Source organism: Pleurodeles waltl, chromosome 11 (genome assembly GCF_031143425.1).
Source record: "Pleurodeles waltl isolate 20211129_DDA chromosome 11, aPleWal1.hap1.20221129, whole genome shotgun sequence".
Taxonomy (NCBI): Eukaryota; Metazoa; Chordata; class Amphibia; order Caudata; family Salamandridae; genus Pleurodeles; species Pleurodeles waltl.
In genome coordinates this window covers 561,326,236-561,614,593 of record NC_090450.1, presented here as the reverse complement: position 1 = coordinate 561,614,593, position 288,358 = coordinate 561,326,236, and positions in this window count along the sequence as shown.

Genomic DNA, 288,358 nt, shown 5'->3' with positions numbered 1-288,358 from the left:
GTGCCTGAGTGTGCACGATTGACTGAGTGTGCTTGAGTGTCTGAGTGTGCGCTATTGTCTAAGTGTCTGAGTGTGCACGAGTGTCTTAGTGTCTGAGAGTGTGCAAGGTTCTGAGTGCGCGTGAGTGTCTGAATGTGCACGCGTATCTGACTGTGCTCGAGTGTCTGGGTGTTTGCGAGTGTCTGATTGTGTGCGAGTGTGCATGAGTGTCTGAGTGCGTGTCAGTGTCTCAGTGTACTTGAGTGTGCACGAGTGTCTGAGTGTCTGTGTGTGTGTGAGTGTCTGAGAGTGCACGATTGTCTGAGTGGACACGAGTGTCTGAGTGTGCGTGAGTGTCTCAGTGTTTGCGAGAGTCTGATTGCGTGGGAGTGTGCGCGAGTGTCTGACTGCACGCAAGTGTCTGAGTATGCATGAGTGTGCTCAAGTGTCTGAGTGTGCGTGAGTGTCTGAGTGCCTGAGTGTGCACGATTGACTGAGTGTGCTTGAGTGTCTGAGTGTGCGCTATTGTCTAAGTGTCTGAGTGTGCACGAGTGTCTTAGTGTCTGAGAGTGTGCAAGGTTCTGAGTGTGCGTGGGTGTCTGAGTGTTTGAATGCGTGCAAGTGTCTGAGTGTGCACGAGTGTCTGAGTGCACACAAGTGTCTGAGTGTGCATGAGTGTCTGAGTGTGCACGGGTGTTTGAGTGTGCGTGAGTGTCTGGGTGCGCGCATGTGTTTGAGTGTGCATGGGTGTCTGAGTGTGCATGAGTCTCTGAGTGCACGTGTGTGTGTGTGAGTGTCTGAGTGCATGCAAGTTCTGAGTGTGCACGAGTGTCTGAGTGTGCGTGAGTGAATGATTGCGTGCAAGTGTCTGAGTGCGTGCAACTGTCTAAGTGTCTGAGTGTGCACGAGTGTCTGAGTGTGTGCAAGTGTCTGAGAGCGTGCAAGTGTCTGAGTGTGTGCTAGTGCGTGCGAGTGGTCACGAGTGTCTGAGTGTCTGAGTGTGCGTGAGTGTCTCAGTGTTTGTGAGTGTCTGATTGCATGCAAGTGTGCGTGAGTGTCTGAGTGCCCGCAAGTGTGAGTATGCATGAGTGTGCACAAGTGTCTGAGTGTCTGTATGTGTGTGATTGTGCACGAGTGTCTGACTGTGTGCGAATGTCTGAGTGCGCACGAATGTCTGAGTGCGCGTGAGTGTCTGAATGTGCACGCGTATCTGACTGTGCTCGAGTGTCTGGGTGTTTGCGAGTGTCTGATTGTGTGCGAGTGTGCATGAGTGTCTGAGTGCATGTCAGTGTCTCAGTGTACCTGAGTGTGCACGAGTGTCTGAGTGTCTGTGTGTGCATGAGTGTCTGAGAGTGCACGATTGTCTGAGTGGACACGAGTGTCTGAGTGTGCGTGAGTGTCTCAGTGTTTGCGAGAGTCTGATTGCGTGGGAGTGTGCGCGAGTGTCTGACTGCATGCAAGTGTCTGAGTATGCATGAGTGTGCTCAAGTGTCTGAGTGTGCGTGAGTGTCTGAGTGCCTGAGTCTGCACGATTGTCTGAGTGTGCTTGAGTGTCTGAGTGTGCGCTATTGTCTAAGTGTCTGAGTGTGCACGAGTGTCTTAGTGTCTGAGAGTGTGCAAGGTTCTGAGTGTGCGTGGGTGTCTGAGTGTTTGAATGCGTGCAAGTGTCTGAGTGTGCACGAGTGTCTGAGTGCACACAAGTGTCTGAGTGTGCATGAGTGTCTGAGTGCGCGCAAGTGTCTGAGAGTGTGCGAGTGTCTGAGTGTGTGCGAGTGTGCGTGAGTGTCTGAGTGTGCACGAGTGTCTGAGTGCGTGCCAGTGTCTGAGTGTCTGAATGTGCACGAGTGAATGCGTGCAAGTGTCTGAGTGTGCGTGAGTGTCTGAGTGTGTGCGATGTCTGAGTGCGCAAGAGTGTATGAGTGTCTGAGTGTGCGTGAGTGTCTCAGTGTTTGCGAGTGTCTGATTGTTTGGGAGTGTGCGTGAGTGTCTGAGTGCACGCAAGTGTCTGAGTATGCATGAGTGTGTACGAGTGTCTGAGTGTGCATGAGTGTGCACGAGTGTCTGAGTGTGTGCGATTGTCTGAGTGCACACAAATGTTTGAGTGCGCGTGAGTGTCTGAGTATGCACGTGTATCTAAGTGTGCTTGAGTGTCTGAGTGTGCGCAAGTGTTTGAGTTTGCACAGGTGTCTGTGTGTGCGTGAGTGTCTGAGTGTGCACGAGTGTCTGAGTGCACGCAACTGTTTGAGTGTGCACGGGTGTTTGAGTGTGCATGAGTGTCTAAGTGTGCATGAGTCTCTTAGTGCAAGTGAGTGTGCGTGAGTGCCTGAGTGCGTGCAAGTTCTGAGTGTGCACGAGTGTCTGAGTGCGTGCGAGTGTCTGAGTGTGCATGAGTGTATGAGTGCACGCAAGTGTCTGAGTGCGTGCAAGTGTCTGAGTGTGTGCAAGTGTCTGAGTGCGCGCAAGTGTCTGAGTGTGTACAAGTGTGCGCGAGTGTCTGAGTGTGCGCGAGTGTCTGAGTGGAGACGAGTGTCTCAGTGTCTGAGTGTGAGCGAGTGTCTGAGTGTATGAATGTGCACAAGTGAATGCGTGCCAGTGTGCGTGAGTGTCTGAGTGTGTGCGAGTGTCTGAGTGTGCGCGAGTGTCTGAGTGCGCGTAAATATCTGAGTGTGCGTGAGTGTCTGAGTGGAGACGAGTGTCTGAGTGTGCGCGAGTGTCTGAGTGCACGTAAATATCTGAGTGTGCGTGAGTGTCTGAGTGCACGTGAGTGTCTGAGTGCGCGCAAGTGTTTGAGTGTGTGTGGGTGTCTGAGTGTGTGTGAGTGAGTGTGTGCGAGTCTCTGAGTGCACAGGAGTGTGAGTGAGTGTGCGTGAGTGTCTGAGTGCATGCGAGTGTCTGAGTGTGCGTGAGTGTTTAAGTGCCTGAGTGTGCATGAGCGTCTTAGTGTCTAAGAGCGCGCAAGGTTCTGAGTGTGCATGAGTGTCTGAGTGTCTGAATGCGTGCAAGTATCTGAGTGTGTGTGAGTGTCTGAGTGTGTGTGAGTGTCTGAGTGGCCAGGAGTGTCTGGGTGCGTGCGAGTGTCTAAGTGTGCGTGAGTGTTTGAGTGTGCACGAGTCTCTGAGTGTGCGTGAGTCTCTGAGTGCACGTGAGTGTGCACAAGTGCCTGAGTGCATGCAAGTGTCTGAGTGCGCACGAGTGTCTGAGTGCGTGCGAGTGCGTGTGAGTGTCTGAGTGTGCGTGAGTGTTTGAGTGTGCACGAGTCTCTGAGTGTGCGTGAGTCTCTGAGTGCGCGTGAGTGTGCACGAGTGTCTGAGTGCGCGCAAGTGTTTGAGTTTGCATGGGTTTTTGAGTGTGCGTGAGTGTCTGAGTGTGCACGAGTGTCTGAGTGCGAGCAAGTGTTTGAGTGTGCACGGGTGTCTGAGTGTGCAGAAGTCTCTGAGTGCACATGAGTGTACATGAGTGTCTGATTGCGTGCAAGTTCTGAGTGTGTACGAGTGTCTGAGTGTGCGTGAGTGTCTCAGTGTTTGCAAGTGTCTGATTGCGTGTGAGTGTGCGTGAGTGTCTGAGTGCACGCAAGTGTCTGAATATGCGGGAGTGTGCACGAGTGTCTGAGTGTGCGTGAGGGTGCACAAGTGTCTGAGTGTGCATGATTGAATGCGCACAAATGTCTGAGTGCGCGTGAGTGTCTGAGTGTGCACTCGTATCTGAGTGTGCTCGAGTGTCTGAGTGTGCGCTAGTGTCTAAGTGTCTGAATGTGCGTGAGTGTCTGAGTGCGTCAGTGTGCGCAAGTGTCTGAGTGTGTTCGAGTGTCTGAGTGTGCGCTAGTGTCTAAGTGCCTGAGTGTGCACGAGTGTCTTAGTGTCTAAGAGTGCGCAAGGTTCTGAGTGTGCGTGAGCGTCTGAGTGAATGCGTGCAAGTGTCTGAGTGTGCACGAGTGTGCGTGAGTGTCTGAGTTTGTGTGAATGTCTGAGTGGCTAGGAGTGTCTGGGTGCGTGTGAGTGTCTGAGTGTGCGTGAGTGTTTGAGTGTGCGCGAGTCTCTGAGTGTGCATGAGTGTGCATCAGTGTGCATGAGTGTCTGTGTGCATGCAAGTGTCTGAGTGTACGTGAGTGTCTGAGTGTACGTGAGTGTCTGGGTGCGCTCAAGTGTTTGAGTGTGCACGGGTGTTTGAGTGTGCGTGAGTGCCTGGGTGCGTGCATGTGTTTGAGTGTGCATGGGTGTCTGAGTGTGCATGAGTGTCTGAGTGTGCATGAGTCTCTGATTGCACGTGTGTGTGTGTGAGTGTCTGAGTGCGTGCAAGTTCTGAGTGTGCACGAGTGTCTGAGTGCGTGAGTGAATGATTGCGTGCAAGTGTCTGAGTGCGTGCAAGTGTCTAAGTGTCTGAGTGTGCACGAGTGTCTGAGTGTGTGCAAGTGTCTGAGCGCGTGCAAGTGTCTGAGTGTGTGCTAGTGCGTGCGAGTGGTCACGAGTGTCTGAGTGTCTGAGTGTGCGTGTGTGTCTCAGTGTTTGTGAGTGTCTGATTGCATGCAAGTGTGCGTGAGTGTCTGAGTGCCCGCAAGTGTGAGTATGCATGAGTGTGCACAAGTGTCTGAGTGTCTGTATGTGTGTGATTGTGCACGAGTGTCTGAGTGTGTGCGAATGTCTGAGTGCGCACGAATGTCTGAGTGCGCGTGAGTGTCTGAATGTGCACGCGTATCTGACTGTGCTCGAGTGTCTGGGTGTTTGCGAGTGTCTGATTGTGTGCGAGTGTGCATGAGTGTCTGAGTGCGTGTCAGTGTCTCAGTGTACCTGAGTGTGCACGAGTGTCTGAGTGTCTGTGTGTGTGTGAGTGTCTGAGAGTGCACGATTGTCTGAGTGGACACGAGTGTCTGAGTGTGCGTGAGTGTCTCAGTGTTTGCGAGAGTCTGATTGCGTGGGAGTGTGCGCGAGTGTCTGACTGCACGCAAGTGTCTGAGTATGCATGAGTGTGCTCAAGTGTCTGAGTGTGCGTGAGTGTCTGAGTGCCTGAGTGTGCACGATTGACTGAGTGTGCTTGAGTGTCTGAGTGTGCGCTATTGTCTAAGTGTCTGAGTGTGCACGAGTGTCTTAGTGTCTGAGAGTGTGCAAGGTTCTGAGTGTGCGTGGGTGTCTGAGTGTTTGAATGCGTGCAAGTGTCTGAGTGTGCACGAGTGTCTGAGTGCACACAAGTGTCTGAGTGTGCATGAGTGTCTGAGTGTGCACGGGTGTTTGAGTGTGCGTGAGTGTCTGGGTGCGCGCATGTGTTTGAGTGTGCATGGGTGTCTGAGTGTGCATGAGTGTCTGAGTGTGCATGAGTCTCTGAGTGCACGTGTGTGTGTGTGAGTGTCTGAGTGCGTGCAAGTTCTGAGTGTGCACGAGTGTCTGAGTGTGCATGAGTGAATGATTGCTTGCAAGTGTCTGAGTGCGTGCAAGTGTCTAAGTGTCTGAGTGTGCACGAGTGTCTGAGTGTGTGCAAGTGTCTGAGAGCGTGCAAGTGTCTGAGTGTGTGCTAGTGAGTGCGAGTGGTCACGAGTGTCTGAGTGTCTGAGTGTGCGTGAGTGTCTCAGTGTTTGTGAGTGTCTGATTGCATGCAAGTGTGCATGAGTGTCTGAGTGCCCGCAAGTGTAAGTATGCATGAGTGTGCACAAGTGTCTGAGTGTCTGTATGTGTGTGATTGTGCACGAGTGTCTGAGTGTGTGCAAATGTCTGAGTGCGCACGAATGTCTGAGTGCGCGTGAGTGTCTGAATGTGCACGCGTATCTGACTGTGCTCGAGTGTCTGGGTGTTTGCGAGTGTCTGATTGTGTGCGAGTGTGCATGAGTGTCTGAGTGCGTGTCAGTGTCTCAGTGTACCTGAGTGTGCACGAGTGTCTGTGTGTGCGTGAGTGTCTGAGAGTGCACGATTGTCTGAGTGGACACGAGTGTCTGAGTGTGCGTGAGTGTCTCAGTGTTTGCGAGAGTCTGATTGCGTGGGAGTGTGCGCGAGTGTCTGACTGCACGCAAGTGTCTGAGTATGCATGAGTGTGCTCAAGTGTCTGAGTGTGCGTGAGTGTCTGAGTGCCTGAGTGTGCACGATTGTCTGAGTGTGCTTGAGTGTCTGAGTGTGCGCTATTGTCTAAGTGTCTGAGTGTGCACGAGTGTCTTAGTGTCTGAGAGTGTGCAAGGTTCTGAGTGTGCGTGGGTGTCTGAGTGTTTGAATGCGTGCAAGTGTCTGAGTGTGCACGAGTGTCTGAGTGCACACAAGTGTCTGAGTGTGCATGAGTGTCTGAGTGCGCGCAAGTGTCTGAGAGTGTGCGAGTGTCTGAGTGTGTGCGAGTGTGCGTGAGTGTGTGTGAGTGAGTGTGTGCGAGTCTCTGAGGGCACAGGAGTGTGAGTGATTGTGCGTGAGTGTCTGAGTGCATGCGAGTGTCTGAGTGTGCGTGAGTGTTTAAGTGCCTGAGTGTGCATGAGCGTCTTAGTGTCTAAGAGCCCGCAAGGTTCTGAGTGTGCATGAGTGTCTGAGTGTCTGAATGCGTGCAAGTATCTGAGTGTGTGTGAGTGTCTGAGTGTGTGTGAGTGTCTGAGTGGCCAGGAGTGTCTGGGTGCGTGCGAGTGTCTAAGTGTGCGTGAGAGTTTGAGTGTGCACGAGTCTCTGAGTGTGCGTGAGTCTCTGAGTGCACGTGAGTGTGCACAAGTGCCTGAGTGCATGCAAGTGTCTGAGTGCGCGTGAGTGTCTGAGTGCGTGCGAGTGCGCGTTAGTGTCTGAGTGTGCGTGAGTGTTTGAGTGTGCACGAGTCTCTGAGTGTGCGTGAGTCGCTGAGTGCGCGTGAGTGTGCACGAGTGTCTGAGTGCGCGCAAGTGTTTGAGTTTGCATGGGTTTTTGAGTGTGCGTGAGTGTCTGAGTGTGCACGAGTGTCTGAGTGCGAGAAAGTGTTTGAGTGTGCACGGGTGTCTGAGTGTGCAGAAGTCTCTGAGTGCACATGAGTGTACATGAGTGTCTGATTGCGTGCAAGTTCTGAGTGTGTACGAGTGTATGGGTGCATGAGTGTCTGGGTGCGCGCATGTGTTTGAGTGTGCATGGGTGTCTGAGTGCGCATGAGTGTCTGAGTGTGCATGAGTCTCTGAGTGCACGTGTGTGTGTGTGAGTGTCTGAGTGCGTGCAAGTTCTGAGTGTGCACGAGTGTCTGAGTGTGTGTGAGTGAATGATTGCGTGCAAGTGTCTGAGTACGTGCAAGTGTCTAAGTGTCTGAGTGTGCACGAGTGTCTGAGTGTGTGCAAGTGTCTGAGCGCGTGCAAGTGTCTGAGTGTGTGCTAGTGCGTGCGAGTGGTCACGAGTGTCTGAGTGCCTGATTGTGCGTGAGTGTCTCAGTGTTTGTGAGTGTCTGATTGCATGCGAGTGTGCGTGAGTGTCTGAGTGCCCGCAAGTGTGAGTATGCATGAGTGTGCACAAGTGTCTGAGTGTCTGTATGTGTGTGATTGTGCACGAGTGTCTGAGTGTGTGCGAATGTCTGAGTGCGCACGAATGTCTGAGTGCGCGTGAGTGTCTGAATGTGCACGCGTATCTGACTGTGCTCGAGTGTCTGGGTGTTTGTGAGTGTCTGATTGTGTGCGAGTGTGCATGAGTGTCTGAGTGCGTGTCAGTGTCTCAGTGTACCTGAGTGTGCACGAGTGTCTGTGTGTGCGTGAGTGTCTGAGAGTGCACGATTGTCTGAGTGGACACGAGTGTCTGAGTGTGCGTGAGTGTCTCAGTGTTTGCGAGAGTCTGATTGTGTGGGAGTGTGCGCGAGTGTCTGACTGCACGCAAGTGTCTGAGTATGCATGAATGTGCTCAAGTGTCTGAGTGTGCGTGAGTGTCTGAGTGCCTGAGTGTGCACGATTGTCTGAGTGTGCTTGAGTGTCTGAGTGTGCGCTATTGTCTAAGTGTCTGAGTGTGCACGAGTGTCTTAGTGTCTGAGAGTGTGCAAGGTTCTGAGTGTGCGTGGGTGTCTGAGTGTTTGAATGCGTGCAAGTGTCTGAGTGTGCACAAGTGTGCACGAGTTTCAGATTGTGTGTGAGTGTCTGAGTGCCAATGAGTGTCCGGGTGCATGTGAATGTCTGAGTATGTGTGACTGTTTGAGTGTGCGCAAGTCTCTGTGTGTGCACGAGTGTCTGAGTGCATGCAAGTGTCTGAGTGTGCTTGAGTGTCTGAGTGCATGTGAGTGTCTAAGTGTGCACGAGTGTCTGAGTGCGTGCAAGTGTCTGAGTGTCCGTGAGTGTCTGAGTGCAGGCGAGTGTCTGAGTGCCTGAGTGCGCGCGAGTGTCTGAGTGTCTGAATGTGCACGAGTGAGCGCATGCGAGTGTCTGAGTGTGCGTGAGTGCCTGTTTGTGCGCGAGTGTCTGAGTGTGCACGAGTGCCTGAGTGTCTGAGTGCGCACGAATGTCTGAGTGCTCGCGAGTGTCTGAGTGTACGAATGTCTAAGTGTGCGCGAGTGGTCATGAGTGTCTGAGTGTGCATGAGTGTCTCAGTGTTTGCGAGTGTCTGATTGCGTGCGAGTGTGCATGAGTATCTGAGTGCACACAAGTGTCTGAGTATGCGTGAGTGTGCACGAGTGTCTGAGTGTGCGTGAGTGTGCACGATTGTGTGAGTGTGCATGACTGAGTGCGCACAAATGTCTGAGTGCGCGTGAGTGTCTGAGTGTACACGCGTATCTGAGTGTGCTTGAGTGTCTGAGTGTGTGCTTGTGTCTAAGTGTCTGAGTGTGCGTGAGTGTCTGAGTGCCTGAGTGTGCGCGAGTGTCTGAGTGAGCTCGAGTGTCTGAGTGTGCGCTAGTGTCTAAGTGCCTGAGTGTGAACGAGAGTCTTAGTGTCTAAGAGTGCGCAAGGTTCTGAGTGTGCGTGAGTGTCTGAGTAGCCATGAGTGTTTGGGTGCGCGCGAGTGTCTGAGTGTGCATGAGTGTTTGAGTGTGCGCGAGTCTCTGAGTGTGCGCGAGTCTCTGAGTTCACGTGAATGCGCGTGAGTGTGCACGAGTGTCTGAGTGCGTGCAAGTGTCTGAGTGTGCGTGAGTGTCTGAGTGTACGCGAGTGAGTGCGCGCAAGTGTTTGAGTGTGCACGGGTGAAACCCCCTTCCACGAGGATGCCGGCTCCGAATGGAGCCGGCGGAGTGGAAAGGGTGCGACGGGTGCAGTTGCACCCGTCGCGATTCTCAGTGTCTGCTATGCAGACACTGAAAATCTTGGTGGGGCCCTGTTAGGGGGCTCCTGCAGTGCCCATGCCATTGCCCCAGGGGCCCCACGACACCCGTTACCGCCAACCAGGTTCTGGCGGTCAAAACCGCCAGAACCAGGCTGGGGGTAAGGGGGTCGGAATCCCCATGGCGGCGCTGCCTGTAGCGCCGCCATGGAGGATTCCTCAGGCCAGGGGAAAACCGGCGGGAAACCGCCGGTTTCCCTTTTCTGACTGCGGCTTTACCGCCGCGGTCAGAATTGGCCTGGATGCACCGCCAGCCTGTTGGCGGTGCATCCGCGGTGTCCGGCCCTGGCAGTCCATGACCGCCAGGGTCGTAATGACCCCCTAAGTGTGCGTGAGTAGTCACGAGTGTCTGAGTATCTGAGTGTGCGTGAGTGTCTCAGTGTTTGCGAGTGTCTGATTGCGTGTGAGTGTGCTTGAGTGTCTGAGTGCACGCAAGTGTCTGAGTATGCGTGAGTGTGCACGAGTGTCTGAGTGTCTGAATTTCAGTCGCGAATTTCGCGAATTTCAGTGTCTGCAAATCAGACACTGAAATTCTTTGTGGGGCCCTCTTACGGGGGCCCCTGCAGTGCCCATGCCATTGGCATGGGCACTGCAGGGGCCCCCAGGGGCCCCCCGGCACCACATACCGCCATCCTGTTCCTGGCGGGCGAACCGCCAGGAACAGGATGGCGGTATGGGGTGTCAGAATCCTTCCCATGGGCAGCGGAAAGTCGGCGGTACACCGCCGGCTTTCCGCTTCTGGCCACGGCTGTACCGCCGTGGTCAGAATGCCCGGCGGAGCACCGCCAGCCTGTTGGCGGTGCTACCGCCAACCTCCGCCCTGGCGGTATTTACCGCCAGGGTCAGTATGACCCCCTTAGTGTCTAAGAGTGCGCAAGGTTCTGAGTGTGCATGAGTGTCTGAGTGAATGCGTGCAGGTGTCTGAGTGTGCACTAGTGTGCATGAGTGTCTGAGTGTGTGTGAGTGTCTGAGTGGCCAGGAGTGTCTGAGTTTGCGTGAGTGTTTGAGTGTGCGTGAGTCTCTGAGTGTGTGCGAGTCTCTGTGTGTGCGTGAGTGCGCGTGAGTGCACGTGAGTGCGCGTGAGTGCGTGTGAGTGTGCATGAGTGTCTGAGTGTGTGCAAGTGTCTGAGTGTGCGTGAGTGTCTGAGTGTATGCGAGTGTCTGAGTGCGTGCAAGTGTTTGAGTGTGCACAGGTGTTTGATGTGTGCGTGAGTGTCTGAGTGTGCACGAGTGTCTGAGTGCGAGCAAGTGTTTGAGTGTGCACGGGTGTCTGAGTATGCATAAGTGTCTGAGTGTGCATTAGTCTCTGAGTGCACGTGAGTGTGCATGAGTGCGTGCAAGTTCCGAGTGTGCACGAGTGTCTGAGTGTGCAAGAGTGTATGAGTGCACTCAAGTGTCTGAGTGCGTCTGAGTGTCTGAGTGTCTGAGTGTGCGCGAGTGTCTGAGTGCGTGCAAGTGTCTGAGTGTGCGCAAGTGTCTGAGTGCGGATGAGTGTCTGAGTGTGCATGAGTGTCTGAGTGCGCGCGAGTGTCTGAGTGCGTGTGAGTGTCTGAGTGTGCGTGAGTGTCTGAGTGCTCTCAAGTGTTTGAGTGTCTGAATGTCTTAATATGCGTGAGTAGTCATGAGTGTCTGAGTATCTGAGTGTGCGTGAGTGTCTCAGTGTTTGTGAGTGTCTGATTGCGTGTGAGTATGCGTGAATGTCTGAGTGCACGCAAGTGTCTGAGTATGCGTGAGTGTGCGTGAGTGTCTGAGTGTCTGAGTGTGCGTCAGTGTGTACGAGTGTCTGAGTGTGCATGATTGAGTGCGCACAAATGTCTGAGTGTGCGTGAGTGTCTGATTGCCTGAGTGTGCGCGAGTGTCTGAGTGTGCTCGAGTGTCAGAGTGTGCGCTAGTGTCTAAGTGCCTGAGTTTGCACAAGTGTCTTAGGGGGTCATTCCGACCCCGGCGGTCAAGGACCGCCGGGGCCGGGGTCGGCGGGAGCACCGCCAACAGGCTGGCGGTGCTCCGCAGGGCATTCTGACCGCGGCAGTATGGCCGCGGTCAGAACAGGAAAACCGGCGGTGTCCCGCCGGTTTTCCGCTGCCCTGAGGAATCCCCCATGGCGGCGCAGCTTGCTGTGCCGCCATGGGGGATTCCGACCCCCTCACCGCCATCCTGTTCCTGGCGGTTCCGACCGCCAGGAACAGGATGGCGGTGAGGGGTGTCGTGGGGCCCCTGCAGTGCCCATGCCATGCCGTAAGAGGGCCCCACTTTGAATTTCAGTGTCTGCTTAGCATTCGGAGCCGGCTTCCTCATGGGAAGGGGTTTCCTGCTGGGATGGCGGGCGGCCTTCTGGCGGTCGCCCGCCAGCCCAGCGGGAAAGCCAGAATGGCCTCCGCGGTCTCTCGACCACGGAGCGGCCATATGGCGGTTCCCGCCAGGCGGGCGGCGACTGCCGCCCGCCGGCCTCAGAATGAGGCCCTTAGTGTCTAAGAGTGCGCAAGGATCTGAGTGTGCATGAGTGTCTGAGTGAATGCGTGCAAGTGTCTGAGTGTTCGTGAGTGTCTGACTGTACGCGAGTGTCTGGGTGCGCACAAGTGTTTGAATGTGCACGGGTGTTTGAGTGTGCGTGAGTGTCTAAGTGTATGCGAGTGTTTGAGTGTGCATGGGGGTCTGAGTGTGCATGAGTGTCTGAGTGTGCATGAGTCTCTGAGTGCACGTGAGTGTGCATGAGTGCGTGCAAGTTCTGAGTGTGCACGAGTGTATGATTGCACTCAAGTGTGTGAGTGCGTCTGAGTGTCTGAGTGTGCGCGAGTGTCTGAGTGCATGCAAGTGTCTGAGTGTGCGCAAGTGTCTGAGTGTGGATGAGTGTCTGAGTGTGCGTGAGTGTCTGAGTGCGCGCGAGTGTCTGAGTGCGTGTGAGTGTGCATGAGTGTCTGAGTGCGTGCAAGTGTCTGAGTGCAGGCAAGTGTCTGAGTGTCTGAGTGCGAGCGAGTGTCTGAGTGTCTGAATGTGCAAGAGTGAGTGCATGCGAGTGTCTGAGTGTGCATGAGTGTCTGAGTGCTCGCAAGTGTTTGAGTGTCTAAATGTCTAAGTGTGCGTGAGTAGTCACGAGTGTCTGAGTATCTGAGTGTGTGTGAGTGTCTCAGTGTTTGCGAGTGTCTGATTGCATGTGAGTGTGCTTGAGTGTCTCAGTGTTTGTGAGTGTCTGATTGCGTGTGAGTACGCGTGAATGTCTGAGTGCACGCAAGTGTCTGAGTATGCGTGAGTGTGCGTGAGTGTCTGAGTGTCTGAGTGTGCGTCAGTGTGTACGAGTGTCTGAGTGTGCATGATTGAGTGCGCACAAATGTCTGAGTGTGCGTGAGTGTCTGAGTGTGCACGGGTATCTGAGTGTGTGCTAGTGTCTAATTGTCTGAGTGTGCGTGAGTGTCTGATTGCCTGAGTGTGCGCGAGTGTCTGAGTGTGCTCGAGTGTCTGAGTGTGCGCTAGTGTCTAAGTGCCTGAGTGTGCACAAGTGTCTTAGTGTCTAAGAGTGCGCAAGGTTCTGAGTGTGCATTAGTGTCTGAGTGAATGCGTGCAAGTGTCTGAGTGTGCACTAGTGTGCATGAGTGTCTGAGTGTGTGTGAGTGTCTGAGTGGCCAGGAGTGTCTGGGTGCGTGTGAGTGTCTGAGTGTGCGTGAGTGTTTGAGTGTGCGTGAGTCTCTGAGTGTGTGCGAGTCTCTGCGTGTGCATGAGTGCTCGTGAGTGTCTGAGTGCGTGTGAGTGTGCATGAGTGTCTGAGTGCGTGCAAGTGTCTGAGTGCAGGCAAGTGTCTGAGTGTCTGAGTGCGAGCGAGTGTCTGAGTGTCTGAATGTGCAAGAGTGAGTGCATGCAAGTGTCTGAGTGTGCATGAGTGTCTGAGTGCTCGCAAGTGTTTGAGTGTCTAAATGTCTAAGTGTGCGTGAGTAGTCACGAGTGTCTGAGTATCTCAGTGTATGTGAGTGTCTCAGTGTTTGCGAGTGTCTGATTGCATGTGAGTGTGCTTGAGTGTCTGAGTGCACGCAAGTGTCTGAGTATGCATGAGTGTGCACGAGTGTCTGAGTGTGCGTCAGTGTCCACAAGTGTCTGAGTGTGCATGATTGAGTGCGCACCAATGTCTGAGTGTGCGTGAGTGTCTGAGTGTGCACGGGTATCTGAGTGTGTGCTAGTGTCTAAGTGTCTGAGTGTGCGTGAGTGTCTGATTGCCTGAGTGTGCGCGAGTGTCTGAGTGTGCCCGAGTGTCTGAGTGTGCGCTAGTGTCTAAGTGCCTGAGTGTGCACAAGTGTCTTAGTGTCTAAGAGTGCGCAAGGTTCTGACTGTGCATGAGTGTCTGAGTGAATGCGTGCAAGTGTCTGAGTGTGCACTAGTGTGCATGAGTGTCTGAGTGTGTGTGAGTGTCGAGTGGCCAGGAGTGTCTGGGTGCGTGTGAGTGTCTGAGTTTGCGTGAGTGTTTGAGTGTGCGTGAGTCTCTGAGTGTGTGCGAGTCTCTGCGTGTGCATGAGTGCGCGTGAGTGCACGTGAGTGCGCGTGAGTGCGCGTGAGTGCGCATGAGTGTGCATGAGTGTCTGAGTGTGTGCAAGTGTCTGAGTGTGCGTGAGTGTCTGAGTGTATGCGAGTGTCTGAGTGCACGCAAGTGTTTGAGTGTGCACAGGTGTTTGATGTGTGCGTGAGTGTCTGAGTGTGCACGAGTGTCTGAGTGCGAGCAAGTGTTTGAGTGTGCACGGGTGTCTGAGTATGCATGAGTGTCTGAGTGTGCATTAGTCTCTGAGTGCACGTGAGTGTGCATGAGTGCGTGCAAGTTCTGAGTGTGCACGAGTGTCTGAGTGTGCACGAGTGTATGAGTGCACTCAAGTGTCTGAGTGCGTCTGAGTGTCTGAGTGTCTGAGTGTGCGCGAGTGTCTGAGTGCGTGCAAGTGTCTGAGTGTGCGCAAGTGTCTGAGTGCGGATGAGTGTCTGAGTGTGCATGAGTGTCTGAGTGCACGCGAGTGTCTGAGTGCGTGTGAGTGTCTGAGTGTGCACGAGTGTCTGAGTGCGTGCAAGTGTCTGAGTGCAGGCAAGTGTCTGAGTGCACACGAGTGTCTGAGTGTCTGAATGTGCAAGAGTGAGTGCATGCGAGTGTCTGAGTGTGCGCGAGTGTCTGAGTGCTCGCAAGTGTTTGAGTGTCTGAATGTCTTAGTGTGCGTGAGTAGTCACGAGTGTCTGAGTATCTGAGTGTGCGTGAGTGTCTCAGTGTTTGTGAGTGTCTGATTGCGTGTGAGTGTGCGTGAGTGTCTGAGTGCACGCAAGTGTCTGAGTATGCGTGAGTGTGCACGAGTGTCTGAGTGTCCGAGTGTGCGTCAGTGTGCACGAGTGTCTGAGTGTGCATGATTGAGTGCGCACAAATGTCTGAGTGTGCGTGAGTGTCTGAGTGTGCACGTGTATCTGAGTGTGCTCGAGTGTCTGAGTGTGTGCTAGTGTCTAAGTGTCTGAGTGTGCGTGAGTGTCTAATTGCCTGAGTGTGCGCGAGTGTCTGAGTGTGCTCGAGTGTCTGAGTGTGCGCTAGTGTCTAAGTGCCTGAGTGTGCACAAGTGTTTTAGTGTCTAAGAGTACGCAAGGATCTGAGTGTGCATGAGTGTCTGAGTGAATGCGTGCAAGTGTCTGAGTGTGCACTAGTGTGCATGAGTGTCTGAGTGTGTGTGAGTGTCTGAGTGGCCAGGAGTGTCTGGGTGCGTGTTAGTGTTTGAGTGTGCACGAGTCTCTGAGTGTGCGTGAGTCTCTGAGTGCACTTGAGTGTGCGTGAGTGTGCACGAGTGTCTGACTGCGTGCAAGTGTCTGAGTGTGCATGATTGTCTGAGTTTATGCGAGTGTCTGGTTGTGTGCAAGTGTTTGAGTGTGCACGGGTGTCTGAGTGTGCATGAGTGTCTGAGTGTGCATGAATCTCTGAGTGCACGTGAGTTTGCGTGAGTGTCTGAGTGCGTGCAAGTTCTGAGTGTGCACGAGTGTCTGAGTGTGCGTGAGTGTATGAGTGCACGCAAGTGTCTGAGTGTATGCAAGTGTCTGAGTGTCTAAGTGTGCACGAGTGTCTGAGTGTGCATGAGTGTCTGAGTGTGCATGAATCTCTGAGTGCACGTGAGTTTGCGTGAGTGTCTGAGTGCGTGCAAGTTCTGAGTGTGCACGAGTGTCTGAGTGTGCGTGAGTGTATGAGTGCACGCAAGTGTCTGAGTGCGTGCAAGTGTCTGAGTGCACACAAGTGTCTCAGTGTGTGCGAGTGTGCGCAAGTAGTCACGAGTTTCTGAGTGTGTGTGAGTGTCTCAGTGTTTGTGAGTGTCTGATTGCATGCAAGTGTGAGTATGCGTGAGTGTGCACGAGTGTCTGAGTGTCTGTGTGTGCGTGAGTGTGCACGAGTGTCTGAGTGTGCGCGATTGTCTGAGTATGCACGAATGTCTGAGTGTGTGTGAGTGTCTGAGTGTGCACGCGTATCTGAGTGTGCTCGAGTGTCTGAGTGTTTGCGAGTGTCTGATTGCGTGCGAGTGTGCACAAGTGTCTGAGTGTGCGTGAGTGTCTCAGTGTACCTGAGTGTCCATGAGTGTCTGTGTGTGCGTGAGTGTGCACGAGTGTCTGAGTGTGCGCGATTGCCTGAGTGCACACGAGTGTCTGAGTGCGTGTGAGTGTTTGAGTGTGCACGCGTATCTGATTGTGCTCGAGTGTCTGAGTGTGCGCTAGTGTCTAAGTGTCTGAGTGTGCACGAGTGTCTTAGGCCCGTATTTATACTTTTTGACACAGTTTAGCGTCAAAAAGTTTTGCGCCGGCTAACGCCATTCTGAAGCGCCATGCGGGCGCCGTATTTATTGAATGCCGTTAGCCGGCGCAAGCAGACCGGCGCTGCCTGGTGTGCCTGGTGGAAAAAAACCACGTACACCAGGCAGCGCCGGCGTTGGGAAAAATGGCGCTAGGGCGTCTTAAAAATGGTGCAAGTCAGGTTGACGCAAAAAATCGCCTCCACCCGATTTGCGCCATTTTTAACGACGCCCAGACGCCATTTACATGACTCCTGTCTTAGTAAAGACAGGAGTCATGCCCCCTTGCCCAATGGCCATGTCCCCTGGGCATGGTCATTGGGCATTGAGGCATGTAGGGGGGCACAAATCAGGCCCCCCTATGCCAAAAAAAAAAAAAAAAAAAAAAAAATTATTATACTTACCTGAACTTACCTGAATGTCCCTGGGGTGGGTCCCTCCATCCTTGGGTGTCCTCCTGGGGTGGGAGAGGGTGGCAGGGGGGGTCCCTGGGGGCATGGGAGGGCAGCTGTGGGTTCATTTGAGCCCACAGGTCCCTTAACGCCTGCCCTGACCCAGGCGCTAAAATCCGGCGCAAATGCGGGGTTTTTTGCCCCGCCCACTCCCGGGCGTCATTTTTGCCCGGGAGTATAAATACGACGCATTTGCGGCGCAATCATTTTTTTAGACGGGAACGCCTACCTTGCATCTCATTAACGCAAGGAAGGCGTTCACGCAAAAAAATGACGCTCTTTCCTCATACTTTGGCGCTAGACGCGTCTAACGCCAAAGTATAAATATGGCGTTAGTTTTGCGCCGAATTTGCGTCGAAAATAACTACGCTAATTCGGCGCAAACGGAGTATAAATATGCCCCTTAGTGTCTGAGATTGTGCAAGGTTCTAAGTGTGCATGAGTGTCTGAGTGTCTTAGTGTGCGCGAGTGTCTCAGTGTGCTGGAGTGTCTGATTGTGCACTAGTGTCTAAGTGTCTGAGTGCGCACAAGGGTCTTAGTGTCTGAGTGTATGCAAGGTTCTGAGTGTGCCTGAATGTCTGAGTGTCTGAATGTGCACAAGTGTCTGAGTGTGCATGAGTGTGTGTGAGTGTCTGAGTGTGTGTGAGTGTCTGAGTGCCCACGAGTGAGTATGTGTGAGTGTTTGAGTGTGTGCGAGTCTCTGAGTGCTCGTGAGTGTGCAGGAGTGTCTGCGTGCGTGCAAGTGTCTGAGTGTGCACGAGTGTGCATGAGTGTCTGAGTGTCTGAGTGCATGCGAGTGTCTGAGTGTGCGTGAGTGTCTGAGTGCACTCAAGTGTCTGAGTGTGCCCAAGTGTTTGAGTATGACTGGGTGTCTGAGTGTGCATGAGTGTCTGAGTGCTTGCAAGTGTCCGATTGGGCACGAGTGTCTGAGTGCGCACAAGTGTCTGAGTGTGCGTGAGTGTCTGAGTGCGCGCAAGTGTCTGAGTGCATGCGAGTGTCTGAGTGTGTGTGAGTGTGCGTGAGTGTCTGAATGTGCACTAGTCAGTGCGTGCAAGTGTCTAAGTGTGCGTAAGTGTCTGAGTGTGTGCGAGTGTCTGACTGTGCACGAGTGTCTGAGTGTGAACAAATGTCTGAGTGCACGCGAGTGTCTGACTGTCTGAATGTCTAAGTGTGCGCGAGTGGTCACGAGTGTCTGAGTGTGCATGAGTGTCTCAGTGTTTGTGAGTGTCTGATTGCATGCTAGTGTGCGCGAGTGTCTGAGTGCGCGCAAGTGTCTGAGTATGCATGAGTGTGCATGAGTGTCTGAGTGTGCGTGAGTGTGCACGAGTGTCTGAGTGTGCGTGATTGTCTGAGTGCGCATAAATGTTTGAGTGCGCGTGAGTGTCTGTGTATGCACGTGTATCTGAGTGTGCTCGAGTGTCTGAGTGTGTGCGAGTGTCTGAGTGCCTGAGTGTGTGCGAGTGTCTGAGTGTGCTCGAGTGTCTGAGTGTGAGCTATTGTCTAAGTGTCTGAGTGTGCACGAGTGTCTTAGTGTCTGAGAGTGTGCAAAGTTCTGAGTGTGCGTGAGTGTCTGAATGCGCAAAAGTGTCTGAGTGTGCACGAGTGTGCGCGAGTGTCTGAGTGTGTGTGAGTGCTTGAGTGCCCACGAGTGTCTGGGTGCAAGCGAGTGTCTGAGTGTGCGTGAGTGTTTGAGTGTGCGTGAGTCTCTGAGTGTGCGTGAGTCTCTGAGTGCGCGTGAGTGTGCACGAGTATCTGAGTGCATGCAAGAGTCTGAGTGTGCTTGAGTGTCTGAGTGTGCGCGAGTGACTATGTGCACACAAGTGTTTGAGTGTGCACGGGTGTCTGTGTGCGTGAGTATCTGAGTGTGCACGAGGGTCTGATTGTGCACAAGTGTTTTAGTGTGAACGGGTGTCTGAGTGTGCATGAGTGTCTGAGTGTGCATGAGTCTCTGAGTGCACGTGAGTGTGCGTGAGTGTCTGAGTGCACACGAGTGTCTGAGTGAGCGCAAGTGTTTGAGTGTGTGTGGGTGTCTGAGTGTGTGTGAGTGAGTGTTTGCGAGTCTCTGAGTGCACATGAGTGTGCGTGAGTGTGCTTGAGTGTCTGAGTGCATGTGAGTGTCTGAGTGTGCATGAGTGTCTAAGTGCCTGAGTGTGCATGAGCGTCTTAGTGTCTAAGAGTGCGCAAGGTTCTGAGTGTGCGTGAGTGTCTGAGTGTCTGAATGCGTGCAAGTATCTGAGTGTGCGTGAGTGTCTGAGTGTGTGTGAGTGTCTGAGTGGCCAGGAGTGTCTGGGTGCGTGTGAGTGTCTGAGTGTGCTTGAGTGTTTGAGTGTGCATGAGTCTCTGAGTGTGCGCAAGTCTCTGAGTGGGTGTGAGTGTGCACAAGTGTCTGAGTGCATGCAAATGTCTGAGTGCTCACGAGTGTCTGAGTGCGTGCGAGTGTGCATGAGTGTCTGAGTGTGCGTGAGTGTTTGAGTGTGCATGAGTCTCTGAGTGTGCGCGAGTCTCTGAGTGCGCGTGAGTGTGCACGAGTGTCTGAGTGCGCGCAAGTGTTTGAGTGTGCACAGGTGTTTGAGTGTGCATGAGTGTCTGAGTGTGCATGAGTCTCTGAGTGCACGTGAGTGTGCGTGAGTGTCTGAGTGCGTGCAAGTTCTGAGTGTGCACGAGTGTCTGAGTGCGCACGAGTGTCTGAGTGTGCATGAGTGTATGAGTGCACGCAAGTGTCTGAGTGCGTGCGAGTGTCTGAGTGTATGCAAGTGTCTGAGTGCGCGCAAGTGTCTGAGTGTGTACAAGTGTGCACGAGTGTCTGAGTGGTCCTGAGTGTGAGTGATTGTCTGAGTGCGCATGAATGTTTGAGTGCGCGTGAGTGTCTGAGTATGCACGTGTATCTGAGTGTGCTCGAGTGTCTGAGTGTGCGCGAGTGTCTGAGTGCCTGAGTGTGTGCGAGTGTCTGAGTGTGCTCGAGTGTCTGAGTGTGAGCTATTGTCTAAGTGTCTGAGTGTGCACGAGTGTCTTAGTGTCTGAGAGTGTGCAAAGTTCTGAGTGTGCGTGAGTGTATGAGTGTCTGAATGCGCGCAAGTGTCTGAGTGTGCACGAGTGTGCACAAGTGTGTGAGTGTGCACGAGTGTGTGAGTGTGTGTGAGTGCTTGAGTGCCCACGAGTGTCTGGGTGCAAGCGAGTGTCTGAGTGTGCGTGAGTGTTTGAGTGTGCGTGAGTCTCTGAGTGTGTGTGAGTCTCTGAGTGCGCGTGAGTGTGCACGAGTATCTGAGTGCATGCAAGTGTCTGAGTGTGCTTGAGTGTCTGAGTGTGCGCGAGTGTTTGAGTGCACACAAGTGTTTGAGTGTGCACGGGTGTCTGTGTGCGTGAGTGTCTGAGTGTGCACGAGGGTCTGATTGTGCACAAGTGTTTTAGTGTGCACGGGTGTCTGAGTGTGCATGAGTGTCTGAGTGTGCATGAGTCTCTGAGTGCACGTGAGTGTGCGTGAGTGTATGAGTGCATACGAATATCTGAGTGTGTGTGAGTGTCTGAGTGCACACGAGTGTCTGAGTGAGCGCAAGTGTTTGAGTGTGTGTGGGTGTCTAAGTGTGTGTGAGTGAGTGCTTCCGAGTCTCTGAGTGCACATGAGTGTGCGTGAGTGTGCTTGAGTGTCTGAGTACATGTGAGTGTCTGAGTGTGCGTGAGTGTCTAAGTGCCTGAGTGTGCATGAGCGTCTTAGTGTCTAAGAGTGCGCAAGGTTCTGAGTGTGCGTGAGTGTCTGAGTGTCTGAATGCGTGCAAGTATCTGAGTGTGCGTGAGTGTCTGAGTGTGTGTGAGTGTCTGAGTGGCCAGGAGTGTCTGGGTGCGTGTGAGTGTCTGAGTGTGCTTGAGTGTTTGAGTGTGCATGAGTCTCTGAGTGTGCGCGAGTCTCTGAGTGCGCGTGAGTGTTCACAAGTGTCTGAGTGCATGCAAGTGTCTGAGTGCTCACGAGTGTCTGAGTGCGTGCGAGTGTGCATGAGTGTCTGAGTGCGTGCAAGTGTTTGAGTGTGCACAGGTGTTTGAGTGTGCATGAGTGTCTGAGTGTGCATGAGTCTCTGAGTGCACGTGAGTGTGCGTGAGTGTCTGAGTGCGTGCAAGTTCTGAGTGTGCACGAGTGCCTGAGTGCACGTGACTGTCTGAGTGTGCATGAGTGTATGAGTGCACGCAAGTGTCTGAGTGCGTGCGAGTGTCTGAGTGTATGCAAGTGTCTGAGTGCGTGCAAGTGTCTGAGTGTGTACAAGTGTGCGTGAGTGTCTGAGTGTGCGCGAGTGTCTGAGTGGAGGCAAGTGTCTCAGTGTCTGAGTTCGAGCGAATGTCTGAGTGTCTGAATGTGAGTGCACATGAGTGTGCGTGAGTGTGCTTGAGTGTCTGAGTGCATGTGAGTGTCTGAGTGTGCATGAGTGTCTAAGTGCCTGAGTGTGCATGAGCGTCTTAGTGTCTAAGAGTGCGCAAGGTTCTGAGTGTGCGTGAGTGTCTGAGTGTCTGAATGCGTGCAAGTATCTGAGTGTGCATGAGTGTCTGAGTGTGTGTGAGTGTCTGAGTGGCCAGGAGTGTCTGGGTGCGTGTGAGTGTCTGAGTGTGCGTGAGTGTTTGAGTGTGCACGAGTCTCTGAGTGTGCGCGAGTCTCTGAGTGCGCGTGAGTGTGCACAAGTGTGTGAGTGCATGCAAGTGTCTGAGTGCGCACGAGTGTCTGAGTGCGTGCGAGTGTGCATGAGTGTCTGAGTGTGCGTGAGTGTTTGAGTGTGCACGAGTCTCTGAGTGTGCGCGAGTCTCTGAGAGCGCGAGTGCACGTGAGTGTGCACGAGTGCCTGAGTGGGCGCAAGTGTTTGAGTGTGCACAGGTGTTTGAGTGTGCGTGAGTGTCTGAGTGTGCATGAGTCTCTGAGTGCACGTGAGTGTGCATGAGTGTCTGAGTCCGTGCAAGTTCTGAGTGTGCACGAGTGTCTGAGTGCGCGCGAGTGTCTGGGTGTACATGAGTGTATAAGTGCACGCAAGTGTCTGAGTGCGTGCAAGTGTCTGAGTGTGTGCAAGTGTCTGAGTGCGCGCAAATGTCTGAGTGTGTACAAATGTGCGCGAGTGTCTGAGTGTGCGCGAGTTTACCTGCCCATGCCTATTGCGCAGCACTCGACTCCCAATATATGACTCTCCGCCGCCGAATGTCTAACTCTTCTATGGAACAATATGTCAACCTCCAGTGAAGTCACATATCAGATCACGTGCCAGCTCATCATATCTTGCAATGAGTGCAACACACAGGAGTCAATCACACAACAGCTGCAAACACAACACAGGACAATCATATTAACATTTACTGGATAGGTCTGGGTCTGCAAATCGAGCCACTTCACCTATTGTGTAGGGGGCTGGTCCACCTGTAAAACAATGTCTGCTCACTGTACAAAAGTTGGAACAACAAATCACTTTGTGTGACATTTTATATGATAGAGATGCACATCAGGCACGTAGACACCCCAACAGACATACCACTGCAAACATGCATTGAAACTGTCACTCCAGTGAGTGATAGACACACATATGCACACATGCACGAGCCCTAACAATCATGTTGTGCCAAACATGATTACTCAATTTTGGACCTAATTCATTCCAGAGGGTACTCCATTTCATATTTTGTAATTGAGAGACAACATGCAATGCCACATTCCTGGGGCACTGCAATACCAGTGACTCAGGCTTGTGCATCAAGGGACAATGAGTAACTGTGTGATGCTCAGGTCAGTTGATTTGCGTTCAGGAATTATTGTGCTTTCAGTGGTCCATAATTGATGTGCCAGTGTTGCATGTAGGTTACATCTGCCACATTGGCAGTGTACCCTGAGCCATATATGCCCCCTATGACAACATGATGGCAGAGATCCTGTGTGTTACTTGATGACAATGTTACGCTAAAGATGGATTGGCCACTTTTCTGATTCAAAACAGCAAACAACAGAATGCATGAGCACAGGTGTAGTCATTGCACCTGAAATGTGTTACTCTGGGCCCTGTGTACCTGTATCAGGTATTGTAAATCACACATTGCCAGAATCAGCAACTTAGAATTGCCAAGTTGGGTGATCAGTGGTAGTACAACCAAACTGACACTGTCCGCTAATAAAAACATGGGTTTGCAAATGTCCTACTTCTGTGATCATGATGAGGTAGGTCTTTATTTGAAAGCACCTTGTGAATGGCGGCACTCACAGGAATGCTGGCCTGCTGATCTTAGCAGACCACCATGTCAGTGACTGCCTTCATACTGAGAAGTTATGATTTGTAGAAATGCTGAAATATATCGGCAGGGGTGTACCAAAAGCAAAATAACAACCTATTTCTTCAGTAAAATAGTATCATGGAAGCAGTCAGTGGTCCCTTGCACAACATCATGCTCAAAAATAGTTTGTGACCATGCATTCACAAAGAGCAGGGATCCCATGATGACCAATTCACTTTACAAAATGGGTTGGCACAAAAGTGACACAGATGGTAACTGCACTAGCTCAGAACCAGCAATTGCACCTAAGCCAAAAATGTTGTTGGGCCCTGCTACACAATGATAGGATTTAAACGCCTACTCTGAAAAGCCACAAGATGAAACTGTTTTGTGCTACTGCAATCTGGTAGCATCATGGCCCATTTGAGTTTGGACATGTGAAAGATTATCTTCCAGACATAAACACACAGCACAGGGCCAGATGTGTCATTTTTTTGTGTTTCATTTGCTTCATTTGTTTACGGTACAGCTATGGAAATTAGCAAAATATATTTGACTGTAGCAAGTGTGTGATACTTTTGCATCCAGAAATAATGCAAATGCAGCACAAACAAAGTAGAAATATGGGCCTAAGATAATAGCGGAGGTTATGAAGAGCTTGGTACATATGGCCATTGATAGACCTGACAGCCTTAGAGTGGTCACCCCTAACTTTTTGCCTGCCTCCCTCCACTTTTTGGACTCTGTTTTTTCTGGCTTTTAGACTCTGCGCACTTTACCACTGCTAACCAGTGCTAAAGTACATATGCTCTCTCCCTTTAAACATGGTAACCTTGGATCACACCCAATTGGACTATTTAATTTACTTACAAGTCCCTAGTAATGTGCACAATATGTGCTTAGGGCCTGTGGATTAAATGTTACTAGTGGGCCTGCAGCACTGGTTGTGCCACCCACTCAAGTAGCCACTTTTACCTTGTCTCAGGCCTGCCATTGCAAGGCCTGTGTGTGCAGTTTCACTGTCACTTCGACTTGGCATTTAAAAGTACTTGCCAAGCCTAAACCTCCCCTTTCTCTATATATAAGTCACCCCTAATGTGTGCCCTAGGTAACCCCTAGGTCAGGGTGCTGTGTGGGTAAGGTAGTTTACATGTCCTGGTAGTGTAAAACTCCTAAATTCGTTTTTACACTACTGTGAGGCCTGCTCCCTTCATAGCTTAACATTGGGGCTGCCCTCATACATTGGTGAAGTGGTAGCTGCTGATCTGAAGGGAGTAGGAATGTCATATTTAGGGCCATATTTATACTCTGTTTGCGCCGGATTTGCGTCGTTTTTTTTAACGCAAATTCGACGCAAAACAAACTCCATATTTATACTTTGGCGTTAGACGCATCTAGCGCCAAAGTTCATGGAGTTAGCGTCATTTTTTTGCGTGGACACCTTCCTTGCGTTAATGATATGCAAGGTAGGCGTTCCCGTCTAAAAAATGACTCTGAGGCATGTGCGCCGTATTTATACTCCCGGGCAAAAATGACGCCCGGGAGTGGGCGGGTAAAAAAAAATGACGTCCAGCCACTTTAGCATCGTTTTTTAGCGCCTGGTCAGGGCAGGTGTTAAGGGACCTGTGTGCTCGGAAGGAGCCCAGAGGTGCCCTCCCATGCCCCCAGGGACACCCCCTGCCACCCTTGCCCACCCCAGGAGGACGCCCAAGGATGGAGGGACCCACCCCTGGGACATTAAGGTAAGTGCTGGTAAGTATTTTTTTTCTTTCTTTTTTTGTGGCATGGGGGGCCTGATTTGTGCCCCCCTACATGCCACTATGCCCAATGACCATGCCCAGGGGACATAAGTCCCCTGGGCATGGCCATTGGGCTAGGGGGCATGACTCCTGTCATTGCTAAGACAGGAGTCATTTCAATGGGGTTTGGGAGTCTAAAAAAATGGCGCAAATCGGGTTGAGGCGAAAATTTTGCCTCAGCCTGACTTGCCCCATTTTTTGACGCCCAGGCTCCATTTTCCCCTACGCCGGCGCTGCCTGGTGTAAGTCATTTTTTTTCACGCACACCAGGCAGCTCCGCCGGCGTTGGCGCAGTTGTGCGTCGAAAAGTATAAATATGGCCTTTAGTATGGCCAGAAAGGTAATACCAAATCCTGCTGACTGGTGAAGTTGGATTTAATATTACTATTTTAGAAATGCCACTTTTAGAAAGTGAGCATTTCTCTGCACTTAAATCTTTCTGTGCCTTACAATTCATGGCTGGCTAGGTTTAGTTGACAGCTCCTTGTGCATTCACTCAGACACACCCCAAACACAGGGTACTCAGCCTCACTTGCATACATCTGCATTTTGAATGGGTCTTTCTGGGCTGGGAGGGTGGAGGGCCTGCTCTGACACAAAGGACTGCCACACCCCCTACTGGGACCCTGGCTGACAGGATTGAACTGAAAGGGGACCTGGTGCACTTCTAAGCCACTCTTTGAAGTCTCCACCACTTCAAAGGCACATTTGGGTTTGAAACAGGGCCTCTGCCCTACCACCTCAGACACTTGCTGGAGAAGAAACCTGAACCAGAACCTGCATCCTGCCAAGAAGAACTGCCTGGCTGCCCAAAGAACTCACCTGACTGCTTTCTACAAAGGACTGCTATCTTGCTGTTGGCCTGCTGCCTTGCTGAACTCTTGCCTTGCTGCAGAAGTGCTCTCCAAGGGCTTGGATAGAGCTTACCTCCTGTTCCCTGAAGTCTCAGGACCAAAAAGACTTCCATCTTTCAACTGGACTCCTTGTGAGCTGAAAAAGTCGACGCACAGCTTGCTCCGCGGTGAAAAATTCACCACACGCCGATCTGGAAAGACGCTGCTCGACCCCGCAAGGAAAGGATCGACGCGACGCCTGCGGTGTGACCGGAACTTTGACGAACGGCCCGCCTGAACAACGCCGCCCGACTTCCAGAGAGGAAATCGATGCAGCGCCTGCCGTGAGGAAGAAAATTCCACGCACAGCCCACCGGAACGACGCGCAGCCGGACAACAAGCCCAGGATTCCACGCACAGACCCCGGGGCACCTGAAAACCCCGTGACCCACAGAGGAGACCTGTCCGCGCGCCGGAAATCGATGCACGTCTTCCCTGCATGAAAAATAACTACGCAAGTCCGTGTGTAAAGGGGCGAAACCGACGCACACACCATTTTTCCACGCATCTCCTCCTCTGCGGCCCTTTGCAGAGATTTTTCACTCCAAACCAGTTACTTTGTGCTTGAAAGAGACTTTGTTTGCTTTTTAAAGACTTAAGACACTTCACATCACTTTTCAGTGATATCTCTACAATTTCTTATTGCATCTTTTATCGTTTTTGACCTGCAAATACCCAGATAAATATTATATAGATTTTTCTAAACACTGTGTTATGTATTTTTGTGGTGCTATATTGTGTTATTGTATGATTTATTGCACAAATACTTTACACATTGCCTTCTAAGTTAAGCCTGACTGCTCAGTGCCAAGCTACCAGAGGGTGGGCACAGGATAATTTGGATTGTGTGTGACTTACCCTGACTAGAGTGAGGGTCCTTGCTTGGACAGGGGGTAACCTGACTGCCAACCAAAGACCCCATTTCTAACAGCCATGAATACTGTTCGGACATGGTTCCACAAAACTGGGGACTACATTGTTTCCATGTATTACAAAATGAAATAAATCTCATTCCTGATACACTCACAGGCCCTGATTCATACTTTTGTTTGTGCCGCATTACCGTCATCTATTGACGCAAAAGCGGCACTAAATTACAAAATACAATTGTAATTTGTAAGTTTGCATGGCTTTTGAGTCAACAAATGACGGTAATGCGTTGACAAATTTTTATAAATCAGGGCCACAGTTTGTTCAACTTGCATTCCACATGTCCACGAACATTGTATGCAGCATGTCACAACATCTGCAATTGTCACTCCAGAGCATTGTACTGTACACATTAGTCAATTTTGTACTCACCAACAGGGCCACCAGTCACCACACCCAGGTGGTCCAGCAGGTCCTGCTCTGGAGCCACCAAGTCAGCCCAGCGATTCTTCTGCTGGTGGTCATTGCGCTGGCTGTTGAATATGCGCCGCAGTTGGAACAGCACCTTAGCCCACCTCAGCATTCTTGCCTCCGTGTGATACCCCTGTATCACACGGCCCCCAGCCTCCAACATCAGGGGGAGGAAGTGGCACACCAGCCACACAAATGCCCCTAGCTCCTTCTCACCCATTCGCCCCAGCCGTGGCCTTCCCAACATCTCAACAAAGTTAGGAAAGAAAAAGGTTAAGAGGGAAAAAAAGGGAAAGGAGGTAGGAAAAGGAAACTTATCTAACCCACAGACAGCCCAACAATACCCCAACTAACAATACCCACAAACAGACTCCCAACAGTACAAAGACAAATCTAAATACAATAAATGACAAAAAACACTTACACAGGATACCACAGACACTTACAAAACACCAAAAGACAATGTAAGGAGCACACAGGAGACAAATTCACAATATTCACAGAGACAAGTCAAGACACAGCCACACAGTCAGGAATAATCACAGATAGCAAAGTGAAAGTCAAAGTACACCCACTGTACAATTTCTGCAAACAGGATATCCTTTTACATCACTTCCTGTCTCAATTGTGGCCCGCTTTTTGTATTGCGTGTAATTTTTTGACGCTTACGCGGTTTGCGTCAATATTTTTTGACCCATATGTGTGAAAATTCCTGCGCACTCAAGGATCAATACTTTTTGGTGGAATTAACGCTAGGGACCAATTGATGTATAATGTTCGTGAGCGTCATTTCTTAATGCATTAGTGTCTTTTTTAATGCCTAAGCATCATTTTGTAATGCTTAAGCGGCATTTTTAAATGCATATGTGTAATATGTTGATGCATATGCCTCTTTTTTGACGTGTTTGCATCAAAATATCTGTCTTAAACTGTTTGAGTGATTTTTCAATTTTTAACATGCATGCAGCCTATAACTATATAAAGATTGTATTGTATTGTATTGTAATAGTATTTATATAACGAGGTGTCAAGGTGCCTTTCGGCGAGTAGCACGCTACTCCGGAACCCAACAAGAATTAGTGATGGATTAGTATCGGGAAAATATGAGTACAGTTTTAGTATTATTATGAGTTAATTTGAGCCGCGGATATTAGAGATTGTTAGTTAGATTGACTGGAGTAATGGAGGGGTGAAGGAGGAAAGAATCCAGAAGTGTTAATTGGGAGTATATGGTAATAGGATTTAGGCTTGGGACAAGTAAAGGAGGATGGAGGAGGGAGGAGTCTGTGGAAAGGGGTTAGGGAGATCATAATAGCAGGGTGAGATAAATGAGGGCAAATTTAGTAGGGTTGTTTGGGAGGTCATGGTAGTAAAGTGAGGTTTGGTGAGTTAGATGTGGAAGCGGAAGGAACAGCTTAGGCAGAGTTATTTAGGAGATGAAAGTAGTAGAATGGATTTGGGATGAGTCAGAGTGGGAATGTAGGATAGATTGATAGAGACATGACATATGATGATGGGTAGATGAGTGTGATATAAAATGAGAGCAGGGATTCATAGATATCTAGTATAACAACCCACCCAGGAGCCATGCAATGACCCACGAACATGCCAAGCACAGAATAACATACACACATACATACATATATATATATATATATATATATATCTACACACACACACACACATACATACACACATGAATACACATACATATGCACACATATATGTACATACAATGCATATTTAAAACCATGGGTAAATATACTAAGATAAACAGGTTTAAAGAGTGTGTTTGTAGTTTATTGTTATGACATAGTAGCAATACATATTTTCAAAGAACTATATATAGCTAGAAATACACACATAATCAGAAAAAATATTTAGCAACATGGGCATATGCAGCCCATAGTTGTTTGAATATGGTGGTTATGAAGGAAAGAGCCAACTCTTGAGTAGTTTTCTGAAGACAAGAAAGTTATCTGTGGCTCTTATAGTTGGGGGTAATGAATTCCATAGTTTGGCTGCTTGAATGGAGAAGGATATACCACCTATAGTCTTTTTCTTGTATGGTGGTGTTCTAAGGCGGGGTGCCAATCTTGAGCAGAGGTTTATTTGTTGAATGTATTTGGTTATTTTGTTTCTGATAAAAAGCAGTCCTGTTCCATGTATAGCTTTGTGGGTGATACAAAGCAGCTTGAAAGTGCAACTTCTGACAACGGGTAACCAGTGTAGTGCTCTCAAGTACGGGAGATGTGGGCTTGTGGCTTTACATGTAATAGTAGCCTGGCAGCGGAGTTCTGAATACATTGTAGTTTTTTAATAATAGATAGAGATGATCCATGGTAGAGGCCATTGGCATAATCCAGTTTGGATAGTACAAGTGAGATACTAGCTTGCACCTTGTGTGGAAATCCGAGGTGGGGGAAGATGCGTCGTAGAGTCTTCAAGGTGATGAAGCTTGTTGGTGCTAATTTGTCCACTTGGGCATTCATAGTTAACTTGGGATCCATGGTGATTCCAAGGTTTTTAACTTCCTTGGATAATTGAGGAGGTGGTCCGAGATAGTCAGGCCAGGCACAAAGTGGGACATAACTTTTCCAGTCACCACATATGAGTATTTCTGTTTTGGAGGTATTTAGCTCCAGGTCATCCACTGATCAATGGCTCTGAGGCAACTGAAGATTTCAGAGTTTTCAATGTTGTTGTGGCATTCTAATTTAAGTAGTATTTGAGTGTCATCTGCATAGTTGTAGCATGTGAGATGAAAATCATTGATCAGTTCTGGTAATGATATCATGTAGATGTTGAACAGCAAAGGTGAGATGATTGATCCTTGGGGGACCCCTGCTTTTGTGAGGTAGAGTTTGGATGAAAAGGGGGGAGAGTAGATGACATTAGATCGTTTTTGAAGATAGGAAGTAATCCAGTCGAGAGCAGTCCCTTGTATGCCGGCTTCATGGAGTCTGTGAATTAGGGTGTCATGGTCAACCGTATCAAAGGCAGCTGAGAGGTCCAAGAGAAGTAGTGCAGCAACTCCATTGCGGTCAACTGTGTTTTTAAGATCATCCCAGATTGCTATGAGTGCCGATTCAGTGCCTCTTCCTGGGTGGAATCCAGTTTGGAAGTCTGAAAGTATAGAATTGTCTTCATTGAATTGTGACATCTGGGCGAATGCTGCTCTTTCTATCAGTTTGTCCAGGAAAGGTCCATTTGTGATTGGTCTGTAGTTGTTGGGGTCCTGTGGGTCTAGGTTTGTTTTACTTAATAACAATCATATGTATGCCTTTTTCAGGTCTACAGGAAAAGTTCCTGTAGTTAAAGAGTTGTTGATAATTCTTCTTACAGGTGTGGCAGCAGAGGTAGATAAAAGAATGTTCTTGAAGATTTGTGGTGGACAAGGGTCAGAAGGGCAACCGGAAGGCCTGCTTGCTTTGACCAAATCCATAAATTCACCTTGGGATATTTGTTGGAAGGACCATAGAGGCTAGGTTGGTTTATTCATAGAGGGTATTTTAGGAAAGGGGTTGGTGCTGATGGTGTTCTTCTGTTTTAAATAGGAGTCCAATTTGTCTGCCTTGGTTGTGTAATGAGTTGCCAGTTTATTTGTGAAATCTTAAGTAGTGGGATGACTTCCTTTCATGCATGAGGTTTTTGAAATTCATTGTGAATTTTATAAAATTCCTTGGTTTTAGATTTAGCATTTTGAATTCTGTCTGAGTAGTACTTTTCTTTTAGCTTTTTTGGTTGATTATTTGTATATTGTGTTAAGTTTGTGTAGCTGCAGTTTGTCTTGAATGTTGTTTGTTTTGAGCCAGGTCCGCTGCAACTTTCTGATTTGTTGCTTTATCTTTTTAAGTTCTGTGTTTCTCCAAGGTTTTGGTTTTCTTTTGTCGTGTTTAGTTTTTCTGAGTGGTATTAGGATATCAAAAGCTTACTGTAGCCACTCATAAAGTTTTGGAAAATAATTAATTGTATCTAGATCTGTGTTGGCTGTTAGTTGTGTTTCTAAGTCATCAAAATTGAGTTTGCTCCATGGTCGATAGGTGCATGTATGTAAGTAGTTGTGGGGTGTGTTGATTTGTGGGGTTTTATGCCGGAAAGTTATCAAATGGTGGTCTGACCATATGATTGGTGTGATGCTATGAACGGTAACTAGATCAGGCTTAGAAAAAATGACATCTAGGATGTGTCCAGCGATGTGTGTGGGATTGTGTACAATCTGATATAGGTTCAATGCGACTAGGCCAGTGGTGATAGCTTTTGGATGGGGCATATTGGGTTTGTCAAACCAAATGTTTAGATCCCCAAGAATACATAGGTTAGAGTATAGTGTAATAAGGTTTGAGATTGTATCTAGAAAAGTATCTGGGAATGTCAAGTTATTCGGAGGGGTTCTGTAAAGGAGGAGAAAGTTACAGGAGGAAGTTGGAGTAGGGTGGCATCTGGTGAGGAGGGCTTCACAACCTTGTGTGGAAATGTTGTCTGTTTTACTGAGATTTATTGCCTGTTTGAATATAATAGCTAGTCCACCTCCTCTCTTGCCTATATGGTTTTGTGTGATGGTTTGATAGCCCGGAGGAAGGGCTTTGTGCAACACTGGGGCCATGTCATCTTCCAACCAAGATTCTGTTATGAATAGTAAGTCAAGTTGTGTGTCTGTGAGCAGGTCGTAGATGTGGTGCTTGTTTTTTTAGAGTGATCGAGCATTTATGAGCAGGCAGCTTAGAAAAGGTGTGTTAGTGGCAGTGCTGTTTTGTTTAGGAGAAGGGTAAGCAGTATAATTTGAGCTTGAAGCAGGTGTGTTGTTAGTTGTGATAACTGTGTGCGGCTCACAGTAGTCTTGCTTTTCAATATAGTGTTCCTCTTCCAGCAGGTTAAGGAGGCATTTTGTTGGGTCTGTGTGTGTGTGGGTGGTGGACTTGGTGGCTGAGAGAGACATGAAGAGTGTACTGTATTTTGTAGGATAGCCTTATTATGTAATAGACAATGGGATGTGAAGTTGTTAAGAGTGGCATGCTGTTTATTTTGTTTGCATCTGTTTAGTGTGGATGGAATATGGGTTAGGAGTGGTGGAGGAGCATGTGGATCATGATGTAAGGCTCTAAATTGTGCAATGGAGGAGAGCGAGTGAAAGAAAGTTGCTGGGTTGGGGTGCTTGGGGAAAGGTGTTTGTGAAGAGTGAGAAATTAGGGGTAAAGAAAGGACGGCACTTGTATTCTTTGTGTAGTCCTGAGGGTGGGAGTGGGTGTGACGATAAGTATAATGAAAGTTTGTGTTGATTTGATGTGCGGATGTGTGTGGTCTGTATTGTTTTTGTGGAATAGTGAGAGGGGATATTGATGTAATTGTTTTTGGTGAGGGATTTGTATGTGAGTTTGTGTTGCTGAGTGGAATTAGAGTGTTACAGGGGGTGTTGATGTGTTTTGGAGATAAATGTATGAGGTGTGTAAGAGGGGATGGATGTGTGTCAGGGTAGTTTGTGTTAGCTGTGATGACTGGAAGAGGTAATATGTGTGGTGGAGTGTGGGGATTGTATGGTTGTGTGTAATTGGTGAAGAGAGGCGAAGGGTGTTTGTAGGTGGTGTGTTGGAAGGCTGGGTTTGGGCATTATTATGTTGAAAGGTGGTCTGTGTGGAGCAAACAGAGGATAGTGTTGTTGGTTAGTATGAACAGGGAGAGTGTATCTGGAAGGCTGAGAGAAATGTATAGTGTGGTTTTGTGTTGTGTGGGTGATGGCAGGTTGTGTTAGTGGGAGTGGACAGAGTAGTGTTTGCTGTGAGAATGCAGGTGTTTGACCGTTGTAGTTGTGGAGGAGATGTGTATATGTGTTGTATAATGGGTATAGTGTTAGAAGATGGGACATTGCAATCTGTCTGCGGTCAGTTTATACTGCATGAGTTGGATGTCTTTGCAGATAATGTGTTTGCATGTTGATGTATGTGTAGGGACTGAAATCATTGCTGGTCAATTGAGAAATGGGCAGCATTTCTGGCCCTAGGCCCTAGGTCCTACCAATCCAGAACAGGCCCAAACAGGCAACTGCCCTTGTCCTCTCCACCCTTAGCCTCGACGCCCAGGATAGGATGGTATGACCTGCAGTATGTGTTCTAGTGTTTGGGCACATGTGGCAGACCATACTACTGTGGCCCCTATAACTCATGTTGTTGTGCAGGATTAGCTCTCTTAACCGATGCAACAGCAACACAAACTTTGGAAATAATGTAGGATTTTTTGAGTTTTAGCATGTGTTGCATCAAGAGAGGATAGCAAGGCTACACTACTAAACAAATAGACTCATGGCCTGTGTGTTTATGTGTGTCAATTGCCTGTTCAAATTATTGTTGTGCCTCTGTGGGAACGGCATGCAAAACATTTGGCATAATGTGCATGTATGAATGTGTTACAAATGGGTATAACCATCAGATGCCATTCATTGAGGTACATCAGTCATGATATATGTTTGTAATATCTGTTGCCTCTTATGCTGTGTGTACTTGCTTGACATTGGGGACAAAACATTTCCCATGACTAACTATACACAGGAAAGATCGAGGACGGCTGAAAATGGATATATCAGATATATTACCCCTCACATGTGAAGAAATGTTGGATACCACTTCATGGTCACTTGTGTGTATGCTACCCACGAGTCAGGCATGTGAACATGCTAGGTAGGTGCAGTGTTTGTGACACAGAGTCTCAAACCCAAACCTAAAATTGTTATGTACACCACAGTTTGAGTCATGTAAATGACTTGTTTCTCCTGTAGTTGTGGAGGACCAGCAGACCATGCTGCATGTTTTCACATATTTCCAGTGGTTCATTGCACAAAGGTGTCCAGTACAAGTGTGTGGCCATGTGTACACTGTGTCAGTATTGTCCTCCATGTTGTCACATTTACGTGCAGGTCTAGTCATGAGTCTATGGAGCCAGCCCTTATATTAACAGAGTATCCTTCAAAGCAGATTTGACCAAAAGCCAAAGGTCAACTAACGGCATACATGGTGATAGTCCAGCCATGGCACAGTAGACATTGTAGAAGGCTGACGACAGAGCAACCTTGGTGTGCTAAAATATGTTATGGATCAGTAATAAGAAACAGGCAGGTTTCATCACAACATTTGTACACAGGGTGGGCTCTAAAATTCTCACTGCAACAGGGAACATCAGTGCCTCTGTGCTGATTAATCTCACAGCTAGTCACCACGCACGCCCCATCAAAAGGTGGTGGCAGAAGTCAATCTGTGTCTGGACCGTCAGGGCACAAACATATTTTGTCCTTACATACACATTAGCAACCCTTGCTTGTTGTGCTGGAGGCACAGTACCAAATCCATGCAAACAGCCATAGCACACTGTCACTGTTTGGCACTAATGAATACATGCAAAACCAGACAAGGGATGGGGCTGGATTAGGCCATTTGAATACATGTCCCAAAACAAAAGTATGATAAGTAAACTAATTAAACTGTACTATACATTTGAGGATTCATCGTAGACCTACCAGACACAATACCCCAAAAGGAAACAGAGGACATGGAAACCAACTATGAGACAGATGTAGAGAACGTGTATGGTTAACGCAAAAACTGGAAGCAGTCTGGCCAACAGGATGCAGGCTCTGTGAGGAGCAAACATGAACAAGGCAAATACACAGTGAGCAGACTCTGACTGGGACAAGCAGGAACAACACTGTGGGAACAAAGATCAGTTTCTGTTGTACTCTGCACTGTTACACAATCCCCCAAGGGCTCTGGTACACAAGTGATTTGTACACCACTGAACAACAAGGAGATTCAGAAAATGGCAGATTATAAGCAGTTCCAGGCAGCAGCAAGGGCAGGGCAGATTCAAATGGCTGGGCTGCATGAAAGTGCTCACAGATGTGTGAAGCTTCAGTCTCTCACAAGTCCTGGAGTTGAGAATCAAGTTCAAAGGGCCAATGGGGCCTTTCACATGGGAAGCAATGTACAGCAGATTACAGATCTTACTGACTACCAGGCAGTGTATTATCAGACCTGAAGTCCATGCAGACTGATGAACTAGAACTATGGCATGCCATACTGAAGAGAGAAGCACACAGGAGTCAGAATGGGAGTCTGGGTGAGTGTAGATGATGATTCTCAAGGTACAGATAGTCCATTTACAGTGCCCCCTAGAGAAGGGTGGGCAGAGACTTAAAACATAGCAGTGGCAGGACTTATTTCTTGGGATGGTCTGTGCAGGGCATGTCTTGTGAGCAATGCTTGTCATACCTGGGACACTTGTGCTGTCCATTTTCATCTTTGATGCACTTCTTGTCACACATGCTCCTTGCAGGGATAGCTGAGGTCACACTTACTGCTGTCAAGGGTCTGGTCATACATTCCTGTTACCAATGCAATTGCACATCCACTGCCTCATGTATGATGCACTTTTTTTCCTTATGATTGATGGTGTCTTAGTTGTGTGTCATATGCTGCAATGGACCATGTTGGCAACATGGATGTGTCTCATAGCTGTGGTCCTATGGTATTGCATTTCAAATGTGAAATAGACAGAATATATGTCATTAAAAATGTGTGTGATATTTGCTTTACATTTATACCCAGCAAATGTTATGTGGCTTTTGCAGTATGCAAATTTGTATTTCTGCAATGCTCCATGAGGGAAAACTCTGATTATGATTCCTGGAGATCATGTGATGCATAAATAATTACCCATGCATGACTGAGTGATGAAGTGAGGTGTTTAATTCCATATGACAACATAGTGGTGATGGGGACTATAGTTAGAAGAAGTTTTGTATGATCTGTTGTCTGCGACGCAATCCTGCAGCTGTGTTTGGATGTTCCCCCTCATTTTCACGGACAGCATCCTCCTCCGCCTCCTCTTCAGGCATTTGTTGTTCCAGTTCATAGAGGGGAATGTTCCTCCTCACACAAATGTTGTGCAGGATGGCACAGGTCAAAATGATCTTACAGACCATTTCAGGGGAATATAGGAGGCTGCCTCTGGTGATGTCCAGGCACCTGAATCTGGACTTCAGGATGCCAAAAGTCCTGTCAACTATGGTGCGTGTCCTACGATGCTCCGCATTATAAGCACGCTCTGCTGCTGTGCTTGGGTTGGCAAATGGGGTCATGATCCATGGCTGGATCCCATAACCCTGATCAGCTAAAAGAGAAAATGTGGGTAAGTATTTTGTTGTTTGTTGCACCCTGATTGTCACTTTGCATGGCAGTTGTTTTCTTGTGTCGTCTGTGACTCATATGTGTTTGTGGTATTGTGTGGGATCCTAGGCTTCTGTGATGTTCTTTCTGCATTGGGTTGTTTGACTGGCAAAACTGGTGTTTGGCTGATTGACATGATATCTGTGGTATATTTAGAAACTTGCAGTTCAGTGAGTATCTCCCAAGCGTTATGTAGTGAGAAAGAAGTGTCCATGTGCATTCACTGGAGGTGACATGATACTTCCACCCACACAATAGATTCCACTGTGGTTGCACTATATGGCCTGAACATCCCATCCAATTTGACATATGTAACTGCAGGTGAAATGCAACTGCGTAGCCCTTTGATTTGGCTAGGTGACAATGCACAACACATCTCCATACGTTGGCAGCACTGAAGTGTTCACTATTGACAATGCACAATTATCCCATGTGTGACAAGTTCTATGCAAACCTATTTTTGTTCCCTCATCCAGTTGGCTCATGTGCAACCGTGCACCTACACTACTGAACTTGCTCCAGGTGAGCTGGCTAACTTGGTTGTGGGGGTGAAGGTTTTAGTGTAGGAAGGTCCATCTCCCTGTACATCTGTTATGTATATAGGGAAATGTCTCAATCCGTATTTGTAGCAGTGTGCACTTTGCATTAGTGTCACATCCACATCCTTTCATAGCACTGTACACATCCTTATTGCTAGCTGGCAATGTCACCCCAGGAGTGATGTGAGATATTGGTACTGCCTCAATAATTCCATGTCACCTTCATTAGAGTCAGCGTCATGGTGTTTGACCCGCAGCAACACACCTTACACACTCCTTACACAGGGCTATTGCTTGGAAGTGTGTGGGATTGACTATAGCCGTATGTGATATTGAAAGGTTTATCTTCCAAGTTGTACTGCCAGTTAAGGCCATGTCATTGTCACTGTGTGGTTTTAAATTGGTCCTGTGTGGCTCTAGAGTACTATCTATTTTTATTTGCATCCGTCATTTGTCCATAGGTGTGCATCCCATTGGGTCAGGATATCAAACATGACTACCAGTGTCACAACTTAGGGGGTCATTACGACCCTGGCGGCCGGCGGTATGTTGGCGGTAACACCGCCAACAGGCTGGTGGTGTTCCGCCAGCAATTATGACCGTGGCGGAATTGCCACGGTCATACCACCGGCCCCTCCACTTTCCCGCCAGGATTCCGCCTGGCGGTCATAATCCCCAGGGCAGCGGTGCCAGCACCGCTGCCCTGGGGATTATGAGTCCCCGACCGCCAGCCTGTCCATGGCGGTACACACCGCCATGGAAAGGCCGGCGGTAAGGGGGCTTGGGGTGCCCCTGGGGCACCCAGGCATAGCCCCGTCGCGCATTTCACTGCCCGAATTTCGGGCAGTGAATTGTGCGATGGGTGCTACTGCACCCGCTGCACATCAGCATTGCCGCCGGCTCTACTATGAGCCGGCTGCAATGTTTATGTGACATTTCCACTGGGCCAGCGGACGGTAACACTGTTACCGTCCGCTGGCCCAGCAGAAATGTCATAATAGGGAGACAGAAATACTGCCGGCAATGGCGGTATTCTGTCTCCCGCGGCCTCGGCGGTCTTTTGAAAAGACCGCCGAGGTCGTAATGACCCCCTTAGTGTCTTCCTGTCCACGTGTCAATGTACTGGTGTATGTGTTGGGCGTCATACAAGGTTGCTGTGCTGTGTGTAAATTACGAGGTTTCTGTACTTACCAACAAGTAGGCCATTGCCATATCGTCCATTCTGTAAGTGTTGATTGATGGTGCTGTGGCGGAAGATGAATCAGTCATGTACACTCCAAGGATACTTTGCCATGATGTTGATGAACAATCCCTGGTGATCCACAATGGCCTGCACATTGATGAAGTGTGTGTGCTTCCTGTTGCGGTATAGGTGCTCAGTTGTAGCAGGTGGCACAATCCGGACATGTGTGCAGTCCATGGCACCAAGCACGTGCGGGAAGCCATTAGTTTAATAAAACCCCTGTTTGGTCTCCTGCTGCTTCTGTTGTGTGTTGGGGAAGCTGATGTGGCGGGGTGTGAGGGAGATGATGGCATCATGTACCTTGGGAAGGAAGGCGGAGAATGAGGGCTGTGAGATTCTGGCAACCAGGGCACCAGTGGTTTGAAAAGAGCCACTTGCCAACATGTGCAGGACAGCTAGCAGCTTGGTCTCCGGTGGAATGATGTGGGGTATCTGCAAGCTGGCTGCCAACTGTGGCTCAATGTGGCGCAGCAACTGCTGTATGGCTTGCCAGTTTAGTCTGTACCTCTGGATGATATCATGTTCCCTGAGGCCCTGAAGGGTTGTCTTGGTCCTGAATATCCTCTCCTGCCTTCTGCGTTGCCTTTGGGGTCCATGTTGGTGTGGCGGTAGCTGCTGCTGTTGGTCCTGTGCTCTGCGTCTTCGAGCATGCTGCATGAGTAGCACCTCCATGTCTTCCTTCTTGAGCAATGATGTTGCTTGTGTGAGTTTTCCTTAAGTAGTGGTGTGTTTGCCCCATTTTAACGCCTGCCCTGACCCAGGCATTAAAATTTGGCACAAATTGGGATTTATGTCATTTTCCGGCTCCGCCTCCCATTCTGCGCCATTTTTGCCCGGTTGGATAAATAGGGCGCACGGGTGTTTAAGTAATATTTTGGACAGGAACGCTTAACTTGCATCTCATTGACGCAAGGCGGTTTCACGCATCCAGAAAATGACGCACACTCGGATATTTTGACGTTAGAAGGGTCTAAGTTTGTGCCATTTTAGTGTAAAAAATTGATGCTAATCCGGCACAAAGGGAGTATAAATATGGACCTAAGTGTCTGAGTGCATGCGAGTGTCTGAGCATGTGTGTGAGTGCGCTGCTGTTTGAGTGTGAGCTAGTGTCTGAGTGTGCACGAGTGTCTGAGTGTGCACGAGTGTCTGAATGTGCATGAGTGTCGGAGTGTCTGAGTATGTGCGAGTGTCAGAGTGTCTGAGTGTCTCATTGTGCATGAGTGTCTGAATGTACATGAGTGTCTGAGTGTGCACGAGTGTCTGAGTGCACAGGAGTGTCTGAGTGCACACGAGTGTCTGAGTGTGCACAAGTGTCTGAGTGTCTGAGTGTGTGCTAGTGTCTAAGGGCCAGATGTAGCAAGGCATTAGCGCCTCGCAAACGGCAAAAAACACAGTTTGCGAGGCGCTAATGCCCGCACGCGATGCAGAAACACATTTTGTGAGTCGGAACCGACTTGCAAAATGTGTTTCCGACTCGCAAATAGGAAGGGGTGTTCCCTTCCTATTTGCGACTCACACCGCGATGTAAGTTGATTTGCGATCGCGAAAGCGGTCGCAAATCAACTCTCAGTTACCATCCACTTGAAGTGGATGGTAACTCATTCGCAAACGGGAAGGGGTCCCCATGGGACCCCTTCCCCTTTGTGAATGATCAAAAAATTATTTTTTCAGAGCAGGCAGTGGTCCTATGGACCACTGCCTACTCTGAAAAAAAAACGAAACAAAAGGATTTGGTATTTTTTTCTATTTGCAGCTCGTTTTCCTTTAAGGAAAACGGGCTGCAGATAGAAAAAAAAAACTGCTTTATTGAAAAGCAGTCACGGACATGGTGGTCTGCTGTCTCCAGCAGGCCACCATCCCCGTGAGTGCCTAGACTCAATATGGGGTCGCAAACTGCGACCCACCTCATGAATATTAATGAGGTGGGTCTTTGCGACCCCATAGCGAGTCGCAGAAGGTGTCTGAGACACCTTTCTGCATAGCAAATTGCGAGATGCAAATTGCGAGTCGGAAGGACTCGCAATTTGCAGCTCGCAATTTGCTTTCTACCTACATCTGGCCCTAAGTGTCTGAGTGTGCACAAGTGTCTTTGTGTCTGAGTGCGTGCGAGTGTGTGTGGGTGTCTGAGCATCTGAGTGTGCACGAGTGTCTGAGTGTCTGAGTGTGCGCAAGTGTCTGAGTGTGCGCTAGTGTCTAAGTGTCTGAGTGTGCACAAGTGTCTTTGTGTCTGAGTGTACGCGAGTGTCTGAGTGTGTGCGGGTGTCTGAGTGTGAGTGAGTGTCTGTCTGCGCTCGATTGTCTGAGTGTCTGAGTGTGCGCGAGTGTCTGAGTGTGCGCGAGAGTCTGTGTGTGCACTACTGTCAAAGTGTCTGAGTGTGCACAAGTGTCTTAGTGTATGAGTGTGCATGAGTGTCAGTGCGCGCGAGTGTCTGAGTGTGCACAAGTGTCTGAGTGTGTGTGAGTGTCTGAGTGCGTGTTAGTATCTGCGTGTATGAGTGTGAGTGAGTGTGCATGAGTGTATGTGTGTGAGTGAGTGTGCGCGAGTGTGCGCGAGTGTTCGAGTGTGTGCAAGTGTCCGAGTGTCTGAGTGTCTGACTGTGCACGAGTGTCTGAGTGTGAGCGAGTGTGCACAATTGTATGCGTGTGTCTGAGTGTGCGCGAGTATCTGAGTGTGTGTGAGTATCTGAGTGCGCTTGAGTGTCTCAGTGTTTGAGTGTGTGCAAGTGTCTGAGTATGCTTGAGAGTCTAAGTGTGAGCTACTCTCTAAGTGTCTGAGTGTGCGTGAGTGTCTTAGTGTATGGGTGTGTGCGAGTGTCTGAGTGTGTACAAGTGTCTGAGTGTGCACGAGTGTCTGAGTAGGCGTTAGTGTCTGAGTGTGAGTGAGTGTGCATGAGTGTATGAGTGTGCATGAGTGTGAGCGAGTGTGCGCGAGTGTCTGAACATCTGAGTGTGCATGAGTGTCTGAGTGTGCACTAGTATCTGAGTGTGCGCAAGTGTCTGAGTGTGAGCTAGTGTCTAAGTGTCTGAGTGTGCACGGGTGTCTTAGTGTCTGAGTGCGTGTGAGTATCTGAGTGTGTGTGGGTGTCTGCACGTCTGAGTGTGTGCGAGTGTCTGAGTGTGCGTGATTGTCTGAGTGCGAGTGAGTGTCTGTGTTTCTGAGGGCATGCAAGTGTCTGAGTATGCGCGAGTGCTTGCGAGTGTCTCAGTGTGTGCAAGTATATGAGTGTGCGCGAGTGTCTGAGTGTGTGTGAGTGTCTGAGTGTGTGTGAGTGTCTGACTGTGCCCGAGTGTCAGAGTGTCTGAGTGTGCACGAGTGTCTGAGTGTGCGCTACTGTATAAGTGTCTGACTGTGCGCGAGTGTCTTTGTGATTGAGTGCGCGTGACTGTCTGAGTGTCTGAGTGCGTGCGGGTGTCTGAGCTTCTGAGTGTGCGCGAGTGTCTGAGTGTGCGTGATTGTCTGAGTGCGAGTGAGTGTATGAGTGTCTGAGGGCGTGCGAGTGTCTGAGTGTCTGAGGGCGTGCGACTGTCTGAGTGTCTGAGTGTGTGCGAATTTGTGCGAGTGTCTGAATGTGCGCAAGTGTCTGAGTGTCTCAGTGCACAAGAGTGTGCATGAGTGTCTGAGTATGTACAAGTGTCTGAGTGCGTGCGAGTGTCTGAGTGTGTGCGAGTGTCTGAGTGTCTGAGTGTGCGCGAGTGACTGAGTGTGCATGAGAGTCTGAGTGTGCGCTACTGTCTAAGTGTCTGAGTGCGCGCGAGTGTGTGAGTGTCTGAGTGCTCGCAAGTCTGAGTGTGCGCGAGTGTCTGAGTGTGCGTTAGTGTATGAGTGTGTGCGAGTATCTGAGTGTGCGTTAGTGTCTGAGTGTTTGAGTGTGAGTGAGTGTGCGCGAGTGTATGAGTGTTCATGAGTGTGCGCCAGTGTGCGCGAGTTTCTGAGTGTATGAGTGTGCACGGGTGTCTGAGTGCATGCGAGTGTCTGAGTGTGCATGAGTGTCTGAGTGTGCACAAGTGTCTGAGTGTCTGAGTGTGAGCAATTGTGCGCAAGTGTATGAGTGTGAATGAGTGTGTGCAAGTGTGCGCAAGTGTCTGAGTTTGTGCGAGTGTCCAAGTGTCTGAGTGTGCACGAGAATCTGAGTGTGTATGAGTTTCTGAGTGCGTGTGAGTGTCTCAGTGTTTGAGTGTTTGCAAGTGTCTGAGTGTGCATGAGAGTCTGAGTGTGCGCGACTGTCTAAGTGTCTGAGTGTGCGCAAGTGTCTTAGTGTATGAGTGCGCGCGAGTGTCTGAGTGTGCATGAGTGTCTGAGTGTTTGCGAGTGTCTGAATGAGCATTAGTGTCTGATTGTGAGTGAGTGTGGATGAGTGTATAAGTGTTCATGAGTGTGCACGAGTGTGCACGAATGTCTGAGTGTGTGCCAGTGTCTGAGTGTGGGCGAGTGTCTGAGGGTGTGAGAGTGTCTGAGTGCGCGCGAGCGTCTGAGTGTGTGTTAATGTCTGAGTGTCTGAGTGTGCACAAGTGTCTGAGTGTCCGAGTGTGAGCGAGTGTGCGCAAGTGTATGAGTGTGCATGAGTGTGCGCAGGTGTGCACAAGTGTCTAAGTTTGTGCGAGTGTCCGAGTGTCTGAGTGTGCGTGAGTATGTGAGTGTGCGTGAGTTTCTGAGTGCACGTGAGTGTCTCAGTGTTTGAGTGTGCGCGAGTGTCTGAGTGCGTGTGAGAGTCTGAGTGTGCGCTACTGTCTAAGTGTCTGAGTGTGTGCAAGTGTCTTAGTGTATGAGTGTGCACGAGTGTCTGAGTGTGTGCGAGTGTCTAAGTGTGTGTTAGTGTCTGAGTGTGAGTGAGTGTGCGCGACTGTATGAGTGTGCATGAGTGTGCACTAGTGTGCATGAGTGTCTGAGTGTGGGCAAGTGTCCGAGTGTCTGAGTGCGCACGAGTGTCTGAGTGTACGAGTGTGCGCGAGTGTCTGAGTGCACATGAGTGTGTGAGTGTATGAGTGTCTGTGTGTACACAAGTGTCTGAGTGTGAGCGAGTGTGTGCAAGTGTATGAATGTGCATGAGTGTGCGCAAGTGTGCGCAAGTGTCTGAGTTTGTGCGAGTGTCCTAGTGTCCAAGTGTGCGTGAGTATCTGAGTGAGTGTGAGTATCTGAGTGTGCGTGAGTGTCTCAGTGTTTGAGTGTGTGCGAGTGTCTGAGTGCGTGCGAGTGTCTGAGTGTCTGAGTGCACGTGAGGGTCTGAGTGTCTGAGTGTGCGTGAGTGTACGTGAGTGTCTTAGAGTGAGCGAGTGTCTGAGTCTCTAAGTGTGTGCGAGTATCTGAGTGTGTGCGAGAGTCTGAGTGTGCGCTACTCTCTAAGTTCTGAGTGTGCGTGAGTGTCTTAGTGTCTGAGTGTGCGCAAGTGTCTGAGTGCGCGCAAGTGTCTGAGTGTGCATGAGTGTCAGTGTGTGTGAGTGTCTGAGTGTGTGCAAGTGTTTGACTGCACGCGAGTGTCTGAGTGTGACTCTGAGTGTCAGTGTGAGTGTGAGTTTGAGTGTGAGTGTGAGTGTGATTGGGACTCTGAGTGTGTGTGAGTGGGACTCTGAGTGTGAGTGGGAGTGTGAGTGTGAGTGTGACTGAGTGTGAGTGTGAGTGGGATTCTGTGTGTGAGTGGGACTCTGAGTGTGAGTGTGATTGGGACTCTGAGTGTGAGTGTGCGTGTGAGTGGGACTCAGAGTGTGAGTCTGAGTGTGAGTGGGACTGTGAGTGTGAGTGGGACTCTGAGTGTGAGTGTGAGTGGGACTCTGAGTGTGAGTGGGACTCTGAGTGTGAGTGTGAGTGGGACTCTGAGTGTGAGTGTGAGTGTGAGTGTGACTCTGAGTGTGAGTGTGAGTGGGACTCTGAGTGTGAGTGGGACTCTGAGTGTGAGTGTGAGTGGGACTCTGAGTGTGAGTGTGAGTGTGAGTGGGACTCTGAGTGTGAGGGGAGTGTGAGTGTGAGTGTGACTCTGAGTGTGAGTGTGAGTGTGACTTTGAGTGTGAGTGTGACTCTGAGTGTGAGTGTACATGTGAGTGGGACTCAGAGTGTGAGTCTGAGTGTGAGTGGGACTCTGAGTGTGAGTGGGCCTCTGAGTGTGAGTGTGAGTGTGAGTGTGAGTGGGACTCTGAGTGTGAGTGTGAGTGGGACTCTGAGTGTGAGTGTGACTCTGAGTGTGAGTGAGATTCTGAGGGCCATATTTATACTCTGGTTGCGCCGAATTTGCGTCGTTTTTTTCGACGCAAATTCGACGCAGAACTAACGCCATCTAACGCCATATTTATACTCTGGCGTTAGACGCTTCGGGCGCCAAAGTGCCCGGAGTGTGCGTCATTTTTTAGCGTGAACCCCTTCCTTGCGTTAATGATATGCAAGGGAGGCGTTCCCGTCTTAAAAAATGACTCCCAGGCCTTTACGTGGTATTTATACTCCCGGGCAAAAGAGACGCCCGGGAGTGGGCGTGGCCAAAAACGGCGCATTTGCGCCGCTTTTTAACGCATGGGTCAGGGATGGCGTTAAGGGACAAGTGGGCTCAAAATGAGCCCAGAGTGCCCTCCCCTGCCCCCAGGGACCCCCCCTGCCACCCTTGCCCACCCCAGGAGGACACCCAAGGACGGAGGGACCCATCCCATGGACATTAAGGTAAGTTCAGGTAAGTATTTTTTTTTTTATTTTTTGTGGCATAGGGGGGCCTGATTTGTGCCCCCCTACATGCCACTATGCCCAATGACCATGCCCAGGGGACATAAGTCCCCTGGGCATGGCCATTGGGCAAGGGGGCATGACTCCTATCTTTACAATGATAGGAGTCATGTTGATGGGGGATGGGCGTCGAAAAAAAATGGCGCAAGTCGGGTTACGACGATTTTTTCGACGCAACCTGACTTGCCCCATTTTAAGACGCCCATACGCCATTTTCCCCCTACGCCGGCGCTGTCTAGTGTACGTGTTTTTTTTCCACGCACACCAGGCAGCGCCGGTCTGCTAGCGCCGGCTAACGCCATTCAATAAATACAGCGCCCGCATGGCGCTTCAGAATGGCGTTAGCCGGCGCTAATTTTTTTGACGCAAAACTGCGTTAGCGCAGTTTTGCGTCAAAAAGTATAAATACGGCCCTGAGTGTGAGTGTGTGTGAGTGGGACTCTGAGTGTGCGTGTAAGTGGGACTCAGAGTGTGAGTCTGAGTGTGAGTCGGACTCAGAGTGTGAGTCTTAGTGTGAGTGGGACTCTGAGTGTGAGTGGGAGTGTGAGTGTGAGTGTGACACTGAGTGTGAGTGGGAGTGTGAGTGTGAGTGTGACTCTGAGTGTGAGTGTGAGTGGGACTCTGAGTGTGAGTGGGACTCAGAGTGTGAGTCTGAGTGTGAGTGGGACTCTGACTGTGAGTGTGAGTGGGACTCTGAGTGTGAGTGTGCGTGTGAGTGGGACTCAGAGTGTGACTCTGAGTGTGAGTGTGGCTCTGAGTGTGAGTGAGAGTGTGAGTGTGACTCTGAGTGTGAGTGTGTGTGAGTGGGACTCTGAGTGTGAGTGTGCGTGTGAGTGGGACTCAGAGTGTGAGTCTGAGTGTGAGTCGGACTCAGAGGCCCGTATTTATACTCCGTTTGCGCCGAATTAGCGTCGTTTTTTTCGACGCAAATTCGGCGCAAAACTAATGCCATATTTATACTTTGGCGTTAGACGCGTCTAGCGTCAAAGTATGAAGAAAGAGCGTCATTTTTTAGCGTGAACGCCTTCCTTGCGTTAATGAGATGCAAGGAAGGCGTTCCCGTCTAAAAAAATGACGGCGACGCAAATGCGTCGTATTTATACTCCCGGGCAAAAATCACGCCCGGGAGGTGGCGGGTCAAAAAAAACCGCATTTGCGCCTGAATTTAACGCCTGGGTCAGGGTAGGCGTTAAGGGACCTGTGGGCTCAGAATGAGCCCACAGGTGCCCTCCCCTGCCCCCAGGGACCCCCCCTGTCACCCCTGCCCACCCCAGGAGGACACCCAAGGATGGAGGGACCCATCCCAGTGAAGTACAGGTAAGTTCAGGTAAGTATAATTTTTTTTATATTTTTATTTTTTTTGTGGCATAGGGGGGCCTTATTTGTGCCCCCCTACATGCCACTATGCCCAATGACCATGCCCAGGGGACAGAAGTCCCCTGGGCATGGCCATTGGGCAAGGGGGCATGACTCCTGTCTTTACTAAGACAGGAGTCATGAAATGGCGTCTGGGCGTCGGAAAAATGGCGCAAATCGGGTTAAGACGATTTTTTAGCGTCAACCTGACTTGCGCCATTTTAAGACGCCCTAACGTCATTTTTTCCCAACGCCGGCGCTGCCTGGTCTACGTGTTTTTTTTCCACGCACACCAGGCAGCGCCGGTCTGATTGCGCCGTCTAACGCCATTCCATAAATACGGCGCCCGCATGGCGCTTCAGAATGGCGTTAGACGGCGCAAAATTTTTTGACGCTAAACTGCGTTAGCGCAGTTTAGCGTCAAAAAGTATAAATATGGGCCAGAGTGTGAGTCTGAGTGTGAGTGGGACTCTGAGTGTGAGTGGGAGTGTGAGTGTGACTCTGAGTGTGAGTGTGAGTGTGAGTGTGAGCGTGACTCTGAGTGTGAGTGTGAGTGGGACTCTGAGTGTGAGTGTGCGTGTGAGTGGGACTCAGAGTGTGAGTCTGAGTGTGAGTGGGACTGTGAGTGTGAGTGGGACTCTGAGTGTGAGTGTGAGTGGGACTCTGAGTGTGAGTGTGAGTGGGACTCTGAGTGTGAGTGTGAGTGGGACTCTGAGTGTGAATGTGACTCTGAGTGTGAGTGTGAGTGTAAGTGGGACTCTGAGTGTGAGTGTGAGTGTGAGTGGGACTCTGAGTGTGAGTGTGCGTGTGAGTGGGACTCTGAGTGTGAGTGTGCGTGTGAGTGGGACTCAGAGTGTGAGTCTGAGTGTGAGTGGGACTGTGAGTGTGAGTGGGACTCTGAGTGTGAGTGTGAGTGGGACTCTGAGTGTGAGTGTGAGTGGGACTCTGAGTGTGAATGTGACTGAGTGTGAGTGTGAGTGTGAGTGGGACTCTGAGTGTGAGTGTGAGTGGGACTCTGAGTGTGAGTGTGACTCTGAGTGTGAGTGGGAGTGGGAGTGTGAGTGTGACTCTGAGTGTGAGTGTGAGTGGGACTCTGAGTGTGAGTGTGAGTGTGAGTGGGACTCTGAGTGTGAGTGGGAGTGTGAGTGTGAGTGGGACTCTGAGTGTGAGTGTGACTCTGAGTGTGAGTGTGAGTGGGACTCTGTGTGTGAGTGTGAGTGGGACTCTGAGTGGGACTCTGAGTGTGAGTGGGAGTGGGACTCTGAGTGTGAGTGTGAGTGTGAGTGGGACTCTGATTGTGAGTGTGAGTGGGACTCTGAGTGTGAGTGTGAGTGTGAGTGGGACTCTGAGTGTGAGTGGGAGTGTGAGTGTGAGTGGGACTGAGTGTGAGTGTGACTCTGAGTGTGAGTGTGAGTGGGACTCTGTGTGAGTGTGAGTGGGACTCTGAGTGGGACTCTGAGTGTGAGTGTGAGTGTGAGTGGGACTCTGAGTGTGAGTCTGAGTGTGAGTTTGACTGGGACTCTGAGTGTGAGTGGGAGTGTGAGTGTGAGTGGGACTCTGTGTGTGAGTGTGAGTGGGACTCTGAGTGTGAGTGTGAGTGTGACTCTGAGTGTGAGTGGGACTCTGAGTGTGAGTGGGACTCTGAGTGTGAGTGTGCGTGGGACTCTGTGTGTGAGTGTGAGTGGGACTCTGAGTGTGAGTGTGAGTGTGAGTGGGACTCTGAGTGTGAGTGGGAGTGTGAGTGTGAGTGTGACTCTGAGTGTGAGTGTGACTCTGAGTGTGAGTGTGAGTGAGACTCAGTGTGTGAGTGTGAGTGGGACTCTGAGTGGGACTCTGATTGTAAGTGTGAGTGGGACTCTGAGTGTGAGTGTGAGTGTGAGTGGGACTCTGAGTGTGAGTGGGAGTGTGAGTGTGAGTGGGACTGAGTGTGAGTGTGACTCTGAGGCCCATATTTATACTTTTTGACGCTAAACTGCGCTAACGCAGTTTAGCGTCAAAAAGTTTTGCGCCGTCTAACGCCATTCTGAAGCGCCATGCGGGCGCCGTATTTATGGAATGGCGTTAGACGGCGCAATCAGACCGGCGCTGCCTGGTTTGCGTGGGAAAAAACCACGTAGACCAGACAGCGCCGGCGTAGGGGGAAGAAATGGCGTATGGGCGTCTTAAAATGGGGCAAGTCCGGTTGACGCTAAAAAATCGTCTTAACCCGACTTGCGCCATTTTTTAACGACGCCCATCCCCCATCAACATGACTCCTATCATTGTAAAGATAGGAGTCATGCCCCCTTGCCCAATGGCCATGCCCAGGGGACTTCTGTCCCCTGGGCATGGTCATTGGGCATAGTGGCATGTAGGGGGGCACAAATCAGGCCCCCCTATGCCACAAAAAATTATTTAAAAAAAAAAAAAAAATACTTACCTGAACTTACCTGAATGTCCCTGGGGTGGGTCCCTCCAGCCTTGGGTGTCCTCCTGGGGTGGGCAAGGGTGGCAGGGGGGGTCCCTGGGGGCAGGGGAGGGCACTCTGGGCTCATTTTGAGCCCACTTGTCCCTTAACGCCATGCCTGACTCAGGCGTTAAAAAGCGGCGCAAATGCGCCGTTTTTGGCCACGCCCACTCCCGGGCGTCATTTTTGCCCGGGAGTATAAATACCACGTAAAGGCCTGGGAGTCATTTTTTAAGACGGGAACGCCTCCCTTGCATATCATTAACGCAAGGAAGGGGTTCACGCTAAAAAATGACGCACATTCCGGGAACTTTGGCGCTAGACGCCTCTAACGCCATAGTATAAATATGGCGTTAGTTGGCGTTAGTTTAGCGTCGAATTTGCGTCGAAAAAAACCACGCAAATTCGGCGCAACCAGAGTATAAATACGGCCCTGAGTGTGAGTGTGACTCTGAGTGTGAGTGGGACTCTGAGTGTGAGTGTGTGTGGGACTGTGTGTGAGTGTGAGTGGGACTCTGAGTATGAGTGTGAGTGTGAGTGGGGCTCTGAGTGTGAGTGGGAGTGTGAGTGTGAGTGTGACTGAGTGTGAGTGTGACTCTGAGTGTGAGTGTGAGTGTGAGTGGGTCTGAGTGTGAGTATGTGTGAGGGGACTCTGAGTGTGAGTGTGCGTGTGAGTGGGACTCAGAGTGTGAGTCTGAGTGTGAGTCGGACTCAGAGTGTGAGTCTGAGTGTAAGTGGGACTCTGAGTGTGAGTGGGAGTGTGACTCTGAGTGTGAGTGGGAGTGTTAGTGTTAGTGTGACTCTGAGTGTGAGTGTGAGTGGGGCTCTGAGTGTGAGTGGGACTCAGAGTGTGAGTCTGAGTGTGAGTGGGACTCTGAGTGTGAGTCTGAGTGTGAGTGGGACTCTGAGTGTGAGTCTGAGTGTGAGTGGGACTCTGAGTGTGAGTGTGAGTGGGACTCTGAGTGTGAGTGTGCGTGTGAGTGGGACTCAGAGTGTGACTCTGAGTGTGAGTGTGACTCTGAGTGTGAGTGAGAGTGAGAGTGGGTCTGAGTGTGAGTGTGTGTGAGTGGGACTCTGAGTGTGAGTGTGCGTGTGAGTGGGACTCAGCGTGTGAGTCTGAGTGTGAGTCGGACTCAGAGTGTGAGTCTGAGTGTGGGTGGGACTCTGAGTGTGAGTGGGAGTGTGAGTGTGACTCAGTGTGAGTGTGAGTGTGACTCTGAGTGTAAGTGTGAGTGTGAGTCTGAGTGTGAGTGGGACTCAGAGTGTGAGTCTGAGTGTGAGTGGGACTCAGAGTGTGAGTCTGAGTGTGAGTGGGACTCTGAGTGGGAGTGTGAGTGTGAGTGTGACTCTGAGTGTGAGTGTGAGTGGGACTCTGAGTGTGAGTGGAACTCTGAGTGTGAGTGTGAGTGTGAGTGTGACTCTGAGTGTGAGTGTGCGTGTGAGTGTGTGGGACTCAGAGTGTGAGTCTGAGTGTGAGTGGGACTGTGAGTGTGAGTGGGACTCTGAGTGTGAGTGTGAGTGGGACTCTGAGTGTGAGTGTGAGTGGGACTCTGAGTGTGAGTGTGCGTGTGAGTGGGACTCTGAGTGTGAGTGTGAGTGTGAGTGGGACTCTGAGTGTGAGTGTGCGTGTGAGTGGGACTCTGAGTGTGAGTGTGCGTGTGAGTGGGACTCAGAGTGTGAGTCTGAGTGTGAGTCGGACTCAGAGTGTGAGTCTGAGTGTGAGTGGGACTCTGAGTGTGAGTGGGAATGTGACTCTGAGTGTGAGTGGGAGTGTTAGTGTGAGTGTGACTGAGTGTGAGTGTGAGTGGGGCTCTGAGTGTGAGTGGGACTCAGAGTGTGAGTCTGAGTGTGAGTGGGACTATGAGTGTGAGTGTGCGTGTGAGTGGGACTCAGAGTGTGACTCTGAGTGTGAGTGTGACTCTGAGTGTGAGTGAGAGTGGGTCTGAGTGTGAGTGTGTGTGAGTGGGACTCTGAGTGTGAGTGTGCGTGTGAGTGGGACTCAGAGTGTGAGTCTGAGTGTGAGTCGGACTCAGAGTGTGAGTCTGAGTGTGAGTGGGACTCTGAGTGTGAGTGGGAGTGTGAGTGTGAGTGTGACTCTGAGTGTGAGTGTGAGTGTGACTCTGAGTGTGAGTGGGAGTGGGACTCTGAGTGTGAGTGGGACTCAGAGTGTGAGTCTGAGTGTGAGTGGGACTCAGAGTGTGAGTCTGAGTGTGAGTGGGACTCTGAGTGGGAGTGTGAGTGTGAATGTGACTCTGAGTGTGAGTGTGAGTGGGACTCTGAGTGTGAGTGGGACTCTGAGTGTGAGTGGAGTGTGAGTGTAAGTGGGACTCTGAGTGTGAGTGTGAGTGGGACTCTGAGTGTGAGTGTGCGTGTGAGTGGGACTCTGAGTGAGTGTGCGTGTGAGTGGGACTCAGAGTGTGAGTCTGAGTGTGAGTGGGACTGTGAGTGTGAGTGGGACTCTGAGTGTGAGTGTGAGTGGTACTCTGAGTGTGAGTGTGAGTGGGACTCTGAGTGTGAGTGTGACTCTGAGGCCCATATTTATACTTTTTGACGCTAAACTGCGCTAACGCAGTTTAGCGTCAAAAAGTTTTGCGCCGGCTAACGCCATTCTGAAGCGCCATGCGGGCGCCGTATTTATGGAATGGCGTTAGCCGGCGCAAGCAGACCGGCGCTGCCTGGTGTGCGCGAGAAAAACCACGTACACCAGGCAGCGCCGGCGTAGGGGGAAAATGGCGCATGGGCGTCTTAAAATGGGGCAAGTCAGGTTACGTCGAAAAAATCGTCGTAACCCGACTTGCGCCATTTATTTTCGACGCCCATCCCCCATCAACATGACTCCTATCATTGTAAAGATAGGAGTCATGCCCCCTTGCCCAATGGCCATGCCCAGGGGACTTCTGTCCCCTGGGCATGGTCATTGGGCATAGTGGCATGTAGGGGGGCACAAATCAGGCCCCCCTATGCCACAAAAAATTATTAAAAAAAAATAAAAAAAATACTTACCTGAATGTCCCTGGGGTGGGTCCCTCCAGCCTTGGGTGTCCTCCTGGGGTGGGCAAGGGTGGCAGGGGGGGTCCCTGGGGGCAGGGGAGGGCACTCTGGGCTCATTTTGAGCCCACTTGTCCCTTAACGCCATGCCTGACCCAGGCGTTAAAAAGCGGCGCAAATGCGCCGTTTTTAGCCACGCCCACTCCCGGGCGTCTCTTTTGCCCGGGAGTATAAATACCACGTAAAGGCCTGGGAGTAATTTTTTAGACGGAACGCCTCCCTTGCATATCATTAACGCAAGGAAGGGGTTCACGCTAAAAAATGACGCACATTCCGGGAACTTTGGCGCTATTCGCCTCTAACGCCATAGTATAAATATGGCGTTAGTTGGCGTTAGTTTTGCGTCGAAATTGCGTCAAAAAAAACGACGCAATTTCGGCGCAAACGGAGTATAAATATGGCCCTGAGTGTGAGTGGGACTGTGAGTGTGAGTGGGACTGTGAGTGTGAGTGTGAGTGGGACTCTGAGTGTGAGTGTGAGTGGGACTCTGAGTGTGAGTGTGAGTGTGAGTGGGACTCTGAGTGTGAGTGGGAGTGTGAGTGTAAGTGGGACTCTGAGTGTGAGTGTGACTCTGAGGCCCATATTTATACTTTTTGACGCTAAACTGCGCTAACGCAGTTTAGCGTCAAAAAGTTTTGCGCCGTCTAACGCCATTCTGAAGCGCCAAGCGGGCGCCGTATTTATGGAATGGCGTTAGACGGCGCAATCAGACCGGCGCTGCCTGGTTTGCGTGGGAAAAAACCACGTAGACCAGACAGCGCCGGCGTAGGGGGAAAATGGCGCATGGGCGTCTTAAAATGGGGCAAGTCAGGTTACGTCGAAAAAATCGTCTTAACCCGACTTGCGCCATTTTTTAACGACGCCCATCCCCCATCAACATGACTCCTATCATTGTAAAGATAGGAGTCATGCCCCCTTGCCCAATGGCCATGCCCAGGGGACTTCTGTCCCCTGGGCATGGTCATTGGGCATAGTGGCATGTAGGGGGGCACAAATAAGGCCCCCCTATGCCACCAAAAAAAAATATAAAAAATAAAAAATTATACTTACCTGAACTTACCTGAATGTCCCTGGGGTGGGTCCCTCCATCCTTGGGGGTCCTCCTGGGGGGGGCAAGGGTGGCAGGGGGGGTCCCTGGGGGCATGGGAGGGCACCTGTGGGCTCATTTTGAGCCCACAGGCCCCTTAACGCCTGCCCTGAGCAGGCGTTAAAAAGTGGCGCAAATGCGCCGTTTTTAGCCACGCCAACTCCCGGGCGTCTCTTTTGCCCGGGAGTATAAATACCACGTAAAGGCCTGGGAGTCATTTTTTAGACGGGAACGCCTCCCTTGCATATCATTAACGCAAGGAAGGGGTTCACGCTAAAAAATGACGCACATTCCGGGAACTTTGGCGCTATTCGCCTCTAACGCCATAGTATAAATATGGCGTTAGTTGGCGTTAGTTTTGCGTCGAAATTGCGTTAAAAAAAACGACGCAATTTCGGCGCAAACGGAGTATAAATATGGCCCTGAGTGTGAGTGTGAATGGGACTCTGTGTGTGAGTGTGAGTGGGACTCTGAGTGGGACTCTGAGTGTGAGTGGGACTCTGAGTGGGAGTGTGAGTGTGAGTGGGACTCTGAGTGTGAGTGTGACTCTGAGTGTGAGTGTGAGTGGGACTCTGTGTGTGAGTGTGAGTGGGACTCTGAGTGGGACTCTGAGTGTGAGTGTGAGTGTGACTCTGAGTGTGAGTGGGACTCTGAGTGTGAGTGTGACTCTGAGTGTGAGTGTGAGTGGGACTCTGTGTGAGTGTGAGTGGGACTCTGAGTGTGAGTGTGAGTGTGAGTGGGACTCTGAGTGTGAGTGGGAGTGTGAGTGTGAGTGTGACTGAGTGTGAGTGTGACTCTGAGTGTGAGTGTGAGTGGGACTCAGTGTGTGAGTGTGAGTGGGACTCTGAGTGTGAGTGTGAGTGTGACTCTGAGTGTGAGTGTGACTCTGAGTGTGAGTGTGCATGTGAGTGGGACTCAGAGTGTGAGTCTGAGTGTGAGTGGGACTCTGAGTGTGAGTGGGCCTCTGAGTGTGAGTGTGAGTGGGACTCTGAGTGTGAGTGGGACTCTGAGTGTGAGTGTGACTCTGAGTGTGAGTGAGATTGTGAGTGGGGCTGAGTGTGAGTGTGTGTGTGGGACTCTGAGTGTGAGTGTGAGTGGGACTCTGAGTGTGAGTGGGAGTGTGAGTGTGAGTGGGACTCTGAGTGTGAGTGTGATTCTGAGTGTGAGTGTGAGTGGGACTCTGTGTGAGTGTGAGTGGGACTCTGAGTGTGAGTGTGAGTGTGACTCTGAGTGTGAGTGTGACTGAGTGTGAGTGTGCGTGTGAGTGGGACTCAGAGTGTGAGTCTGAGTGTGAGTGGGACTTTGAGTGTGAGTGGGCCTCTGAGTGTGAGTGTGAGTGGGACTCTGAGTGTGAGTGGGACTCTGAGTGTGAGTGTGACTGAGTGTGAGTGAGATTGTGAGTGGGTCTGAGTGTGAGAGTGTGTGTGGGACTCAGAGTGTGCGTGTGAGTGGGACTCAGAGTGTGAGTCTGAGTGTGAGTCGGACTCAGAGTGTGAGTCTGAGTGTGAGTCGGACTCTGAGTGTGAGTGGGAGTGTGAGTGTGAGTGTGACTCTGAGTGTGAGTGGGAGTGTGAGTGTGACTCTGAGTGTGAGTGTGAGTGGGACTCTGAGTGTGAGTGGGACTCAGAGTGTGAGTCTGAGTGTGAGTAGGACTCTGAGTGTGAGTGTGCGTGTGAGTGGGACTCAGAGTGTGACTCTGAGTGTGAGTGTGACTCTGAGTGTGAGTGAGAGTGTGAGTGGGTCTGAGTGTGAGTGTGTGTGAGTGGGACTCTGAGTGTGAGTGTGCGTGTGAGTGGGACTCAGAGTGTGAGTCTGAGTGTGAGTCGGACTCAGAGTGTGAGTCTGAGTGTGAGTGGGACTCTGAGTGTGAATGGGAGTGTGAGTGTGAGTGTGACTCTGAGTGTGAGTGGGAGTGTGAGTGTGAGTGTGACTCTGAGTGTGAGTGTGAGTGGGACTCTGAGTGTGAGTGGGACTCAGAGTGTGAGTCTGAGTGTGAGTGGGACTCAGAGTGTGAGTCTCAGTGTGAGTGGGACTCTGAGTGTGAGTCTGAGTGTGAGTGGGACTCAGAGTGTGAGTCTGAGTGTGAGTGGGACTCTGAGTGTGAGTGGGACTCTGAGTGTGAGTGGGAGTGTGAGTGGGACTCTGAGTGTGAGTGTGCGTGTGAGTGGGACTCAGAGTGTGAGTCTGAGTGTGAGTGGGACTGTGAGTGTGAGTGGGACTCTGAGTGTGAGTGTGAGTGGGACTCTGAGTGTGAGTGAGAGTGGGAGTGGGAGTGTGAGTGGGACTCTGAGTGTGAGTGTGTGAGTGGGACTCTGAGGCCCATATTTATACTTTTTGACGCTAAACTGCGCTAACGCAGTTTAGCGTCAAAAAGTTTTGCGCCGTCTAACGCCATTCTGAAGCGCCATGCGGGCGCCGTATTTATGGAATGGCGTTAGACGGCGCAATCAGACCGGCGCTGCCTGGTTTGCGTGGGAAGAAACCACGTAGACCAGACAGCGCCGGCGTAGGGGGAAAATGGCGCATGGGCGTCTTAAAATGGGGCAAGTCAGGTTACGTCGAAAAAATCGTCTTAACCCGACTTGCGCCATTTTTTAACGACGCCCATCCCCCATCAACATGACTCCTATCATTGGAAAGATAGGAGTCATGCCCCCTTGCCCAATGGCCATGCCCAGGGGACTTCTGTCCCCTGGGCATGGTCATTGGGCATAGTGGCATGTAGGGGGGCACAAATAAGGCTCCCCTATGCCACCAAAATAAAATATAAAAAATAAAAAATAAAACTTACCTGAACTTACCTGAATGTCCCTGGGGTGGGTCCCTCCATCCTTGGGGGTCCTCCTGGGGTGGGCAAGGGTGGCAGGGGGGGTCCCTGGGGGCATGGGAGGGCACCTGTGGGCTCATTTTGAGCCCACAGGCCCCTTAACGCCTGCCCTGAGCAGGCGTTAAAAAGTGGCGCAAATGCGCCGTTTTTAGCCACGCCAACTCCCGGGCGTCTCTTTTGCCCGGGAGTATAAATACCACGTAAAGTCCTGGGAGTCATTTTTTAGACGGGAACGCCTCCCTTGCATATCATTAACGCAAGGAAGGGGTTCACGCTAAAAAATGACGCACATTCCGGGAACTTTGGCGCTATTCGCCTCTAACGCCATAGTATAAATATGGCGTTAGTTGGCGTTAGTTTTGCGTCGAAATTGCGTCAAAAAAAACGACGCAATTTCGGCGCAAACGGAGTATAAATATGGCCCTGAGTGTGAGTGTGAGTGGGACTCTGAGTGTGAGTGGGAGTGTGAGTGTGAGTGGGACTCTGAGTGTGAGTGTGACTCTGAGTGTGAGTGTGACTCTGAGTGTGAGTGTGCGTGTGAGTGGGACTCAGAGTGTGAGTCTGAGTGTGAGTGGGACTCTGAGTGTGAGTGGGCCTCTGAGTGTGAGTGTGAGTGGGACTCTGAGTGTGAGTGTGACTAAGTGTGAGTGTGAATCTGAGTGTGAGTGGGACTCTGAGTGTGCGCGAGCGTCAGTGTCTGAGTGTGCACGAGTGTCTGAGTGTCTGAGTGCAGGCGAGTGTCTGAGTGTGCGTGAGAGTCTGAGGGCCATATTTATACTTTTTGACGCAAAACTGCGCTAACGCAGTTTTGCCTCAAAAAAATTAGCGCCGGCGTTAGCCGCCGGCGCTGCCTGGTGTGCGTGGAAAAAAACGACGTACACCAGGCAGCGCCGGCGTAGGGGGATATGGAGCTTGGGCGCCAAAAAATGGGGCAAGTCAGGCTGAGGCAAATTTTTTGCCTCAACCCGATTTGCGCCATTTTTTCCGACTCCCAACCCCCATAGAAATGACTCCTGTCTTAGCAAAGACAGGAGTCATGCCCCCTTGCCCAATGGCGATGCCCAGGGGACTTCTGTCCCCTGGGCATGGTCATTGGGCATAGTGGCATGTAGGGGGGGCACAAATCAGGCAAATTCGACGCAAAACGAACTCCATATTTATACTTTGGCATTAGACGCATCTAGCGCCAAAGTTCATGGAGTTAGCGTCATTTTTTTGCGTGGACACCTTCCTTGGGTTAATGATATGCAAGGTAGGCGTTCCCGTCTAAAAAATGACTCCGAGGCATGTGCGCCGTATTTATACTCCCGGGCAAAAATGAGGCCCGGGAGTGGGCGGGTCAAAAAAAATGACATCCAGCCGCTTTAGCGTCGTTTTTTAGCGCCTGGTCAGGGCAGGCGTTAAAGGACCTGTGGGCTCGGAAGGAGCCCAGAGGTGCCCTCCCATGCCCCCAGGGACACCCCCTGCCACCCTTGCCCACCCCAGGAGGACGCCCAAGGATGGAGGGACCCACCCCTGGGACATTAAGGTAAGTGCTGGTAAGTATTTTTTTTTTTTTTTTGTGGCATAGGGGGGCCTGATTTGTGCCCCATTACATGCCACTATGCCCAATGACCATGCCCAGGGGACATAAGTCCCCTGGGCATGGCCATTGGGCTTGGGGGCATGACTCCTGTCTTTGCTAAGACAGGAGTCATCTCAATGGGGGTTGGGAGTCTAAAAAAATGGCGCAAATCGGGTTGAGGCGAAAATTTTGCCTCAGCCTGACTTGCCCCATTTTTTTACGCCCAAGCTCCATTTTCCCCTACGCCGGCGCTGCCTGGTGTAAGTCATTTTTTTTCACGCACACCAGGCAGCTCCGCCGGCTAACGCCGGCTAACGTCATTGAAAAAATACGGCACCCACATGGCGCTTCAGAATGGCGTTAGCCGGCGTTAACTTTTTGGACTCACAACTGCATTGGCGCAGTTGTGCGTCGAAAAGTATAAATATGGCCCTGAGTGTGCACAAGTGTATGAGTGAGTGAGAGTGTCTGAGTGTCTCAGTGTGCGTGAGAGTGTGCGAGTGTCAGAGTGTGCACGAGTTTCTGAGTGTGTGCGAGTGTCTGTGTGCATGAGTGTTGAGTGTGTGTGAGTGTCTGAGTGTGTGCGAGTGTTTGACTGCACGCGAGTGTCTGAGTGTGCATAAGTATCTGAGTGCACGCGAGTATCTCAGTGTTTGAGTGTGCAGGAGTGTCTGAGTGCGTGTGAGTGTCTGGGTGTGCGCAAGTGTGCGTGAGTGTCCTAGTGCAGGTGAGTGTCTGAGTGTGCGTGAGAGTCTGAGTGTGCGCTACTGTCTAAGTGTCTGAGTGTGCATGAATGTCTGAGTGTGCGCAAGTGTCTGATTGTGCGCGATTGTGTGTGAGTGTCTGAGTGTGCGCGAGTGACTGAGTGTCTGAGTGTGTGCGAGTGTGCGCGAGTGTCTGAGTGTGTGCAAGTGTCTGAGTGCGTGCGAGTGTCTGAGTGTGTATGAGTGGGCCTGAGTGTCTTAGTGTGTGCGACTGTCTGAGTGTGCACGAGTGTCTGAGTGTCTGAGTGTGCGTGAGTGTCTGAGTGTGCATGAGAGTCTGAGTGTGCGCTACTGTCTAAGTGTTCGAGTGCGCACGAGTGTCTGAGTGCGCAGGAGTGTTTGAGTGTGCGTGAGTGTCTGAGTGTGTACAAGTGTTTGAGTGTGTGCGAGTGAGGGCCCGCGAGTGTCTGAGTGTATAAGGGTGCGTAAGTGTGTGCAATTGTATGAGTGTGCACGAGAGTCTGAGTGCGTGCGAGTGTCTGATCGTCTCAGTGTGCGTGAGTGTGCGCGAGTGTCTGAGTGCGCATGAGTGTCTGAGTGCATGCGAGTGTCTGAGCATCTGAGTGTGAACAAGTGTATGAGTGTGTGTAAATGTCTGAGTGTGTGCGAGTGTCTGCCTGCACGCGAGTATCTGAGTGTCTGTATGTGTGTGAGTTTCCGAGTTTCTGAGTGTGAGTGAGTGTCTGAGTGTGCATGAGTATCTGAGTGCACGCGAGTGTCTCAGTGCTTGAGTGTGCATGAGTGGTTGAGTGTCTGAGTGCATGTGAGTGTCTGAATGTGCGCGATTGTGTCTGAGTGTGCGTGAGTGTCTGAGTGTGTGCGAGTGTCTGAGTGTGCGCGAGTGTCTTAGTGTCTGAGTGTGCACAAGTGTCTGTGTATATGTGAGTGAGTGTGCACAAGTGTCTGAGTGTGTGCGAGTGTCTGAGTGTGTGTGAGTGTATGAGTACGTGTGATTGTCTGAGTGTCTGAGTGTGCATGAGTGTCTGAGTGTGCGTGAGAGTCTGAGTGTGCAATAGTGTAGGCTGCCTGCTAGAACACGCTGGGAGGACTACAATACCCAGAATCCTCTGGGTTTCCTGTGCGCCAAGTGGCGCGGAAGTGCTGTTACGCCCCCCGGGCCCTTAAATTGCAACAAGGTACACCGCACCGCGGGACGCGCGCGGGCGGCGCCGGGCTAAGCCCGGGCAAAGGGTGGGTCCTCTGTGGCCCTCAGAGGCCTGAAGAGTCTGGACTGGGCACGGGACTCTGCCTAAACTGTAAATCAGCTGTATTACATCTTGATTACGCGGTTTTGTGTTTTGTTTTGCTGAATCATAGCTGGTGGTACTTATTGCAACCAACCTATGAAGGCTAACTGTAATAACTCCGCCAAAAATCTAGGGGCTACTATGCTTGATAACTACCTGGTTAAGGTGATCAAACAGATTAATAGCGATCGCAGAGTCTCCCTAGGGAAAGGAGGTTCCCCCGTTCAGACATACCATAGTTCCTCCCCACATATAGTGTCTACTTTTGAGGATCTGGGCGCCAACACTGATAAGGATATGATACTAACCGAGGCACAGATACACTCTAATCCCTTAGACTCAAAGGGTATAATTGGCGAGAGCCCATCTAGCCCCGTGGTTATGGCAGAGACTTCCCCCCAACCAGCAAGAGCAGTTAGGGCTCGTAGAAAGTCGTTGGGCAAAAGAGGAGTGGGGAAGGTCAGCAATTCTCGAAAGCCCCTCGAAGCAAAATCCCATACTATTACAACAAAAGGATTAGACGGGGGATCTGATAAGCCAGTGGGTTGCTGTCATAACAGGCAGTATATAGAAAATATACTGGCAACAGTAGAGGATAAGTTAGCGACAAAAATGGCAGAAATTTTTAGCACATTATTGCTGAAAATTGAAGTACTTACCCAAGAGGTTCATAGTCTGAGGGTACAAGTAACATCGACACCAGCAGATGTACTAACGGTACCTCTAGATTTACCATCTGGAAATTGTGTTGAGCAGGCAATACTCGCGGGCAGCAGTTTAAGACACAAAGCCCCATGTAACGAAACAAGTTTGGAGGCGGAGCCCACTATATTTAGGGAACCCGAAGTTATCCTACGGTGTATCCCGAGGTGAAGGTGCTTTCCCAGATTAACAAAAATGTCATTAACCCTCCCAGTGGATGGTTTGCACCAGAAAGCATTGAACCCTTGATCACTGTCGGGAGATATGGGCCGTTATCCTGCCTAGATGAGAATGATTGACTCATCGGGAGAGAAGAAATAGTTAATTTAACTTTATTGAAATCGCCCCACATAGAAGATATAAGTTGGAAGGCTATTGCCACAGATCAAAGTAATAATCCTGACACTACCCCTGTTGGTACATTGTCTGCATTGCCCAATTTTAGTACGGACTCACCCTCTGCTTTAGGTGAGCCTGTTGATATGTTATCAAGGTATATATCCTGGAATATAGCCGGTCTGGAGTCCAGCCAGTGTATTCCTGATTGGAGGGACTTCATAGATCAGGGCGATATAATTGCATTCCAGGAAACATGGGCTATCATACCGATATTTCGGGTGGGGTATCTGAATTTTAGCAAGCCAGCTATTAGAGGCCAGAAAGGGCGTCCTGTTGGAGGTCTTACAATTTGGGTCCGTCAAAGTGCGGGTGTAAGAGTTGAAGAAGTGACAATTGATAGTCCAGACATAATTGTTCTAAAGATAAAGTCCAACCAAGGTACAAACATCCTGTTGGTTAATATTTATGTCAGGGGTCTCCAGGGAGGAAGGGTTTCTCCGACCCTCCTCCTGTTGGATGACATTTTATCAGGAACAATGACCGATGGCCACAAGATTGTGATGGGGGATTTTAATACTTGTTTTGAACCTTTGGGTATTGAGGATGGCCCGCTTACCGAGGATGAGGATCTATCCTGGGGTATTCCCCAACTCGAGATACCTCCGATTGCTAAGTGGTCGAGCTCAGCCACCTATATCAAGGGGCTATGCCTGGACATGGGTTTAAGAGCTGTTAATGGAAGGGTCAAGTCAGATAGGAAGGGCAGGCATACGTTCAACAACGGCAGACACAGTAGTCGTATCGACTATATTTTGGTCGATGTGAGGCAGTGGTTTGCAGTTGTTGATATGCTAGTTACGGAACGCCCAGAGAGCGACCATGACCCGCTGGTTTTGACCTTAAGGGATTCCAGCTTTCAGAGGTCTGAAGCCAGTGGTCCTTATATAACAGAAAAAGAGGTCATTGTGAGCAATGATACGCGCAGGGTACGCTGGCCTAAAATAGCTGTGGACGCTGGGGCCCGCAGGGCGATAAGAACCTTAGTGTCTAGTTCTGTGGAGCTTTTAAACAATTGTGGCTCACAGGACGAGATTAACAGCGAACGTATACGTACCCATTCTGACTTGTTTCAGGAACTTAAAAAGTTGTTCATCAAATTTAGCCCTAAACAACCTAGGACCAAGAAATACTCATCCACTACCTGGTTTGATAAAGAGTGTAGCAAGACAAAAAGAGTTCTTTTTGAGGCTATTAAAAACAAAAATCATAGCCAGATTAGATCTTGTAGAAAACTCTATAATGAGGCAAAACGCAAAGCAAAACATAAGTGGGATGAGGAACGCTGGCTTATGCTGTCAGAAGCCTGTGGTAAACGCAATATGCAACAGTTTTGGTACCTCATAAAATGGGGTATCTCGCAGGATGCGGACTATAGTCCAGCAACTGTCTCTAATCATCAGTGGGTAAAAAATGTTGAGGATCAGTTTAAGTGTCATACAGTAGAAGTGACTATACCCTACTGTCTTGAGCCCGTCGAGCCGTTAATATTCTCAGTTACTGAAGTTATCAATTGCCTGCAAAACATTCCCAAAGAGAGGGCCCCTGGCCCAGATGGTATTCCAGCTGACATTTTTTTGGAAGACCAGGTCCTGTGGGTACCTTATATACTCCACCTGGTGAATGCAGTTGCAGCAGGCGCTAAAATTCCTGACTCATGGTATGGGGCAGAAATCCTTCCTATATACAAGAAAGGCGATCGCTCAATACCCTCAAATTACCGGCCTATCAGCCTTATTGATGCGATCCAAAAAATCATAGCGCGCCTCATTTTAGGGAGGATACAGGAATGGATAACAGACTCAGATATTTTGACTCCGTTGCAGGCGGGTTTTAGAGCTCATGTAAGCACCCTTGATCAAGCCTTTCGTTTTGCCCTTTTATGTTGGAAAACAGTTTTTTTGGGTAAGGGCAAGTTGTATGCAGCTTTTGTGGATTTAAGATCTGCATTTGACTTGGTCCCTAGGACTAAGCTATGGGATTGCATACTGGAACAGGGAATGCCAAGGGCTCTAGTGCGACTCTTAATGAATCTTCATGCATACACTTCTGCCCAAGTCCGCTGGGGTAAGCCTGGCGAGGTTACGGACAGGTTTCATGTTTTGAAAGGTGTTAGACAAGGATGTGTCCTGGCTCCCACTTTGTTTTCCCTGTTTATTAATGGGGTTACCAAATATTTTGCAACACATCCCACGGATGCTCCCCAGATAGCGGGAATGAAAGTACCATTGCTCATGTTCGCGGATGATACCTTGTTATTATCAAAGACAAGGCAAGGGCTCCAGCAGGCCCTACTCAGATTTGAGTTATTTTGTGACGAGCATGAGCTAGAAGTAAATGTTTCTAAAACAAAATTCATGGTACTAAGAGGTCATACACAAACTGTGGCAAGGGCAAAAATGGGTGGTGCTATACTTGAGCAAACTAACGAATTTACATATCTGGGTGTGCATTTTAGTGATAATTTTAGTTGGAAACCCCAGATTGATATCAAAGCACTTAAACATGTTCAATTAGGCGGTGCCCTTCTTAAGGAATATAAAAGATCATTTACCCGCCCGATGTCCCCACTTATGGAAATCTATGGGTCAAAAATTCTTCCCTCTGTCTTGTATGGGGCAGAGCTTTGGGGTTATAGCAATCTGGACCGACTGATGCTGGCCCAAAATAGATTTACAAGAGGGGCGGTTGGTCTCCCGAGGTCATCCCCACGCATCCCGCTCCTTTATGATCTTGGGCTCCAACCGGTGGAAGATCAAGCCAGATTTCGGTCCTTGGCCTTCTGGCGGAGGTTGTGGTCTACCCCAGAGCTGTTATTATATGCGAAAGCATGCCTCGAGGTAAGGGACACCCTAGGATCCGATAAGATTGGTTGGTTTAAGGGTGTTAGAACCACCCTTTGTGCCATGGGTTTAGGTGCCCTCTGGCCAGACTCAGCTACTTTTCCTTCAAAAAAAGAGCTGAAACAACTATATTGGGAATGGGTGGTAGGCATAAGACACTCATCCCTTATAGGTAGTTCCCTTACAACAATATTCGTACACGTGAAAGATGTCTCTGCAATTGAAAAGTACTGGGATGTTATTACGAAACCTATGGACCGCAAATTATATCACCAAGTTAGAGTGGGCTCAATACCATTAAGGTGTTTAACCTCAACCTGGGGCACTGGAGGCCCAGATAATTGCCCATTGTGCACTGAAATGCGGGAAAATGTGAGCCATTTGTTTTTTGTCTGTCCATTATATGCTGCCCCAAGGAAGAAGTGGTTGGTACCCCTATGCAAAAGTCTGGGCACACAATCGGCCGAGACTGCTTGTAGGATCCTTAAAACTGATCTCTCACCTACTATAGCAATAGGGGTGGCCAAATTCCTGGGGTGGGCATGGATAATTCGTTCTGAACTACTAAAACAGCTACATGTTTTAGATAAGTAAATTATCTTGAATTTTAGAACTGAGTTTTTAAAGTAATGTACTTCTTTTTTTAATATGTTAAAATATTTAACAAATGAAGCATTAGATAGATTTAATACGTTCTTAGTAGCTTTTATGAAATATTGTATTTATTGTTTTAATTGTTAGTACTGATAATTTTGTAAGTATTATGACGTGTAGCATGTCTTTTATGATGAAATATCGAATAAAGACTTCATTGACTTGGAATAGTGTCTTAGGTGGTCATTACAACCCTGGCGCTCGGTGTTAAAGCGGCGGTAAAACCGCCAACAGGCCGGCGGTAAAGAAATTGGAATTATGACCGTGGTGGAAACCGCCAACAAAGACAGCCACTTTAATACTCTGACCGCCACTGCGGTACAGACAAACAGCGCGGCGGTCACCGCCAACAGACAGGCAGAGGACAATGTACCGCCCACAGTATCACAACCTACCAATCCGCCACCTTTTCCGGGGCAGATTCACCGCGGATAAAAACAAGGCGGAAACAGCCATTTCAATGGGAAAACGCTCACCTCAACACACTCCACGAGGAACGACGACACCATGGAGCCGGAACTCCATATTCTGCCAGCGATAGTCTTCCTGCTTCTATACGAGGCGAAGACCACGGTGAGTACTGCACATACGACATAGGGGAGGGGGGAGGCAAAAACACAGGGACACACACAACCAACATCCCAACCCCGACCCTCACCCACTACAACACACACACCAATGCATATCCAACCATTACAGTAACAACCCCCAATCCCCCAGAAGAATGCAAAGACAAAAGGAAATGAGTTGAACCATTGTAATATATCAAAATACAGTAACCAAATATATACATATATATATATATATACACATTAAACAAAATATGCACCACGATTAGTAGTGCAGGTAATGCACCATTCATTGTCCGTGGACCACTGGGCCCAAAATGCATGGGCGAGGCCCACACTAGATACCTGATCAAAACGGAGAGAACACTGCAGGGGCATCAGATAGAAATACAAAGGCACTTCAGGGGGAAGGGAAGAGGGGGCACCTCAGCCGGATGGGTGCACCAGGCCAGAACCACAAGGGGGCTCCATGCCCATTTATGTATCCTGAGGAGTGCAAAGCCACAGTCTCTCAAGTCTCTATAGTGGGTGGTTTGCCCACTGTTCAATCCTGGGGAGTGCAAAGCCACAGTCTCTCAAGTCTCTACAGTAGGTGGCTTGCCCACTGTTCAATCCTGGGGAGTGCAAAGCCACAGTCTCTCAAGTCTCTACAGTGGGTGACTTGCCCACTGTACCATCCTGGGGAGTGCAAGGCCACAGTCTCTCAAGTCTCTACAGTGGGTGGGTTGCCCACTGTACCATCCTGGGGAGTGCAAAGCCACAGTCTCTCAAGTCTCTACAGTGGGTGGCTTGCCCACTGTTCAATCCTGGGGAATGCAAAGCAACAGTTTCTCAACTCTCTACAGTGGGTGGGTTGCCCACTGTACCATCCTGGGGAGTGCAAAGCCACAGTCTCTCAAGTGGATGCATGTCTCCACTGGTTCTGGAGAGGGACTTGTGCCCAGAGTGCTTCATCCTGTGCAGGACAGACGGAGTGGATGCTGTTCTCCACTGGTTCTGGAGGGGGACTGGTGCCCAGAGTGCTTCATCCTGTGAAGGACAGACAGAGTGGATGCTGTTCTCCACTGGTTCTGGAGTGGACTGGTGCCCAGAGTGCTTCAACCTGTGAAGGACAGGCGGAGTGGATGCTGTTCTCCCTTGGTTCTGGAGGGGGACTGGTGCCCAGAGTGCTTCATCCTGTGAAGGACAGACGGAGTGGATGCTGTTCTCCACTGGTTCTGGAGGGGGACTGGTGCCCAGAGTGCTTCATCCTGTGCAGGACAAATGGAGTGGATGCTATTCTCCACTGGTTCTGGTGCAGCACTCACCCCGTGACAGTCCCAGTTGCATCACTGCCCCTGCCGCTAATGGGCTAGCGGTGCTCGCCTTGGCAGTCTTTGCCCTGTTCAGCGGTGCTTGAGTTGGCAGTTTCTGACCTGTTCAGCGGTGCTTGCCCTGTTCAGCGGTGCTTGCCATGGCGGTCTTTGCCCTGTTCAGCGGTGCTTGAGTTGGCAGTTTCTGACCTGTTCAGCGGTGCTTGCCCTGTTCAGCGGTGCATTCCATGGCGGTCTTTGCCTTTTTCAGCGGTCCCTGGCCTGTTCAGCGGTGCTTGCCAAGGCGGTCCTTCATTGCCCAGCAGGCCTGTGGCTGGCGGTCCTTCATGGGTCAGCTGGGCTGTGGCTTGCGGGCCCTACTGGCCAGTGACACTGGGGCTGGAGGTGGCCTCCTGGGCAGTGACGATGGGGCTGGCCTCCTGGGCAGTCACTCTGGCGGTGGCCTCCTGGCCAGTGAAGATGGGCTGGCCTCCTGGCCAGTGACGATGGGGCTGACCTCCTGGCCAGTGACTCTGGCGGTGGCCTCCTGGCCAGTGACTCTGGCGGTGGCCTCCTGGCCAGTGACGATGGGGCTGGCCTCCTGGCCAGTGACGATGGGGCTAGCCTCCTGGGCAGTGACTCTGGCAGTGGCCTCCTGGCCAGTGACAATGGGGCTGGCCTCCTGGGCAGTGACTCTGGCGGTGGCCTCCTGGCCAGTGACGATGGGGCTGGCCTCCTGGTCAGTGACTCTGGCGGTGGCCTCCTGGCCAGTGACGATGGGGCTGGCAGTGGCCTCCTGGGCATCGGGGATGATGGCGGTCTTCTCCGCCTTGCTGCTCCTCCCAGACTTTTGAGATTTCTTCTGCCCCTTCCCCACCTTGGGAGGAGTCACAGCTGAGTCGACACTCCCCCGGGACCCTTGTGAGCGGCTTTGCTGGCTGGAGTCTTCCCCCTCTCCCGCCGGGCACTGTCCAACTTCTGGTGCTTCACGGGGGGGACTGGCTGTGCTGTGGCTCTGTGCCACACTGGCTGTCCTGGTGGCCGGTGCACTCCACATACCTTGTAACAGGCACCACTGGTCCCGGAGATTTTTTGGCTGAGGTGCTAGTATGGGACCTATGAGTTGGAGGGGGTGGGGGGCGGTGAAAAAGAGGTCAAGGTTGGCCAGGAAAAGTTTCTTAGGAACACTGGGACGGGTAGCTGGAGGGGGTTTGGGAGTGGAGGAAGAGGTAGTGGTTGTAGGAGGTGTATGTTTGGTGACTTTGGGTGAAGGTGCATGGGTTGGAGGCTGTTGTGAGGTGGATGGCTGTTGGGTGGGTGTGTGCATGCATTTGTGTATCTTCAGAGGGGGCGTCACAGACACACTGGGAGAGGACACAGGGGACGTCTAAATGGGAGTAGGGGTGGTGAGTGCACGTGAGCAGGGTGTGGTGGTGGGTGTGCTGGTGCGGGACGTAGTGGCTGTAGTGCATGCAGGTGTGAGTGTAGATGAGACTGGGAGGGAGGAGGGAGACGACAAAGAGGGGGACACAATGGAGGCAGTGGATGTTGGTGTGTCTGTATGTGTGTGATGCTTGCGTGAGTGCCTGTGGGATGTGTGGTGCTTATGTTTGCCTGAGCTTCCCTTGTGTGGTGAGGTGTGTGCAGGCTGGTCTGATGGTGTGCTTGGGATAGGCTGGGGTACAGAAGATTGGGTCTGGGTGGAGGAAGTTGGAGGGGGGAGGCTAGACACAGGGACAATGGCTGCCATCAGTGCTGAGGTCAGAGTTTGCAGGGTTCGATCAAGGGCAGCCTGATCAGAATGAATGCCCTCCAGGAATGCATTTGTGTGTTGCAATTCCCTTTCTACACCCTGGATGGCATTCAAAATGGTAGACTGCCCAACAGTGAGGGACCTGAGGAGGTCAATGGCCTCCTCACTGAGGGCAGCAAAGTTGACAGGGGCAGGGGCTGAGGTGCCTGGGGTGAAGGTGATGCCCACCCTCCTGGGTGAGCGGGCACGGGCAAAAGCTGAGGGGCTGCTAGGAGGGCAGTGCTGGTAGGGGGGGTGGTAGCTGTTCCTGTAGAAGTGGGGGGCACAGATTTTGCCGCCACCACATGGGAGCTCCCATCGGAGGACGAGTCTGTGTCGCTGGATGCAGATCCTGTGACCGCCGTGGTGCTCCCCTTGCCCTCTGTCCCACTGGTGTATTCTGAGTCAGTGGTGTCGCCCTCCATGGCCATGTGGGATGCAGCTCCCTCGTGCTCCGGTGCCACTGTACCTTCGCTTGATGATGCTGATGCACACAAGAACAGGGAGACCACAAAAAGGGGGGGGAACGACAGAAAAAAGACAGGTTGAGTGCATGGCTTACCGCTACCGTTGGCGGACAATACAGACACAGCAGCCCCCTGCACTACGTCGCGCTGTTGGGCTCTACAGATGCAATTCCTGGGATATGGCCTACATGGCTATGGTCGACATCTGCACACATAGATGACACAGGGGCATGAATACCTGTACTTGGCAAGCTACAGAGGTGGGGTGGGGTGCCACATGGCCTGCATTACAGAGGGGCCTAGCCTACGGAACTTTCCCTGGCCTAGGGAAACCCACAGCCCTCCTCCCCCACCCAGACACCTTCACTGGGCGCAAAGTCCGCTGAATGATGTTGTACTCACCTCCTTGTGTCTGCTGTGATGCCCTCAAGCGCCCATCCAACTCAGGGTAGGCCACCGCCAGGATCCGGAACATCAGGGGGGTCATGGTTCGACGGGCACCCCTCCCATGTTCGGAGGCCATCCCCAGCTGAGCCTCCGCCATCTTCTTGCTCCAGCGGCGAATGTCCTCCCTACTTTTCCGGCAGTGGGTGCTCCGTCTGTGGTGGACCCCCAGGGTCCGGACGTCCTTGGCAATGGCACGCCTAATATCCTTCTTCTGGTGGGCGCTGACCTACATGACATGTACAGGGGAAGAAGAGAAGTCATTACCAACAGCACCGTCAAAGTGAGTGGCCCACATCCCTACCCTTGCCATGTGGCACATGCATTCACAGTCCTTCATGCACGCAGAACTGTGCCCCCTTCCTTCTTACAACCAGCCCTCTCCACACAGGCATAGCCCATACAACGTGCTCCCTGTGTACTTACCTGTTGGTCTGGAGGACCGTAGAGCAGCGTGTACTGGGGGAGGACCCGGTCCACGAGCTTCTCCAACTCCTCTGCAGTGAAGGCAGGGGCCCTTTCCCCAGACGCACGAGCCATTGTCTCTTCCAGACCGAGGTCACAGCAGCACTTGCAGTGTAGGTCCTCTCCTGTCGAAGATCAGTTATCGAGTGATTGAATAGATAGAAAATGGCGATCACGTCCGCTGCGGTCACGTCCGCGTGGTGCGTACCATCACCGCCGGAGTACATTGTCATTGGCTCCTGGGACCCATAGGGTCCAATGTTAACCAATGCAGCATTGCGCCGCGGTCTTCGACCGCCTACCGCGACGGTGTACAACGCCAGCGCAGTTACCTCACAACCCATTGTCCCACTTTAGAGGTCAGGCAGCCGCCATTTCAGGGGCCCACATGGCCTAATTACCAACTGCGTCACACAGACCTAGGCCTTGTCGCACAACACAAATACAGGCCAGATTTTGTGTATGAATGGTGTTCTGTGTAGACTGTGGGTACATACCTCTGAGTTGTTTGACTCTGTGGTCGCTGTTGTCATTCCTAGGCACCGTCCGCTGGGACATGTGAGGAGATGGCGGAATCCTCCGGTGTACCGACCGCTGGTGGACCTGTCGACAATGGCAGAAAGACATTTGATCATCACCTACATGTTTGACCGTGCCACAATCCAGGAACTGTGTGCCCAGTTGGAGCCAGACCTGATGTCAGCAATCCGCCATCCCACAGGGATCCCCCTCAAGTGCAGGTGCTATCAGTGCTCCATTTCCTTGCAAGTGGGTCATTTCAAACAACAGTGGCCATGGCATCAGGGATGTCCCAGCCTATGTTTTCCAACGTGTTGTCCAGAGTGTTGTCTGCCCTGCTGAAACACATGCGGATCTACATCCTTTTCCCTCAGGTGGAGGATTTGCCTACAGTTAAGGGTGACTTCTATGCCCTTGGACATATCCCCAACATCATAGGTGCCATTGATGGGACACATGTAGCTCTGGTCCTCCCCCCACAGGAGTGAACAGGTGTACAGGAACCGGAAGAGTTATCATTCGATGAATGTACAGATGGTATGTTTGGTAGACCAGTACATCTCCCAGGTAAATGCTATGTTCCCTGGCTCTGTGCATGACGCCTACATCCTGCGGAATAGCAGCATCCCTTGTGTGATGGGTCAACTCCAGAGGCACCGGGTGTGGCTATTAGGGGACTCTGGTTACCCCAACCTGTCATGGCTACTGACCCCATTGAGGAATCCCAGGACCAGGGCAGAGGAACGCTACAATGAGGCCCATGGGTGGACTAGGAAGGTGATCGAACGCACCTTCGGCCTCCTGAAGGCCAGGTTCAGGTGCCTCCATATGACAGGTGATTCCCTATTCTACTCACCAAGGAAGGTGTGCCAGATCATCGTGGCCTGCTGTATGATTCACAACTTGGCTTTGTGACAACAGGTGCCTTTTACGCGGGAGGATGGTCCAGATGACGGTGTTGTGGCAGCTGTGGAGCCTGTGGACAGTGATGAGGAGGAAGCAGAGGAAGAAGACATTTACAACAGGGACTCAGTTATCCAGCAATATTTCCAGTGACACACAGGTGAGAACACATTCCTGCCTACTACAAGTAATTTCACACTTCTACCTCTATCCTGTCTGTCGATTTCAACCAGAATATGGTAACTGAGTTGTACATTTCCCTTACGGTTTCACAGGTTTGTTTTCCAACGTGTGTCATCTGCTTAGATTCCTCATGGACTTGAGATGTGTGACATAGGTATGTTGACATTACATTTGAAAATGCATTTGGTCACTGTCATTGCTAATACACTATTTCAAAATCACAGACTGACTCCAGATTGTTTTGTGCTTCAAGGGTGTTTATTGAAGTGCAAAATATTGGAGGGGGGTTGTAAAATGGTGAGGGGTGATGGTGGAGGAATGTCCATGGCAGAGTCCAGTCTATTAGTCTCACAGGTGTATTGCCCATATTGGCAAAGGAAGTGGAGCTGGGGCAGTTCCAATATGGACAGGGTTACAAAGTGGGACAGTAGGATGATAATCAGGGTGGTCTCATTTCTTGGCTGGGGTCTTGGCATCATGCTCTGTCTTGTTCCTGGATCTCAGGGACCGTTTGCGGGGTGGTTCTCCGTCTGCATGGGGTGGGGTGCTGGTGTGGTGGTCCTGTGGCGGGGCGTCCTGTCCACTAGCGCCGGCGGAGGTGGTGGGCAGTTCATCGTCCATGCTAGTGTGAGGGGCCCCTTGGAGTGCCACAGTGTCCCTCCTGGTGTTAAGTATTTCCTTCAGCACCCCTGCGATGGTGCCCAGGGCGGAGCTGATGGTTCTGAGTTCCTCCCTGAACCCCAAATACTGTTCCTCCTGCAGCCGCTGGGTCTCCTGAAACTTGGCCAGGACCGTTGCCATCGTCTCCTGGGAGTGGTGGTATGCTCCCATGATGGAGGAGAGGGCCTCGTGGAGAGTGGGTTCCCTAGGCCTGTCCGCCCCCTGTCGCACAGCAGCCCTCCCAGTTCCCCTGTGTTCCTGGGCCTCCGTCCCCTGGACTGTGTGCCCACTACCACTGCCGCCATGTTCCTGTTGTTGTTGGGGTGGTGGGTTATCCTGGGTTCCCTGTAGTGGTGGACACACAGCTGATTGACGTGTCCTGGGGACGGAGGTATGGGCCCGCTGGGTGGGTGCTGTGCTGGTGTTACCAGAGGGTGGGATCTCTGTGGTGGCCTGTGACTGGGTGTGGGGAACCGACTGTCCTGAGGCCCACGATGGTCCGGGCTGGTCATCTGGATCCAGTTGGACAGAGCTGCCGTCATCACTGTGGGCCTCTTCTGTGGGTGGGGTGGAGATGTCTGGACCCTCCTGTCTGGTGACGTTGGGTAGTGGTCCTGTAGGGGTGTAAAAGCATGATTATTGCATCTGTGTGTGTCATGGTGTGCAATGGGTGGGTGACCGTGTACCCCAGCGCTAGCATTCCAGTGTGGGGGCTTGTGTGATGATGGTTGAGGGGGGTGTTATGGGTAAGTGCAGTGGGCATACTTTAGTGATGGGTGTCCATGCTTTGTTGTGTCATGCAGGGCTTGGTGTTGGGATGGGTGGTTTGTGTTATTAGTACATTTGTGAGGAGTTGGAGTGATAGGGGAGGGGGCGAGGGTGGGGGTCTGTGATAGCATGCATGTAGGATGGGGGATATGATAGTTAAGATTTGACTTACCAGAGTCCATTCCTCCACCGACTCCTGCGAGGCCCTCAGGATGCAGAATAGTCAAGACCTGCTCCTCCCATGTTGTTAGTTGTGGGGGAGGGAGTGGGGGTCCGCCGCCAGTCCGCTGTACTGCGATGTGGTGTCTTGAGACCACGGAACGCACCTTCCCCCGTAGGTCATTCCACCTCTTCCTGATGTCGTCCCGATTTCTTGGGTGCTGTCCCACTGCGTTGACCCTGTCGACTATTCTTCCCCATAGCTCCATCTTCCAGCAATGGAGGTGTGCTGCACCTGTGATCCAAATAGCTGTGGCTCTACCCGTACGATTTCCTCCACCATGACCCTGAGCTCCTCCTCGGAGAACCTGGGGTGTCTTTGCCGTGCCATGGGGTGGTGTAGGTGATGTGTGGGGTGGTGTATGTGGTGATAAGTGTGGTGATATGTAGTGGTGTGAGGTGTTTTGTGCGTGGAAGTAGTGTGGGTGATGGTGTTGAGTGCCTGTGGCTGCTAGTTTGTGAATGGTGGTGTGTCTCTCAGGCCTTCTTTTGGAATTTTTGGTCATAGGGGTTTGTGGGTGATGTGGTTGTGTGTTTTATATTGTATTGGGTGTGTGGGAGTGGTGTGTGTATGTGTGTCAGGTGTGTATATTTTGAATTGTCCAATGTGGCTGTTTTTTGTAATAGTGTGTGTATTTTGAGCGAGGCGGTGTGTACCGCCAATGGAATACCGCGGTTGAAAGACCGCCGCGTGGATTCGTGGGTCGTGATAGCATGGGCGTATTCCTGTTGGCGTGACGGTGGAGGTTTTCTTTTCACCAGTTTATCACTGACCTTTGGTGTGGCGGACTTGTGTGGGTGTCTGAATTTTGTCAGATTTCAAGATGTGGGTCGTAATAGCTGTGATGGAATTCCGCGGCCGCGGCAGTGTTTTGGCAGTCTTCTGCACGGCGGTAAGCAGCTTTTATCACCAATGTTGTAATGACCCCTTAGTGTCTTATTGTGTGCGAGTGTCTGAGTGTGTACGAGTGTCTGAGTGTGCGTGACCATCTGAGTGCACGCAAGTGTCTGAGTGTCTGAGTGTGCATGAGTGTCTGAGTGTGCACAAGTGTATGAGTGCGTGCGAGTGTCTGAGTCTCTGAGTGTGCGTGAGTGTGTGTGAGTGTGCGCGAATGTCTGAGTGTGCACAAGTGTATGAGTGCGTGCGAGTGTCTGAGTGTGCGTGAGTGTGTGCGAGTGTCAGAGTGTGCACGCGTGTCTGAGTGTGTGTGAGTGTCTGAGTGTCTGAGTATGCACGAGTGTCTGAGTGTGTGTGTGTGTCTGAGTGTGTGCAAGTGTCTGACTGCGCGTGAGTGTCTCAGTGTCTGAGTGTGTGCGAGTTCTGACTGTCTGAGTGTGCCCAAGTGTCTCAGTGTGCACGAGTGTCTTAGTGTCTGAGTGTTCACAAGTGTCTTAGTGTCTGAGTGTGCGCGATTGTCTGAGTGTGTACTAGTGTCTAAGTGTGTGTGAGTGTCTGATTGCACGCAAGTGTCTGAGTGTGCTCGAGTGTCTGAGTGTGCACAAATGTATGAGTGCGTGCGAGTGTCTGAGTCTCTGAATGTGCGTGAGTGTGTGTGAGTGTCAGAGTGTGCACAAGTGTCTGAGTGTGTGTGTGTGTCTGAGTGTGTGCAAGTGTCTGACTGCGCGTGGGTGTCTCAGTGTCTGAGTGTGTGCGAGTTCTGACTGTCTGAGTGTGCCCAAGTGTCTCAGTGTGCACGAGTGTCTTAGTGTCTGAGTGTTCACAAGTGTCTTAGTGTCTGAGTGTGCGCGATTGTCTGAGTGTGTACTAGTGTCTAAGTGTGTGTGAGTGTCTGATTGCACGCAAGTGTCTGAGTGTCTGAGTGTGCTCGAGTGTCTGAGTGTGCACAAATGTATGAGTGCGTGCGAGTGTCTGAGTCTCTGAATGTGCGTGAGTGTGTGTGAGTGTCAGAGTGTGCACAAGTGTCTGAGTGTGTGTGAGTGTCTGAGTGTGTGCGAGTGTCTGACTGCGCGTAAGTGTCTCAGTGTCGTTCTGGTCAGGCTGCCCTTCATCGAACCCTGCAAACTCTGGCCTCAGCACTGATGGCAGCCATTGTCCCTGTCTCTAGCCTCCTCCCTCCAACTTCCTCCACCCAGACCCAATCCCCTGTACCCCAGCCTATCCCAAGCACACCATCAAACCAGCCTGCACACACCTCACCACACAAGGGAAGCTCAGGCAAACATAAGCACCACACATCCCACAGACACTCATGCAAGCATCACACACATACAGACACACCAACATCTACTGACTCCACTGTGCCCCCCTCCTCCTCATCTCCCTCCTCCCTCCCAGTCTCATCTACACTCTCACCTGCATGCACTACCACTACAGCCACTACGTCCCGCACCAGCACACCCACCACCACACCGCGCTCACGTGCACTCACCACCCCACTCCCATTTACACGACCCCTGTGTCCTCTCCCAGTGTGTCTGTGACGCCCCCTCTGAAGATACACAAATGCAGGCACATACCCACCCAACAGCCATCCACCTCACAACAGCCTCCAGCCCATGCACCTTCACCCAAAGTCACCAAACGTACACCTCCTACAACCACTACCTCTTCCTCCACTCCCAAACCCCCTCCAGCTACCCATCCCAGTGTTCCTAAGAAACGTTTCCTGGCCAACCTTGACCTCTTTCCCACCACCCCTTCTCCCCCCTCCAACTCATAGGTCCCGTACTAGCACCTCAGCCAAAAAATCTCCGGTGAACAGTGGTGCCTGTTACACGTATGTGGAGTGCACCGGCCACCAGGCCAGCCAGTGTGGCACGGAGCCACAGCACAGCCAGTCCCCCCGTGAAGCACCAGAAGTTGGACAGTGCCCGGTGGGAGAGGGGGAAGACTCCAGCCAGCAAAGCCGCTCACAAGGGTCCCGGGGGAGTGTCGACTCAGCTGTGACTCCTCCCAAGGTGGGGAAGGGGCAGAAGAAATCTCCAAAGTCTGGGAGGAGCAGCATGGCGGAGAAGACCGCCATCATCCCCGCAGCCCAGGAGGCCACCGCCAGCCCAATCGTCGCTGGCCAGGAGGCCACCGACAGAGTCACTGCCCAGGAGGCCATCCCCATCGTCACTGGCCAGCAGGTAACCGCCAGAGTCACTGCCCAGGAGGCCAGCCCAATCGTCACTGGCCAGGAGGCCACCGCCAGAGTCACTGCCCAGGAGGCCAGCCCCATCGTCACTGGCCAGGAGGCCACCGCCAGCCCCAGAGTCACTGGCCAGGAGGGCCCTGCAAGCCACAGCCCAGCTGACCCATGAAGGACCGCCAGCCACAGGCCTGCTGGGCAATGAAGGACCGCCTTGGCAAGCACCGCTGAACAGGCCAGGGACCGCTGAACAAGGCAAGGACCGCCATGGCAAGCACCGCTGAACAGGGCAAGCACCGCTGAACATGTCAGAAACTGCCAACTCAAGTACAGCTGAACAAGGCAAAGACCGCCATGGAATGCACCGCTGAACAGGGCAAGCACCGCTGAACAGGTCAGGAACTGCCAACTCAAGCACCGCTGAACAGGGCAAAGACCGCCATGGCAAGCATCGCTGAATAGGGCAAGCTCCGCTGAACAGGTCAGAAACTGCCAACTCAAGCACCGCTGAACAAGGCAAAGACCGCCATGGAATGCACCGCTGAACAGGGCAAGCACTGCTGAAAAGGTCAGAAACTGCCAACTCAAGCACCTCTGAACAAGGCAAAGACCGCCAAGGAATGCACCGCTGAACAGAGCAAAGACCGCCATGGCAAGCACCGCTGTACAGGGCAAAGACTGCCATGGCAAGCACCGCTGTACAGGGCAAGGACCGCCGAACAGGGCAAAGAATGCCAAGGCGAGCACCGCTAGCCCATTAGCGGCAGGGGCAGTGACGCAACTGGGACCGTCACGGGTGAGTGCTGCACTCTTGTTGAAGTAAGCCTCAGCAAGGCCTACTAGTGCAAGGGGTTCACCTTTCTCTGCACAAAGTCCTTAGACCATGTAGGAAGAAGTTGGCACAGGAACTGAAATAAAAGACAAAGTTTATTAACCTCATGAGGTGGTACTACAGTTCAAACAGCACCCTTAGGTAATGTCTGAAGTAGCACACTGAACTGAGAGAGCATGGTCCTTTTATACCCACGCAGGGGCTAAAAGGAGGTGGTACAATTATAGAAGCAAGACTTGTATACATGTAAGGTCATGTGGAAAATGCACAGTCGACAGGTAGGAGGAGCTAACAGTTTTCAAGGACTAACAGCTGCAGACCTTACTGAGCATGTGCGAAAGTGGGAGATGCTAAATATAACTTGTCGCTAGGCAGATTTCAAGAGTAGTTAACAGAAAGGTAGGACAGAGCACATGGTGAGCACATGGCAGCATGTGGCAGAGAAAATGGCTGCCATGAATACAAAATGGATTCCGTGAAATGTTCACAAAAGTTACAAGTACAGATGTCTTCTGCTAATGCTTAATCTAATTGCTGCTAAACTACAACACTCTGGGCACCAGTCCCCCTCCAGAACCAGTGGAGACATGTTTCCACTCCGTCTGTCCTGCACAGGATGAAGCACTCTGGGCACCAGTCCCCCTCCAGAACCAGTGGAGACATGCATCCACTCCGTCTGTCCTGCACAGGATGAAGCACTCTGGGCACCAGTCCCCCTCCAGAACCGGTGGAGACATGCATTCACTTGAGAGACTGTGGCTTTGCACTCCCCAGGATGGTACAGTGGGCAACCCACCCACTGTAGAGACTTGAGAGACTGTGGCTTTGCACTCCCCAGGATTGAACAGTGGGCAACCCACCCACTGTAGAGACTTGAGAGACTGTGGCTTTGCACTCCCCAGGATGGTACAGTGGGAAACCCACCCCACTGTAGTGAGTTGAGAGACTGTGGCTTTGCACTCCCCAGGATGGTACAGTGGGCAACCCACCCACTGTAGAGACTTGAGAGACTGTGGCTTTGCACTCCCCAGGATTGAACAGTGGGCAAACCACCCACTGTAGAGACTTGAGAGACTGTGGCTTTGCACTCCCCAGGATACATCAATGGGCATGGAGCCCCCTCGTGGATCTGGCGTGGTGCACTCATCCGGCTGAGGTGCCCCCCCTTCCCTTCCCCCTGAGGTGCCTGTTGTATTTCTATCTGATGTCCCTGCAGTGTTCTCTCCATTTTGATCAGGTATCTAGTGTGGGCCTCGCCCATGCATTTTGGGCCCAGTGGTCCACGGACAATGAATGGTGCATTACCTGCACTACTAATCGTGGTGTATATTTTGTTTAATGTGTATATATATATATATATGTATATATTTGGTTACTGTATTTTGATATATTACAATGGTTACACTCATTTCCTTTTGTCTTTGCATTCTTCCTGGGGGGGGTTGGGGGTTGTTACTGTAATGCTTGGATATGCATTGGTGTGTGTGTTGTAGTGAGTGAGGGTCGGGGTGGGGGTTGGGATGTTGGTTGTGTGTGTCCCTGTTTTTCCCTCCCCCTCCCCTATGTCGTAGGTGCAGTACTCACCGTGGTCTTTGCCGCCGGTGTTGATGATCCTCGTATAGGAGCAGGAAGACTATCGCTGGCAGAATATGGAGTTCCGGCTCCATGGTGTCGTCGTTCCTCGTGGAGTGTGTAGAGCTGAGCGTTTTCCCTTTGAAATGGCTGTTTCCGCTGTGTTTTTATCTGCGGTGAATCTGCCCCGGAAAAGGTGGCGGATTGGTAGGTTGTGATACTGTGGGCGGTACATTGTCCTCCGCCTGTCTGTTGGCGGTGACCGCCGTGCTGTTTGTCTGTACCGCCGTGGCAGTCGGAGTGTTAAAGTGGCTGTCTTTGTTGGCGGTTTCCGCCACGGTCATAATTCCAATATTTTTACCGCCGGCCTGTTGGCGGTTTTACTGCCGCTTTAACACCGACCGCCAGGGTTGTAATGAGGGCCTTAGTGTCTGAGTGTGGGCGATTGTCTGAGTGTGTACTAATGTCTAAGTGTGCGTGAGTGTCTGAGTGCACCCAAGTGTCTGAGTGTCTGAGTGTGTGCGAGTGTCTGAGTGTGCTCAAGTGTATGAGTGAGTGCCAGTGTCTGAGTCTCTCAGTGTGTGTGAGTGAGTGTCAGAGCGTGCACAAGTGTCTGAGTGTGTGCGAGTGCCTGAGTGTGCACGAGTGACTGAGTGTGTGTGCGAGTGTCCGAGTGTCTGAGTGTGCGCAAGTGTCTAAGTGTGCGTAAGTATCTGAGTGCACGCGAGTGTCTCAGTGTTTGAGTGTGCAGGAGTGTCTGAGTGCATGTGAGTGTCTGAGTGTGAGCGAGTGTGTGAGTGTCTGAGTGCGTGCGAGTGTCTGAGTGTGCGAGAGAGTCTGAGTGTGCGCTACTGTCCAAGTGTCTGAGTGTGTACGAGTGGCTTATTGTCTGAGTGTGCGCAGGTGTCCGAGTGCACACAAATGTCTAAGTGTGCAAGAGTGTCTGAGTGTGTGCGTGTGCAGGAGTGTCTGAGTGCGTGTGAGTGTCTGAGTGTGCGTGAGTGTGCGCGAGTGTCTGAGTGCACACGAATGTCTGAGTGTGCATGAGTGTCTGAGTTTGCAAGAGCGTCTGAGTGAGTACAAGTGTCTGAGTGTTTGAGTGTGATCCAAATAGCTGTGGCTCTACCCTGATGATTTCCTCCACCATGACCCTTAGCTCCTCCTCTGAAAACCTGGGGTGTCTTTGGGGTGCCATGGATGTGGTGTGAGTGGTATGTGTGAGGGTGTGCGGGGTGATGTTTTGGGGTGTGTGCTGTGAGGTGCGTGGATGGTGTATGGGTGATGGTGTTTTGTGCCTCTGATTGAGTGGGTGCTCCTGCTTTGTGTCTCTCTCTGTTCGTAATCTTTTTTTTTTCGTGGAGGAGGTTGTGGGTAATGTGGGTGTGTGTTTTATACTGGTTTGGGTGTGTGGTGTGTGTATGTGTGTCAGGTGTGTATAGTTTGAATTGTCCAATGTGGTGTAGTTTTGTAAGTGTGTGTGTATTTTGAGCGCAGCGTTGTGTACTGCCAATGGTTTACCGCGGTTGAAAGACCACTGTGGTGATTCGTGGGTCGTGATACTGTGGGCGTGTTCCTGTTGGTGTAACGGTGTGGGTTTTGCTTTCACCAGTTTATCACTGACCTTTGGTGTGGCAGACTTGTGTGGGTGTCTGTGTAGTGGTGGATTTCTATGTGTTGGTCATAATACCCATAGCGGATTGTCACTGCGGTGACGGTATGTTGGCAGCCGTAAGCACGATGGTAGGTGGCATTTACCGCCAGGGTTGTAATGAGGGCCTAAGTGTCTGAGTATGCAAGAGTGTCTGAGTGTGCGTGAGTTTCTGAGTGTGCACGAGTGTCTGAGTGTCTGAGTTTTTGTGAGTGTCTGAGTGTCTGAGTGTGCGTCAGTGTCTGAGTGTCTGAGTGTGTTCGAGTGTGCGTGAGTGTGTGCGAGTGTCTGAGTGTGCGCAAGTGTCTGAGTGTGCTTGAGTGTCTGAGTGTGCGCAAGTGTCTGAGCGTCTGACTGTGCGCGATTGTCTTAGTGTCTGAGTGTGTTCGAGTGTGCGTGAGATGTGCGCGAGTGTGCGCAAGTGTCAGAGTGTGCTCTAGTATCTGAGTGTGCGCGAGTATCTGAGTGCAAGCGAGTGTCTGAGTATGCATGATTGTCTGAGTGTCTGAGTGTTTGTGAGTGTCTGAGTGTGTGCGAGTGTGCGCAAGAGTCTCAGAGTCTGAGTGCGTGCGAGTGTCTGAGTGTGCTCAAGTGTGCGTGAGTGTCTGAGTGTGCGCGAGTGTCTGAGTGTGCATGGGTGTCTCTGTGCGTGCGTGTCTGAGTACACGCGAGTGTCAGAGTGTGCTCGAGTGTCTGAGTGTGCACTAGTTTTTAAGTGTCTGAGTGTGAGCGATTGTCTTAGTGTCTAAGTGCACGCAACTGTGTGAGTGTTCGTGAGTATCTGAGGGTGCATATTTATACTCCGTTTGCGCCGAATCTGCATCGTTTTTTTCGACGCAAATTCAACGCAAAACTAACTCCATATTTATACTTTGGCATTAGACGCGTCTAGCGCCAAAGTTCATGGAGTTAGCGTCATTTTTTTGCGTGAACACCTTCCTTGCGTTAATGATATGCAAGGTAGGCGTTCCCGTCTAAAAAAATGACTCCGATGCTATTGCGTCGGATTTATACTCCCGGGCAAAAATGACGCCCAGGAGTGGGCGGGACTAAAAAACCTGCATTTGCGCCGGATTTTAGCGCCTGGGTCAGGGCAGGCGTTAAGGGACCTGTGGGCTCAGAATGAGCCCAGAGGTGCCCTCCCAAGCCCCCAGGGACACCCCCTGCCACCCTTGCCCACCCCAGGAGGACACCCAAGGATGGAGGGACCCACCCCAGGGAAGAGAAGGTAAGTTGTGGTAAGTATTTTTTTTAAAAAAAAAATTGGCATAGGGGGGCCTGATTTGTGCCCCCCTACATGCCACTATGCCCAATGACCATGCCCAGGGGACAGAAGTCCCCTGGGCATGGCCATTGGGCAAGGGGGCATGACTCCTGTCTTTGCTAAGACAGGAGTCATGTTAATGGCGTCTGGGCGCCCAAAAAAAATGGCGCAAATCGGGTTAAGACGTTTTTTTTGCCTCAGCCTGACTTGCCCCATTTTTGGACGCCCAAACGCCATTTTTCCCTACGCCGGCGCTGCCTGGTGTACGTGGTTTTTTTTCACGCACACCAGGCAGCGCCGGTCGGCTAACGCCGGCTAACGCCATTCAATAAATACGGCGCCCGCATGGTGCTTCAGAATGGCGTTAGCCGGCGCTAATTTTTTGGGCGCTAAACTGCGTTAGCGCAGTTTTGCGTCAAAAAGTATAAATATGGGCCTGAGTGTCTAAGCGTGCACGAGTGTCTGAGTGTGTGCGAGTGTGCATGAGTGTCTGAGTGTGCGCGAGTGTCTGAGTGTGTGCGAGTGTCTGAGTGCGCGCGAGTGTCTATGTGTGTGCGAATGTCTGAGTGTTTGTGAGTGTCTGGGTGCACGTCAGTGTCTGAGTGTGTGCAAGTGTCTGAGTGTGCGCGACTGTCTGAGTGTGCGCTAGTGTCTAAGTGTCTGAGTGTGCGCGAGTGTCTTTGTGTCTGAGTGCGCGCCAGTGTCTGAGAGTGCCTGAGTGTCTGAGTGCCTGAGTATGCGCGAGTGTCTGAGTGTTTGAGTGTGCGCAAGTGTGCGTGAGGGTCTGAGTGTCTCAGTGTGTGCGAGTGTGCGCGAGTGTCTGAGTGTACACAAGTGTCTGAGTGTGTGCGAGTGTCTGAGTGTGCTCGAGTGTCTGAGTGTGAACTAGTATTTAAGGCCCTCATTATGAACATGGTGGTAAACACCACACCTCTGGCGGTAAAAACCGCCAACAGAGAAGTGGTCCGGACCACCAAATTATGAACCAACTGAAACACAGGCATCCTGAAAACCATCCACTGCCAGAATCAAATAATGAACCACTAGACCGCCGTCAGTTCTGGGGCGGGAACCACCGCCACGCAAAGCCAGGTGGAAACAAACCAAATATAAGGAAACACTCACTGGAAGCTAACACAACACGCCGAAGCAGACATGGATAGAGAGCTGCAGCTCATGCCAGCCCTTCTCTTTGCCATATACCTCCACGACTGAGACTGCTGACGAAGACGAAGACGGTAAGTACCGCAACCTACAAAACAAGGGAAGAAAGGGCACAAATACATACCCACCCGCCCCACCCATCCCACAACGCAACCACAACCCTTCACAGCAGCACAAGCCATACACCCCACAGCAAGAGGTACGTACCACACTTAAGGTATATCCAACCTGTACAAAATACATACATGTGGCCCACACCCACAAACAATGAAACAAGAGACCATGGATCCAGAGTGTGCCGCCAAAACACAGGCCACACATAAACTTTTAATTCAGCTCTCTATGCTAATGAATTGTAAATAAAGCTGATGGCCAGTCCATAGTGCTACAAGTCCCATGGGCCACAATGGCCCCAACCTGACTCCCACAAGTGCTATGGTACTCCACCTCATAGGTGCAACAATGGGGCATCCAGACACCTCAGGGAACAGGGGCAGGTGGTGGTGGGGGTGGGGATTTACGATGGGATGGGGCTTTGATTTGCGTTCGGAAGGTGAAGGGGGTTTGGGTTTAGCCTTGGAAGGTGGGGGAGTGTGCTTGGACTGGGTGGCGCCAGATGGAATTGCCTCAGCACGGGGCTTCTTTATCTCTGGGGAAGGGGCACGGGAATGTGAAGGGCAGACAGGGGCGGGCTGTGACGTGGAAGGAGTGGAAATGGCAAGGAGGTGTGTACTTTTAGGGACGAGACGGGGTGGGCCAGTGGGTTGGAATAGGTCAGCACAGGAGAGAAAAAGTTTCTTTGGTGCAATTGGGTTGGGCCTGGAGGAAGGCGTGGGAGTGGAGGTAGAGGGTGTGGTCGTAAGTGGTGTAGGTGTGCGTGCTGTGGGTGCAGTTGACTGGACAGTATGCTGAGGTGTTGTGGATGTGTGATGGGTGGGTTTTTGGTGCGTTTGTGTGTTTTTGAAAGGAGGGGGGTGGGCACAGTGGGACAAGACAGGCTGCCAGTGTGTATGTATGTTGTTTGGGTGTCTGCAAGTCTGGTGAGTGTGCTGCATGTGTCAACTAAAGTAGTTGTGGCAAGTGCAGGTGTGGTGTCTGGGGTGCATGTATGGATGTGTGCTATTGTGGTGACTGCAGGAATAATGTCAGCAACAGTGAATGAAGGTGCAGTGCCTGGGGGGTGTATGTATAGGGAACAGCAGGGAGGCGGAAGAGGTGGGCACACTGTGGGAAGTGGATGTTGCTCTGTGTGCATGTGTCTGTTGTCTGTGTGAATGCTTGTGGTGGGAGGTGTGGTGCTTGTGTTTTGAACTGTGCTTCTTGTTTATTGAGGTGTGTGCCTGCGTGTCAGAATGTGTGCTTTGGACGGGTGAAGGGAGTGGGGTGCTGGAAGGGATAGAGGAGGTTGGAGGGGGGACGGAATGACCAGGGACACTGGCTGCCGTCAAAGAGGAGGCCGGAGCCTCAAAAAGATCTCTGTAGGCAAGATACGGCACTGTGAATGCCATCCAGATAGGGATTGGTCTGCTGCATCTCAGATGCTAGCCCCTGGACGGCATTAACGATGTTTGTCTTCCCCACAGAGATGGTTCTCAGGAGGTCAGTAGCCTCCTCTGTGAGGGCAGCAGGGCTGACTGGGGCAGGGGAAGAGGTGCCTGGGGCGAAGGAGACACCCACCCTTCTGGGTGAGCGGGCACGGGCAAGTTGGTGGGGAGCAAATGGGAGGGCGAAGATGGCATGGGGGTGGCGAAAGATGTCACAGTAGGTGTGGGCCCACTAGGGTCCGCCACTGCCAGGGAGCCCCCATCGAAGGAGGTATTGGAGTCACTACCTCCAGTGGTAGTTGCCTCCCCCGTGGTACTCCCCTCGTCCTCCAACCCACTGGTCCCCTTGGCATCGGACGACTCTGCCTCCAAGGATCTGTGGGCCGCTGCATCCCCACTCGCTGGTGCCTCAGCTGCCTCGCCAGATGATGCTGATGTACACAGACAACACAAGAGAACAGGGATGGGGAGACAAAAAAACAGAGACATTTGTAAATAGCTGAATGGAGTGAACATAGTGGTCCATACATAAACTCACCCAGAAGACCCTCAAACAGGCAGCACCTACCGCTATACCCATGGCTATGCCCCTGAATATTGCCCAGAACCCTGCTCTACAGCCATTCCCCAAACAACTTAATGAACCAACGTGTAGGAGACCTGACAAAAACACCCCTACACCCCACAGGGGCCATAATGTAGATGGACATCAGTCAGAGTCCCTGCAACTAAGCAGCATAAAACCGAATGCACACACAGGCATCCATCAAGGGTCAAATATATGGTATGTGTACACACCCCCTTGTGACTGCTGTGCAGCCTTCAAGCGCCCATCCAGGTCTGGGTATGCCACCACCAGGATGCTTAGCATAAGGGGGGTCAATGCCCGATGGGCACCCCTTCCCCGTTGGGAGACTATCCCAGCTGGGCCTCGCAGATTTTTTGTGCCCAGCATCGCAGGTCCTCCCACCTCTTCCTGCAGTGGGTGCTCCACCGGTTGTAGACCCCCAGTGTCCTTACCTCCTTGGCGATGGCATGCCAAAGTGCCCTCTTCTAGTCGGGGCTTACCTAAAAGAGACACACAGAAAGGTAACAAAGAGGTCAGGCACTGGCCAAACTTATACAGATAACTGAATGTCCACTATGGGATGGACAGTACAAACGGACTAACAGCACATACACACGCAGCATGTCAGGAACCCTAGCCCATTCAGGGTCAGAAGTGCACACATGTATGCTGCCAACACTAACCATTACACACATCCATGGCCCCCAATCCTCCTACTCACCTGTACCCTCTGGCCATCCGTAAAGCTTGGGGTACAGGGGCAGGACCCCTTCCCCGAGCCTCTCCAATTCCTCTTGGGTGAAGGCTGGGGCCCTTTCCCCTGAAACACGTGCCACTTCCATGACCAGATGCAGGACACAGCAGAACACTCAGTGGAGTACCTGCTTGCACGAGATCAGGGAGTCAAGTGAAGTTGAGGTAACGAATTCACGTACGCACGGCGGTGGTGTGCACCGCCACCACCGGCAGCGATCATGATGCGCTAGGATTCCCCATTGACATCCATGTTAACCAATGAATTGGCGCACAGTGGTAAACACCGCCTTGCACTGTTACGTCAAACGCTTGCGGTATGAGGTCACTTCTACAACGACAGTTCAGGATTACAGGGGGCAGACATTTTGGCAAAAACTATGCATTTATAATACTCCAATCTGTACAATGCAGGCCCTACTGTTCCCGAAACACACATAGGCATGGGACAATTAACATTGCCTCACCTGACAAGCCCTGATCTATCATTGTGGTCAAGTTGATGTTATGTCATACACATTATGCATTTGTGTTGCAACAATCAAGTCAGCGGTGCTCAATGACTGACAATGTGTGCCCATGTATGTGTGTTCCTCACACGTTTTTCCAACTCCTTCTAGGTGCAGACCCTTGTGGCGAGGAAGGGCCCCATCGGTGTACAGACAACTTGTGGATTTGCAGAACATGGTGGAGCGTAACATCATTATCAATTACAGACTCACCCACAAAACTATTCTTGAACTTTGTGCATTACTCGATCCTGCACTGACCCCAGCAAATCGTAATCATCATGCCATCCCTACTGAAGTGCAGGTGCTTTCTGCACTCCATTTCCTGCCCACGGGCTCATTTCAAGTGACAGTGGGCATGGGTGCTGGTTTTTCACAGCCTATGTTTAGCATTATACTGACAAGATTCCTGAATGCATTTGTATGACACCTGCAGTCCTATGTGAGGTTTCTCCAATGTACTGACCTCCCTGCCATCAAGTCGGACTTCTATGCTTTTGCCAACATACCCCATGTCATAAGTGCCTTCGATGGCACCCACATACCTATAATCCCCCCAAGAGTGAGTGAACAGGTGTACAGCAAAAGGAAGAACTTTCACTCCATGAACATTCAATTGGTGTGCACAGCAGGCCAGTACATCACACATGTGAATGCAATGTTCCCTGGTTCAATCCATGATTGATTTGTGCTGAGAAACAGTAGTGTGCCACAGAAGATGGGACAACTACAAAAGGACAGAGGGTGGATCATAGGTAGGTGTTACTGTCACTTATTGCCACCTTGCAGACAGACAGCCTGTCTGTCTGTGAGGCTTGTCATTTTAAGTTGTGTTGTTAACCTTTTTCTAGATGATTCTGGCTATCCCAACTTGCGTTGGCTCCTGACACCAGTGAGGAATCCTGGGACAGATGAAGAGTGGAATTACAATGAGGCCCATGGACGTACTAGGAGGGTGATAGAGCGCCTAATAGGTCTCCTGAAGGCTAGATTTCATTGTCTACATATCTCTGGCGGTTCCCTGGCCTATGGGCCTGAAAAGGTGTGTAGAACAGTGGTGGCCTGCTGCATGCTGCACAACGAGGCTGTGAGAAATTCTATCCCCCTCTTGGAGGACGAGGGTGCTGTATATCCAGTCCAGCTTCCTCAGAGAGGGGAAGAGAGTGATGGTGATGATGAGGAAGGGGAAGATATAAATTCCAGGACCCAACTGATACAACTCTACTTCCAGTAACTATGTGAGACTATTGGATGAGATTGGTGTCTGTGCATCATACTGTCAGTGTGCCTTGTCATCTGGGGGGTGATTGGAATATACTTCTTGCCACTGTGTCCAGGTCTGCAGAATGCAATTTAGTGTTTTTTTCTCAACATATTTAGGCACAACAACATGTAAGGCGAGTGGTGCATTCCATGCTACTCAGGTACAAATAAAGAAGTTGTTAACCAGTTTCTTCCATACTTCACTTTGTTCACACATAATGACAGGGGACATTGTAACTGTGTGATATGTGTTTTATTTGGTTCAGGGATAAAATCGTGCAAATTACAGTGATGGCAGTGGGTCAATGGTGGTTATCAAAAATGGCAACATTGTGACAGCATTGTTGTCAGTATTGGTAGGTCCATCCATGCTTACATGAGTTTTTAATTATTGGTTGCACTGTTTGGTGGTTGATTGAGTAGGATAGTTGGCGGACAGTTGTTTGCAGAGTCACTTCTTAGAGGGGGCCTTGTTCTTGGCAGGTGTTCCTGTCCCATATCTTGGCCTGGGTGTCAGTTTGGGCGCCTGTTGTTGGCCTGTAGGGGATGAGATGGATGTCCCCTGTGTTTCCTCAGAGAATAGTACATGTGAGGTTGCTGCTGATGCTCCTATTGTCCAGTCTGCCTCCTGTGCTGTAGTGGGTGCTTCCTGTTCTGTGTGGACCACAGGCTGTGTTTTGACAGGCGGCTGCAGCACCCCTGCTATGCTGGCTATTGTGGCATTATGCAGTTTCCACTGCTCCATGGCCACTTCGTGGTGTGCTTGCTGCATCCTCTGCTCCAGGGTGGATACTATTGGGCCAATCTGTCCTGGGTATGGTGGTAGGCTCCTAGGACCTCAGAGATCATGTCCTGGGCTGCAGCATCCATCCTGTGGCCACCCCCCTGGGCCACTGATGCCTTCCCACTGGGCCTAGCCCCCTGTGCCTGTGTCCCCTGCACACGTCTGGCAGAACCACTTGTACTGGGGCCATCATCTTCCTGCCTCTTGGTAGGGGGTGACTGTGGCCTCTGTACTTCTGTTCCACCAGTCTGTGGCCTGGATACACATGTGGGGGGACTGTTGGCCTGGGCTGATGTTATAGGCTGGGTAGTAGGGGTGTCAGTGGTATCCTGGGTGGTGCTGCTGGATGGTGACAGTTCAGGACTGTATGATGGGCCAGCCTGCTCATCAGTGTCAAGGGTTCCATCCCCTGTGTCCTGTGAGGTGCCTCTGTCTCACTGTGGGGCACTGGCACTCCTTATCCTGTCCGTCAGGGTGGCATGGGTGGTGGTGCCTGTTGGGGGAAATGGACATATCTGTTACATTTTCATGGTCGTATGCGGGGCAGGCGCCTGGGTGGGTTTGTGCGGCTTACACACTTTGGGGCCATGCAGGATGCTTTGGTGGGGTTAGCATTGCTTTTAGCTTGGGATGTGGAGGTGCATTGTGGGTGTTATAGGCCATTGTGCACAGGGGGAGGGATGTGGGCCTGTTAGTGGGTTTATGGGCATGCAGGGTGACTGGATGTAGTGATTGTGGCCTGGGTGGGGTAGTGGTCCTGGTGGGTGTTGGAGGAGTGGAGTGGTGCATGCATTCCAGGTGTGATGGATATGGGGTAAATGTAGACAACTTACCTGAGCCCATTCCTCCAGTGAGTCCAGTCAGTCCCTCAGGGTGCAGGATGGCCAGTACCTTTTCCTCACAGTCAGTGTATTCGGGTGGTGTTGGTGGAGGGCCTCCCCCAGTCTTCTGGACTGCAATGCGGTGCCTGGATGCCATGGCCCTGACCTTCCCCCGAAGGTAGTTCCATCTCTTGCGGATGCGGTCCCTGGTGCGTGAATGGTGTCCCACTGCATTGACCCTGTTGACAATGGTCTGCCATAGCTCCATCTTCCTAGTGATGGGTGTGTGCTGCACCTGAACCCCGAATAGTTGTGGCTCGACCTTATCGATCTCGTCCACCATGGTCCTTAGCTCCCTTTCTGTGAAGCGTGGGTGTCTGAGGGGTGCCATGGTGAGTGTAGTGACTGGTGTCTGTTGTGGATCTCGGTGAGGGTGCTATTTGTGGTTGGGTGTAAGTATCGTGGATTGTGGCGTTCGGTGTCTGCTTCTGGTGCTCTCTGTCTTCGCTGGCCTACTTTCGTTGCAAAGGATTGTGGGGTGTGTCTGGGAGTGTTTTATGGTGTTGTGGATGTGTGTCAGGTGTGTGTGTTTATAACTTATCCAATGTGTGCACTTCTAACTGTTGGGTCCACTTGCCGCCGTGGTGGTCTGCACCGCCAATGGTCGTTCGACCTCCACTGACCGCCAAGGTGATTTGTGAATCATTATTTGGAGGGTGGGGTGTGGGTGTGCTCGGTGGTGGCGGGGTGGGAGGTCCAGCATTTCCACCGACAAGGTCCTGGCAGAGACTGGTGGACTGGTGATTTTTGTCTGAATTTGATTTTTGGTTCATTATATGGCGGGTTTCTGTTCACCACCAATGGTGGTCTTCTGTTCACCGTCACCACGGAGGTCAGTGGTGTTTACTGCTGTGTTCATAATGACCGCCTAAATGTCTGAGTGTGCGTGAGTGTCTTAGTGTCTGAGTGTGCGTGAGTGTCTGAGTGCGCACGAGTGTCTGACTTTGCGCGAGTGTCTGAATGTGTGCAAGTGTCTGAGTGTGCGTGAGTGTGCACGACTGTCTGAGTGTGTGCGAGTGTCTGAGTGTGCGTGAGTGTGTAAGTGTCTGAGGGTACATGAGTGTCTGAGTGTCTGAGTGTGCGCGAGTATCTGAGTGCGCACAAGTGTCTGAGTGTCTGAGTTTGTGTGAGTGTCTGAGTGTGCGCAATTGTGCGCGAGTGTCTGAATATGCGTGAGTGTTTGAGTGCGCATGAGTGTGCACGTGTATCTGAGTGTGTGCGAGTGTCTGAGTGCGCGCAAGTGTCTGAGTGTGCGTGAGGGTCTGAGTGTTTGAGTGTGCACAAGTGTCTGAGTGGCTGAGTGCGACCAAGTGTCTGAGTGTATGTGTGTCTGAGTATGCGTGTGTGTCCGAGTATGTGTCTGTGTGTGTGTCTTAGTGTGTGTCTTTGTGTCTGAGTGTGTGTCTGTGTGTGTGTCTGAGTGTGTGTGTGTGTCTGTGTGTGTGTTTCTGTGTGTGTCTGAGTGTGTGGTGCACTTCTAAACCACTCTTTGAAGTCTCCCCCACTTCAAAGGCACATTTGGGTATATAAACAGGGCCTCTGCCCCTACCAACTCAGACACTTCCTGGAGAAGAAACTTGTAACCAGAACCTGCATCCTGCCAAGAAGAACTGCCTGGCTGCCCAAAGGACTCACCTGACTTCTTTCTGTGACGGACTGCTGTCTTGCTGTTGCCCTTCTGCCTTGCTGCTCTCTTGCTGAGGTAAAGAAGTACTCTCCAAGGGCTTGGTTAGAGCTTGCCTCCTGTTCCCTGAAGTCTCAGGACCAAAAAGACTTCATCTCTTCAAGAAGGACTCCTTATGTGGTGAAATTCGATGCACAGCCTGACAGAAATGACGCACAGCCTCCACGACAGTGAAAATTTCACTGCACGCCAAACAGGAATGACGCAGCCCGACTTTGCAGTGAGAAGATCGATGCAGCGCCAACAAAGCAACTGGAAATTCGACGCATGGCCCACTGGATCGACGCATAGCTGAGCCAGAACGAAGCAGCCAGACTTCAAGAGAGGAATTGATGCAGCACCTGCTGTGCAATAGAAAATTAGACGCAACGTCCACAGGATCAACGCAGCTCCTGTGACCTCATTCTGCCAGTGCAGGAAATCAACGCACTGTCCCTGGGGCGTCTGAAAACCCCACAACCCAACGAGGATCCATGACCGAGCGCCGGAAATTGAAGCACAGCCATCCCTGCGTGGAAACTAAACAACACATCTCCGTGTGTGGCCCGAGAAATTGACGTACACCTCTTTGTTTCCACGCTTCCCCTCCTCTTCGGCCCTTTGCAGAGATTTTTCACGTGAACCAGGTGCTACTCCATTTTATGTTATTCCACTAAATGCAATTTTACTCCACAACACTACACTGTAAGCACTTCCACTGGATACCACTCCAGCGTATGCCACTCAAGTCAACCTCTACGTTATTCCACTGTATGTCACTCCACTCTTCGCACTCAAATGTACACTACTACACTGTACGTCACTGCGGCCTACATCACTCTCACTGTGCACCACGCCACTCTACACTATTTCACTATGCGTCACTACACTCTAACCCACTCCAGTGTACGCTATTCCACTGTATGCCACTCCACTTAATGCCACTCCACTCTATACTCTTCCACTGTACACCATTCCACTCCATGGCACTCCACTGTACACAACTACACACTATGGCCCTGCCAGAATACCATACCGCGGTCAAAAGACCGCGGCGGTCATTCTGGGTTTCCCACTGGGCTGGCGGGCGACCGCCGAAAGTCCGCCCGCCAGCCCAGCGGGAAACACCCTTCCCACGATGACGCCGGCTCAGAATGGAGCCGGCGGAGTGGGAAGGTGCGACGGGTGCAGTTGCACCCGTCGCGAATTTCAGTGTCTGCAAAGCAGACACTGAAATTCTTTGTGGGGCCCTCTTACGGGGGCCCCTGCAGTGCCCATGCCATTGGCATGGGCACTGCAGGGGCCCCCAGGGGCCCCACGCACCCCATACCGCCATCCTGTTCCTGGCAGGCGAACCGCCAGGAACAGGATGGCGGTATGGGGTGTCAGAATCCCCATGGCGGCGCAGCAAGCTGCGCCGCCATGGCGGATTCCCATGGGCAGCGGAAAGTCGGCGGTACACCGCCGGCTTTCCGCTTCTGGCCGCGGCTGTACCGCCGCGGTCAGAATGCCCGGAGGAGCACCGCCAGCCTGTTGGCGGTGCTACCGCCAACCTCAGCCATGGCGGTATTTACCGCCAGGGTCAGAATGACCCCCTATATGCTGTTCCACTGTATGCCACTAGGATTTTCTTCCTTAGCCACCAATTCATGGTAAAAGAACATCCACCAATTTGTGGAGAAAGTGGTAAGTTTTCATTAAAGTATTCTCAGCTTCCAGAGAGCTGGCTTCATCATGGAGATAACTTGACAGATCTAATTCTGCTGCCAAAATCTCCACTGAAAATTAGCTGTTAAGGAAATATTTGGTGTTAGGTTTGATTTATGGATTACGAGCTATAATGACAGTCCACAGGTGGAACTTTCACCTTTAAAAGGGTTCATAGAAAATTCACCATACGGTAAGTGTGGATTATCCAGAATTGCATTTTCTTTCTCTCATTGATTGTGTTAGTTGAAAATGCTACTGTTGGATTTGTTTCTGATTTAGCTGTTTATTCACAAACAGCAGGATATCCTGACAACCACACAACTCTAAACAAAGAATAATGAACCAAGATTCAAGGAGATGAAGGACATATTCAGAAACATAGGGAAATGCAAAATGGGCCTTTTTAGGAAGGTAGTCCTAACTCTGCAGTTGGAGAATGCCCACCTTGTGGAGACTCCAGCAGAAGAATTTTCATCCCTATCTATCCCTATTGCAGAGATAATGCTGCTGACAGATACTTGTAATGGCAGACTGTAAGGAAATGCCTCCATGGCATGGTTACCCCCTAACCTTTTGCCTTTTGCTAATGCCAGTTATGATTGAAAGTGTGCTGGTACCCTGCTAACCAGGCCCCAGCACCAGTGTTCTTTCCCTAAACTGTACCTTTGTTCACACAATTGGCACAGCCCTGGCACCCAGATAAGTCCCTTGTAAATGGTACCCCTGGTACCAAGGGTCCTGATGCCAGGGAAGGTCTCTAAGGGCTGCAGCATGTCTTATGCCACCCTGGGACCCCTCACTCAGCACATGCACACTGCCTCACAGCTTGTGTGTGCTGGTGGGGAGAAAATGACTAAGTCGACATGGCACTCCCCTCAGAGTGCCAATCAAACCTCACACTGTCTGTGGCATAGGTAGGTAACCCCTCTAGCAGGCCTTACAGCCTTAAGGCAGGGTGCACTATACCACAGGTGAGGGCATATGTGCTTGAGCACTATGCCCTTACAGTGTCTAAGCAAAACAATAGACATTGTAAGTGCAGGGTAGCCATAAAGAGCATCTGGTCTGGGAGTTGTCAAATACAAACTCCACAGTTCCATAATGGCTACACTGAAATCTTGGAAGTTTTGTATCAAACTTCTCAGCACAATAAATGCACACTGATGCCAGTGTGGAATTTATTGTAAGATGCACCCAGAGGGCATCTTAGAGATGCCCACTGAATACCAGTCCGACTCCTAGTGCTAGGCTGACCAGTTTCTGCCAGTCTGCCACAACCAGACACGTTTCTGGCCACATAGGGAGAGTGCCTTTGTCACTCTGTGGCCAGGAACAAAGCCTGCAATGGGTGGAGGTGCTTCTTACCTCCCCCTGCAGGAACTGTAATACCTGGTGGTGAGCCTCAAAGGCTCATGCCTTTTGTTACAGCACCTCAGGGCATCCCAGCTAGTGGAGATGTCCTCGCCTCTGGCCACTGCCCCCATTTTTGGTGGCAAGGCTGGAGGAGATAATTAGAAAAAACAAGGAGGAGTCACCCACCAGTCAGGACAGCCCCTAAGGTGCCCTGTGCTGAGGTGATCCGTGCGTTTAGAAATCCTCCATCTTAGTTTTGGAGGATTCCCCCAATAGGATCGGGGATGTGCCCCCCTCCCCTCAGGGAGGAGGCACAAAGAGGGTGTAGTTACCCTTCAGGACAGTAGCTATTGGCTAATGCCCTTCTGACCTAAACACACCCCTAAATTTAGTGTTTAGGGGCACGCCAGAACCCAGGAAATCAGATTCCTGCAACCTGAAACAAGAAGAAGGACTGCTCACCTGAAAGCCCTGCAGAGAGGACGGAGACAACAACTGACTTGGCCCCAGCCCATAACTTGGATGGGGCCTGCCTCACACCCTGTCCTCGGGGTGGGGGCCAGGCCAGGCCCAACAACAATTATAGGCAAGTGGAAGGGGGCCTCCGTTGAGGTCTCCCTTCCCGTTTTAAAATGCCTGTTTTGTATTCATTAAAGAGAAAAGGAGAGTCCTGCTCCTACTGCAGAGACCGGTGAAGTGGGGTGCTCCCCGCGCCTTCCCCGAGTCCTGCGATGCGGCTTCTGGAAAGCTAGGACCCCTCCGGTGGCCCGAGACGGCACTTGCCCGTACCCGACGTGGTGCGCGAGTGTTCCAAGCTGATCCTGGGCTGCCGCAGTGATTCTTAGTGAATTGGAGGCGGCTGGGACCCTGGGGGCGCTCCCAAGAGCGGACCGTGCTCCGTGGGCGCTGACAGGAGCACACTTGCTCCGCTTGGCTTCTTCTGGTGCCCCGGGGCACCAGAGAGAGCGCGATCCCCACGCTGGCTGTAATTGAGATGCCCGGGTCGCGACATTGATTTGGGGACAATGAAGAGAGGACTTTTCAAAACGTTACAGCCAAATCTGCAGCCCAGGCTGCAGCGGTTATTTTCTCCAGTCGGAAAAGCACACTTTTGGAATAGCATCTTTATTGCACAAAGGAGCTCTCCCAAAGCGCTAGGCAGCACTCCTCGTGCTGGAAGAAATGTACAGAGGTCAGGGGCCACAGCACCCTGCCTCTGTTGACAACTGATGAAGAAGGGGGTGCAGGGCTGGAGAACCCAGCAGCAGGTCAGCACAACAAGGGGGTGCAAGCAGTGGCAGTTCCTCCTGGTGACCAGGCAGGTCACAGGTCAGCACAGCAGCAGTCCAAGGTGGTCCTGGTGAGTCCTTTCAACAGCGTCCTGACCTGCTCCAGGTAAAGTTCCTGGAGTCCAAAGTGATGGCAAATGATGTGTAAATTGTGGGGAAAATTCCCCTGTACTTATACTAAGTTTTCAGTGTGTTTTACAATGGGGAGGAGAGGGGGTTCCAACCAGTTGCAAGTGGTTCTGGGAGTGTCCTTTCTCTCCTCCAGCACAGGCTCCAAACATCAGTGGGGGGTAAAACTACCCTATTGTCTGAGGCCAGGGCATAGCCTTTACAAATGCAGGTGTGCCCCGCCTCGCCCTCCTCTCCGCCCAGGAAGGCTTTACAATATGTAGATGCACCTCTGAGACACCTCCACCCTCCCTGTGTTCAGGCTGCCTGAAAAGTATGCACAAAGCCCCAACTGTCAGTCTGCCCAGACTTGGATTGGGGCAAGCTGCAAAACACCAAGTCATAAGCACAGATAAGTGCGCACTTTCTAGAAATGGCATTTCTGTGATAGCAATAAAAAATACACCTACACCAGTAAGCAGCATTTTTCACCACTATCACAACCATACCAAACATGCCTATGCTACCCCTCATAAATCAGGCAATACCCCTTACACATGAGGCAGGGCATCTCCAATGCAATCCTATGAGAAGGCAGCACTCACAGCAGTGAGACACCAAGTTTGTCACTACCAGGACAGGCCACGCAACATGGCACATGTCCTGCCTTCTACATACATGGCACCCTGCCCATAGGGCTAGCTACGGCGTACCTTAGGGGGGACTTACATGTAGTAAAAGTGGAGTTCTGGGCCTGGCATTTAAATTTAAATGCCAGGTCCCTGTGGCAGAAAACTGTGCACACTGGCCCTGCGCTAGCAGGCCTGAGATAGGTTTGACAGGCTACTTCAGTGGGTGGCACAGGCAGCGCTGCAGGCCCACTAGTAGCATTTAATTTACAGGCCCTGGGTATAGGGATACCACGTTACAAGGGACTTATAGGTAAATTAAATATGGCAATTAGGTATAAGCCAATCATACCAATTTTGTAAGGAAGAGAACATGCACTTTAGCACTGGTTAGCAGTGAAAAAGTGCTCAGAGTCAAAACGTCAGCCAACAAAGGTCAGAAAAATAAGGAGGCAAAAAGCAAAAAGTCTGGGGAATGACCCTGTAAAAGGGCCAGGTCCAACAGTCAGTCAAATGCAAAGGAAGCTAGCTTAATTGAAAACCCTCCATGTGTGGATAAACAAAACTCTAACTTGCACACATGAGATTAATCCATATCAGGGGGATAATTCTAACATCATTGACATTGGCCAACACAAGATGAAATACCATAGCAAACATAGCACAGTGCAATGACACCCCAATTGGATTAACAAATGAGTATCCATACAGTGAACATCTACCCTTGTCTTGTGTGACACCAGCACTGCCCACAAAGTCATAGACTGCTACCTACAGCAAATGGATCAGCAATCACGGTGAAACACACACACCTGTAGGTATGCAACATACGTTACTCAGGAACAACTTAAAGTTTGAAACGTAATTGCAGGACAAATGTACACCCAACAAAATAACAACTTGGGTTTATTGAATTCAAATGCTTAAGAGCGAAGGCCATTGGCCAATCTACATGTGTTTGTGTACATTACTGCACCCAATCTCAACTCCAATCACTGCCAGGAAGCCTCCACAGGAAGATGCATCAAGTGGGCAGGCAGGCACCTCAGGGATCATCCTTAGGTGGGGGTGAGTTGGACTTGGGATGGGTGGGTTTGGGTTTGGGTTTGAAAGGGGGGTCTTTTTTTGGAGGGGTGGCTTCTTCTTGGGGGGAGGGGTATGGGTGCTTGTAGGGGGAGCAGGTGTGATGGGGAGGACTTGTATATAGAAAGGACGGGTTGCAATGTGGATGGGGGACGCTTTTGTTCGGGAGGGGTTGGAGGTGACAGGGAAAGAGGCAAGGTCAAAAAATGAAACTTTCTTTGGGAAAATGGGTAGGGCCATCAGAAGGGTTGGGGATTTGGAGGTTGAGGGAGTGAGGGGCTTGTCTGTGGGTGTAGATGCCTTGGGTGTGTGTGTGAGGCATGCTTGGGTTTGGGTGGTGTCTGCTGTGTGTGTGAGTTGGGGTGTTTCCATGTTTTGGGGCCTGGGAGGTGGAGGTCCTGGGTGATGTGGGAGAGGTGGATGTTTGTGTCTGTAGGGGTGATGTCTGTGGGTATGGCGGATGTAGTGGATGTGTCTGTGTGTGTGTGCTGCAGTGGTGTCTGTAGGTATGGTGGGTGATGGATGTGTGTGTGTTGGGATGGTGTCTGTGGGTATGGTTGATGTGCTGGATGTGTCTGTGGGTTTTGTTCTGATGTCTGTGTGTATGGTGTCTGAGGTGTGCGGGTCTCTAGGTTGTGAGCTATTGTCTGGGTGTATTGTGAATGTGGTCGATGTGTCACTGGGTGTTGTGGTGTTGTGTTGGTGTGTCTGTGATTATGGTGGATGTGGTCTGTGGGTCGGTGGGGGTGTTGGGGTTGTCTGTTGAAATAGTGACTCATGGGGGCATATTTATACTCCGTTTGCGCCGAAATTGCGTCGTTTTTTTTGACGCAATTTCGACGCAAAACTAACTCCATATTTATACTTTGGCGTTAGACGCGTCTAGCGCCAAAGTCCATGGAGTTAGCGTCATTTTTTAGCGTGGACACCTACTTTGCGTTAATTATATGCAAGGTAGGCGTTCCCGTCTAAAAAATCGACTCCGAGGCATGTGCGTGGGATTTATACTCCCGGGCAAAATTCACGCCCGGGAGTGGGCGGGTCAAAAAAAATGACGTACGGCCGCTTTTGCGCCGTTTTTTAGCGCCTGCAAAAGGCAGGCGTTAAGGGACCTGGGGGCTCTGAAGAAACCCAGACACGCCCCCCCATGCCCCCAGGGACACCCCCTGTCACCCATGCCCACCCCAGGAGGACACCCAAGGCTGGAGGGACCCATCCCAGGGACATTAAGGTAAGTTCAGGTAAGTGTTTTTTTTTTTTTTTTTTGTGGCATAGGGGGGCCTGATTTGTGCCCCCCTACATGCCACTATGCCCAATGGCCATGCCCAGGGGACAGAAGTCCCCTGGGCATGGCCATTGGGCAAGGGGGCATGACTCCTGTCTTTGCTAAGACAGGAGTCATTTCTATGGGGGTTGGGAGTGAAAAAAAATGGCGCAAATCGGGTTGAGGCGAAAAAATTGCCTCAACCTGACTTGCCCCATTTCTTGACGCCCAAGCCCCATATCCCCCTACGCCGGCGCTGCCTGGTGTACGTCGTTTTCTTTAACGCACACCAGACGGCGCCGGCGGCTAACGCCGGCTAACGTCATTCAATAAATACGGCGCCCGCATGGTGCTTCAGAATGGCGTTAGCCGGCGCTAATTTTTTTGCCGCAAAACTGCGTTGGCGCAGTTTTGCGTCAAAAAGTATAAATATGGGCCATGGTGTCTGTGGGTGAATGTTGAGTGTCTTGTAGTGTTTGTGTTGATGTGTGCTGCTTGTGTGTGTTGAGGTGGGTGTGTGCAAATGTGATTGTGTGCTTGGGACAGGTAGGGAAATAGGGAATTTGGAATGGGAAGAGGGATGACTGCCATCAGTGAAGAGGCCAGAGCCTGAAAAAGATCTCTGTAGGCTTCCAGGAAAACATTTGTCTGCTGACGTTGGCTTGCCAACCCCTGGATGGCATTCACAATGGCAGTCTGCCCTATAGAGATACTCCTCAGGACATTACCATGATGTCAAGTAGGCCCCAGCATCAAACTACATCAAACTGTCTCCTGCATGCAACATACCATACGCATGCATGCCACATGAACTCTCAACAGTTGCCTACAGGAAAATCAGGATCTCAGACAACTCCAGTTGCATTGGGTGAAGTTGTGCAATCACAGTAACCATTGGACAAGTAGTAGACCACATCATCTTCCATGCTTTGCCCCATGGAGCATACCTCTGTTATCTGTTGTCATACAATAGTAGGCCAATGTCAAGTTCATTCCCACAAAATCCCACACAAGTTCATGCATACATCTATTTGTCACATACCTAATAACATAACAATAACAAATAATGCTCCAAAATCCTGCCATGTTGCTGACAGAAGTACAGTAGCATGAAAAGGTCACAAGGAAATACACATGTCACACAGGAAACATGTCAACAATGCACACTTCATCATGTGTAATTTGTCCTAATGGAGTCATCGAGGTAGTACTAATGTTGCTCACATATACTACACATTTGGCATGGAAATGTACACTGTCGACAAAATGTGCAAATTGTCATGGAGATATGTCTCTAAAATCTACAATACAATGAATCAGCTTCCCCAGGGAAATCACCACTAATGTCTGGCACCCCTTACAATGACATACTCTGATTGTATCAATAGAAGCCATTAGTCCTTTGTATGTTGGAGAGGCCCAGGGATTTGCAAGTACTTGTAGAAGGCCCTCAACATGTTGCCCAATGGGAAGCTAAATCACTGTCTCCATTTTAGTTCCTCAAACCCAAATGTCCATGGTTGAATGGCTGTACCCAACCACATGTGATTCCAAAATAACTTCAAGTCACTCCATGATGCATGCCAACAGTCAGGTAATGAACCTTCCCCATTTCACAAGTACAGTGCACTTTGTCATATGATGCCTCATCAATGACATGGAAATGCGCATTGTGTGTAAAACTCTAGTTCTATCTGTCATGTCCCTCAATGCTACTGCAGTTGTACATGCCCAATGACATGCATAGATGGGTAACGGTATGTGTGAGCTAACAGTCAATGGTGACACTCTCCTGTCTGTGGCACCACATGAAATGTAGCCCCATTGCACACATCCAATTCCAAACCCAGGTTGTCATGCACATATATGTAAGGGAATACAGAAATCACCCCATGAACACAGGTAGACCATGCATGAAACAGCAGTGTACACATTTTGTCAAAAGAGAAAGGGACACATGCTAACATGTTGACACAAGAAAAGTAACAACAGTGATGGTACGTAAATCATGTAAATCGACCTTCCCCACTTACCAAGGTAAAGTTCTGATCTGTAGCTGCATCCAAAGAACAATGTGTGCCCTAACAAATGTATGATGGCCACCTTCACATGACAGACAGTAGTGAGGTACCAGCTTGTCACACACCGAATACAAGTAGCCTCTGCGGGGCAGATGCAAATTTACTCACTTGACCAGAAACATGGCAGAGGACAGTGATCAATCACTTCTTTTTCTTTAGGCTATAACACTGAGGAGTAATGGTCTGTTGCATAAAATTTACACACTACAACAACAAACATTATTTGATTGATCCATGTACACAGCAATGTGTTGACCTGGGAGAGCATTTTTTTGTGTGGATTGTACTCTGTTGTGTCCTAGGTCCCTGCGCTATTAGACAAGACACATCAGTTTACACCCCATTACCTATCTGCGCAAACAGTTACTCATCTTTTGTGTCACACGTAGCCTATCCCCAATCATCAGGGGGAGATGTTAGAGCCTAACACATCAACTCGGCTATGTGACTGGCAGGAATACGCCCTGTACTCACCCCCTTGTGGCTGCTGTGCTCCTCTCAAATGCCTGTTAAGGTCCGGGTATGCCATCATCAGAATGCAGGCCAATAGGCGGGTTGTGCTCCGGTGTGCGCCCCGCCCACATTGGAAGAACAGCCCCAGCTGGACCTCAGCGATCTTCTGGGCTCATAGTCTCAGGTCCTCTCACCTCTAGAGACAGTGGGCGCTCTGCCCGCTATGAACCCCCACAGTCCACAACTTCATGGCGATGGCTCTCCAAATCTCCTTCTTCTAATGGGCATTTACCTATATGAATGCAAGAGACAAACAAGCAATTACAAACAAAAATGTTTGCTCAAATGGTTGTGTCACACACATGTCAGAAACACCAAGCACAAATGAGCATTTTGTCAACATACCACAAGTGTAAAGTGCACATGACAATAAGTACAGGAACATGACTACACACTTTGGGATTCATCTGTAGACTAACCCACTACCCTGCTCGTGTCCAACAATGACAAAGCAAGCCTAGCAGGCCCACTGACATGAGGTAGCCCGTGCTCCAGCAACATGTACTGTGAAGTGAGCTACAATGAAACACTACACACCAATGTTGCTTTTGAAGAATAAACTCCTTAGGCCTGACGTGACAAACACATTTACACTCTGCAAGACGTACTTACTGCATACAATCCCTACAAGCAAATACCATAGTGCACACTTCACCCTTACACTTGAGTGACAATGAAAGGGCTGTCATGGTGGGTACGGAAAGTACCTTCCCTATGCATGTCACTTCAGGATGGGTTTCTGTGGTATGTACCTGTACCACAGAACACTCCTTTGGACATGTGATTCTAACCTGCAGAGATGGCAACCAGCATACAAAGGTACGTATTGTACAATTTCTGCTATGTAACCAAGCAACTGAGTCACATGTCATGGCTTACTAGGAATCTACACACTGTCTGCACTGTGGGTCTGTTATTTGTGCAATAAGTCTGTACAGGACAAATATGACTTCTGTGAAGGTGACAACAGATGTGGGAGTAAGGGACCTGTCATCAGTCAGAAACACACATTGACAATGCCACAAAATGCACACATGGAGGGTTCTGGGTTCTACCTCAGTACCGATTCATTATCTAGTTAATGGACTGAGGCATTCAGGGTAAGTGTTGCCACAGGAGCCTCATATTGGCCACCTGACAGGATCTGCAGGCCTACAGGGAGTGGGTTCAGTGCCACAGAGGCATAGCCACAGTGACTCTTCCACAGCCTGGACTATGTCCTGTACTGGAAGATACATATGACAGGCCCTGGTCTCTGCAGGCTGAGCATACAGCACCTACATGGCACACACATTTCCATAAGTTCCATGCATGATAGTACATCATGTGGCCGTCAGCAATGTAGATTGTGTGACAACCTGAAGGGCACAGTGAGTCATGATATGCCTCCCAAACACAGTTTGACAAGGCCAGATGTGGGGTGAAAGATCTGTGGCACAATACACATTGCCTACAAGATCCTCAAATGACTCAGACAAGATGCATACACAGCTCATGCTGTCATGCAGATACATGTTGTCTTACATTTACAACCATCATAAACAAAGGAATGTCATTGGATGGCAGTAATGTCTCCTTGCCTAGTTATGCGCATTCAACACAAGGAGCATCTAGGACCCCAAAAAACATCACATAACACATTGTGAATGAACACAACTTATAGTATTGGTCACCATTACCTACACCGACCCATTGATGTCACACACACTGCAACAACAGGCACACAAGAAGTCTAACTGGCAATCAGGGGCACATTGTAGCCTGTAAGGCGGGAAAGGATGGTGTTGAACAGAGTCAACTGTTCCTATGTGTTACTTACCTGCTCCTCTGGTAAGTCATACAGCCAAAAGCCTCTCCATCTCCTCTGTAGAGAAGGCAGGGTCCCTTTTACCTGCTGGCTGTGGCATAATTGCTCCCAGAGTTGGCACACAGCAGCTGAAGTGGTGGAGGTGTTGCTGGCAGCAGTGTCAAGAGTGAAGTGACTGATTTTGCACAACGTGGCAAACACATATGCGATCATCACTGCCGATGGACACAACCATTGGGCTGTGACTGCCATAGGCAACAACATTAGCCTATTGCTATGTCTGCTGCAGTTGTAACCGTCTACCACGCTGATGACTTCCATCGGCCACCGCAGGCGCTTCCTCATGTCCAGTGGACTAGGTCAGGCATCTGCCATTTTGGCAGCTTAAAAGACTGTACGTGGCCCTGTTATATGCATCACAAAAAGAATATAAGTTTAATATCATCACAAACATGCTCAATCTGTCCTATTGTGTAAGTCTGATTACACAACCACCAGTTTAGTGTGTTTCAGGGTACAGATGGCATATGACGGTGGTGCTCTGGCCACTGCTGAAGGTATTTTTGGCAGTCAGAAAATATCTTGAGGGGCAATTGTGTAGCAGATAGTAGGGTGTCACCTAAATCCATATTTTACATACATGTTCACAACCATGGGGGTCACATTTGCGGAGTGATGTTCACTGTGTGTAATGTCTATTCAGTCAGTCCCCCCACCTGAGGTTTTAGCCAATGTGAATACTGACTTTGATTGTTTTGCCCACCTCCCAAATGTGGTGAGTGCCATTAATGGCACACATGTTGGCTAGATGCCATCACAGGCCACTGAGCAAGTCTATTACAACAGAAAAAACTTCTATTCCACCAACGTGCAAGTTGTCTGTTTGGCAGATCTCTGCACCTCAAATGTGTGTGCTCATTTTCCTGGATCAGCCCATGATTCCTTCATAATGTGGAACAGCACCATACCCCAGCTGATGTCACAGCTGCAACCAGAGAGGGCCTGGGTGGTTGGTAAGTCACTGTCCTGATTGTGTGTGAGCAATGACAGGTTCCACAATCAACAAGTGAGTGACTCATTGTTGCATTTATCTCCCATTCCTCAGCAGGGCACTCAGCATATCCAAACCATGCTTGGCTATTGACTCTGCTGAGGAATCCAACTAAGCCAGGGGACGTTCGCTACAATGAGGCCCATGGAAGAACACAGCAGGCAGTGGAGCGGGCTTTTGGGCTCCTGAAGGCCAGATTTCTCTGTTTGAACAGGACTGGTAGAGCCCTCCTCTACTCACCCAGGAAAGTGTGTCAGATCACTGTGGCATGCTAAATGTTCCACAACATCGCCCTGCAGAGGAATATCCAATACATCCCAGAGGAGGGGGAGCCTGCAGTGCCACCGAGTGAGAATCCTGAAATGCTATCTGAAGATGAAAGTGGTGAAGAGGAAGGAGGTGACATGTGAGAAGACCTCATCCAAAGCTACTTCTCAAAAGTGTAAGTATGTCATGTGATGTTATGACTGTGACTGTACATTGAACTGTAGATGTGAGAATGTGTGGAGTTGAGTGTTTTCTAAACAGCTAGGGATCTGATACTCTAAAAAATCAGTCAAAGGCTGATTGATAACATAGCTTTTGACACATCCCCCTTGACGATGTTGCTTTGTTTGTGTCAAAATGATTGAAATGTACTTTGATTTCCAGATGCTTGCTATGTGACTTGTGTTATATGTATGGTTTCAAGCCTATACTCTATGGGGGGTCATTTTGACCTCGGCAGTCTTTTGTAAAGACAGCCGAGGGACCGCCGTGCTGAAGACGGCCAGTGGTGGCGGTTTTCCGCTCGGCGTATTATGACTGTTGGCAGCTCTCCGTCCTTTTTCGGACGGAGAGCCGCCAACAGCCATACTGGCGGGCGACAGGGAAGTGGAGGTTGCTCCACCACCACATCAACAGAACACCACCCACCGAATCACGTCCTGTGATTCAGCGCGGCGGTGTTCTGTTGACTGTGTGGTGTCGGCGGAGCAGCCCCCATGGATCCCGTCCCCTCCTGGAGGATCAACGGACCAGGTAAGTCGATCGTCCATTAGGGGGGGGGTTGGGGGGGTGTTGGGTGTTGTGTGCGTGCATGGGGGTGTGCGTGTGTGTATGTAGAGGTGGTGTGTGAGTGCGTGTATGCTTGCGGGGTGTTGTGTTGTTGGGAATGAGTGAATGTATGTCTGTAGGTATGTATGTATGGATGTGTGCATGTATGTTTGAATGTGGGTGTGCGTGTATGACTGTGTGTGTGGCTGTTGGCATGTATGTCGGTGTGTGTGTGTATGTGTGTTGGTGGTGCCTGCGTGCGTGTCGTGTGTGAATGAGTGATGTGATGTTGGGGGTCTGGGTGGGGAGGGGGGTCCTGCCACCTTTGGGGGGTGGCATGGGTGGTGGGGGGTGTAGGGGAGGGAGTTGGGGTTGCGGTGGGGGGTGGGGGAGACCCCTATCAGTGCCACGGAAGGAATTCCCTGGCACTGATAGTGCTTACCGCCATGGATTTCATGGCGGTTCCAAACCGCATGAAATCCATGGCGGTCAGCCGGGTCCAAATACCGCCAGCGGTATAGTGACGACCGCCGGGCTGGAGACCCAGGTCTCCAGCCAAGCGGTCATCTCCGCCCTGGCGGGCGGAACGGAGAAGCGGCGGATGACCATGGCGGTAACCGCCATGGTCAGAATTGCACAAATTTGACCGCCAGCCTGTTGGTGGTCTTACCGTCGCTTCTCCGCCGTCCGCCAGGGTCGTAATGACCCCCTATATTTTGGTCTTTGTATGGGTACCTTTAGCATGACAACTTCATGTGAGCATTTCAGAGCTGTCACATTGGCAGGTATGATGCTGTTCTGACATACGTAGTGGACATGGATTGTTCCAGGTACTGTAGGTCACATAGTTTAGTTGTATGAGACCTGTGCCAACACAGCTTGCTCAGTGTTTGGATGGAAGGTCAGAAGTGCCCGTTGGACTTGTTTTGTGTCCTGTGGTGGGCCTGATGCATCATGTGTGTCATCATGTGGTAATAAAACATGTAGTCCTAGCTTACGACCAAGTCTTTTTCCATTCACATTGGCTTAACACTCTTTTTGTATGACCTGAATATACCTGTAGGTGTGTTTCATCATTGTAGGCCACAGTGCCTTTTCCATAACACTGCAATATGTTTGTGTCATATCACCTGATGCATGAGCATTGGAATTTAATGGCCCTGTGATCAGGAACTCTTGTACTGCCATTTGTCTGAAGTTTGGATAATGTGATTATGGATTACCTTGGTGTGGTATGTGATAAGGCTCAAGCTAATGATACCAACCACTTCAATGTTGGCCTTATGTCTGACAAATCCCATTGTTCTGTGGTCTGGAGGTCTGTATCTGTAAATATGTCCATTTACTCAGTAAAATTCAATCATTTATGATTTTCATTAGTTCCGACATATTGACATTCTATGTGCTGAACACAGTAATATTTTTTTTAGTTTGACCAGACACATGTATGTATGTGTTTATGTGAGATGGTAGTAATCCTGAGCTGGAAATTATGTATACGCAACATATCCCATCTCGAAAAAGTACCTTGGATCATCATCATATTATTCACATGGTTTGATAAATATGAAAGCAAAATCAGCAGACAATGAATCAGTGATGAGTAATTTTATTGTGAAGCTACGACTAAGAGAAAATATACGTGATAGGAATCAACCAAAAAAAATATGTGAAGGGGTCAGTCATGGTGAATGAAATCATTGGAGTAGATGCCATACCATTGGAAGACCAAAGTCCAGAGTACTACCTCCATTGGAAATGAAAGGTGGTTCAGGATCAGTCCACAAAGTAAATGTGTAACACACAAAGGAGGCCCTTAAGGAATAGGGATGTTGCAGATAGTGGTGGGTGTCTTGCCATCCACACCTCGTAGATTCTTTGCTGCATGTCTCCGCTTGTTGGGGGTGGAGGGGATCAGCTGCTACAGAGGCAGGGGTGTCTGTGGCTGGTTGTTCCTCTGGCAGGGCCTCCCTTCCTGTGTCTGCTACTGATGTGGATGAGCCTGCTGTTGATAAGCCAAAGGAAGGGATAGATTGGATTTGCACAGCCCTGCTCAGGGTGGTGTGTACGTCCCTCAACACCTCTTTTAGGGAGACCATGGTGGAATTGTGGGCCTCCATCTATTTACGCATGTCCCTATGCATGTCTCTGTGCAACTTCTTGATTTCCTGGAGTTCAGCCTGCGCTGGTCCATCACGCCTTGTGAATCCTGATAGATCTCCAAAACGTGGCTGATTGTGTCCTGGTCAAGGGCAGCCCCAGTGGTCTCACCCCCCTGGCCCACCATATCCCTCCCATGCATCGTACCCCCATCGGCCTGTGCCCTTGCCACAAGGTGCCCTCTCCAACTTATTCTTGGACCCTCATTGTCCAAAGAGTAGTGCTGCAAATCAGGATCCAGGACTGGGGTGCACACGAAGGTGAACACTGTGCTAGGGACACAGGTTGAGGGGCAAATGGTTTCCTGTGATGTTGATGGAACAGGGCTAAGAGGTGACGTTGTGGCCACAGTGAGACTCACTGTTGCCATCTGACCAGATTGCCTGGATGTGCCATAACTGTCCTCTACGTCCACAAGTCCAGGAGTGTTGTCATCACTGAGGGCTTCGTCCAGAGGGGTAGTGGTAGTCTGTTCTGTGGCCTACCTGTGCCCAACAGTAGATCCACCTCTTGATGAAAAACACACATTGTTACTGGTTGAATTGTAACATTTACCTCTAAAGGTTTTGTGCTACAGTGACCAGAGACCTTCGGCAAAGTTAAGTTGTAGGTAATCCAATTGGGCCAAGTACCCATGGTATTGGGTTATATGGCATGGAGTGTGCATGCCAACCTAATTTGACTCAAGCAGCTAATGAGATGTGCTTATCAGTTGCACTTTGGAATATGGACTGAAAATGGAATTTTACCACCAGTGCAGCCAACCCAGTGGAGAGGCAAGATATGGCTTTGAACATTTGGAGGTCTAGTTGAGTGGGGTGCAGGCAAACCAAGGACATGGTTGTATATGTGACTGGAGTCATCATGTGCACAGTACTGTGTCAATGTGTCTGTTGCTGATACCAATCTGGTGATGCACCTTGAGGCATTAGAAATACTTGCTGTTCACACTGGGCAAGGTGTCATTCATATTTTCAATAGTTTCATCTTTACTTAGCAAGTCAAGATGGAGCTAGGTAGAGAGACACGTCTCTGATTTGATCATGGTCTAAATCTTGATCACTCTCAAGTGAGTACACTTTAATTGAGAGTTCACAAACAGGGTATTTGGACAAGTGACCACTGGGCTGGTGGTTGGAGTTACTGAAACAGGGCCGGCTGGGAGTTGCAGTCAAGTCACTCTCTCCACTCCCCAACACTTGACAAATGGTATCCCCCCAGGTGAGTACACGTCAATTGAGAGTTCACAAACAAGAGTAATTGAACAAGGGCACACTGTGCTGGTTGTTGGAGTTAGAGAAACAGTGCCTCCTGGGAGTTGCAGTCAGTCACTCTCTCTACTACACATGCTATACAAAAGGTATCCCCCAAGGTGAGTACACTTCATTTGGGAGTTCACAAACAATGGTTTTTGGACAAGTGACCATTGGGCTAGTGGTTGGAGGTACTGAAACAGGGCCTGTTGGGCGTTGCAGTCAGGCCACCCTATCTACTTCACAATACATGACAAATGTTTGGTATCACATATATGTATGCAGGCTGCATTTAGGTTTGAGCCTTGGTAGCTGTGAGATTGGATCCAGTTATACAGATTAACAGTGTTAAATCTCAGATACTCTGGGTATTAAATGTTGGTGAGGTACGTACACAAGACAGTGGAAAAAGCTGAGCTGTGAGCATGTGTGCCATTGAAGTGTTGTGACAGTTTTTGTGTTGTAACTTACTAGACTCTACTACCCCAGGTATTCCTGCCAAGCCCTCAGGGTGCAGGATGGCCAAGACTTTCACCTCCCAGGGAAAGAGGCTTAATGGGGCACTGGTATGGCCACCACCAGTCTCTGTGACCTCTAGCTGGTGTCTGGAAACCAGGGAACGGGCCTTGCCCCTAAGATTGTTCCACCTATTCCTGATGTCTGAGGGTGGTGCCTACAGCATTCACCCTGTCGACTATCCTGTCCCACATTTCCATTTTCCTACTGAGAGGAGTGCTCTGGACTTGTACTTTAAACAATTGTGGCTCTACTCTAATGAGTTCATCATTCATCCTGTGAAAATTGTGGGTTTTTGGCCCGTGACATGACTGGAAATTAAAAGGCATGACAGTAACTAACTAAACAAGACAAGTGAATTATGGGGGAAAAAATAAATAAGGTGTTCGAAGAGTGTAAAATGGGATGGGGAGAAAAAGGGCTGCCTTATGACTGGACATCAAGATGTGTGGTCTGTCTTGCTGTGCTGTGCTACAGTGGAAATGCAAAGGATTGTGGTCTACAAAGGGGTGTGTTTTATAGTGTCCCTTGCAGGTGTGCCCGCTTGGCCAATGTGTGTCAGCGGTGTTGTTTTTGAATTAATCTAATGTGCACTTGTCTGTTACTTTGCTGAACACGAACCGTGGTGGTTTACCGCCATTGGCTGAAAGCTGCAAGGGGACTGCCGCAGCAACTGTGTGTTTGTAATGTGCTCTGTGGTTAGTTGCGGGCTGACAGCACTGGAGACCGGATGGGCTAAATCTAAGCCACCGCTGGTGGTCTGCCTTTTTTGCCTGGCGGATGGCGGCCCTGCCTGTATAACTTGTAATACGCTTGCCTTTTTTGGACCACCAACATGGCAGTCTGAACACCAAACTCATAATCAGGCCATATGTCTTTTTTCTGACACTTGGTCTGTATTTATATATAGAGCCACTGATTTAGGAATTTGTGGTTTCTGGGTGGAATGTTCAGTTCTAACACCCAGTTCTCAAAACATGCTTTTCTTATCTATCTTTGTTGGTTTGACGGGATCAAAGACGTAGCATCAGATTTAGAGTTTGGAGAGTACGAAGGGCACCACACCCTTTCGGTGCAGCCCATGACCCATGGCCTCAATTTGGAGTTAGGAAGACTGCCCATTTTTGGACAGTGGAGACCCCATGTTCCTGTGACTGCCTGCCCTATTTAGGCCTGCCCTATTTAGGCTCTACAGTATGAATGCATTTTTTTCCTGTCTATCGCTGCAAGGAAAAACCTAGCTGTTATGGACAGAAAATAAAGATAATGACGACCACACCCAGGGAAAAAACTCCCTGGCTGTTGTAAACACATGCATCATTTCAAAATCTTGGATGGCTCTGTGTATCGAAAGATGATCCATGCAGAAAAATCTCCCAGAACTAGTACAGTACTAGTGCAACCTTTTTCTCTGGCTTTGCTAGCATATATTAGAGACAGCAAAGACACTGTATCAAAATGAGGGTCAATTTCATGGCTATATGATCAATCACTCACTGGTAACCTTGGAAGTCGTATACTTCCATCAGTATGAACAAGCACTTTTTCGAAAACTATATTTGCATTTTTTTGGCATTCAGTATATGTTACCTAAAATGCTAGATATATGCCTAAAAACACTTCCTTTACTAAGAGAGCACTCTACTGACAAGTCCATGACTTATAGATCTCAATTCACAACAGCAAGCTTAGACCCGAAGTCCATCATGTTGCTTCTCGCACAAGCATCCTGCATTCTTGGGAAATAAGAGCAATGGGAGATTGGGAAATGTGCAGGGCCTGTGCAAAATATAAAATTGAATCAATTTAAGATGGGATTTACAGGATACCTGTTATGGATAGGCCAGAGCCTTCTCTCGTTCTCTATCTTGAAGTGGTTTGACAAATTCTGCTTCCCACTCCTCTCATAATGGTTGAAGTGACCATTAAGTATGGGCCAGGAGAGCTCTGGAGAGCCACGTAATGAATCTACGGCCTGAGCCCTTCATGTGCAGGTGTTGAAGAAGTTGGTGCGTGGCTAATTCCTCGTCTTGTGTACCTCAAGCATTCATTATCGCTCCACTTAAGGAAGTGTAGGAGAGAAATTGGCCCTCAAGTTAAGCAGATTGAATGGTCAGCATCTCAAATGTCAATGGATGGCCACCCTCAAAGAGATCACTGAGATTAAAAGGCCAGCCTCCTCCAACACCCACAGCCAACCACCAGAGAGGTGGACTCCTTGAGTCGGGAAGCCCAGCAATACAATCGCTGGGGAATATGGAGGCCTACACCATGTCAGATGAAGTGTTTGCTTTTAACAGGTGACGGCCACCCTTGGAAGGAGGGGTAGTTGCTGAATAGGCGGTTCCTGGCATGGGTAAGATGGAGGAAGCAGCCACCGGATGGTGGGGGCGAGCGGCCCCCACATCAGGCACTAAATGGCCCACCAGCAAGCAAGGCAGCCATTGAAGTTGGGCTGCCAAATAGCAGTGCTCAAAATTAGGAGCCCCAGGCCCCCTTGCTCTACCGGGGGGTGAAGCTTGGTCAGGGTGACCTGTTTACACGTATTTTGCTATCTTAGGTCCCTGAGCAGAGCATGAAGCTCTCAAAATATGATGGAGGAATGAGAATTGGGAAGTTAACACAATAGTGTAGAAGCCGGGGAAGGATCACTATCTTGGCTATTGCCAACGGTCCCACTAGTGAGAGGGGGAGGGAAGCCCAGAATGCGATCTGGATCTGAAGGCATGCCATTACCGCCAGTAAAGTACCTTCATACTGGTCTGGAATGGTGTTATAAATCCAGAACAACCAAAGTAACAAAATACCGTAGGTTTACTTTGAATTGGACCCCCCAGAGCTAGGTGCCTCGCCAAGCCCGTCCGCACTATGGGAACAAGCAGGATTTATTCCAGCTAACTAGCAATCCCGACGCACACCCAAAGCCCGTTTGGCATGAGTCTACTGAGGAGAAATCGGCCGAGACAAACTGAAGGTAGAGCTGGATGTCATCAGCATGAAGCAAAATCTTGTGAATGTCAGAGGGTAAGTGAATGCCCCAATGATCCCCCTCTATCTGTGCCCTGGAGGTGAGGGGCTCCATTGCCAAGGCAAACAGGAGGTGGTAAGGAGGGCACCCTGTCGAGTGCTATGGCCGATCTCAATATGATCTGAAATGGTTCCTCCAACACATGCCCTGGCCGCAGGGGAAGTGTACAGTATTGGATCAATTTCATTATATAGGAACCACGGGCCCAACTCCACCAGGACGTCAACAAGGTAGTCCCAATTGAGGGAGTCATAATCCTTGTGGATATCTAATGTTAGGGCAATCGCTGTAGATCAGCTATCACAAACCGCTTCCATAATACGAAATAGATGATGTACGCATAGCAAGGTATTTCTCCAAGAGATGACACCATTCTGGTTCCCATTAACAAATGAGACAAAAGCAGCTTGATTCTGTGGGCCAGCACAAGGCTCAATATTTTATGATCTATAGTCATAATTGCAATGGGGCGATAATACACAGGTTGCAGGGGATCTTTGTCAGTTTCAGTAATGTGGCTATAGATGCCTCCAGTAGAGTGCCAGAGAGGGTTCCTGCTGCATGAACCTCCTCATATAGGAGGGGAAGCCTAGGGGTCCTTGTGCCCCTGAACGTTTTGCAGAACGCAGCCAGGAGGCCATCTGTTCCTGGTGATTTGCTAAAAGTTAGCAATATGATAGCTAGCCTTTTCTATGGGCTGTGAGGGGGCTCCAACTTCCTCCGTTCCACCTGAGATAGTTTAGGGGGGAGAGCACATCGAGGGAAAACTTAGTGGGCATGGGAGGACACTCTGGCCAGGGGAGGTAGTGTTCCACATAATAGGAAGTGAATACATCATGGATTTCTTGGTGTGCATAGAGAAGGCCTCCATTTTGGGCATGAATGGCTGTAGCAGGGTGTTGATGCATGTCTCTGTTGACAAGCAATGCTAACAGTCTACCAGATCTTACCCCCTCCACATCCATCCTAGCTAGGTACCTGGCACAGTTTAAACAGTGGAGACAGTCTAGCAGTTAGGCCTCTGCCTCCTGGAGAGGGGTCAAAGAGGACAGAAGACAGGGATCGGAGGTCACCCTATGTTCAGTCTCCACGCATTTCTGCTTGGCGGCCTCGAGATCACATAGGATGCTAAAACAGACCCCCACCAGGGTCTTTATGCACTCACCCCAAATGACCAGCTTAAAGGCCTTCTCCACCACCGAAGTAGAGGCTGTGCCCTTGTTATAATCAAAGTAGTCCTGGATCTTACTAGCTAGGGTCTCATAGAACCAGAGGTCCTCAAGAGCCAAAATCTGAAGCCACCAAGCAGGGATCTTTGAGGGCAGTCCGTCCCATCGAAGGCCCAGCATCAGTTGATTGTACTCCAAGAGTTCCCTTCCTAGGTAGTCTTGTGATTCAAGAGGGAATGCTAAAGGGATTGGGAACAGACAATGTGATCTCAGCACATATAAACCTTGTGGACTGGGGAATAAAAGGAATAAAGTCACAAGACCATATTACAATGTCTCCAGACATCCGGTAAGTTCCACTGGTTCAGCCAGGCCAAAAGGATCTTCACACTAGCAACCTTCAGGGAACTAGGAAGTGAGAGATGGAAGTGGTTCATAGTAGGGTTGAGAACTTCGTTCAAATTTCCCTTGATGAGCCATGGGACAAGTGCCTACTGGCCAACGTAAGAAACAGGTGATGAAAGAAGTCTGGTTGGTCAGTATTAGGGGCATAAACGGACATAAGGACATGGTTGACATTAAAGCATGTCTCCAGGAAGACATACCATCCCTCGACAACTTCCTCTTGGTGTAGGACCTCAAGGAAAGTCCCCAACCTTACCCAAATCAGAATCCCCTCCTTTGTCTCTGGAATTGAACCCCTTTAGGTTCAGTGATCAGAACTTGTTGCAGCAGAGCAATCTGCATCCCCTTGCACTTAAGGAAGGTATGTACCCTATAAAGTTTATCCGGGGTGTGCATGCTATGGATATTACAGGGTATAATGTTAAAAGTCTGTAGGAGAGTGAGGCCAAAGAATTGGGTGCTCCCTCATGTCTTATAGGGAGCAGAAAGGGTATGGGGTACATGGAGCTGGAGGGAAGAGGGGGCACTGAGAGAAGAGTGAAGAGAGAAAGTATGCATGTATGGCCAGGTACACTACAAGAACAAGATTGAGTACAACAGGTAGTAAGAAAACAATGAACAATACCAATACTTCAGGCAGCTTGGCAACAGCCTGCTCTCCAAATAGAAAAAAGACGAGTCATCGCAACCATATAGGTGGGATAGAAGCAGGGGCGGAGGAGCTCTTCTGTTGTTCCAGTCCTGAGTAAGAGTAAGTAAATAGTGTGAAAATGAATGGTCAGTACCAGCCGCAGGCACCAAGAGACCCCTTCTTGGTTGGGGGGATGGGTCTAGCAGTCTAACAGGCCCATGGGAGGAGATAATGTGTGAGGTTATATTATGTCATCTGCTGTTTGTGGGGCGTCATCTGTGGAAGGGAACCGAGAACTGAGAGGGAAGGTGTGCAGGAACTTTTGCTCCTTAAGTAAACTGAAGAGTGGTCTGAGGAGACCCCTTTCCAGTCCCTGAACATGCCTGCCACCTACAGAGCAGAGCAGCGGCCATCCAAGGCCTGCACCAGGGATGGTGTGCTGTGAGTCAAAGGGAGGCAGGCTGACCATGCCTACGTCGATGACAGTGTCTGGACCACCTTCCAGGAGATCTTTCCCTGTCCTTGTCCCCCAAGGGCATTGATTTGGGGAACGTTTCCTCTAGCCAGTCCCAAGCCTCCGAAGTCTCCAGGAAGAAATAAGACTTATTGTCATGAATCACCTTCAATTTGAAGGGAAATAAGAGAGCGTACTGCAAGCCCAGTTCTCTCATTTCATGCTTGACCCCCAAGTAGGAAGCCCATTCATGTCTGACCATCAAGGTGAAATCTGTAAAGAAGAGTATACAGTATTTGTCCCATTGAATGGAGAAGCCTTGTGTGAAGCCCGGAGGACAGCATCTTGCCAGGCAGAGGATAGCAAGGGCTAGGTCTTTAAAATGCAAGAGTTTGGCAATGATGGGTCACGGAAGGGCCTCTGGCAGCAGGCTCTGTTCAAGAACAATGTGTGCCCTTCTGTGGGAAAAGAGCAGGGTAAGACCGGCAGCTGGCACCGGTTCCCTAAGCCACCACACCAAGTGGTGGATGATATCCGGGCCTGCGTGGCCCTCCTGTAGGCTAATTATCCATATGTTACAGCACTGGGTGCACCCACAAGGGCCTCCACATGCGCCTCTAGGAACTTTACCTGCTCCACCAGGTTCCACAATTTCTTCTGGAAGTTGGGCGTCTGAGGCTGAAAATCATCCAGGGAACGCTCTGCGTGGATGATGGGCTCCAATAACCTCCATTGATCCTGACAGAAGAAGTTAATGACCTCTGCTACTGCGTCGACTTTCACTTCCAAGCAGGTCTGTGAGATCTTGATTGCATCTAATTTGTCACAGTCCTGCGGACCGCCCAGCACCCTCAAGGTTAACATTGATGGGTCCTTCTAGGAAAGATTCACATTGTTTGGCAGCTTGTTTCCTGGTGAAGTCAAAGAGTCCGTTCACCCGGGCCTATTTGCCCTTCCTCTTGTTGCAGGAGGGAAGGAGGGTAGTACAAGCAGTCAAGCTAAGCAGAGGAGGGCACAATGAGCTGGTAGTGGTGAATCCTGGAAGGGGGCCTGCTTACACCACCATATACAATTGCCAACAAGGCGGACAGAATCCAGCACCCCCTAATCAACACTAACCACCAAGTCAGAGGACCCCACTAGGTCCTAGGTAGAGGAGGTCCTGAATCTACCACAGTGTCTCCTATGGCCCTCCCAGGGGTAAGCAGCAGGGGCCTTCTCACCGCAAGAAGCACCACAAGGCCTCCTCCTGAAGATCGGTACTGAAAAGATCACCGGGGTCCCCGTGCACAAAGCTGGGGGAGTCAGATGCCTAAGGCCCCAAATAGGCAGTATTAAGCTGCAAGCAGTCTGGATCTGCCAGGTAGGCCGGAAGAGCCCAGAAGCGCAGATCTGCCAATCCAGGCTTAGGGGGGCAAAAAAATAGCCCCAGTGCATGATCCAGGTACCTCACACAATGTCAGCCACCTGCAAGGCTCCCTCGCTGCTTCCACTCAGGACTCAGAAACTTATGAGACCGCCTCAATCACCTCTCGGAGGTGGCTATCGGCACCCAGTAGCTGACACGGAGGCAGGAGCAGCCCGCCTGCAATCAAACCTCAGGTCCTGTAGGCCTGGAGGGGCCAGGATGGCATAGGATCCCCATCTGCTGGAGTGCAGCACGAAGAAGCAGCTGCAGCTACCCTGAGTTGCAAGAACACGTGGCACTGGAGGTCTGCCGTCCACCTCCCAATGAGGTTCTTGATTACCGAGGTCACCCGCAGGAGCAGGCCGAGCCAAGCCCTGTTGTAGTTACTTATTTAACTCTGATCCTTTATTAGTGCACTGCACATTCTATTCACTGTAAAAGCTACTTTATTGTATAGTGCTTTAGTATCTGATCAACATATGTTTATTCTCTCTACCCTTTGGAAATGTCAACATGTAGAATATTCTGTAATGTTTTATTAATGCAAATTACTAAACCTTGGATTTCAGGCATTAATTTGTCTGTATTAGTCTGTTTAAACTTTCTACTTTAACTTATTTACTGTGTTCCTCTTTAGCCATGGTCTGTTTTTTACACCCTCAACAACTGTCTTCCTGGTATAACATTCCAGGAAATTAACTCCCCTACTTCAAAAAATATTTTACAGGTGAATTTATCTCCTGGTTAAATCCAGGGCTGAAATTACTCCTTGCAGTATTGCATTCAGGAATTCTGTTTCCACGGGACCCAAAAGTTTCATAATAGCTGTAGGTCATCTACCCAGATTTACTGGGACTAGTTACGAGTTTGGTGGTTTGTCAGTCGGATCTCTATACTCCTAGCAGTCGGACCACCAGAAGGCTGCTTTCTCTGCCGGGATCAGGGCACTGGTTGGCGGCAGTCGAATTCGTGGTCAGCCACAGCAGTGCAGAGTTTGGTCCGGCAGTGCTAATCACAAGTTCCCTTTCCACCTGCCTTTTCAAGGCATGGTCCCTGCCATGAAAAGGCGGCTGGAAAGGCAGTGCTAGGGTCTTAATGCGATAGTTTCTGCCAGTCAGCCTGGTGGAAACATGATATTATGGTGATGGTGAGGCTACTGGCTTGATGGCCTCCTCACCTCTGCCGTATTGGAGTTGTGGTGGTTCAACCTCGAACCTCCTAATCGGGCCCTCACTGTCCAAACTAGCTAAACAAGGAGGACTGGGAGATTGATCTGGCCCAGTGTACTTACTCCCTATACGTAAACCTATAATAACTGTGTACACTGTTCCAAGAAAGAATATTATCAAAAAGGACAAAAAGAAGACTGAAAGAAAGATATTGTAGGAGTGCCCTCAAGCATCACAATAGGATGCTAGGCATCATCATCGGGCTAATTCCTCGCCAGACCGGCACTGCAATGTCTGACGGGCCACCACACCGTCGGTGGTGGCTCTTCAGCCGGAGGGTAGTTCTGCAGGTCAGATTAAGTCCGCAGAGCGTGCTGACAGAGGAGAAAAGGAGAGTGAAGGGTGTATAAAATTGGCTATGAGCACCTAGTAGCTGACTTTAATACTTATAGAAAGGGTCAGGCCAAGATTAAAAACAAGTAGGAGTGCCAAGGGAATAATGTCTCCTATACTCCTAACAAAAGGGGAAGGAGGGAAGAATCTTCACTCCTAACACTAGGTCGACATGTTTCGCGCCTACTCGGTCAAGGATTGATCCACTGGCTCTTCATCAGGACCGTTTAGTTGTAACTTCTCCTTTATATACAAAAGAACACGAAAAAAACAAAAAACAAAAAACAAAAAACAAATAAAGGCTGTAATTGCTGGGAGGTCACTTACAGTCTATGGACCAGTCGTCACAGTCAGTCAAATAGAAAGTCGCCCTACATAGGAGACAAAACACATATGTAAAGCACAGTGCAGCAGAAAGACATTAATTGATGTCTTGCTAGAAAGTAGTAGGTGTGACAGGCATCAGGTCCCAAAGGGAAAAGGGTAAAGAGAAAAGTAAACATAATTGAAGGCTTACCATCCCAAGTAAAGACAGGGCATCATAGGGACGCGTAAACCTCTTAACCAAGGTGAGTTCACTAGATATGAAAGTTGTAAAGTATGCAATCAAGTACAACAGAAACATCAGTGGTTAATTAGAGTCATGTTTAAACAAAAATTTTACATTCAGATTCAGCAAAAAGTTCAATGTCTACAAAAATATATAGTCATGTCTCTGTAATAATATATATACACGATCTCATAGTGTTGAACACACACAGAATGTTGAATCTGTTAGGGGTATGTGGGTCCACCTCTGTATAGCTTCCAGAGATAATGGTGACATTCCAATTCCTGAACCTCTGGGTATACGGCCCATCATTCAAATATAACAGTGAACATTTGTGGCAGTCGGTTGATAATGGGTTAAAATACAATCAAAGTCCAGCCTAATACTAAGTCTTAATGGAGAACTCTGTGCTCATTCAGAGTACCTCTGTACGCGCTAAGCGCTCGTGTAATGACAAGATTCAAAACGGATATCCATATGCGTTCAGTGTGTGCAACGCTCACTTACTTGGACTCCTTTCAAGGTCTGCTATTCGCCTACCCGAGGTCGCGTGCCCCAAAACACAGGCAACGCGCACTCGGGAGGCGTTTAAATAATGATATCTCAATCGAGCAATTGGCTTGCCTATACATGTATCAGTTTGAAAAGAATTTCATCTTACCAGTAACGAACCCTTTCTTTAACAACATTAAATTATGGCGTCGTTACATAGATGACATCCTTATCATTTGGCAAGGCGCTGTTCCCAACATTGATCTGTTTACGAGCTGGATCAATACATTGGATCCCTTTCTGAAATTTACAGCACACATCTCCACTACACAAGTACCTTTCCTGGACCTTCTGATTCACAATGTGAATGGTAAATTAGTAACTGGACTTTGATTGTATTTTAACCCATTATCAACGTCTGCCACAAATGTTCACTGTTATATTTGAATGATGGGCCGTATACCCAGAGGTTCAGGAATTGGAATGTCACCATTATCTCTGGAAGCTATACAGAGGTGGACCCACATACCCCTAACAGATTCAACATTCTGTGTGTGTTCAACACTATGAGATCTTGTATATATATTATTACAGAGACATGACTATATATTTTTGTAGACATTGAACTTTTTGATGAATCTGAATGTAAAATTTTTGTTTAAACATGACTCTAATTAACCACTGATGTTTCAGTTGTACTTGATTGCATACTTTACAACTTTCATATCTAGTGAACTCACCTTGGTTAAGAGGTTTACGCGTCCCTATGATGCCCTGTCTTTACTTGGGATGGTAAGCCTTCAATTATGTTTACTTTTCTCTTTACCCTTTTCCCTTTGGGACCTGATGCCTGTCACACCTACTACTTTCTAGCAAGACATCAATTAATGTCTTTCTGCTGCACTGTGCTTTACATATGTGTTTTGTCTCCTATGTAGGGCGACTTTCTATTAGACTGACTGTGACGACTGGTCCATAGACTGTAAGTGACCTCCCAGCAATTACAGCCTTTATTTGTTTTTTGTTTTTTTCGTGTTCTTTTGTATATAAAGGAGAAGTTACAACTAAACGGTCCTGATGAAGAGCCAGTGGATCAATCCTTGACCGAGTAGGCGCGAAACATGTCGACCTAGTGTTAGGAGTGAAGATTCTTCCCTCCTTCCCCTTTTGTTAGGAGTATAGGAGACATTATTCCCTTGGCACTCCTACTTGTTTTTAATCTTGGCCTGACCCTTTCTATAAGTATTAAAGTCAGCTACTAGGTGCTCATAGCCAATTTTATACACCCTTCAGTCTCCTTTTCTCCTCTGTCAGCACGCTTTGCGGACTTAATCTGACCTGCAGAACTACCCTCAGGCTGAAGAGCCACCACCGACGGTGTGGTGGCCCGTCAGACATTGCAGTGCCAGTCTGGCGAGGAGTTAGCCCGATGATGATGCCTAGCATCCTATTGTGATGCTTGAGGGCACTCCTACAATATCTTTCTTTCAGTCTTCTTTTTGTCCTTTTTGATAATATTCTTTCTTGGAACAGTGTACACAGTTATTATAGCCTCACTGTCCAAAGTCAGAAATACTGGATGGAATATTACCAAACACAGATACTGAGAATTTGTAATAACTTACAGTTCGCTCATAGGCAAATCATGACAACAAATCATGATGATAGTCCATGAAGAATCACCAATGTGGTGCCGGACCAGACTGGCCATTCTGGTAGTATAGCATTTTCGGTGGGTTACAATAACTCAGACCTTAGAGTGCTCCCGAAGTATGTTTGAAACAGGTTTCTGCAAGATGCATTGTACGGCTATATTTTTACTAAATGCAGGAAAGCCCCCTCGACTCCACAAAACAAGAGAAAAAGAAGGCTCGCTCACTGAAAAGATGAAATGTGAGTGCTTGGAACACTTGTTCCATGGTTGGTGTTGGTTCACAGTTCGACACTGGTGAATGCTGCAAACCTATTCCCCTCACAATATCCTGAAGGCTGATTGGTGAGAACAGTAATTTAATTAATTTAATGCTTCCATGTTTCATCAGCTATTGTATCGCAGATGAGATGCATTTAATCGAATGACCCACAAGCAAGTAAATAACAAGCATTTACAATGCAACAGGTCTCGCGTTTGCTCATGTTAGAGCTGATCGCGTTGTAAACTCCTAACCCGACTTCTCACCTATTGGGCAAAAGTGCATTTATGTACATAACCCGAAAAAGTGAAATTAACTATGTAAAGTGCTCGACTTCTGCCAAGCGAGATCGCGCTCGTAAATTAGAGAAAAAGAAGTCCACGAGCCCGATGGAAAACAGCGAGCCTCGCATGTTTTCTGTACTTGGTCGCTGCGCTCGAGGAGGGCTAGCCACCGTAAAGGAATGAGTTATGCCTGCCTTCGACTAATGAAAGCAAGCAGATTTTATTAGGCAAGCCCACGAACCAATAAAAAACACTGACGTGAAGTTGAAAGGGCTCCGAGACCTTTTCTAAATACAAAAGAGTCTCCCTGCGATACGCATGCGCGAGCGCATGCAACGCAGACTCGACCCTAAAAAAGCTAATCTAAAAAAAGATCAAAAATAAATGGAAAAGCCAATAAGTATTGCTATTAATTCAATAGTCTAGGAGACCAGAGACAAAACATTTCTTCTGTGGTGCAGTCCTCTCCAGTCCAAACACCTCTTTAGTCTTTTAAAAATTGTCATAATGCACAACCTCTGCTGTGCCTGTACTCATTATCAACCAACAGCGAGTTAATGATCTTGTAACTGTGATTCAGCTCCAACGCTCTGCACGGTTTTATTATAAAACAGCATTTTTAAGGACCAGCTGTGTTTCATAGTGCAGTAAGAGGCGTGTCACAAGAAGGAATTAGATAGGGACTTCAGCCAGGGTTTACATGGATTAATTTCTCTCTCTCTCGTCCAGGTTTTGTAGTGGTGAAAAACAATTGCACTTTGGGTTTTGCACTGAGAAAAACAATCAGCACTTCATGCTTCATCTTGAAGCTTGTTCAACGAAGCAACACCAGAGGATCATGAGGGTGGATTTCAAAATAAAATGGGCAACCAGTTCTGTGGGCAGCCAGCATGTGGTGCCTACAAATGTCCTGCAGCTCAGCCTTTTGGTTACAGACTTTTACGAAGACTTCTGGGTGTATCCTTTACAAGGTACCCCTCTGATAGGCTTTTCTAGTCACTGGCTTTGGAGCATTCCTTTTATCTAGGGTCAAAGTCTAGTGCTTAAGTTGTGAAAACGAAAGCACCAGGGCCTTTCTCAGGAGTTCATTGTAGCTAGTAGCACCCATTGCTCTTGCTTGCGCTGCCAGTTCTAACACCACTACTAACCATTGCACTTCAACAAATGTAACAAATTGACTATTCCAGGTGACCCAAAGCTATAAGAATGATCTGGGTGGCAGGGGTTACTTTGTTTAAATGTACATGAAATTACTAAAAACACTATGGGCCTAAGTTTGGAGGTCTTGCCAGCAGTGGTCCAACCACCAGATTACAACCCTGGTGGTCGGACTGCCAGGTGACCACTGCCACCGACAGGATCACAGATCCCAATGGGGTGGCGGTGGTCAGAGTTGTGGTAAGCCATTGCGGCTCTGAGCTCAGCACCAGTGTGCTGATCACAAGTTCACTTTCCACCAGCCTTTTAATGGTGGGGTACTCACCACTGGCAGAAAGGCATTGCTGGGGGTCACAGGTCGCCTCTGCACTGCCCATGACCATTTCATTGGCAGTGCAGGAGCCCACCTGCCCAACGCCCTCAGAATGTGCACTGGTGTGGCAGACAGTGCACATTCCAAGGGTGCTGGGGGCACCTTCTGTGCGACGGCAGTGGCCTCAGCTCCCTGAGGAGCCGGGGACAATGCCTCTGCACTGTTTCCACTGGGCTGACTGAAGGAACCCTCCTAATATGGAGGTTTCAGCCAGTAAGCTCAGTGGAAACATTGTAATTGGGACGGGGAGAGACCTCCAGCTCTGTGACGGTCTCCTCCCACAGGTCTGGCGGGCGACAGTCAGCCTGCCAAACTCGTAGTCAGGCCCTAAGTTATTTGGCTCACCTTAAAATTAAACAAACAGTGACGCCAGGTGATGGAATGTCATAAGTGCTGGTACTGAGAATTAAGTGTCACACTGGCTCAAATTAAGCACTGGGGACAGACACTTGAAAGACTATTGGATCCTAACTGCAAAACCCTAAATATCAACAATTGGGTAATTTGCTTTGAAAAACATTACACTGAGACCAAAGCACCAGCGGCAGTTCACGCAAATCTCAAGGGGAGGGGCTGGTGGGAGGTACGTGGGAAATAAACAATAACAATAAAAAAAACATACCTGTGCGGCTGCAGCCACCGGCCGTCTTACTCCTCTTCTGATGGTGTCCTAGCAGTCCCTGGGGCACCAGCAAAAGCTTCCCACACAATCCTGGTGCTGTTCTCATGCTATACCTAGAATTAGAGCAGCACCTGGATTGGTCTGAGCTTCTTGGTCTCCCGCTCAGACAGTGAACTGGGATCTATGCTGTTTCTCTAAGTGAGATGTACAACACAGCTGGGTTGGAGAAACCTAAGTGTGCATGTCAGCTTGGCTGGCCTAAGACAGTTGGCCAAACTGACATGTGCACTTGAGTGCACTCCACTCTACTCTTCCTCCACCCTCCCATGATTCAACCCCACCCCTACCTGCATGTTGGCTGAGCCAGCAGCTGAAAAATAAAACAATAATTAAATATGATTTTATTTTTCAGCTGCTGGCTCTTAGCCAGTGCAGCGATGCTCCTTCGCCATTGAGGAGGAGCTGCCCCTACAAAGCATTAAAAATTAACTAAAAGCAACTACAGCAGCTAAGCTCTGTGTTAATACTCATGTAAACTTCATTGTGCAGTTAGAAAGAAAGGGTCTCTCCCCACATCTCACAAAGAGGAAGGCAGTAATGAAGTACACAGAGATCCCCACTGGCATGAGTTCTGATGCCACCATGTGCATACAATGTGGACTTTTACCTGCAGACATAGTGGTACCAACCCATGTGCAGACAGGATGACAAGTATGGATGTGTGCTCACATACATACTACACACACACACACACACACACACACAAACACACACACAAAAACACACAAACAGATGCACATACACACGCACACTTGGCTCCACAAGCTCCTACAATGCTCAACATCCCTACCTTGCCTGTTTGCAAATGAGGATACCAAAGTGCTTAGAACTTGGAACCATGCAGAGGATGGATGTGGGACAGTGTGACTAATAATGCAGTAATTTCAAATTTAGAGTGGTGCAAATGACACCTATGCCTACACTCAAACTTCCGAAAACATTTAAAAAATGCATATCTTTTCATCACACTCATATTTTAATATTTGGATTTGAACTTATTGATTGATGCGTGGCCAAAACTCCTGAAAAGCTGCAGCTTAGTTAATTGCTCTGGATATTACAATTTTTTTGTTCAAAAACATAGTTATCTCTGTGAAGAGAAACATGCAATGGACGTAACAGTATAGTGTTCCACCAAAGTATTATTGAAAACATACTGTGAGACACAAATATCATGCCTTAAATATCATGCTGTCAACATATTGTGATTCTGATTATCACGGATTATCTTTTTTAACATTTTTAAAACATGTTATGTCATAATTTAGGTCATATTTTAGTGTATTTTATGTATGATTGATTTATTTGTTTTAATATACTGCATCTGTTTTTGTATTTTTTATATAATGATATTAGGGATGGGATGTTGGGTTTATAGGAGAATAGAGTGGGTCATATTTTATTTTTTTATTTTTTAAATGTTTGAAAGTGTTATTATTTTAAATTACTTTAAATTACTTTTAATTTTTTTGATGAATGCTTCTTGACAAAATTATAAGATTGTGTATTTAATTGTTCTATTATTTGTTGTTTAAGTTTGTATTTGTAATATTAAAAATAATTTTTTTAAAATATTGTGACATTTTTGTACATTTCTCTTAATCTTATTTTTGGTTTATATTTTGATCAATATTTTAGTTTTTTGACAATGTAAAGTATTTGTATTTTCTTACTTTAGGTAATTAAATATAAATAATGTAAACAATTCTAATAAATGTACTATATTTATTTAAGGTGCTTTTGTAATGTTTGTATTGAAAGTTTTACATCTATACTTTTAACTTTTTTAATGCATATTTTTGTTTTTATTTGTATCTTTAAAATCAGTTCACTTAGTCATTTTACATTTATAGCAAATATTTGTTATTTGTTTAATATTTGGGTAGTTATCTCAACTTAATGTTTTAATTTAGTGTTTATTTGGGGATAATTACAACATATTCATGCAATATGTTCCTTTATTTAATGTATATTATAAATATGTGGCATTAGTTACTTTTTACATTTAAAAGAATGGTAAGTTCTTTTTGGTCTTATGGCATAAGAACAATAGCTTTTGCTCCCCCCTCCAAAGTGCAAAACTTTCCCAGTGTGATTGAATTTAGAGTATGGATAGCTAAGCTGAACCTCTCAAAGTCCAGAATGTTCCCCAATGTGGTTATGTTTAGAGTGGGAGTAGTACAAATAATCCCCTCAAAGTCAAACACTTTCTCCAATCTTGTTACATTTAGAGTGGGAATAGTGAATTCAAACCTCTCAAGTTATATCACTTTCCCCAATGTGATTGAGTTTATAGTGTGAATAATAAATCTGAAACCCACAAAGTACAACACTCTCCTCAAAGTGGTTATGTTTGGAGAGGGAATAATAAATCTGAACCCCTCAAAGTCCAACAGTTTCCCCAGTGTGGTTAAGTTTTCAGTGTGGTATATATGTTTTCAAAAATCTCTTAATATATGCCATTTTACTGTAAATTATTGTTCAATAATTAATACAATATTTTTGGAATATTGTTCTCTTTCCAAGAAGAAATTCCATTTATTCAGAGTATTGTAATTGTAAGCACATATGATATCGTTTCAATTTAGAAGCAGTTTCATTAGTATCTACATTTTTAAACACATTGTGGCCCGTATTTATACTTTTTGACGCTAAACTGCGCTAATGCAGTTTAGCGTCAAAAAAATTAGCGCCGGCTAACGCCATTCTGAAGCGCCATGCGGGCGCCGTATTTATTGAATGGCGTTAGCCGGCGCAAGCAGACCGGCGCTGCCTGGTGTGCGTGGAAAAAAACCACGTACACCAGGCAGCGCCGGCGTAGGGAAAAATGGCGTTAGGGCGTCTTAAAAATGGCGCAAGTCAGGTTGACGCTAAAAAATCGTCTTAACCCGATTTGCGCCATTTTAAACGACGCCCAGACGCCATTTACATGACTCCTGTCTTAGTAAAGACAGGAGTCATGCCCCCTTGCCCAATGGCCATGCCCAGGGGACTTATGTCCCCTGGGCATGGTCATTGGGCATTGTGGCATGTAGGGGGGCACAAATCAGGCCCCCCTATGCCAAAAAAAATATATAAAAAAAAAGAAATTTATACTTACCTGAACTTACCTGAATGTCCCTGGGGTGGGTCCCTCCATCCTTGGTTGTCCTCCTGGGGTGGGCAAGGGTGGCAGGGGGGGTCCCTGGGGGCATGGGAGGGCAGCTGTGGGCTCATTTTGAGCCCACAGGTCCCTTAACGCCTGCCCTGACCCAGGCGTTAAAAAGTGGCGCAAATGCGGGGGTTTTTGACCCGACCACTCCCGGGCGTGATTTTTGCCCGGGAGTATAAATACAACGCATTTGCGTCGCCGTCATTTTTTTAGACGGGAACGCCTTCCTTGCATCTCATTAACGCAAGGAAGGCGTTCACGCAAAAAAATGACGCTATTTGCCCATACTTTGGCGCTAGACGCGTCTAACGCCAAAGTATAAATATGGCGTTAGTTTTGCGCCGAATTTGCGTCGAAAAAAACGACGCACATTCGGCGCAAACGGAGTATAAATATGCCCCTGTATTCTTTCATAATCATGTTATTCTTTACATTCACTACATTTTGTTCATACTTACATTTCAAAAGTACTGATAAAAATTGGTTATATATATATATATATATATTGTCAGTATGTTTGAATTGATGTTTTTAAATTAAAAAAAGTACTATTTGGCACTATTTTAAACAGAGAAACATTTATCATCATATTTTTTATGTTATTTAATATTGTACTTTAACGTTCATTTATATGAGATGAAAGTCTTTTAGGTTCTTTTTTCCACCATTGTTTCCCAATTTCCCTTTTTGTGTAATCTTTCTTCTTAAATTTGGGCTCTGCCTTGCAGTCATGTTCTCACGTTGCAGGTCTCCAGCTTCGATAAGGCTATTTTGAACTTTTTTCCTGAGGGTATAATGAAAGAGAGAGATGTTTAGACTTTGTTAAGCTAGGATTTGGAGTTGGATGTTGTTGTTTATTTTATTTAGTGGAGTATCTGTTAGTTCCCAATATTCCAGTAGTCCTTATATTAAACTGTAATGTTTATTTATATCTGATATGTTTTTAAGGTTGATTTTTTACTCTGCTTTGGTTTGTACAATGGTTTTCTGAGGGTTTCCTTAGATTGTGGACTCATATTAGATGGTCCATTTTTTGTATTTGTTAATTTTGAATTTTTTTGGGGAGCTCTTTTTTATCAATTCGTTTGAGATTTTATTTTTGAACTTTTTGGCTCATCATTTCACTGACTGGGACTTCAGCTATGAAACTGTAAATGTTATCTTATTTTATTTGCTTATGTTATCGGGAGGGAAATGTAATTTCTTTTGGATTTTATGTTTCATTATTTATTGTAAAGTTGTATATCATTTTTATTTGATGTATATTTTTAGATGGAATAAAGGTGTTTGTTTAAGAAACAAAATTGCTTGTTTTGAATGTATGTATTTTTAAAATATTTATCATAGTAAATTTTACTTATCAATGAAATGTTTTGATTTTTTTTTATTCAGACTGATATCTTAAAATTGATTTAATAAAATTTTGAAATACATATTCATAAAGTATGAGTGTTTGTGTTTTAGGCTGGTTTAATGGTGATGTAATGAAGTGTGATTCTTTTAAAGTAGGGTTCTAGCTTTGTTACACTTGGATTGTTGGTAAAGTATCTTACTTTGAATGCTATGAGCTTATGCATTTGTTTAGTTTGTTTGGAGATCTTTGGTTTTATCTGAGGAAGGGGTCGTTCTACTCTTACTTCTTGGTAGTGATGTTCTTTATGAATAACTTCTAGGAATTGTTAGACTGCAGGGTGACTTCTTCAAATTGTTCCTTGGAAGGAATTGCCATTCTTTCAGTACAATATTTGTTTTTCCTTCTTGGGAAATAGTGCTGCCATAGATGTACCACCATGGAATGTAAGGCTTGGGTTGGGATCCGTGGCCTAATTAGTGCAGTGACCAACCCAAGTATCCTGAAAATAAACCATTAGTGGTGCTAGTATTGTGTCATGTTGTTGGTAATAAGGGGATTCAAGTAGCATGTCATAATGCTTAGTGACTTCAGTTATATAGACATATGCTAAAGCTTTTAGCTTATTTATTTTGCATGCACATTCTAGGTTAGTTGCATATGCTATGCTTAGGGTGGATATCTGGTGGTGTCTCCTTATGCTTTGGTTAAAGTGACAGTAGTATTTCTCAACTAAATTTTGTGAGTAGATTTGAAGTATGATTGAAATGGAAGTAAGTGTTATCATGCACTGCATTTACCAGAATGCAACTGAGTGAACTGGGCTTTGAGTGGTCAAGGCAGTGTGCTCCCGCCCTGTTTTTGTATGATTGATTTCATTGTCTGTTAAAATTGCTGATATTTAGTGGGTTATAGTTGTTGGTGTATTGCTTTATATGTGTTAGCATTTTTTTTTAAGTTGCAGTCTATAAGGGTACACTATTGTGTATACTAATGGGATGTTGGTATTTTGATATTGACCATATGTTATGTTATGCCAATATAATTTACTATAGTGCATGAAACTCCCCCAAAGAGGTATCTTGGAGCTGATGCTAAAAACAGGCAAGAGAATATGCTGAGATTAGAATAGAAGTGTCTTAAGCAGTTGCCTGAATTTAACATAATCAGAACAGATGTGGATATGATAATGCAAATTATTCCAATAGAACAGGGCCAAGTATGTAAAAGATCTGCCACCATTTCTAGTCATTCGAACTCGAGGGACTGCAAGCAAGGCTTTATCCTTGGAATGCAAATAGTATTTGAGTTTCTGAAATAAATAAACAGGACCATTGCCTATTAATGATTTATGTATAAGACAGCACATTTTAAATATTGTCCTTTTATTGATTGGGAGCCAGTAAAAGGCTCTCAGCAAAGGATCAAACAAGGCGTCAGAAAGAGATATTGCACACAATTCCTGCAGCTGTATTTTGGACCACTTGCATTTGAACATTAAAATCTCACTTGCTGATGAAAGTAGAGCATTGCCATAGTCTAATTTGAAAATAATCACAGCCTGAACAAGGGCTTTTCTGACTGAGAGTGGAAGATAAGAAAAAGCTTTCTTCAGCAGACACATCATGTTGAAGCAGCTACACCAATACCTACAACATGGTCTTTCACAGATAAAGGGGTGGATTATAAGTTTGGCGGAAGGAAACATACGTCTGCCAAACTCCAGATGAATAGGTCATCGCGGAGCTGGCGTCCTCCCCGACGGCTTCATTATGACTTTCCCACTGGGCTGACAGGCTGAAGACAAGGTAACAACGCCAGAGGTAGAGGTAAGGGTGCCTACCCCTTGGCGCAACACCCTCCACCAAATAGTAACTGCCCTCTCCTGCCCCTGGTCGTATAACACCTGTCTTTGTCAGGCATAATAGAGCCGGCAGCAGTGCTTCTGCATGCAGGGGGCACCAGCACCCTTGAAAAGCGCATGGTCAGCACAGCAGACAGTGTGCATTTCAATGCTGCTGGGCAAGGGGACTCCTGCATTGCCCATGTCATTGGCATGGGCAGTGTAAGGGCCTCTCTGTGGCCCCCTGCACTTGCTTTCTGCCAGCCTTTTCATGGCTGTGGAACCGCCATGAAAAGGCTGGTAGAGAACAAGTATGTAATCAGCAGGACGACGCTGAGTTTTGCACCACCCTGGCTAATTACAACCAGCCCCCTTCTTAGGATTTGATTACTTTTTCAATTTCCATCATTTTATCTCCAGGATTTAGAGTATAGAAATACTACATTATTTTTAGTAACAAATAGTAGGTGAATATTAATTTAACATGTTTAAATTGCAGGCGCACAGTTTAACTAATCGTCTGTCTGTAGTCTTTACATTTTAGATGTAGAACTTTCCTTTGCGGGTCTGTTATGGTGTTGTATTTGTTTAGGGTTTGTTTGCTGAATTTAAGATTTTTTGCTTGTTAAAGTGTTATTTTTACTTTAATATTATTTTTGTGCTTTGGGTGGGCTGCTTATGCTCTAGATGGTCTTTTTTTAATTTTGTGTAATTCAGTGACTCATTACGAGTGTGGCGGTTCAAGGACAGCCAAACTCGCTTTGACGTTCAGACCACCGCACTTTAGGTGGTCCAACTGCCCAGTTACAACTCTGGCGGCAGAACCGCTCCCTTATTGGAGTTGAGTCCTATATCGTAGCCCTGTTCCCCACAGACTGACTGGCGGGAACGCTCTATTGCAACGTTACCGCGGGTCAGCCTGGCGGGAACATCATGATAGGGTGGGGAGAGTGCCACTGATATGACAGTGGTGTCCTCCCTACGGCATTGGTGGTCGGCTGGCCCAACCGCCAATGTCATAATGAGACCCTCAGTGTCTAGGGTCCTGATTAAGACATTGGCGTCGGACCAACTGAGCGCCAATGCCATGAGGAGGATGCCACCAACATACCATTGGTGTCCCTCTGCCCTATTACAATGTTCCAGTCAGTCCGGTGAGAGCAGTGCTACGACATAGGACTCGGCTCCCTTAAAGGAGGGGCCCGACCAGCACTCTCAGAATGAGCACTGTCTGTTTTTTGACGGTGCTTGACAGGGGGCCCCACGGCATTGGCTTTCCCCCAGCTTTTTCATGGTGGGGTCCCTACCATGAAAAGGCTTGTGGAAAGTGGGGTTGTAATCAGCCAGGCAGAGCTGAGTTCAGTGCCGCAATGGCTGGTTGCAAGGCCAACTGCCGTCACCCTTTAGGAATCTAAAATCCTGGCAGGGACAAGAGTCTTTAGGCAGGTCACCCGCTGAAGTTGTAATTGGACGGTTGGACCGCCTAGAGTGTGGCAGTCCAACTGTCAATACGAGTGTGGCAGTCCTCGGAACGCCGCACTCGTAATGAGGCCCTTTGTCTTTATTTTATTTTATTTTCCATTTTTATTTTTTTCTTTATTGTCGAGGATGCACCTGTAATTTGGAGAACTAAACACGTAAAATAGCTGTAACTTTTTTCATTAAAATACTTTTAGCTATTTATTAATTATGCTAGCTTTCATTAATCTTTAAACCTATTTTCTTTGTAATCTAGTGTTTGTTAAAGTGTTGCAGTCTTCTAATGTAGTTTTGCAATCCCACAAAGTGATGCTGTCTAAATGGAATTGATTTCTTGGAAGCATTGTGTTCTGCATTTTGGTGGCCTTTTTATCTTGTTTGTTAATTGGAAAGCTGTTTTTATTTTTTAATATCAATTTGATTGGTTTGAGACTAGATTTTCTTGCATCATTTATGTGAAATGCTAATTAGTGCCTTTGTTATTTTTGGAAGGCCTATTACTTTTATTGTGAGTTATCTTTTTGTGTGTGCATGAATTTAATGTAATAGTGTATATTTTATTCTCAATTATGATTTTGTTTTATAGTTCTATATTTTGGTTTTTATGTTTCATTAATTTTAAGGTGTAGGCAATATTTATTTCTTTATTTTTGTTTACCATACTGTTATATTTCTTTAATTTTTTCTATGCCCCTTTTGTCATAGATATCTGTTTACTGCTTAAATGTGGGACCACAATATTTACTTTTTTTTAAAAAGTTGTGATATTGCTGTCTGTCAAAATGTTTTCCTCTATATAGAGTTATGCAACCAATAGTATATTACTTTTGTAGAACATGCGTCAGTACACAAAAAGAGTAAAAGAATGCCTCTCATGGAGCTGCTTCGGTATTGCACACCCCACCCAACTTGGAGCATGACCCTATGATGAAGCATGCCACTTTGGTGGGTAAGGGACATTTGATCCTATGGAGGAGATCCCAGTGATGTCTTAAGGATTTGGGGGGCTCTTGGCATGACACGTTTTGAGGTCCCCTGTCTGGAACAACTTTGCATCGTGTTACCTGTTTTCTTCCAAAACAAGACTGAATGGGCCAACCAATGCTTATTCATATGCTAAACATTCAGTAAAAAGGTCACACAAAAACAGTTAAAATGTTTCTTGCCTTGGTACAAAAGTTCTTCAGATGACACAGGATAGAGGATAAGAAAAAAGGTGAAAACAAGAGAAAGTTCACTTTCCTAGAAAGGTCTTTGGAATGTGGGTGACCTGGCCAATCTTCCACTTCGTCCATGCCTTAAAACATCACTTGGATACCCCGACCTGTTATTCGGTATCTCAAAGGAAAGAGCAACCATCCAGCACCTTTCTCTAGAGCATCACACCATTTTGCATGATGTACAATGAATTAGGAAGAAGTGTGACAAACCAAAATAATTCAGCAGGTCTGTGCACCCATATGTCCTGCAAATGAGTTGGTACTACCAATATGAAGTTAACACTTGTACTTACCTGTGCATCCCTTCAAACATACTCTTTGGTGATCTGTTCATTCCTAATGGGGTGCTGAAGGCCCCCCATATCAATCCTGCCTGATGACTGACATCAACATACACCCCTCTAACAATCCTGGAAACGTTCTGTGGTGCTCTTGAAGCATAGTTCTACTCAAATATTGGCTCCCTGTACCAACTACCAGTCATCTGCACAGCCCTATTCAAGACTGAGTCCAGGCCTTAAAGCATGAAACTCCCCAAAACTCATGTCATGCCTTTGGATCCCACTACAGATGTCTAATGGCAAATACACAGCAGAAGACGCCATCTGAACCTATGTAGCTGCCCCAGTGCAGTCTGATGCACCAAGCCAACAACACCAGCACACTGCATCAGATATACTCCTAAGTTCAGTGGACTCAAGACCCCTTAGAATTAGCATCTCTATACACTTACTTCCAGCTTTATTTTAAATTCAAAGGAAACAAACACACCAAAGCCGGTAGCACCCCTCAGCATCGTCTTTCTTTCTCTTCTGTGACTGCTTTCCTGTTTCCCCTCATGCCTGACTTGCTCTCTCTTTCTCTCTCTCCTATCTTTACAATTCTCACATTCTATCTGTCTTTCTATAAAAATGCTACAACACAACAGTTGGGGTACAGTGGACACAGGGAACATTCAATTAAAACTTTTTAATGCAGGCCCTAGAAGTCCCAAGAGTTCATTCAGTCCCTCCAAAAGAGCATCAGTGACAGAAAACACAGATACATGGCTCTATATGACACGGCGTAGGGCACCCACAACACACCTTAACATGAAATATTAATTTCCTAGGCTGAGGAAAGCGAACATATTTGGGGGGGGCACCAATTAAACTTGATGTCAGAATTCAATATTTCTTACACCCCTCTTTGGTTGAAATAGTATCTTCTGTTATGATTGGCTCTAAAGCACTGAGAAAATCAAACTAATCTTAACATTTAGGTTGTAAGTTCATACACATTTTTATACTGTTTCTTGGTAAAGTCGAATTACTTTTAGGGTTATTTCTGCTGTATCTCTGTCTCTCACTGAGATTGTGATGGAATATTGCATTTTCTGGCACTTTTTGAGTGTGACAGGGTGCCACTATTGTGCATTTGTGAAAGAGGTAGGAAATGGTGAGAGGTGCTTTCTAACCTGCTATTTCCCAGACACCTCCAACTAGTTGCGATTGCATCCTTCTAGGGGCAGATGAGCCACTAAAAGACTGAGCCAGAGGGCTGGCTCCTGTGCACCTCGAGGTCCTCTTAGACCCTTGAGCCCAAAACGAGCCAAACCTTCATGTGGCTTCTGCTTGCACCCACACTCTAAACTCAAGTGCAAAGAATTTAAAGGCTGTTGTGACTTTTGATTGTTTAAAAAAAGGAGAGAAATAGAGGTACCCATTTCTTTGGCTATATGAAAAAAGAAAACCTAGATCATTCCCAGCTTCCCTATTTTACCAAATTGCGTGATCCCAGGCACATATTTTGTTTCACTGTCCCTCCGTTACCTTCATTATTACTTTGAAGATCACTTTGATATGTGTGAGTTCAGGATATGCAGTGTACAAACATCTCTCATGTTTGATTTCATATACTATAAGAACAACTTTTTCAATAAAGTGTATACATGCCAATTGACTTGCTTCTTAGTTCACTAGTGGCATTAACATCATGGGGTAGGGGCGTGAATGTTTCTAAATTTATGTCTAAAACTATCATTGTTAATAAATCTCCTTGCGCTTCTGCATCTTAAAGAAATACGCTTTTTGGAATGTTAAAGATACATTATCCTATTTGTACATATTGGTTGCATGGGGTACATGCCAATTTTTTTCAGGGCTCAGTTTGTGCAAAGGGTTCTAGAGTCAAGCCAGACCCTTGGCTCAGCTATCCCTGTTAATTTCTTGGCATGTCCACTTCTACTCTCTTTTAAGTGGACTGATTAGAATAGGGGTTGGGACTTCTAGGAACGAGAAAGTGAAAAAACACAAAGGCTCAGATTTAAGAGGGCCTAGCGCCACTTTAACGCCACCTTAGCGTCAATTTTTGATGCTAAGGTGGTGCTAAGGTTGCCTTTTGCTTGCGCCAAATTTACAAAGTTGTGCAATGCATACATTGCACCACATTGTAACCCTTTGCGCTAGATTATGCATGCGCCATGCATAATGTTTTCAAAGGGGGCACTCCCCTATTAAGGGGGCTGAAAAAATGGTGCAAAGAAATCTAAGAGATTTCTTTGCGTCCTTTCTCTCTGTACTTTTAATGCCTGCTTAGAGCAGGCGTTAAAAGAGGGCATGCCATTGTTTTCAGTGGGACCCTCTGTACTGTTTTAAGTTAGCACCAAAATGTTGGCACTAACCCTAAACAGTACATCAATCGTGTCAGAAATTCTGAGGCTATTGCCCCTACCCTGCGCCATGGTGTGGCGTATTTAAATACGGTGCACACATGGTGGGGGGTAGAGGGATGATGAGCCGCAAGAAAAGTGGTGCTATATATAATGTAGCACCACTTTTCTTAAATCAGGCTTCAAAGTGTATTCAACCTTTAAATAGTTGCAGAAGACTCAAAAAACACTCTGGAGGCTCGCTTTCAGGCTTGAGCTTATGCCCAGCCCACCATAGCTGGGTAATTCTGTATGCCTGTCTTCAGAACCTACAGCAATCTGGCTTATGGCACTTGATGGGGACTCAAGCACCTTTAGCCCAATGGGCATTGCGCTCCTGATGCTGCCAGATATGCAAGAAATGGCCCCATTCCAACCACCGTTGTAAAGAGGGAATTGACAGCCACAAAGCACCAGACAATGAATCCCAGAGCACTGCCCTAGGCAACCCTCTATCCAATGCCCCACCTTCCCCACAAAGTAGTGCGAGGGTATCAGGTGATTGTGCCACATGATCTCAGGGAACCTATTGATCCCTTGTGTTGGTGATGCTTCAGAGATAGTTTCAGAGTAGGAAAAACAAAACATGATATACGGAAAGCTTGAAGTAATATTAACTAATTGTAATTACTCTGGGACACTTTCTACTCCACGGTAAGTGTCAGATATTAATTAATGCATTGATCACTTTTGTATTATTATTAGTGAGATGCCCTAAATGTGACTAACATGCAAAGACATTGGTCCCATTGATCGCTAACTCACTGGACTTGTGTTGTACCTCAATGATGAGACCAAAAAGGCTAACAAAGTTTCAGGGTGGTTGTGTTCCCTTCAAACGGAGAAAGGCTTAACAGGTCGGGGTATACTACACCTTTGTCAGGGGAGGACTAGATTGATTTGCACATGGTAGGTTCCTGTTTCTACTGTCACCATAAGAAAAATAATAGATGGACAGGAATGCAGCTTGGAGTAATTGCCAGTGGCTGAGATTAATACAGACATTTCACCCATCACTTTTTAGTTTTTCTCAGTAAGGCGCCCTTAGTGGCATGGGTAGGTTCAGACATGGATTTTAAACCTCAGTGCATTAGAACTCATCTTCTCAAGCCATTTATGAAGCCCTACTAGATAGTCTAAAACTGATTTGCTTATGTTTGTCCCAGTCTAAACATTTCATTCATCATTTATTTTCTCCATTTTAGAATTGGGTTTTAAATAACAGTAACTATCCAGTGCTAGTGCTTTGCCTTGCTCACAAAAACTCTTCTCCCATGCTTTAGTCAGTGCCTCGGTAAAGGGGCATGCATTTACTTGTGATTACTGTACAATGTATTTCCTTCTCTCGTCTCATCCTGTGAGGAAGCAATTCTTCCTCATGAAGTGCTTTCAAGGCCATCCCTAATGCATATGCTCTGATTCAGAGCCATGTTCTGGCCCACACAATGCTGTGTGATATAAATGCTTCCTGAACAAGTTAACTAAAGGCTTTAGTCTCCACCGCTATGAGTCATCCGAGATTGTCTCTTCTATTAGTCTCAACAATTGCTTGAAACTACACAAAGCAGCACATTGTGGAAATGAACACAAAGGATAGCTCTTCTTGTCCATCTTGAGCACATGAGCTATTCTGTACAACGTGTTCAGCTATAAAAGTACATCCAAGAAAAATATGTGTGCTCTTAGGGTGACATACATACGTGGACAGATGTGTGTGAATGTGCTCTCAGCCATGGTGACATTGGAGGTCCGACCACCATCTGGTGGGTAGTCGAACCGCCCTATTACGAGTCATACGGGCCTATAGAGGAAAACACTGTCACGGTTCTGCCGGCACCGCCAGGCAGCCTAGACCGCCGCTGTCACGAGGCAGCACAAACAGGCCAGCAGAGCTTGTGTTTCCACATTATGAGGTTGCACACCACCAATGTGACCGTGGCAGTCCAACCCACACTTCTCAGTAGGGGAAAAGGGGAGTTAAAAGGGAGACACTCTCCTGCAGGCAGCCTTACATGTCCGGTGCCGCCAACAAGCCCCTGACGCAGGAGGTCCTGCTGCTGCTGCTGATCCTTTAAGGTGTGCAAAATGCACGCCGCCATGGATGCAACCGCCTGTAAGTACACACACCTACCTGTGTCATTATGCTCAACAATAGATTGTTGTGCCGTCGTCTGCTTGATATGGGGGTCAGGCTAAGGCCACCAACTACACTTGTCATTGAGTCCCAAATCGGAATCATTCACAAATAAGAACACAATCACAGTCACAATATGCCCGCTTTGGGCAGGTCACTCACACTGCACCGCAACACTACACAAAAACACACACCTGCTCATCTCAGACACAGGGACAGTGAAGTGCACACAAATTGTCTCACACAACACCAACAGCACAGTAACATCACATCTACAAATACAACTCACACACTCACATTGCACACATGCCATGAACTGTCATCACATTCAACATATGTATGTATGGATGTGGCATGGAACTCAAATACCACTACTATTAAACAGCCCAACAATGGATCCACACATCACCCACATTGCACCACAATGTGGTTGGGTTTGGGATTGGGTGGAGAAAACAGGGGAAAGGGCAAAGTCAAACAACAAATCAGACTGAGGAGCATAGGAATAGTCATCAGAAGGGACTGGGGTTTTGGAGGTGGCAAGAGTGGTTTCTGCTGTGTCAGTGTGGATGTCTTGGCTGTGTGTGTGTGTGAGAGGTATGCTTGTGTTTGGGAGGTGCTGTTGCATGTGTGAGCGTGGGCATTTGCATGTCTTTGGGGCCTGGGAGGTGGGGGCACAGGGTGATGTGGGAGTGGTGGATGTGTGTTTGTCTGTTGGGGTGATGTCTGAGGATATGCTGAATGTGGTGGATATCTGTGTGTCTGATGGGGTGGTGTCTGTGTGTATATTGTGTGTGGTGGATGTCTGTTGAGGTTGTGTCTGATTGTACAGTATGGTGGGTGTGGTGGGTGTGTCACTGACTGTTGTGGTGGTGCTTGTGGGTATGCTTGATGTTGTGTGTGTGTGCCTAGGAGAAGTGGTGACTGATGTTGTGTGTTTGGGTGTCTGCTTGCATGCCAGTGAGTTTTGTGGTGCTTGTGTCTATGTGTGCTGCTATTGTTTGTTGAGGTGGGTGCATGTGGATCGATCTGCATGCTTGGGGTAGGTAGGAAATGGGGGATTTGGATTGGGGAGAGGGAGGTGGAGGGGTTGTGGAAGGTGGGGGGTGACTTTCTGTCAGTGTGGAGGCGAGAGCCTGAAAAGATCTCTGACACTGCACCATGAATGCCTTCCAGGAATGAATTTGTCTGCTGATGTTGGGATGCCACTCCCTGGATGGCATTCACAATGGCTGTCTGATCCACAGAGATACTCCTCATTAGGTCAATAGCCTCCTCACTCAGAGCAGCAGGGGCAACAGGGGCTGGGGTGGAGTTGCCTGCGGCAAAGAAGAAGCGCACCCTCTTGGGTGAGTGGGCATGGCCAACTGGGTGGGGAGCAACAGGGAGGGTGGTAATAGAACTGGGGGGATGAACAAAGATGGTACAGGGGTACATCCATATGGGCCCGCTTCTACCAGGGAGTGGCCACTGGAGGAACAATCCGATTCCCATGGAACTCCCCTCACCCTCCAGACCACTAGGTCCCTCTGTGTCAGTGGTGTTTTGATCCGATGTCCAATGGCCATATGTTTCCAAATTCGGTGATGACCCATGTACTTTGCTTCCCTAGGCTGATGCTGCAAATACAAAGAGAAATAGGGTCATCACATGTCCATGATCGCATTTGAGCAACAGCTCTGGTTATCAAACATTACCATGATGTCAAGTAAGCCCAGGAAACAAACTCCACCTAGGTGGCTCAAACATATGCCACATCATATGCATGCATCCCAACGGAACTGTTAATAGTTTCCCACAAGAAAAACAGGATCTCAGACAACTACAATTGCATGGTTGAAAGTGTGCAATCACAATAACTTTTGAACAAGTAGGAGACTTCATCACTCTCAGTTTTTATTCCCATGGAGCATACCTCAGTTGTCTCTTGTCATGCATTAGTAGGCCAATGCCAAGTCCATTCCCACAGATCCCACACAATGTCATGCACACATCTATTTGTCACATGCATAATGACCCAACAATAAGAACCAATGCCCCAACTCCTGCCATGTCACTGACAACAGTACTATAGCCTGGAGAAGGTGACATGATAATACTCATGTCACACTGGAAGCAGATCCACAATGCACACCTCATAAAGTGATATTTGTCCCACTGGAGTCATGGAGGAGGTACTCAGATAGGCCACACATTTGGCATGGAAATGGACACCGTAGACATCATGTGCAACATGTCAGGGAGATTTGTCTGTAAACCCCACAACACAATGAATCAGGAAGTCCCAGGGAAATCACCACTAATGTCTGGCATCCCTTATAGTGACATACTCTGAGTGCATCAGTAGACGCCAATAATCCCTTGGATGTTAGAGAGGACCAGTGATTTGTAAGTACTTGTTGAAGGTCCTGAACATGTTGCTCATTTGGAAGCTACATCATTGTCCTCATTTTGGTCATAGAGATCTAGATGTCTGTGGATGAATGCTTGTACCCAAACACATGTGATGTCAATATAACTGCAAGTCAATCCATGGTGCATGCCAACAGTCAGGTTACAAACCTTCCCAATTTCATATGTGCCAAGCACTTTGCTACATGATTCTAAATCAATGACATAGAAATGCACATTGTAGCTAAAGCCTCTAGGCCTACCTGTCATGTCCCTCATTTCTACTGCAGTTGTACATGCCAAATTACATGCCATGACGTGTGAGGGTATGTGGCAGCCAAACATTGATGGTGACAGACTCCTGTGTGTGGCACAACATGAAATATATCCCTGTTATAAATGTCTTATTCCACACACAGGCTTTCATGCACATATATGTGAGGGAATACAGGCATCGTCCCATCAACACAAGTAGCCCATGCACGAAACAGCAGCTTGCAAATGTTTTGCTAAAGAGAAAGGGACACATCCTGATATATAGGCAAAAGGAATGTTGGCAACAGTGATGGGACATAAATCATGTCAATGGACATTCCCCACTTACCAAGGGAAAGTATTGATCTGTAGCTGCACCCAAAGAACAATGTAGGCTCTATCACATGTATGATCGTCATCTTTACATTACAGACAGTAGCGAGGCACCAGCACATGTCACACGTTGAAGAAAACTAGCCTCTGGGTGGCAGATGCCAACATACTCATTTAATCAGACACATGGCTGAGGACAGTGATCCATCACTTCATTACCTTTGGCCCATAACACTGATGAGTACTGGTCTGTTGTATAGAAAACACCCACTACAACAAAATACAGTACTTGATTGATTACTGTACACAGTCATATGTTGTCCCTGGAGAGCAAGTTGTTTGTGGATTGTACCCAGTTGTTTCCCAGGTTCCAGGACCAATAGCAAGCCACATCACTATACAACACATGACATGTCTACACAGTCACTCATCTACTGTGTTACACATGGCTCATCCATAATCGTAGGCGATGTGACAGGAAGGAATATGTCCTGTACTCACCCCCTTGTTGCTGCTATGCTGTCCTCAAATGTCCATCAAGGTTTGGGTAGACCACAGCTAGAATACAGGCCATTAGGGGGATCATGATCCAATGGGCACTCCTCCCACATTGGGAGGACATTCCCAGCTGGACCTCAATGATCTTTTGGGCCCAGCGTCTCAGGTCCTCCCTCCTTTTCTGAAAGTGGCCACTCTGGCAGCTGTGAACCTCTAGGGTCCGCACCTTCTTGGCGATGGCTCTCCATAGTTCCTTTTTCTGATGAGCATTGACCTGCATGGATGCAAAAGTTCAATCAAGAGATTGCAATCATGAGTTTTTTCAGAAATGTTTAAGTCACATGTATGTCAGAAACAACAAGCTTGAACTTTTCTATTTGTTAACTTTCCTCAAGTGTGAAATACACACGCCCAACACGTACAGGGACCTGACTACAGACATATGTATTTGCATCTGCAAACTAACCCACTGCCCTCTTCAGGGCCTACAATGACTAAGCAAGCTTACTAACATCAGGTAGCCCATGCTCTAGCAACCTGTACTGTGATGTAAGCCACAATGAAACACTACACACCTATGTGGCTTCTGAAGGGTAAACTCTTTAGTCATGAATGGACCAACACATTCACACTCTGTGAGAATAACTCACTACATACATTCCCTACAAGCAACTGCCAGAGTACGAACTTCAACATTACATACGAGTAACAATCAAGGGGCTGACATGGTGGGTACAGAAAGTGTCTTCCTTGTCCATGTGTGGACATGTGGAATAACAAATGCAGACTCATGCCACGTCAGAGGGTGGGTTCTGTGATCTGTACCTGTACCACATAACACTCCTTTGGACATATGTGTTTATCCTACTGAGATGGTATCCAACAAACCAGGGTATGCATTGAACAATTTCTGCTATGTGACCAAGCTATTGAGTCATATATCATGGCCACAGAGGACTCCAAACACTGTCTGCACTGTGGGACTGTCAGTCATGCAATATACCTACAAAGAACAAATATGACATGTGTGAAGGTGACAATAGAACTGTGTGAGTAAGGGACCTGTCATTAGTCTAGGGCACACATTGACAATGATGCATAATGCACACATAGACTAAATTAATAATTTACCTCTGTATCCATTCCTAATCTAGTCAAAGGTATGAGGCATTCAGGGCAGGTTTTGCCACCAGAGGATAATATTGGCCACATGCCAGGATCTGCTGGGGTACAGGGAGTGGGCACAGTGCCACAGTTACATAGCCACAGTGATTCTCCCACAGCCTAGACTAGGTCCCATACTGGGAGATACATTTCACTAGCCCTGGTCTCTCCAAGCTGAGCAGACAGAAGCCACATGACACTCCATTCCAATCCTTTCCATGCATGACAGTACATCATGTGGCCTACAGCAATTTGGCTTGTGCTGTGTGTGGCAACCTAAAGGGCAGAATGAGTCATCATATGCTTTCCACACAATAGTTTAGCAAGGCCAGATGTGGTTTGAAAGATCTGTGGCACCATACACATTCCTCAAATTGTCACAAATGACTCCTACAACATGGATACACAGCTCATGCTGTCACGTACATACATGTTTTTTTACATTTACAACAATCATGAGAAAAGAGATGTCAGAGGATGGCAGTAATGTTTTCTTACCTAGATATGTGCATCCAACAGGGGTGACCTAGAACCCCAAAAACCTCACACAGCATAATGTGACTGAACATACCATATGGCACTGGCACCAATACCTGTACATTGTCCATCCCATTGATGCCACACAGACTGCAACAACAGGCACACAAGAAGTCTAACTGTCACACAGGGGCACGTTCTCACCTGTGAGGAGGGAAAGGATGGTGAAGTACAGAGAATATTGTGCACATGAGTTACTTACCTGCTCGTCTTGTGAGCCATAGAGCTGTTCATACAGGGGTAGTACCTCAGTCACAAGCCTTCCATCTCCTCTGGCGAGAAGATAGGGGCCCTATAACCTGCTGGATGTAGCATTATTGCTCCCACAGGCGGCACACAGCAGCTCAGGTCATGGAGGTTTTGATGGCATGCCGCCTGGAGTCAAGTGAGTAAATCTGCAGAACTTGGAAGTCACATCTGCCACATACGCTGTCTTTACTGGCGGCGGACACAGTCATGGTCCACGACCACCACTGGCAACAACGTTAGCCTATGGTTGAATCCACCACGTTTGCAAACGCTTCCCGCCATGATGAATTGCGCTGGCCATCTTGGGTGGTGCCTAATATCCAGTAAAGTAGGTCAAGCATCCATCATTTTGGTGGCTTGAAATGCTGTATTGGGCTTTCTAAACTGCATCGCACCTACAAAAAAGTTTTTTTGACCTCACAAGCATCCTTATCTTGTCTTGTCAAGTAGGTCCCACTACTCAAACACCATTGTAGTATGTTGCGAGGCACAGGTGGCATTCAACAGTGGGGCACAGCCACCAACAGTCATTTTGACAGTTGGGATAAACAGTCACATTTTGAGGGGCAATTGTGTTGCACATCTTTGATCTTGGTCCAAATCCAGATTGTGGACACATGTTGAAAACCGTACGGGTCACATGTGACCCCTTTGTTACTTGTAACTGTGATGTGTACTGGAGCCATGTTTACCTAGTCAGAAATGCTTTGTCATACCATGTCACTGATATGCATCATGTATGTTGCTGTGGACACACTGACTAATGTCAGAAATCATTTCTTGTCAAACATAGGTACCCAGGGAGAGGGAGGATGCAGCAGCCTCCTGTCTACCGTTCACCTCCAGACCTTCAGACCATGGATCAAAGGCACATAATAATCTATTACAGCCTGAATGGGCAACCAATAATGGATTTAAGTCGTCAGTTGGAGCCAGATCTGATTCCAGCTATTAGTTATCCAACCAGCATACCACCCACTGTGCAGGTCATGTCAGTATTTCACTTCCTAGCCACAGGGTCCTTCTAACATACAGTGGCCCTGTCTGCTGGTATATCCCAACCTATGTTCAGTCTGGTGTTGAATGATGTCCTCCCATCAATGTTGAAACACCTTGACAGCCTTATCCGGTTTCCATGATGTGAGGATTTAGCCAATGTGAAGGCTGACTTTTATGGCTTTGCATGCATCCCACAAGTGGTAGGGGTTGTTGATGGCACACATGTTGGCTTGATCCCACCGCAGGTCAATGATTAAGTTTATCGCAACAGAAAGAGCTTCAATTCCATCAACTTGCAAATTGTTTGCTTAGCAAATCTCTACATTTCACATGTGTGTGCCCATTATCGGGGTTCAGCCCGTGATTCCTTCAAAATGCAGAAAAGCACCATATCCCAGCTGATGTCACAGCTGTACCCAGAGAGTGCCTGGGTGGTCAGTAAGTTACATCTGTCCTGATTGTGTGTGTACAATGTCAGGTGCTACCATCATGAAGTGAATGACTCATTGTTGTACACATGTCCCATTCCTTTACAGGAGACTCTGCATATCCAAACCATCCTTGGTTGTTGACACCACCAAGGAATCCAACTACATCAGAGAAGTCCACTTCAATGAGGCCCATGGGAGAACACGGCGGGTAGTCGAGTGGTCTTTTGGGCTCCTGAAGGCAGAATTTAGGTGTCTGGACAGGACTGGTGGAGTCCTCCTCTACTTACCCGGAAAAGTGTGTCAGATCACTATGGCATGCTGCATGTTTCACAACATTGCCCTGTGGAGGAATATCCCCTACATCCCGGAGGAAGGGGAGCCTGCAGTGCCACCGAGTGAGAATCTTGAAATGCCCAGTGAGGATGACAGTGCTGAAGAAGAAGTAGCAGTTGACTTGTGGGAAGATCTCAACAGCTACTTTTCATGAGCATAAGTATGTCATGTTATGTAATGACAGTGACTGTACAATGAACTGTAGTTGTGATAATGTGTGGAGTTGAGTTTTTTAGCAACAACTAGGGAGCTGATACTCTGCAATATTCAGCCAAAGGCTGATTAAAGAGTTACCCATTGATATATCCCCACCTTCATGATGATGCTTTGTTTGTGTCAGTTTCCTTGCAATGTAATTACATTTCCAGTTGATTGCTATGTGGTTTGTGTAATAGGTATGTTTTCAAGCCTATACTCCTTGTTTTGTCTATGTACAAGTACCTTCACTAAGATATCATCATGTGGGCATTTCAGAACTGTGACAGTGGCAGGTATCTGATGTTCGTCTGACATACACAGTAGACAGGGATTGTTCCAGGTAATGTAGGGCACAGATTTGGGGTGTATGAGACTTGTGCCAAGGCAGCTTGCACAGTGTTTGGGTGGAAGGTCAGAAGTGAACATTGGACTTGTTTTGTGTGCTGTGGTGGGCTGAGTGCATCATGTGTGTCATCATGTGGGAACAAAATATGCAGTCATTCATCCTTCACATTGGCTAAACCTTCTTCTTGAATGACCTGTATGTAACCGTAGATGTGTTTCATCATTGCAGGTCACAGTGCCTGTGCCACAACACTGACATATGTTTGTGTCATACCACCAGATGCATGGTCATAGAATTTGATGGGCCTGTAATCAGGAACTGTTGTACTGCCATTTGTCTGTATCTTGAATTATGTCATTTTGGATTACTGTTGTGTGGTATATGATAAGGCTCAAGTTGGGGACATCATCCATTTTATTGTTTGCCTATTCTACAGGACAGTGTTTGACAAATCCTTTCATTCCATGGTCGGGGGGCTGTGGGGGCTATGTACTTTGACTAAGTATGAGTCACACATTCTTGTTTAAAAAAGTCCAGACATATGGACAGCCTATGTGCTGTGCACTGGAATAAAATGTTTGGTGTGACCAGACACATGTACGTATGTGTTTGTGTGTTATGGTTGTTATCTTGAGAAAGGGACTGTGTACCTGTAACATATCCCTCCTTGCATAAGTAAGTTATATGGTGAATGTGGTTCATGTGGTCTTCTGTCTCTTCATAGCAAAATGTTGAAATTAAGCAAGCAAACAACAAGCTTGTGATGTGTGAATTTATTACAATGCTGAGGCAGAAAATACAATTTGGACAGAAAAGAAGCAAAAAATGAAGTGAAGGTGTCAGTCAGGGTGAATGAAATCATTGGAGAAAATGTCACACCACTGAGAGTCCAAAGTCCAGAGTACTCCTCCCATTGGAATTGGTAGGTGGTTGAGGATCAGTCAACAGAGTGAATTTGTGGAACACACAGAAGTTGCTTTAGGGAGAGGTCACTTGCTGGCACTGGTGGGTATTTTGTCATCCGCACCTCCTGGATTCTTCGCTGGACATCCCCGCTTGTGTGTGTGTGAGGGGGGTCTGCTGCTACAGAGGCAGGGGTGTATGGGGGATTCTTCCTCCCTTCCAGTGGCTGGCAATAATCTAGATGTGCCTAGTGTTGAAGAGACAAAGGAAGGGGAAGATTGATTTTGAAAAGCCCTGCTCAGGGTGGTGTGAATGTCCCTCATCACCCCTGCTAAGGAGGCCATGTTGTTATTGTGGGCCTCCAACTGTTCTTGTATATACCTGTTCAAGCTCTTCTGTAGCTGCTTAATTTCCCAGAGTTTGGTCAAGACCTGGCCCATCACACCTTGGGACTCCTGACAGACCCCCAAGACATGGCTGGTGGTGTCCTGACCAGGAGCAGCCCCAGTGGCCTCACCCTGCTGGCCCACAACATCCATCCCTCACACCCTACCCCCACTGTCCTGTGCCTTTGCCACAGGGTGGCCTCTCCTACAGGTTCCTGGACCCTCATTGTCCAAAGTGTTGCGCTGCATCTCAGGAACCAGGGCTGCAGGCACAAGAAGGTAGACACTGTGCTCGGTACAGAGGTTGGGGGCAGAATGGTTGCCTGTGATGTTGAGGCAACAGGGCTGGGAGGTGTTGCTGTGGCCACAGTGAGATTCACTGTTGGTGTCTGACCAGGATGCTCAGATGGACCAGAGCAATCCTCCATGCCCAGACATCCAGGAGTGTATTCTTCACTGAGGGCTTCATCCATGGGGGTAGTGGCAGTCTCTTCTGTGGCCTCTGTGTGCCCACTGGCACCTCGACCTGTGGATGTGAAAGGTACAATGTTACTGGTTGTATTGTGACATCTGCCTCCAACAATTTAGTGCTATGTTAAGCATAGACCTTGTACAAAGTTAATTTGCAGTTTATCCTATTGAGAAAAGTACCCATGGTATTGGTTGTATTGACCTGACATTTGTGAAGCATGCTGATTCCATTTAAGTCAAGCAGCTGCTGAAATGTACAGATCATTAGCCCTTGGGAGGGATTGTCTGAGAATGCCATCTTGTCACTACTGCAGGTAAAACAGTGGCTAGGCAAGATATGTTTTTGGCCATTGTGAGTCCTAGTTGATTGTGATGCAGGCAGACCAGGAGTTTGTTGACTGCAGTCATCATGTGGTCAGTGCAGTCTAAATGTGAATGCTCTCAATATCATTCTTGTGATGCATTTTGAGGCCTTTGGGATAATTCTTTTGCAAGCTGCCCTTCCTGTCCTCAGTAGTTTCATTTTAGGTTAGCAGGTCAAGATGGAGCAAGATAGCCAGACACATCCCAGAGCTGAGCATGAGCTATATCTTGGTCACTCCCACATGAGTCAACTTCAATTGAGAGTTTGCAAGCAGGGTTATTTGGACAAGTGACCACTGGTCTGGTGTTTGGAGCTACTACACACACTTGACAAATGTTATTCTCGCAGGTGAGTACACTTTAATTGAGAGTTCACAAATAGATGGATTTTGGCAAGTGAACACTGGTTTTGAGGTTGGGGTTGGAGACACAGTGCCTATTGGGCTTTGCATTACGGTCACTCCCTCTACTTCCCACCACCATACAAATGTAATCCTCCGAGTTGAGTAAACTTCAATTGAGAGTTAAGACATAGGGGTATTTGGGCATGTGAACACTGGGCTTGTGTTTGGAGTTAGGGAAGCAGAGCCTCCTGTCCTTACCAGTCATGTCACTCCCTCTACTTCATACACTTAATGAATGTCATTCCCCAGGGTGAATACACTTCATTTGTGATTTTCAAAAGAAGGGTATTTTGAGAAGTGAATACTGGACTGATGGTTGAACTGACAGTAACAGAGCCTCCTAGGAGTTGCAATCATGTAACTCCCTTTACTACACATACCATACAAATGTTATCCTCACAAGTGAGCACACTTCAATTGAGAGTTCTCAACCAAAGGTATTTGGAAGAAAGCATTCAGCTTGTGGATGGTTTTATAGACATAGGGCTTCCCTGGCCTTAGTAATCAAGTCACTCCATTTACTTCCTACATTTGGGAAATGGTATCCTCTCAGCTGTGTAAACTTAAAAATGTGAGTTGCCAAACAGAGTTCTTTAGACAAGCATACACTGTCCTGGTGTTTGTTGTTGCTGAAACAGAGCCTCATGTGAGTTGCAGTCAGGTCACTCTCTTTACTACACTCACTTGACCAATCTTCCCCCCTAGGTGAGCACACTGCAATTGAGAATTCGCTAACAGATAGATTGTAGCATCTGGTCACTGTGCTAGTGTTTCACGCTGCATGAATAGTGCCTCGTGGGAGTTGAAGTCATGTCAGTGCCTGTACTACACACACTTGACAAATGTTATCTCCCTAGGTGTGTACCCTTAAATTGATAGGTAACAAACAGGGGTCTTTGAACAAGTGAACACTGGTCTGGCGTTTGGAGTTCTGGAACAGTGCCTGGTGGGAGCTGGAGTCATGTCAGTCCCTGTACTACACACACTATACAAATGCCATCTCACCAGGTGAGTACAGTTCAATTGTGAGTTGCCAAGTAGAGGTCTTTGGGCAGGTGAACACTGGGCTGGTGAGCTGAGTAACAGTAAATGAGGCAAAAGGTGAGCCGTGAGCATGAATGGCATTGCATTTCGGTAAAGTTTTTTGTGTTCTGACTTACCAGATTCCACTCCCCCATGTATTCCTGTCAAGCCCTCAGGATGGCCACAACCTTCTCCTCCCAGGGAAAGAAATGTAATGGAGCACTGGGAGGGCCACCACCAGTCTTCTTGGCCTGAAGCTGGTGCCTGGAGACCAGGGAATGGACCTTGCCCCTGAGATCGTTCCACCTCTTCTTGATGTCCTCCTTTGTGCACAGGGTGGTGTCTACAGCATTCACTATGTCAAATATTCTGTCCCACATTTCCTTTTTTCTGCTGAGAGGAGTGTGCTGGACTTGTGCTCCATACAATTGTGGCTCTACTCTTATGATTTCATCCACAATGACTCGTAACTCATTATTAGAAAAACAGGGATTTTTGGAACATGACATGGCGGAACAAAAAAGAAAACAGGTGACAGTGACTTACTAAACAGGGGAAGGGCAATAAGGTGTGAATGGACAAAAGTGTGTGCAGGGTGTTCAATGGGATGGTGAAAAAGGGGTGCCTAATCTATGTACTCTCCAAAATAAGGTACTCTGGCTCCTGTGTTTGGATTTGTAAATGTAAAGGATTGTGGGTTGTGATGGAGTGTGTTTTATAGTGTCCTTTGCAGGTGTGTCTATTGTGGCAATGTGTGTCAGCTGTGTTGTTTCCAAATTCATCCAATGTGCTGTTGTGTATTATTTTAATGAAAGCGGACTGCCATTGGCTGACCGACATGGAGGTCCGTTGTGGCCACTGTGTGCTTGTAATAAGGTCAGTTGTTGGTCTTAGTGCTGTCAATGCTACAGGTCAAACCACATCTGCATAGCTGGCGGTCTGTCTTTTTTGGTTGGTGGTCAGTTGTCCTGCCTGTATAACTTGTAATTGGGCGGTCTGGCTGTCCGAACGCCAACCTTGTAATGAGGCCCTTAGACTGGGGTTTTGGACCTTCGAAGACACACAGAGCTCTTTAACTTTTGTGTGCTGATCTGTGCTGCAGTTGGGGCCTCAATGATGGCCCCTTATTTAATATTTCACAGGTCACCAACAGGCTTAAGTGAATTAAAAATTGTAGACCTTTGATACTGAGTGCAGATGAGGATGAGTCAGAGACAGCTAAAAGAGAACAAGTTATTCTGCAACTATCTTTTTGGCCTTTCACCTTCTAGTAAATGCATATAAAATACAACACACACACTTTAAATGAAAAATAAATGCAAGTTAAAGTAACTTGCTTTAAATACATACTTTTATGTTAAGACACCTCGATTGATTAGTAAGATTGCTGAAGATTTTTGTATGTAACTATATAGCCACAAAACTGAAATGTGGTAGTAGTGTCATGTGTATTTATAAAGCTGTGAGGTTCCAGCCTGTGACTGAAAGCATTATGAATATGAACATGCAAACTTATATTTTAAAATGTTATTAAACTAGAGACGGACAAGAAACTGAAGGTTCAAGCAACATTCAAGCCAGATCCCTGGATTTGTCTTAAGTTCAGTTTCTTTTGGACTGTTGAGCCCAAAAGGAGCTGAGTTTTCCTGTGCTCTCAAACCTCATGTGCCAATAAATAAAGGCAAAGCATTACCTTTTGATCTGAAACATGAAAGAGAAAACAATATCCACCTTGTGGCTGAACTCTTCAATGTGAATCTAGAAACCATGATCCTGCCTTTCTGGCTTGTAGAAACTGTATGATCCAAGGCATATATTTTATTTCACCTTTTCTCATTTTTCTTCATTATTGCACATGAGATCACTTATACTTTAGTTCACGATGTGCACAGTGCAAAAAAAGTTTCATGTTTCATTTAATAAACTATATCACTGCTCCAGTATCATACGACTCTAGGCAAAATTTAGGGTCCACATGTCAACTAACCCACCTCTTAGTTCACTAATGGCAATGTTATCAGGGGGGGGCATAAATGTTTCTAAATTCCTGTTTAACAACTATCACTTTTAATAAATGAGTCTAGTGCAGTGATATAATCTGATGTACTAAATTGAAATGCTTCTCTGTGTTAAAAAGATTTTTTAATTTAAAGAAACGTTACCATATTTTTAGATGTTTGGCAAACATTTTCATGGATCGACTCATGCACTGGATCTTAGAGCAAAACCAGGCGCTCAGCTCGATTTGGTTCTGGCTTGGCTCTTCTTGCTAACTTGTTGGCTCGCCAAATCTACATTACATAAGATAGGCTGCTGCATTCAAAAACATTTACAGATACACAAGTGTTTTTTTTTTTTGTCATTGCTTTTCATGCCTCATGGTGTCATGTTACCTATGCCTGTGAAGCTCACTTACAAGGTGCCCATAAAAGACACAGGCTCTGATTGGGGGCTTTGTGAGCAGAATTCCTGTGTAGATTTGCCTTCACAATCATAAGAAGTCCGGTGAGCCTACACCCTGATTTACTCAGTGCAGGAACAGGGAACCAGAATTTACCAGGTAGAAAATTCAGCAAGTACAATCACCATGGGCATTGCAGCCTGGACCATTCTATGACCCCCTGGCCAAACCGCAGGTAACATTCTCCACTCTTTCTTTTGCCTTCCTTACGTGATGCCTGAGTGTATAATTTATAACTAACCAGAAGCATATTTCTGTTGCCAAAAGCAAACCCTTCTTTGATAAGTTTCTGAGGGTGGATAATAAGAGAGGTGTAAAACTTTCTTTGACATATGCCCTGTGTGGATTTTCTCTGGGGTGGTATCTATTAAGAGGAAGTACACCATCCCTACTCTTGTTTAAACATTGCATCACTGTGTCCTGCTTCTTCAAATGGTGTAGTTTGGCAGCAAATTGCTTATGAAACCCTGTTCTGCCGTCAAACAAGCCTGGCTCTGTCAAAAGCAGTATAACTTTGATATTGTGCATAACGGGACCCAAGTGCAAAATCACTGCACAATGAAAACACTACTATGTGCACTATTAGTTCCAGTTACAACAACAAACTAGTAATCATATTGTCTGTTCGCTGTCCCTCTTGTAACCCTTTCAAAGTTATCCCTTTCTGTACCAAGGCCAGGCTAATTGTTATAGTTAGTATTGACATTTAGGAGAATATGGTCTTTCTTTTCAAAGGAATTTTGGAGAAGGTTGTAACAACTGTTTCATTTTTATAATAGATACTGTCCCTACAGCATTTAAAATAACATTGATACTTTAGTGGATCTGACACAAAATGTGAAGCTGGCTTCAGAACAGAATTAAAAGCATGGGTGTTGTTATTATAATGTGTGTGATTAAGAGTCATAATTTCTTTTGAAATAACTTCTTTGTAGGACCTTGTCCATCGACCACACTTTTGATGTATTCTGGAGCTTGAAGGAATACTTGTATCCTTTTCATGTTAGAACACCATTTGTAGTAAAGTTATTTTAAAGCAACTACATTTTTGCCTTTTCTTTATGCCTGGTAGATGTAGCTCTGTCATCTCATGAGACCTGATCAGCATGGTGTGCTAACCATCAATATTTTATTTTGATCTAGAATAGCGCAAATTCCAGGCAGAGCAATTAACAGATAGTAATATGATCATCTGATTGGCACTCATTTATTCAATCTCCTTAGGTATGAACATGCATTAGGAATCTTCCCAGTGAGCTCAATATTCTGAGATTTCTACATGTGTGGCCTCAAACAAGCAAATGTTGCAACGGACCGATGAACACACTGAACAGCCACGGCCCATCCTTTAGGGCGGAAGGGCCACGCCCGCCCCACCTTTTGTCCCTCATGAAGAGTGCCTGTCAGGCTGAGCAAAGGTCAGCCTGACAGACACTCTTCATGTTCAGCTCAGGCAGCCAGGAGCGAGACAAGCATGATTTGCGCTGACTCCTGGCTGGCTGAGCTGAACTCTGCTAGGCTGAAGAGGTCACAGCTTTTATGCGCGTTACCTCCTCAGCTCAGCAAAGGTGCCTCGAGGCACTCCCCCCTCGGAGATGAGGGGAAGCATCACCCATTGACTTTGAACTGGACGCTTCAGGTTTAAGCACTGGAGCGCCCAGAGTGAGTGTCAATCAGTGACACCTCGTCACAGAGTTGGGTGGGGTCAGAAGTCTCACTGACTCCATCCCCCTCTGTGACAAAGTTGGGACTGCTGCCTTCTGTCAGTGAGGGAATGCAGTAGTCCCAACCCTCCTGGTACCTCCGAGCTGAAAGTAAGTGTGTGTGTTTTTTAAATAAATGTTTGGTGCGTGCGTGTATGTGTGAATGTTGATAAGTGTTGTGAATGGATGTGCATGCGTGCATGAATGAATGCGTGTGAGTGTGTTTCCCACCAGTCTCCATTGACACTGAAAACATACCTTTGATCAACCATCAGACAGGAGAATAATTCTGAAGTTCAAATTCAAAATATTTTGTGATCTAATTGTCATTTGATAGAAGCCAGAAGGAATTTGTGGAAAATTGGAGAAAAGGGCCATCATTGTACAATAATTTGGCGAAAACTGGTTCTAAAGTGTTTTATATTGAAATCTTTAGAAGCTGATTTATAGTTGTCAAACCACACATTGCCCTTTTTAAGGATATTGAGCCCATATTTATACTTTTTGATGAAAAACTGTGCAAACGCAGTTTTGTGTCAAACGTTTAGTGCCAGCTTGCGTCATTCCAGAGCACCAGCCGGGCCCAAAATTTGTGTAATCTCGCAAGCCGGTGCAAAAAGTGGGCTAGCATCTGAGAAAATGACATTAGCTGGGTGAGGGTGGAGGTATGGGGGAAGGCAGTTTTACCCCAAAAAATTACGCTAGGCTGGTTAGGGACTAAAAATGTTTTTAACCAGCCTAGCGTCATCTCCTGACGCAAAACCATCCATACCACATGGCTCCTGTCTTATGAAAGACAGAAGTCATGCCCACCACCCCAATGGCCAGCACAGGGGACAAGGGTCCCCTGGGAATGCCAATTGCACCCAGTGCCATGCAGGAGGGCCCATTTCAGGGCACCCAATGGCACTTTAATTTTGTTTTTAAATACTTACCTCTACTTACCCTACTTACCTGAGATGGGGTCCCCCATCCTCTGGTGTCCCTCTGGTGTGGGTGAAGGTGTTCCTGGGGCTTGGGGTGGGCACCTGTGGGCTCTTTTCATGGTGTTTGACCATGGAAATGGGTCCATGTGTCCCCCAAAAGTCTACCCTGACCCAGGTGTTAAATAATGGTGCTAAGCAGGCTTAGCGCCATTATTTAGGCCCACCTCTCCCGTGCACCTTTTTTACACGGGAGGATAAATAAGACGCTAGGGGCTTTGTGTCATTTTTGGGACGGGAACACCTACCTTGCATCTCATTGATGCAGGGTGGTTTCACGCATCCCAGAAATGACTTTAACTCCAATATTTTGACGCTAGACAAGTCTAGCGTCAAAATATAAATATGGAGTTAAGTTTGCGCTGAATTTGCGTAAACAAATGCTGCTAATTTAGTGCAAAGAAAGTATACATATGTCCCTTAGCAAGTAGACTCTAAACATTGTCAAATTCACTAAAACATGTTTATTGTTATCTTGTGAGGTTTGATAAATATGTTTAAAATGCACAATGTATCACTCTATTTTAATTTATTGACTCTAGTGATAGCTCTGCCCCCTTGCTTGATGTGTTAGCTCCCCCTCAAATGGTTGACCTGTTAGCCCCTCCTGAAGTGCGAGTCTAGTTGCAATCCATCACACCAACAGCAGTAGCTGTGTAATGTTCACTCATACATAGAACTGGACTATATAACGGACAGCAACAACACAAGATTTATTCAAACACAAGGCAGAATAGCTACCAAATGGAGCAATGTCAAAAGTGATACCCTCAGAAGGCCATAATTTCAAAATCAACCACACTTTGTCTCCAATAACTTTAAGCATATGCATTTAATAGGGGTTATGAAATTAAAAGCTCCAAAATGAAAAGAATGTTTGCATAAAATCCATGACAGTAAGAAGCTATTGCACAATGTAGAGCCTTTTGGCAAGTATGTAGCAACCACTTCAAAGACATCCTTATCCAACTCAAAAGGCAAGCAGCTGTTAACGCGTCAGTCCTTAATAAGTAAACTTACAAGGGGACGTGTATAGGTCGATGAACCTTTTGACTCTTTTAAGATGTACTTACCATAGCTCCAACATAGGTAACGACAATCAATACACAATAATCAATAATCATTAGTGTTAGACCTGACATGCCTTAGGGTGGTCACCCCTAACTTTTTGCCTGCCTCCCTCCACTTTTTGGACTCTGTTTTTGCTGGCTTTTAGACTCTGCGCAGTTTACCACTGCTAACCAGTGCTAAAGTGCATATGCTCTCTCCCTTTAAACATGGTAACTTTGGATCATACCCAATTGGACTATTTAATATACTTATAAGTCCCTAGTAATGTGCACTGTATGTGCCTAGGGCCTGTAGATTAAATGTTACTAGTGAGCCTGCAGCACTGGTTGTGCCACCCACTCAGGTAGCCCCTTTACCTTGTCCCAGGCCTGCCATTGCAAGGCCTGTATGTGCAGTTTCACTGCCAATTCGACTTGGCATTCAAAAGTACTTGCCAAGCCTAAAGCTCCCCTTTTTCTACACATGTCACCTCTAATGTGTGCCCTAGGTAACCCATAGAGAAGGGTGCTGTGTGGGTAAAAGGCAGGACATGTACCTGTGTAGTTTACATGTCCTGGTAGTGTAAAGCTCCTAAATTCGTTTTACACTACTGTGAGGCCTGCTCCCTTCATAGGCTAAAATGGGGGCTGCCCTCATACATTGTTGAAGTGGTAGCTGCTGATCTGAAGGGAGTAGGAAGGTCATATTTAGTATGGCCAGAATGGTAATACAAAATCCTGCTGACTGGTGAAGCTGGATTTAATATTACTATTTTAGAAATGCCACTTTTAGAAAGTGACCATTTCTCTGCACTTAAATCTTTCTGTGCCTTACAAACCACGTCTGGCTATGTTTAGTTGACAGCTCCTTGTGCATTCACTCAGACACACCCCAAACACAGGGTACTCAGCCTCACTTGCGTCAATCTGCATTTTGAATGGGTCTTCCTGGGCTGGGGGAGTGGAGGGCCTGCTCTGACACAAAGGACTGCCACACCCACTACTGGGACCCTGGCAGACAGGATTGAACTGAAAGGGGACCTGGTGCACTTCTAAGCCACTCTTTGAAGTCTCCCCCACTTTGAAGGCACATTTGGGTGTTAAACAGGGCCTCTGCCCTACCACCTCAGACACTCGCTTGAGAAGAAACCTGAACCAGAACCTACATCCTGCCAAGAAGAACTGCCTGGCTGCTCAAAGGACTCACCTGTCTGCTTTCTACAAAGGACTGCTGCCTTGCTGTTGGCCTGCTCCCTTGCTGAACTCTTGTCTGGCTGTAAAAGTGCTCTCCAAGGGCTTGGATAGAGCTTGCCTCCTGTTTCCTGAAGTCTCAGGACCAAAAAGACTTCTTTCTTTCAACTGGACGCCGTGTGCGTGAAAAATTCGATGCACAGCTTGTTCCGCGGTGAGAAATTCACCGCACGCCGATCCAGAAAGACGCCGCTCGACGCGACGCCTGCGGTGCGACCGGAACTTCGACGCCCGGCCTCGCCTGGACAATGCCGTCAGACTTCCAGAGAGGAAATCGACGCGACGCCTGCTGTGAGGAAGAAAATTCCATGCAAAGCCCCCCGGAACGACACGCAGCCGGTTAACAAGTCTAGGATTCCACGCACAGACCCTGGGACATCTGGTAATCCCGCGACCCACAGAAGGAGTCGGCCTGCATGCCGGAAAACGATGCACGTCTTCCCCGAGCAAAAAATAACGACGCAAGTCCGTGTGTGAAGGGGCGAAACCGACGCACACACCATTTTTCTTCCCGCAGAATGACGCACGTCTCCCCGCGTGATAAATAACTACACAAGTCCGTGTGTGAAGGGGCGAAACCGACGCACACACCATTTTTCCACCCAGCTCCTCCTCTGCGGCCCTCTGCGGAGATTTTCCACTCCAAACCAGGTACTTTGTGCTTGAAAGAGACTTTGTTTGCTTTTTAAAGACTTAAGCCACTTTATATCACCTTTCAGTGATATCTCTACAAATTCTTATTGCATCTTTTATTGTGTTGATCTACAAATATCCAGATAAATATTATATATTTTTCTAAACACTGTGTGGTGTATTTTTGTGGTGCTATATTGTGTTATTGTATGATTTTTTGAACAAATACTTTACGCATTGCGTTCTAAGTTAAGCCTGACTGCTCGTGCCAAGCTACCAGAGGGTGGGCACAGGATAATTTGGATTGCGTGTGACTTACCCTGACTAGAGTGAGGGTTCTTGCTTGGACAGAGGGTAACCTGACTGCCAACCAAAAACCCAATTTCTAACAATTAGTCAAACCAATAATCAATAGAGTCAGTAATTGTCCATCATCTTGACTTTTCAACCATGAATAACCACACCTTTTGTAAATGTTTAGTAATTTCATTTCCCTTATATTAACAATAATAAAGTCATGAATCGTAATCATCAACTCAAATCAAATTAATTTAATAATGCTTGTTAATCAACAAGTCGCAAGAAACATGATTTAATTAAAGCTTGAATCAAAAGACATTCCAATGCATCAGCACAAATCATTATTAAAACCCATTTCAGCAAGGCTATGATATCCATTAATTCAGCAAAATAGTCCGTCAACCATTTGTCTCTGCAGTTCGTCAGTCAGGTGAATAACCTCAACTAACCCAGATTAGCATCAGCATGTGGGGCTTCATGCAAAACAATTTAGAACACACATTTTGGAAAACATCTACCTAAAGAAAGTATTAAGACAGCGCAGTTGGTACCTAAAAAGAAAAGGCATAAAAATGCAATTCAGTCATTATCATATCTACCTATCCACGGTATGGGTCAGCAAGCAGATTCAGTCTTCGTCCTCAGGTCATCAATCAATCAGCAAAACATCAGGCTCTCAGTCAAAGAGTATGAGCCCAATGACAGAATCTCGAATCTCTTCAAAGTCTCTTCTTCTTGACAGTGGTCTGTCTAAAAATCTAGATAATTCTCCTCTGTCATGTTGTTATATCAAAGTCACCCAAACTATCCCCTAATTTCCAATTGGTCAATTAATCGTACGTTATTACTCTGTATAATAGTGTCCATATACCAAATCTATGAATTCTAATATTTCACACTTCAGACGTTCTTGATTGGTCTGCTTAACGATGTTCTCATCGTCCGGCTCGTCAGGTATCGAATTTGTTGCATCTGCATGTCCAGTCAGTGTCTTCATGGTGCGCGTCCTGGGAAAGTACATCTCATGCACATTACACACATTTGGATACATTACTAGAGACCTCATCTCCTGTCCGTCAGTTCCCATAGAAAGCTTCTGCTAAGCATTTATAAAAACAATAAGCATTTCCCAGTTAGTTCACTCTGTCAGCATTTTTCATTAAATGCTAAGAAATACAGCTTCTGCATGAGGCCTGGCACCTAAGCCAAGACATTCCCTAAGTTGAGGCCTACAATTAATAAGCAAAACACAATTCATAACCCTTAATATGACGTATTACTACATTAATCTAATATAATTTTCAATATTTTATATGGATTAATTATAAATTAGTACATTTTGTGAATATTGGTGGCCATTCTTCGAGGTCACATTTTCAAACATGCACATTATTTTTCTATGTTATTCATTTTTGAACATAAGTCATTATTCAAAAAACGTAAATATTTCATTAAAAATTCTAATTAAGACACCTGCTTCAGCACGGCATAGATGACATCAGTAACAGCTTCTTTCACACGCTGTGCACCCGCAGGAGATGGTGACTCCGAGGAGAGGTGTGGGGTTGATATTTCAGAAGGGCTGTGATTCACAGGAGAGAGGACGCTGGCTTGGAGAGAGTTGCTACTTTGGAGACAGATGCAGCAACGTGTGGAGGGTTGTAATCCTGGTTTACAAGGTGGCAGCATTCAAGTTTCTTCTTAAAGAATATGAAACTGCACTTGGCATATGATTGGGGTAGCTCAGTTTACACAGCTGCCATTCTTCCAAAGAATCAGCCAAAGAGAGAAGACCATGCTTTTCACAGTTTATATCTCACTTCCTACAGTAACGTGTACGAAAGAAATCGTGGAGATGTAATGAATTCTAAGTTCCTGATTTATACATTTATTGCGCCACATTTACATAATTTTTTTACGCAAAATCGGCACAAACTTACAAAATGCAATTATGGCCCTGCTTTATACTTTTTGACGCAAACCTGCGTTACCGCAGGTTTGCGTCAAAAAGATTACCGCCGGATAGCGCCATTCCCGGGTGCCACCCACGCGTTATATTTAAGGAATGACGCTAGCCGGCGGTAAGGCCCGGTTAGCGTCAAAATAAATTACGCTAACTGGGTGGGGGAGGCGTAGGGGAAACAGGAGGTTGTGCGTCGAAGAATGGCGCTAGTCAGGTTAGAATCAGAAAAATTACTCTAACCTGACTAGCATCATTTTTTGACACACAACCCCCATGGGCATGACTCCTGTCTTAGTAAAGACAGGAGTCATGTCCCCCTGCTCAATGGCCATGCCTAGGGGACTTATGGTCCCTGGGCATGGCCATTGGGCACAGTGCCATATAGGGGGCCCTAGTTAGGCCCCCTAAGGCACTTAAAAAAAAAAAAACACTTACCTGGACATACCTGGGATAGGATGGGTCCCCCCAACCTTAGGTGTCCTCCAGGTGTGGGTGGGGGTGTCCCTGGGGGAAGGGAAGGGCACCTGTGGGCTGCTTCCATGGTCTCTGACCATGGAAATGAGCCCACAGGTCCCCTAACGCCTGCCCTGAACCAGGTGTCAAATAATGGCGCTAAGCAAGCTTAGCACCATTATTTAAGGCCCTCCTCCTCCCGTGCTTGATTTTTACACAGGAGGATAAATTAGGCGCTAAGGCCTTAGAGTCAATTTTTGCCCGGGATTGCCTCTCATTGACGCAAGGTAGGTTTTCACAGTAAAAAAATGATATTAACTCCAATATTGTGACGCTAGACTGGTCTAGCGTCAAAATATAAACATGAAGTTAAGTTTGCGCCAGATTTGCGTAAAAAAAATTACACAAGTCCAGCACAGAGTATAAATATGCCCTTATATTTAGTAAGTTTGCGCCACTTTGCGTCAAAAAATGACGCTAATGCGGCGCAAAAAAAGTATAAATCAGGGTCTCAATGCGAAACCTCCTCGACTGCACCTTGTCTTGTTTCTCGGTTGTAACCTTAATAAACTGTGATTTTAAAATCTTCATTTACATCTGATCGATGGAATAGACGGAGTTTGGGCTCTACTAGCCACAACATACCAATAACAATGTGTAAAACACGTAATAGCATAAAATAATGTAAGCCTAGCGTCAACGATGTGACAGACTATGAAAAGTTACTGCTTATACTTTTTCCCCTCAAAACTGAAAAGCCATTTCAACTGGGTTACGTGGAGCGATATATTTAAATTACTAGAAGAAAAACAGGATCACGCATTTTATAAAAAAATTACTTCAAATTAAACTTTACCCATACACAGACTAAAATCAAAATAAATACAACACTAAACCCGCCAGTAATAATGTCTAAAGGCATTAAGGAGAGCTGATCGGCATCTCCTCTTTTATTTGCATTATCTATTGCGCGATTAGTAGAGACGATCAATTCAAATGAATCTTAAACCGCAACCTCCAACACACGAGCCCAGGCCCGTGAAGCTAGAAGTTCCACTTTGGGCCACAGAGGGAAGGGCGATTGGCACTTTTACCCAACAACGTCCTGCTGCATCCCCCCAAAGCTCCGCCCTCTAGTCTCTCTGCATGAGTCCGGAATGTCTTAAAAGAATGGGAGCTGAATCTTTCCTCTTTATGTTAAGATGCTTGAGCAGTGAAGGTTGGCAAGTAAAATACTTGCTCTTTAGCACCACATAAAAGATGAAGACCATAAAGCATGAATGGACCTTTTTATTTTCTATTGCCTTATCCTAATTTGAAACGGCGGAGAAGTATCTCTGTGGTTCTAAGGACATCATCAGCACTGGCACAATAAAAATGAGTTTAAGCTCAGTTCCTTTAATTGGAAGGCTCGTGGCTCCATCTTTGTTACATATTACTTTCCTTAAACTTCAGTCCCCTGTTTCTTTTCTGTTCTGAATTCCCTGTTTGACATTTATCTGCTTCAGTGCTTAATTTGTAAATAAAAAGGTGCCGCTGCTCAAAGCCCTCCTCTTAAACACACGGCTCCTGCAATTAAGTCTGCGATACTGAGACAGACTAATCCCGATGCCATCTCTGACCTCTTCAATCTATTTAAAGCCACTCCCTGCCTCTTTAGCTCACACCTGCAGCTTTCTGCTTTCTCCCTTTGTGACGCTTTTCTTTTTTCTCTTCCTCCGTCTTTCCCAAACGTGTCTTTTGCTCCCAGCAAATGTTTGAGGCAGAAGACTAAGCGCCGGCCCTCAAAAAAAGGTGCCGGTGCTCAGCACCGGAGACAACAAGCACAAATTGAGCACTGATCTGCTTCCTTTTGAATGTTATTATTATAATTTTGTTTGCTTTTGCATTTTTTGTTTTTGCTTGTGCACTTTTATGTTCAAAATACTGTATTAGTTTTTATGTATATATCCATCTAAAGTATAAGTATTGCGGTCATTCTAAACTCTTCATTACAGATCATATGAAATGAGTCAATATTGATATTCTATTACACATATACTATGGGTAAAACAACGTACGATTCAGATATAAGTATCAATATGCTGAGTTTACACAAAATGGATCAAATCAGTTGCACCACCATAACTGATTAAACGTGGAATCATTTCTTCACAATGCATCCAGCAGTTCTTTAAATGGGAAAAATAAGTGCAGGTACTCATTAACCCCTTCGCTGCCAGGCCTTTTCTCCTCCTGTGCTATTTGGGGCAGTTCGCGCTTAGGCCCTCATAACTTTTTGTCAACATAAGCTATCCACTCCAAATTTGCGTCCTTTTTTCCCAACATCCTAGGGATTCTAGAGGTACCCAGAGTTTGTGGGTTCCCCTGGAGGAGACCAAGAAATTAGCCAAAATGCAGCAAATAATTCGTTTTTTTCAAATAAATGAGAAAAAAGAGCTGCAGAAGAAGGCTTGTGGTTTTTTCACTGAAAATTGCATCAACAAAGGATTTGCGTTGCTAAAATCACCATCTTCCCAGCGTTCAGGAACATGCAGACGTGTATCAGAAAAACACATTTTTCAACATAATTTTGGCATTTTACTAGGACATACCCCATTATTACTATTTTTTGTGCTTTCAGCCTCCTTCCAGTTAGTGACAGAAATGGGTGTGAAACCAATGCTGGATCCCAGCCCAGAAAGCTAAACATTTCTGTAAAGTAGACAAAATTCTGAATCCAGCAAGGGGTAATTTGTGTAGATCCCACAAGTGTTTCCTACAGAAAATAACAGCTGAAATAAAAAAATATTGAAATTGAGGTTAAAAAAAAGCCACTTTTCTCCACGTTTTACTCTGTAACTTTTTCTGCGATATCATATCTTCAAAAGTAATATACCGCTACGTCTGCTAGACTCTTCTGGTTGTGGGGATATATAGGGCTTGTAGGTTCATCAAGAACTGTAGGTACCAAGAGCCAATAAAGGAGATATACCTGGCAACGGGTTTTCATTGTCTACTGAGCATACAGCAATTCATTTGGTGAAATATAAAAAGTGAGAAATAGGTATCAAGAAAACCTTTGTATTTCCAAAATGGGCACAAGATAAGGTGCTGAGAAGCAGTGGTTATTTGCACATCTCTGAATTCGGGGGTGCCCATACTAGCATGTGAATTACAGGGCATTTTTCAAATAGACGTCTTTTTTACACACTGTTTTACATTCGGAAGGACACAATGCAGAGAAAAACAAGGGGCAATAACACTTGTTTTGCTATTCTGTGTTACCCTAAGTCTCCCGATAAAAATGGTACCTCACTTGCGTGGGTAGGCCTAATACTCGTGACAGGAAACACAACATGGACACATCACATTTTCCTAAAGAAAACAGAGCTGTTTGTGCCTAGCTGTGGATTTTGGCCTCTAGCTCAGCCGGCACCAAGGGAAACCTAGCAAACCTGCACATTTCTGAAAACTAGACACCTAGGGAAATATAAGATGGGGTGACTTGTTACCCAGAGTCCTTTGCAAACCTCAAAATTTGGCTTAAAAACACTTTTTCCTCACATTTCAGTGACAGAAAGTTCTGGAATCTGAGAGAAGCCACAAATTTCCTTCCACCCAGTGTTCCCCCAAGTCTTCCGATAAAAATGGTACCTCACTTGTGTGGGTAGGCCTAGCGCTCGTGACAGGAAATGCCCCAAAATACAACGTGAACACATCACATTTTCTCAAAGAAAACAGAGCTGTTTTTTGCAAAGTACCTAGTTGTGGATCTTGGCCTCTAGCTCAGCCGGCACCTAGGGAAACCTTGCAAACCTGCGCATTTTTGAAACCTAGACACCTAGGGGAATCCAATATGGGATGACTTGTGGGGCTCTCACCAGGCTCTGTTCACCAAAATTCTTTGCAAACCTCAAAATGTGGCTAAAAAAACACTTTTTCCTCACATTTCAGTGTCAGAAAGTTCCGGAATCTGAGAGGAGCCACAAATTTCCTTCCACCAAGCGTTTCCCCAAGTCTTACGTTAAAAATGGTACCTCACTTTTGTGGGTAGGCCTACTGCCCGCGAAAGGAAATGCCCCAAAACACTATCTGGACACATCAAAATTATCAAATACAAAACTACCTGTTTTTGCTGGGAGCACCTGCGTTTTTGGTCCTAGGCTCAGCACCCATTTAGGGAAATCTACCAAATCCAGATATTTCTGAAAACTAGACACCCGAGGGAGTCCAGATAGGTGGGACTTGCGTGGATCCCCCAATGTTTTCTTACCCAGAATCCTCAGCAAACCTTAACTTTAGCTAAAAAATAATTTTTTTCCCACATTTCTGTGTGGGATCACCGCACTGGGACAAATTTCATACCACTCAATGTTCCCCTCAGTCTCCCGGTAAAAATGATACCTCACTTGTGTAGGTGGGCCATGTGCTTGTGACAGGGAAGAGCCAAAAACATGTCGAAATTGAGGGGGAACCAAAGCAGGTCCAAAATGCCAGTTTGGAAAAAAAACATTTTTAGGCTGGCAAGTGCAGCAGAAATGTTATCAGTATAGATGAGACAATGGTGGGAGGTAGGAATTTTGTGGATTCCTGCAGATTCCGGAAGGTACCAACACAAAAATGTGGGAAAAATGTGTGATTTCCAGCAAAGTTGGAGGTTTGCAGGGCATTGTGGGTAAGAAAATGATGCGGGTGCATGTGAAACACACCACCCTGGAATCACCCAGATGGTTAGCTTTCAGATGTATTTAGGTCTTGTGGATTTTTCTACATGGCTGCATCCCAAAGTCCATAAAGTGCAGCCCTCATCTTTACAAGTGGGACGCTTTTGAGAGTTAGCCAAGCTCTTATGGCCCAAATGTAAAACAAAACCCAAAATAATCAAATGTCCTCTTGCTTGCCGTGGGATTAGATGTTTTAGTGTGCGGGGAGAGCTGAACCTCCTTCAGTTGTGGTGGGGGCATAATTAGGCCCATACTGGTTGGTAGCCACCACCCCACTGGTTTTTTATTTCCTGGCATCTAGTAGACTTTCTGCCCCCCCCCCCACGGTGTGGATCGGGGTAATTGCCCCATCTGCCCACTGGTGGGAAGACCAACTTTGGCCCCATTTATTTGGGGTGGGGGTATGGCCATAGCCCCACCCTCTCATTTTGGAAAAAAATCTTCTCTGGTCTCTGGCGGGCTTTCTGCCCCTCCTTGGGGGCAGATGGGCCTACCAAAAATAGGCCAATCTGCCCCCATGGGGAGCGACCCTTACCCAGGGGGCTGCCCCCCAAAGAAAATACACACATACACACACACTAATACCTGGTGCCAAAGTGGTTTCTGCCCATCCCCTGGGGCAGATCGGCCTTATAGAAATAGGCCTATCTGCCCCCAAGGGGAGCAGAAATGCCCTAAAATAAATTGCCCCCCCCCCCAGGGGAGCGACTCTTGCCTAAGGGGTTGCTCCCCTTGTGTGAAATTGATGCAAAAAAATAAAGATCCCTGGTGTTTAGTGGTTTCTGCCCCCCATGGAGGCAGACTGGCCTTACAAAAATTGACTGATCTGCCCCCAAGGGGGCAGAAATGGTCTAAATACAATTTGCCCCCCAGGGGAGCGACCCTTGCCTAAGGGGTCGCTCCCCATATATAAAAAACAAAAGTAAATATAAACAAAATATATTGCTGGTGTTTAGGGGTTTCTGCCCTCTCCTGGGGGCAGATCGGCCTAATTATAATAGGCCGATCTGCCCCCGGGGGGGGCAGAAAACGCCCAAAAATAATTTGCCCCCCTGGTGAGCGGCCCTTGCCGCTCCCTCGTGTCTGGTGGTTTCTGCCCCCTTCGGGGCAGATTGGCCTCATAAAAATAGGACAAATGTCCTAAATATAATTTGCCCCCTAAGGGAGCGAACCTTGGCTAAGGGGTCGCTCCCCATCTCTAAAAAAAAAATTACAAAAAAATGGTTCTTGGTGCCTAGAGGTTTCACCGCCCTGGGGGCAAATCAGCCTAATAACAACAGGCAGATCTGAAGAAAAGGCCTTGAAAAAAATTGCCTCCCTGGAGAGTGACCCTTGCCCAAGGGGTCGCTCCCCTTATGCCAATTCCCTTATTTGAAAAAATCCCTGGTATCTAGTGGGCATTTCAGCAGCCAGATCACTTCACGATCTGGCTGCTAAAATGCTCTGAGAGTCTTCAAAGGGAAGAAAATTCCTTTCCTTCCCTTTGAAGCCTCTCAGGCCCCCATCACATGATCGGAAGAGAAATGCTTTGCATTTCTCTTTCCAGCGCGATGGGGAGGTGGCCTCTGCTGAGGTCAGCGTGCAATCGCGCGCTGACGTCATTGGACGTCACAGGATGGATTAAGGGGAAGGGCTTTCCCTTCCGTCCCTTCCTTGGGGAGTTGGAAGGGAAGCCCACGCTCCCCAAGCTCATGTGTCAGGATGTAATGGTTACGTCTTTGGCACAGGAGCACAGAAGGGGATAAAATGAGCTATGGGTGTGGCTAATGGGCAGATTAGAAGCGGGCTAAATTCAAAACATAATGATACATGAGACACTTATCCTATCGAGTATTCATACTCTGTGGCAGCCGGCAGCTTTAGGAGGGAGGGGGGCAGACAGGAAGCACACACACACTCATTCTTTCACACACGTATGCACACACACACATCCATTAACAATCCTCATCAACATTCAAACATGCATGCATACACCAAAAATTAATTTAAAAAGATCACACACACACACACACACACACACTGACCTTCAGCCTCGGAGGTCCCAGGAGGGTTGGGACTACTGCCTTCCATCATTGGCTGACCTTAAGTCAGCCAATGAAGGAAGGCAGCAGTCCCACTTCATCACAGAGTGGGATGGAGTCAGTGAGACTGCTGACCACACCCCACTCTGTGACAAGGTGTCACTGATTGACACTCGCCCTGGGTGCTTCAGGGCTTCAACCTGAAGCACCCAGGTTGAAGTCAATGGGTGATGCTTCCCTCGTCATCCGGGGAAGGGCCTTTAGAGACCTTTGCTGAGCCGAGGAGGCCACGCCCACAGGAGCTGTGACCCCTTCAGCTCAGCAAAGTTCAGCTCAGGCAGCCAGGAGTCTGCGCAAATTTTGCATGCCTGCTCCTGGCTGCCTGACCTGAACATGAAGAGTGTCTGTCAGGCTGACCTTTGTTCAGCCTGACCGGCACTCTTCATGAAGGGCAAAAGGTGGGAGGGGTGGCCCCTTTGCCCTAAAGGATGGGCCGCGCCTGTTCATACTGTCCTTGACAGTAGGCTTAAATTGACCATATATGCAGATTCCTTCTGCACATGTGGCAGATAGTACTTAACAGCTAGTATTATAGCATGACCTTCAGAAATATGTATGCAGTCCATTGCAAGGAAAAGTTTAGGTTGGACAATCGTCTTAACGCCTTAAGACATTCAATACCTATTTACCAGGTTTAGAACTGCTCATAATAATCAGAAGAATCTTGATGATCGTTTCTCCCCACTAGTATGTCTTCTTGGCTTTGCTCTGTGTTATGTTGATCAAGTAGTGAGGGGTTGATTTTGGCCTGTCACTGTGTTATATTGACCCACGCTGTGTTGTCTTAAACTAGTAATGAGTGGACAGGGTTCAAAACAGCTTGCTTTTAAGCCATCCTTATCTGATCTTGAGCCACTGCTGTGATTTAGGCCAGTACTAATACTGAACCATCAATGTTCTGTCCTGTGCCAGTGAAATGGGGACTTAACTCAACCGTGTCTGATCATGACTCAGTCATTTTGATATTTGCTTAGTGCTCTTTTCTGCACAGAGTACAGAATGATGAAAAAATCAGGGTGAGCTGATGAAGAGCAGCATTTAGGGCCTGATTTAAAACTTGGCAGAGGGGTTACTCGGTCACAACAGTGACAGATATCCCATCCGCCGAAATCTAAATCTTAAATTTTAGTGAACAGGATATCCATCACCATTGTGACGGAGTAACCCTTCCACCAGGTTCTAAGTCAGGCCCTAAGCTCCTAATGTCATGCATGCAAAACCTTATAATGGAGACGGAGAAGTTAAAATGATGCTTCAACTTTCTCATGCTTCCTTCATTCTGATGAAAGCTAAGAAGAAAATACAATGTATATGCCTCTAAAATTATTAGGTATCCCAATATGTTGCAGTGCATAGAGGAGGGTGTGTAATGTGAGTGGTCATGGTCCTTCCACCTATCTTTCCCTACCACAGAAGATGATTGACGGTGCAGCTTCTTGGAAGCAGTTTCAACACACACACTCACCCAACAAAGTAATGCCAATTCATACCTGTGCAATCCTGGAACCAACCCCCTGCCTTTAGCACTATAGTTTTCAAGGGGTCCTCCTTTTAAGGGCTCATCCTCATTTCCTCTTGCAGGAGGCCCATTGCATTTACATGGACTGGCCACACCAGACAATGCAAATGGATCCCTTAGATTGGTCAGTTCAATGAGATCCAAGGATATTACTGAATGATACTATGTCTTGCTTCTCAAATATATCTTCGCCTTACCTGCCATGCATGACTGGAAGTGTTCTGAAGAGCCTTCTAATTTTCTAAGACTGCCTCGTGTGTGCTAGAATGAACATAAGATGTAGCAACAGTGAAGCATGTTTCTCTAAATTAAAGTTACTTTACGTACAGAGCGTTCCAGAAACAAAGAAGTGAAGTTCTTAGGTGGGGTGAAATTAAAAATATCTTGAACATATACATATATATTATCCAAAATTGTTTTAGTAGTGAGTACTGAACACATGTGTAATAAGTTGCCTGTATCTGTTTTACAGCCACAACAACTTTTGTCTGTTAGTACATCTGTTTTTGCAAGTGTATCAGGTGCCCAAAAGGTCCTATGAAGACAGAGATTTTTAGTTTGAGGTCATTTGCATGTGATATTTGTGGTGAAAGTAGCTGTCCAGATCTTCGAGCACATCTTATCTGTCAGTGATGGCTTGTCATTTACTGAAACAACATGAACCCCTTTCCTAACCTTGTTAATCATTGACACGATAGAATGATATTGATAAGGGAAGATGTGATGTTTTGCGAAGGTGACTTTTAGTTTCAGGAAGTTTGCATTTTTGATGTCATACAATTGTACTAAATTTACAACAGATATGGGATCCTCTCTGATACTAGATCCCCAATGTGCAAAACACATTTACTACTTCACCTTTCATATAATGCATGGGGCTTCTCTACCTTAATTTTCTTGTTTGACCAAATCTAGGCGATATTAGAGTTTTTAATTTTAATATCTGAAAACAATACATACATTTTGAAGTGTAGGCGTATCTATGTTAACAATGAGTGCTGAGATGAAGGAAAAGTCATTCATTAAATGTTTTTCTAAAGTAATCCAAGGAGGGGTATTATTTCCTTCATTCACAAACCATTGTATGCCTTCATTAAATAATAAAGCTGTCTGATACTTTCTGAAATCTGCCAGATTTCACCACTTCTCCCAATTCTTTGAGCAATCATAGCCTTTTTTTTACCATTCCACAGTAATGTATTACTTATATGATCTATAATATTAAAGCGGTCTTCTAAGCATTTAATGGGTAGCATACTTATTAGACCGTTAATTATGAGGGTAATGATAATCTTAATCGATTCCACCTTGCCCAACCATCTAAGGAATTTTGGGGACAATGTCTCAAAAGTGCGAGTGATTTTCTTTTTAATCTCTAAATTCTCATTGTGACACAAGGGTTCACTCTATCACCCTTAAGATCCAGACCTTTGTATTTTAAGAAATCTGCTTGTCAGGCCAGGCTTTTAATTTCCCAACAAATTTTATTGCAGAAAATATTATGAAGCTGGACCTAAGATTTGTCCTTTTTAAGACACTTTGGTATTTTGTGAATAGTTTACATGAGAAATGAGACAGCTGTTTCTGCTTGCTCGCTAAAGACTAAAATAATATTGAAATATGCTGATATGTTAAATCTAATATTTTTATTTTGTGTGGCTGTAATCTCTGGGTTGTGGTTTATCATTGGCAATAAAGATTCAATGGCTATTATAAACAGGAAGGGTAATAAAGGACACCCTTTATCAGAATGAGTTTGAGAGGATGACACTAACTTTTACTTTTGCACATGGATTAGAATAAAGTGCCATGGCAATCTGTTGGAAGGTGGTTTATTAGTAGGGGTTGGTAGGTACAGCCACAATCACAATGCAAGCTCCAGTTAAAGTCTCTGTAAAAACTTGCTCAAACCATGGTAGCTGGGAGTGAGCAGGCAAGCTTAAGTTAGGAGACAAGTGTACAAAGCATTTAAAACACCAAAGGCCTCATTACGAGTTTGGCTGTCGGACTGCCAGACAGCCATGTTGGAAGTCCCTAAAAGACTAGCAGGTTGGCGGTCTTTCAGGTCACCCTATTATGATTTATACAGGCAGGACTGCCGGCCACCAAGCAAAAGTGGTGCAGCAGTCTGGATATAGGCGTTCCGACCTCCAGCTCTGACAGCAGCATGACCAACCACTGAGCATATTAGAAGCACACAGTTGCTCTGGCAGACCCCCATGGCAGTAAGCCAATGGTGATGAGAACCATGGAGGTTCAAGGTCAGCAAAGCAAGTGACAGCTGCACATTGGCTGAATTTTAAAACAACAAAAGCCGACACACATTGCCACAGTGGACACACCTACAAAGGACACTATAAAACAACCCATTCACATATCACAAACCTTTGCATTTTCAACGCAAATAACAGAAGCCGGAGCACCTTATTTCCAAAACACTTCATAGATCAGGCACCCGTTTTTTTCACCATCCCACAGAACACCCAGGACACACTTTTGTCCATTCACACCCTTTTACACTTCCCATTTAGTAAGTCACTGTCACCCGTAGTTTTTTTTCCACTATGTCACTGTTAGAAATGGGGTTTCTGGTTGGCTAGGGTATGCACCTCAGCCAGGCAGAACCTACCCACTCTAGTCAGGGCAAGGGAGTTACACGTCCAAGATAACCCCTGCTCACCCCCTTGGTAGCTTGGCACAAGCAGTCAGGCCTATCCCACAGGCAATGTGTAAAGTGTTTGCACAACACACACAACACGCATGACACAAAATGTACACCACAAAGTAAACACAACACTGAGCTATGTAAAAATAATCTGAAGTTGGACAAAATATAATTAGACCAACATTACACGTAAGTAATGCCCTGCTACCTTAGCAGTTGTCAGATTGTTACACAAGTTACTAATACTCTGCGAGAATAGGCAGTTGTCACATTAGAACATTTAAGTACTCAGGATTCTGCAACATAAGCAGTAGTCAGGAATTACAGTAAAAGATATATGCACTTGTCATGAACAATTCCTAAATACCCATAATAGGAACATTAGAGAATATCTCACAAGTCATATAAATACATATCTGCTTGTCATGCTCATCAAAGAAACATTAGCATATATGTAAAAACATCAAACACAGGTAGGTAATATATGAACCAAAGAACTTTGGATTGCAACTATTATTGGTCCCTTAAAAAGTACCTGGTTGGATGAAGAGGCACTTCCAGTGCCTAGAAGGCGAACAATGGGGCCCCCGGCGCTCCTATGCGCAACACGGGGGCCTCGGATTTCCTTGGGAGGAGAAGAGGGCTTCACGCACCTCCTCAATCCTGGTAACGGGCCCCTCTGGGGACCGGGATTACTGGGGGCCTCCTTAGGCCTCCACCAGCCCTCACGAGGGGGGCCCCCGAGTCAGGGAAAACCTTTGAGGAAGGAGGGGGGGTGCCATGCACCACCTCCGATTTGAAAACGGGCCCCTCCAGGGACCCGCAAACTCCTAGGGTCTCCCTAGGCATCTGTCAGCCCTTGAACAGGGAGAGACCCCCACCAGCAATGCCACTGGCCCACTAGGGGGCCAACCAGGGAGCCGGCGGTCCGGCGAGCCTCCGGTGAGGCTTCCGCCTGGCCTGCAATTACAGGAGAGCCCTCCGGGACTCCCACAGGCGAGGGAGAGGCATCCTCCTCTCCCTCTGAGTTCTGATGACGTTCTGGCCCAAGGCAGGGCCTGCCGGTGCACCGGGGGTGCTCCTCGGAGCAGTCCTCACCCTGGGGGCGCCAATAGGAGCATGCTTGCTCCAGATGAAACAACTGAGGTTTTCTTCGTGCCCTAGGGTCACTGCTAAATGCGCTACACTCGCGCTTTACCAAAATAACTTCCCCAGGCTGCGGGGTGATTGGGGAGCAGAAATAAAGCGCTTTTCAAAGCGCTAGAGCAAATCTGAGGCCCGGGCTGCGGCGGTGATCTTCTGCAGCAATTGTTTAAGAGTGAGCACTTTTCTAGAGCACTAAGACAAAACTGTAGAGATCGTGGCAGGGGTCAGGGGCCAACAAGAAGAAGCACAGGGCTGGTGGGCCCAGCTACAGGCCAGTACAAGGGGTGCAGATGGTGGCAGTTCCTCCTAGTGACCAGGCAGATCACAGGTCAGCACAGCAGCAGCAGTCCAAGGTGGTTTCCTGGTGAGTCCATTCATCAGCGTTCTGTGTCCAGTTTCAAGTTCCAAGAATGTTCAAATTGTGGGGAAAATTCCCCTGTACTTATACTGAGTTTACAATGTGTTTTACAATGGTAGGGAGAAGAGGTTCCAGCCAGTTACAACTGGTTCTGGGAGTGCCCCCTCACTCCTTTCAGCACAGGCTCCAAACATCAGTGGGGGGTTAACGACCCTATTGTGTGAGGCCAGGGCACAGCCTTTACAAATGCAGGTGTGCCCTGCCTCTCCCTTCTCTCAGCCCAGGGAGGCTTTACAATATGTAGATGCACCTCTGTGACACCTCCACCCTCCCTGTGTTCAGGCTGTCTGAGAAGTATGCACAAAGCCCCAACTGTCAATCTGCCCAGACGTGGATTGGAGACAAGCTGTAAAACCCCAAAGTCATAAGCACAGATAAATGCACACTTTCTAGAAGTGGCATTTCTGTGATAGTAATAAAAAATACACCTACACCAGTAAGCAGCATTTCTCACCACTATCACAACCATACCAAACATGCCTACGCTACCCCTCATAAATCAGACATTACCCCTTACACATAAGGCAGGGCATTTCCAATGCAATCCTATGAGGAGGCAGCACTCACAGCAGTGAGACACCAAGTTAGGCTGTTTGTCACTACCAGGACAGGCCACGCAACATGGCACATGTCCTGCCTTCTACATACATGGCACCCTGCCCAAAGGGCTAGCTAGGGCGCACCTTAGGGGTGACTTACATGTAGTAAAAGGGGAGTTCTGGGCCTGGCAAGTAAATTTAGATGCCAGGTCGCTGTGGCAGGAAACTGCGCACACAGGCTCTGCGCTAGCAGGCCTAAGATAGGTTTGACAGGCTACTGAAGTGGGTGGCGCAAGCAGCGCTACAGGCCCACTAGTAGCATTTAATTAACAGGCCCTGGGTATAGGGATACCACTTTACAAGGGACTTATAGGTAAATTAAATATGCCAATGAGTTATAATCCAATCATACCAAATTTGTAAGGGAGAGCACATGCACTTTAGCACTGGTTAGCAGTGAAAAAGTGCTCAGAGTCAAAACGTCAGCCAACAAAGGTCAGAAAAATAAGGAGGCAAAAAGCAAAAAGTCTGGGGAATGACCCTGTAAAAGGGCCAGGTCCAACAGTCACATTCTAAAAATCCATGTTTTTCAGAAGATGAGTTAAGAGTCATGGTGGATGAAATCATTAGTAGAGCCACAATTTTTTGGAGCACATGGCCAGCGCACTCCTCTCAGTAGGAAAATGGAAATGTGGGACAGGATAGTGGACAGAGTGAATCTTGTAGGCACCACCCTGCGCACAAAGAAGGGCATCAGGAAGACGTGGAGTGACCGCAGGGGCAAAGTCCGTTCCCTGGTCTCCAGGCACCAGCTGCAGGCCAAGAAGATTGGTGGTGGCCGTCCCAGTGCCCCATCACGTCTCTTTCCATGGGAGAAGAAGGTTTTGTCCATCCCACTCCTGAGGGCTGTACAGAAATACCTTGAGGAGTGGAGGCTGGTAAGTCAACTCACCTGGGGAAATAACATTTGTATAGTTTGTGTAGTACAGGGACTGACATGACTGCAACTCCCAGGAGTCACTGTTTCCATAACTCCAAAAACCAGACCAGTGTTCCCTTCTCTAAATACTCCTGTTTGTTATCTCTCAATTCACGTGTACTCACCTGGGATGATACCATGGCCCATATTTATGGGAAAATGACAGAGCGCAACGCTGCTCCAAAATTGACAGTGCTGCTCTTCCTCATTTTCATAACACAGGGATGCACCATATTTAATTGAATATGGCGCACCCCTGTGTTGTCCCCTGCGCCGGTGCTAAATTTAGCTGCCAGAGCCAACGCAGGCATCCTTGCACCATTGTGCAAGGATGTCTGCGTTGAGGGATATGATTGTTTATGTGCAGGAAAGTGTCCCTTCCTGCACATAAACAATCACTAATGGCGATTTGGCACTTCTGTGTGTGCTGCAGAGTGCAGCGCACATAGGAGTGCCAAAACATCACTATGAAATGATTGTCTATGTGCAATTATTTCTGGCATTTTTGGTATTTTGCTCTTTCTATGCATGCTGCAGAATGCAGCACACAAAGAAAAGCAAAAAACAAGGAGGAATAAAGGTATTCTTTGTAGTTGTGCCTTGCTGACGCCACCCCTGGCACACCCACAGCAACACCCATTGCACACCCCTCTGATGCAGAAAACTGCATCGGAGGTGCCCATATTTACAAGGAGGCATAACACTACAAAAAGTGGACTCCATTCACTCTGCCCAGGCCTATTAGTGAACTTTCAAATGAAGTTTAATTATCTGGGAGGACAACATTTGTCAAATAGTGGGAAGTAGAGGGGGTGATGTCACTGCAACTCTCAGCAGGTCCTGTTACTCTAACTCCAACCACCAGCAAAGTGGTCACTTGCCAACATCATCTGTTAGGGAACTCTCAAATGATGTGTACTCACCTGGGCGGATAACATTTGTCAAGTAGTGGGAAGTAGAGGGGGTGACCTCACTGTAACTACCAGCAGGCCCTGTTTCTCTAACTCCAACCACCAGCAAAGTGGTCACTTGCCAACATCATCTGTTAGGGAACTCTCAAATGAAGTTTACCTGGGAGGATAATGCTTGTCAAGTGTTGAGAAGTAGAGGGAGTGACCTAACTGCAGCTCCCACCAAGACCTATAACTTTAACTGCAACCACCAGCAAAGTGGTCACTTGCCAAAATCTGTTAGTGAACTCTCAAATTACATTTACTCACCTTGGAGTATATCATTTGTCAAGTGGTGGGAAGTGGAGGGAGTGATCTGACTGCAACTCCCTGGAGGCCCTATTTGCCTGACTCCGAACACCATCTAAGTGGTCACTTGCCCATATACCCATGTTTGGTAACTCTCATTACAGAATCTAAGAAAAGTAGCAACCAGGGCACTCCAAAAACATGAGTCCAAGAATGGAAAGCTTTGTGTGAAACGTTTTAATCCTCGGTGATCGGTTGTAAATCGTAGTTATTAGATGTTCAAGTCCACATATAAAAAAGTATATACGAGTTACAGAAACAGTCTGAATCTTCAGAATGAACAGGTATATAAGAGAAACAAAACAGCCAACACGTGTTTCGTCCTCAACTGACTTTTTCAAGGCTGAAAACAGAAACAAAAAGGGAACTATTTACAATTAATAGCAATGTCACCTGGTAGGCACATTTGAAAAGTGCAAATATTACAGGCGTGACGTGAAAGGGTAATTTTACTTCAGCGTGAAGGAATATTAGGGATAGAGAAAACCCTTTAGGCTCCAACGTTAACATCAAAAAAAGAAGAAAAGGATTAGGTGGTCACCGTAAGTGCACAAAAAGAGAAGGTTGATAACATGTAGTTGTAAACCTGGAGTATTCAGAGAAATCTTAAAGAGTGGGAGAACAGATGGTCAACGTCTATAAAAAGAAAAAACAAAGAGTACATGGTGTAGAAATATGTGAAACAGAAACAAAGCTAGTGGGTATAGCAATTTACCTCAAGATAACTAAGAAACGAGTAGCTAATGTAGTTCTGTTAGAGATCCAAATGATAAGACTTTATCTGAGAAAAAGAGGCAGAAAACGGAAAAGAACAGTGTTACTACAAGAGTTAAGAACGATGGCATGAGTATGAAATTAAAGGATTGAGATAATTGCAAAAAAAGAGAGAGATGAAGGAGGAAAGGTAAAAGAGACCTACCAAAAATTTGATTAAATATTGAGAAGTCCAAAATGGTAAAAGGCGCGTTCCATCAATGTAGGGGACAGGTATTCCTTATGCGTCACGATACTGTATCCAGTGGTATATCCATAGTTAGGGACATACAATAATTGTAAGGTCTAAGTAGACCCTGCCTGTAGAACTAGACCGGAACAGACAAGGAGAAAAAAGACGCTATGTCACGTATATACAATGAACGGTCCATGCGGTATAAACGATAATAAATGCTCCGTGTTAAAAGCATGTTTAGACAGGTATATATAAATGGCCCTGTCCTGACTAGTAAGATCATTGTCATGAGAGAAAGGTACGCAAAACAAAATACGTGTGGGGAGAAAAGACATTTGACTCCCCCTGCTCAGCTGGCACAAAAAACGGCGTGTTTGATAAGAGCCACAAGGATATGTAAGTGAAACCAAACCCATTACGTGTTTCACAAAACTATCTAGGAATCGAACCAAAATACAGAAAGGGCAAGCCATTTTCAAGTTAATCTATAATGTTTGCCCGAGGAAAATGCATAAAAAAACCCACGTTAACTAACCGGTCGGGGAAGTCAATCCCCGTATAACTAACTAACCAGGAAAATCTCCCGTAAGTTAGAACATGCGCTAATGTTTATATAGACTGAAAGAGAAAGGCTAAGTTCTTTCTAATCTGCCTCTGCTGCCCCTTATAGTTCGAGAAAAAACCAGTGAAGACACGTGAGTAATGACAAAACCCGTATTTTCAAACTGACTGGGAAGGTTACCCATTATCTAAAAACAACCGCTAATATTTAAATAAATTAGAGAAGAGAGGCTAATGTACTTAAACCCTACCTGTGCCGCCCCGTAAACTCCGGGAGGGAAAGCGAAGGAACGTGTATTAACTCTCCAGCAGCTCCTGATAAAGCTGCTGTGTTTTAGTGGGGAGCGAAGCCATTTTAATGTCCGCGTCTATATGCTAACCCTATTAGAAATAGGAGAAGGACTAAGGGAATTGTCAGCAGGCAGGGAGTTCCTATTGCCTGCTTAGAACATGGGCGCCATGTTGAAATATGCCCGCGGCAGCTGAGTGGAAGAGAGCTGCGTGTAATGAAAAGATGTGAGACAGTGTGTAATAGGTAAAGAGCCCCAGGCAATAGTGAATTTGTGCCACGGCAGCGGGTGGTAAATGGGGAAAACACTGAGAGGAGAAGTAAGTAAATAGAAAAAGCGTGTTACTTAATTTGTGGAGAACAGACATTAAAAATAAAAAGAGAGAAAAAAGAGAAAAAAGAGAAAAAAAAAAAGAGAGAAAAAAAAGAGAAAAAGTGCAGGACACTGAACCCAGTCCCTATAACATCATAATACATTAGAAAGATTATGCAAATCGACGAAGAAATCCTGGTACCTAAGGATAGAGGTTTGTACAATAAAGTCAAACAGCAATAATGGTAAGTACGACATGTGAGAACATTAAGGACAAATCAGGTAATCATCCAAATAGTGCGGGTAACCTGTTGAATAACAGAGATCTTCTGTGTCAGTACCAGACATATTATTAAGTATAAATAGTGAAACAGTGTGTATGAATGTAAGACAAACATACAGACGGGGACTCAATCCCATACGTTTTGATGTGAACAATATTGTCACTGACCAGATGGTAGGGATGCATTATGAAAGAAATACAGTTTATATATACATGCATGCTTAGAGAAATACATGGAGGTCCTTGTGAATGTTCAGGCCCTGTTCAACTGCTCGTAGCTTGATTATCCACCTGCTCTCCAGGCGTCTTAGGGCCAGAGAACGGTTGCCCCCTCGAGGCGTCTTATTCAGAGAGTCAATCCCATGAATGTGTATATCCAAGACTTCCCTCTGTCCATGGGTCTCGTTAAAGTGGATCGCAAAGGGATAGTTGATGTTAGATGATCGAATGGCTCTAAGGTGTTCTTGGATGCGCTCTTTCAGTGGTCGGATGGTGCTTCCAACGTAAATTAGCCCACATGTACACACTATGCAATATACCACATAACTAGTGTTACAGTTAATGAAGTGTTTTAATTTGTGTGTGATCTGGGTGTTATACTTGAATCTCACTGTCTTGTCTTTGATGTACTCACAAATGTTACAGTGTCCACACCTGTACGTGCCTGGTGGTGGTTTTGGTAACCAAGTGTCCCTGCTCTCAGGTGGCAGGAAGCTATGACATAGCTGGTCGCGTATGGTGGTACCCCTCTTATAGACAATACTAGGTTTTCCAGTAAGACCATTTTTTAGTATCTCATCTGTTAGTAACACGGACCAGTGTTTTTGTATGGTTTTGTTGATTTGGAAGCTTAATGCACTGTGCTGGAGAACAAAGGAGATACGTTCTTGTGGGCTGTTACGCTTGGTATTGGTGAGCAAGGTTGGGCGTTTGATTTTCATAATCTTATTGCAGGCTTTATTAAGGGTCTGTGGATGGTAGCCCCTATGTCTGAAACGTAGTTCCATGTTGCGCAACTCTTCTTGGAAAACCCGTTCCTCACTACAATTACGGCGGATCCTTGTACTTTCCCCATAGGGAATTGCATTGATTTGGGGCTTCGGATGTGCGCTAGTCGCGTGCAAAATAGCATTACATGCCGTAGGCTTTCTGAAAAGTTTAGTACAGATTTTTCCATGTTCGATGTAGATGGTGAGGTCCAGAAAATTGATGGAAGATTGACTGGCCTCATGGGTAAAAATGATATTGAAAGTGTTATTGTTCAGGTGTTCTGTGAAAGCTGAAAGAGATGGTGCATCACCTGACCAGAAAACTAAAATGTCATCGATATATCTACCCCAGTAGAGGATATGCTGTGTCAGGAGTGGAGGGCAGGAACGCCACACATGTGTTTTTTCCATGTACCCCATATAAAGATTAGCATATGATGGAGAGAATTTGGCCCCCATGGCCACTCATCTTATCTGGCGATACCAGTCTCCATTGTGTAGGAAAATGTTATTATCTAGGACCAGACTTATCAAGTCCATAAGCATGTTTGTATGGTCCAATAGAGATGCATCTCTAGTGTCCAGATAGTGTTGGATAGCAGTAAGACCCTCTATTCTCGGGATGCTCGTGTAGAGTGAAGTCACATCCAAAGTAACTAAGTAGTGGCCCTCTGTCCATTCATAATCCGCCATCTTACACAATAAGTCCTTAGTGTCCCTGATGTAAGAGGGTAGGTTTTGGACAAAAGGCTGAAGGAAAATGTCTATATATTCCGACAGTTTCTCCGTGGGGGAGCCAATGCCAGAGATGATTGGTCTGCCTGGGGGAAAATTGCCCCTCTTGTGTATCTTTGGCAACATATAGATACAAGGTGAAGTAGGCATGTTATTATATAGATATTTGAACTCCATATCAGATATTAGGTCAAAGTTCAGAAATCCTTGTAGTTTCTGTAGAATGGATCTATTGACCCCCGGTAAAGGATTGTACGTGAGTTTGAGGTATGCAGTGCAGTCAGACAGTTGACGATCTAGTTCGGAAACATAGTCTGTTCTGTTCATGATCACGATGTTTCCACCCTTGTCCGCCTCCTTGATGACTATATCTTTGCAAAGCCCAAGTGACACTAGTGCTTGCTTTTCGGCTAACGTAATGTTGTGTGCAGGGATGGACTTGTGTCCTAACACATACTGTTCCTCCATACGATAAAGATCGTTGGTAACCTTGTGGCAGAAAGAGTCAATTGCGTAATCTCTGGGTATTATGGGCGTGAACTTGGAGGTCGTTTTTAGACCACTGATGGTCCTGGTGTTGGAGTCTATATTGAGATCAGTGATGATCTCTGTGAGAGATGGTATAGGGCCCTCTTTGTGCTCAATTGATAGCAAGGTTTGAATGTCCTTGACATCTTTGATGGTCAATGCGCTAGGGGTATGAAGCAGAGCATTGGTGGATCGTGCAGAGGTGTTAACGTCATAAAAGTATTTATAGAGTTTACACCTGCGAATAAATTTAAACAAGCTAACATGTAGTTGTGTGAAATCTGGAAGAGTGGTAGGTACAAAACCAAGGCCTTTCTTTAGAATGTTAGTTTGGTCAGGATTCAGGGTTATGGAGGATAGATTGACAATAGAGATGGTGTCTGTCATGTCACCCGTAGAAGCATGTGTATTCGTCATTGTTGAGCATTGCGAGTTATTGAACGTGTTGCCACGCCCTCCAATCGTTTGTTTGTGTTTGCACCTGTGTTTCCCCCGTCTAGTGGTCTTGAAGTGTTTTCTTCTCTCCTCTGGGGTTGTTTTTGGCCTCTCCGAAATCTCTCTAGCTCTAGTAAAAAAGGTGACCTGTGTGTGGAGGTGAGTGAAGGAGTTTGGTCCCTTGCATCTTCACTAGTTCCACTAGAGATGCTAGAAATGTCTGTATCACTAGTAGTGAGATTGGAAGAAGGAAGATTTCTCTTAGTGGTTGGGGATGTCCTATTGCTATCTATTTTGGAATTATCATATTTGCGAGCAAATGTGAAAACCCTTCCGTTCTTATAGTCACTGTCATCTCTCTTGAGTTTACGTAGTTTCTTGTCCTTTATGTATAGTTGGTGTTTGTGTAGGACATCCTTAAGTATGTTAAAGTTTTTTATTTTGTTGTCAGTTGAGTCAATGTCATTAATCTCTTTTTCTAGCACTGTGATATCCTGCAAGAGTTTATCTCGCTTAGTCTTTGCATCCCGGATAAGTATATCCATCATGCCGTACGATGAAGTGATTAGAAGTTGTTCCCACTCCTTGAGTAAGTCAGGGCTGAGGTCATCAAAGGATGGAAATAAAATGACCCTCAAACCCCTCGGGATTTGATTGTTTTCCAGGTATTTTTCTAAAATCGTATAATCCCACCAGCGTGAGAGTTCTTGTTTTTTTAGACGTTCGAGTTTAATGAACTTAATTCTAAGGCCCTCATGTGTGGGATTAGATGTGTTGGGTGCACTGGTTTGGGCACTAGTCTGGAATAATTCTTGAAGCAGGGTATCTCTATTATCATCAAAGTTTGCCATTATTAGCCAGTTGTAAAGATATTACAGAAGGTAAATACAAAGTAGTATAAACATAAATACAAAGTTATCCAACAAAGCATGTAATCAAAATGTTGTAAATCGAGTTAAACAAGTAACAGAGTGCAGACAGCATCAATATGCAGAGCGTCAATGATACTAAAGAGAGGTACAGTTTATATATACATGCATGCTTAGAGAAATACATGGAGGTCCTTGTGAATGTTCAGGCCCTGTTCAACTGCTCGTAGCTTGATTATCCACCTGCTCTCCAGGCGTCTTAGGGCCAGAGTACGGTTGCCCCCTCGAGGCGTCTTATTCAGAGAGTCAATCCCATGAATGTGTACATCCAAGACTTCCCTCTGTCCATGGGCCGCGGGCATATTTCAACATGGCGCCCATGTTCTAAGCAGGCAATAGGAACTCCCTGCCTGCTGACAATTCCCTTAGTCCTTCTCTTATTTCTAATAGGGTGCGCATATAGACGCGGACATTAAAATGGCTTCACTCCCCACTAAAACACAGCAGCTTTATCAGGAGCTGCGGGAGAGTTAATACACGTTCCTTCGCTTTCCCTCCCGGAGTTTACGGGGCGGCACAGGTAGGGTTTAAGTACATTAGCCTCTCTTCTCTAATTTATTTAAATATTAGCGGTTGTTTTTAGATAATGGGTAACCTTCCCAGTCAGTTTGAAAATACGGGTTTTGTCATTACTCACGTGTCTTCACTGGTTTTTTCTCGAACTATAAGGGGCAGCAGAGGCAGATTAGAAAGAATTTAGCCTTTCTCTTTCAGTCTATATAAACATTAGCGCATGTTCTAACTTACGGGAGATTTTCCTGGTTAGTTAGTTATACGGGGATTGACTTCCCCGACCGGTTAGTTAACGTGGGGTTTTTTATGCATTTTCCTCGGGCAAACATTATAGATTAACTTGAAAATGGCTTGCCCTTTCTGTATTTTGGTTCGATTCCTAGATAGTTTTGTGAAACACGTAATGGGTTTGGTTTCACTTACATATCCTTGTGGCTCTTATCAAACACGCCGTTTTTTGTGCCAGCTGAGCAGGGGGAGTCAAATGTCTTTTCTCCCCACACGTATTTTGTTTTGCGTACCTTTCTCTCATGACAATGATCTTACTAGTCAGGACAGGGCCATTTATATATACCTGTCTAAACATGCTTTTAACACGGAGCATTTATTATCGTTTATACCGCATGGACCGTTCATTGTATATACGTGACATAGCGTCTTTTTTCTCCTTGTCTGTTCCGGTCTAGTTCTACAGGCAGGGTCTACTTAGACCTTACAATTATTGTATGTCCCTAACTATGGATATATCACTGGATACAGTATCGTGACGCATAAGGAATACCTGTCCCCTACATTGATGGAACGCGCCTTTTACCATTTTGGACTTCTCAATATTTAATCAAATTTTTGGTAGGTCTCTTTTACCTTTCCTCCTTCATCTCTCTCTTTTTTTGCAATTATCTCAATCCTTTAATTTCATACTCATGCCATCGTTCTTAACTCTTGTAGTAACACTGTTCTTTTCCGTTTTCTGCCTCTTTTTCTCAGATAAAGTCTTATCATTTGGATCTCTAACAGAACTACATTAGCTACTCGTTTCTTAGTTATCTTGAGGTAAATTGCTATACCCACTAGCTTTGTTTCTGTTTCACATATTTCTACACCATGTACTCTTTGTTTTTTCTTTTTATAGACGTTGACCATCTGTTCTCCCACTCTTTAAGATTTCTCTGAATACTCCAGGTTTACAACTACATGTTATCAACCTTCTCTTTTTGTGCACTTACGGTGACCACCTAATCCTTTTCTTCTTTTTTTGATGTTAACGTTGGAGCCTAAAGGGTTTTCTCTATCCCTAATATTCCTTCACGCTGAAGTAAAATTACCCTTTCACGTCACGCCTGTAATATTTGCACTTTTCAAATGTGCCTACCAGGTGACATTGCTATTAATTGTAAATAGTTCCCTTTTTGTTTCTGTTTTCAGCCTTGAAAAAGTCCGTTGAGGACGAAACACGTGTTGGCAGTTTTGTTTCTCTTACATACCTGTTCATTCTGAAGATTCAGACTGTTTCTGTAACTCGTATATACTTTTTTATATGTGGACTTGAACATCTAATAACTACGATTTACTACCGATCACCGAGGATTAAAACGTTTCACACAAAGCTTTCCATTCTTGGACTCATGTTTTTGGAGTGCCCTGGTTGCTACTTTTCTTAGATTCTGTAATGTACAGCGCATGACATAGGTGTTTTTTACATCCACCCCTGTTTGTGTGCACCCCGAAAACCCGTGGTGGTTGGGTTTCTTGCACCAGGCTGGCACCCGCCACAGGATTTATTAATGACATACTACCTTTGTTGTTATTAGTTACAGATGTGCGTCGCTAGGCATCAACCACCTCTCTTTAGTATCTTTGGTAACTCTCAATTGAAGTGTACTGACCTGGGAGCATAACATTTGTCAAGTGGTGGGAAGAAGAGGGAGTGACATGACTACAACTCCCAGGAGGCCCTTTAATTCTAACCCCAACCACCAGCACAGAGTTCGCTTTCCAAATATCCCTGTTTGTGAACTCCAAATGAAGCTTACTCACCTGGGAGGATAACATTTGTCAAGTGTGCGTAGTATAGAGAGTGACATGACTGCAACTCCCGGGAGGCACTGTTTCTGTAACTCCAACCACCAGCACAGTGGTCACATGCTACAATACATCTGTTTGTCAACTCTCAAATGAAGTATACTCACCTGGGAGAGATCAAGTACAGAGCATGCCCAAATCACAAATGTAGCTGTCAACATAGATCCATCTTGACTTGCTAATCCAAGATCAAATATTGGAGTACATGAATGACACCTTAAACACTGTGTATGACAAGTAGTCATAAGGCCACAAGATGCATCACCACATTGGTACTGGCAGCGGACACATTCACGCTGCACTAGGCACATGACTCCAGTCACATATACAACAAAGTACTGGGTCTGACTGCATCCCACTCAACTAAGCCGCCGAATTGTCAAATCCAAATCTTGCCTAGCTAATGTTTTGCCTGCACTGGTGGGAATATTGCATTCTAATTATCTGCGCTTGTCAGAAGCTGCTTGAAATAGAAAAGCCATGCTTCACAAATGTAATGTCAATACAACTAATACTATGTGTACTTGCACAATTGTATTAACTGCAATTTTACTTTGTACAAGGTCTCTGCTTACTGTGACACTAAACTGTTGTAGGTAGATGTCACAATGCAACCAGTAACATTGTATGTTTCACGTTAACAGGTCGAGCTGCCACTGAGCACACAGAGGCCACAGAAGAGACTACCAATACCCCCGTGGATAAAGCCCTCGGAGAAGAAGACACTCCTGGATGTCTGGACATGCAGTACTGTTCTGGCCCATCTGGGCAACCTGGTCAGACACCAACAGTGAGTCTTACTGTGGCCACATCAACACCTCCCAGTCCAGTTGCCTCAATGTCACAGGTAACCATTTGTCCCACAACATGTGTACTGAGCACAGTGCCTACCATCTGGTGCCCGCCAGCCCTGGATCCTGAGTTGCAGTGCAACACTTCTGATGAAGAGGGTCCAGCACCACGTTGGAGAGGGCACCCTGTGGTAAGAGCACAGGCCTGTGGGGGGAGGGTGCATGGGAGGGATGCTGTGAGCCAGCAGGGTGAGGACACTGGGGCTGCTCTTGGCAAGGACACTATCAGCTGCGTCTTGGGTCTTTTAGGAGTGCCAAGTTGTGATGGGCCAGGTGCTAACCGAACTCCAGGAAATCAAGCAGCTACAGCGGGACATGCACAGAGATATGAGGGAACAGTTGGAGGCCCACAAAACAAACATGGGCTCCCCAGCAGGGGTTCTGAGGGACATTCACACCACCCTGAACAGAGCTTTCCAACAACAGTCTACCCCAGGCACATCTACATCGGTACCAGCCCCTGGAAGGGAGGCCCTTCCAGACAAAGAATGAATCCCAGACACCCCTGCCTCTATAGCAGCAGATCCCCCTACCATGCAAGCAGGGATGATCAGTGAAGAATGTAGGAGGTAAGGATGGCAAGACACCCACCCCTGCCAGCAAGTGACATCTTCATAAAGGACCTCCTTTGTGTGCCACAAATTCACTCTGCTGACTGATTCTCAATCACCTACCAGCTCCAATGGAAGGAGTACTCTGGACTTTGGACTCTTTTGGCATCTACTCCAATGATTTAATTCATCATGACTGACCCCTTCAGTTTACTTTTTTACTTTTTCGTGTCCCAAATTGTATTTTCTGCATTAGCATTGTATTAAATGTATCCATCACAAACGCATTGTTTACTTGCTTAATTTTCAACTTTGTGCCATGTTGAGATGTGAGAACATGTGAACCATATAATGAAGACAAAAGCTGCTTGTGCAAGCACGGATGTGTTACAGGTACACAGTGTCTAGCATATATTTCAAGACCCCCAGACCATGGTAGGATGGGCTTTGTTAGACATTGTCCTTTAGAATAGGCAAACATTAAAGTGGTTGACGTCAGCAGCTTGAGCCTTATCATATCCCAAACCAAAGTAATCCAACATCACGTAATCCAAGATACAGACATGTGGCAGTACAACAGGCCCTGATCACAAGCCCATTATAAGACAGTTACCATGCACCTGGTGGTATGACATAAATAAATATCAGTGGTGTGGCCCAGGCACTGTGGCTTGCAATGATGAAACACATCCACAGCTACATAAAGGTTAGAGAAAAAAAGAGTGTTTAGCCAATGTGAAGGGAAAATGACCTGGTCAAAAGCTAGGACACAATATCTTATGACCACATGATGACACAAATGATGCATCAAATATGCACTTCTGTTCCTCCACCCCAAAAATGTACAAACTCTCTTGGTACAGGTCTCATACATCCAAACACTGCAACCTACATTACCTGGAAGAGTCCATGACCACTTTGTATGTCAGAGCGGCATCAGATACCTACCAATATCACAACTCTGAAATGCCCACATGAATATGACATGGTGAAGGTACCTTTACAAAGAACAAAACAAGGAGTACAGGCTTGAAACCATACTTATGACATAAGTCAAATAGCAAGCAACCGGAAAACAAAGTACATTGCAAAGAAACTGACACAGACAAAGCAACATCATCAAGGTGGGGATGTGCCAAAAGCTATCTTATCAAGCAACCTTCTACTGCTTATTGCAGAGTATCATCTCCCTAGCTGTTTAAAAAAAATCATCTCCACACATTCTCACAAATGTAATTCATCATACAGTCACAGTCAATACATCACATGACATTCTTATACTCATGAAACATAACTGTTGAAAAGATCTTCCCACAGGTCAACTCCTTCCTCTTCAGCTCTATCCTCTTCACCACTGTCATCCTCAGTTGGCATTTCAGGAGTCTGACCCAGTGACGCTTCAGGCTCCCCCTCTTCTGGGATGTACGAGATATTCCTCTGCAGGTCGATGTTGTTGAGCATGCAGCATGCCACTGTGATCAGACACACTTTCCTGGGTGAGTAGAGGAGGGCTCCACCAGTGCGCTCAAGACAGTGGAATCTGGCCTTCAGGAGCCCAAAAGCCCCCTCCACCAGCCTATGTGTTCTTCCATGGGCCTTATTGGAGCAGACTTCCCCTGTCATAGTTGGATTCCTCACCAGCATCAACAACCAAGGATGGTTTGGACATGCTGAGTCTCCTGTCAAGTAATGGGATATAAGTGCAACGAGTCACTGACCTCATGATTGTAGGACCTGACATTGCTCACACATAATCAGGACAGATGTGACTTACCAACCAGCTATGTCCTCTTTGGGTGCAGTTGTGACATCAGCTGGGGTATGGTGCTTGTTAGACCTGACAGCCTTAGGGTGGTCACCCCTAACTTTCTGCCTGCCTCCCTCCACTTTTTGAACACTGTTTTTGCTGGTTTTTAGACTCTGCACACTTTACCACTGCTAACCAGTGCTAATGTGCATATGCTCTCTCCCTTTAAACATGGTAACATTGGATCATACCCAATTGGACTATTTAATTTACTCATAAGTCCCTAGTACTGTGCACTATATGTGCCCAGGGCCTGTAGATTAAATGCTACTAGTGGGCCTGCAGCACTGGTTGTGCCACCCACTTAAGTAGCCCCTTAACCTTGTCTCAGGCCTGCCACTGCAAGGCTTGTGTGTGCAGTTTCACTGCCACTTCGACTTGGCATTTAAAAGTACCTGCCAAGCCTAAAACTCCCCTTTTTCTACATATAAGACACCCCTAAGATATGCCCTAGGTAACCCATAGGGCAGGGTGCTGTGTAGGCAAAAGGCAGGACATGAACCTATGTAGTTTACATGTCCTGGTAGTGTAAAACTCCCAAATTCATTTTTACACTGCTGTGAGGCCTGCTCCCTTCATAGGCTAACATTGGGGCTGTCCTCATATATTGTTTGAGTGGTAGCTACTGAGCTGAAAGGAGTAGGAAGGTCATATTTAGTATGGCCTGAATGGTGATATAAAATCCTGCTGACTGGTGAAGTTGGATTTAATATTACTATTTTAGAAATATCACTTTTAGAAAGTGAGCATTTCTCTGCACTTAAATCTTTCTGTGCCTTACAATCCACGTCTGGCTGGGTTTAGTTGACAGCTCCTTGTGCATTCACTCAGACAAACCCAAAACACAGGATACTCAGGCTCACTTGCATACATCAGCATTTAGAATGGGTCTTCCTGGGCTGGAAGGGTGGAGGGCCTGCTCTCACACAAAGGACTGCCACACCCCCTACTGGGACCCCGGCCGATAGGATTGAACTGAAAGGGGACCTGGTGCACTTCTAAGCCACTCTTTGAAGTCTCCCCCACTTCAAAGGCACATTTAGGTATATAAACAGGGCCTCTGCCCCTTCTAAATCAGACACTTCCTGGAGAAGAAACTTGTAACCAGAACCTGCATCCTGCCCAGAAGAACTGCCTGGCTGCCCAAATGGACTCACTTGACTGCTTTCTGTGAAGGACTGCTGCCTTGCTGTTGGCCTGCTGCCTTGCTGCTCTCTGGCTGTGGTGAAGAAGTGCTCTCCAAGGGCTTGGATAGAGCTTGCCTCCTGTTCCCTGAAGTCTCAGGACCAAAAAGACTTCTCTCTTGCAACTGGACTCCTTGTTTACTGTGAAAATTCGACGCACAGCTTGCTAAAACCGACGCCCAGCCTGTCCCACGGTGAAAAATTCACTGCACGCCGAACTGGAACGACGCAGCCTGACTTCGCAAGGAAAAGATCGACGTGGCAACTGCGTTGCGACCGGAACTTCGACGCACGGCCCACCGGATCGACGCACAGCCGACCTGGGATGACGCAGCCCAACTTCCAGAGGGGAAATCGACGCAGCGCCTGCCGTGCAGGAGAAACTTCCCCGCAACGCCCACCGGAACGATGCAGAGCTTATGACTTCGCTCCGCAAGCCCAGGATGCCACGCACAGACCCCAGGATGTCTGAAAACCCCGCAACCCGAAGAGGATCCACGACGAGCACTGGAAATCAACGCACAGCCGTCCCTGTGTGGAAACTAAACGACACATCGCCGTGTGCGGCCCGAGAAATTGATGCACATTCCTTTGTTTCCATGCTTCTCCTCCTCCACGGCCCTTTGCAGAGATTTTTCACGCGAACCAGGTACTTTGTGCTTGAAAGAGACTTTGTTTAGTTTTAAAAGACTTAAGACACTTTATATCACTTGTCAGTGATATATCTACATTTACTTATTGCATCTTTCATCGTTTTGACCTGCAAATATCCAGATAAATATTATGTATTTTTCTAAACACTGTGTGGTGTATTTTTGTGGTGCGAAATTGTGTATACTTTACACATTGCCTTCTAAGTTAAGCCTGACTGCTCAGTGCCAAGTTACCAGAGGGTGGGCACAGGATAATTTGGATTGTGTGTGACTTACCCTGACTAGACAGGGGGTAACACGACTGCCAACCAAAGACCCCATTTCTAACAGTGCTGTTCCGCATTATGAAGGACTCATGGGTTGAACCCGGATAACAGCACAGACGTGATATGTAGAGATCTGCCAAACAGGCAGCTTGCACGTTGATGGAATGGAATTTCTTTCAGTTGCGATAGACATGTTCAGTGGCCTGCTTGCACTAAGCCAACATGTGTGCCATCAATGGCTCCCACCACATGTCAGATGAGGCCAAAACCATAAAAGTAAGCCTTCACATTGGCTAAATCTATATGTCGGGGGAACCTGATATAGCTGTCAATGTGTTTCAACATTGCTGAGAAGAAATCCTTCAACACCAGGCTGAACGTAGGTTGGGACATACCAGCAGATAGGGCCACTGTATGTGGGAAGAACCCTGGGGCCAGGAAGTGCAAAACTGACATGACTTGTGCAATAGGTGGTATGCTAGTTGGATAACTAATAGCTGGCATAAGATGTAGCTCCAACTGACAGCATACGTCCACTATTGTTTGCCTATTCAGAAGGAAGCACCTTATAATGTGACAGGAGCTTGTCACATCCTCCCTCTCTCAGGGTAGTTATGTGTGACAAGACATGATTTGTAACATTAGTCAGTGTGTCCACAGCAACATACATGATTCATGCTAACAATATCATGTGACAAAGCATTTCTGACTGGATAGACATGACACCCAGTGCACATCCTAGCTGGCAACTACACAAGGGTAACATGTGACCCCCATGATTTTCAAAACATGTCCATAACATGGAGTATGACAAAACCCATAGATGTGCAACAAAATTGCCCCTCGAAATGTGACTGCATGTTCTGACCACCAAAATGACCATGCACCGCTGTAAAATGCCATCTGTACCCTGCAACATACTAAAATGGTATTTGTGTAGAAGGACCTACATGACAAGGCATGATAAGGATGTTTGTGATGCAACACAACATCTATTGTAGGTGTGGCGTGGTGTAAAAAGCCTAATACAGCATTTCAGGCTGCCAAAATGGTGGATGCCTGACCTACTCCCCTGGACATTGGAAACTGCCCGCACCACTAGCAGAAGTTGTCATAGGCGTCACAGGCCAATGACTGTGTCTCCCGGTGGTGACGACCACGTGTGTGGTGGATGTGACCACCATGTTGTGCAGGTTCTCTCACTTGACTCCTGACACTGCTGTCAGAAACACCTCCATGACCTGAGCTGCTGTGTGCCTGCTCTGGGAACAATCATGCCACATCCAGCAGGTGATAGGGTCCATGCCTTCTCTTCAGAAGAGCTGGAGGGGCTTGTCAATGAGGTCCTACCCCTTTGTGACCAGCTCTATGGCTCACCGGAGGAGCAGGCCAGTACCTCATGTACACAATTTTCACTGTACTTCACTAAACCGTCCCTCCTCACAGGCTACAGTGTTCTGCTGTGTGCCAATTACACTTCTTGTGTGCCTGTGTTTGCAGGCTGTATGGCATCAATGGGATGTACATTTTGCGAGTATTCGTGGCCAGTACTATATGTTAAGTTCAGTCACAGTGTGTTGTGTGAGGTATATGGGGTGCTAGAGCCTCCTACTTTTGGATGCACATTACTAGGCAAGGAGCCGTTACTTCTACTCAATGTTATTTCTTTCTTTATGATGGTTGTAAATGTTGGACATGTATGTGCATGACAGCATGAGCTGTGTATACATCTTGTATGTGTTATCTGAGGATCTTGTAAGCAATGTGTATAGTACCACATGATGTACCGTAATGCATGGAAGTGATGGAAATGGAGTGTGATATAGGTTCTGTGTGCTTTGCCTGCAGAGACCAGGGCCTGTGAAATGTTTCTCCCAGTGTGGACCTAGTCTAGGCTGTGGGAGAGTCACTGTGGCTATGCAACTGTAGCACTGTGCCCACTTCCTGAACACCAGAAGATCCAGTCATGTCGACAATATGATGCTCTAGTTGCAAAACTTGCCCTGAATGCCTCAGTCCTTTGACCAGATTAGGAATGTGTCCTGAGCTAAATCATTAAACTAGTCCATATATGGATTTTGCATCATAGTCAATGTGTGTTTTGACTCATGATAGGTCCTTTACTCCCACAGCTCTATTGTCACCTTCACACTGGTTATATTTGTCCTCACCAGGCATAGAAGTGACTGCTCTCGACTGGATTACATCCTACCTTCAAACAGCACTAATATTATCTATTCTCCCCCCTTCTCGTCCAAACCGTACCTCACAAAAAGCAGGGGTTCCGCAAGGATCAATTTGCCTTTGCTTTTCAACATCTACATGATATCATTACCAGAACTGATCAATGATTTTCAACTCATATGCTACAACTATGCAGATGACACACAAATACTACTTAAATTGGAATGCCCCAAATACATTGAAAACTCACAAATCTTCAATTGCCTCAGAGCCATTGTACAGTGGATGACTTGGAGCCATCTCAAACTAAATGCCTCTAAAACAGAAATACTCTTATGTGGTGACTGGATAAATTATGACCCACTGTGCACCTGGCCTGATGATCTCGGCCCACCTCCTAAATTATCCGAGCAAGTTAAAAACCTTGGAATTACCATGAACTCCAAGTTAACAATGAATGCCCAAGTGGACAAATTAGCACAAACAAGCTTCATCACCTTGAAGACTCTGCAACACATCTTCCTCCACCTCCACATTCCACCTGTTTTATCCTGGGGCAAAACCACAGTCTCTCAAGTGGATAACAGTCTCCACTGGTTCTGGAGGGGGCTTTGTGCCCAGAGTGCTTCATCCTGTCAAGGACTGAGGTAGTGGATGCCTATCTCCACTGGTTCTGGAGGGGGCTTTGTGCCCAGAGTGCTTCATCCTGCCAAGGACAGAGGTAGTGGATGCCTATCTCCACTGGTTCTGGAGGGGGCTTTGTGCCCAGAGTGCTTCATCCTTCCAAGGACAGAGGTAGTGGATGCCTTTCTCCACTGTTTCTGGAGGGGGCTTTGTGCCCAGAGTGCTTCATCCTGCCAAGGACTGAGGTAGTGGATGTGACAGTCCACTGACGGTGGGGCAACATGGAAGCTGCCCAGGTCCCTGGAACTGACCACCAGCCTCGTACGAATGACCACTGGGGATGGCAGCCATGTCTGCGGTGGGGTCACTGGCTGAGGATGTGGTGTGGCCCCTGGCGGTGCTTGCGGCGGGCTCAGTAGCAGTGGTGCTTGCGGCAGTCTCACTGACCTCGGTGCTGGTGGCGGTGTCATGAGCGGCTGTCCTCGTGGCGGGCTCACTGACCTCAGTGCTGGCGGCGGTGTCATGAGTGGCGGTCCTAGTGGCGGGCTCCCTGACCTCAGTGCTGGCGGCGGTGTCATGAGCGGCGGTGCTGGTTGCGGGCTCACTGACCGCGGTGCTGCTGAAGGGCACAGTGTCTGCGGTGCTGGTGAAGGGCTCAGTATCTTGGGTGCTGGCGGCGGTGCCCGTGGCGGTGGTGCATGTGGCGGTGCCGGTCGCGGTCTTGTCCGCCGTACAGGTTAACGGCGACGTTGACTTGCCTTTCTTTTTCAGGCCCTTCCCCACCTTGGATAGTGGCGCAGCTGTCTTGCCACTCCCAACTGTTGTCTTGGCTGAGCCCTTGGTGGCAGGTGTTTTGGCATTCATATCTCCGGGATGAGGGCATGTTCTTCTGTTTTGGAGGTGGGGGAATTCCTTGGACTCGCTCCTTGGGACAATGGCAGCCCTGTTGCTTGGCACACTCCAGAATCCGGATATTTCTTGCACCACTGTGCCCGGTGATGTGGTGGCTGAGGTGCTGGGTTGGAACCTGGAAAGGCAGTCCCTAGGGGATGGACGGGGGGAGGTGCAGGAAAGAGGTCAACATTTGAGAGGAAAAGCTTTTTTGACACACTGGGATGGGTAGATGGAGGGGCTTGGGAGTGGAGGAAGAGGTAGTGGTTGTAGGAGGTGTTCGTATGCTGACTTTGGGTGAAGGTGCATGGACTGGAGGCTGTCGTGCGGTGGGTGGCTGTTGGGTGGGTGTGTGGCTGCGTTTGTGTAGTTTGGGAGGAGGGCTCACAGACACACTGGGAGAGGACACAGGGGATGTGAAAATGGTAGTGGGGGTGGTGACTGCACGTGAGCGGTGTGTGGTGATGGGTGTGCTGGTGATGGAGGCAGTGGCTGAAGATGTAGTGCATGCAGGAGTGAGTGGAGATGTGACAGGGAGGGAGGAGGGAGACGTGGAGGAGTGAATGTTGGCATGTCTGCATGGGTATGATGCTTGTGTGAGTGCCTGTGGGATGTGTGGTGCTTATGTTAGCCAGAGCCACCCTTGTGTGTTGAGGTGTGTGCATGCTGGTCTGATGGTGTGCTTGGGATAAGCTGAGGTACAGGGGATTGGGTCTGGGTGGAGGAAGTTGGAGGGGGGAGGCTGGACACAGGGACAATGGCTGCCATCAGTGCAGAGGCCAGAGCCTAAAATGTTCTCTGTTGGGCTGCCTGGCCAGAATGAATGCCACCAGGTATTCATTTGTTTGCTGCACCTGCCTTTCTACACCCTGGATGGTATTCAGAATGGCAGACTGCCCAACAGTGAGGGATCTCAGGAGGTCAATAGCCTCCTCAATGAGGGCAGCAGGGCTGACTGGAGCAGGGCCTGAGGTGCCTGGGGCGAAGGAGATGCCCACCCTCCTGGGTGAGCGGCCACGGGACACACGCTGAGGGGCTGCTGGGAGGGCAGTGCTGGTAGGGGGGGTTGCGGCTGTACCTGTTGATGCTGGGGGCAGAGAGGGGCCTGCCACCGCAAGGGAGCTCCCATCAGAGGAGGAGTCGGTGTCACTGGTCTCTGCTCCTGTCCCCGCCGTGAAGCTCCCCTCGCCCTCCGTGCCACTGGTGACTTCTGACTCTGTTGTCTCGTCCTCCAGGGCCATGTGGGATGCAGCTCCCTCCTGCTCTGGTGGCACAGCTCCTCCGACAGATGATTCTAATACACACAAGAACAAGGAGACCACAAAAAGGGGGGGGGGAGAAGAAAGACATGTTCACTGCATGCAATACCGCTACTGTTGGCGGACACTACAGACACAGCAGCCCTCTGCACTAAGCCATGCACCTAGAGTTCCCTAATTAATCACAGGGACATGAGGTACATGGCCTATGCCCGATTGCTGCACACCTTGAAGTCACAGGAGCCTGACTAGGTGTTGATGGCTCTTACCACTGGTGGGGATGGGGTGCCACTTAGCCTGCCTCACAAAGGGTCCTTACGTAGAAAGCTCGCCCTAGTCCAGGGGAACCCACTGCCCAGCTCCCCAACCCAGACACCTCCAATGTGCGCAGAGTCAGATGGATGTGACGGTACTCACCCCCTTGTGACTGCTGTGATGCCTTCAAGCGCCCATCCAACTCCGGATACGCCACCGCCAGGATCCGGAACATCAGGGGAGTCATGGTGCGACGGGCACCCCTCCCACGTTGGGAGGCCTTCCCAGCTGGGCCTCTGCCGTCTTCTTGCTCCAGTGGCGAATGTCCTTCCATCTTTTCAGGCAGTGGGTGCTCCGTCTGTGGTGGAAACCCAGGGTCCGGACGTCCTTGGCGATGGCACGCCAAATATCCTTCTTCTGGTGGGCGCTGACCTAGAGGAATAGTACAGGGCAAAAGGAAAAACTGCAACCGTCTGGACCGTCACAGTCATTGGCCCACGTTCCCACCCTTGCCCAGACGCACATACACTCACCATCCGATCATGCAGGCCTCATTCCCCTCCCACCCCCGTATCTTCCATCCACACCACTCCAAACAGGCATTGCTCATACAGCATGCTCACAGTGTACTCACCTGTTTGTCTGGAGGACCGTAGAGTAGCGTGTACTGGGGGAGGGCCCCATCCAATAGTTTGTCCAACTGCTCCGATGTGAAGGCAGGGGCCCTTTCCCCAGACATGTGAGCCATTGCCCAGACGCACATACACTCACCATCCGATCATGCAGGCCTCATTCCCCTCCCACCCCCGTATCTTCCATCCACACCACTCCAAACAGGCATTGCTCATACAGCATGCTCACAGTGTACTCACCTGTTTGTCTGGAGGACCGTAGAGTAGCGTGTACTGGGGGAGGGCCCCATCCAATAGTTTGTCCAACTGCTCCGATGTGAAGGCAGGGGCCCTTTCCCCAGACATGTGAGCCATTGTCCCTTCCAGACTGAGGTCACAGCAGCACTTGCAGTGTAGGTCCTCTCCTGTCGAAGATCAAGTATCAAGAGATTGAACAGACAGAAAATGGCGGTCACGTCCGCGGCAGTGCGTACCATCACTGCCGGCGTACATCGTCATTGGCTCCTGGGACCCATTGGGTCCAATGTTTACCAATGCAGGATTGTACCGCGGTCTTCGACCGCCTACCGCGACGGTGTACAACGCAAGTGTAGTTACCTCTTATCCCCTTGTACCACATTACAGGTCAGGCAGCCGCCATTTCACGGGGCCACATGGCATTAATTTTATATGCATCACACATATCTAGGCCTTGCATACACACAGAAACAGGCACATAGCAGATTGACAAATGTGTGCAATAAAATTGTATTTTTCCTACCTCAGTGTTGGTTGACTCCGTGCTCGCTGTTGTCGTCCATAGGGCACGTCCGCTGGGGCAGGTGATGAGATGGCGGCATCCTCCGGTTTACAGACTACTGGTGGACCTGTCGACAAAGGAAGAGAGACATGTAATAGTCACCTACAGACTTGATCGTGCCACAATCCATGAACTGTGTGCCCAGTTGGAGCCAGACCTGATGTCAGCAATCTGCCATTCCTCAGGAATCCCCCCTCTAGTGCAGGTCCTGTCAGTACTCCATTTCCTGGCAAGTGGGTCTTTTCAAACTACAGTGCCCATAGCATCAGGGATGTCTCAGCCAATGTTCTCAAACGTGTTGTCCAGAGTGTTGTCTGCCCTGCTGAAACATATGCTCAGCTACATCGTGTTCCCTCAGGTGGAGGATTTGCCTACAGTGAAAGGTGACTTCTATGCCCTGGGACATATCCCCAACATCATAGGTGCCATTGATGGGACACATGTGGCCTTGGTACCCCCACGCAGGAGTGAACAGGTGTACAGAAACCGGAAGAGCTACCATTCTATGAATGTGCAGATGGTGTGTTTGGCAGACCAGTGCATCTCCCATGTGAATGCCAAGTTTCCTGGATCAGTGCATGACGCTTACATTCTGAGGAATAGCAGCATCCCTTATGTGATGGGGCAACTCCAGAGGCACTGTGTGTGGCTAATAGGTGAGGACAGAGACCCTATACCGTGTGAATAGTTGTCTGGGTCTGGGGTTGTCCCTAAGGGTTAGTGTGTGTCTAACAGTTGTCCCTCAACATTTGCAGGTGACTCTGGGTACCCCAACCTGTCATTGCTACTGACCCTAGTGAGAAATCCCAGGACAAGGGCAGAGGAACGCTACAATGAGGCACATGGGCGAACTAGGAGAGTCATAGAGAGGACCTTCGGCCTCCTGAAGGCCAGGTTCCGGTGCCTCCATATGACAGGTGGTTCTCTCTACTACTCACCAAAGAAGGTGTGCCAGATCATCGTGGCCTGCTGCATGCTGCACAACTTGGCTTTGCGACGACAGGTGCCTTTTTTGCAGGAGGATGGTCCAGAAGGAGGTGTTATGGCAGCTGTGGAGCCTGAGGACAGTGAAGAAGAGGAGGCAGAAGAGGAGGACATAGACAACAGAAACACCGTGATCCAGCAATATTTCCAGTGAGACACATGTAAGAAGACATGACCGCCTCCTACATCTGATAAAATTGTAAGACCTATCATCTGTCTGTCACTTTCACCCAGTGAATGGGCCCTGACTTGTCACTTTGCCTTTCCATTTCACAGATGTGGGTCCCACTGTGTGACCTCTGGTATGTTACCGCATGGACTAGAGCTGTGTGACTTAGGTATGTTGACAAATTGAATGGACATTGGTATTTTCCTCAGTTATTGCAAATACACATTTTTGAAAGCACAAACTGACTCCAGATTATTTTGTGATTCAATGGTGTTTATTTAAGTGCAAAATGGTTGAGGTGGTATTAAAGTGGTCAGGGGTGGTGGTGGAGGAATGTCCATGGCAGAGTCCAGTCTATTTGTCTCACAGGTGCATTGTCCAAAGGGGCATTAGAAGTGGAGCTAGGGCAGTTTAAGGATGGACAGGGTGACAAAGTGGGACAGAAGAATGACAATCCGGGTGGTCTCATTTCTTGGCGGGGGTCTTGGCATTGTTCTCTGTCTTTGTCCTGGATTTCAGGGGTCGCTTGCGGGGTGGTTCTCCATCTTCAGGGGGTGGGGTGCTGGTGTCGTGGTCCTGTGGCGGTGCCTCCTGTCCACTGGGGCCGGTGGAGGTGGTGGGCAGTTCATGGTTAGTGTCAGGGGCCCCTTGTTGTGCCACAGTGTCCCTCCTGGTGTTAACAAGGTCCTTCTGCACCCTTACAATGGTGCCCAGGGTGGTATTGATGGATTTGAGTTCCTCCTTGATCCCCAAATACTGTTCCTCCTGCAGCCGCTGGGTGTCCTGAAATGTGGCCAGTACCATTGCCATTGTCTCCTGGGAATGATAGTACGCTCCCATGATGTTGGAGTGGGCCTCGTGGAGAGTGGGTTCCCTGGGCCTGTCCTCCCCCTGTCGCACAGCAGACCTCCCAGTGCCCCGGTTTACCTGGGCCTCTGTCCCCTGAACCGTGTGCCCACTGCCACTGCCCCCAGGTCCCTGCTGTTCTGGGGGTGGTGGGTTTGCCTGGGTTCCCTGTAGTGGTGGACACACTGCTGCTTGACGTGTCCTGGAGACAGAGGTATGGGCCCGCTGGGTGGGTGCAGTACTGATGTTTCCTGAGTGGGGAGGCTCTGTGGTGGCCTGTGACTGTGTCAGGGGAACCGACTGCCCGTGGTCCCAGATGGGCCGGGCTGGTCATCTAGATCCAGTTGTACAGAGCTGCTGTCATCACTGTGGGCCTCTTCTATGGGGGAAGTGGACATGTCTGGAACCTCCTGTCCAGTGACGTTGTGTAGGGGTCCTACAGGGGTGTAAAGGCATGATTATTTCATCTGTGTGTGCCATGGTGTGCAATGGGTGGGTGACCCTGTACCCCAGTGCTTACATTCTTGTGTAGGACATTGTGTGATATTTGGTTTGGGGATCTGTGTGGGTATGTGTAGTGGACATGCATTGGTGATGGGTGTCCATGCTCTGTAGTTGCATGAAGGGCTTGGTGTTGGAATGGGTGGTTTGTGATAGTGGGACATATGTGAGGAGTTGGAGTGATGGGGGTGAGGGTGGGGGTATGTGATAGCATGCAGGTAGAGTGTGGGATATGGTAGTTAAAGATTTGACTTACCAGAGTCCATTCCTCCAGCTACTCCTGCGAGGCCCTCAGGATGCAGTATGGCCAAGACCTTCTCCTCCCATGTTGTTAGTTGTGGGGGAGGAGGTGGGGGTCCGCCACCAGTCCTCTGAACTGCAATGTGGTGTCTTGAGACTACTGAACGCACCTTCCCCCATAGGTCGTTCCACCTCTTCCTGATGTCATCCTGTGTTCTTGGGTGCTGTCCCACTGCGTTGACCCTGTCCACGATTCTGCGCCATAGCTCCATCTTCCTAGCTATGGAGGTGTGCTGCACCTGTGACCCGAATAGCTGTGGCTCTACCCGGATGATTTCCTCCACCATGACCCTGAGCTCCTCCTCAGAAAACCTGGGGTGTCTTTGCGGTGCCATGGGGTGGTATGGGTGATGTGTGAGGTGGTGTGTGTTGTGATGTGTGAAGTGATATTTAGGGGTGTGTGGTGTTTTGTGCGTGGATGTGTATGAGTAATGGTGTTGTGTGCCCCTGTCTCCTGGTGTGGTCTTTGCTTTTCTGTCTCTCTGCTTCTTCAAAATTTTTGGTTGTAAGGGTTTGTGGGTAATGTGGGTGTGTGTTTTATATTGTATTGGGTGTGTGGGAGTGGTGTGTGTATGTGTATCAGGTGTGTGTATTTCGATTTGTCCAATGTGGCTGTGTTTTGTAAATGTGTGTGTATTTTGAGCGCGGCGGTGTGTACCGCCAATGGAATACCACGGTTGAAAGACCGCCACGTGGATTTGTGCGTGACGGTGTCAGTTTTGTTATCGCCAGTTTATTACTGACCTTTGGTGTGGCAGACTTGTGTGGGTGTCTAGATTTTGGCAGATTACGAGCTGTGGGTCGTAATAGCTGTGGCGGAATTCCACGGCCGCGGCGCTGTGTTAGCAGTCTTCTGCACGGCAGTAAGCGGGATTTACCGCCAATGTTGTAATGAGGGCCCTACTCTTTAATCCTGTTTCACAAATGTATATTAACTCAAGGTTAAATATATATATATATATATATATATATATATATATATATATATACATATATATATGTGTGCATGTTATTCTATGTTTAGCATGTTCCTAGGTCACTGCAGAGCTCCTAGGTAAGTTATTATATTAGATACTCATGAATCTCTGCTCTCATTTTATATCACACTGATCAAATGTTTTATTATCATAAGCATTTTGCTACTCAAAAATTGAGGAAAGATAAATAAATGTTAGAAATGTACACTTATTTAATTAACTTCAAATATTACAAATCTTGAAAGTCTGTGTTATACAATACTACTTTTCTTCTCACATTATACCCATTATTACATTCCTTGAACATATATTCCCAAACTATGTATTTACATATCTATTTATTTATTACTCTAGTCCTACTGTACTAGAGAAAAATTAAATTAAAACAAATAAAATAAAATTTAAAAATAAAATTTCAAATTATAAATAAGTAAATTAACGTAAAAAAATGATAATAATGAAAAATTTAAATTTTAAAAAAATAATGGCTAAAAAAATGTAAATATATATAAATAACATTAGAAATAAATAAAAATAATATAAATGTACTTTCTTGTAAGCTTTTCTTTGTCTACCCGTCACCATATGTCATTTCTCTATCAATCTATTCCCCATCCCCACTCCAACCCATCCCAAACCCATTCTACTACTTTCATCTCCTAAGTAACCCTGCTTTAGCTATTCCCTCCTCTTCCACATTTAGCTCACCCAAACCTCAGTTTACTACCATGATCTCCCAAACAACCCTACTAAATTCTCCCTCATTTATCTCACCTTTCACTCATCCAAAACCCCTCCTGCTGCTATGATCTCCCTAACCCTTTCTACAGACTCTTCCCTCCTCCATATCTCCTTTACTCATCCAAAGCCTCATCCTATTACTATAAACTCCCAATTAACACTTGTGGATTCTTCCTTCCTCTATCCCTCCATTACTCCAGTCAATCTAACTAACAAACTCACATATCCTCTGCTCAAATTAACTCATAATAATACTAAAACTGTACTCATATCTCCCTATACTAATCCACCACTAATTCCTCTTGGGTTCTGGAGTGGCGTGCTGCTCACCAAGGGGCTCTTAGATGCCTTGTCAGGGGCAGTAATCTCTATATAAATACCATTACAATTACAATTGCACAGATAACAAACCCACAGTGCAGACAGTGTGTTGATTCCTGGGAGGCCATGACATGTGCCTTTGTACTTTGGATGCCACCTCTGTAGGATGGACACATATGTCCAAATGAGTTTTCTGTGGTATTGGTACATACCACAGAAGCCACCCCCTAGAGTGACATGAGTCTGTATTTGGTAGACCACATATCCATTCATGGACAAGGAAGACAATTTCTGTACCCACCATTCCAGCCCATTGATTGTTACTCCAGTGTAATGGTGAAGTCTGTACCGTGTTAGTTGCCTGTGGGACTGTATGCAGTGAGTCATTTTCACAGAGTGTGAATGTGTTGGACCAGTCAGGCCTAAATACTTTACCCTTCAGAAACCACATAGGTGTGTAGTGTTTCATTTTGGCTCACATCACAGTACAGGTTGCTAAAGCATGGGCTACCTGATATTAGTAAGCCTGTGTAGTCATTTTAGGCCCTGAGCAGGGTAGTGGGTTAGTCTGCTCATTAAATTATATATTTCTGTAGGCATGTCCCTCTACTTATTGGATTGTGTGTTTCACACTTGTGGAGTGTTAGCAAATTGAACATTTCTAGCTTGGTGTTTGTGACATGTATATGACTAAACCATTTGGGGGAAAACTTGTGATTGTAACTCTTGATTTGTCTTTTGCAACCATGCAGGTTAATGACCATCAGAAGAAGGGGATATGGAGAATCATCACCCAAAAGGTGTAGACCCTGAGGGTTCACAGCCAGTGGAGTACCCACTGTCGGAAGAGGTGGTTGGACCTGAGATGCTGGGCCGAGAAGATCGAAGAGGTCCAGCTGGGGATGTCCTCCCAACGTGGATGGGGTGCACATCAGACCATGACCCCCCTAATGGCCCACATTCTGGCCGTGATGGGTCTTTGAGGGCAGCACAGCAGCAACAAGGGGGTGAGTGCAGGGCATAATCCTCCCTGTTACATTGCCAATGGAATGTGTAAGGTTCTGACATCTCTCCCTGATGATTAGAGATGAGCCATGTGTTACACAGTAGATGAGTGATTGTGTGTAGACATGTCTTGTAGTGCATACTGATGTGCCATGCCTATTGGTCCAGGGATGTAGGACATAACTGTGTACAATCCACAAACAATTTGCTTTCCAGGGACAACATATGGTTGTGTACATTGATCAATCAAGTACTGTTTGTGGTTGTAGTGGGTGTAAATTCTATGCAACATACCACTACTTCTCAGTGTTACAGGCCAAAAGAAAATAAGTGATGGATCACTGTCCTCAGCAACGTGTCTGGTCAAATGAGTATATTGGCATCTGCCACCCAGAGGGTACTAGTCTTCAATGTGTGATGGGTGCTGGTGCCTCACTACTGTCTGTATTGTGAAGATGGCCATCATGCATGTGACAGAGAATACTTTGTTCTTTGGGTGCAGCTACAGATCAATACCTTCCCTTGTAAGTGAGGAATGTCTATGGACATGATTTAAGTTGCCAACGTTCCTTGTGCCTACATGTTAGCATGTGTCCCTTTCTCTTTTGAAAATCATTTGTAAGCTTCTGTTCCATGCATGTTTTACCTGTGTAAATGGGATGATTTCTGCATACCCTCACATATATATGAATGGCAACCTGTGTGTGGAATAGAAAAATTACAATGGGGTTACATTTCATATGGTGACACACACAGGAGTATGTCTCTATTGATTATTGGCTGACACATACCCTCAACCGTCATTGCATGTCATTTGGCAAGTACAATTGCAGTAGCGCTGAGGGATACAACTTGTGTGACTAGATGTTGTAGCAAAATGTGCATTTCCATGTCATTGATGTGGCATTTTGTAGGAAAGTGCACTGCACATGGGTAATGGGGAATGTTTGCAACCTGACTGTTGGCATGCATCCTGGACTGACTTGCAGTAATGTTGAAATCACATGTGGTTGGGTACAATCATTCATTGACAGATATCTGCGTTTGCAGGAGCAAAATGGAGACAGTCATGCAGCCTCCCATTGGAGAACATGTTTAGGGCCTTCTAGAAGTACTTGGAAATATCTAGGCCTCTCCAACATACAAAGGACTAATGGCATCTAATGATGTAATCAGGGCATGTCATTGTAAGGGATGCCAGACATTAGTGGTGATTTCCCTTGGACTTGCTGATTCATTGTGTTGTGGATTTTAGGGACCTCTCTCCCTGACATTTTGCCTATGATGTCTACAGTGTAAATTTCCCTGCCAAATATGTGGCATATCTGAGCAACATTGGTACTACCTCCATGACTTCAGTTGGACAAAGTTCACATGGTGAAGTGTGCATTGTTGATATGTTTCCAGTGTGACATGAGTATTTCCATGTCACCTTCTCTAGGCTACTGTAGTGTTGTCAGCAACATGGCATGTTCTAGAAGCATTGTTTCTTGTTGTCCTGTTATTGTGTACGTGACACATAGATGTCTGCATGACCTTGAGTGGGATCCGTTGGAATGCAGTTGGCATTGGGCTACAATTGTATGAAAACATGCAAATGAGGTCTTCTCCATGAGGCAAAGCCCTGAAGGTGATGTGGTCTCCTACTTGTTAAATTGTTACTGTGATTGCACAACTTCAGCCATGCCATTGTAGTTGGATGAGATCCTGATTTTCCTGTGGGCAACTGTTGACAGTCAGATGGCATGCATGTTTATGATGTGGTACGTGTATGGACCACTTAGGCGGAGTTTGTTTCTGGGGCGTACTTGACATCATGATAATGGTTTGCTAATCAAAGCTGTTGTTTAAGTGTGATCATGGACATGTGATGACCCTATTTCTCGTTGTATTTGCAGCATCATCCCAGGGAAGTGAAGGAGACAGGGCACAGCCAGGTGGGGAAGCATCTGGACACCGGACCCTGGGTCAAGACAGCACTGACACAGAGGGACCCAGTGGCCCAGAGGGTAAAGGGACTACCACAGAAGAGGCAGAATCTACATCCTGATCATTGGATTCTTCCTCCAGTGGCCACTCCCTAGTGGCGGCAGACCCATCGGGACAGACACCAGTACCAACCTTGACCAATGCTTTCCTGGAAGACATTCATAGTGCCATGTCTGGCCCACAAAGATCTTTTCAGGCTCTGGCATCCTCATTGACGGCAGCCAGTCACCCCTCCACTTTCTGTCTCCCCTCCACCTCCCTCTTCCCAATCTAAATCCCCCATTCCCCTACCTATCCCAAGCAAACAGACTGATCTGCACACACCCACCTCAACACACAAAAGCAGCACACTTAAACAGAAGCAGCACAAAATACACCGGCATGCAAGCACGCAACAGACACCCACACGCACAATATCAGCCACCACTTCCCCAGACACCCCCAACACTCCCACTTGGCCGCACACCACATCCAGCATACTTACAAGCACCCGCACAACAGGCAGGGACACACCCACCATAAATGCAGACACCACCCCAACAGAAAAACACAGACATCCACCACATCCAATATACCCACAGACAACACCCCGTAGACTCACAGACATCCACCACATCCAACATACCTGCAGACATCACCCCAATGCACACAAACACTCCCACCACTACAAGCATACATGCAGACACCACCCCAACAGGCACACACATCTACCACTCCCACATCACCCAGCACCTCCACTTCCCAGCCCCCAACACATGCAAACACCCAAACTCCCACACAAAACAGACACCACCCACACAGAAGCATACCTCATACATGCACATACCCAAGACATCCACACCGACACAAGCAACCAACCACTCCCTCAACCTCCAAATCCCCAACCCCTTCTTATGACCGTTCCTGTGTTCGTAAGTCAGATTTTTTGTTTGACCTTGCCCTTTCTCCTGTTTCCTCCACCCATCCCAAACGCAAGAGGCCCTGACCTACATCCCACCCCGTCCCTTTCACCTCCAAGTCCTCCCCTGTCACACCTGCCCCCGCAAGCACCCATACCCCTACCGCCCAAGAAGAAGCCCACCCCTCCTAAGAAAGAGTCCACCCCTTCCAAATCTAGCCATCCCAAATCCAATGCCCCCAATGGATGATCCCTGAGGTGCCTGCCTGCCCACTTAAGGTTCCCTTGCAGCAATGGGAGTCAAGCGTTGGCACAGTACTGTGCAATGAAAGACTATAAAATGTACTGGCCAATGGCCTTGGACAATTTGCATTTGGGTAAAAACATAAACCCAAACAGTTATTCTTTTGGGTACACATTTGTCTTGCAATTACTTTCCTACCTTTACTTTGTTCCTGAGTAACTTGTGTTGTGTGGTATGCCTACATTTGTGTGTGTTTCAGCCAGCTTGCTGATCCATTTTCAATTGTTTCCAATATCTGAATTTGTGGGCAGTGCTGGTGTCACCCAAGACAAAGGTACATGTTGACTGATTGGATATGTGTTTGTAAATGCAATTGCGTTATTACATTGTGTTATGTTTGCTATGGTAAGTGTTTCATCTTGCGTTGTCCATTGTGAGCATGTATGGTGTTAGACTTGTCACCCTGATGTGGATTGCATATTCGTCTCATGTGTGGGAGCTTGAGTTTTGTTTGTCGAGACATGGAGGGTGTTCAATTCTGCTAGCTTCCTTAGCATTTGACTGTGCATGTGTCCATTTTGATGTGTGTACCTTGCAGCTATCTTCATCTAGATGTCTCATCCATGCAGTTGCAGTTGTATGTGCTTTCTTGATGTGTACTTCCAGATTCTGCAGATAGGCATGACCCTTGGCTCTAGTATTGATTGTCCTTGAGCTACATGTAGGGCCAGTTCCGGTGCAAATGTTGTTTTAGGGACAGGTGCAAAGGATTTATGTGTTCCAGGGAAGCATCCTTCCCTGAGTGTTCCTGTTGCCCCCATCTCTATTGTAGGTTTTGTGTGGATAGTGAGGTTTGTATATTTGTCTCTGTCTATTGTGCATCCCATTGTCATTCTATTGTGTTGCAATGTGGGCGATGTGTGTGTCCATTGCAGGGCTGTTTAATGGGAATGGTATGTGTGTTCCATTACACATCCATACTTATATGTGTTGAATGTGACAGCAGTCTAAGACATGTGTGCAATGTGAGGGTGTCAGTTGTATTTTTGATGTGATGTTGTGTTGTCAGTGTTGTGTGACACAATGTTGTGTACACTTCACTGTCCCTGTGCCTGAGATGGTCAGACGTGTGTTTTTGTGTAGTATTGCAGTGCAGTGTGAATTACCTGCCCAAAGGGGGTGTTTGATGGCGGTTAATGTGTGAATGACTATGTGTGCACAATGACAAGTGTACTTGGTGCCTTTAGCGAGACCTCATCTCATGTGGATTATGACGCGACAATCTGTTTTTAAACGTTAACAAAACAGGTAGGTGTGTGTACTTACGGTCAGCTGCATCCACGGCGGCATGGATTTTGGCCTCCTTTGATGACCAGCAGTAGCAGCAGGACATGTTTTATGGGCTCCTTGGAGGCACTGGACATGTAAGGCTGTCTGCAGATAAGTTGCTCCCTTTATACTCTCCGTTTCCACCTGCTGAGATGTGGTGGTTGGTCCGCCACAGTTATATTGCTGGTATGCAACCTCATAATGTGTCCGGCGGAAAACACGGGCTCCGCCCGCATGTTCATGCTGCTTTGTGACCACGGGGGACGGTGCTGCCTGGCGGTGCCAGCGGGACCACAGCAGTCTTTCCTCCATAGACCCACCTGGCTCATAATACCGTGGTCGGACCGCCAAGCCGATGGCGGCCAGACTGCTACCATCGCCATGGCTGTCTACCGATCACCAAACTCGTAATGAGACCCCAATACATTGAATAAGTAAGACACAACACACAATATAAATCCAACACCAATTTATAAAAATAGGAAATATTTTTATGAGTAAAGTGACACCTAAACGACAAATGCGATGGACCGGGACAAAGTCAAGAGTTCCAGATGCCCTTGATGCACAATATACATAGCCAAATCCTTAAAAGTCGACTTAACGCTGTCCAGCTGGGCACTTCTGGCAGGAATTAATGCAGGTGACTCTTGGTAGCTCCTTTATACCTGCCGTGTATTGGGAGTCCACTCCTTCCACTTTCAAAGCAAGGCAAAGTGCCAGAAAAACACACTGCCATTAAAATGACAGCATAATAAAACAGACTTCAGGGGAACCTATCAACCCGGTTGAGACCTCGGTAATCTATAGTATGAACAACGTCTCAACGGGTATCCATCCAAAACATGACTTAAACAACATTATGAATAAGAAAAATCAAAATTATGAACGGGAAGCTTTCAGTGAGATATTGCAATTGTATTTAGACATCATTAGACAAACGTGGGTCATTACGAGTTTGGTGGTCTCTGGACCTCCATGTTGTTGGTGGCGGTCATACTTTCAACGACCCCAGAGGTAAAAACTGCCATATTATGACCATGGAGGTCTTCCCAACAGAACACAGCCAAACAACTGCCAGTACCACCAGTGTGGACATGCTGCCACAGACGGGGGGCCATGTTCTGCCGGACATATTACTAGGCTGCACACCGCCAAGGTTTATGCCGCAGTCACACCACCACGAAAACCCTGGTGAAAACCAACTCTATAAAAGGAGACACTCACCTAACGACTCCAGAACCAGCAATGGTGATGAACACAACAACCATGAGTGCACACATCTTATGCACACTGGAGGGAAAACCGAAACTGGACACGCACACACAACATACACATCTGGGACGGCAGGCGATGGCCACACACACATGTAACCACACACCTGTATGCACATACACACACCAACATACACACACGCACATCCATACTACACACACTCAAACCCGTATTACACACCCCACGGCCGACACACATGCCATACACACATCAACTCACAGACACAGCACCGCCACTGTTTCACACAACCATCCACAACAGGACCGATACACATGATGACAAAACAACCACAACTACACACACCCTATGCCAAGCAATGTCATTGCACACCACCACATGACAACAACACACAACACCAGACTTCCAATAAACACATTCACACTGACATACAACGAGGCAGACATCACAACACGCTCACACCACACACAATGCCTATGACAGCCATCACCACACACAAGGACACACACACTACAACCACACAAGGGGACACAACACCACCATTACATAACTCTACACAAATAATATACAATTATGCAACATACATGCATGTAACAACACAATCATATCTTACACAGATTACACAGCAATGACAGTGGGACAAATGACAGGGCCACACCCACACATGCAGCCCAGGCACAGCAGCTGGCACAACCAACACAAACACATCACACACGCACAAAGCAAAGTCCACAAACACCAAACTGCCATGTAGAAAGAAAGGCAGGACAAGTATGTAAACATCGTATCCAAAAACAGGTTGGTCCAGATGTAGTACACATAAAAATAAAACTATGTACAAATAAAAGGACAATGGCCGGTCTACATTGCCAAAGGCACAAATGGCACTTTAGAGTGCCTCAACTTGACTTCTGACTGCATATGACCTCCACATGGTAATGGCATCAAGGGGGCAGGCAGGCACCACAGGAATTAGAGGTGGAGGTGAGGGGTGTTTGGGCTTGGTTTTGGGCGGGGGTTCCATGGGCTTGGGTTTAGGAGGGGTGTCCTTGGGCTTGGGTTTGAATTTGGGATGGGGCTCCTTGGACCTGGGCTTAAGAGGGGTATACTTCTTGGCAGTAGGAGGGGCATGGGCATTAGCAGGGGGGCAGAGGAGGACTTGGAGGTGGAAGGGCCAGACTTGGGGAGGGAGGATGAAAACTTGGGGGTTTTATGGGGTGGAAGAGGAAAAGGGAGCAAGGAAAACTCTGAGAGGAAATTTCTTTTTGACACACGGGGTGGGTCTTGTCAAAAGGGTTTCAGAGTGGAGGGAGAGGGAGTGGTAGTAAGATGTGTTGGTTTGGATGGTTTGAGTGAAAGTGTGTACGTGGAATGCTTGTGGTTGCTGGCTGTCTGTTGGGTGTATGAGTGCAGGCGTTTAGTTGTCTTGGGAGGGGGGATGCAGGGAGATGCCATGCTGGATGGGTGACTGTATGTTGGAGTGGTGTCTGCAGGTATGGTACATGTGTTTTATGTGGAGTGTCGGTGGTTGTGGTGGGTGCGGATGTGGTGACTGGGGTGGATGTCTGCAGGTCTGATGTTGTGGTGACTGTGGGTAAGACAGGTATCGTGGCTGGCTCCGTGAATGATGGTGTGATGGCTGCAGGCATGTCAGGTGTAGTGTCTGTGAAGGAGGGGTGGTGGGGGAGTCAGTGTAGGTAGTGGATGTTGTTGTGTCTGCAGGTGGGTGTTGTTTGTGTGCACGCTGGTGGTGGGTTTTGTGGTGCTTGTGCTTGTCAGTGCTAACTTTGTCTGTTGAAGTGGATGCATGCTTGTGTGTATATGTGCTTTGGATGGGTTAGGGGAGAGGGGTTTGGGTTTGGGTTCCACCTCTTCCTGATGTCCTCCCTTGTGCGTGGATGGTTGCCTACTGTGTTGACCCTGTCGACATTTCTCTGCCATAACTCCATTTTGCTGGCTATGGATGTTTGCTGGACCTGTGCTCCAAACAGTTGTAGCTCTACCCTGACGATTTCATCAACCATGACCCTCAACTCATTGTCTGTGAAGCGTGGGTGCTTTTGACGGGACATGGTGGTGTTTTTTTTTTTGGGTGGGGGTGTTTGGTTGTGTGTGATGGTTGCTTGTGGTATTTGTGTGTAGTCATTGTGTGTGTGTTGTGTTGTTCGTGCAGTTGTGTGGTGTGTGCTGAGTGTGAAGTGTATATATGCCTACGGTACACAAGTGCACAATCGTAATATTTTGGCTCCTCGGTGTCAGCGAAAGTGGTTTTAGTAGCAAAGGCATGTGGGTTGTGTGGGTTGTGTTATATAGTGCAGTAAGTAAGTGTGTCTGGTGTGTGTATGTGTGTCAGGTGTAGGGTATTCAAACTGTCCAATGTGTGTTGTGTTCTGTCTGAAGTGAGTTTGGGATGCAGCGGTTCACTCCGCCAGTGGTTTTCTGCCATGGAAGGACCGCTTTGGTGATTCGTGGTTCATAATGTGGTGAGTGGGAAGTTGTGGGCGTGGCAGTGCTGGTGGTACAACCGCCTCTTTTCCGCCCTCCTATGTCCTGGCAGTCTCAGAATTTTAGCTGTATTTTGGTTGTCTTCACTGTGTGACTCTTAATACGGCAGACTGAGGAACACCATCATGGTGGTCTTTTGGCTGCCGACACCGCAGTGGTCTTACAAAAAAACTGCCAAACTCATAATGAGGTCCATAATGAAGACAGCATCCACATTTCTCTAAAAAGAGTGCAGTGAATAGAAAAAAGTGAACACATAATTCTTGTGACTAGGTACCCCTGTACAGCGCATGTGAAGCATGAACAAGAAAAAATAGAAAGAATACAGCATGTTGGCTGGATTTATGAGATTTGAGTACATGTATTTTATATATTAAAATATCTTGTAATAAATCAAAGGCCACAGTTCACTGCTTCAGTTGCCGACGGTGTTTCAACCCCAGTAACTCTAGGTCATCATCAGGACAAAATGCCAAATAGCGATTGTAGTGCTGTTGATAGAAGAAAGATAATTATTAGGAAAAAGAAGAAGAAAGAGAACCAAGGCTGAGTAACAGTGAATTAATATAAAGTGAACAAACTTGTTAAGTGGCTAAGAGGAATGTTAATATGAAGAAATGAGATGGATGTCCCAGAATAAATCACCAAAACATTCCAGTACTGGAAGTGACAGGAAGTCAATAAACATGAGGGAACAAATCTCCAAAGAAAACCTAGAAATTGAATAATAAGCAATTACCAAATAATGCCAATTGTGTCACCGGCATGAAAAATCTATAATTTTATTAAACAAGGAAAAAGCAAAACCTCTCAATATTGGTCCAAATCACAGTCATCTGTTGACAAACATAAAATTTAAAGAAAGTAACCACTGACTAACCACAACGGGTATATAGATCATACTCAATTTCTCAAAGACCCTCTCACCTTAAGGCAATAATTGGAGGTGCATGGCACTAGATGAAAAATGGTATGTTTGAGCCTGGGGTACAAACAACTACCGATAGTCCCGTCCAAATCAATGATATATATCTCCAAAAAACTATGAAGTTGCTGGGAATTAGATTAGAAAGTCCATACTGTATCTCAAACACACTGTTGTGCAAGGAGATCAACGGAAAGACTCACTGGCTGAACAGCGCATCCACCTGTGTCAGTAACCACTTCACATCTGAGGAGCTGCATAAGCTGGCAACTTAAATAAAACACAAGGCAAATGAAAAAAACCAAGCTATTTACTCAGAAGGATACCCCGGGGGGACCTGACAATATCTAATAGACTGACATTCGCCACAGCTAATATAACACCAGTATAATCATCAAAGAATACACACTGTCTTCCCAGGAGAGAGGAAACTTATTAAAATTGCCTGACAGATAGCCATAAGCCTCTGATAGTAAGTTGCCACAATAGCCTGCAATCAAGAGGTTGCAGACAGAAAAAATGCTAATTTCCAGAGACAAATGAAATTAAAATTAGATTAAAAGTGCCCCGATTAGCCATCAATTTTAATTTACAAACGTGGAAAAAAACCTCAAGGAAGAATACACAAAGATAATATGCCTCAGAAGCAGCCTTGTTAAGAAGAAGAGATTTTGTAAGAGAGAAAGGAAGAAGAAACTCTCTTACATAATCCTGTACAACTTCGATAAAAAACAAAGAGATGCTAATATAATGGTATATATAAATTGTAGGTAAGAAGGCAATCAACAGGTAGACATAAATAACTCATATTCACAAAATCCAGTGTTCCTTCCATTGTGAAACACAATGGAGGAATTCCAACACTTGCCAAAAAGGAGGGATATATGTGATACCCATAAAGGTGTTATTCAAAGTCCCCATGAACAAACCCCTGATCAAAGTTAATACATGTGATCAAATATGTTACAAAATAGCCACATTGTTCCACTCATCAAGTGTGTTCAGACTGTTGATAACTGAGTTACAACGTGTGATCCATCAGCATTCACAAGGCTGCAACCACTGTGTTAAATTGGCCCCCTGTATAGGAAGCATGGGTTGGCCAATCACTTTCCACAGAGTTACATAAAAACTCTATAAGATTCCATGGAGTTCAGCCAAGCGGAAATAGGCATATTGCGCTGCTTGCGCTGTCATTTTACGCCAGTAGTGCATTCCACACTGCAAAATCAGCGTGAGTGGCACCACATAGTGCACCACAGGTCACAGCTACTTGAGTTGATTTTGCTGCTGCTGCTGGAGTAGATTTTCTACTCGAGTGGCAGGCTTCTCACTGCAAACAGTCACAGCCACCCGCATTAGAAATGTTTTGCCAGATGTCCTCTTAGTGACTGGCAATCATGCTAGGGGATGCCAAATCTAGCTTGCAGTCGCCCATACCTTTCTAGAGCCACATGTGAGAAAAAAATATGCCACATCGCAAATACAAGAATAACGTGGAGTTCCAGCCAAATTCTGCCAATTCTGCTGGCAGAACAGAATATTTTGCCCACCCCTAGTTTGTATGAGCCAATTACTGATAGCTAAATTCTCTCTAGTCTTCCGCCATGTATTTTTGCGTAAATCTTACAATCAAGATTTATTTGTGTTATCGGCCAATAATTTTGGCAAAATTAAGTCATTCCTTCCTTTGGATTAGTGTCATTGTTGGCTCTAGTAATCAATACCGTCTTTGCATATATGTTGATGTAAATTCAAAAATACTTTTTGGGTCTGAGCAATATCTTTAGGGCAGTCCTGTGAGATGTTCATCGTCTTGGCCTCTCAAGAAATGCTTTTGTGCCTGAGCACATGTTCCAGGATTAGTTCAACATGGTGGAACCTTAATGGTTTACAAGTGGTCTTGGAGTCAGATTGGATGAAAACTGTGGATGTAGTTGAGTAAGAACACACTGAACTCTCGTCAGTTCAAAGTATTTAATAGGGACAATCCCAGTTTGTTTAGGAATCCAGATCTCCAGGAGCATGACACTTGTGCTCGATTGATCCTCTCAATGTTTCTTTTCTATTTCTATCTTCTAGTTCAGCCAGTTCTTTCTGCATGTCTTGGGAATTGGAAGAAAACTATATGTTTATTATCTAATAAAAAAATTAAAAGTGGGGTATAAAATTATTTTAAAGTAACTTACTTTAAAAAAATATTGATACATTAATTTTAAAATTTTAAAAAGGTGACTACAATATTTTAAAATAAAATAATAAGTATGTTTCATTTATAGACTTTTTTTTACATAAAAGAAGATGTATTTATATTTTTAAATAGTTTAGATTACTTAATTTATTTCAATATTACTTATCATAGGGTTTCATTGTAAGTCCCTACTACCATTATTTTCTATTGGAGGGTGCACTACCCGTGGCTGGTGATATGTGGTGCTGAAATTACTCTACCTCAACCCCTTGTGCTACGTCAAAAAAGGCAGCATAAAGTCTATATGTACTCTGTTTGCAGCCCTGCTACAAAGTACCTGGTCATCACGGTTAATCTCGTTAATGAGGGAACTGTTCATTGTTTATAAAGATATAGTGGTCTGTCCTGCATGGATAGCTGCTTGCGTCTGACTACCTCAGCACTAGGTCAATTCACTTCACCGTTCTCACTTGCAGACTGATAACATTTTCAATGAGTTACTCCCTTGTTTTCTCAGACTTGGGTGCTACATTTTGTTAGTTCAAATGTTAGATGTTTGAAATATCACCAGTGACAGGCACTTACGGAATGGAGCCTGACACTTAAGTGGCCATCTTTCTCTTTGCTAGGCCACACCCCCTTTTTGCTTGTGCACTTTATATTTTGTGAGCCTTTTGTAATACATTTTTGACTTTTTCTCTCTTAGGGTACCATCTTGCTGTTAACAGTTTGATCATCTTTTTGCAAAGGGATGTTCTCCTTTTGGTGTCCTTTTTAACATTTCCCATCTATTTATCCAGAAATTCAGAAGAACAGTAGTGTGGTGTCTGGTGTAGGGCTGGGCAAAATAATGTAATTTTTTTTTTGTGAAAGTCTATGAAAACTTTTGTTACTTTAAGGCACACCTTGCATTAAAATGTTTGTGCTATACTGTTTAGGAGATTGGTTAGAACAGACAATGGGGCCTATTCACAAACTGCTTTTTGTAGTATGTTTAGTATTACTAGAATAGTACTATTTAACATACTACAAAATGTCATCTAGAAACCTATGTACAGAGGTCTTTATCTATTCCTCTCCTTTCTTTTGTGAGTGTATATTTTCAACCCACCTGTTGAGATCTTCACACATTTCCCCATATGTTTTAGTACTAAATGTGGAGGGGACAAGAATGACATGGAATACTTACTACTGAAGAAGAGAGGGTTTAAGAGAGCAGTAAGGAGGTGGCTAGGAGAGATAGGGAAGAATTTAGGGTGAGACATGCACCCACCTGTCTGCAAAAGATTAAGCCCTGCTATTTACAAACTGCACTTCCATAGTAAATGCAGCCACAAGGTACCCACAACAACAATAATTGTAACGCAGCACAGTGGTAGAGTAAGTCCAGCACACCCATTGCCAACCATGGGTATATGGTTCCATAGAAAATAATGACATTAGAAACTTCAAATAAAACCCCGTAGGAAATAATGTTAAGATAAAATAAATTATTTAAACTCTTTAAAAATATAAATTCATTTTATTTAATGTTACAAAATTGTCTATAAATAAAACATAATTATTTTTTTCATTTTAAGATTTTGCTTTAACCTTTTCCTCTTTATTTAACAGTAAGTTAATTTTAAATAATTTAGCTTTTAATGATTTTTAAACAGGATAAGCATAGGAGCATATTTATAAGGCCCTAGCTTTGCCTTGCGCCACATTTGCAGCTTTTTTTTAACCTAAATGTTAAGGTGGTATTTTCCATGCGCCATATTTACAAAGTTGTGCAATGCTTGCATTGAGCCACTTTGTAAACCCTTGTGCCACATTATGCTTGTGCCAGGCATAATATATGCAAGGGGGGGTGTTCCCCTGTTAGGGGGGGCTGAAAAACTGGCATAAGGAGTCTAAAAGATTTTCTTGCTCCATTTCTTTCGGCACTTTTAACGCCTGCTCAGCTCAGGCATTAAAAAGGGGACATGTTGGCGCTACTCCTGCAGAGTACATCAATAGTGTCACAAAAAATGACGCTACTGTCCTAGTCTATAACCTTGATGCACCATATTTTAAATACGGTGCACACATGGTGGCGGTAAGGGGGCTCTAAGGGGCGCAAGGATTGGTGCAGCACCACTTTCCTTAAATCTGCCCATAGTTTCTTTTACTTTCAGTAGGTTTTTTTTAATTCTAACTTCAGATACATGTTTTAAAGTTTCATGTATTTAAATAATTAAATGTTTATGGTATTAATGCTGTACATTTTAATCTTGTTCTATATAAAAAATAAATATGTAAAATAAATTAGAATTTAACACAAAAATTGGTTCTAATTTATCAAAAAGTGTAATAATGTTTTTAACTTTTCCCTATCCTTTACCATAGTGAGATCTCAACCCCCATTGTGGAGTTTTCTGCCAAGTGTGCAGCATTTCAAATATGGTCATATTGTCACTGCTCATGGTAACTTTACTGTTGTATTTGATGTTTTTACTGAATGCACCATATTTCAGAGGGTGTGTACATGTAAGTCTACACTTCTGAACACAATAACACTTATAAATGATGAACAGGCAAAAGTTGTAAAGTTACTCAAAAATGTAAGATTATATTAAGTGGCAGTAAATCTGCACATGATATTTACTTGAGGAATATGTCTTTATGTCTCATGGTGAGACAATGTCTGCTCAAAACAGCCTCATGACACATTTTAACAAAAAATTTTGGAATTGTTGCGTGTTTCACTAGTGTAATAAAAATATATCCCAAGCCTAGTTTGGAGAGGGTCACCCTTATCATCCTTCCGCCAGAAGGAAGGAAAATGTAAGTTATATGTGACCTAAAGTTGACAGGAATGAAATTTGCTCAATAAGGACTGCAATGGCCCATCATAAATTGACAGTGTTTGCTGACAATACAATCTGTTTTAACACGGTGTAAAGCTTACTACAAAATGTATTTTGTATGCTGGAAACTTTTTCTGGGTTAACAGTTAATTACTATACAAAAGTAGCCATTGGCCTCAGTTTAGATGAACCATCCTGTTTAAATGTTTTTCATGAAAGGGATTTTATTTGGTCAAAAGGCACAACAAGGTAACTACATGTCAGTTTATCTTTAACAGCTAGTGATTTTATGATTCCAACCTTTCTGGTTTACGATACATATTATTAAAAGATATGAATAAGGAAAATGTAAAAAGAATGTTTTGTAAGCACTGCATACAGAAAAGAGAATTTCCGGTGCAGTGTCCCTGTTGTGTCCTAGGTATGTGTACCTTCTGTGTTTGGTCAAATCTAAGGACGATTCTTACAAATTCTCAAGCCAATGAGGGCTTTCTCTCTTTTTTATCATCTCTTTAGGGTTTCCCTGTTATTCATATCTTATTGAGGCATTTTCTATTTTAAAAACGGTACACCCATGGTACTGGATTATCCCCAATTCTGAGAATGCTAAATATTCTAGCAATGCATTTTTACACAATTTGATGGCAGGCTACCTTTCCACCTTGTCAGAAAACCAACATACACGATGCATTGGTGTATCTTGAAGGTCACATTTGAGAACATAGCTAATCAATCTTTAAAAGCAAGAGGCGATTCAATTGCTTCCCTTGATTAACACATGTGCAACTCACTGCGGTGGCTTGGTGAAGGCCTATCCAGACATGAGAAGATACACCTGCATGTCATTTGTGGCTGGTGGACGTTCTGACCGTTTTTACAGAGGTTGAGATAATATATTTTACAATTTGTATCTTGGGCTCAGTAATCTATACTATGTAACTACAGACTTCATACATGACAATGTTGCTTTCCTGAAGAAGAAGTTGGCTCGCCGAAACACACATACAGATAAAAGGATAAAGAATGCATGCCACAACGATTGAACACTTTTATAAGAGGATAAAGAATACAAGCCACAACGATTCATTACTCTTGTGCAATATTGGAGATATAGAACACAAGCAGCAACAAATGAATATTATTGGGTTTCTTTTGTTAATGATGAATTTGGTTACTGAAAAGTCATTCAAGATATAGACTGTCATTCGTGAATAGACCGGAAGTATACAAAGATAGATGATAAAAATGTTTATGTGTTAACATTGTAAAATTTGCATATATATCCTCTCCGGGGAGGTATTTTGTGCAGGAGGAATATGTCTGAGTGAGTGTGGGAGTGATGGTATGTTTGGTGAAAATGGGGTTTCTGTCATATGGGGTTTAACTTAAAACTGTTCTGAAACATTTGTGAAATGAAGAAATGAATATGAAAAATAATCAAATTTGTCTTGCCATATATAGCTAATGTGCTTAATGTATGAAAGAATGAGGTTACCAGGGGTATTTTTGTAATGTTTATATTTTCCCTGCCATAGGAACCTTCATCCTTAGCAGGGGGTCCCTTCTTCTCTTGTGATTTATCTGATGTCAATACCTGTGTATTTTGCAAAGTCTTTGACTTTCTTGCCAGTGAATGCAGGACCATTGTCAGATTTAATGGCTTGTAGAATACAATATGTTGAGGGTGGTTTGATTCTCTGCTGGAATAACCAGGTCCGCAGACATGTTTGGGATAGGCACATCTTCAGGAAGTCTGGAATATTCATTGATTGCAATTAGAAGGTGCTCACCAGAAACCATGCTCCTGTGGAAGTAAATGAACACTTTCTCCCACAGCCATTCAAGCAAAGGTGACATTTGAAGCAGTTCAGGGCAGTTCAGGAGAGTTATCTTTTACGAAAACCCAGCAACACATTATAGGCACTTAGCATCTTTACAGCCCTCTGATCCTGAAAGAGAAACTATATTCTCTGAGATAGCATGCACTTTGTGGCCCTATGCCACTATGTGTTTCATGTGCCAAGTCAATCATCTTTTTGCAAAGATTTTTGGGACTAATAAGTAGGGTACCACTTAATTACAGACGTTACCAATGAAGTTCCAATTCAACATACACATTGCAAAAAGAGTTTGTTTCATTGAGATCGTACTGTTTGTGAAGTTTCTAAGCATGTTCGAGATCTCTTCATCTCTGGTGTTTAGTAAATTCATTGAGCTCAGTGAGCATGGAATCCCTTGTGTGGCCCTACAGAATATCAATCATATTTAAAGCAGCAGTTTGAGAATTTTGCATAATGGTATGAAGGGATTACTTTTCATTTGGTGGTTTTGATGAACCTGCCTCTATGGAAATGGTGAGAAGAAATCAGGGACATGGTTCTCTTTCTGCAACTTGTTAAGTATGTGTAAGTGTTATTTCTATAAACAGAAACTAAGGTGCAGATGTAGGAAGCAGTTTGCACGTCGCAAACAGCGAATTTCGCTGTTTGCGATGTGCAAAATGTGCTTTGCAATGCACAAAACCCGTTGTGCGATTCGGTAAACGGGTTTGCGAGTCGCAATTAGGAAGGGGTGTCCCCTTCCTAATTGCGAGTCGCAGTGCAATGCAGGATTGCTTTGTGACCGCGAACGCGGTTGCAAACCAATCGCAGTTTGCACCCTGTTGAAATGGGCGGTAACCCGTTCGCAAAAGTTGTGAATGGCCCTGCCAACAAACAAAAACATTTAATTTTTCTTTTTTGTAATGCATCTCGTTTTCCTTTAAGGAAAGCGGGCTGCATTCCAAAAAAAAAAACTGCTTTATTAAAAAGCAGTCACAGACATGGTGGTCTGCTGTCCGCAGCAGGCCACCATCCCTGTGAATTCTGCCACTTGCAAGGGGGTCGCAAATTGTGACCCACCTCATGAATATTCATGAGGTGTGCCTTTGCGACCCCCTTTGAGTCGCAGATGGTGTCAGGGACACCATCCAACATACTGAACTGCGACTCGCAAATTGCAAGTCGCTCTGACTCGCAATTTGAGGGTCGCAATTCGGAATATTTCTACCGCTGGCCCTAAATCTTTCATTCCTGGGTCGCCTTTTTGATCCTGGGTCTATCTAATATGTGTGAGCCTTACTATTTGCGACAATTGTCAATTTCGTTCCATACATGAACAAATACAAATCTCAACAGGACCAAACCATGTCCAGGCTCTCTTTCTCAGCATGGTGTGATCTTGTCAGATGCTTCAGGATTATGAGTTGTTGGGTGAGGGTGGCGCCCCACACTACCTAGCCTGCTTACACTATGAATTCTGTGCTTAGAGACAGGGTAAAGTAATCCATGTTTCTAGCATCTGCAATACTGGCATGGATTATTATAAACTGGGGAACCTTGAAGATATTATTTGATCTATTTCTCCTTCTTGAACAGTTTCCAGAGGGATGCAAATCCTTTGATGCTTCTGGCAGAGTAAATGGCTACACAGGACAGAAGCAAAGTGCTGACAAATTTCTGGAGTGAGCAGACAATTGAGGGCAGCTACTTTCTATGGCTCATGCCCTCTTTTGATAAGGTGTGTCAGTAGAATTTAAATACTGCTTCCCAAAATTAACACTGGTCCTGGTTGAGTACAAAATTAGTATCACTCAAAGCCTGGCTCACTTTCAGACGCACTGCATCACCTTTGTGAAGGAATTTATGAAACAGCAGGGTGTCATCACTGTAATTCAAACAGATGGAAAAACCTACATTTCTTTCTATATGTTGTGCACTCACCTGATTCCGACTGTGGAGGGTATGCTGGACCTCTTATCCCTCCGGAGGGCAGACCACAATCAAGGAACCCTAAACTCTTAAATCATACACTGCGCTCAAGGAGAAGGGAGTTTAGAACAAAGTAGGAAAAGACAGACTTGTGGCACTGGTCCTGCCCTGCTGTCTTGCAACATGCGTAAGAGGTTCTGCACTCCCTGGACCTTTTGTGTTGGTGTGGATGTAGTGCACTGGAAATAATAAGAAGAATAGTTTACCAACAGTTTCCAGCATACAAAGATGATGTCGTTTTTCTCAACATTCTACACTTACGAACTTCACCACAAGTACTGCATGAAAGCAGGTACAAATCAATATTTGAGGCTGGAATTTTCGGCACTCCCAAGAATAATTTTACATTCAGTTCTCTGCACAAGTATGTATATGTATACAATGCATTCTAATAAGTCCTCACTAGTTCTTATTACAACAATTTGTCAAGAATTATCGGTGGATGGATTTCAGTTCTGATATAATTCAAGTCCAGAGCGCCCAGTCTGTAAAGGAGTTCAGAGAGCTAAGGCTATTGAAACAAAGGTAGTGTCTGATCTCCAGAAAGTGCGCTTTCAGTATTCAGAACTCAGTCTTATATATAGTCTTAGGCTTAATCTAGGGATTAGTGCCCACTAACCTGTGATCAAGTACTTAGCCTTATCTTTCCTACTTAAAACTGGAATCCAGAGGAAGTCATTGTAGCTGTAGCACAGAGAGCTGAAGAGAAATCGCCACACTGAAAGTGAAGACAACAGAAGCGTCGATGGTGTCAGGGTCACAGGAGCTACAGGGAGGCTTGAACTGAGAAAGATAATAGCAGTGAAGGAATCTGGTTGACTCAAGAGGTGAGTGCAGGGATGATGCTTGCTCTGGACAAAATGAGGCCAAGCACCACCTTGAGATTTGGGTGCAGTTTAAATACTCTCTGGGTGCGACTGACTCCTGAAAGGCACGGTGCTCACATAGGAGACAGAAAGGTTCCAACTGGCCCTAGGAGAGAACACCTGTCAGCCTACTCATTTTGACCTTTAATGCAAGCAAGTGCAATCAATTAACATTAGCAGGTGGAGTGAATAGGTCATGGTAGCGGCAACTAATAAACAGGAAACACGTGTGTCTCCCTCACAAGTGTGCAACCCAAAAAACACACTGAATAACAGTACTAGAATGTTCTAATGGTCTGGGAAGGGGCCTGCCAAGGGGTTAAGTGTAGTGGGACCATGGGTCTCAGGGATGTTTATCTTGGTGTCGCAGGAGCCTATTAAATGCCACAGGCGAATTACCACATGAGCCCTGTGCACCAGACCCACTGTCCAAAGGGTACAAGAGGGGCTCATGACAGTTCCCCTCTGCAAGGAATGACCTACTGGACATGGTTTGTCTGGGTGATGAGCATGGAAGGAACAAATCCAGGCGAGGGGCATGAAAATTGCTGACTGGTTCCCAGGACTGCTCGTCAAAACAGCCATTAGTCTGTTGTGGGCCAGATGTACAAAAATGCAATTTTGCATTTCTTAAATAGCGACTTCATAGAAATCACTATTTAAGAAGTGCAAAATGCTATGTTAGGGGGTACTGATTTTCTAAGACACAGTAGGAATCACTATTAGGAAATCGGCATTAAGAAATCCCATTGTATTTTAATCAATGGGCTGGTTTTGCATTTCCTAAATAGTGATTTCTTCATTAAGAAATCACTATTTAGGAAATTAAAAAAATAGTATAGCAAAGGGCAAAAGACCCCCCTTAGTGCACCCAAAAATATGGGGTGCACCTGTAGAGCACACATATGCCTAAGGGGTATGTGTGTGCTCTACTGAAGTTTTAAAAAATCACTTTGGGGTGTTTCTTTTAAATTGCACCTGGTTACCACCAACTTCAAGTCGGTGGTAACTGCATCTCCTAAATGCCTGTCACATTAAGGAAATACTTTGTACATCAGAACAGGAATCGCAAATAGGAAGTCTCTATTTTCAATTTCCTATTCTGGAAACCACAAATTGCGATTATTACAGGGTAGAAATCACAATTTGCGATTCCTTAAGAGCTTTTTTACATAAGAAAAGGCTGTACATCATTTCTTAATGACCCGAAATTCCGATTCAGACCTTTAAGAAATGCAGAAGGGCTTTCTTTATACATCTGGCCCCATGAGTGTAGAATTCTCTGCACCTCAAATTCCAAATGGCCAACCAGTGTTATAGGTGGTGGAGGTTGAGCAGGACTGATTAGTGCATCATATGTTTTCAAGAGGGATACTTGAAACACTGAGTGAATGGTTAGTTCTTCTGGCAGCTTGTTACTCACAACTACTGGGTTAAAAATGTGTTCTATTGGAAAGGGACCTACATATCTGGGTTGTAATTTATGTGGACTCTGTAGTCACAGGTTTTTTGTCCAGCTAAACCTGGTCTCCAATTTTAACTGCCGGTTGTAGTGTCTGTGTCTGTTAGCATATTTCTCTGTACTTGCTTTAACCTGATGTAAGTATGTTAATACCTGTTGTTGTGAGTTTGACAGATGTTGTACAAAGTCTTGTATGCCAGGTGTATTCTCAGAAGGTATGACAACATTGTCCGGTCACCTGGATGTGCGCCTGTTGCACAATAAAAGGGGGATACCCCAGTTGCAGAATGCTGTTAGTTATTACATGCAAATTCAGCAAATGGTAACAATGATTATCATCCCTGTCGAGTAGAAGTTAGAAGACATTGCAGTGCCTGTTCCAAGCCCTGATTTACCCGTTCAGTCTGCCCATCAGTTTGTGGATGATACACAGATGATAGTCTACTGTCAATTCCCAAGGATGTGCAAAGACTGCGCCAAAACTGGAAAACGGATTGTGGGCCTCTGTCTGAAATGATGACAGAGGGAAGACCATGTAACGGCATGATGTGTTGGATAATTAACATGGAGAGAGCCTTGGCAGTATGTATTTGTTTGAGGGCAGTAAAAAGTGCCATTTTGGAAAGAAGATATACTACTACCCAAATAGTATTATAGTCATTGGAGTTGGGTAAGTCTGTGATAAAGTCTGTGCTAATAGTTTTCCAGGGATGTGGGGGCTGAGGAAAAGATCATAAGTGGCCTGCAGAAGCAGAATGAGATGCCTTGTTTTGTGAACATATAGGGCAGGTCTGGATGTAATCATGCACATCTTTGGACAGTGTTGGCCACCAAAACAATAATTGATGACAGTTAGCTAGAGTTTTGTGAATACCATGGTACCTGGCTAACATGATATCATGACACCAGGTTATTTCTTCTTGTCTCAATTCTTCTGTGGGGACATATAAGCTGGTGCCATGGGAGGGAAGATCGTTATGTGTATGATTTTCCTTTCTGAGCACCCATGAGGCCATGTGTTCCTGGCTCAAGCTCTATCTAACTCTGTTTAGGAATGATCTTTGTTTGCAAAGTCTTACGTTTTGTTATGGGGCAATGACGTTCTGTGGTATCTGTTCGTGAGAGTCCTGACTTGTGCCATAAAAAGGCTGGGGGAAACACAGTGCAAGGGGCCCCCCTTCCCAGCACCCTCGTTATGAGCACTGTCTGTTTTGCAGACAGCACTCATTACAAGGGTACTGGTGTGTTACAGTCTTGGCCTTGGTTCCCTTAATGTAGCCGAGGCTAGTCCCATAGCACTGTTCCCACCAGGCTGACTGGTGGGAATGTCCTAATATGATGTTTCCACCGGTCAGTCCAGTAGATCTCACAGTACTTTGTTTATAAAGTACTGGAACAATGTGGGGGCATTGCATACCCTAAATGGCACGAATGTGTAGTTGAATAATCTAAACTTAGTTTTCCTCTCATCACCCTCTTTTAGGCGAATAAGATGGTATGCACCATGCAGGTCCAATTTAGTGTACACAGTGGACTTTCTCACCTGGTCGAGCAAGACCGGGATTAGAGGAAATACATATCTATTCCTCATGGTCACTTTATGTAATGCTCTATAGTTGAGGCAGGCCTGCGACTCATTCTTTTTCAAGACGAAGAAGAGCGACGATGATCCAGGGGTTGTGGAGTGACGAATGAAACATATGACTAACAGCTCATTTAGGTATTTCTTTAGGTGTTTTGTCTCAGGTTCAGCTAGAGCATAGGCACGTCTACAAGAGAGTGCTACACCCGGAATTAAGTCAATGCAGGAATCATATTTCCCATGGGGAGGTAATTAATTGCTTAGCCTTTTTCTCATCAAAGACGTCTCGAGAATCCTGATATCCTACAGGAAGTTTTGTCATAGATTCCTATTTTAAGGTTGCATATGTCAGGGGAGATAAAACTTCCTGTGTCTCTTTCAAACAACAAGTTTGACAGTAGTGAGAACCCAGGGAGACCAGGCAGAGGGCCCAGTTGATGATGGGATTGTGAAGTTGAAGCTAGGGGACCCCTAATATTGCACCAAAGATGGGCGTATCAATGAGATCAAAGGTCAAGGTCTCAGTATGCCCATTCTCACATACTAGAGTTATTGGTGCAGTTTGATATGTGATCATCTCAGAAGAGAGCTCGGAGCCATTCACAGCTCTAACCTGTTCAGGTTCACTTTTCTTAAAGCATGGAATATGTAAAGAACAGGCCAGGGCTATGTCCAAGACGTTTCCAGGAGCCTCACAGTCTGGAAGTATAGGTAAGACCTTCCGCTGTTTGGGACGAAAGTATGCGAGTGACTGGCAGTGTAAAATGTTATGGAACCTTATGTGAGGTGTTTGCAGGTAACGTGTGGTCTGTTCTAGGACCACACCCTACTCGTTGACCCCGTGTCAGACAGGCTCCTTAGTTTTCCTGCACCAAATCAGATGTCATTGCAACGTTCTTTTTAATTCTTTTTAGGTTTGACAGTACCCTCTCGAGCAAAGGTGCCCTGCCTTAACACAATACAAACATAAACTTAACTTGTTTCTACATTCCTTTTCCTCAGCTGTCAGTGCAAGCCCCCTATCTGCATAGGCTTTAAATTGTTGTGATGCTTGGACTCTGCCTCTTTTTGCTAAGTTCGTACAACTGAAAATTTGGGCTCCCTCTGGGTTGTTCTCCCTTTTGTTCGATTAACCTATGATCCAACTGGAAAACTAAGTCCATGAGTTTGGAGAAATCCAATGGGGTATTCACTAAGTATACCAAGGAATCTGTTAAGTTATCTCTTAGCCCTCTATAAAACAGGGAGGTTCTCTTTTGGTCACTGGTTTTCTGTAAACAGCTTACAAAAAGTTATAATGTAAGTCAGGAGATCCTTGTTGCTCTGAAGTAAGTTTAATAACTCATTATCACTAGCTTGAATAAAGGTGTATTTGGCAAAAAATCATCTCATCATCTTTTTAAACCTTCCAAAATCATGTAACACTGGATCATTATTTTCAATGAGTCGAATAGCCCAGTTAGCAACTGTGACCCCAAGATAGGATTTGATAGAGGCAATTTTAACTGTGTTAAAAGGAAAAGCTACGTGTTTTACAAGAAATTTAAATTGACACTGCCTCCAGAATGCATCAAACGTATTACTGTCCCCACAAAACCTTTCTGGTAGAGCCAGTGGCACAGGGACTGGAGTGGTTACAGTGACATGAATGGGAATGACAGTTCTGGTGGGGGAATTACCCGTTCGATTCCCTAAATTGTGAAAACATGCAGGTTCAAGAATGGGACCTGTACCTTTGGGAGTCACCTCTGCTTCAGATTACAAGGGCGAATAGTGAGGGCGATATTGCACTAGTTCATCTATAAGTAACAGATTTTCCTGTTGTAAGGACTAAACTTTATTTTGTACGTCAGACAGAGCCCTTGCTAATTGTAACACACTTGAAGTGCCCTCTGACAGTGCCTGAGCTAGGTCTTGAACATGTAATTGGTTGTCCATATCGTCTGAGTGGTGAAAGAAGTGCTAGACTTGGCCTTCTGTCATGCACTCACCTGGTTCTGACCATAGAGGCAATGCTGCACCTCTTATTCCCCCGGGGGACAGTGCATGATGAAGGTAAACTAAACCCCTAAATCATAAACTGCCCTTACAGGGAAGGGGGGGTTGGACCAACGTAAGTAAAAATGGACTCGTGGCACCATAATTGCCTAGTTATTCACGGTATTGAACACTTACAGACTTCACAACAAGTACTGCATGAGAGGAGGTACAAATCAAAATCCAAGGCTGGAGTTTCTGGCACTCCCAAGAATCATTTTACATTCAGTTCTCTGTACAAGTTTGTATACACATATAGTGCTCTCTAATAAGCCCTCTCTCGTTCTTATTACAACAATTTTTGAAGGATTACAGGTGGACGGATTTCAGTTCTGACATAATTCAAGTCCAGAGAGCCCACTCTGTAAAGGAGTTCGGAATGCTAAATCTATTGAAACAAAGGAAGTGTCTGGTTTCCGGAAAGCAAACTTTCTCTGTTCAGAACTCAATCTTGTAGATAGCCTTAAACTTAATCCAAGGATTAGTGCACACTAACCCGTGATCAAGTACAATTTAAAACTGGAATCTGGAAGTGGAAACAACAGAAGCATTAATGGCGTTGTTGTGTAGCCATTTTAGCTATAGCTCCATGCACATTATTTTAACACATTAGGCCAAGCCGCTGTGCACTCTAACCTGGATACGTTTTATTCTACTTTATTTTATTATTGTTACTATAGCCACTTTTACGGTCTTGTTTATTTTCTGTTTATCTAACTGTTTTTGCCTAGGCCAGCACTCTGTTCTCAAACAAGACATTCTTGCTCACTCTATGCTTCTTCCAAGGCTACAGCAAGGTACATTGCCGGTGAACGTGGTATAGGTTTAGTCTCCGACATTTGTAGAAAACACACATCCTTACGTAGGGACATTTTCTCAGAACATCAGCTGTTTTATTTTAAAAACACTTCCCTGTCCCTTACTTGTTAGAAGGAAATTCCAGCCAGAGAACCACAACTGTATGCTTATTGCTGAATGCTTCACTACAGATGCTAACGCAGACCACAGGCCTTTGCTCAGGTATGGGGGATGATGTCTTCCCAGCGGAACCTGAAGGGCAGAATTAGAGCTTAACACGCTGTGCTCTATCATAGCCTAGGTAGGAGCTAGTCTATTGACCGTAGTGACAATATGATAGCGTTATTCTGATGCTTCACTCTCCTTGTCACAATATTAATACTGTCATGCTGTGCCGTTCTGGTTATTGCAGCTCACGCTTTGCTATCTAAGATGCAGTTGTTTTATTAAAATCATTATTGAAACATATACTGCCTCTGTTTTTCATTTTATATATGAGACTAAGATAACCGAGAGAAACAGAAGAGACCTGAGTGACCATTGCTTCCGTGAGAAACCAATTATGTCATGCGCTCGTCTGCCCAGTCACCCCTGCCCCTGGGTAGGGATGAGGCACTGCTAGTTGGACGGAGCAGAACCCGGATTGGAGCGACAGGTGTCACCTGCTGTGGGACAGACTCAACCTCCCCACACCGCGGGTGATTCTGCCGCTCAAAATCCAGTAGTCTCATTAGAATAATGAGAGCCTACACGACAGCGTCAGGATCACAGGAGCTGCAGGGAGGCTTGGGCTGAGGAAGACTTGAGCACTAGAGGAATTCAGTCAACTTAGGAGGTGAGTGCAGGGATGATACTTGCTCAGCATAAGAAGGAGCCCAACACTGACTCGAGCTTTACGTGTGGTTTAAATTAGGACTGGGTGGAGTTCATGGAGTCCGACAACGTGGAATTCCATGGAGTTGAAAAAAACCTCTGTGGAATTCTGAGGTGGCGGAGTGCCATGACCTGTGGAGTCCTGAATGTGCCCAATCTCTGAAGCACTGAGTCCTCCTTAGTGCTTCCGAGTTCGGGTGTATTCAGGAGAGGGCTGTAGTCAGTGAAAGCTGCTGGCTATTTCAGGCCTCTTGTGCACAGGCCTGTCCCTTGTGCACTGCACATGGGACAGGCCGGTGCACAAGAGGCCTGAAAAGGCAGCTTTCACTGCCTACGACTGTGGCTGAATTCAGGCCACGGCCATAGGCAGTGAAATCTGCCAGTCCTGTTGTGCACCGGTCTACCCCGTGTGCAGTGTGAAAGCTGTCGTTTCAGTCCTTGTTTGTGCACTAGTGTGCCCAAACAACAAAAAAGAGACAAGGACTTACTTGGGTCTTTCAGTGGGTCCTCCTCTCCTCATCGTTCGACGGCAATGAGTCTGCAGTTGCTGCCTCCCTCTGACCTATGCTCTGGTGTGTGCTGCAGCCCAGTTATGGGCTGCACAGTGCAACCGTGGACTGTCTATGCTTGTGCTGTGCAGCCCATAACTGGGCTTCAGTGCACACTGGGTAGCTCCGCTCCACTGGCAGGGATAGTGGAGTTTTTGGACTAACTCCACTCTCCAAGCGGAGGGTGGAGTTCCAAAAACTCTGTTAGCTGTGCCAGTGGAGCAGAGCTCCCAGTACACCCCTCGTTTAAATTCTCAATGAATGTGTCTGATTCCTGGAAGTCACATGGCTCACACGGGAGACAGAAAGGTTCCAACGGGCCATGGGAGAAAACACCTGTCAGCCTAATGGTTTTGACTTTTAATGCAAGCAGGTGCAATCCATTAACATTAGCAGGTGGAGTCAATAGGTCATGAAAGCTGGAACCAATAAACAGAAGCAGGTGGAATCAATTAACATTAGCAGGTGGAGTCAATAGGTCATGGCAGTTGGAACCAATAAACAGGAAACACATGTCTATTCCTCACAAGTGTGCAAACTGAAAAACTAATTAAACAAGGGCACCAGAATGTTCTAATGGTCTGGGAAGGGGCCTGCCACGGGGTTAAGTGTAGTGGGGCCATAGGGACCTGAGGGTGTTTATCTGTGGGAGCACAGGAGGCCATGAAGTGCCACAGGGGAAATATAACATGAGCCCTGTGCACCAGACACACTGTACAGATCGGGCAAGAGGGGATCGTGACAACATATTCCCTAATTAAATACCTCAACCTTTGCTGATACTGAAATTCAGCCTTTTGCAACAAAGTAAACCTATGTGGATGGCAAATGTCTAAATGTATACTAAGAGGACTCTTCAAGCTCCATCTGATGATAGACTTAGAGGCATATTTAAGAAAAGTGGAGCTGCATCTAGTGCTGTGCTGCTTTTTTAACGTCCAAACCGTCCCCCTAATGCCACCATGTGTGTGTTGTATTTAATATAAAACGCACCGTGGTGTTAGTTGGGGAACTAGCGTTATAATTTTGGATAATAGTTTAGCAGCTTTGCAGGTATAGCGTAAAGTTTTTTGATGTTGATCCTGCAAAGCACCTAGAGGCACATTAAAACCAATGGGAGCCTCCTTTTAATGGGAACCTCCTGCTCTGAGCAGGAGTTAAAATGCTAGAAAAAATGACACATCGAAATCTTTTAGATGTCTTTGCACCATTTTTTCACCCCCCAATACCAGAATGCACCCCTTCAATACATTATGCCTGGCACAGGCATAATGTGGCACAAGGGGTTACAAAGTGGTGCAATGCAAGCATTGCTCCACTTTGTAAATATGGCACTGCATTACTGTCCAACTAACACCACATTAGCATAAAAAATGACACTAATATGCTGGTAGATGGTGCAAGGTCCTCTTAAACCTGGGCCTTAGTTTAAGTCTAGTTTGGAAAGGGAAAACATATCAGTGCCATTTACCTGGGGTTTTCTAAGGCCAGAATGGTCTGCCAATTGACTACACATATAAATCTGGCCCCATACTCTCTGAGGGAGATTGGTACAATGAGAGAGAGCAATGCTATGGGCCCCTTGATATGTTCAATGATGACTTGTTGCAGAGGATTCTGAATTTCAACCGCAACTTGCTTCTGCATTTGGAAATAAATGCCTCCAAGGTGCTGCACAACAGGCTGAATTTACCAGTTTTCTATCTGATTAGCCTATGGAGCTGCTTCAGAAACAAAATCATCACATCAACTCTTTCTGACAAGTATCCTGACAAAAAAGATGACGGGGCACCTGCAGCAGGCAAAGCATCACTGTAGTTCAGAAGGACAACAAGCATTTAGGGGGTCATTACAACATTGGCGGTAAAAGCCGCTTACCGCCGTGCAGAAGACCGCCAATACACCGCCGCGGCCGTGGAATTCCGCCACAGCTATTATGACACACATCTCGGAATCCGCCGAAATGTAGACACCCACACAAGTCCGCCACACCAAAGGTCAGTGATGAACTGGCGAAAACAATTCCTCCACCGTCACGGCAACAGAAACACGCCCATGCTATCACGACCCACGAATCCACACGGTATTCCATTGGCGGTACACACCGCCGCGCTCAAAATACACACACATCTCCAAAACACCGCCACATTGGACAATTCGAAATACACACACCTGATACACATACACACACCACTCCCACACACCCAATACAATATAAAACACACACCCACATTACCCACAAACCCCTAGGACCAAAAACTATAGACGAAGGCGACAGACAGAGAGCACAGCAATAGACAACCCCACCACACAGAGGCACACAACACCATCACCCATACAACATCCACGCACAAAACACCCCACACCACTACACATCACCACACTCATCAACACATACACCACCCCACACATCACCTACACCACCCCATGGCACGCCAAAGACACCCCAGGTTTTCCAAGGAGGAGCTCAGGGTCATGGTGGAGGAAATCGTACGGGTAGAGCCACAGCTATTTGGATCACAGGTGCAGCACACCTCCATAGCCAGGAAGATGGAGCTATGGCGAAGAATCGTAGACAGGGTCAACGCTGTGGGACAGCATCCAAGAAATCGGGAGGACATCAGGAAGAGGTGGAACAACCTACGGGGGAAGGTGCGTTCAGTGGTCTCCAGGCACAACATCGCGATTCAGCGGACTGGCGGCGGACCCCCACCTCCTCCCCCACAACTAACAACATGGGAGGAGCAGGTCTTGACCATCATGCATCCAGAGGGCCTCGGAGGAGTCGGTGGAGGAATGGACACTGGTAAGTCAAATCTTAACTATCATATCCCCCACCCTATCTGCATGCTATCACACACCCCCACCCTCACCCCCTCCCCTATCACTCCAACTCCTCACTAATGTACTAATAACACAAACCACACATCCCAACACCAAGCCCTGCATGACACAACTAAGCATGGTCACCCCTCACTAAAGCATGCTCACTGCACATACCCATAACACCCTCCTCAACCATCATCACACAAGCCCACACACAGGAATGCTTGCACTGGGGTACACGCACACCCACCCATTGCACACCATGACACACACATGCAATAATCATGCTCTTATACCCCTGCAGGACCACTACGGAACGTCACCAGACAGGAGGGTCCAGACATCTCCACTCCACCCACAGAAGAGGCCCACAGTGACGACAGCAGCTCTGGCCAACTGGATCCAGATGACCAGGCCGGACCATCGTGGGCCTCGGGGCAGTCGGTTCCCCTTGCACAGGCACAGCCCAACACTGACCTTCCACCCTCTGGTAACACCAGCACAGCACCCACCCAGCGGGCCCATACCTCCGTACCCAGGACACGTCAATCAGCTGTGTGTCCACCACTACAGGGAACCCAGGATAACCCACCACCCCAACAACAACAGGGGACAGAGGCACAGGAACACAGGGGAACTGGGAGGACTGCTGTGCGACAGGGGGCGGACAGGCCAAGGGAACCCACTCTCCACGAGGCCCTCTCCTCCATCATGGGGGCATACCACCACTCCCAGGAGATGATGGCTACGATCCTGGCCAAGTTTCAGGAGACCCAGCGCATGCAGGAGGAACAGTATTTGGGCTTCAGGGAGGAGCTCAGAACCATCAGCTACACCCTGGGCACCATCGTAGGGGTGCTGAAGGACGTACAAAAGACCATGAGGGACACCGTGGCACTCCAAGGGGCCCCTGACACTAGCCTGGATGATGAACTGCCCACCATCTCCGCCGGCGCTAGTGGACAGGACGCCCCGCCACAGGACCACCACACCAGCACCCCACCCCCTGCAGACGGAGAACCACCCCGCAAGCGGTCCCTGAGATCCAGGAACAGGACAGAGAAAGATGGCAAGACCCCCGCCAGGAAATGAGACCACCCTGATTGTCCTCCCACTGTCCCACTTTGTTACCCTGTCCAGATTGGAACTGCCACAGCTCCACTTCCTATGCCCATATGGGTAAAGCACCTGTGAGACGAATAGACTGGACTCTGCCATGGACATTCCTCCACCATCACCCATCACCATTTTACAACCCCCCTCCATTATTGAGCACTTAAATAAACACCCTTGAACCACAAAACAATCTGGAGTCAGTCTGTGATTATGAAAATGTGTATTAGCTATGACAATGACAAAATCCGTTCGAAATTTTAATGTCAACATACCTATGTCACACATCACAAGTCCATGAAGGATGCAAGCAGATGACACACGTTGGTAACCACACCTGTGAAACCGTAGTGGAAATGTACAACTCAGTTACCAAATACTGCTTCAAATTGACAGACAGAATAGAGGTGGAAGTGTGAAAGTGAATGTAATAGTAAAAAAATTGTTCTCACCTGTGTGTCACTGGAAATATTGCTGGATGACTGACTCCCTGTTGTCAATGTCTTCTTCCTCAGCTTCCTCCTCATCACTGTCCACAGGATCCACAGCTGCCACAAAACCGTCATCTGGACCATCCTCCTGCAGAAAAGGCACCTGGCGTCGCAAAGCAAGATTGTGAAGCATCGAGCAGGCGATGATGATCTGGCACACCTTCCTTGGTGAGTAGAATAGGGAACCACCTGTCATATGGAGGCACCTGAACGTGGCCTTCAGGAGGCCGAAGGTGCGTTCGATCACCCTCCTTGTCCGCCCATGGGCCTCATTGTAGCGTTCCTCTGCCCTTGCCCTGGGATTCCTCACTGGGGTCAGTAGCCATGACAGGTTGGGGTAACCAGAGTCCCCTAATAGCCACACACGGTGCCTCTGGAGTTGACCCATCACATACGGGATGCTGCTATTCCGCAGGATGTAGGCGTCATGCACTGAGCCAGGGAACATAACATTTACCTGGGAGATGTACTGGTCTGCCAAACATACCATCTGTACATTCATCGAATGATAACTCTTCCGGTTCCTGTACACCTGTTCACTTCGGCGGGGGGGACCAGAGCTACATGGGTCCCATCAATGGCACCTGTGATGTTGGGGATATGTCCCAGGGCATAGAAGTCACCTTTAACTGTAGCCAAATCCTCCACCTGAGGGAAAACGATGTAGCTCCTCACGTGTTTCAGCAGGGCAGACAACACTCTGGACAACACGTTGGAAAACATAGGCTGGGACATGCCTGATGCCATGGCCACTGTTGTTTGAAATGACCCACTTGCAAGGAAATGGAGCACTGATAGCACCTGCACTTCAGGGGGTATTCCTGTGGGATGGCGGATTGGTGACATCAGGTCTGGCTCCAACTGGGTACACAGTTCCTGCATTGTGGCACGGTCAAACCTGTAGGTGATGATCAAATGTCGCTCCTCCATTGTTAACAGGTCCACCAGCGGTCGGTACACCAGAGGATTCTGCCATCTCCTCAAATGTCCCAGCAAACGGTGCCTAAGAAGGACAACAGCGACCACAGAGTCAACAAATTCTCAGGTATGTACCCACAGCTACACAGAACACGACACCAAATACAAAACTCTTCCTGTATGTGTGTTGAGTGTAGGCCTAGGTATGTGTGACGCAGTAGTAAATGAAGCCATGTGGGCCCCTGATATGGCAGCTGCCTGACCTCTAAACTGGGACAATGGGATGTGAGGTAACTGCGCTGGTGTTGTACACCGTCGCGGTAGGCGGTCGTAGACCGCGGCGCAATGCTGCATTGGTTAACATTGGACCCTATGGGTCCCAATAGCCAATGATGAAGTGCACCGGCGGTGATGATACGCACCGCCGCGGACGTGACCGCCATTTTCTATCTGTTCAATCACTCGATACCTGATCTTCTACAAGAGAGGACCTACACTGCAAGTGCTGCTGTGACCTCGGTCTGGAAGAGACAATGGCTGCTGCGTCTGGGGAAAGGGCCCCTGCCTTCACTGCTCAGGAGTTGGAGAAGCTCGTGGACTGGGTCCTCCCCCAGTACACTCTACTCTACGGTCCTCCAGACCAACAGTTAAGTACACAGGGAGCACGTTGTATGGGCTATGCCTGGGTGGAGAGGGCTGGATGTCAGTAGGAAGGGGGCAGATTTCTGCGAGCATGAAGGACTGTGAATGCATGTGCCACATGGCAACGGTAGGGATGGGGGCCACTCACTTCGACAGTGCAGTTGGTAATGACTTCTCTTCTTCCCCTGTACATGTCATGTAGGTCAGCGCCCACCAGAAGAAGGACATTTGGCGTGCCATCGCCAAGGAAGTCGGGACCCTGGGGGTCCACCAGAAACGGAGCACCCACTGCTGTAAAAGTTGGGAGGACATTCGCCGCTGGAGCAAGAAGACGGCAGAGGCTCAGCTGGGGATGGCCTCCCAACGTGGGAGGGGTGCCCGTCGCACCATGACCCCCCTGATGTTCCGGATCCTGACGGTGGCCTACCCTGAGTTGGATGGGTGCTTGAGGGCATCACAGCAGACACAAGGGGGTGAGTACACTCTCATTCTGCGGACTTTGCCCGCAGTGGTATTGTCTGGGTGGGGGAGGAGGGCTGTGGGTTTCCCTAGGCCAGGGCGAGTTACGTAGGCTGGCCCCTCCAGAATGCAGGGCATGTGCCACTCCACCCCACCTCTGTAGAGTGGCAAGTACAGGAAGACATGCCCCTGTGTCATCTATGTGGACAGATGACACTCATAGACATGTAGGTCATATCCCAGGAATTGCACCTGTAGAGGCCAAGAGAACGGCGTAGTGCAGGGGGCTGCTGTGTCTGTATTGTCCGCCAATGGTAGCGATAAGCCATGCACTCAACCTGTCTTTCTTCTGTCATTCCCCCCCCCTTTTTGTGCTCTCTCTGTTCTTTTGTGCATCAGCATCATCAGGCGGAGGTACAGTGGCACCGGAGCACGAGGGAGCTGCATCCCACATGGCCATGGAGGGCCACACCATGGACTCTGAATACACCAGTGGGACGGAGGGCGAGGGGAGCCTCACGTCGGTCACAGGATCAGAACACAGCGACACGGACTCGTCCGCCGATGGGACCTCCCTTGTGGTGGCGCCACCATCTGTCCCCCCATTTCTACAGGTACAGCCGCCACCCCTCCTACCAGCACCGCCCTCCCAGCAGCCCCTCAGCCTTCGCTCCGTGCCCGCGCACCCAGGAGGGTGGGCATCACCTTCGCCCCAGGCACCTCAGCCCCTGCCCCTGACACCCCTGCTGCCCTCAGTGAGGAGGCCATTGACCTCCTCAGGTCACTCACTGTTGGGCAGTCTACCATTGTGAATGCCATCCAGGGTGTAGAAAGGGAGTTGCAACACACTAATGCATTCCTGGAGGGCATTCATTCTGATCAGGCTGCCCATCATCGAACCCTGCAATCTCTGGCCTCAGCACTGATGGCAGCCATTGCCCCTGTGTCTAGCCTCCCCCCTCCAACTTCCTCCACCCAGACCCAATCCCCTGTACCCCAGCCTATCCCAACCACACCATCAGACAAGGGTGCACACACCTCAACACACAAAAGTAGCTCAGGCAAACATAGGCACCACACATCCCACAGGCACTCACACAAGCATCACCCACATACAGACACAGCAACATCCACTGCCTCCACTGTGTCCCCCTCCTCGCCGTCTCCCTCATCCCTCCCAGTGTCGTCTACACTCTCACCTGCATGCACTACATCTACAGCCACTAGAACTCGCACCAGAACACCCAGCACCACACCCGCTCACCTGCACTCACCACCCCCACTACTATTTACACGTCCCCTGTGTCCACTCCCAGTGTGTCTGTGACGCCCCCTCCCAAAGTACACAAACGCGGGCACCCACACACCCAACATCCATCCACCTCACGACAGCCTCCAGTACCTGCACCTGCACCCAAATCAACTAAAGTTACACCACCTACAACCACCTCCTCTTCCTCCACTCCCAGACCCCCTCCAGCTACCCATCCCAGTGTTCGTCAGAAACTTTTCCTGAGCAACGTTGACCTCTGTGCCACCACCACCCCTCCAATTCATAGGTCCCGTAGTAGCACCTCAGCCCAAAAAAGTCCGGTACCAGTGGTGCGTGTTAGAGGTCTGTGGAGTGCCCCGGCCACCAGGGCAGCCAGTGTGACACGGAGCCAAAGAACTGCCAGTCCACCGCCTGTAAAGCACCTTAAGTTAGAAAGTGCCCGACGGGAGAGGGTGAAGACTCCTGCTGGAAAAACAGCTCACAAGGGTCCCGGGTGGAGTGCCGAGTCAGCTGTGACTCCTCCCAAGGTGGTGAAAGGGCAGAAGAAGTCTCCAAAGTCTGGTAAGAGCAGCACAGCGGAGAAGGCCGCCATCCTCCCCGCTGGCCGGGACGCCACCGCCAGCACTATCGTCACTGGTCCGGAGACCACCGCCAGAGTCAGTGCCTTGGAGAGCAGCACTATCGTCACTGGTCCGGAGACCACCGCCAGAGTCAGTGCCCTGGAGGGTAACACTATCGTCACTGGTCCGTAGACGACCACCAGAGTCAGTGCCCTGGAGGGCACCACTATCGTCACTGGTCCGGAGACCACCGCCAGCGTCAGTGCCCTGGAGGGCCCCGGCAGCCACAGCCCCGCTGGGCACTGAGGGACCGTCATGCCACACACCGCTGCACAGGTCAGAGACAGAAAAGTCAGGCACCGCTGAACAGGGCAAAGACCGCCATGGCAAGGCGCCGCTGAACAGGTCAGAAACTGCAAAGTCAGGCACCGCCGAACAGGGCAAAGCACCGCTGAACAGGCCAAAGACCGCCATGGCAAAGCACCGCTGAACAGGGCAAAGACCGCCATGGCAAAGCACCGCTGAACAGGTCAGAAACTGCAAAGTCAAGCACCGCTGAACAGGGCAAAGCACCGCTGAACAGGGCAAAGACCGCCATGGCAAAGCACCGCTGAACTGGGCAAAGACTGCCAATGCAAAGCACCGCTGAACAGGTCAGAAACTGCAAAGTCAAGCACCGCTGAACAGGGAAAAGCACTGCTGAACAGGGCAAAGACCGCCATGGCAAAGCACCGCTGAACAGGGCAAAGACCGCCATGGCAAAGCACCGATGAACAGGTCGGAAACTGCAAAGTCAAGCACCGCTGAACAGGGCAAAGACCGCCATGGCAAAGCACCACTGAACAGGGCAAAGACCGCCATGGCAAAGCACCGCTGTACAGGTCAGAAACTGCAAAGTCAAGCACCGCTGAACAGGGCAAAGCACCGCTGAACAGGGCAAAGACCGCCATGGCAAAGCACCGCTGAACAGGTCAGAAACTGCAAAGTCACGCACCGCTGAACAGGGCAAAGCACCGCTGAACAGGGCAAAGACCGCCATGGCAAAGCACCGCTGAACAGGTCAGAGACCGCCAACTCAAGCATCGTTAGCCCGTGTGCAGCTGGGACAGTGACGGAACTGGGACCGTCACGGGGAGCGTGATGCACTCTGGGTACCAGTCACCCTCCAGAACCAGTGGAGACATGCATCCACTCCGTCTGTCCTTGACAGGATGAAGCACTCTGGGCACCAGTCTCCCTCCAGAACCAGAGGAGATTCACATCCACTACCTCAGTCCTTAGCAGGATGAAGCACTCTGGGCACCAGTCCCCCTCCAAAACCAGTGGAGACATGCATCCACTACCTCTGTCCTTGACAGCGTGAAGCACTCTGGGCACCAGTCCCCCTCCAGAACCAGTGGAGATTCACATCCACTACCTCAGTCCTTGGCAGGATGAAGCACTCAGGGCACCGCTCCCCCTCCAGAACCGGTGGAGACATGCATCCACTCCGTCTGTCCTTGACAGGATGAAGCACTCTGGGCACCAGTCCCCCTCCAGAACCAGTGGAGATTCACATCCACTACTTCAGTCCTTGGCAGGATGAAGCACTCTGGGCACCAGTCCCCCTCCAGAACCAGTGGAGACTGTTATCCACTTGAGAGACTGTGGCTTTGCAGTCCCCAGGATGGTACAGTGGGCAAACCACCCACTGTTAGAGACTTGAGAGATGGTGGCTTTGAACTCCCCAGCATAGTACAGTGGGCAAACCACCCACGGTAGAGACTTGAGAGACTGTGGCTTTGCACTCCCCAGGATGGTACAGTGGGCAATCCACCCACTGTAGAGACTTGAGAGACTGTGGCTTTGCACTCCCCAGGATGGTACAGTGGGCAATCCACCCACTTTAGAGACTTGAGAGACTGTGGATTTGCACTCCCCAGGATGGTACAGTGGGCAATCCACCCACTGTACAGACTTGAGAGACTGTGGCTCTGCACTCCCCAGGATACATCAATGGGCATGGAGCCCCGTCGTGGATCTGGCGTGGTGCTGTAATCCGGCTGAGGTGCCCCCCCTTCCCTTCCCCCTGAGGTGCCTGTTGTATTTCTATCTGATGCCCCTGCAGTGTTCTCTCCGTTTGTGGACAGGTATCTAGTGTGGGCCTCACCCATGCTTTGTGGGCCCAGTGGTCCAAGGACATTGATATGTGCATACCTGCACTACTAATCATGATGTATAATTTTTAGAATGTGTATATATATCTGTATATATTTGGTTACTGTATTTTGAGACCTTACAATGGTTGAACTCATTTCCTTTTGTCTTTGCATTCTTCCGGGGGGGTTGTGGGTTGTTAATGTGATGTTTGGAAATGCATTGGTGTGTGTGTTGTAGTATGCGAGGGTCGGGTGGGGGTGGGGGTGTTGCGTGTGTGTCCCCCTGACTTTTGCCTCCCCTATGTCGTAGGTGCAGTACTCACCGTTGTCTTCGGCGCCGCCGTTGCTGGTGTTCGTAGAGGAGCAGGAAGACAAGCGCAGGGAGTATTTGGAGCTCCGGCTCCATGGTGGCCTCCTTCCTCGTGGAGTGTGTTAAGGTGAGCGTTTTCCCATTGCAAGAGCTGTTTCCACCGTGTTTTTATCCACGGTGAATCCCTTGGCGGGTTGTAATCGTGTGGGCGGTACATTGTCTTCCGCCTGTTTGTTGGCGGTGACCGCCGCGCTGTTTGTCTGTACCGCCGTGGCGGTCGGAGTGTTAAAGTGGCTGTCTATGTTGGCGGTTTCCGCCACGGTCATAATTCCCTTTTTTTTTCCGCCGGACTGTTTGCGGTATTTCCGCAGCTTTAACACCGTCCGCCAGGGTTGTAATGACCCCCTTAGTATCTGCTGAAGCCTCCAATATAAATCTCAAAGTCACACAAAGTACTGCACATGAGAGTAATGCACAATTACAAACGTTACAGGGAAGAAGTTTTAATGAGCCTTCAGCATAGATTGTAATGTTGGCAAACTTGAGAGAAAACTCTTTTAGTGAAATCAACATCTGTCGTGACATTTATAGACACATCGGTTTTCGAGGAAAGGAATTTCCATGTAGATCAAAGTCCAGCACAAGACATCACTTTCCCTCATGAGGATATTGCGAATGCATTATATTCTGACGTTCCTCAGAGCTGGGCAATCAGAAAATACTGAAGAATGGCTTATTAATTTTCCTTCAGTTGCAATCGCCTGGGCGTTCTGCCTTGATGAGCGGTTCCATCCTTGGATGTCATTGAGCACTTTGTGGAGGCGCAGGAAAAGGAACACGCCTTCACTGAGTCTCTAGATTTGAACTCGTTCCAAAAAATTACACCTCTTGCCCATCTAATGTAATCAATTATGCATGTAGGGTAATCACAAATGTATTTTAGTCAATAGTCAATAGCCACAGTGGTTGCATTCTCTATAGGTTTGTGTCGAGAATGGAGCATCTTTCATGGGACATGCTCAGCCTCTGCGACAGTTCACGATTTCCACTGAAAAATTGCCTGAGTTTGTAGCAAGTACCAAGGCTATAATGTCCTCTACTTCTTTGGGTTTCTTCGGCAACTTCTTCCAAAATGCCAGGGACTCAAAACCTGCCATTAATCGAGATTTCAGAGCGTTGGTGACATTGTGCTTGTCATGGAAACTGTACTCTCTCATGATCCACATTTTTCCGGTGTTAGATGTATTTTATGAGGCTATCTCCAGGGCCTTCATACATATCAGTGTTTGGAGCAGAAAACTGAAATAATGGGTTATGTCACATAAAGTGAGCACTTGGAGTTAAGATACAGAGCCTGGTTTAGAGAGCCGAGTAGAGTTCGTACTCTATCAAGGTTACAGAGTAAAATACTCCGTCACCTTAACGGAATAGCTGTCAATCCTTTACAGATGTCTGCCAGCCCTGTAGACATCTTTAGTCGTGCCCTTTCCTGTCAATGTTTTTAAAGGTTTACGGATGGTGTCATTAAATTGACGGACTTTATCACACTTTTAACATGTTTTTGTTTGTTCTAAAAATAAACTTCCAAAGCAAGAGTTTCTTGTTGAAACACCAAAATCTAGGGACTGATGTACAAAGCAATTTTGCAGTTGCAGAAAGGTGAATTTCGCCGTTTGCAACTGAAAAATGGCCTTTTACAATGTACCGTCCCTATTTTGCGAGTTGAAATCCTGTTACTGACTGGCAAAATAGGGACTGCGACTCTCAATTAGAAAGGGTGTTCCAAGGATGTCCCTTCTTAATTGCGACTTGCAGGCCCGTGTATGATTGTTTTGGGACTGTGAGTGTGGTCACAAAACAATCTCAGTTATCACCAATTTCACATTGGTGTTAACCCATCTGCAAATGGAAAGGGATCCCCAGGGGACCTCTTCCCCTTTGTGAATGGTAGCAAAAATGTTTCTTCAGAGCAGCAGTAGTCCCACGGACCACTGCATACTCTCAAAAAATGAAAACCAAAGTTTTCATTTCTCTATTTGAAATGCATCCCATTTTCCTTTAAGGAAAATGTACTTCATTTAAAAAAAAAAAAAAAACTGCTTTATTGAAAAAGCAGTCACAGACATGGTGGTCTGCTGACCCCAGCAGGCTACTCTCCCTGTGAGTGCGGCCATTTCCAAATGGGGTCGCATATTGTGACCAGCCTCATGAGTATTAATGAGGCAGCTCATTTGCGACCCATTTGGGAATCGCTAACAGTATCTCAGACACTGTTGTACATTACAGATTGCGACTTGGGAATCATTAAAATATTTTCATTCTTGTTTACCGCCAGGTTTTACTCGGCAGAAAAGGATAGTGAAAACTGGCCATTTGACTGCCCACTCTAAATAGAGTGGGTGGACGAGTCTCCAAAATTCTGATGGGCTGTCGGCACACTATCTCAGCAAAAGAGCCAGACTAGGCTCCTTCATTGAGATACTGAAGGTCCACCCACCTGCATATGTTTTGTAGTTTCTATGATATTTTACTATTCTGTCTTAAAACTGGTTATGTGAAAGGAATGTGAAGTGTGATGTAAAAGGGATGTGTGTGATTAATGCATGGGTAAGAGACAAGAAAGGTGATGCCACAATTCCATTTTCCCAGCATTTATTTTGCATAGTCTTTCAGCCCTTCATAAAGTAAATAAGCTTCAATAACCCTATCAGCATCAACATACTTCTGCTGGAGATGTATTTTAGTGGTTCCACCTAAGTGTGAATTATTATCACTAGTTACAAGTATGACATAATGAATTACACACACCTAGTATGGCCGACTTAAGTTAGGGCAGAAGAGTTGCACATATTGTCTAGCAGTCTTTACAAAGTGACAGATACCAAAGAAGGATAACCTACTGTAGAGTCATTGATATCACTCTTCAACTTTTAATGTCCTATTTTTAAGCAGCAACAGAGGTGTCCATTGTGTTAAAAAAGGAGCCACAAAAGCTTGAAAATGATTTGAAGTCCAACACGTGGAGGGACACAAAAAAATAAAATAATAATAACATATCTCCAGGTACCAACAGTTAATGTAAAATCAGCACTTCTATTTTTGGTTAGGACATTTGCAGAACACCAAAAATACGACAAACACTATGGCCATCATTATGACCGCCAGGGCCGCGGTGGCGGTCTCACCGACAACGGGTCGGCAGTGAAGACTGCCAAATTACGGGTTTGCCTGAAGTCAAGCGTCCGATACTCAGCCAGTCCCACCGCTTTTCTGCATTCTGCCAGGCTGGAGGTGAGCACCTCCAGCACGGCGGACACCGTAATACCGCTAGTGGTATTACAACACAGGCGACCACCAACATTTTTCTGATGGTCGCACCGCCAGAAAAAGCTGATGATCTGGCTGCCAGGTGACAGGAATAAGCATTCCTGTAACCAGGATACACTCGCACACACTTCCACATACCTGCATGCATGCACTCCCACACTTCTACACACAAACACCAACCACTTACCCACGCAAACGTGACATGCACACCCATTCACACTGACATACAGACACAAACACCGTTAACATGCATGCATTCACTCCTCACCTCCCTCCTCCAGCCCATACCCACATTCATACCCCTCTCCCCCCTCACCCGCATGCATATATTAATGCCCCTCTCCCCCTCCGCACTACAAAGACCCATTCACTCCCCCCTTCCACATTGCACACAGGCACTCACCCCATCCATCTGCGTTCACGAACATTCATGCACCCATCACCCCTGCATTCACCACACTCACACATGCACACCCCCCTTCCCTGTCGGACGGTCATTTACCTTGTCCGTCGAGGAGGTCGTCTGGGAGGGGACGGGTCCTGGCGCTTCCACAGTCGGAAGTGCCCCGCCGTCAGGACACCGACATGCCGTATTACAGGTTGTAATTCAGCGTGCGCAGTCCTTTTGGCGTGGCAGTGCCCGTGGTGGAACTGCCTCTTCCCCGCTGACCGCCAGCACAACTGCTGTTGGATTTCCAACCAATTTTGGGCGGAAATCTGACAGCACTCGTAATGAGGAGGTCTTAATACTGACAGCACTGGCGGTCTTTCGGCGCTCGCGGCATTGGCGGTCTTGTAAAACGACTGCTCAAGTTGTAATGAGGGCCTATAACACATATCACATGACTTTTAGAAAAAAATATATATCATTTAATATATTGTATTGCACATGTTGCTAAACACCAAAATTGTTCTTCAGAAAACATCACATATTAAAAACATTAAAAATGCCATGGATTACATTGTTGAGCTACTATCTACAATGCATTGATTGTTTTAAGATATAAGTAAATTAATGTATAGGCACCCATTGATGGATTAAATACAGATGTCTGGAGAAAATGACAAATTGTGTTGTCTACATTAACTCCTCTTGAAAGTATTAGTTTTTTTTACATTTTGATCTTTTTGATATTATGTATTTGAGGAATGGTATTTTTAATGTTTTTAATATGTAATGTTTTATGAAGAACAATTTTTGTCATTAACTAATTGTGCAATTACAATATATTAAATGTTACATATTGTTTCTAAAACCAATGCGATATTTGTTATAGTGTTTGTGGTATTTTTGGTGTTGAATTAATGTCCTTTATGAACAACAGAAGTGTGGATTTTATATGAAATGTTGGTACCTGGGGAAATGTTTGTTTGTTGTTAATGGAGCCTTATTTCCTTGGTGTGAGAAGGGTTACTCACTATGGGCCAGATGTACAAAGCATTTTTCAAGTCGCAAAGGGGCTGATTCGCAGAATCGGACCATTTGCGGCTTGAAAAATGTGTTTTGGGATGTACAAAGCCCAGACTGCTAATCGCAGTTTGGGTTTTGTGATTCGGTATTAGGAAGGGGCGTGTCAAGTGCGTCCCTTCCTAATACCGAATCCAAATGGTATGTGTGATTGTTTTGTGACTGAGAATGCGGTCGCAAAACAATCACAGTTAGCACCAGTTTCAAACTCGTGCTAACTCATTCGCAAATGGGAAGGGGTCATGGGGACCCCTCCCCTTTGTGAATGGCAAAGTTATTTTTTCAGAGCAGGCAGTGTCCAATGGACCACTGCCTGCTCTTAAAATACGAAAAGAAAACTTTTCATTTTTGTTTTTGAAATGCATCTCGTTTTCCTTTAAGGAAAACGGGCTGCATTTCAAAGAAAAAAATGCTATATTTAAAGGCAGTCACAGACATGGTGGTCTGCTGTCTCCAGCAGGCCACCATCCCTGTGAGGGTGGCCATTACCAATGGGGTCGCAAATTGCGACCTACCTCATGAATATTCATGAGGTAGGTCATTTGCGACCCCATTGGGAATCACAAACAGTGTAAAGTACACTGTTGTACATCCGGTTTTGCGACTCGCTAATTGCGTGTCGCTAAGACGCGCAGTTTGCGAGTCACAAAACTGGATCTTTGTACATGTGGCCCCAAATTTGCTGTAGGGACACAAAAATACCGCCTTAACATACTCCATGTACACAGTCAACAGATGTTTTGCCTTGTGACAGCAGAAGTAGAAATGTGGGGAAGAAAATGGGTCATGGTTCCTTCCCATGATTTCTGTAGAAGTCACATATACAGAGTTCAAAATAGCTTTGTGAAAACACAAAATAATGATATACCTCAATAATAAAGTTTTTTCCAATTTGACAATTTATAGCTACTGTTCCAGGTCCCAGTAGAGCAGTTTAGTGCAAGATCGCACTGGTGCCAATGATGTTTAACATTCAAGGTCCCACTGTGTGTCATTGCCCACGACACTGATGATTCCACGCCCCTTCTGTAGATGCATAACATTGAGCATGACTGTCATGAAGCAGGAACAAAATATTGGATCCTAGGTCAAAGTTCAATAACTGCGGTATAGCATTTAAAATCCCCGGAAATAGCCCACCATGTATTTTATAAGTCATTGAAAGCTTTAACATTTTTTTTTTTATTGTAGACCATGTGAAAATGTCCGTTGCACCAGCATAATCTCATATAATTCTCAGCATTTCCCCTTACGCTTGCAACACAAATTTTCCCAACTTGCATCTTTATGTCTTGACATGGAATGTCAAGCCCGTTCCAGTGAAAATCCTATCGCGGAAGCACAGGAACAATGAGGAAAAATAAAACACCACCAGTCAAAATGAGGACGAAATAAACACGAGCAGCTATTGCTCTTTTTTATTTGCACCTTTTTTGCATTAAATGCGTTCTCGAGTCTATTCAAATATAGCGCTAAATGTCGGGCTCGTTTTTTGTGCCATTGTTCCAAATGTTCAAGTTGATAAGAAAATGAAGTGAATATCACACATCCCTATTTTTAATGAAACTATTGACACTGAGATGTAATTTAGCCCAATCCAGGAAAACAAAGGCGAATATTTAGGAGCCTTTTAAAGCAAAATTAGCACCACCATAGCGTTATTTGTTTGATGCTAAGGCAGCACTAAAGTGGCTTTTCCGCCACACCATATTTACAAAGTGGCGCAATGCACACATTGCGCCACCTTGTAACCCCTTGTGCCACATTATGCCTGCGACAGACATAATTTATGGAAGGGGACTTTACGGCACTAGGAGCCCCGCAAAAATGGTGCAGTGAAATTTAAAAGATTTCACTGCACGATTTTGGGCATAATTTTCAACACCTGCTCAGAACAGGTATTAAAATGATGCTCCCATAGTAACCTATGGGTCCACTTGCTCTTTGCTGCACTAGCGTCAACATTTTTGATGCTAGTGTAGTAAAGCGCCACAGTAGCATCAAAAATGTTGACGTTATTGTGCTAATGACTGCCATGGAGCACCCTATTATAAATACGGTGCAATCATTGTGTTGTTAGGTGCTGGTACACTGATGCACTACTTTTTCTTAAATGTGGGTCATAGTGTGTTAGCAAAGTAAAATGCGGCACAGCCTTAGAAATAAGGATACTTTTGTGCAGTTATGTCCAAGTGAAATACAAAAATTAACACACATGCTAAATGTGGGCCATGCTGTGTTTTCAAAATAAAATGCGACACAGCCTTAGAAATAACGATATTTTCGTGCAGTTATGTCCAAGTGAACTACAAAACTGAACACACAAGTGCAGAGGTTGCGTCTTTGACCTGCTTAAAACACTCTGGCTAATCCACACTACGGGCCTGTGCAACCTACAGTAATCTATGTACAACAGAACTGGGTGATCCTGGAATCCATTAAGGTGCCTGGGTAAAGGGTATTCAGTAACAAACTATTGCTCCAAAGGAAAGGAAACAAATAAAATTGTCTGCGTCAGAGAATTAATCAATTAAATCAGGAGTGGAAGAAAAATCGCAAATACAAACCTATCACAAATGTAGTACCCAATGTTATTCCCCACTCTGCTCAAACTTGGCAATGGGCTGGTATCACCACCTTGTGTCCCCGATATCGAACCTGCATTATCAGCACATTACCAGATGGTTTGTAATGAAGATCATATACAGTTATTTGTTTCTCCCCAGGCACTTTATTTTGCCTTTTTATCCTCGGATTTGACGTTAACACATTTCTATTGCCACCCTGCAAACAAAGTTACTCCTACCAGTGACATGTATACATTTGCAAGCGTTTCCCAAAAACTTCTAGCAATGGATATGGGAATAATCTCAGATTTAAAGCTTTGTTTTTGTTCTACGTTTTTGATACGACCGCCTTGTAACGTCCAAATACCTGCCCCTGTCCACAAATTTGCCACTGCAGAAACTCCACTGTTGGTGATTCAATTCTACATCTGCAAGTCCCATTTGCGAATGTAAAATTAAGCCAGTGCTACTTCTGTTTACCGGGATTGAGATTTTCACGGAATGGCCGGCTATAATAACATTTAGCTGCCATTAATGCATTTATTTGCTCGTGGGATTTGAACTTCAATCAGTAGACACCTAGGTCCTAGGCTGTTTGTATTTATGTGGGTTCATATGTAAGATTTAATTGTTAGGCATATGCCAAAGTTCTCTAATGCCCGCAAAATTCGTGAAGTTACCCGTATTTCACCATCGCACAATTAAAGATTCTGCAACATTTTTTTTTTTAGCATTGGGCTGGTTCTAGTGGGAAATAACTCACAGGAGACATTTTCTCCTCAGTCCATTCCCATTTCCACTTTTGTACTCGAGGTATCCATTCGAATTACATTTTCACATGAGATACCATAAATTGTAATTTTGTGAACATTTGTGAAGCTGCACAAATCAAAAATTTCGCTATTTTGCAAAGCCCGAGTTAGTGCGCAACGCATAGTTTATTTGTATTCTTTATACACATTAAAACAAGATGCACTTCGATGTGCTACTTGCTCGAATGATGCAAGTTGTATGACAACAGGGTTAACGCATGCGGAATGTGGTGCATGTGACAACATTTTATTATGACTCTTGAAAAACTGCACGATGGTTATTCATTTTCAGCGCGATGGGTTTTTTTATGGAATGTGTTACTAGCGCACTTCATGTTTCAACGTTTTATTTAGGTGGCTTTCTTGTTCGTGAATGTTGCTCGGACTATTGGTGCATCGAGCCTAAACTCTTGTCTATGGCTCAACCCATTCTTGATCCTCCTTTAGCAAAATCACTGTACGTTCAGCACCCAGATGTAATATGAAGATCTTTGCTGGTCCCTGCTGTTGGTACCTTGGGACACTCTTACTTCACTTGTGGGTGCACGAGCTAGCTCTTTTTTCAGTATCAGGTGTACTATTGTTATGTTATGTCATATATTATGTTATGCAGATTTGTAGAGCACACTCTCACCTGACACTGAGTATGTGAAAGCCTAGACAATCCTAGGGTCTAGTGGGACTACTGAAAAAGCCAGATCTTCAATTTCTTGCAGAACGTAAGAAGTGAGGCAGAAGCTCTAATGAGTTGCGGCAAGTAGTTCCACTCTTTAGGAGTTGTGTATGAGGAGGCTTCACCACCGAATTTAGTTTTCCGTATATGTGCAAGTAGGAATCCGGACGAGCAATTGTATCTGGGCGGTTTGTGAAAGCCGATGGGATTTTTGTAGTGAGCTGGCCAGTGTTATGTTGTCCCTTGAAAGTGTGGGTGAGGAGTTTGAATTGTGCTTATTTGTGTATGGGAAGCCAATGGAGCTCCTTCGTGTGTGGCATGTGAGTTTTTGAGTGATTCACGCCGCAGAATTCAGAATAGTCTGTAGCCTTCTGGTGTTTTTTTTTATCCTAGTGTGAAAGTGTTTTAAATGTATAGAAAAATAATGTAATAATTTGCAGAAGTAACATGTAGGCTTTAATGAAAACAAGTGCTTTTAAGTGCACACATTGTAGTAGGCAACCATATTTACCCATACTAAGCCTGAATAGCTGAAGGAGGATATTCTGACAAAGCTGACCTGGCTTAAAATGTTAACCTTACACAAAATGTTTATCTTCCTGACCTTCCCATCGATATATTTTTCATAATGAATAATAGTTGCACACAATGTTTTCGTTTAACTCTGCAAATGTTTCTACTTACACAAAAAACACTGTAAACTAATGAATAGAAACTTATGATTTAGTGAGGTATTGATAAGCTTACACATGAAGATGCAGCTTTTTCTAAAGGCAATTAATGGTGATAACCAGCAGAAAAAATTACTTTGTATTTGATAAGAAAGTTTCACTCAATATTGATGTCTGTGGACTATTGTATTCCTGGTGAGAAAATGAAGAGTGAACCTGTTCTCAGGAGGGCATGGAAATCTGATTGGCTGACTGAAGAAGGAAGACATGTTTCAAAAGCTTAGATTATGATATCCATGATAGTCAATGTTCCTAGAGTAGGTTACCACATTCCATTCCTTGCCCTTTCATGGGCAGAACATGCTGCTCATGACGAGACTCTACTGAGTTTCTTGAAACTCTCATTATGGGAAGTTCCTTAACCCCTTAGCTGCTGGGCCTTTTCCCCCCCAGTGCTGAGCCCTTTTTTGGCTATTTGGGGTAGTTCGCGCTTAGGGCTTCATAACTTTTTGTCCACATAAGCTAACCACGCCAAATTTGCGTCCTTTTTTTCCAACATCCTAGGGATTCTAATGGTACCCAGAGTTTGTGGTTTACCCTGGAGGAGACCAAGAAAATAGCCAAAATACAGTGAAAATTTTGTTTTTTCCCAAAAAATGGGAAAAAAGGGCTGCCGAAGAAGGCTTGTGGTTTTTCCCCTGAAAATGCCATCAACCAAGGGTTTCTGGTGCTGAAATCACTATCTTCCCACCTTTCAGGAACGGGCAGACTTGAATCAGAAAACCGAATTTTTCAACACAAATTTGGCATTTTACTGGGACATACCCCATTTCTACTATATTTGGTGCTTTCAGCCTCCTTCCAGTTAGTGACAGGAATGGGTGTGAAACCAATGCTGGATCCCGGAATGCTAAACATTTCTGAAAACTAGACAAAATTCTGAATTCAGCAAGGGGTCATTTGTGTAGATCCTACAAGGTTTTCCTACAGAAAATAACAGCTGAAATAAAAAAATATTGAAATTGAGCTGAAAACAACAGCCATTTTTCTTTATGTTTTACTCTGTAACTTTTTCCTGCGATGTCAGATTTCTGAAAGCAATATACTGTTTTGTCTGCTGGACTCTTCTGGTTGCGGGGATATAAAGGGCTTGTAGGTTCATCAAGAACCCTAGGTACCCAGAGCCAATAAATAAGCTGCACCCTGCAGTTGGTTTTCATTCTATACTGGGTATACAGCAATTCATTTGCTGAAATATGAAGAGTGAAAAAGAGGTATCAAGAAAACCTTTGCATTTCCAAAATGGGATCAAGATAAGGTTTTGAGGAGCAGTGGTTATTTGCACATCGCTGAATTCCGAGGTGCCCATACTAGCATGTGAATTGCAGGGCATTTCTCAAATAGACGTCTTTTTTACACACTCTCTTATATTTGGAAGGAAAAAATGTAGAGAAAGATAAGGGGCAATAACACTTGTTTTGCTATTCTGTGTTCCCCCAAGTCTCCCGATAAAAATGATACCTCACTTGTGTGGGTAGGCCTAGTGCCCGCGACAGGAAATGCCCCAAAACACAACATGGACACATCCTATTTTTTTTATAGAAAACACAGCTGTTTTTTCCAAAGTGCCTACCTGTAGATTTTGGCCTCTAGCTCAGCCGGCACATAGGGAAACCTACCAAACCTGTGCATTTCTGAAAACTAGAGACCTAGGGGAATCCAAGGAGGGGTGACTTGCGGGGCTCGGACCAGGTTCTGTTACCCAGAATCCTTTGCAAACCTCAAAAAGTGGCTAAAAAAAACAAGTTTTCCTCACATTTCGGTGACAGAAAGTTCTGGAATCTGAGAGGAGCCACAAATTTCCTTCCACCCGGTGTTCCCCCAAGTCTCCCGATAAAAATGATACCTCACTTGTGTGGGTAGGCCTAGCGCCCGCGACAGGAAACGCCCCAAAGCGCAACGTGGACACATCAAAATTTTTGGAAGAAAACAGAGGTGTTTTTTGAGAAGTGCCTACCTGTAGATTTTGGCCTCTAGCTCAGCCGGCACCTAGGGAAACCTACCAAACCTGTGCATTTCTGAAAACTAGAGACCTAGGGCAATCCAAGGAGGGGTGACTCGCGGGGCTCGGACCAGGTTCTGTTACCCAGAATCCTTTGCAAACCTCAAAAAGTGGCTAAAAAAACAAGTTTTCCTCACATTTCGGTGACAGAAAGTTCTGGAATCTGAGAGGAGCCACAAATTTCCTTCCACCCGGCGTTCCCCCAAGTCTCCCGATAAAAATGATACCTCACTTGTGTGGGTAGGCCTAGCGCCCGCGACAGGAAACGCCCCAAAGCGCAACGTGGACACATCAAAATTTTTGGAAGAAAACAGAGGTGTTTTTTGAGAAGTGCCTACCTGTAGATTTTGGCCTCTAGCTCAGCCGGCACCTAGGGAAACCTACCAAACCTGTGCATTTCTGAAAACTAGAGACCTAGGGCAATCCAAGGAGGGGTGACTCGCGGGGCTCGGACCAGGTTCTGTTACCCAGAATCCTTTGCAAACCTCAAAAAGTGGCTAAAAAAACAAGTTTTCCTCAGATTTCGGTGACAGAAAGTTCTGGAATCTGAGAGGAGCCACAAATTTCCTTCCACCCGGCGTTCCCCCAAGTCTCCTGATAAAAATGATACCTCACTTGTGTGGGTAGGCCTAGCGCCCGCGACAGGAAACGCCCCAAAGCGCAACGTGGACACATCAAAATTTTTGGAAGAAAACAGAGGTGTTTTTTTAGAAGTGCCTACCTGTAGATTTTGGCCTGTAGCTCAGCCGGCACCTAGGGAAACCTACCAAACCTGTGCATTTCTGAAAACTAGAGACCTAGGGCAATCCAAGGAGGGGTGACTCGCGGGGCTCGGACCAGGTTCTGTTACCCAGAATCCTTTGCAAACCTCAAAAAGTGGCTAAAAAAACAAGTTTTCCTCACATTTCGGTGACAGAAAGTTCTGGAATCTGAGAGGAGCCACAAATTTCCTTCCACCCGGCGTTCCCCCAAGTCTCCCGATAAAAATGATACCTCACTTGTGTGGGTAGGCCTAGCGCCCGCGACAGGAAACGCCCCAAAGCGCAACGTGGACACATCAAAATTTTTGGAAGAAAACAGAGGTGTTTTTTGAGAAGTGCCTACCTGTAGATTTTGGCCTGTAGCTCAGCCGGCACCTAGGGAAACCTACCAAACCTGTGCATTTCTGAAAACTAGAGACCTAGGGCAATCCAAGGAGGGGTGACTCGCGGGGCTCGGACCAGGTTCTGTTACCCAGAATCCTTTGCAAACCTCAAAAAGTGGCTAAAAAAACAAGTTTTCCTCAGATTTCGGTGACAGAAAGTTCTGGAATCTGAGAGGAGCCACAAATTTCCTTCCACCCGGCGTTCCCCCAAGTCTCCTGATAAAAATGATACCTCACTTGTGTGGGTAGGCCTAGCGCCCGCGACAGGAAACGCCCCAAAGCGCAACGTGGACACATCAAAATTTTTGGAAGAAAACAGAGGTGTTTTTTGAGAAGTGCCTACCTGTAGATTTTGGCCTCTAGCTCAGCCGGCACCTAGGGAAACCTACCAAACCTGTGCATTTCTGAAAACTAGAGACCTAGGGCAATACAAGGAGGGGTGACTCGCGGGGCTCGGACCAGGTTCTGTTACCCACAATCCTTTGCAAACCTTAAAAAGTGGCTAAAAAAACAAGTTTTCCTCACATTTCGGTGACAGAAAGTTCTGGAATCTGAGAGGAGCCACAAATTTCCTTCCACCCGGCGTTCCCCTAAGTCTCCCGATAAAAATGATACCTCACTTGTGTGGGTAGGCCTAGCGCCCGCGACAGGAAATGCCCCAAAACAGAACGTGGACACATCACATTTTTTCATAGAAAACAGTGCCTACCTGTGGATTTTGGCCTCTAGCTCAGCCGGCACCTGGGGAAACCTAGCAAACCAGCACATTTTTGTAAACTAGAAACCCAGGGGAATCCAAGATGAGGTGACTTGTGGGGCTCGGACCAGGTTCTGTTACCCAGAATCCTTTGCAAACCTCAAAATGTGGCTAAAATACCACCTTTTCCACACATTTCGGTGACAGAAAGTTCTGGAATCTGAGGGGAGCCACAAATTTCCTTCCACCCAGCGTTCCCCCAAGTCTCCCGATAAATATGATACCTCACTTGTGTGGTTAGGCCTGGTGCCTGCGACAGGAATAGATCACACAACGGTCAATGTTGGTCCTTACGTGAGGCAGCTGTTGACCCTGGGGTGATCCATTCCTGACACAGGCACTAGGTGTAGGCACTCAAGTGGGGTAGTGTTTTTATCAGGACAGGTGAGGAGTCACTGGGTGGTAGGAATGTTGTGGATCCCAGCATATTCCTGTAGTTTGTGTGACAGAAATGCGAGAAAAATAGAGTTTTTTCTCAACATTTCAGCTTTGCAGGGTATTCTGGGTAAGAAAACTTTGGGGAATCCACACAAGTCACACCTCTGTGGACTCCCCCGAATGTCTAGTTTCCAGAAATGTTTGGGTTTAGTGTGTTTCTCTATATGGCCGCCGAATCCAGGACCAAAAACACAGGTGCCTGCCTTACAAAACCAGTTTGTTTTGCCATAGACAATTTTGATGTCTCCACAATATGATTTGGGTGGTGGAATTTGGGGCTGAACTAAATTGGTGAGCTCCCAAGAGAGCACTCTCTCTCTGCTTGCCGCCGCATTCACCTGCTCTCTGGGTTGGCCTAACCCACTATTACCCAGTTGCACGAACAGCTTGCGAAGGGACAGCAGGACTGTCCTCATCACCTCCCTCATAATGTACTGGAAGAGGAGTTTTCGAATGGGACTCCTCTGACTGAAAAATCACTCCCAGAGTCTGCGCCATTGTCCTATCCCTCAGATGCTGTCTCAGTATCTGATGTCTCAGTCTCTGATCCTATGTCAGAGCGGTCCTCTATAACCCGAGTGCAGGCAGCAGTCATCCATCAAGATGCCATCTCTGCTATTGGCTAAACTGTTGCTCTAAAACACTAGCCTACGTAGACAGTCACAAAATCGATGGTGTGTGTGAGATACGTGCAACAGTAGAGGCCACCTTACCTGCGCTTCTTCCCTCAATCAGCACGTACTTTCAAGACACTCAAAAAACACCTTGTCACATACCATTCGTCACAGTCTTTAGCACCTCCTGCGCCCAGTCCAACAATCATTATTGGTGCTCCCACTCCCTCCTCCTCGGATTCCCTCATTACCACCCAGCAAAAGTGCCCTTCATCTCTCCATAGACTTTACTAATGTACTCAGCTATTTACATAAAATACAGATGTGCTCTTTGCAGTAGGCATATAAACCTTCTGCGCTTCTTTATGGCACTAAAACTGCCACTAGACAAGTCGGACCCTTTTCCCCCCAGGGAAACCACACACATATTGACAAAAGTGATGTATATATGACAGCCAACCACCTGAAACTCAACTCAAGCAAAACCGAAATAATCCTCTTTGGCCCTCACCAAAAAAACCTGGGACCCCCCATGGTGGCCCACCACGCAAGGCCCTGCACCCACCCCCGCCAACTACGCACGCAACCTCAGCATCATCCTAGACTCCTCCCTCTCTATGACCCAACAAATCAACGCTCTTACCTCCTCATGCTTCAACAAACTCCGTATACTGAAAAACATTAAAATGGATCCCCACAGAGACCAGAAAAACTGTCACTCACGCACTCATCAGCAGCAGGCTTGATTACAGAAACGCCCTCTACGCCGGCACCACTCTAAAACTCAAGTGCAAACTACACGCATCCAGAACTCAGCAGCACGACTCATCCTCGACCTCCACCGACACGAACACATCTCTCCACACCTCAAATCCCTCCACTGGCTCCCCATTGACAAAAGGATCACCTTCAAGATCCTCATCCTCACACACAAATCACTCCACAACACAGGCCCTGCCTACCTCAACGAGAGTCACCTTCCACACCCCCACACGAAACGTCCGTTCAGCTGACCTCTCTCTCGCCTCTGACCCCCGCATCAAACACACCACCACCGGGGGCAGATCCTTCTCCTACATTGCACCCAAAACATGGAACGCACTCACAACCCACATTCGCAAGACCCAAAACCTACTTCTTTTCAGGAAGGGCCTCAAAACCTGGCTTTTTGAACAGTGAACCTCCTAGCCCCTTTCCCTCCCCCCCGTCCCCCCCCAGCGCCTTGAGACCCTCACAGGTGAGTAGCGCGCTTTATAAATCTCTTTGATACAGATCTACCAATATATATATATATATAAATATATATCTACATAGATATATCTATAGATATATCCATGTACCTAGATATATCTATCTACATAGATATATATATATAGATATATACATATATTTTTTTTTAGTTGTTGTATGGTTTCCTTGGGGGCCAAAATGGCCCCCAGGGAAACCCTACAACATCTAAAAAAAAAATTGCCACGGGCGACCCCCTGTCATTTCATTTTTTTTTTTATTTGATTTATTATTATTTTTTTTTTTTAAATCCCCTGGGGGGGGGGGGGTGCGATCGCGCCCCCCCCCCCCTCCCCAGGGGGCACCTACCTTTTTATTTTTTTCGGAAAATTATCCGGGGGGGGGGGCGGCCCGTTTTCCGGGGGGGGGGGGCTGCCCCCCAAAAGTGAAATCCCTGGTGTCTAGTGGGGTTTCCTGGCCCCCGATCGCAGCTGTGCTGCGATCGGGGGCCAGGAAACCGTTTCAGAAGGCCTCATAAGAAAGGGGAGACTCTCCCCTTTCTTACGAGGCCTTCTGAAACTGTTTCTGGCCCCCGATCGCAGCACAGCTGCGATCGGGGGCCAGAAACAGTTTCAGAAGGCCTCGTAAGAAAGGGGAGAGTCTCCCCTTTCTTACGAGGCCTTTTCAAAATGTTTCCTGACCCCCCCGATCGCAGCTGTGCTGCGATCGGGGGAGCCAGGAAACCTGAAAGTGTTTCCTAGCCCCCGATCGCAGCACAGCTGCGACCGGGGGCCAGGAAACACTTTCAGGAAGGCCTCGTAAGAAAGGGGAGTGTCTCCCCTTTCTTACGAGGCCTTCCTGAAAGTGTTTCCTGGCCCCCGATCGCAGCTGTGCTGCGATCGGGGGCCAGGAAACACTTTCAGGAAGGCCTCGTAAGAAAGGGGAGACTCTCCCCTTTCTTACGAGGCCTTCCCGAACGTGAAAAAGGCCGTTTTCCCCATGAAAGCAGGAAGCGGCCGCAAGGCTGCTTCCTGCTTTCATGGGGAAAACACCTTTGCAACGTCAGCGCGCCTCGCGGCGCGCTGACGTCACAAAGGGGCGGGTGGGGGGCGGGGGGAGACACGGTAGCTTCCGTGTCTCCCGGGGGGGGAAAAAAAATAAAAAATAAATCCTCGGGTGCGACGCACCCGAGGATTTATTAATGCCCTTCCTGGTGTCGGCCACTGGTCGTGACCCGCACCAGGGAGGGTGTGTGGGCGTCGGCCAGTGGCCGACGCCCGCACCTAAGCGGTTAATGATTGCTTATTGAAATATTGAGCCTATATACTGAGGCCATCGCTTTATGCTATTGTTCTCTCTCTAATTGGAACTCTTTTTGGGTTTTAACTGACACCTTTTCACTTCATTCGTAGAATAGGAATTCTTTCCTTTATGAAACGTGCTTAATGTGCTTATTATTATAATTTAATAATCGCTTATTTTTGATCATTGACAAAAACGAATGATTGATCTTGATGACTTTATATGCTGATTTCAATAAAAGATAACATTATGAAAATATTTGATCAATAAAATTCTTTAAACTCACATCAACTGTCATTGTTGACTGAAAATAGAATTGACATTGTGATGATTATTCGATATACACCTTCTGGCTAATCTCAGCAAATGTCAAAGATCCACTGGCCCAGTGAAACAGTAAGGATTTTACTCCACATGAATGGTAAATTATTTCTCATAAACCAATAACAATTAAGATCCCTGCTCCACCACCGGCTTAGAGGGTGTTTCCGTAGTCCAGATTCCTTGAACGGACTGTGTGCCTGAAAATGAGGTGTGCATTATGCTTGTGGTCTGACTGTTCACAACATGTTCCTAAAGCAGATGATTTTAATGTGCAAAGGAACCTGTAATATCAAGCGTGTGTTTGTGATGAGTGTAAAGCTGTGAAGTGAAATGGGTATGGTTGCTGAGTACCTCTTAAGCCAGAAAAGCAGTTGACTGACTTTAACACCTTCTGTAGAGGATACAAGTCATAATGGGACCCTGGTAGGGCCAACATATGCCCTCATTATGAGGAGCCTATGTAATTACCATATGTGTGCGAAATATTTTAACCACACATGGTGGAATTGTGAGCTATGTGAAGTTTGGGTGCTATGAAATCCTAATCCTCCAAAAACATTTTTGGAAGGTAAAACCGCAAAATATTTTTTGAGGTTGAAAATACCAGTGCCTGTGGAATGTGGTGCATTACTCATCAAAATGATTCCTGGTCTAAGCAAAATTCAAAGATAGGTGCAGTAGTGGTTGGTAATCTTTGAGCGTGGTAGGGTGTAATACTTGCCCAAATTTCAGTAAGCAAGCACAGCTAAGAAACCCAACTTATTGTTTAAGGTTTGGGGGTTCTCTACTTGAGAACATTTTTTAAGAAATGGGTCAAGTACTGCATTTTAAAGTGCGATTTTCACATAAATTTGCTAAAACACCAGAGGCTCCGACAAGGTACTAATAAAACATCTCAGTATTTTCATGGTGCAATGATGGGTTTTGAGGCTTCCCAGGAGTTGGCCAATTGTTTTTAAAATTAGCTATGGGCTCCCCTGATATGGTAAGAATAATTTCCAATGTGCCATTGGCCGCTTTTTATAACAGAGACCACTTTCATGCTAAGAATTACATAAACATGACAGTACCAGAATTTGCTGTTCAAGCCACCAATATATTATGGGTACTCTATATGTCAAAAAAATAGATCTAATATGTCCGGACCAATATTGTCTCATGGGTGTCGTCTCCCCCCTATATACCTTTTTTGCCCTCCTTTAAGCCAAAAATTACCTCCAGTATCTTAGCAGCAGCATTTTGCCACTGGTGCCCATGTATTCCTAAAATAATATTCTGCATGCCATGGGCTACATTTTACCACTGGTGTTCTTTCTTGTAGTAAATACTACAAATAGGTGAGTGCAAATAGATGTCCAAAACGCAACAAACTACCTTAAGCGTGCCATGGCCAAAGGCAGGTGCACACACACACAAACATACACACAAACACCCACACTCACAACCCCTCACTTACACATTCTAAATCACTCACATCATCCTCCCTCACTCCACTCTCTCATTATAACTAATTTTCACTCCCAGTGACACATGAACATACTGATGCACACACACACCCTCTCATTGTCTCTCTCTCTCTCACGTTCACTCATTGAGTCTCATTCACTCACACACATTCACAAATGCACACAAACTCACTCATACTTTACACTTCTTCTTTATTACTCCCTTCACTTACTCATCCCACTCATTCTAACTCATACTTTTTCATACTAACCCATTCTCCCTTCCTCACCCTCTTTCATTCATTCACTGCTCCCTCTCTCTGTCACTCATTCTCATTCATACTTACTTTCAGTCACTCTCACTCTCTGTTACACATGCTCACATGCTCACTCACTCTCACTCAAAACCTCACTCACTGATGCTCACTGATTCTCATTGACCCCTACTAACTCCTACTGATTAGCACTCACTTTCACTAACTCCCAATCACACACAATTGCATTCACAAACACCCATGCATGCTCACTCTGACATACACACTGTCTCTAACTTACTCTGATTGACTCCAACTTCTTTCCTCTCTCACTCTATCTCACACACACACACACACATACACACACACACACATTTTCACACAGTCTCTCGCTTACCTTCACTCATTGATTTTCTCTCACTCACCCACAGTCGCCAATACGGTCAAACATCTACTCACTCTCACTCCCTCTCTTTCTGTCTCACTCATTCTTTCTAACTCACTCCTACTCACTCATGCTCTCACTCCCACAATTGCCCCTGACCCTCACTCTCTTTCTCACTTACTCATTTTCACTCTCAGTTACAGACTCACAAACTCACACGCATTTGCCCTCAATCCCATTATCTCACCGATTCTCACTCTCTCTCATACACAGATGCCAAGTCACACACACACTCACTCCCAGGCACTCTCACTCATAAATACATAGAGCAACTACTATGGGATTATTGTTTTACTTATTCTGCCTCTTCCGGTGATTTCTCCATTGCAGGAGAAGGGCAGAAATCCAGCACTGAACATAAGGTCCAGCAAACAACGATAAAAATTAGCAGCCAGATAAGACACCAGAGGCACAACAAATATCTGCCTCAGGCCCTTCCCCAGCTTCTGACAGTGCTGAAATACATGTTCTAATAGAAGCTGGGAAAGTGCTTCGGATCTGAGCACTGTTGCATTTTGTGGATGTTATGGTGTGCACCTGGAAAGCCCCATTCTAGCAAATATACCATGCTGCATAATGCATGCCCAATACGTCTGCAAAATAAAAAAAGATTGTGCCTGTCTGTGTGGAGGGACTGTAGATGAATTACATTCCTCCCATTTGTGCAATCCAGACATCTACGCCGCCATCTCCTCCTCCTGTCTTCAAGAGCCCAGAGAAACCGGGAAGGCAGACTTACCTAATGGAGTGTTCATGAAAAAGACAAATTATATGTTTTCATGAGCAAAGCTAAGTTAATTAAAGATCAGTGCCGGCAGAGGAAAGGGGCATTGCCTCCATAACCCTATGTCCCCGTCTCTGTTATTACTAATGGGGTGAATCCATCTCTGAGATAGAAAAGAGAACAGGAAATGCTTGTAATAGAGTCCCACCCTCCTGGGAACTAGCCTATAAGGGTACACTTTACCTAGCATTCCCTCTGTTCCTATCTCTGACTCTCTCGAGACGGGACAGAGGATGTTTAGCTTCTGATTGGCGAGACCTGGTAAATGGACTTACCTTGTGGGTGCTCCTTCCTGGATTGGTTGCCTTTTGAAGGTTGTCTTTTTTCCTGTACACACACAGCCTTGCTACATAGTCGTGATGTGTGTGGTGCTGGGGGAGTGTACTGGCGATGCAGGAGCTGGGCTTCTTCTGGGTTGCTTTGTGAATTATATGCACTTGTGTGGGGCAATCATGCATGCAAGTTCTGGCGTGGCTACTCTCTGGGAAGCATCTGGCTCAGGGAGAGTATTTAGCTTTGCAGTGCAGGTAATCCTGCCTAGCTATAACTTGTGTCTGCTGCGCTAATCATATAGTGGCAAAGAGAGTTGTGTTTCTGGGCCATTGTTCTGTTCCGTGTAGCCATGGGGAAACATTCTCTCAAGTGGAGGCATGTAGAGTCCTCCTCTTCCTCCAGTGAGACTACAGCTTCCCCTCCTCCAAAATGGGTTGCCAGTGAGAAAGTGGATGATCACCTCAGGTGGCTTATCTGGGAACCCTTACTGGAGCTCAATGTAGTCAACGCTCCTGATAAGTCTGCCTGGGGAGGTCTCTCTGGAAGTTTCATCCTTGCCCGAAGTGGAACAGACTCCTGAGGGGGATGACCAAAAGTGTGAATATATTGGGAACAACTTGCTACCCATGCTCCTGGTCCATGTAAATCCAAACATGGGTTTCTGAACTTGGGTTTCCATGTAGAGTGGACCCCTGAGCCTGTTTCAGTGGGGTGGTGTATTATAACAGTTCCAGCAGTCCACTCAGTTGGATTTGTGTGTGCATCCACACATAATGGGAGTTCTGCTACCCTGATAAGATTCTTCTGCCTCACTTCATGGCCAAGTTGTAGCTTATTTCGAAAATGCAGCATGTCCACCTGATCCCATTCCCATTGACTCTTTTGTGGCCAGCCTGGTGTGGCACACTTAACTCATGGAGGATTCTACTATACTTGACCAGGTGGATATGTAAATTGATTCCCCCCTAAAGAAGTGGCACTCATGGCCCATCTAGTTCTGAGGGCTAGCATTTATGGAAGTTATTTGTCACAATCCTTGATCTCTGACTTCAAGCAGCTGTTTAAGGCAGTAGAGGAGGGTGGAGTGTTCCTTTTTGCTACAGGTAACCGAATGGCAGATTGAGTATATGTCAGAAATTTCCTTCGATGTCGTGCAAGCTACTGCTCTGTCTGCTGGGGCTTCCATTGTGGTGCATCACAACTTGGTTTTCAAGGACTGTCAAACGAAATTGGCCTTAAAATCCTCTGTGCTGTTTGCCATTTGAGAGTACTCACCTGTTTGGAGTGGAGCTGGAAGACAAGCTCCATAGGCTTTTTAAGGAGAAAAGGCATTCCTCTTCTCTGAAGCAGTTGTCTTTCCTCCATATGCCAGAGCTTTTCCTGTTTGTCAGCCTTCTTGTTGCAACATCATGGTCAGCAGAGGAAATTTTGACCTCGAGGTGAGCCTGAGAAGGCATGTAAATCCCCTAAAAATCAGCATTCCTGACTGTCTAGAGGTTAGCTAGAGCTGTGTGGTCAGAAGCAGGCTGCTTTTTTCTGGAGACCTGGCTCAAATCCACTGCTGACTCTTGGGTTCATTGGGTTCATAGGGACATGAGGCTAGCCATCCAGCAAGGGATAGATGCTCTGCTGCAGAAAATGGCAAATTTGGAAGTTCCCATGGAGTCTAGGGGTTGGAGCTTCTACACCATTATTTTTCTTGTTCATGAGCTACAGAAGGCTTTCAGGTGGTTCTTGACCTCAAGAATCTGAACAGGTTTATGCTGACTCTCCTATTCAAGATGTAGAACCTGAAAAAGATATTCCCTTGGTATACCGGAGTCAGTGGAAGGTCACCTTGGATCTTCAGGATGCCTACTTGGATGTGCCGGGTTTTCCTATCCATCTAAAGTATCAACATTTCTGTGTCAACCATCGTCACTTCCAGTTCAATGTTCTTCCCTTCGACCTCAAGTCAGCTCCTCGGGTGTTCACCAAGGTGGTGTTGCTGTTAGTGGCCTCCTAGCATCTTCAAGGCATCTCATGTATCTCCATCTGGACAACTGGCTTTTTCATGCTCCCAACAGCAGCTTCCACAGGAATCAGGGATAGTTCTGGTTTAGATCCAGCAGCATGGGTTCCTCCACAATTAGGAAAAAGGTCATCTCCAGCCTGAGCAGGACTGGATCTTCACAGGGACTAACTTCTGAACAGACTTGAGCAGAGTCTTTCTTTCTGAGTCTTGTGCCATAACTCTGAGAAGGGTGGAGTCCCAAGTGCTCCTGAGTCAGTCTCTTTCAGTCAGGCATTAGCTAAGGCTGCAGGGGCACATGGCAACAATGATTTTAACAGTGCCTTGGGCCAGACTGCATTTTTGTCTTCTTTGGAGCCATTTATATGCCATCTGGGATCCTTCATCAGCAGAATACGAAAACTTGACCCCAGTGACTCCAGAGCTCTGGGAGGTTATAGTTTGGTGGGTCCCAGAGTCCTTGTACAAGGGAGTGTAGCTTCAGCCAGACCGTCTAGGGGTGCTGACTACAGATCCAAGTTAATTTAGGTGGTAGAGACTTTGAAGGCTGCCTCCACTCAAGGAAGATGGTCCCTTCTGGAGGTCAGGTGAACCTCCAACTGGAGAGAGCTGATGGCTGTTCTGAGTTCTCTGTTACACTTCAATGATGCTCTCCAGAAGCATCTTGTGTTGGTCAAGACAGACACAATGGTGACGATGGCATATATAAACAACTGGGGGAGGGGCACTCAGTTGAGTTCCCTGAATGTTATAGCACAACACTTGATGTTTTGGGGGATCGCCATCTACTTTCCATTTTGGTGGTTCACATCAGGGATGTGAACAATGTGCTGGCGGACTGACTAAGTTAATTGTTCTCTCTGTCTCAGGAAATGTACAAGTCAGTGCCCATATTCAGTGAGATTTACCAGAGGTTTGGAGTCCCCTATCTGGATATTTTTGCTTCTCAGTTCAATGCACACTTACGGAGGTTTTGTACAAGGACTTCGGAGGAGGGAGTATGGGGGGTGGATTCTCTCACCGTTTAGTGGCTGAACAACCTGCTTTATGCATCCCCCTTTTCTATTGATTCCCAGACTTCTGGCCAGGCTTCAGGGCCCCCTATGGCACTTTAAAAAATAAAATGAAATACTTACCTGTTCTTTCCTATACTTACCTGGGATGGGGTCCCCCATCCTCTGCTGTCCCTCTGGTGTGGGTAGAGGTGTCCCTAGGGCATGGAGAGGAAACCTGCAGGCTTATTCCATGGTGTTCTAGCTGGAAATAGGTCCACAGGTCCCCTAATGCCTGCCCTGACCCAGGCGTTAAACAATGGAGCAGAGCAAGGTTTGAAACCATTATTTGACCCCTCCCCCCTGCATGATTTTAGCACGGGGGATAAATATGGCGCTAAGGCCATAGAGTAATTTTTTGCACTGGAACGTCTACTTTGCATCTCACTGACGCAAAGTAGGTTTCCACATCCAAAAAGTGACTTTAACTCCATAAATTTGGCGCTAGACGGGTCTAGCGACAAAGTATATATATGGAGTTAGTTTTGCACCAAATTTGCATTAAAAAAATGACGCAAATTCGGCACAAAACAAGTATAAATATGCCCCTTAGTACGTGCATGGGAACCCAGTCCAACCCGTACAGTCAATATATGCTTCATCAATATGTGCATGCAAATATAAAATACATTGTGACATATCTCAACACACATATCACTTGAAAATACACAAACATGGCAGTAGAAGATTGTCTCTTTACTAACAATGCTGCCACGTTAGCCCCAGTAGGTTACTATGGAAATAGACCAAGCACTGATGTCTCCTACCATATTCCTATGCTGCACTCAGACACAAACAGTAGGTTAACTCCACTACCAACATTTCATGAGTGAATGTTAAAATACAACACAAAGAGTTTGATCATGTAACATTTACATAGAAGCAAGGACTAAATGCAAGCTGAATACAGCCAAAGTACCATGCACTGATGCATTCCAGGTCAGAGTGGCAGTATGTGACAATAAATGCACAGCTTAACAACTTGTGTGAATGCATACGCACATCCTATGGACAGGTTACCATCAATATTTCCACATATGGTGATGCCTGCCAATAGCAAACTAATCCTTCCTTGAAGTAAATCAGACCCCTTTTTGGCTAGCCAAGCTGGCCTCATCAACACATAAATGATGGAGAAAGATACTAGTGAGAAACTACTGTATAATGACACTGTGCCCATGTGACACATTTCCTTCCAGACTCAAGTTACTACAGAAAATGTGTGTGTGCCATGACATGTTATGGTGGTTGTTCAAAATGACTTTCTGGTACCTGTTGGTATGCACATATCAACATGGACCTCAGGTGGCACATGCATCTCACACATATTCATGAGGGCATGCCAAATCATTCTGTGTGGTTCATCTTGGCCTCATAGCTATCAGGTAAATTAAGGCACATCAACAGGCTGCGTTGATGAACTCTGTGTCGTGTATCATCTATGTGACTTGCAGGGTGTTTGACAGCCAACATACATGGATATCCAGGATGAGTAAAGTAAATTTTAGTATTAAAACATGGAGTAGCAGAAAAGGCTTATGCCTTCATCCAATCTGACGTCAACTTCCATCAAAGTCACCTATGCATGTACGTAAACCACACATGGTACATGTTGCAGCACACATTGTACATTGTAAGACAAGCATGTTTTATAAAGATTGACCTCGATACGCCTCTTCAGGGATGTGTAAAGGTTTGGCCCTGCACCAGGTCCATATGAGCCTAAGAACTTGGGCCAGTGTCAAACTCCATGGGTCTTTATTCAGAACCACCACTGCAATGCACATGCCACACCTCCTTGATATCGAATCAAGCTATGCTGTGCTTCATGCTTCCTTGCCTTACCCAATGATCAAGAGGTCACGCACAGATATGAAAGCTTGCTTTGCATTGCACAAACAGTATGAGTGAGAGTCCAGTGCACCACAACTTTAAAAAAATAATGTTTTCTGTGGGGCAGGATCCTTCTGTATGAACAGCATAATGTCAAGAAATGTAAAACATTCCTGCCTCAATCACCTACTATTTTGTGTCGACATTGCTCCACTAATGTTACGCATCCATTAGCAAAAAAGTCCAAACTCAATCCAAAAACCAGGGAAGGGGCAATCTGACACCCTTTGTGTGCCTAAATAAATGTATTCAAATTTGCATCCAGTGGTGCAATGCATTGCATCTCATTCAGGAATGCTTTCTGTGTGGGGAACATGGCCATTATCATGTATCCATCCATAGACTTCAGTCAATAATTTATTAGATAAGGTATGTAACCCAGGGATTGAAACCTTTTTGATGCATCATAGGCGGTAGTGTGACCATGAGAGAAATAGGTCTGTGAAACTGTCATTGACTATTTCAATATGTGCAGTATTATGCAGCACACATTGGTAACAGGAAACAACTTCATTTGTTGTTTTTTGAGCAGGAAGGGGCCCCTTCCTACTCATTAACAATCGTGCAAACAACACAGACACCCTTGCACCATGCTGCAAGAGTGCCTGTGGTGGTAGAAGGCTGCCTGCACTGCATCAATGCAAGGAAACCCAGGCAAACTGCTATCTCCTCATGTTAATGATGGATGTCTGACCTCTCCAAACCACAAAACGTAGTGCATCAGCTTGCCTTGCTTCACTGCATAATGTCAACGATTAGTCTGAAAGGGGATCTGTGATAGCCCATGAAATGGCAGCTCGGTGCAGCATGCACTGAGCAATATAGAGCTGTACAGGAAAAACATGCTCTGTGTAACAATTCAATGAGCAGCCACCAGGGCAATGCAACTGTGCACCAAACCTGGCCTTAGTACAAAAATAAAATTGTGTGCATTTTCAGAGTTAGTGCAGGATGCACCTCTTGTAAGCATTGTTGTTACGTAAATAGAAGAAATGTCTACTATAGATATTGGCTCACCAGTAATGCCATTAGTCATACATATATGCACTCTGAACATACACATGCAACACATTCATATACACCAAGCAGTCCCCTCCAGTAGTCCCATGCAACACACTGATCCATGTACTTGTTTATATGCATTTCAACACACAATCCACTGTAAAACACACATTTGTATCATTCAGTAAAAAAACAAGACACATTCACGTAATGTGTGAATTTTTGCAGCCATCCCATCAGGCGGATGTGATACATCCAGCCGATGCAGCAGAATTATGTCATGATGCCTTGTCAGGCCTTGTGGGAAATTCACCATTTGGCTATGTATCCATTTGAAGCATTACAAAAGATGCATCCACTGAAAATGTGACCCATCCGCCAAGGAAATAATGTAATGGCTCTGGCATGCTGCAGACCAAAAACTGTGAAGTTACTTTCACTTTGCCTCACAATCTTTCTGTCTGTGCTTGGTAGAGGGTTGTTTTGGCTGTGCTGAAGAGTGTCTCAGTGTCTCTTTGCAATTGTGTGTATGCTGTCCCTGTAGTGTCCTTAAAGTATCATTTGTGCTTTGTATTTGTTAATTGTATTGTTTTGTGCTGTGTATTTTCAGATGTCTGTCTTTTGGTGTTTTATTGTTCTTAGGGGTAGTTGTGTTTTTTTGGGGTACTTTAGGATTTTTGGGGGTCAGATTGTTGCTAGAGAGGGACATGTCTAGGAAGGGAAGGGCACAGAATATGAATGCACAGAAGTTTGGAGGCTTCCTGTGGCTCATAACCCACTTTCTGCCCAACTTGATAGACAGTGGTGGACGGTTGATCCAAGGATACAGCACTCAGGAGCAGAAGACCAGGTGGGAGAAGATGCAGCAACAAATGATTCACCTTTACAACAGTGAGCAGATGCTTCACCAAATCAAACATCACTGGGTGGATGTCGTGAGCCAGGAGCATGACCACCTGAGCTACATTGGAGTCCTAGTTGGTGGAGAAGTTCCTAAGTACACATATTCTGTGAGTTCTTCCCTATGTATCGTTTGCCTATAGATGATTTGTGTTCATAGTTTCTGTGGCTCACATATGTGTTTGGGCAAAAGTGCCATTCCCCCACAAAACTATATTTAAAAGATGGAGCATGCCAAAAAGGCATTAAAACACTGGACTGTCATTAGTCCACACTGACTAGTGGCCCTATTATACATAGTGCACACTTTCTCTGTTTGCACCACAATACACATGAAAACAGTTGTGCTGGGTGCAACCAGATAGAGTGTGCAACATTCCAAGTAATAGCCTGCACCCATGGCATCTGCAAACATGGGCTGCCCTGGAGGCAGCACTCTTACCTGAAAAATGGAGCGTGTTTAAAGCAGCAGCTCTGTTTTTCACTGTGCATGCACCAACCCATCTGCACTTTTAAGTGTGTTTAGTGATTCTCTTGTAGGCGGGTGCAGTGAGCGACTTCACCCACCTTTAAGGGGATGTTTGGGGGATCCAGAATACCCCCTTTCATCCTTCCAGAGGACTGCCATCAGGGAGCACACTAACAGTGCATTCCCATTTAGGTGATGCACTGTTAGTGTGCCTCCTGACAGCTTATTGGTCTCTGTGCCCGTATCTAATATACAGCACAAACACAGAGGAAAAGGAATTCCCTCATGTGCATGTGGTCCTGGACTGACAGCTGCTCAGGAGGTTAGGTACATTTTCTGCAATGAGAGAGAGGGCAATGTTAAGATTGTACCTAATTCCCACGGTGGCTGCATTCCCTGTGCCAGTATTCACCCTACTGCTCCTGTGCATGTGATGTGGTCCTGCTCATGATGTTGTTATGACCCTGCCATCTGGATTTCACACTGTACACTATGGGACTCTGCCTTGTTGTATTGTCTACCATGCACATCATACATTCATGACTTCAAGGTTTGATTTTGTTACACTTATCCTGCACAGCCTAATACTCATAAAGACCTTGATAGGCTCTAAGAATCTGTCTCCTCATTTATAATGACTGAGTACACCTTTGGGTCCATCATTTTGGACAGTGGGCACCATGTACCAGATCAGAGGCTATGGTCAATGTCACACTAGGTAGTTTGCTAGCACTGATATTCACCCAGGTTGATAGTTGCCAGATTTGAGCATCTGCATAGGGCGTTATATCCTTTGATTCAGGTCATCTCACTTGTACATGTACATGCCTCCTCTGTCACTCCATATTGAGGCCCATGGAGACAACGTACTGCCACACAGTGATGTAACACAGATCAAACATTGACTCTTATGTGCCTACAACACCAACAATATTTGTAACTATGTCCAATGTACTGGCATGTCTGGCTGTTATTGTGGGCTATCATCAAGATGTACCCCACAGGGTAGTAGTGCTGGAAATGGTGACATGTATTTACCTAGTTTTGTTACATGACTGATAGCATCCACATCAGTCTCCGACCATCAGTAACTCCTGCCCTTTGTGTTGCCAGACTATTTTTACATGTACCTTGTAAGATCAGTGTTTCACATCCTCATACTGAGACATATGTGGCAAGGTGATACAATGTCACTTCGGACTCCTCCCTGCAGATGATACATATTCACCCAGGATGACATGACATGTAGGAGGTTGTGCCCCAATGGACTATTTTCTGTCATCCCTGCCCAGCTGCAACACAAGTGTGACACTGTCTGATACAGCAGTGCATGTGTATTGCTTAGGTTACCTTGCAGAACACATATCCATTCTGATATCCTTCCTATGCAATGTCTCCCCATTCAGACACAATGGCAGTTCCACTTACTCAGCCATCACTTACAATGCACTGCACAACCTTGGGCCCACTAGATCAACTTTGGTTTCAACACACATGTTCCTCTGATATGCATCACTGGTATTTACTCTGACCCAGTCAGATTGAGCACATGGAATGTGTTCAGGTGGTCCCTACCATGGCAGCTGACACCTGTATGTTCTCATCATGCACATGAGGGCAGCTGTGAGCTATGTATTGTCATGCCAGTCAATGTACACAAGGCTTTTGGTATGTTCCTATGTGTTCATACTTCACATACCCCACACCTGACCCCCATCTCAGATGAGCTGATTCTCCTTTGACAAGCACCTGCCTTTCATTTCCGTACCAGTGCATATTAGTGTTTATGGGCCCATGTAAGACACAATGGACTCGTGGTGCAGGGTGGTGTTCATTGTTAACATCAGGTTGTATAGGGGTCAGGTGTCCACGCATGAGATGAAGTTTCGGTCCATGTGGCATATGTTCATGCAGCTTCCACTGCCGATACGTCGTTTTTTGTGACACACCAGCAGTGCAAATTGCAGATCAATTTCTACAAGGCGTCAAGAGGCCACTTTGCATGGCTTCTTCTGGGTTTGTAGATGTGGAGTGAGGCAAGGCAGCACAAGTCGCTGCCTTACTCTGCATCAGGGGGCATAGCATGTGCAATGTGGTGGGTTTTCAAATGCAACACACATGGGTCTAGTTGCATTCCCTGTTTTCCAAGGTTTTATGACCAGGTAATGTCAAAAAGTGTAGGACCTCCACAGGGAGCCATAACAAGGAGTGGTATCTTTTGTTAGCCTAGCTTGGACCTTTTCTATGTGTGCTGCATTCTGCTACACACATAGGAAGAGGAAAATGCCTGACATGATTGTTTTTGTGCAGGAAGGTGTCCCATCCTGCACAGGGACAATCCTGTCTGCAATGCAGGCCTCCTTGAAACATGGACGCCAAGGTGCTTGTGCCTGGCCTTCAGCAGCCCAGCGTGCATCAGCGCAGGAGGAGGGAACAGGTATACGTGTCATACTGTTGGTACAGGGCATTCCTCCCCTTGTGGCACAGGACAGGGGAACATGATGACTTGCATTGCTGCCATGCACCACTTATCTTGTGATTGTGCCCTCATGTTTTTTTACATTGTATTGTGTGACTTGTAGTTTTGTTGACTCTTGCTGCAGATTGCACTACAAGTGCCAGTATACACAAGTTGGGCTGGACTCGTGCTGTACTTCACAAATATAATGGAAACGTGATGGAGCCTGACTGAGCTGCACAACATATTACTGGGCGGTGTGAGTGACCTTTCAGTGGCATTTGATGGAACATGATCCATATTCTTGCCCTATGCCCTGCAGACAGTACAATGGCTCTCTGGGAAATGGCAAGCTGAACTGCACAACATGACATTTTGTGCCCCCATTGCCCCTTATTGATTCTTACCCTGTGTCTGTGGTTGTTCTTCATGTGCTGCACTGTCTTGCCTGGGGACTCCAACTTGTCTGGGATGATAGCTGCCACCCGCTGCTCTAAGACATCCAGCTCTTCCTGGGGTGTAGGGCTCCGTCCTCCAGTCTGCATTGCTGCCTTCAGGTTATTAGCCGGTTTCTCCTTTGTCTGGTACTTATGATCGGTAAGGGTCCTTTTCACTTGTCCCACAATGTTGATGTTCTCCACGACGGACTGCCAAATGGCCTCTTTCCTCCCTAGTGGCAATCTTGAGGTGACAAAGAGCTGATGTTGGTGCTCAGCCACCTCAGTAATCAGATATCATTCTCCTCCTCACTGAAGTTATACTTCCTCTTCCCCTGGGAGTCTGTCTGGACATCCTGGCTAGTGCAGGTGATGTTGTTTCCACTGCTACTGCCCGCTGCCTGATCCATGGCTGCCTTCTGTGAAGTGTGCCATTTTTTTTCTAAGAAGCATCAATTTTTTTACTTTTTTCGACGCATTACGCACTCAAAAGTGAAGAAAGGCCAATTTCTGTCACTTTACATGCAGCAAGTCAGCCCTGCATCATTTTTTGCAGCAATAGCATCAGATTTTGCCACAACATGGCGCACACAGATGTGTCACTTTTTTTTACACAGCCAGATTCCTTATGCCATGGTGTATCGAAACGCAAGTTTTTTTGGATGCATCGCTGAGGCAACACAACGGTGAACATTTCTTGAAATAAGGCCCTAAGTTTGTGACCCTAAAATTGTTTTTTTAGTGGCACTGACATCTGCCAGGAGGATTGGGGAGTTTGCAACTCTTATGGCCAGAGAACCTTTCCTTGCCTTTTTTGAGGATGGGGGTGATTCTGCGACTGGATCCATCATTTGTTCTGAAAGTGCATCTGTCTTCCAAAAGGATTTAGAGGTGCTTATCCTAGCTCTTTTTGATGTGTCTGAGTCTTCTCAGGAGATTGGTTGGCATCTCTGGATATAATATCTACGCTCGAGGGGTCAGGGGGGGTCAAGTCTCCAAAACCCTCTGCGCCCTCGTAGCCCTCTTACAAAATTATCCCCGCCATCATAAAACCATTGTGGCTGGGGACTTCAACGTCACATTCGAACCCCTCGACTGGGACGATCTCAGGTCCACCCGCGAGGAAGATCAAGTCTGGTCTATCCCCGCCCTGTCCATTGCACCCATCAAAAGGTGGACGTCGGTTGCGATTCAGGTAAAATCAATGACCATGGAGTTTGGACTCAGGGCGCTAAATGGCAGAACTAATTCAGACACCAACGGTAGTCACACATACAACAAAACGAACCACACCAGCAGAATCGATTATTGCCTATTCGATATAAGATTATGGCCTCTAGTCATTGATATGACAATCATCGAACAGACCGAAAGTGATCACAACCCTCTTTCTGTCCACACATTAGCCCTAGGTAACCTCCCAGCCACGTCTAACCCCGCAGCAGTAGCACCCGAGGGTATTAACCTGGCCAACAACAAAAGACACCTAAAATGGGTCAATATTGTGGCCCGGCCCGCACTCATCAATGCTGCCAACAACACCCTAAAATCCACACTAAGGGACCTAGAGGCAGGTTCTGCAACACCCCACCAGGAAATTAGCTCAATCCACACCTCCTGCTTTAGGGATATCGCAACCCACTTCTCAGCACCCCCAGCCCACGACGACAAACGACCCAAAGCCAGGCACCGCTGGTTCAACAAAACGTGCCGGTCCCTAAACAAGCGCCTAGTTCAAGCCATTAAATCCAAGGACCCCATCGCCATCCGCGTAGCTAGGAAGTCCTATAAATCTGCAATATGCATAGCCAAGCGTGATCAAGATAGCAAATGGTGGACATCACTCAGCGACGCTGTGCGCGAGAGAAATTATAGTCTGTTCTGGTCCCTGGCAGCGCGAGGCCCAGAAACCAGTGGTTTGGACATCACAACCAATATTGCCCCAAGAGACTGGATAGCCCACTTCAGTAGTCTGTACTCCCCTGATCATGATAGCCCCACCTCTGTTTGTACGGGCCCCCTCCTATTTCACTCGTTAGCACCAACCACCGCAGCACCCCTGTTGTTCTCCCAAAGTGATATAACTTACTCTCTAAGCACTCTAAAACGCGGCAGGGCCCCTGGTTCAGACTGCGTCCCAGCAGACCTATTCTCAACAGACCTAGCATCCTGGTCAAGATATCTCACCATTCTAGCTAACGCAATAGCATCTGGGGCGCCAATTCCCGACTCTTGGAAAGCGGCCATTGTTATTCCAATCTTTAAAAAGGGCGACAGATCTCTTCCCTGTAACTATAGACCCATTAGTCTAATTGACTGTGTCCAAAAAGTCTTCTGCCACTGCCTCCGAGGGAAGATAGAAGAATGGATAATTGACCACGATATCCTTAGCCCCCTCCAAGCCGGTTTCCGAAAGAAGATTTCCACCACTGATCAAGCCCTCAGATTCCTATTATTATATTGGAAAACAGTGTTCATCGGTAAAGGCAGCCTTTATGTAGCTTTCGTGGACCTCAAATCTGCTTTTGACCTAGTACCTCGCAACAAACTGTGGGTCACTCTCTCTCGGATGGGAATCCCGGAACACATCCTTGCCATTTTGATACGACTCCACGAGGACAACTACGCACAAGTCAGGTGGGGCAACAAGGGCCAACTTACCGATAGAATCCACGTCTCTAGGGGTGTGCGGCAAGGTTGCGTACTTGCCCCGACCCTCTTTTCCCTGTACATCAACGAAATTGTCCCCTCCCTCCTCAGACTGCAGGCTGACGCACCTTCACTTGGCACACAAAAAATCCCAGTCTTACTCTTTGCCGATGACACTCTTTTGATATCTAAAACCCCTAGTGGTCTAAGGAAACTCCTTGCGTGCTTCAAGCATTTCTGTTCATCCCAGGGACTCGAAATCAACGCAACGAAAACCAAACTAATGACCCTTAATCCCCACAGATCTTTCAAAGGGAAATTTACTTTAGAGGGCTCCTCACTCGAGAAGGTGGGCATTTTCAGCTACCTGGGCATAACACTCACTGACAACATGTCCTGGAAGCCACACATGGGAAAACAAGCCCTTAAATTAAGACAAACAACTGGGGCTCTACTAAAAAACTTCCACCTCTCACACACAAAACCAATTCGCCCAGCATTACAATTATACGAAGCCCAGGCAGTTTCCTCAGCGCTCTACGGGGCTGAACTTTGGGGTTATACCAAAACCCAAGACCTAACCACCGCTGAAAACAACTTCTTAAGAAACCTTGTGTCCCTTCCGCTAAGCACCCCACTGTTCCCTCTTTTCAAGGACCTCGGCATCAAACGCATTGGTCACAAAGCCCGCCTGCGACCTCTGCTGTACTGGCGGCGTCTCTGGACCACTCCGGAACTTGTCATCTTCACCGAAGCTCTACAGGTCATCCTAAAAGCCGACCACCTGCACAGAATCCCCTGGCTACGATCCATCAAGGATTTACTCCACTCTATCGGGCTCGATGATCTCTGGAACTCACCAGCCACGTCAGTCTTTCCCTTGAAAAGCGAACTAAAGAAACTTTACTGGCAAAGGGCCAACAACGAAGACACTCTGGCTGCACTCCACACTACATTATCTTGTGACTTTGCCAACCTAAAAGAGTCATGCAAGTACGAAACTTTTTGGGACCTAATCACGGCCCCAAGGGAAAGGAAACTGTACTTCCAGCTCCGCATTGGAACACTCCCATTAAGACTTTTCACCAGCAGCTGGTCACACAACGAATCCACCGCATGCCCTGCTTGCAAAGCCCCCGTGGAGAATCTCCCTCACCTCCTTTTTGCATGCCCCGCGTATACTGCCCCCCGTAGGAAATGGCTGGCCCCGGCATGCAGACTACTGGGAGCACGCTGCTCTGCGCTAGCTCTGCGAATCCTTAGATCAGACACCAGGCCAACGCTAGTGATCGCTATCGCCAAATTCCTCGGAGCTAGTTGGCTTATTAGAGGGAAAACTCTCCTGGACAAAGACTCCAAATAAGACTGTCCCAACATCCTGCAGAGTGCATTTCACTTCATTTCATTTTATCTAATTTCATTCCATTTTATTCTATCTCATTTTTATTCCATTTTAATTTTTATTTATATTTTATTCCCTTTTATCACCATATTTACCTGCAATTTTATTTTATCATGTGCATTTATTTGTATTTATTACTGCTCGCGCTTTTTTGGCTCTTGTAGCCGCAATAAAGCTTCTTTGAATTGAATTGAAAAGGGTGATGCATATCTATTTAGCTAGGATGGAGCCTTTTCATTAATCTGACTCACTTTTTGTTACTTTTGGTTCCTGTAGCAAGGGTGATGTTTTCTTGGTTTCCATTAGCAGGTGAATCAAGCAGGCTATTTCCTTGGCTTTATCTTTAGTGGGTGAATCCCGAACTGGTGGGATTCAGGGTCACTCTACTAGGAGCCCTTCCTCCTCTTTGGCTGAGACATGGGGTATTTCCATTATTAAGATCTGTCAGGCTGCTATGTGTGATGGACCAAATATGTTTGTTCGGCATTATCAGCTTCAAAAATATTTTCATGGACATAAGAATTTTGGGTTTGGGATCTTGCATTCTGCTTTGCTCTACATCTATGTTGTTCTGTATTTTTTTCATTAAAACCTTTGTGACTTTTGCAGAATTTCTGGTTTCAATGCTTCTGGTTTTTTTTTCTGGTTATGATCTAAGGGTCTAGTTTGTACCGCTTTCATATTCCTCATTAGTGCTGAATTGGATTAGGGACATAAGGGCTTGGGGGTAATTTCTCAAACTGGTAATCTTCATTACTCCTATTCCTGTTTGACTTGGCCCCATTCATTACATCTGTCTCTCCCTCCCAAAATGTAAACCTTCAGATTTTTGGAGGTGGCCTGGTATTCCAGGAGTAATGCTGAGTAAAGTTTACCCTTATATGCTAGTTCCTGTGAGGGAGAGGCACTATTTCCAGTTCTCTTTTCTGTCTCAAGAGGTGGATTCACCTCATTAGTAATGAATGGGATGAGGACACACAAGATTAGGAGTAATGAAGATAAGTAATTGAGATAGTATGTGTAAGCTCGGAGGTAGTACGGTTGTATTCCTTATTCTCCTCTTGGTGAACCATCAATGAATAGGGAATAATTATCACTCCGATACATTCTGATCACCTCGGAATTAGATTATGTTGTGTGACGCTTACTTCACAAGAAACAGGGCTACTCATAATGAGGACCTTAGGGCCTGATTGCAGTGGCCTGTAAAATTGCAACCCCTGCGCAAACACTTGCTTGCAAATCTGATATGTATTATACTTTTATGAGTGGTGTGATATTTACTGCATCTGGTGGATACAGAATGTCACAAAGTTTGCACCCTTTCTTAAATTTTGGCAGGTCAAACCTGCCCAATTTTAGCAGGTAAAACGTGTCTGATAAATACAAGGGCATGTGTATTTTGGTGTAGTAAGCACCCAAATGTAAATGCTATTCACCATTTTAGGGCAAAACTCATGATAGGAGGAATTCATTACACCTGATAAATTCTGAATCGATGTGTATCAGATTTTGTTGGCTCCAATAAATTAAAGGTGGGCGAGCCACTAAACACTTGAGCCAGGCTCTGGCTTACCTCGAGGTGATCTCGAACCCTCAACCCAAAACGAGCCAAGCTTTAATGTGCCTTCTGACTGCCGACACTCGCTAACCTGATGCTGTAAGAATGAAAACTAAAGCATAAATATTTGATGTTAAAAAGACAAGAAAAAGATAGCCATCTTGTGGCTGAATTGCATAACATAAAAACAAAAATCCTGGAATCAAACCAAGCTTCCACGCTTAATTAAATTGTCTGGTCCCAGGCAAATATTTTATTTCACTGAGTCTCTTTTTCCTTTATTTTCACTCAAGCGAGCTCCTTCAAATGAGTGAGTTGAGGATGGATAAGGTAGGAAAATCCTCCTGTGATTGATTTAATTAAAAAAATGATGCTCCTTCCTTTAGTTCATGTTTAAAAATAATTTTAATAATTAGCTATTAATGCATTGATGTAATCACATGTGTTAAAGTGAAGCGCTTCTGCCTGTTAAACATATATACTTTTTGAAATGTTAAGATATTTTTTATATTGATTTATGATGTTTGTTGCATGATTTATATGCTAACTATTTTCAGGGCTCAGCTCGTGCATGGGGTCTTCGAGCCAAGCCAGGCCCTTGACTCGACTCTCCCTGTTTATTTCTTGGCTCGTCCACCTCTACGACAATGTCCACATCCCGGGAATTTGTAATCAGGCCCTTAGACTTTAAGCCTTCTATGGATTATAACGTTAACGCCAACAGGTTGGGTGCCAGTAAAACCTCCCATTTACGTGAATAATGCAATGCAGTGTGCGCTAATCAATGTGAAGGTTAAATAAAACACATGCAGGATGTACGTCTGATGCCTACCACCTCGCTTCACCCTACTAGTCTGCCCTCCTGACCCCCGCGGGAGACGTGTGGATGAGCAGCTGTCAGGGCTGATAGGATGGATCGATTTTTTGCCGGAGGTGTGATACAGATGCCACTTCATTTCCTTCACAGAAGTGAACACTTCGCTGCCCTTCAATAAAAATCCATTCCTCGTGAGGTCAGGGGTGTAGTTAGTGGCCGCGATAAACATTGCTCAGTCTCAGCCGAGGAATCAGGACTGGATGACGGCAATCTTTCCACAGCTGGGACCACAAACTCGTAACCGAGGCCCCTTAATCCGCTGGATATTCTCTCATTTTGTTTCCTAACAATATCTTCTGATTGCCTTCCTCACTTATCCCTGTTCTAAAGTAAGAGATTAAACTGATACGTGACAAATGCTTTGTAAGGCATTGTGAAGTTTAAAGTCAGCCTTCAGAGGAAGCAGGCACATGAAGCTGGGGCGCGAGGTGCTCAATATTTCTGCCGAATCCGGATGTATTAATCTGGGCAGTTGGCGCAATAACTGGCGTGATATCATTGCGCTTGCTAAAACTCGGTTTCGCTGAGTCGGAATTTATATGGTGTGATAAACACCACCTAGTTACTAGTTTTTGAGGAATAACATGCATATTTGGCACTTACCGCACCATAATCTGCATGTTCCGGTAAATACCATGCATTTTTCCAATAAATACAAAATAAATTGCCGATTTTTACTACAAAACTCATAATTGCGATAGGTGGGGTGGTACAATTTACTCTGTCTATTGCAATTAACTGGGCCAGTCATAATGGAAGCAAATATCCTGGATCATATTACATTAAAGCCCATATTTATATTTTTTGACGCAAAACTGCGTTTGTGCAGTTTTGTGTTGAAAAGTGTAGTGCCAGCTCGCAGCATTCTCAGATGCCTGCTGGGAATCATATTTGTAGAATGGTGCAAGCAGGCGGTAAGAGTGGGCTAGCGTCTGAGAAAATTACGCTAGCTGGGTGGGGGTGACGGTATGGGGGAAGGGGGTTCTGCACCAAAAAATGACGTTAGGCTGGTTAGAGGAAGAAAAAAGTCCTTTAACCACTCTAGCGTCATTTCCTGACACAAAACCATCCATACCACATGACCTCTGCCTTATAAAAGACAGGAGTCATGCCCACCACCTTAATGGCCAGCCCAGGGGACAAGGGTCTCCTGGGCATGGTCATTGCACCCAGCGCCATGTACGGGCCCCATTTCAAGGCACCCAATGGCACTTTAAAAAACTATTTTAAAATGCTTACCTATACTTACCCTACGTACCTGGGATGGGGTCACCCATCCTCTGGTGTCCCTCTGGTGTGGGTGTTCCTGGGGCTTGGGTTGGACACCTGTGGGCTCTTTCCATGGTGTTTGACCAGGGAAATGGGTCCACACGTCCCTTACTGCCTGCCTCAACCCAGGCATTACATAATGGCACTAAGCAGGCTTAGCACCAATATTGAGGCCAGCCTCCCCATGCATGTTTTTTGCACAAGAGGATAAATGAGGCACTAGGGGCTTAGAGGCATTTTTTGGATGGGAACGCCTACCTTGCATCTCATTGAGGCAAGGTGGGTTCATGCTTCCCAAAAAATGACTCTAACTCCAATATTTTGACGCTAGACAGGTGTAACGGCAAAATATAAATATGGAGTTAAGTTTGTGCTGAATTAGCATCAATAAAAATGATGCTAATTCAGCACAAAACAAGTATAAATATGCCCCTAAGTGTGCAGTGAGGGTGCTAATTTAAAACATGTCTCTGCCACAGTTTTGGGCTGACTGTTGTCTTAAGTTGTCAAAGAGTGTTATTCTACCACCTTAGACAGAGGTAAATGATTGCTTGTCACAGGAAATGCCATGGAAAGTGCTGTGTTGGACCTGGCCCTTTTTGCAGGGTTATCCCCAACTTTTTTGAGTTCTTCCTCTTATTTATTCTGACTTTTTTGATTGGCTGTAGAACTATGGGCACTTTACCACTGTTAATCAGTGCTAAAGTGCATATGCTATCAGTCTAAAATGTATTGGTGATTGGTTTATTCGTGATTGACATATTTGATATACTAGTAAGTCCCTATTATAGTGCACCAGGTGTGCCCAGGGCCTGTAAATCAAATGCTGCTAGTAGGTCTTCAGCACTGATTGTGCCACCCACATGAGTAGCCCTGCAAACATGTCTGAGACCTGCCATTGGAGCCCCTGTGTGTGCAGTTTTACAATGCCATGTTGCCCTGGCAAGTGCACCCAGTTGCTAGGCCCAAACCTTCCCTTTTACTTCATGTAATTTAACCCTAAAGTAAACCCAAAGCAGTCCCATGGGCAGAGTGCAGTGTATTTAAAATGTAAGACATGTACTAGTGTGTTTTAGATGTCCTGATAGTGAAATACTGCCAAATGCATGTTTTACTATTGCAAGGCCTATTTCTCCCATAGGTATCATAGGGATAGCCTTGAAATATCTTTTAAGTGTAATTTCCGGTTGAAAACATTTAGAGATATGGAGTTTGGGGGTCTCTGAACTCCCAATTTGAAAACACATCTTTTGATGAAATTGGTTTTTGAATTGTAAGTTTGAAAATGCCACGCTTGTCTGCTGAATACACGTCTGGGTGAGGCTGACAGTTGGGCTGTTTGTGCATTCACTCTAGATAGTCACACAAAGGGAGCTGAGGTGTGCCCTGAATATCCTGATAGCCCATCAGCAGGTTGATGGGTCTTCCTGAACTAGAGTGGTGGGAGGAGCTGACACTTGCACCTGAATAGGGCTGTGCCTGTCCTCACACAAAGTAGTCCTCAGCGCTTTGGAGTGTGTGTGGGGCCAGGGCAGGGAAGGGTAGGGTCTTTTGCACTACAAAGACTTCTTTTTGAAGTTTGCCTACTTCAAAGATAGAAATGGGTGTAAGTACTGGACTTCTGACACCGCATAGTTAGAACACTTCTGGACTGAGGACATTCTGTCACAAATAACAGCTGGATGCTGTAGGAGGGATTGCCACTCTGCCTGTTGCTTTGTTGTGCTGGCCCGCTGCTTGCTGCTTCCATCCTGGGAGTAAAAGGACTGGATTTTAATTTCTACATCCTGCTTTCCAAGGTCCTCCAAGGGCTTGAACTGAGCGTGCCTCCTGTTAAGAATCCTAGGGGCCATCAAAGACTTCACCTACCAGTGCCTGGGTGCTCTTCCTGAGAGGCCTGACTTGCCAAGTGGTGCCAAATACAGCTTCTGGGTCCTTGGAAGTGAGCTCTGGTGCAACCAAGAAGAACCTAAGCACATCAACTCTAGATTGACTTTGGAACCGGTGCCACCGTCTGACTCTGTGCCACAAGGAACCAACACCTCACTTCCCCTGCCTAGCAGTAAGGAACCAACACCTCAGCTCCCCGGTAGCAGAAGGAACCACCGCTTCACCAGCTCCAGCAACACCTCACCTCCTTGACTCAATAAAATGTCTTTGTATCATCATCATTTTCTAAGGTACTGTACCTGGGGGTACCTCTGTGATCAGCCCACCGTCCCGCGTGAGTGGCATCAGACTGTTGGGAACGACTCTGTGATAGCTCTAGTTGGAGCTATTTTGTTTTTAAGCACTTTACTCAGATTTAATCTTTGAAAAGTGTATCTTTACTTGTGTATGTTGGATTTTTATTGTTTTGGTGTTGCTTTACTCAGATAAACATTGGCTATATTTCTAAACTGGTGTGGAGTACTTTTGTGGTGTTTTCACTGTGTTATTGTGTGTGTACAAATACTTTACACATTGCCTCTGAGATAAGCCTGTTTGAGCCAAGCTACCAAAGGGGTGAGGAGGGGTTATCTTAGCGGAGCAACTTCCTTACCCTGACTAGAGTAAAGGTCCCTACTTTGGCAGGGTGCAAACCACTGCCAACTAGAGACTCAACTTCTAACATGCTGCATCTGATTGGAAATGCAGCAACATCTGCAGCAATTTCTAAAGTAAACTACGGAACATAACATGAGAGAATACACAAAGTAACATAAACATATGAAACAAAATTAAACCAAGTAAAAACACATTTCCCATGGTGAAGTTAGATGAAGTGTTGTCACCCACCTGGCAGCAGTGAAGATTTTGTGTAGCAAAATGCCACATTGGTAAAACATCTTGAGGCCTGGAATCACACTGTTTGTGAGCCTACATTCATCCTGTGTGGGGAAAAGGCATTTGGTGTTTCGGCACTGATTCCTGCATGTTATTTCTCAATAATGGGACTGTTTTCACCAGCATATTTTGTTTTGCTTGATTTGAGCAGATGACTTGTCTGAGAGAAAGATACCAGGTGAAGTGTTATTCCAATTTTACATTTTTCAGACCAGAATCCTATTAGCAACTCTCTTACTGCTCGTATTTGGATTGTTCAGTCATCAAAGAGGTGTAGATATCAATAGTGCAGCAGGTGTTTTGGTACCAGGGCCCATAGTTTTCAGAGGCCCTTAGTAGCTTAGTATAGCTTTTTTACTACTAAAAAGTGATGGGGTATTTTTTCTCATTGCTTTGAGCATATAGCACATTTATTATGCCTCTGAAAGAGAACCTTAGTTTATAGCTTAAGAAGGTGTATTTCCATTGTTTGAAACAAAAATTGTACTTCTTAATTTCTAATATGGAAAAGTAATGGCTACTAGGTGCTGCATTTGTCCCACTAAGATGGTGAGATTTCAGCTACGTGGGTCAAAATGTTAGTTATTTATGATGCTGATTATAAGGAGAGTCAGTTGGGTTCCCTCAGGGTCATAGTGGACTGATCATATTTCTTTAGGGCTCTGATGAATTCGTCAGTGGAAGGAAAGAATCTCCATTGGAATCAGGTGGATATTGTAGGTAATGGTGGCCATGGTATTGCAAGTCTTCAAATAAGAGCATAACAGTCCTATAACAGTATGTCTGAAGCCAGTGTCACAGAGGCTTGGCATGATTTTCATTGGAGTAGATGCAACCCAGTTTCTGCTTTTTACCAATGTGGGTCTTAAAAAAGTGGGCACTGTATTTGATGAAACCCATGGATTTTACCATTAGTGTGAACTGAGATATGAATCCAACAGTTTTGGTTAAACCTATTTGGAGCTGTTTGTCTTGAGGATGAATTCAATCGTAGTGGGGTTCAATTTAAAATATGGCATGCAAACCATGATTGGATGAGAGGAATTTAGCTCTTCCCATGGTTACTAACTGTTCTTGTGTATTGATGGAGCTTGATTTAGTGGCTGGCCTGGGGGATGCTGAGAAGCTCTTTATAGAAACTGAAAATCACTGCTGACATAAAGGATTATTTTGGTACTTCCATTTTTGTCTTTCAAATCTTGAGGGACTCCTATGAACGAGTTGATACTTACTGAAAAAGAACACGGAAACATTTGTACAACAGAGTCTGTGAATCCGATGAATGTTAGGGATTTTGAAGGTAAATGTTGGTTGCCATAGTTGAAAGCTGCAGAGAGGTCAAAAATGACCACTGAATAACTTGGAACCTGTGTCATCTACAATTTTGGTAGATGCTGTCACACACTTGCAATGTTGCATGCAGCCTGACATAATTATGGAGTGGAACTTTGTTTGTTTATCCTGTTTTGAATAGCAATAGCTTTTTTCATTGGTGTTTTCAAGCCATCATGTCAGACGAAGGAATGGGATGAATGTTGATTGACTGTTGCTATTGTTTCAGTGGCTGATCGATTTTATTTTGTTGACGAACAACTGATTGATTGCACCTGTTAGTTAATATGGGTTTTGTGGTAATCAGAATCCCCTTAATACTGTTTTGACAGCTTTGATAACAACTTTCCTTTTGGAGGCTTCAGTAGTGGCTGACCGGTAGTAAGTAGGGGTTGGCAGAACTAGCAGAATGGAAATTGGTAAGTTGCTCTGCCCTCACTGATTTTTAGTGCCTGGAGCTTGTACCTTGCTGAGAAATGAGCGAATGGCACCACACAGGGTGCTAGAGGGAGCTGCTGCTTGAGTTGGTTTTGCTGCCGCTCAAGTAGATTTTGTACTCGAGCAGGAGCTTTTCCAACATGAACAGTCCCAACTGGCCATGACCACCCATGTTTGTACAATCTCGCTGGGTGCCCTTTTAGGGCCCGGAAATCGCTCTAGGGGATGCCAGTTCCTGCTCAGCCTCACAAACTCACCTTTGATGAAGTACTCACAAGAAAAAACTCTGGCATGGGGCAGAGTGCTGAATTTGTTCGGAATGTGGCCAAAACTCAGCAAACTCCACCAGTGTAGTGGAATTTTTCACCCACCCCTAGTAATAAAAGCCATTGTTTGCAGTGATATTCTTTCTGCATGCAGCCACATCTGAGTTTGAGAAGTCACCTTGGAGTTGCCTTTTCCTTATTGTATTAGCCTTTTTCTGGATTTTGATGGATTCCACAGTCCACACTATGTTGCATGGTCAACTTAATAGTCCCCTTGATCTTATGGGTTTTAACATGGCAATTTTCCTCTGATCGTTCTGCACTCTTGGCACTCAGACCTACTTTTCCTTCTAAAACTTTATCTCTTCGCCAAAGATGGAAAAACCTCTAAGGAATTCTTAAAGCTTAGAATCTGCAATCTGCAAGTTGCATGCTTGATGGCTTGACTCTTCAGGGTGAATATTCAGTTCCTTGCTGGAATAATTGACAATCCTGTTCATGTGTTATGGAGCTGATGCCATTAGATTGACACAGTCCATAACCCCTTCTAGGATTGCTGAGATAGTCCATTAGCCTCGTTCAGATTGCTTCTAATGTGAATGTTTTACTGATTGTCATTAGGAAAATCCTAAAATAAATCAACACATTCAATTCCAGTTTAGCGGCCTAGGGGACTGGATAGTACATAAGCTAGGGCTTAAGGTTATTTAGCTAAATATAAATAGGATAAATGGAATGCTGCAATTCTACAGCTGTGGTGTTTTCCGCATTAGTATAGGTTTGCTTCATTTTCCACATAATGCACCATCTCCTGCATAATTTGCAGATTTTTACCAAAGTAAAATGTTTTTCTAGTTCAAACGGATGAAAAATGACCAAAAACATGTCAACACATGTCCCTGTAAAGCAGCTGGCAATTCTCAAAAGTTAACTAGCCATATTTCAGTTTCTTGGTACTGTATTTGAGTGTTCAACTGGTACTAATAAGGTGAAAGCTTTTCGCAAACTGAGATACCATGTATAAAAATGACAAAATTATGAAGTAATACTACCACAAAATGTGCCACATTACACTGCATAATTGATGTGTAATTTAGTCAACTCTGATGAATACGTTTGTCCTCTCACACCACATAATTCCAGTGGCTCTGAATATAAACATACACTGCAACCATCTTCTTCTCAGCATCACAATAGTCGCCATCATTAACAGGAGATGGGTGCAGGGCCGGGTTTGCCCCCAGTGCCCCCATACGGGGAGCTGAGGTCAAAGGGAGCTGCATTTTAAAATATCTTTCTTGATTAAAAGGCTGCTGAGCTGTTTGTTGCTTTTGTCACAGAGATCCTTTTGTTAATTGTAATACATAAATTACAATCCTTCTAATACGGCACAGAGCGCCATGAACTGGCATCAAAGAGCTGCAGACAGACAGCAAAGAATGGATTAAGAACCCTATGTTTTTTTCCAGTGTTTCATTGCTAAAATGGGGTTGCTTGGGTAGAATACATTCTTATTAGTAAAGCTAACCCTAAACATGGTGTTACATTTAAATCCTTAGCTCTTTCTTCTCCAGACCTGACATTCTTAAAATATACTGCCTTCCGTTATGGATGACATGTGACTCCTACACCTTGTAGTTCTCATTAATTTATGTACCATTTGTTATACATTAATTTTCTTTAATTAATTTTCTCTGTATAATAGGTGTGATATAGAGTGCTCTGGCACTCTACATTGTTATAATTAGAACTACAATTGTAATTAAATTCATGTGGGAAAAAAGATTCAACACCAGGTTAGAATAATAGAGCTTAATTTAGTAAAACAAAACAAAAATGACAAAAATCCTATTAGTAGAACCAAAAATATGAATAAAGTGAAAAATACCAGCTAAAAGAATAAAGTGCCATCTGGGGGATATCTGGTTGTCTGGACCACGTCAAAGTCAAAAGCTCAGGTCAACGGCGATGGAGAACAGGTTGAATAAAGTCTCAGTTTAGTCCCACTGAAGTTTTACCTTCTCAAGAATTTGGTGCCAAGAGTTCCATTCATTTGCTGCGGGGAGCAAGGAGATAGTCCATGGCAAAGGTCAGCATGGTTGAAAGAGCCGGTTGGGTGTCACAGATGTGTAGGCTGGAGCTTCATGTTGGCAGTCCCCTGCAGGCTGACAATGCTGCTGAGCGAAGAGATGGGCTGGCAGCAACTAACAGGCCCATTCACAGTTGTGAAGAGTCCAAAAGCTTGGTTTTAAGAGCTTGCCAGCTACACCAAAGTTCCAGCACCAGGGAGGCACCACTTGAGGGTCAGTATTTCACTTGAGGGGAGCCTTTTATGTCCCTGAGGCTCAGATCAGGAGGCCAGCAGACTAGCCCTTTGAGAGACTCTGGGGTCCTGTGTTCAAGATGAAGCTGCAGGTCCAGTTCTTCCCTAGGCAAGAGGACAGTAGGCAGCAGGTCAGCACAGCTAGCAGCAAATCATTTAGAGTAGCAACCCAGCAGAGTAGGATTCCTTTGAGCAGCACAGCAGTACTTCTTCCTGGCAGATTGTCCACAAGTCCAAAAGTGTACTGAAGAGTTGGTGTCTGAGGTCCTTCATTTATACACTGGTGTGCCTTTGCAGTGGGGAAAATCTTCTAGAGGCATGCCTTTTAAGTGTACAGATATCCAGCCTTCCTGGCCCTGACTCAAGACTAGCTACAGGGGGTATGCAGCCTTTTGGGTGGAGCAGGACACAGCCTATTCAAGTGTAAGCGGGGCTGTGCCCTTCCTACCAGTAGCGGTCCATCCAGTCACATCTAAGCTCACAGTTTGTGTGGCCATCTATGAGAAATACACAAAGCTCAAATGTCAGCCACACTCAGTCATGTGATCTAGAGACAGGCTGCAAGCACCAAATGGCTAAGGCAAGCAACTGTCAACTTTCTAAAAGTGGCATTTTCAGAACTGTAATTGAAAATCTGACTTCACCGTAATATAGGATTTTAAATGTGATCTAGAGACAGGCTGCAAGCACCAAATGGCTAAGGCAAGCACCTGTTAACTTTCTAAAAGTGGCATTTTCAGAACTGTAATTGAAAATCTGACTTCACCGTAATATAGGATTTTAAATGTGATCTAGAGACAGGCTGCAAGCACCAAATGGCTAAGGCAAGCACCTGTCAACTTTCTAAAAGTGGCATTTTCAGAACATCTGACTTCACCATAATATAGGATTTTAAACTAGGAGTCCAGAGACACAATCCATGATCTGTATATCCCTTCCTATTTGGAAATTACACTTACAAGATGTAATAGGGTAGCTTCAATGTTATCCTATGGGAAAGGTAGGACTTGTAGTAGTAGAAAACAAATGTAAGAGTTTTTCACTAGAAGGACATGTAAAACTTAAAATTACATATCTTACTTTTTAAATACATTTCACCCTGCTCTCTAGGCTGTACAGGGCCTAACCTAGGGGTGACATCAGCGGAGGCCGCTGCATATGTCAGGGGGGAGAGAGTGGAGGGTTAGACGGGAGATGACGGGCAAAACATTTTTTTTTTAAAAAAGAAAACACTTACCTCTGCCGCCCGTCTCCCGCCACCATCTTCTGCCACCTTGCAGTTCTTGTCATGTCCCAGCATTTGCTAGGACACCTGCACAGGCACCCCGTCAATCATGGTTCTGCTTAAATGCTAAACATAGCATGTAAGCAATGTCAGGATTGGTCTGAGCTGAAGTCACTGTCGCTCAGACACAAGCCTGTGGTCTGTGCTGTTTCTCCCACCCGGCTGTATATACAGCCGGGTTGGAGAAACCTAAGTGCACAGACGACCGGCTAAACACACATGCGCACTTAGTGCCCTCTCTACTCATCCCCCTCCCGCCTCCCCGTGTCCCGGCCCCGCCACTCCCTGCACTTGCTGGCTGGGGGAGCAGATGAAAAATTATGAAATATAATACGATAGCAAGCTATTTTATTTTTTATCTGCTGTCTCAGCCAGGGGGATGACACACCTCCTCCACTGCGGAGGAGCTGCCCCTGGGTGACATATGTATTAAAAGGAAAGGTTTGGGCCTAACAAATGATTTATTTTGTCAGGTCGAAATGACAATTTAAACTGCACACACAGGCCCTGAAATGATAAGTCTGAGACATGTTTAAAGGATTTACGCTGGTGGCACAACCAGTTCTGCAAGGCCACTAGTAGCATTTATTTTACAGCCCATGGGTACATGTAGTGCCACATAACTAGGGACTTATAAGAAAAGTAACTATGCCAATTGTGTACAAGACAATGTTACCATGTTTTAGGGGAAGAGCACAAATACTTTAGGTTAGCAGTGGTGAACTTCTAAGGGTAGAAAAATACAAGATCAACAAAAACAGAAGGTCTGAAGGCAACAAGTTAGGAGGAAACAGACCAAGGAAGCTAGGTCTAACAGAATGGCTTTGGGGAGATGAAGGGCATCCTTGGTGAGCAGTAGGGAGGGAATCCATGGAGAAGGAGGTCATTGGGGGCAGCAAAAAGATTGTCGCACCGAGCACCAGCAATGTTAAAGTTGGCCTTGATGGTGAGTGTAGCTTGTTAAAACTGAATCATTAGATTCATTGTGGAAAGTTGAGCATAACTCGAAAATAGAAAAGAAGTAAAAATTACAGCCTAATGTTAAACATGTTCTGCTACAACTAAGGTGATTAGTAACGAGTTTCATGGCGCCTTTCAACAGCCACTGGTGTTCCAGTAGAGAGTTGTGGCTGCATATACCAATTGACGTAAGTAACAGAATAAGAACAGTACAAAACTATCCAAACCACAGGAAAAAGGCACATTGAGAAAGTTCTCACCTTCTTTACACGAGTACACCTTTCTCACTAACATTAACATCTATTCACATGTATTTTAAAGCGTTCGTGTTACGTAGCTCACCAATAACCATCCTACGCCCCACTACACATCTTCCCTCCCCTCTCTCTGTCTCATCCCCCCTCCTCCTGATTCTAGGATAGTGGCGAGATGCTAAATTCGATTCATTTTCAAATAAGTTTATGATAAATTCACAGTGCCCAATTTTAGGCGTTGGCAGCATCCAATCAGTTTTACTTTCCATTAAATAAAACGGGTCCAGTTACGTATTCATTTGGGCAACATCATGCTCCCTGACTCCAAACCAACTTTTATGGATAAACCTTGAAATCTTTTATTAGCAAAGCCACAAAACAACGGTAGTGTTTGACATGAAAGGCCGCATTTATAGGTAAGTTTAAACTTACTTCTCGCGTTTTTAAGCAGCATTCAATTGATATGTAATGTAATGTGTAAGCACGTCAAACTATCATTTTGAAGATAAGTTGTTGTCCGATTCGTAAAGCCATTACGAAACTTGCACTATCGAAATACTGTAGGTCTCACACAGACTTGACCTGCAGTGCCCCCTGGTGACAGTTAATGAAAAATGCACATTAGATTGAGAGCCAATGTTCTAAGTCGGTAAACCTTGGGCAAAGTATGGAATTCTTAATAATTAAAATGAAAAAATAACAAATACATGATACACATATATAACTGTGAACGTAGAAGAAATATACGCCAACTTTACGTTAATTCGAGTAATAAACAACTACTTATTACCGAGTCGTCAATGTAGTAATTTCATTATTTCCAGAATTGGTTATCGCCAGGTAACAGTAGAATTACGTATAGTAACACCCCAGTGGGCACTTCTGTATGTATCTATTGCTCCTCAGTGTGCTTCTTTATAAATGTGGTTGACGTGTTTCCGAAACGTGGGATCCTCGTGTTAATTTCCAGTGTTGAAATCCCCTCTTCAAAATCTACCAAAAAAGCAAAGGCCCATATTTATACTTTTTTAGCGTCGCATTTGCGTAGTTTTTTGACGCAAAAGTGGCGCAAACGTGCAAAATACCATGGTATTTGTGTAAGTTTGCGCCGATTTTGCGTCAAAAAGCAGCTCTTAAAAAAAAGTATACATATGGGCCAAAGTATCGAAGAGGCTATACAATCTTGCTATCCCATCTTCAATACAACTAATTAGAGGTGATTTTTTCTTTATATTTACCCTTGAAATCTTACGAACCAAAAATTACTTCATTTTCTCACAATACATGAATTTACGAGCAAATGATTGTCAGGGTGTGTATACCCTGAAAACCAAGACCATATGGCTGGGAGTTAATAAAGGGACCCTGTACTAATTGAGTCAATTAACAAAAAAAAAAAAAAAAAAAAAAATTGGGGCCCCAACTACCATGCCACGAGAGCTAGGTGACCCCTGTGATACTGAGGTACCTGTGCCAGAAGTGTAGTTTTGGTACCATGGTGCTGCAGTAGCAAAAAAAAAAAAATAGAAAACAGTCTGGTCGTAGGTCAGACACTGCAGCCAATCACCATTGTGCAGACGATAGAGTGTGTGCAGTGGGAGTTATCTGCATCTAGTGAGTTAGGGTCAAAGGCAACTCATCACGGTGCAAGACTGAAGGTTCAATCAATCAATCAATCACAATATTTATAAAGCGCGCTATGTACCTGTCAGGGTTTCGAGGCGCTGAGGGGAGGGGGGGGCGTGGTGCGCTGCTGTTTAGCGGTCGAAGAGCCAGGTCTTGAGGAGCCTTCTGAATGCGAGGAGGTCCTGGGTCTGGCGTAGAGGTGTGGGGAGAGAGTTCCAGGTCTTGGCGGCGAGGAAGGAGAAGGATCTGCCGCCGGAGGTCTTGCGCTGGATTCGGGGTACGATGGCGAGGGCGAGGTTGGCGGATCGGAGTTGACGTGTTGGAGTGTAGAAGTTAAGTCTGGTGTTGAGGTAGGAGGGTCCGGTGTTGTGAAGCGCCTTGTGAGCGTGGGTGAGGAGTTTGAAGGTGATCCTCTTGTCTACCGGGAGCCAGTGGAGTTCCTTCAGGTGAGGGGAGATGTGACATCGGCGGGGTATGTCGAGAATCAGTCGGGCGGAGGCATTTTGGATACGTTGGAGTCGTTTGATGTCTTTGGTTGGGATGCCTGTGTAGAGTGCGTTGCCGTAGTCAAGTCTGCTGCTGACGAGGGCCTGGGTCACCGTCTTTCTGGTTTCTGTTGGAATCCACTTGAAGATTCTGCGGAGCATTCGAAGGGTGTTGAAACAGGAGGAGGAGACGGCGCTGACCTGTTTGGACATGGTGAGGGCGGAGTCCAGGATGAAGCCGAGGTTTCTTGCGTGGTTGGCAGGGGTGGGCGGGGGTCCGAGGTCGGAGGGCCACCATGAGTCGTTCCAGGCCGAGGGAGTGCGCCCGAGGATGAGGACTTCCGTCTTGTCGGAGTTGAGTTTCAGGCGACTGTTGTTCATCCAATCGGCGATGGCTTTTAGTCCCTTGTGGAGGTTTGTTTTGGCGGTGAGCGGGTCTTTGGTCAGGGAGAGGACGAGCTGGGTGTCGTCGGCGTAGGAGATGATGCTGAGATGATGTTGGCGGGCCAGTTTAGCGAGGGGGGCCATGTAGACGTTGAACAACGTGGGGCTGAGGGAGGATCCTTGGGGGATGCCGCAGATGAGGTTGGTGGCTTTGGAGCGGAAAGGGGAGAGACGGACTCTCTGAGTTCTGTCGGAGAGGAAGGATGAGATCCAGTGGAGGGCTTTATCTTGGATGCCGGCTTCCTGGAGGCGGGTCAGTAGGGTGCGGTGGCAGACTGTGTCAAAGGCGGCTGATAGGTCGAGGAGGATGAGGGCTGAGGTTTCGCCGTTGTCCATTTGATGTCTGATGTCATCTGTGGCGGCGAGGAGAGCAGTCTCAGTGCTGTGGTTTCGTCTGAATCCGGATTGTGAGGGGTCCAGGATGGAATTGTCTTCGAGGAAGTGGGTGAGCTGAGTGTTGACGATCTTCTCGATGACTTTAGCTGGAAAAGGGAGGAGAGAGATCGGACAGAAGTTTTTGAGATCGTTGGGGTCGGCTTTGGGTTTCTTGAGGAGGGGTTGGATTTCTGCGTGTTTCCAGCTGTCCGGGAAAGTGGCGGAAGTGAAGGAGAGGTTGATGATCTTGCGGAGTTCGGGGGCGATGGTGGCGTTGGCTGAGTTGAATACGTGATGAGGGCAAAGGTCCGTAGGGGAGCCTGAGTGGATGGTGTTCATGGTTGTTATGGTTTCTGCATCGTCCACGTGGGTCCAGGCGGTGAGGCGGCAGTCGTGGGAGGAGACGTCGGGGTGGGGTCTGACGGTGGACCGGTGTTGAAGCTGTCGTGGATGGTGGCAATTTTTTGGTGGAAGAAGGTGGAGAGGTCGTCGCAGAGTTTTTGGGAGGGCGGAATGTCGTTGGAGTTGGCTTTTGGGTTGGAGAGTTCCTTCACGATGCCGAAGAGTTCTTTGCAGTCGTGGGCGTTGTTGTTGATGCGTTCGGTGAAGTGGGCGCGCTTGGCGAGGCGGATCCCTTGGTGGTGTTCACGGTTGGCGTTTTTGAAGGCGGCGAGGTTGTCGGGTGTGCGTTCTTGGATCCATTTCTTTTTGAGCTTCTGGCAGATGCTTTTGGAGGTGGTTAGATCGTCTGTGAACCAGGCTGGTTTTTTCTTTCCTTGGATTGCGGTGGGTTTCTTAAATGGGGCAAGGGTGTTGGCGCAGTCGAGGATCCATTGATGGAGATTGATGGCGGCTGTGCTCGGGTCGGTTGCGTCGGGTGGAGGGTTGTTGATGAGGGTGCTGGTCAGTTGGTCTTGGGTGACTTTGCCCCAGCGGCGGTGAGGAGGTAGCTGGATGCGGTGTTGCTCTGTGATTTTCTTATAGGTGAAATGGACGCAGTGATGGTCGGTCCAGTGGAGTTCGGAGGTGTGGCTGAAAGAGATGTGGTTGCTTGAGGTGAAGAGGGGGTCAAGGGTGTGTCCGGCGATGTGGGTGGGAGTGTTGACTAGCTGGTGGAGTCCGAGGTTGAGGAGGTTGGAGGTCAGTGATGTGGTGTTGGCGTCGTTGGCGTTTTCCAGATGGTAGTTTAGATCTCCCAGGAGGATGTAATCAGTGGAGGCGAGGGCGTGGGTGCTTGCGAGGTCGGCGATGGTGTCGCTGATGGTGTCGTTGTATGTGGCAGGTGGGTGTGAGGTGCCCGAGGAGTAATTTTTCCCCTTCACTTTAGTTATTTTCATTATAATTCGATTAATCTATTCATTTAACTTTAGGTTAATTTTTGCTGTGATTAGATTCTCTACTCTGGACCTATTTTACATGTGAAATGGTCATATTTTCTGTTAATACAGACTTACTTGATATAGCGCCCGTGCAGCGAATTTATAGTCTATTATGGGTCTTAGAGATGGTTATTTTTTATAATTTTTATATTTTTTTATTTTATTTTTAAAATTTTCCTTAAAATTCGCTGCTCCTATCTCCAGGTTGCCGTCT